The sequence below is a fragment of the Perca fluviatilis genome, chromosome 4 (genome assembly GCF_010015445.1).
Source record: "Perca fluviatilis chromosome 4, GENO_Pfluv_1.0, whole genome shotgun sequence".
Lineage (NCBI taxonomy): Eukaryota > Metazoa > Chordata > Actinopteri > Perciformes > Percidae > Perca > Perca fluviatilis.
Window position 1 is genome coordinate 16,389,810 of NC_053115.1, and position 228,195 is coordinate 16,618,004.

Consider the following 228,195-nt stretch of genomic DNA (forward strand, 5'->3'; position numbering starts at 1 on the left):
TAAATGCAATGATCATCTCCCATCTTCTATACTGCATTAAATCCTGGTCTCAGGCATGTAAAACAGTCATAAAACCCTTAGAATCTTTGTATAAAAACTGCCTCAAGATATACTTTCATACACTGTCATATACTTGCCAAATATGATCTACTTAGTTTTGATAATTTAATAATACACTCAAATGTGTCTTTACTACATAAAATCATATACAGTGCTACTGCTCCCCCTCTGAAAAAGTTTGTAACACTGCTCAGAAATAACAGCTCGAAGCGTTACAAGGGGGGAGTGTAGCATCCAAACGTAAAACCCAATTTGGGAGTTCCTCTTTCTCATGTGTGGCTATAAGGCAGTGAAATGCCCTTCCCATGGAATATATCTTTAAAGATTTTTTGGGGGGGCTTTTCCCTTTATTATGAAGTGACAGTGGACATATATGAAAGGGGGACAGAGAGATGGGGGATGACACGCAGCAAAGAACAGCAGGTCAGATTTGAACCTGCGCCGCTGCAGGACTCAGCCAACATGGGGCAAATGCTCTTACTGGGTGAGCTAGAGGCCACCCCACCACCACGGAATATATCTTATGTTGAAATTCCCACACTTTCTCATGCCTAACAAAGAGTTGGTTGTTGAGTAAGCAAGTTTGCACACATCTATAAGATACTGTATATATGTGTGTGTGTGTGTGTGTGTGTGTGTGTGTGTGTGTGTGTGTGTGTGTGTGTGTGTGTGTGTGTGTGTGTGTGTGTGTGTGTGTCTAGAATTGGATTGTACTCAAATGTGCCTAAACTGCTGCTTCTGTGTGCTAGTGAGGGGGGAGAGAGAAAGTGAGTGGGCTGTTGGCGCTCCTGTTTTTTTGCTAGACTGCTTGTTTTTCATTGCTATGGTCACCACGTCATCTATAGTCCTGTTAACTTTCTTTTTTAAATTGTTATTTTTATAATTGTCATACCTGCCCAGGAACTACAGGTGAAAATTAGCAATTGTTGCTATAACCTGGCCCATATTCAAGACATATTCACTTGTATTACAAGTTTAATGTTTATTTGTGCATTGTCCCTGTTTCAAATATATAAATTTCCATTTCCTTTCCATTCCATTCCAACAATGGTGTTTTCATTACTTAGAATTCCTCTTGGGGGCGACAGAAACTACACACTATAGCTTAAAATCAAAAAGAAAATGTTGACTGTAGATGTGATAAACAATACAGCAAAAGTAAAATTTCAGCAAATATTAAGTGAATGAACATGGTAGATTTGGGCTTACTTGAACCAAAATAGCATGTACTGAGTCAGAAACATCAAAGGAAATCAACGTTCATAGTCACAGGTGGGAAATGTTGAGGTTAAGCTTAAGGGGTGTGTGCAGTGAATGTATAATTCCTTCTTTGATTTTCAGACAGATGACTAAGAAAATCCTCACACTGTGTCCCAAACAAACATTTCGGGAGTTCCTGAGAAACCCATCTGTCTCATTTCAGTGTAACTGGGTTAGAGCCAATGGATAAACACAACAACTCTCTGAGATCCTCTAGTGTTTCAGGGTAGAAGTACAAATTATTTTACATCAGCAATTCCTGCAGAAACTGCCTGGAGTGTTGGTTAATATCAACTTACCTCTCCTGTGTCCACTTTTAAGAAAATTACTGTGTCTGATGTGTGGATTGCAATGGTTTGCCTTGCATGTGCATTTTAATTGTATATATTACTTATCTTTTTATCTTATTTGTATATATTACTCATCTTTTATATTATACTTGTTGTACGTGTCCTTATTGCACCATGGGTCGGAGAGAAACATATTTTCAATTGCTCTGTATGTCTGGCACACATTGCAGAATTGACAATAAAGTTGACTTGACTTGACTTGATGTACACAGATAATGATAAAAATAAATGAAGGGTACAATAGAAGGCAGAGCATGTAGTCATATGGTCATATTAGTGTATTTGTGTGTAAGTGTATGATGAGTTTGAGTATTAAGAGATCAGCACAGCCTATATGAAGGCAGGTTACACACCAATGTATAGCTGTACAACAGAAGGTAGGTAATACTGTTCTTAGTGCTTATTAGAGTGTATATGCATGGATATTGGTGTGAGTATCTTAAATTATCTGAAGGCCTCTTGTTTGATGATACAAAATGTCCATCTATAGACGACGCAACATACGGTAGCATCATAACAAGTTAATACAGACCATCCCGTTTTCAAAGTTGACCGTTACAGTGTTACAACAGAACATAAAAACGTTCATCTCCAGGACAAAAAAAACCTCTAAATCAGGGCTCTTCTACAGGGGGTCTGGGACCCCTAGGGGGTCCTCAGAGTTAAAACATGATTTATAAAAGCATGCCAACAATTATTAGGCTATATGAATAGCTTAGTATTCTATGCAAAAAAGGTATCTAAAAATGCTTTAGGTTGCCCTAAAAGTTATTGTAGGACCAGATGAATATGCAACTCAATTTTATACAATATATGTGGTAGGGGGTCCCCGATCCGTCTCTCTTTCAGTTAAGGGGTCCTTGGCTTAAAAAATGTTGAAGACCCCTGCTCTAAATAATGGTATAAACTTTAGAGCAATATAATTAAGACTATGTAATAAAAAGCTGACAGAAGCTGTTTACTATGAGGTCAGTGGTTTTAAAATGTTCTTATTGTAATGTCACATTTGTGACCCCATGTGTGTAGCCTGTTGAGAAATATACCGCACCACCAGTAGAGGGAACCCCAGGACAACAACAGTTTGTATCACTTCCAGTCATACAGTATAACCAAAAACAGTGCAGTTTAGGACAGTGAAGTATTTTTTTTGTTTTTATGATATGAATGTCATCACAACTGTGGAATGGAAATCCACTTTGGCTTTATCTAGACGATTGTCCTGTTTGTGTATACAGCCAATTACTGTGGCTGCAGACATAGACACAGAGGTTGTCTGTAGTGTTACTCTTTAATAAAACTGGCTAGAGGAATATTCTGAAGTCTTGATATCAAACTGAGAAGACTGAACTGAACATACCTGAAAGGCGGGCAATGTAGCATGCTCACTTTTAACAACATGTCATTAAACTTCATCATCCCCAGAGAGCAGCACAGGTTCCGCCAGACACTTTAGAAGTATTTGAGATCAACTCATAATTTTGTTCACAAAGCCTTGTGTTGATGAAATCTTTGTAGTTACTAATAAATAATATCCACATATCATATGACATGAGGAAAACAACAAGCTGAGTATCCAGATGAAAAGTCCCACTGTAAATGTCAAAGTTCAGTTTACTCAGAGGATTTAGATACTTAAAGCAGAATGACAAGCTTTTGTTGTACAACAAGGCAACAGCCAAGCCAAGTCTCCATGACCTTTTATTTAGAACCAACAGAAATAGTAATCTCTGGGACCAGCTGAGGATGATTGTGTTGTTGTCTCACCATTTGGCCAACAGCACATTTCATCACAGAATTTAAAGTGATTAAAATGAAGGGGTTATAATCATTTTGAATATACAATAAGCTGCCACATCATATGGGTGGCGTTGTCTACTGTTGAACCACACACTAATGGCTTTTAATGTCATTAGTTTTCCACCCTTGGCTTTCGCCTAGAGTTGCCGCCGTCATGTTCAGACCTGTCAGTTTGTGACACTGCAAAAAGTGGAGCAATAATGGGCAAGTCGTGGATTACAGAGTCCCTGTGCTTGCCCATCCTAATGTTTTTTTGTGAAATTCAGTCTAGGTTTTAAGGAGTTATTGATGCATCATTATGCTTTAGTTGTCAAACATACACAGCTGGTAACTAAGCCACAGCGGCACTTTCATACATTTTGTGAAAGCAGATGAATAGATATCCATTTTTCTTTCACGGATTAATAATACACACACCCATTAAGATTTTCTCCTTTCATTCCTCTAATAAATGAGATCTGCAGTAAATAGCACACAATGACGCATGTAGAAGAAAATAAAAGAAGGCTTTGGGGATTCCTTGTAATGAGAGTGAGAGGTCTTTTCTATCCTCAAGAGCCTTTTGAATAGACCCCAGCCTGGTCTTTTTATAACATAATCACATAGACTTCCCCCTACAATCCTTTCAGCCCTTTGGACACATGCACGCACGCACGCATGCACACACACACACACACACACACACACACACACACACACACACACACACACACACACAACACACACACACACACACAGTTAAATGATAGGGGACTTACAGCTGTGATGAGGTTTATGTCTTATGGCTTTGATACCTGATCAGGTTTATGATTTATGGATGTGTTGGGGAGTTCAGCTCTCACAGCATGAATGAAATACTCATTGTTAAAATGTTTATGTGTTTCAATATTTAGCTGACATCATTTTTGGCTCCTTGTTGCACCTTGCTTACTGTCAAATTTGCAAAGCTAAATTATAACTTTGCATTTTACTGATTGTCATTTTAGAAAATTATTTTCCAAACATTTTTGTCTAATGTACACCCTCTCTCACTATCAATATTCAGTTTACACACTACTACACGTGACACTTCAAAAAGTGGAGCAATAATGGGCAAGTTGTGGAAGACAGCATCGCTGTGCCTGCCCATCCTAATGTTTTTGTGAAATTCAGTCTGGGTTTTAAGGCATTATTTTACAGTATAGATGAAGCTTCCCTGTGTTTATTTCTGACTGCAGTTCACTGCCATGTGACGACAGAGGACTGGCAACCTCTTTCTGTCTTGAGGCCCAGTCTGGCTCACCTATCTGTTTGTGTCTGATAGACTTATAAAAACCCTGGCTCTTGGCTGACCACCACATACACCCATAAATTACTGTGTGTTCCTAATTGTGCATTTTAGCTTGTGCTTGTTGTGTCTGTATTCATATGTGTTTGTGTTAAGCTTTATGAATTTGTCCTGAGGCGTGAAGCAAAGCCAGTAATTACACTGTCACAACCATAAATATGTGACGGTCCCAGATGTGCATGCGCAGATCACCCTCACTTCCACATGCAGAGTGGAGAATTCCAGGAAGAGTCATTTAGTGCGTCACAGTTTCAGTGTGTGTGTCTGTGCTTGTCTGAGGTGAATTAACAGCTTCTGTCATGTTCACTATATCCCTACCTTCCACTTCCTCTCCCTCTCTCTGGTTTCTCTATCCTCTATTTTCCCTCTGCCTGTCTTCCCAAATGCTCAGGGTCTTTGTTTGTGTTGGTTGTGTGTTTTAGGCTACTCTTACTGGGCAAACATGCTCTGTTTTCGTGAGTGAGGTTTTGTCACTTTGTCAGAGCTCCTGGCTTGACCCTCACACACACTCTACCACATGTCCAAACACAAACCTCAAACAAGCTCAAACACACTGTTTGTCCAGACAAAAAAGAGGCTATAATCAATATTCTTATAACAACTCATGACTACTTGTATGTGAAGTTACTTGTAGTGATGAACCCATAGAGAATTATCACCTCTATTGAGCTGTTTTAGCATCTTTCGGCTCATTGCGTCGCTGTGCAGCACTTTTGTTTCAGTTCACTCTAACCGCTTTCATCACTGTTGTGTTAAGCCGCAGCAAGCAGCTGTTTTCAGTAAATTAGCTCTAAAAACCTCACTGTACACTTCTTGCTCAGCAACAAACAGCAAACAGACAAAGTCAGCAGCTAGCCTGTGAACATTCAACATCCATTGTTGTTCAAAAACTATTGAAGACATATCAGAGTCACACCACTGCAGTGGCGACGTGTTATCAGAATGAATGTGGGCACTGTAGTTGTTTTTGGAGCAATCCCATTTCACCATCCTGTTGCTGTAAATACTCACTAGTTGCACCAAATGTGTATTAATCTTCTTAAAACAAATGTACTGCTTCCTGTTTTTAAAGATTAATGTCTTCAGTAGAGTAAAATGGGCTGTCACAAACATAAAAGTATGAAAGTCTCAAGAGAAGGACTAACACAGGTTGGTTTTGGTCTTTTTATGGTATTTGTTGGCAGTAAGGAAAATATAGAATAAATAAAGAATAACGTCAGCCTTATCCTATAACTGTCATATTATAATTCCACAATTCCCAGTATTTATGTAAAGTAGCACACCTAGCTGTATTGAGCCCTCCAGGCAGAGGTCTGCCCATCAGCGATACAACAAAGTTTGACAAAGAGAGACAGAGAAAGCCTCTGATTTTGTAAACTTTAGGGCTCTGAGTCTGTATATGGAAGCCTGTGAAACTGTCCTGATGTGTGTACCGGCTGCCTGGCCTGTTACTGACATTGGTGGACTCTCGTGGTGTGTTGTCTTTGTGTCGGGGTCCTGGGCCTGGCACCCATCACACACAGGAAACAGGCCCTGGCCCTGAGCTCCACATTAAACACACAGGAAATACACACAGGAAACCGTGTCTCAACCTCTTGTGCACAGCTCGCACACTCCTCCGTTCCTGCACCCCTCTCCTCCAGATCCCAGAGGAGGGCTGGCCGCCAAAGCCCTGCTGCACACTCAGCTGACAACCTGTCTAATTTCTTTGCAGTGTGTACAGTCTCCTGTTCACCCTCCTACCCCCTCACCCCACATCCTCCACATCCCACACTCCAGACTCAGACTACTATGAGCCCTGAAGCAGTATCTGGCTTTTAGAAGGCAGGAGTCTGGGCAGAGTTCAACCCTTTCTCTGTAAAATGCATCAGGAATTCACTATCTTTGAATGAATATTGTTGCAATCTACATGTGAAACAAAGTGCCCTGTCTGATGCTTTCAAAATTCTGCAAATTCTTTCTCACAATGTGAGAAAGCTTATGCACTGAAATCTCGGTCTCTACAGCTTGAAATTACTTGAAATCTTCCCATTATATCTTTATTGAGCATCAATAATAATATAAAACATCCACAATGGGACCGCAGAATGACATGAAAACAGTGCTCAAAAATTCCAATGTTTTTCCTTAACCCCCCACCCTTCCCCCATTTCTGAGGGCCCATCCCGCAACCCCATCTGTCTCTGGGTAACATACATTACAATAAAAAATAAAATTAAATTAAAATAAAGGGGGGTAAGACAAGACAAACCATCATAATAAAAACATAATATAACTTACAATTACATTAGCATTAAAAAACAAAACAAAACTGGGGTGTTAAGTTATGACAATAAAAGTCAGAAAAAACTCAGATATCTGGCTCCTCATGAACGATGTCTAAAGACTCTATGATGGATAGAAAGGGGTTCCAGATTTGATCAAAGCTCTTTAGAGAGCCATTGAGGGAAAACCTCAGCCTTTTCAACTTTAGATATATACTTCCTTGATCCAACGATCATGGGATGGGGGCAAAGTTTGCTTCCAATTTAGAAGAATCAATTGCCTGACCAGTAGGGTGCAGAAGGCCATGGAATGTCGTGCCTTAGCTGATAGGGTATTGTTCAAATCATAGGCCCTTTGAAGAGTATCAAATATTTTATCCCAAAACTCTGTCAGTTTTGAGCACAACCAAAACATATGCATGAGGTCGGCAGGGGACTGGTGGCATCTGTTACAAGCGTCAACAGCACTGGGGTAAATTGACAATCTATGATTGGTGTAATAAATCCTGTGTATGAATTTACATTGAATCAGCCCATGTCAGGCACAAATGGAGGAGTTATGGACTAACTCAAGAATATTGCCCCACTGGACATCATCTATATTAAGCCCCAGATCCTGATCCCATGACCCCCTCGTCTGCTGGGGAAAGATTGAAATGATGCAGTCCATGGCACTGCTAATATGTGAAATATTCCCTTCCTGATTGTGGTTTATCATGAGAAGAGTGTCTGTGGGGGAAGATTAGGAAAATCAGGATACTGTTTCTGAACAAAATGTAAGAAAAACAAAAAGTGAGAGATGGTAGCTTAAATTTAGCAGACAGATCAGTGAAATACATGTAGGCCCCATTATCATAGAGATCCTTAATAGAAATTATGCCACTATCAGACCAAAGTTGAAAGGCAGAATCCATAGTAGATGGTTTGAAATTGTGATTGTGGAACACTGGAGCTAAGGTAGAGGAACCCTGTAGGCCAAAGTGCTTCCTGAATTGCAGCCAAATTTTAAGCAACTGAGTGACCACTAGGCTAGTGCTAACATTAGTAACAGACACAGGAAGCTGGGAACACAGCCATGACCGCAATGACATCTGAGTGGAAGAAAATTCCATTTGGACCCATGCAGGCTGCAAGATAGTAGGTTTGACGGTCCGGTATAAACATTTTTGAATGTTAGCAGCCCAATAGAAATGTAAAAAATTGGGGAGGGCAGTATCTTTTTCTGCATACGCACAGGTTTACCGGCCCATAGAAAGGTTGATATTGATTTGTCTAGTTTGGCAAAACACTTTTTTGAAATAAGTACAGGGATATGTTGGAAAAGGTAGCGAAACCTTGGCAGGACAGTCATTTTAATGAGGTTCACCCTGCTGGCCAAAGACAATGGTAAAGTAGACCATCTGCCAAAATCCTCCTCGACCTTCTTGAGCAAAGGAACACAATTGTTGTTAAAAGTGTCTCATAGGGACCTAGAAATGAAAATTCCCAAATATGGAAATCCCTCATCCACCCATTTGAAAGGGGCTATATTATCTGGCAATTGCCCCAGTAAATTGTTTATTGCAAATAATCCACTTACCGGATATTGTTTCAAAATGTTTAAGACTATCGGAAGAGACGTAGTTGGATTTGATACGTAAAGAAGTAAATCATCCGCATACAGTGACAGTTTGTGTATTGCTCCCTGGCGAGAAATGCCCTCAAATCTTTCCTCAGATCGTAACCAAATGGCCAGTGGTTCAATGGCCATGGCAAACAATAAAGGTTATAATGGACACCCTTGTCTTGTGCCACGGTGGAGTTGTAAAGGGGACAATATTGTTTGTTTGTACAGATGCTACTAGAGATGAGTATAGCAACTTGACCCATGAAATAAAACCTGGACCTAGGCCAAATCTTTCCATCACTTCAAAAAGGAAGTCCCACTCCACCCTGTCAAAAGCCTTTTCAGCATCGAGCGACACCACTACTTCAGGGGTGCTGGAGCCAGGCATATTAAGTAGATTTAAAAGTCTTCTGGTGTTGTGGAATGACTGCCTTCCCAACATGAAGCCTGTTTGGTCTGCCAAGTGATATGGGTCTAAAACTACTACAGGGTACAGGATCTTTATCTTTTTTTAGGAGAAGAGTGATTGTAGCACTAGTCAAAGTTGGTGGAAGTTGTCCAAGCGAGAAAGCTTCGTGGTACATGTTACTCAGAACTGTGAAAAGGAGAGGGGCAAAACCTTTATAAAATTCAACAGTGAATCCGTCTGGACCAGGTGATTTGCCACTCTGTAAGTTAGTAATTGCGTTCATTATTTCAGTTGCTGAGATTGGTTTGGCTAAATATTCCACCAGCTCCTGATCCATTCTGGGAAACTCAATGGCGTTTAATGGGTTCTCTGTACTGTTTTGATTACGATCAGATGCATATAGAGCAGAATAAAATTTGTTAAATGTTTCATTTAGGAGTTTGGGGTAAGTAAGGATGACTCCTGAAGGAGATTTAATACTCAGAATAAGCCTAGACGTAGCTGCAGCTCTGGCCTGTTGGGCCAGAAGCTTGCCAGCCTTGTCCCCTGCTTCAAAAAATCGTTGTCTAGATTTGAGTAGTTGTGATTCTGCTTCCTGTATAGTTAGAAGATTAAACTCTGAAGTTGTAGGCGTTTTTTATAGAGTAAGGGGTCTGGGCAGTTGGCATAGCTATCATCAACTTCCTGGAGCTTTTGTGACAGTTCTAATTGTCTGGACCTAGCCATTTTTATAAGGTGAGCTGCATAGGAAATTATATGGCCTTTTAGGTACGCCTTAAAGGTTTCCCATAAAGTTTGTCTTGACACCTCTGGTGAGTCATTTATTTCGAAAAATAGTTGAATATTTGATCTTAAGGAGTCAACAAAAGCGCCATTTGATAGTAACTGTGAATTAAAACTCCATTGTTTAAAAGTGCGGTTGAGATTGGGAAAAAATATATCTAATGACGTAGGAGCATGGTCTGAAATGACTATACTATGATAGTCACATAAGAGTACGTTAGAAAGCAGTCTATTATCTAAGAGAAAAAAAAAAATTTCTCTGAGTGGAAAAAGATTTTCTATCTGGGAATCTACACCTCCAAGGGTCAGTCAGGCCCAGCTCCCCCGCAATAGAAGCTAGTAGCTTAGCAGAGTTGGTGAGAGAATGTGGTCTAGCAGAGGATATGTCTAAATCAGCATGTTGCACAAAATTGAAATCCCCCCAAATTATGAGGTGATATGTTTCACCATTGGGAATAGAAGTAAAAAGCCTGGAGATAAATTGTTCGTCATCCCAGTTCAGTGCGTAGATGCTAGCCAAAACAACCTGAGTATTGCACAACCTCCCTGAAACAAAAACAAACCGACCACTTGAGTCAGCTATAATGTTTTCTGGCTCAAATGGAACATTATTACGGATCAAGATAGCAGCACCCCTGGCTATCGCGCTAAACTTTGAGTGATAAAACTGACTGAACCTGCCCCTTTTAATTTGCTGAATCTCACCACTACATGTTTACTACGTGTCTACTACTACTACTGGTACTACTACTCTACGTGTCTCCTCTACGTGTGAAGATGTGACATAATCTTACTTATTTTAGTATTCTGATTTCCCCCCCTGACATTCCAAGATATGAAGCGAATATTGCTCACTGACATGTTCTTATTTTCCATGCAAGTAATGAATCATCTCGTGATTGTAGAATACAATATCTGAGTATTGACCCCAAAGAAAGAAAGAAGCAAAGGAAAAAAAGAAAGAAAGAGAGACAACAAATATGGGATGATCAACCACCACCCAGCCACGCACGCTCACACACGCGCACACATGCGCCTGCCCCCCTAATTTACAAAAATTTACAAGCTACCCAACAATAATTAAAATGAGCCCTGCCTTCACCAAGTGGCATTATATTAATTATTGGATGCATTAATAAACATAAAAAAAAATTATAAAAAGAAATAAATTCGAAGCTTTTACCTTGGTACTTCGTACATTTCAATGTTAATACTTTTGCGCTTACACTGTAGTAGTGCTTCTTTTACTTAAGTAAAATATCTCAGTAGTTCTTCCACCACTGTTCTTAGCTGGTCGGAGGGGTTTCTTCAACTAATTGGTCAATTGATTTAATTAAAAACTGTCATAAGACAGGAATTGCAGAGGAATGTAGTGATGCCGAAGGGCCTCTTCATATCCAAAGACCAAAGCATTTGATCAATGTTACAGTAATGCCAGGGATATGACAATCATTCCCCAGCAATTACTGATGACAAAACATTAATTTCTCATTACAAACACTCAACAAATTACAATTTCACTAAAACAATCTATGTCGTCCAAGACCTTGCAACTGTTCATCAACTACTTCAATAAGAAGAAGTTCTCACTGTCATCCCATTCATCAGCAGTCCTGTTTCCGAGCCTGCCCACCATCTGGTCCGCATGTCTGAGTTTCTGAGATGGAGCCATCCATCAGTGAGATTGAGGTCTCCTGAAGTTTTGCTTTCTCACTTTCCTGTATTTCATGATCTCTGTTAGTGTCTCTGTCTTCAACTCTGTTTTTTTTTTTCTCACTGCTCTTTCTCTGTCTTCACACAGCAAACATATATAAATGAGAACATTTAATGTAGCACAGCCACTAAAGGGAATTTTCCTGGGGTTAACATAAGAGCAATAATTTAAACCAGAGTAACAATACATGCCTCACACACATCCCTGCATAACGTTCTTTCATTTATATTTTACTATGGATGGAAAGATGTGCTTAAGCTCAAATCTACAGGCTACAACCTGTATGTGGTCAGAGATGAGGAGAGACAAGGGTGTGATTAGGTGTGATAGATAGGGGAACGGGAGAGAGTCACGGTAATGTTTGATGAAGACATGAGCTATCTTTGATTCCTTTGAGCTTTTAATGGAAAGATGGATTAGGAGTTTCATCTTTTGGAGAGCCAGTGGGATGTTCATATATCCTTGTGACACTGAGCTGTGGCTTAATTGAAAACCGACTCCTGAAGTTTCAGCCCATGCTGCCCCCCATCAGCCCCCTGAGGTAGAGTGACCTCTCTCTCCAACCTCTGGTGACCTTATGTCGGGACCAGAGTGCCTGATGGATACTCACCTGGTTTTCATTACTTATCAATCAAAACACTTCTTACATCAGCAGCCATCCTTATATTGTATGCAAACGTTAGACTGAGAGGTCTAATGTTAGGTGGGTTTTATTCTTCTAATTTCAAACATAAATAGGAAATGTTAAGAAGCTCTACATGTAACTTAATACATGTGGCAGCCTGTTTATTACTCTTCAAGCACCATCAGGAAACCTGTGTGTGTATAACCCCACTGTTTCACTCCCTTGACCTGGTGTGGAGAATCAGATAAATGACAGGTTAGCTCTATGTAAAAGCTCATCATCTGTGCCTGTATTCTGTTACTCGGCCCTGACTTACCTGACATGTGTTCAGAGAGCAGGATCCAGATGGAGGCACGACACATATGAATAGGAATGGTCATGAGGATCTCTATTACATGTACATACAAGCAACCACACACACACACACACACACACACACACACACACACACACACACACACACACACACACACACACACACACACACACACACACACACATGCACATCCATGCATCTCAGCTGCATTGGAAAAAGCAGCTAGTGAAGAGGTCCCAGTGAAACTTATTTTTCCATTTAGGAAAGTGTTTCTGAAATGTGCAACATGTTTTAAGGGAATAAGGGGGCACACTCTCACCGGCTACTCTACGTAAAGTTATTCTGCACAGCATCTCAGCACAAAGTGATTGCTCCTTCTTTCGAGGTCTAACCTGGCTGATGTCCATGAGCTTAATGATCCAAAAAGTAAAGCAACAGCCCTCACTGGACCATTACACTCTAACAGCACTCTCAGTTTACACCAAGGCAATGTGACCTGTCATAAAATCACTCATCCCATGTAAATTCAACATAATCCTCATCCCCCTCATTTTTTTCTAAAGTCACCATCCTAATTAAATGTATCCTAACAGTACAGTGTAAACATCTCTGGAGCCAGCACAAGACTAAGGACAACAGAACAGAGAGAAATGATGGTGGTGGGGCGGTGGGGTTCAAGTCTCACTGCACGGCTGATGTCAAATATGTAAACGTTTATTATGGTTGCTGACACCACAGTGAAACAGAGGTGTGTGCTCCGTATGTGCATTCATCTGTAGACAGAGTCAAACCATTAAGAAAAACATGCCATGTGTTTGTGTTCACTGTCTGTATCTGATCCTGTGCCCAGACTCACTGGGTCACTTAGTGCTCACATAGTGTCAAAGAGAATTTGACAGCTTGTGTTCTCTCATTAGTAATGTGAAATGAGATAGCTGAGGTAGAATTATATATTGTTATCTATAAACCATAGACTAACTTAATTCTTGTCTTGGATGTCACTGTAAAGAATGATGCAGGGTTCGACACTAGAAGGTTGTTTTCACATTCTTGCTGCAGGGGAAAAGTTTCTCTGTGCTCACCTGAAATCTGTACATGTATGCACGAGCATGATTTTGTGACATTACAACTAGTCTGGAAGCCAATTATAATGTAATATGCACTTACATGTGTTCAACATGTGTGATGTAGAAACTACAAGCCTCAAGTGCACATACACTGAGACATCTTCTGTCCAAGAGTATTTAATGAGGTACATGTTACCTAAAGCAAGCAAGCAAGCAAAGTTTATTTATATAGCACCTTTCACAGACACCAGTCACAAAGTGCTTCACAGTCAAAAAATACAATAGACAAAATAAAATCCAATATAGTCAAGCAACAAAGGTCAAGTTGGTCCTCGGGGGGCCTGACCTCAGGGGTTAACTACTCAGCAAAGTGCTGTAAGTCATAAAGCTAAACATGAGAGAAAAGGATCATTAATGATGAGCGCTCATTGTTAAGGCAGGACTGATCTCAGGCAAAGACCCACCTTCCCTGTTGCATTGTCTAATATCTGGAACAGGATGGGGCCTCAGTAGATCCAGCTGTTTACAGAAAAATATTCTGCTTTCTTTTTCCTTTGTGCCCTTTTTTTTTTTTTTTTTTTTTTTTTTGTTATTTTTTTTTTTTTTTTCTTTTTTTTTTTTTTTTTTTTTTTTTTTTTTTTTTTTTTTTTTTTTTGTTATCACTACAAATATCACAAAACTATTTATCAAATCATCTATTTGAATATTCTGAACAGCAGTCTTCATATTACTTGCAGTAGTTTATGAGATTTATTTATCTGTAAAAACAGGCAAGTCATCCGACCTTGACGTCTGAAGGCAAATAGCAAAGCAGGTTTGAGTGTCTGCACAAGTAAGTAAGTATTGGAGCGGCTGATGTAAATAGCAGGAAAACCCTCTTTGATTCCTGTCACATCCTCTGGGCTGAGCCAGGAGTCTTGAAGCCTGTTGTGGTATGTGGTAGGCGCGATGAAGGCATGTCCCCTGGGAAATATTATGTTACGCTGCTGTTTTTTAAATCAGAAATGGGATTCAGGATACTCTGATGCAAGGATCTTTTGGATCAGTGGTTAAGGCCGCAATTTTAAGAAGAGGATGTCACATTTGGATGATAATCCTTGTCATCATGCGCTGAAACAGGATAAAAATTTCCTTCCTTTAAGTGGGCCTGTGTTTGTAGTTAATATTTCCTTTATGTGATCAGTTTTTTTATTTTTGACATAACACATGATAGCACACAGTCAGACATTTGAATACATAAGCCATCTGGGCAGTTTAGAAAAGTAGAAGAAAAACAGCCAGTATATTTCCAATGGCATATAATACAAGTGTAGGGCCCAGAGAACTTAGAGAAGGAAAAATAAACATATGAAATAATGATCAACTTTAATTGGCCACCAGAGATTGTTGCTTTAGTAGCATTTTAGCTACAGAATGATATAATAACCTTAAACAGAAATTGGACAATGGACTTACCCTTTAAGTACTTTACAGATCTGAAAATTCTAAATGTGTCTGATTTATTTTAGCTTAAAGTGATACTTGAGAGGCTATCAAAGATTTGTAGGAAAGTTCCTTCATGCCCTTTTGCAATAGTGTCTGTATAGAGAGGAATGTTTTAATTTATGTTATTTAATTAATCTTGACATGTGATCAGAAATCCAAATATTAACATATTTCACTAAGACTCCACATTTTCCCGATGCAGGATTAAAAGCACAAGTTTCAATTACCCATCTATTTTCAAGTGATACTGCAGGCTCCAGCGCACAAAGGGAGAGAGAGGAGAGCAGTAGCTCCACAGTGACTCCTGACAGGCTTTGCTTTGTGTGGAGGGCCATTTCCTGCATTCACAGGAAACACTCATATTAGAAACAGATTTTCTCTGACAGCCAAAGCCCGGCTGAAACCACTCTCAACTGCTCCAGCCTGCACGCAGAAAAAGGAGGAAGGGGTATAGAGAGGGGTGCAGCTTTGAAACTCATCTCCCTCATCTTACAGTGTGTGGCGTACTTCCTTCATTATTTTTTCTGTTTTACGACCACACATTTCTCTCTCTCTCTCTCTCTCTCTCTCTCTCTCTCTCTCTCTCTTTCACTCTCCTCACCAAGCTGCTGCCTTTTCCTCCTCGTGCAGGGCTCATGTTTCACTGCTGAGTGCTGTTTGGTTTTTCAAATGTCAACACAGAGGAATCTGCCTGGGCGGAGGAGTTACCCCAGCCTCAGCGGCACAGTGAGGGTCCATGCAGAGCCCTGGTCAGATGGAACATCTCGGGCGCAAAAGTAAATACAGCATGCGACACACCATCACAGCACGCTTTTAAACCCTCAAACAGAGGAAGTTAACATCTGAGCGTCGCAGTGCAAGCAGCCTGTCATCTATTGGGTACATAAAACTGTCAGGAGAAACCAACTGACCCTGGACTCAACCCAAACAGTCTCTCTGCTGTAGCCTATGCTGCATATGTGGAGACACACATGTTGGGATTGTGCACATGCAGGAACACGGGTGCAATTTTAGATTACACTGACAGACCATTAAAGTAAATGTTTACATTGTGTTGTATGGATCTAAAAGAAATGAGAACATATTATTCTTAACCATTATTTTTTGTTCCTTGTATACATTCATTGTCTGGTTTTGATGTTAAGACGAGTAATGATGACCAACACCCTAATGTGAGAATGACAGATATGGTTATGTCTATATTGATGCAGCAAATGACTCCTCAGTGACCACCACACCAGAACAGCTGTTTAGGTCTGTCCAGGTATCACCCAGTAGCCATTCCTCATGGGTGCTGTAGCCGGGATTACCATGGGGATAACCCTGAGGTCAAGGGAAGTGTGCCAGAGGCGGGACCCCCCACGCTGCATGCAGGGACCCCAGGGAACACACTGTTACCTCTCAGGAGACTATTGTTTACCTCATGTCATTTTAAAGTGGTCAAATGGACCAAACAGAATACAAACTTAAACGAGAAATCTGCAATCATTTCTCCTGTCACAAGCTCGTTGGGGAGGAAGTTATTGGAAAACCTTTGTCCGGAGGATCATGCTTACAGTGCAGCTACTATTGGCTAAACACACTTTTCTACATCACACATGGAAAAATATTATCATATTGCCGTACTTCAGTGTTTAATGTTTCAATGTTTTCAATGTACAGTGTGGGAGGTTTTTAAAATATTTCCATTTATTGTGATTATGTTTTAATCTCTGTATACGATTTGTGTGATATTTTGGCCTTTGCATTTTCTTTTCTTAAAGATTATTTTTTTTAGCTTTTCCACCTTTAATGGACAGGACATGTTAGAAAGGGGAGAGAGAGGGAGAAGACATGCAGGAAATTGTCACAGGTCGGAGTCGAACCCTGGACCTCTGTGTCGAGGCATAAACCTATAAACATATGTGCGCCTGCTCTACCCACTGAGCTAGCCTAGCCACAGGTTTCTGCATTTTCAAACATTGGAATTCCACCAATATTTGTCTACATCTACAGGTAATTGCTATTATTGTAATGGACTATCTGCTTCTCCCTACCCCCCTCAGTTATTGTTGCTTGCTACACCTGCCAAGCTTTCCATTCTCTCTACAGTGGTGGACAAAAGACATCTTATTATCTCTGTCGCTGACAGATAAGCTAGCTTCATGGCTGAAAACGCTGTCTCTGGATGACTTTTAAATGTTTCCAGCCGACTTGTGTTAAAACAGAGAAGCCTGTAAAGAAATCTTAAATATGGCCTTGATGGCTACATGTTTGATAATCATGCTAAAAGACTGAGGCTAAAGCTAGCTGCCTTTCAGGCTAAAGGCCAGCATCCTCACCAGCTTATGATCCAATAAAGAATTGTTTTTTGTGGTAGTGCAGAGAGGGTTTAGTGAATGGTCAGTCGGGCTTTGTAATGTTGTTGCTGTGGTCTATACTTGAGGATTTCCCACATTTTTCCTCTTGGTGTTGTATTTCTCTATCACTAATCCTCATCTCAGTTAGGATCCTTCAGCCCTCATCTCTCCTGCTGTGTGCTGGTTTGGCCGACTTCATAGCTTTTGTTCTGCCGTGCTGGTGGGCCAGGCCTCATCTTACCTTCCAGGTGTTCTCAATGAGCCGTAAGTATCCTAGCAACTTGGCAGTGAGCTGCATCTTGGGGAGCCGAGGCAGATGTGGGTGCACAGTACACCCTCTATCACCAACGCTTAAATCATTCAAAACAACTTTCCTGTTGGATCCTGTGTTTTTTTCCACCATGCCATAACTGCATCCATGCTTTAATTATGGCACAATCCTGACAATCAACCCCATCACACACATGCACAATAACCAATTGGGGACAGGAATAAACCGCAGGGGAGAGGGTGCATCTGCTGTAGGCTATGGAAAGGAAAGGCTTCTCTAGCTCTCTTTGTGTCCGCAAAGCCCTAAACATGTAGTCAGGGAGCTCTAATCAGGGGTTAGAGGGAGAGAGGTTTACCTCCCATCATATTTTATTCACAGGAGTGCCACGCTGCCAAACAACATGTTGCTTTTTGGACGAGGCTTTAGGGTGTGTGCTGTAACCTTCTGCTGGGAAAGAATGTGCTCTCTGTGTCATTTTGTGCCGCTGCTCTTGTCTATATTTGAACATGAGAATCTCCACTGTGGTAAACCAGATGCTTTGCTCTGGGTTCAGGTTGGGAGGTTTTCCTTGGCGTGGCCTGGTGATTAAGTACTGGGAGAGAGGAGAGCAGCTGAGCAGATTGGATCTCTCACCACGAGCCAGTATCCCCAAACGGCACAAACTGCCTTGAGGTCACAGCGTAGATGAGAGCTATTGTCTTACAGACTGCTGTATGCAAAGTGTTTTTTGTTTCACATTTCATGCTGAATTTGTTTTGATGTGATTAAGAATAAAACAACAACTTTTCATTGTCCTTTATCTAGTACGATATGGCGAACACATATTTGTATAAGATAAGGGGGCCTCTGTAAATAACATACATCTGTTTAAAATAGCAATGCAAATGTAAGCAAAACATTTCAGTTCAGCAAAGTGATTTTAAGCAAAAGCAACTGAGCTACAGGAGCAGATCTCTCCCACTATGTTTATACTGCACTTCCTATTTTCATTCCACATATTTTCTATCCTGTATTCCTATCTTGCTATAACCCGTATCTTGTCGAGCCAGTCATCCCTGTGCGAACCTGAAAGTGCATGTGGTTGTGATTTTGTGGGCCTGGTTCCAGGGAGACTGGCACAGTCCTCCACTGCATTCAAAAGCTTTTCACACCTGGGTGTCAGGGGAGGGGCAACTGCTGCACAGGCCAGTGCAGCACTCCTATTAACAGCTATAATGAACTGTTCACCAGTTGGATTTAAACAAGCACTGGATCTGAAAGCATACAACATCTCTACTTATCTTATATCTTATCAGAAGCTAACATTTATTACTGAATTGTTAGACTTTTTTTGAAATATCTGCTTTATTGCCAAGAGTTGGATGAGAAAATCTATACCACTGTTATGTCTGTACACTAATGCTAAAGTCAGCAGCCGGTTAGCTTAGCTTAGCATAAAGACTGAAAGCAGGGGGAATCAGCTAGCCTGGATCTGACCAAAGGTAAAGAAAAGAAATAAAACACTTACCGACACATGGAAAGCTCACCAATGCACATGTCATATCTCAATCGCTTCATTTGCACAAAAATTGAAATGCAAAAATGACAATATGAGGTTTTTATAGGGAATAATATGCTGGAACTATTTCTTGGCACAACCACTCCCTCGTGCCGCAATAAGATTGAGGTTTTAATGGAGTGGTATCGATCTTGTCATCTAACGCTCAGTAAGAAGCAAATAAACATATTTCCAAAAATGATTAAAGGAAGTAGTTGCATTGGTTGTTTTCTTCCTTTGAGCCAATTTCTAAAGTGTTTGATATCAAAGGATGTGCACTGCATGTTGATGAACTGGGAATTTGGTGGAACACATGCACGTAGCAGCATGAGCTGATATTGGATGTTTAATGTTTTTGAGGTCACTTTTCAAGCCATATGTATATGCTGCTGACATTTAGAAATTGCCTTTATAAGCCTTGAAGCAAAACTAATATTGCGTCGGTAGCTTCATCAAGGTTTAAGGTCATTTCTTTGGCCATGTCCAACTTATAAAAGCTCACAGCAGATGTCTACCACACTCTGTAGAAACGAAGATTAACAGAGCTACAGAAACAACACAGTGATGTAGTTGTGAATAAATCTTCACGGGGGTAGCACAGTATTGATTTAATTGATGCCAGTACATTCTCTTTATCTGGATTATCCACTAATAAACACATATGAGAGCAAAGAAGCAAAGAACCAACCCTTGCTTTGTAGTCTGCGGTCTGGTGCCAATTATCCTGATTGGACAGGGCCTGCTGTGTGAAGGTGATTACATCCCAGCACCAAAGCCACACATTATCAGGTGTGGGACCACATGAAAAACCTGAAATAAGAGATGGATAGTGGGGGGGGGGGCATGGAGTTTGGCAATGGTGTAGTCCAGCTGTGATTCACTCAACAAAATTAGAGTTTAGTGTTCTTCACAGCTAGACTAATTGAAATCGGATCCCTTCACAAAATGCTGCACCATTTTCAAAAGTGGTAAAGCAGAATACTCTCATTTCTCTGATGCTTGCACCAAACTAGGTTTTACAAGGAGGGTTCACAGTAAAAACAAATGGGATGTGTTACTTCCTTGGAAGGGCAACTCATTCATCTCGAGGAATAGCATTGGACACGCAGAAGATTAAGTTGAGGCCAGATTTAATTTTGGGTCTGAACAAGCATACACGTGTTTCCAGAGGCAGCTAACCACGCAATACTATCTGGGAACAGGAAGTGTTTCCTCCTGCAGCCCAAGGCCAAATTTTTTAGTAAAGAGCTGATTCATTTAAAGCTGCTATACACAACAGTTTTAGAAAAGGTGCTCATTTTTATACTTTTCAAATTATATTGAAAGTGTTTGCTTTAAAACTCCCAATACGTGATTAGGGTGCTCAGGTACACTTCATCATAAACAGCATGATAAGCCACAGCTGCTGTCACTTTCATCCAAATATGGTATTGGATACATAAAGTGAAACCTTTCCCTCCATATCCGCCTCACTTGCTATTGTTTAGACAAGTTGCTGTAAACGTCTGGCCATAGGGAGGACTAGCAGAAGTTAACCAAAGCATTTAAACTCAGTAGCTTTTAGTGCTTCTTTAGTCCTCTCCTTATATAGACCTAGATCACCAGTTTATTTGGCTGCAGCATCACAATTCCTCTAGAGCAGCGGACAGCGAGCCCCTCTGTAAGGGCAGTTCTAAGGGTCTAGGAGGTCATTTGCTGCAGGCGCCTTTTAACTCTAGTGGACCCTTTTGTTTTTGTGAGAGTCCCTCTGTTCTTGTACTCTTAATATTGCCACACTTCCTTCTCATACTATTAGCAGCTAAAGTCCCAGTTGTCTGTAGAAGCCTGTGTTGTAAAATGCCTGGACACACTGAGGACCAGTCTGTCACCACTGACCCTATTGATCTTCTCCAACTACTGTGACATCTGCTCAGCACTAATTGAGAGAAGTTTCACGTGTACAACTGTCGGCCACTATAGTGCCAGACTGTTGTAAAACTAATTGTCTCAATGGCGTTAGCAAGCGTGTGTTGTTAGGCACCAGGCAGTAAAAAAGAAATCAAGATAAAAGTCCAAATAAGTGTTTGTATTATTCTTTTCCATATGAAAATTCAAAGATAGATATGGTGACTGGGCCATATCTTTTGTTATAGATGACTAAATTACCTGCTAAAATACATGTTTTGAAGAAGTTACATTTGAATAAATTCCTAAAGGAATATTTGGACATTTTGGAAAAGGCTCTTATTCGCTTTCTTGCCGGGAGTTAGATGAGACGATCTATACCAATCTCATATTTGTATGAAGCTAGAGCCAACAACCGTTTAGCCTAGCTTAGCATAAAGACTGGAGGAAACTGTTTGTTGTATATACTCAATCAAGAACCAACTAAGAATCCATATTCTAACTTTACACTAAAAATGTCCATTTGAATTAATTAGATCACTATGACATTGTTTTGACATGGTACAGTGCAGCCTGTCGTCTGCACTGTATAGCATTTAGGCCTCAGATATCCCAGGACAGAGAGCAGACTGAAGGGCACATATCACCTCAGGGTTCAGGGGTCAAGAGGAGCCACACTTCCTGTAGCCTGCACCGTCGAACCCCTGCTGACTGCTTTACTGGCTCATTGTTCAGATTTATCATCCCTGCCATTGATGTGGCCTCTCGCAGAGGCCATTAAAGACCAAAGAGCATCACCCTAAACCAGATGTTTCACCTGACAAAGTCCTCAGTGCAGTCTGTCACTGAAACATACAAAGTGTATGAAAGAATAATGGGCTTGTGGATAAGGTTTAGATGTCACCAGCCAACATAAAGCACTCAAATGAAAGGATCTGTCCAGGTATAATACATTCCTGTGATGGTTTTAATTTGAACAACCACATCCCCCATTAAAAGAATAATATATACAGTATGTTATAAACTGATAAATGAGGTGTTAAGACATCAATGCTTTGTGCAAGTGTTCATCATTCTTCAAAATGTATAAGTTACCTGAACTTTTTTTTTTCACATTGCCATTATTACTTCAATGAATAAAACCATACAATATTGCTATTATTGTCACACTGAAAAGTCTACAAAGTTACAGGGTTTAAATATTAGGAGGGCAGTAAGAAGGGTGTTAAAAATATGCTATTACAGAAAGATAATCATGTTGTCAAAATACTGTACAGGTAAATTAAAATTGAAGATAACTTGTGTTTTTTATCCCCTGTTGGATCTGAACATAAAAATACATAGAATAAGTCAACAAGTCACATTACATACTGACATGGCACACTTAGCAGTACTGAATGAACTGAACTAAGGTAAAGGAAAAAAAATAGTATCCAAGACCTTAACAGAGTCAAACGTCTGTCAACAAATATTGAACTGGATAATATTTTTAGGAGACCTAAAAAGATCATGAACTGGGAGGGTAATGTCCCCACTAATGTTCCCGCAACCGAACAGTCTATGGAAAAGTATAGCATACAACGTGCATTTCACCCATAATTTAGTTGTCAGAATCCAGTATGCACAGCTCATTTTGGAGTTATTTTGGTGGTTATGTGACGTTCCTTGGGGCAGCTCTATGTTTGTTGTGGGTAAGAGAGAGTCCCCCGAGGTCGGAGGAAAGAAACAGAGAAGGATAAAGATAGAGAGAGAGAGAGAGAGAGAGAGAGAGAGAGAGAGAGAGAGAGAGAGAGAGAGAGATTGTGAGAAAGCCAGTGTGTAGAGTCTGGTGTGTTCTGATGAAAGCTCTCTTCAGAGTCAGGGCTGTAGGATCGCCACCCCGCCGCTGCCTGCTGGGCTACAGAGGCTGCACAGTTGGGGGGCTAATGTGATGACATCAACCCTATTAAGAGGAGAAAAGCAGCTGTACACAAAGATACGCAGTGTTCACCTCTTTGGTCTGATAGAAGACTGTTCCAGATGCCAGTGTGATAATGGCATTAGCCTCTAATCAAAGGCAGCAGTTCAGACTGTAGATGATGTTCATTTATACTTGTGACGGTAGCATGGTTTCTCATTTGCCTGATGGAGGAAGTGGGGCAGAGCAGTAAACAAGCAGCATCACCTCTGACTCTTTGTCTCTTTGTTCATGGGATTTAGATTTTTTTTTTTAAAAAAGGATTTTGGACCTACTCTGGAAATGAAACCATCTTTGAGAGAAATGTGTAATGTTGCTGACGTAACGGGCGAGTCCACTATTTTTATAAGTATGTACGTATGTTTTAACGTCTAAATGCTGTTTTCCCAAGCCCTTCTAAAGACTTTTCCCCGTGTGACCTGACATAGGTTTCTGCATGCCTGTTAGCGTGTGTAGGGGTTGATGGACAGGAGAGCTTCGGTGTTTTAACATACTGTACATCACTGCTTTCTGGTAACGTCTGAGTGGGATTTTCCATTTTAAAAACCCCAAAAAAGAACACAGATGGACTCGACCTTTAATATTAACGACAATTCCCAAGTTGAAATCCTCATAATATCATCATTCTCAATCAACACCTTTGGGTTTCACAGCTGTGGTTGGAGGCAGAGTGTGACTGACTAAGCATATGCAATATGTGCTTGAGACAAAACATGACAGTGCCGTGACAGTTAACAAGTACAAAAGAAAACAACACATTGCATTGCACACTTTCACAACAGGCTCTGCAGGTTTGAGGTGAATTTATTTTTTCCATAGTCAGCTACCTTGCTCTTAAAGGAATAGTTTGATATTTTGGGAAATACTATTATTGTTCTCCAAATATGGAGCTACAGCCAGCAGCAGGTTAGCATAGCTTTGCATAAAGACTGGAAACAGGGAGACTAGAATCCAGCACCTTATTAACGTGTTATATCTTGTTTGTTAATCCGTACAAAAGTAAAAAAGAGTTGTGGTTCTATGGGGGGTTATGTGCCGATTGTTTTATTGCCCCCGTTTCCACTCTATGCTAAGCTAACCGGCTGCTACCTGTAGGTTCACATTCACTGTACAGACACAAGAGTGATATCAACCTTTTCATCTAACTCTCTGCAACAAAGTGATTTGCGTATTTCCCTAAATGTTGAACTATTCATTTTATTTTTATTTTTTTAAACACAGAGGTCAGTGCCAAATTGCAGGAGTAGCTATACCTTCCTTTCCATTCCTGGCCTAATTCAGCTGAACTTGCAGTAAAAACATCAAACACAGCATGGTAGCAGGTTTACCACTCAGTAGGAATGTGGATGTTAATTGCAGCTGAGCCCGTGGATTTGATCTAAATAAGTGACATGCATTACTCAGCCTTGCAAAACGACACATTGCTGAAATCCAGCCAAGAGCACGGCCTGACTTCACTGTGTAAACACAAGTTTTATCTGGGGTTTATTTGCTCTACTTAGGCTGATGTATGTATTTCTATTCAAATGCAGAAGGTGAAAAGGCAGCGCAGATAATAAAAATGGAACAGAAATCAACTCCTGATTAGATCACACAGTGTTTATGGTTTTAAGGGGGAAAAAAAAAAGATAAGGGGGGAAAAAAAAAGGGGGGGAAGGAAGGGGGGGGGGGGGGGGGGGCCCCAGTAGAGGATTAGATCATCATATATGTTGTGCCAGCCAAGGATCTTCTTATGTGTCTTAGAATATGAAAAGCAAAGGTGTTTTCCTGCACATTTTATCATTCCTCAGATCTAAGTCAGTTTTAGTTCTTATGTCAAGTCAAAGACTTTCCATTTTGCCAGACACTGTGTTTGGGGGAGGGTTTATGGCTGTGTGGTGGGTGGGTAGTAAGTCACAAGGGGACACAGAGGTGACAGAGCTCAGCTGGCGAGTAATTAGCAACACAGTGGTCAGTCTGTATTGTCAAATGTAAAAGCTGCTGTACTGTTTGGCCCTGCAGCTACACAGACGCCGTGGTGCCGTGGGGGTCACCACTGCCATGGTCCTGAATTGATCAACATCACAAGATTATTGCTCGTGTTGTGTCTGAACGTCATAGACCACATGCTCAAGTAAGTATTATGTCATTCAGATTTTGGCCAAATTATGTTTGTTCTGATGCATCTTGTTTCTTTCCCCAAGTATTTGCTATGTTTGATTTTTATTCTGTCAATTTTGAGCATATGTATGTATAGAGGCTAATACCTTATTGAGTAATCTGACAATTAATTTCTTGATAACTTGATTCATTGTTTTGTCATGAAATGTCATGAAAATAGTACACACAATTTCCCCAGACTCAAAAGTGACATAGGCCTACCGTATTACGTAAAATTGCAGTCCAAAACAGTCCAAAGATATTCAGCCCACTATCGTATAAGACAAAGAAATTTACAGTAAGAGGCTGGAACCAAAAACTGTTTAGTGTTTTTTTGCTCATCATAATAGTTGCTTAATTCTCTGACTTTTCATGACTTACATTTATATGATATAGTCAAATAATCCTCTAGCTCTACTAGCCAAAATAGCACGTAAACAACATTTTAGTGAGGTATTGATTAATTTAGTTGCTGTGATGTAAAAGTGTAAAGCACTTGATATGTACAAAAATATCATAATTATGTTGTGTAAATGTATCAAAAGAGGTATCTTAATAACAAAGTATGTGCTTTTGTTTATTCCATTTCATTGCAATATACTGCTATTAAAGATCAGCTTTTAAACAATTTTGTGTTTAAAATTCCATTGCAGCAAATCTATGTTTGAGACTGTAGGAAAATGTTACAGCTATCACTACATAAACGTTTAGAAACAACCTGCTGGTGCCCCCATAGCGGAAACATCAGGGATCAACAAAATCATGAGGATTCATCTTCTGGGAACTATGAATGTGTGTACCAAATGGCAATCCATCCAAAATGTGTTAAGACATTTCAGTCTGTACCAAAGTGGACTGACCAGCATTGCCATAGAGCATAACTGGAAAAATCTGTTCAACTGTCAACGGGCATGCATGAGTGACAGTGACACCAGTGGTATTTGTCCCACGTTGCATCCTGCTTGCCTTTTTTCTCTTGTGAGGGAGCTGGTTCAGCCGGTCTACAGTCTGATCGGAGTTCCCACATTGCTCTGCCTTGCGTGTAATAGTGATCCATCCCGTTTCCTGACTCATCATCCAAATCAAATCTTCTGTTTTCCTGCCATTCACATCCTCGTTAAGGGACAGAAGGCGTGGCAGCAGGTAGAGGAGGGACAGCAGGTTATTTTAAAACTGACTGATCTGCAGTGGCAATGTGGTTGAGAGAGGCCTTGAGGCCAACAAAGATCCAGAAAGATTTGACAGCCAACACCTGCAGGTTTTATTCCATCTAGTGAAAGGATGGTGACCAGATTACAACTAAACTGTCTACTGCTGAGCAAGAACTTCTCTAGTGGCACTAACTATTGGCAAATTTGTCTCCTGACATTTCCAGAAAAACTGTATTTCATCCTCTTGATGTTGGGATCGTGTTGTGCTGTGGGTCACTTCACTTCATTTCAGTACCCCGTCCTCTCCGTCCATCTCCATCTAATAAAATTATGTCTTCCCAAGCATTACCACAATTGTGTTGTGTGTGTGTGTGTGTGTGTGTGTGTGTGTGTGTGTGTGTGTGTGTGTGTGTGTGTGTGTGTCAACAAGTCTAGCCATGTGATAAGATGTGAGGGGACTTTAGTCTGCTGATCACTTCTTGTCAGATGAGACCAATCAGAGGGTCAGACAACAGTAGTTACACATGCTACTACTGTCCGTCTGCCCTCTTATACAAAATTGTGACTCTAATTAAAGTAACTGGTTTAAGGTAAGTGAGTAAGTGATCACTGGAAGAGTCCACATAGAAACCAAAACTACAATCGGTCATTTACAGTAACTGATCCAGCCCATAATGACTAATCGGCACAGTTCAAACATTGTTTTTGTGATGTCACCCAACCTGTCTCACTTTCTTGTGCACCGTTGACTCAGGGAACTGATCAAGACAAAAGTCAAAGGATACGTTAAGGCTTGAAATTCTGGTTTGAAACTGTAAAACTGGTTGACAATTGTTTAAGGTTTCACTCTGACTTATAATTATGCATATCATATTGAAAGTCAAGATTGTGTCCATTGTCCAATTATTAATTATCCAAACGGTTTTGCATGGGTTATTCAAAACTGTGTTAAAAGAATATTAGATGCAGAGCATATTAAAACAACAATTTAGATAATTAATGATTCTTTTAAAGCTGTGGTAGGCACTTTATTGTTGAATTCAACCTTCTTGGATTTTGGACTGTTGGTTGGACAAAGCAAGGAAACTGAAACTTGTGAAAAGTTGTGATGGGCATTTTTCAGAATTTTTGACATTTTGTGAATGAAACAACTAATCAATTATTGAAAAAAAACAATTGATAGATTAGTCGATGAATGAAAAATGACGATAATCATTATTTGCAGCCTTAAAATTCAAGCAGTGATTACCTCAGCAGTTCACTGCTATGATGTTTTTTTCTTGCTGGCAAACTTATCACAGATGTCAAAGTGCACTGTAAATACTTGAGCACCAGTAGCTTACAGTTATCTTCACAGTGATCAATTCAATCAATTTAGATGGACCAAAAACTATTGGAAACGGACAATGTGTGCCGTGTGTCAGCTGAGAGGGAGTGAGAGGTGAAAGGGGTTGAATTAAAAACTCTAAGTGTAATATTTGACTCCATCAGTCGTACTAAGGCGGTCACTCAGTCATGCAGTCTGCATTAAGGCTGACATCTTTGTTTAAAATCAACAGTAGTCCAGGTGCGACAGACGGACATCTGGTGCCTGCAGTAGCCCACCTCCCATCTCCCCTGGGCCGTGTGTTGACACAGGGGCCACGAGGAGGACGCGCCTCTCTGCCAGCCAGGAGCTCTTAAATAAAACCTGGGAGATTTGGTAGCCGATGTATGTACCTTACATTAGCTGAAAACATCTCTTTTGGCTGCAAATTAACTCTAGAATAGTTTATACCGAAGACAATGAAATGTAATTGTCACAGTGAAAGTTCCCTGATAACTCTGAGGAGAGCGGTTGAATGTATTTTTGTTTTGGGCCAAAATTATGTAAGAAGATTTTCATCAGTATGTAAGGAATTGCATCACATTGTTCATTTCCTTCATTGTCAACTGTTTACTACATCCAAATAATAATGTCAGTGAATTTGGCTGAGGATGGAGGCATTGGGCCTCTCACATGATCATATAATAACTTCACTCTCTGACCCTCTCCTTATCCACATGACGACATGCCCACGATGAACCCAGCTGATGGCACATGATTTGATCTTCGGTTACACAACACTGCTTTTTTTTTTATAGGGCATTTTAAACGTTTGCTTTGTGTTAGATGCCAGCTCCTCCACTTATTAAAGGTTTGCTATACAGGGGTGGAGCAGTTTCAAAGAAATGGATGAAGTTTAATCCCTGACAGCAGGCACATCAGTTTTTACTAGAGAATTCTACATTGAAACGATGTTGGTTAAACTGGTCCAAGATGACCAACAGTAGGGTTCATATTTGGAGACACACTGCAGTTTCTCTTTACTCAGTTTCTCTCACACATTAGAATTAAATCTCTGAAAACGTAAACAAAAAACCTGTGGGGTATCATTATGATTATAATTTGTGGGACTGCATGGCCTCCGTGGACATTTTCTCTCATTTTTCTCAACATTTCTATTTACACTCAGCCTGCTCTGGCATATATCAGGACAATAGGTCACTAAACAAGTTCAGCCGTCATAACAAATTATCCATAGCCAAACACAGTGTGAGAGCAAGTCGGCCATGACTAACTGTTTCGACAGCGCAGTAAAGCAAAGTTTGCACAAACAAATAGCGCATCTTTATTAACAAATACCTGCAGGGGTCTGCTCTGATGGGACAAAGTTAAGATGCAAACAGTTTATTGTTTTTCAGTGAACTGAAAGGACATCATACGATTGAGAAGATGAGATGGATGAGGATGTCAGGCAGGAAGTGAAAATGTTAGAGAGAAAAAGAGTTGGAGGAAGCGGGAGACTTTGAGACCACACAATGTCTGCTTTCTGTCTGTCCACTCAGTGCAGCCCATCTTAAATTGAAGAAGGACTCTATTGTGCAGACTTCTAGCCAAGGGTTTCTGTCTGGAACTGCGATGGGAGAGTTAGTGACACAAACATGCTGTGGAGCACCACAGGAAGACAACTTATCAAGGTCACTCTTCTGACCTCGGTTTCCTGCTCACCAGAATCACCAATTGTGCGACAGAGCAGCTCACAGGCTTGTCATTCTGATTACTGCTTTCCCACCCAGACTCTCCGCTTTCACTCACATCCTTAACTGTGCTTTTTTCAATCATCTCTTCTGGAATTTTATTCCTCGTCAAGCATTTGCTCCTTCCCTTCCCGCTCCTCCTCATAGTGCAGGATTTATGCCTCCTCTCTCTACCTTCTCTTATCTCTCCACACCTTGAGTTCATCCGACTATACGAGCCAGGCAAGCCCACTTTCTCCCACACTGCTGAAGTCTATGATGCTTCCTGTGTCTGCGATATTTGAGCAAGACAGAGGTTACATGACTTCCCCCTTGCTTTGAATGTCAGTCACATGACCTACTTTCAGCCAAGAATTATGGAAAAAAGATATTACAGCCATTAAATGCCCAAAGGCAGTTTTTAAGAAGATCACATGCTGGCTACTCTGGGTTAAAAAAGGCCCCATTATCCAAAGACATTGGGGGTATGTGTGTGTTCTTATGAGCATTTTGAAAAATCTTCACCTCCTGGTTTCTGGGTTCACGCAAGATTATGGTTTATTGACTGCAACCTTCTGTTTCTATTGTATCAAGGTAAACAATGTGGCAATGTTTGAAATTGTGAATATTTGTGTTTGGCAGTGAAAGTGTGTGTTTGACTTGGTCAGGCTGTTGGAGGCAATGCCTTGCCTGTGTGTCTATAAACACACATTGGGCCATGTGGTTGTGAATGGACTCTGAATGCCCAAATACACTTTCACAACAAGTCATGTAAAGAGTTTGTCACCATATGTGGCTTTGGCATCTTCCACAGGCTTTGTTTGGAAAGCATTCTGTGGTGTTTATTGTAGCCTGTATCAAACGTTTCCAGTTTTAGCTCTGCAAAGCGAAAGAGAGCTGCATGATGATGAAGTTTAATCTTCATATATGTGTATAAACAAAAAGTAACATGAGTCTCTGTGCTATTGTCACAAACAATTGCCTTTTCCTTGTGGCTTTATCTTTTTTTAGACAAAGAGGGGGGAAACTGCTGCTTTATGGGAGTGCTGAAACACAAGGCTTTGCAAGAAATAGAAAAACCATTAATTGTCTCCAGAGAAGCTAATGTTTTTTCCGTTCTCTTTACTGTGGTGTTTTTCCATGTTTTTCCAGGGCAGAGTGTGAAGACGTCACGTTGGCAGCAGGCTGCAGGCTCCGCTCTGTGAACATGATGGCTGCAGGCTCTGCAGAGGCCTCGCAGCCGTGGCACTGACTGAGCCAAATGTAAGAGAACTGGGATGTGACACGACACAGGCTCAAGCAGGTCCCGACTCACATGCAGATACAGTGAATTCACAGTAATAATAGATGGCAAAGAATAGAACTACATTCCAGAAGTGGTTGTTTATTCAAGCTTAACAAATCTGCAAGACAGCAGAGAATGACTCTTTGTAATATTACAGAAATTGAGAAGTAGCTTTAATGCAGAAAAAAGTGTACGGCAAACCTAATGAAATCATGCATATGGTGAATTAAATATATATGGATTGCAAACAGTGGATCTGCAGTGAAGAAATCAATGCAGAAACCATGCTGATTTTGCAGAAAGCCAATACGATGTGATTACTGAATCAGCAAAAGTTTAATGTCGATAAAACCTTTTGTTCTCATGTCAGAACATTTAAAAAATTTAGTGTATACTGATTCTGTTTTGTGCTTGTCATTAATTAAACAACCAATTAATGACATAAGCACACAACAGTCTGTTATTTTAGCCTCCAATAGGGCAGTTTTATTTATGCTATGGGATTGTGGGTTTGCTTGTAAAGCCGTGTGTTGTACTGAACAGAGGAAGTAGGGTCTGACCTAAGAGGCCATGTTTGGCCATGAGAACCAAAGCAAAGTCCTCTGGGATATTTCGCCCTGTGTCATCTCGTCTGTTATGATTCCCATGAACCTTGGAGTCTGGTTTGTAGTAAGCAGAAGAAGAAAGCAGCTGCGTGGTTTCTTAATAAAGCTTTTGGGATGATTGGCTGATTCCCCTTGTTCAAATCTTATCTGGTCACAACAAGGAGAATATTCCAGTGGCATACTGTATATATGTGTATATTATTTTAAACGTCATAATCCTTAAGAATAATGAAATAACTATTGACAATTTCAAACTCAAGTACTTTAATGCCGGGAATTCTACTACAGGGGTCAGTTGTTGGTACGCTGCATTTTATTAATATGTATAAAAGTCAGAATACAAACCGCAGTAAATGTATGACTCCGGAAATTGTATTTTAATTCTGGCCAGGTTATAGCGTGGGAGTTTAACCCAGCCATTTCATAGCCAAAAAAGAGAAGGAAAGAAAACAAAAAAGAACATTAATCACATTCATTCTTTGTCTGACTGCAGGCGAAACACCCCCCTCACTTCACTTCCTGTCCCACTCTCTGCTAGCTGATAGGTTAATAGGAGTAGTCTTCGTGTGTATGTCTCAGCAGTCGTTAGAGGAGTCCCTCTTCAGTAATATGAGGTGATACGTTGATTCTTCTCTCTCTCTCTCTCTCTCTCTCTCTCTCTCTCTCTGTGAGGAAGCATTTTTCCATCCTCGCAGCAGACCAGCTTTTGATCGTCGTCTGGTTGTGTGACAGATATGGAAGCCAAACACTGCTGGGCATTTGTCCAACACAAGTATTTTAAACTCTGCACGGACATTTTGTTTTATAAAGCGTCTCCTTAACATCATTACACAATTGAACCCTCCTATTCCCTAAAGGACACAACTGAATATCATATTTTGCTTTCACTGTAACTGAGTTACGCAAGGAACTTGGCATATTAGTCTACTGGAATGATAAAAAAAAGTAAATCATATGTCTTCATTTTTTGTTATCGCTCAGCCGATATCTCAGTCTAAGCAATTTTTCACCCATGGTTTTCCTCACCCACTCCTGCAGTTTCTTTTCTCTCGAATGGAATCCTGCTTTCTCTGAATGCATCACATCCTGCTAAGTTGCTTTCAGCTAAATGTGCACATTATGTTATTTACCACTAATTTGCCAATTTCGAAATGTGCAGGCAGTCGCAGATCTACGTGATTAGAGTCAGCAGCCCCCTGATGTAAAAGCCAAAGAAACAAAAAACAGTGGCTCCCTTCTTAACAAAATAAAAATAAAATCACAAGGTACAACTGTACTCAGCAGTACAATCATCTGCTTCCACTATCTTGCTGTGTGAGTTCAGGAAAGCATATTCAAAACCTCTTAGATGATGTCTGTAACTGTCAAGTGAGATAAATTGTCCAATAATCCGAATATGCCTTTATATGACAGTTACAGCTCTAATGAGAGATTGTTTCTATCAACACACACGAATCACAGACATGAGGATTTTGCCAAACTTAAAAACTTGGCCCATCTTCTCATTCTGTTTACTCAAGGGATAATTACAGCATGGGTGATGGGAGTGAAGGATTAATGAGGATGGGTTCAGGCTTAGTGGTACCCAGGACTATCAGAGGACCAGGTAAAAGCAAATCTGCTGCTTACAGTAATTAACAGGAGATTTGTTGTGTGTCCGCTACATTCGACTGGGCCACCCTGTAAGTGTGTGGTGCCTCATCAAATCTGCTTTAGATCATCTTGTGTGTATGGCAACTGGTACTAATATCTGCCAGAGAGTCTCACTTGCTATAATCAAACTGTGGGTGGCAACCATTGTTCACCCTTTATAGTTTGAAAGGTACATTATTTTCTTCATCTGTGCTGGTGGCAGTGTTGTAGTCGAGTCACCAACTGTGGAGTCCCATTCAAGTCTCGAGTCCCCAGTGTTTGAGCCCAAGTCTGAGTCGAGTCCGAGTCGAGTCACCATTACCTAAGTTTGAGTCTAGTCTAGTCTTGAGTCCCCAGTGTTCGAGTCTGAGTCACTAAAGAATCGAGTCCTACAGTCCGACAGTCCTACAGTTGCTTAATAAAAGTGGGCTTTCCACACAAACAAACTTACATGTGTCATTAGTATGAGAAAACAACTTGATTTTAACTGTGTCGGGCTCGGGTTGGGCTCAGACATAAATATCTTAATGCCTGTCGGGCTTGGGTCTGGTTCGGTTACCGCTCTGTTGGACGCGGGCCGGGCTCGGACAGAAAAATGCGGCCCGATCCGCACTCTACTTGAGTACTCCATCAATGGGTGACACACTGTTAAGTAATCTTCCTGGAGCTCCCTTACCTATGTGCTACTTAAAAGTATCCCTCTTACGGTTGTTTACATAAGATCTACTAAATAAATGGTGGCAGGCTGACAGGATAAGGCTGCATTCACACCAAATCAGGCATTACAGTGAAAACTCTAGTCCTCCCATTCATTTGAATGTGGCTAGTGTTTTCAGCTGCAGCGGTGGGGAATGCAGGGGATGCTGTAAACAAAACGCAGCGGCCCTGCGTTGAATAGCTGAAACTAAATCAACTTTTAGAGAAATTCAAACCCGATGTCACGCTGCGTGGCCAATCATATAACTTACCTGCGATCAGACAAAACACAATGGAGTGTAACGTTGTGTTTAATGTGTAGTTTCAATTTGGCCTTGTTTTTAACCCACCGTAATGACAGGCCTCACATCCTGGTTACTTATTAAGTAAATGTGTTTCTTTTATCTGTCGATGCGGACTTACTCACTCGTAGGACCTAGGTATACTAGCAGCTTGGCAAAATGCTAGCACCATGGGGAACACAAAGGAGGCACCAATGGGCCATTTACAGTAAGCAACAATCCCACAATTGCAATGTGAATGCAAACTCATGCAGTCGTAAATGCTGACTGATTCCCATTATTGACACAGTAATAGCTAGGTTTTTAACAGGTGAATTTGCATTTTAAATATTAAGCATTTAGGTGGACCACAGCTATGCCATCACACACAGCACCTGTCCACATATCTGATAAATGAGGACTGATGTTTAAAATGGTGGTCAGAGAAATAAGGACAAGTAGCAATGGTCAGCACTGAGGCAGGCATCAGGCCATAAGAAAAGTGAGATTATAGGCCAAAATCCAACTGCAATTGATCTGTCATTAGCATGATAGCTTGAACACACCCTTCCCCAATGCTTAGTGCAGGCTCTGTTTTGTATCTGCATATTTTCCACAGCTTTTATCATTGATTGGGGAATCATTTTCCTACCATTAACGATGCTTTACATCTACTACTCTCCGTACATGACAGGCGCTCCTGCTCACAGACCACGATCTGGAGACTATGTGCAGTAGAGATGAGTAATGGCTTTGATCCATTGCTTCCTCTCTCTTCTCCTCTCATCCCCTTTCCCTGAATGATTCTCAGTCAGCTGGGGAAGGTGATGTATTGATGCACTTAAACAGCTGCAGACCACTTGGAAACAGCGTGTGATAAAAAAGGAGAAATCAGCAGTAGAGCCAGAAAAATCTCTGAAGAAGTGAACACCGATTATTTATTCCAAGTTCTCGTAGCACGATTTTCCATTTTTTCATCATGGGTTGTCACACACTTTTACAAAGTTCCACTGCAGTGTGAATGTTATTAGCTGTGTCCTGATAAGAGTTCACTATATCCCCAGCTGAGCGCTCAACAGTGTGACGCAGTGGCATACCACCAGGAGACCTAGATAAACAGGCTAAGACGAACGGCACCCACTAAGAACCATCTCTCTTCTGTAACCTCCCATGCCCTCGATATCAGACATGATTGGTGAGGCTGGCTGAAGCAGGGAGCATGGGAAAATTCTTTATCTTTATAATGTCTGGTGCTATTTCTCATCTGAATTGATGCACAAAGTGAATATGTAAAGGCAAAGGTGAAGTGATCTTTAGCTTATCTTATATCTAATATGTCACTCTTTGCATTAGTGGGTTTTTTTGTTACTCTCCTCAGTGGGCCCAGAACTAATAGCACCATTAACCAATGTGTGTGGATGAGTTGGTACCACCTGTGAGGCTTGACCAGAATAAGAGCAGAGACCAAGTTAAATGAAGCAGGAGGCTGTTAGTGAGACGTTATGCTTCATAAAGCAAAGGGGAGAGTAAACTTCTGCTCCAGCTGCTTCGCCTTTTCTTTACCTCTTTCTGCGTGGACACATGGGGAATTACCTCATCAGGCACACAGCGCTCTGTGTTGATACAGCCTCTGTTTCTGGCCTGTAAATAGCTACGTTGCCCCTGTTTAAAGCCTCTCCAAAAGACTCAACTTTTTGTTGTGTAAGAACAGAACTTTTTTTGAGAACATTGAGTCCCTTGGTATCTAACAAGCATGCTTCAAAATGTCTTCAAAAATTTACTTTACAAACTCAAATGCCCTTATTAGGCTTGGAATGACCTGTCTACACATTTCAGATATCATCATGTTTTCATCTTTTTTATTATACACCAATGACCCTGAACCGAGCATCTACAAACTCCATCATGCCTACCCAGAGTATTATATTACTAATGAAAACAAATGAACCCACATTTATTTGCTTTAGACAGTAAAAACCTCCTTTAATTCACTAGCGAGAGGTCAGGGTCTGTAATGAGGTGTAATGAAATTCAGATGACTATGGTGGATGTCTTCTGGGAATTCAAAATTATATCAACAAACCACATATTCTGTGTCACATGCAATGAAATGAAAAATGAAAAATGAAAAAAAATATAAAAAAAGAGTATGTAGAGTTTAAATTATGAGAACATCTTTATTTCTATTAGCTTATTCACAGCATATAAGAGGTGAAAACACAGTCATATCAAAATAAATTGACAGAGGATTGTCCGGTCTGTACGTGGCTTTACATGAATGTCAAACGTATCCAATGATATCTTTGCAGATTATGGGCTGTCGGCTGCGTGATTTCAGGAGGGCTGCAAAGTGGTAGAAATCTGTCTGCGTCTCATTAATGCCTGAGTGAGACTGGTGGAAAAAGGGGACTTTGGGCTGCGATGCCACGACTGGACAAGACAGACGTTTTGGAGCGTTTGCAGTTCTGTTAACATGAGCAGAGTCTGTCGATCTCATCCTTACTCTGTCCTCTACACTCTTAGAAAACCCGACCAGTTTGCTCCTCATGTTGACAAAGAAACCTCTTCCTAATTTCATTCCTGAATTTGGCTTCAGCTGAGTGGGCTCAGGACAATCTGGCAAGTCCATCCAGTTCTGTATGAGGTCTGCAAAGCTGTTGTCGCCCAGAACCAGAGGCTGGCGGTTGCGTCCTCTGGTCAATAAAGAGTTTGTCCAGTCCTCTGGGTCGCTGACCTCAAACGATGTCCACCTCTCCAGACAGGCGTCAGATGTGGATTTGGGCCGAATGCGTCCACTCGGTGCTCTGTTTGTGCGGAGACAGGCTGAAGATGACACCCTCACATTCCTGGTCCTCCTGAGGACCACCCCTTCGTCCTGCCAGGATGCCTCAGAGTAGCCTGAATCAAACTCCAGACTTTTATGACTGCTGGGAGAGCCCAGGCCCAGCCGGCTGCTCGAGTCGTCCTCGTCTTCCTCCAGAGGACTAGACAAGCAGCAGGCGGAGTCGTACGTACTGGCCGTGCTGGCATCAGACATCCGCAGGCGGGTGCGCTGCTCTCGCTGCAATGCTCGCTGCTGACAGGCACGTGCCACTGCAGAGTGGCGCACTAAAGCTGGGAGTTGGGTGCTGAGGGGGCGTCTGGCTGCAGGGCAGGTTTTCTGTAGTTGTTTCAGGTCTTGCAGTGACCTCATCATGTACTGCATCTGCTCCCGTAAGCAGTCGCCGGACTCACGCAGGCAGAGCTGAGGAGACAAAAGAGAGAGGGTCAGACAAATGTTGTCAATAAATCACACACAATGGCATATCAGTACATAGAGCCAGCAGATAGGAAACTGAACATTTCTTGGTCTTTCTGATGAACTACTGCAGAATGGCTCTAACAATGAGAGTTATGTCACTGCATAAGAGTTCGTGGGCATGCTCAGGCTTGCTTGCAGGAAGTTTCTACCTATGAAAGAACACCTTTTCTCTTATTTTAATCTTGACGGCCAGCCGACCTGCTGTTCAAAGAACACAACTCTTCAATAGACAGATTTCAACACAAAGCAAATTCATCTGTCCGTTAATTTGCTCGACCACACCAACAACATAAGTGAACGCCCTATTTTCATTGACTCACGCCGTGATTCAACTGAAAACCCAGACAGATGTTATTACATGGAGAGCTGTACCAATGTCTAACCTCAACTATTTCTCTACACACTGAGACAACTCCAGGAGCAAAGTAAAAACATCTGCAGTACATCAAGGAGTAACTGGCGTCTTGTGGATATCTAGATTAAGCTACAGGGGTCCTGCCCCTTTAAGGGTGCAGCGTGCCCGCCTATGAAATTCACCAGTGACACTCAGAGGAATATAATACTCCTGTTTCCTCTCTGACTCACTGTGCTGATTGGTCAGAATCAGCCAGTGAGCAGCAGCCGCTCACTCTCAAACTCAAACAGGGCATAAGATCATGATGTGATCATGTGACAGTGTGTGTGTGTGTGTGTGTGTGTGTGTGTGTGTGTTCATATATGTGTATAGGTACTGCTTTCACATATGAGTTTGTTTGCTTCAATTAAATCAGATTCGACAACAGTGCTGCAACTTTTGTGTGGCGCTGCTGTAAAAAAATAAGAGACTGAGCTGACAGAGAGGTGAGATATGTACGCTCAAACATTCAGAGGAGAACCACAAGATACAGGTTCATATGTGGCCATGGAGGTCACATCCAAGCCAAGCCAACATAACTAAATGTCATATCACCTCCGTTTAAGTATGTGACCCTGCTGCAAGACCTTCTGCACCCATCATAACTCTGTGAGATGTTGCAAGAACTTGAGAAAGTACCTCAAGCTTATAGTCATGGAACAAACAACACAGGGCATGCAATACATATAGGATATGAAAATAAACTAGGCCTACTCATTAAACGCAGTGAATGTCCGTCAAAAATGTCCATATGCTGCAGAATCAATGGTTTACTCCAACAACGCTGTTTTTGTGTACAAACTCATGACTTCCCACTATAGAGGCATCAGAGCATCACTGACCGTTCAGCCGTCAGCTGCACTGACAGATTCTCCATATGCTGGAAGACTACCGGACTGATCTTCTATACTCAAATATAGTTCAGTTGCAATGTCGCTCGAGATGAGCAAATAACTGCAACCGCAGAAATAAAATAAGAAAAAGAAATAAAAGTGCCTCGGTTTTAGATTATATAATAGATTATAAAGAGAAAAGGAACTCACCATCTCTTCTCCTCTCATCTGTAAAAACTCAGATCCTGCAAGGGGAATTATGAACCAGTTTAAAAACAGGACCGCACAGTAATGATCTTTCTTTAAGAAATCACAACAGCGTATAAAAAGTAGGCAACACAAACACACACTCACTTCTAATGTAGCAGCCTCCGTCCAGAGGAAATCCTATCTACCGTTAAAAGAAGAAAACGTCCCGGTTCGTCCAGAAGGTGCTGCGGGCTACAGCGTCACCAGAGGGGATCCGGTCCTGACTCCTCGAACAGAGGCAGATGTGCTCAGTGAAATATGTTCAACCCTGCTCGCCTCCTTTTTTACAGCCTCGCGCGCTGCAGCCAGTTACAGCGACTTGTGTCTGAATGAGCCAATCAGAGCGCAGGAAGCTCACACAACTCACTTACAAACCCACCTCTGGCTGCAGCTAAACACAACTGCATGCATGCGAGAGATGCAAAGAAATAACCCTAATAAATGATATCTTAGACCTCCAGAGGATAAAAAAAACATATACTGTTTTCCCTTTTTACTCTTATCACTTGAGTGTATCAAGTTTAGAACTAAACTAAACTTGATACACTCAAGTGATACTGGAGATTAGCTCAGTAGCCTATAAATGAAGGAGACCATCAGAAATCTTTGACTTCAAAATCATTTCACTTCATGTTTTTGTTGAATTGGGTGAAATAACCCGGTTAAAAATCATGGAGTTACTTTCTGTGGTCCCTTTGTGTGAGTTTGTTTGTGTCTTAAAGCTTAACACTTAACACAACTTAATTTAGTGCATTATGATCTATCTTGTTAATGTACCAAATACTTCCTCGATCAAGCATTTCTACAAAATGACAGGTAATCTTGTAGACAATTTGCAGTACAATTTTCCAACCGTCACAATATATTCTGTTTACTATCATAGAATACTTAGAACCCCATCACATATTCACATTTGGGAAGCTGTAATTTTGGATTTCTGGCATTTGTTATTCAGCAATTCAATATTTTTTTTATATTATTAATTGACATTAATTAATTAATTGTTTTAGCTCATTGATGAATCATTTGCGTGTGTGTAATTAAACTTTGTGAAAATGCAGGCGAGATATGTTTTGAATTCCTTATCAATTATTTTTCTTTTGTATGATTGTTTTAAGATCACATTGAAACAAAAAAAAATCTAAAACCATTGCACTCCTTTTTTGGCTCCTTGTAATTTTAGTAGATTAACAGAAGCTTGTCCTACTCGTGGTTCATTGTGAATCACTGATTCAGACCATAAACAAAATACCTCCAATGTAAATGTGATCATCTGCACCCTAATTGGGCACTGAGCCTGTAACCCTGACAGTCGTTTGGCGCTCGACCTTCTATTCACACTATTCAGTCAATGGATGTTTATGCAAATCTGAGAGGAATGCATCTGGTCATTACTGTTGGGGGTAGATCCAGATCTGATGGCCTGCTGTTCAAGTGCAGATTTGTCTCCACAGCCAAGTCCAACATTAGCATACAGGTACTTGCGGCATGTCCAAACCTGCTTAACCAACTTGACCCTAACACATACGTATCACACTCTGTTCTCATTTTACTCTTTCAGGGAGATTTTAAGCTCTTTAACACAGAAAAAACGGTTTAGTTTTTCCCTATGGAATTCTCTGTCTAATCCTTCCACATATTTCACTTACAACTTCAATATACAGTACTAGCTAACATTACAGTTTGGCAATAGTCAATTGACAAACTGCAAGTTCCTAAAAACTCCAGGCTTTTACTTATACCAACATTAAGTTTCTAAAAAAAAAAAAATTCTACATAAAGGATGGTGCCTCCGCCTCCACTCTAAAAGCCCATTCACTCTACATTGCGCATTAAGTAATTACATAGGGCTGCTAATGGAGTTGTGATTATTTCAATTTTCTACACAGGTCCCCCTCTATTCTGAGCATCCCTGCTTTCAGGAATGCCTAATGGATATAATTATTATATGAGTTGGTACTTGAACACAATCCATGCCCATTAAGGTCACTGATGAATAGTTTACTCTTCTTTTTCATAATACTTCATTTTATAATCATCCTGATGTTATGTCATAAGGTTTCTCTTGACATTAGATTCATAAAAATTGCAGTGGTGATGGTCATTGAGGCTGAGCCCTCAGATAATGAGTATTTGGTTCTGTAGTGTTCAGCCATAAGGCCAATTTATGCTTCTGCATTTAATCGACGCCATGGGTACGTAGGCTACGTATGGGTACGTGGAGATATGCCGAACCCTACGCTGTAGCCTTACAGCTCCAGCTACAACACCATCAGGATGTTTTAAAGCATCAGATTTTTATGTTTGTGGGTCACTGTCGTTCACTGAGTCTTTCATTTCTGGCTTTGGGTTAGAATCATTAACAGATAATATTGACTAATTCATTTAAGGGGAAAAGTTCATCCCAAAATCTAAAAAATCATATTTTTCTTCATACCTGTAGTGTTATTTATTAGATTGTTTTGGTGTGAGTTGCCCAGTGTTGGAAATATCGGCATTAAAGATGTGTGCCTTCTCTCGAAAATAATGGATCTAGATAGGACTCGGCTTGTGCTGCTCAAAGCGCCAAAAAACAACAACAACAACAAAAACCTCAACAGCAATGGCTGTTTCCAAAAATTATGACCCAGTTACTAAACATAATCCACACACCTGATTGTATGCAGTTTATTAACTAAAGCCACCAACCGTGTCAGAAGAGAGTGTACTCGTGAAATGAGAGGCTCGTGCTAGCTTGTGGAGAGTATTTTATAGCTAACCAATACTGCTAGCTAACATTACAGCTCAGCCGAGGAGGACACCATTAATGTTTACACCTCACAAGCACGAGCACCGCAAGCCGAGTGCCATTTAGTTCCATTATGTTCGATAGAAGGCAGACATCTCTACGGATGATATCTCAAACACTGGGCAACTCACAGCAAAACAATCTAGATTGATTAAAGCACTACAGGTAGGAGGAAAACTATGTTTTGGGGTGAACTGTCTCTTTAAGGCAACATTTCAACATGAGAAATGGCTTGTAAACAAATAAATGTACCTTTACTTTGACATGTTTTTATCAAATTGAACTCAACAGAACCTTTTAATTTACTGTGTGCAACAATTGAAATGCTATACTGATTTTGAACCAGGTGTTTTGCGTTCCTGAGAGGCTGAATGACTGGGACCGGTTGAGTCTTTCAGATGTAGAACCGCAGCGCCCTCTACAGAAAGCACTGCTGAAGGTTTAAGAAAACTGGATTCAATTAAATCAAGTGCAGTTTTCCCGCACTTTTTTTTCTGTACAGGATGGTGGTAGTGTTTCTATTTCTGGCTTGATCTGCTGCTGTTTTTCATGGGTTCTTTTTAAAATATACTGTACTTATCATATTGCCTTCATATCCTTGACTATTGATTGTTGCTGTTCATTTTCATAAGTGTATTCCTGCGACCTGTGTGTTAAGGCCTGCCTGCAAGCCAAGTTGAAGAAAAAATGTGTTCTGGTAACATTGGGCGTATCAGTAACACTGTTCAGTGACTCACAGACTGACTCACTGGGAGACAGATGCCAGTTGAAGTGGACCAGCGGCGAGTTAGATTGAATTGGCTGAAAAAGCACTGGTGGTAAAACCTTCCGAAAAATGTGCAGAGTTTCTGAGCAACCTTACCTAAACCTCATCTATACGCATGCAGTAGTGTTCAGCAAGAACTCCAATATTATGCGCCTACACTCATCAGTCCCCTCCCTACTTTATTCAGAGGTCTCAAAATGAGTATTACTCTTCTGGACAAGATTGACAGGATGAGTCTAAGGCTCAGTGCACTGGGAGCCAGTCATTAAGCTTTTTTATTTGTCAAATGAGGCTTTATAAATACTTATTAAATGGACAGACAATAAATATTGATCGGTCCTCGTCATTTCTTCTCTTCAGATGGTCTTTTTCTGTCTTTATATCATAGCCCCGTATATAGCCAGTGTAAAAAAAAACTATCCTTTTTACAAAAGTAAAAGAAAACCATCTTTTCATACATCACCGTCTTTTATACTCATTGAAAGCAAAAATCTTTTATTCAACAAACTCCAGTTCAGAAAATTTAGTTGGCGACTAGATCTCTAACAGTGTAGTGTTATGTCCTGATCATGTTGTTTTACGTTAATTACCAATTAGGTAGGCATACTTAATAGGCACTACTTTGTTAGAAAAAAAAAAAAAAGCATACCTGAAGACAAAACTGAGCTGAATGAGACTGACCAAGTAAGTCTGGACACGATGGCTGCACTTTAACAGTCCACTAGATGGTGCCATCAGCCAGTTTAAGACATGTCTTCAGTAGGAAGTTGTAGTTTGGTTGACCTGAATGTGTCTGCATAAAACGGAATCATTATACCAAATATGTGTGTAAACATTTTTAGAAAATGCCAAGGATATTAAAAACGGTGGCCTATCCACGGTGGCCAATATTAGCTTACTTTAGATATAAATTGCTTTTCAACTAACATTATTGGGTTATTGACTTTCTGACCGTTCCATAATGGTGCTACTACTCCACTACATTTTAGTATTTACCACTATCCCTTATTTGTCACTTGTGGCCACAATGGATACTGTTCAGCAAAAGATTGCTTTTGTGGAAAATGATAATTTAAAACCCCCAAGTATGTCCATTCATGCTTGAAATCTAATCCTCCCGTGTAACAGTACAAATGTGTGTGAAGTCCACCAAATCTTTTTTGATAACAATGTTGTAATAAAACATAAAAGTAACAAAACAGAGAGGAAGAACTACATGCAAGAGTCAACTGATCTCTACTTTTATTTAAATTAAATCATATAGGACTTTTAAAGCATTTTAATATTTACCAAAACACATTAACTGTTTTCTGAATTAGATTTTCGTCTCTCATTAATTATCACTATATATTCATAGGTGCTAGGCAGAAAATGCAAGAAAAATATAGGCGCACAGTAGGTCAAACAGTACTGAAAGCATATCTAGGAATTGGTTGTAAACAGAAGTCAAGGCACAAACATACTGAAACAGACATGGAAATGATACTATAAAAGTGATAGAATGTTAGGTACACATACATACTTTAAATATCAGTTACATTTTTTTTCTCCATAATTCCCCCCTGCATGTGAAGCTCTTTTTTGTTTTATTTTTTTCAACATTTTAACATTTTTTATTATAATTTGTTAGATACTGTGCAGATTACAGAGCTAATATTTGCCATGTCGAGGCATGCAGAACAATATACGGTTTGGCTATGAATGATGAACATATGTAAACATAAAAAAAAAGCACTTTCCTTTATCAATCATATTTATGTCCATGCCTGTGCTTCATCTCTTAAAAAATAAGCTTCATGTGATTAAAGGTTTAATAATTTGCACATCAGAATTTCTAAAAGTAAAATGAATGCATTTATATAAAAAAAGTTTTCCTTTGCCTCCTCTAGTAATTGAAAATGAAGAAGAAAACAAGAACAACAATACAATAATAAATGTTGATTTTTGTGGTCATAGCCCAAACAGTTAACGATACGAGAGACTGGATCAGCATTCGTTGAAATTCTGCGAGGCTCGTCGGGTTTTCAGTCTCTTAGGTGTCTTTATAAAAAGCAGATCAAAGCAGGAATTGTGGTTGGCCAGTGCAGTCATTCATGATGTGTGTATATTCCCCCTATCTTTATGGTCATCAGAACTCTTCAAGTAATCTAATAGAGCACAAAAACACACACAAAAACACACACAAATCTGTCATTTCAAATAGGCTTCATTTGTGACTTGGTAGAGAGCTGAATCACTTCCTGAGGCATTTCTTTGAACTCACCTTGACTCTTTCTCTGACATGTTTTTAGAAGAGGCCACAGTCCTTCAGGTTGTTCTTGATGATGACGTCAGTGACCGCGTCGAACACAAACTGCACGTTCTTGGTGTCGGTGGCGCAGGTAAAGTGGGTGTAGATTTCCTTGGTGTCCTTCTTCTTGTTCAGGTCCTCGAATTTGGTCTGGATGTAAGCCTGAGCCTCCTCGTACTTGTTAGGGCCTGAGGGACACAGAGTGTTAGGAGAGCTTGAGTCTGCTCAGGGGATCAGACAGTTCCAGCAGTTCCTTGAAGTGCCATTTTCTTCACAATGTTGAATTCATAATGCCTGATTTTGCCCAGCCTCTTAGGTTGTGCCTCTCTTGTATTACTAAGACATTTGAGTCACACAGATAATGGATTTGTTTCTCTGAATAACAACTACCCAGCAATGTTTGAAAATCTGGAAGGTTGTTTAACAACTGCTCTTCTGGAGATATTTCTAGAATCCTCAAAGACCCTTCTAACCAACAGGATGTAACCTTTCTCAGAGAAAAAGACGCTCATCTTTGTGATTTGAATGTGATGGGAATACATAAGATGCACAAACTGGGGCTAGATTTATTTTTTAGATTTATTGACAGAATATTTTACTGGGTTTAAAAAAAACTGAAAATGTTTTGTCAATCAGTTGGCCGTGTCCTGTGGTCGTATTGAGATGTTAAGACTGTACCGGTGTACTCGGGGAAGCAGATGGTCAGTGGGCTTTGGGCGATCTTCTCCTCGAACAGGTCCTTCTTGTTGAGGAACAGAATGATGGACGTCTCTGTGAACCACTTGTTGTTGCAGATAGAGTCAAACAGCTTCATGCTTTCATGCATCCGGTTCTGGGTGGGACGGGCACAAATGTGGAGATAAAGAGATTATTAGAGAGCACAACTAGGGCACATAAAGGAAATGAGTTCACTGAAAACCCAACCTCTCCTCCCAATTTCTATTTTCCTGGGAATGGGCTCTCCTCTACGCTCTTTTTCATTTATATTTTCATTTTTATAAATTGAAGGAGTCTAAGCTTAGCTCACCATCTCCTCGTCCTCAGCCAGGACCAGGTCATAGGCGCTCATGGCAACACAGAAGATGATAGCTGTGACTCCCTCAAAGCAGTGGATCCACTTCTTCCTTTCTGACCGCTGGCCTCCAACATCAAACATCCTGTGCACAGTATAAACATGCCGTTTGTATGGGAGAGCGGATGGGACTGAGCACAGGAGAAATCAGACTTTTTTTTCCATACAGACAGACCGCAGCGCCAAGGTCTCCCTCTGGAAACGCGGGTGCTCTCTCCCATTTACAGTCAATTCTTTTTCTGCCTCCTCCTCTCTTCAGGGCCGGGTGTTTCACTGCACAGGCCGTGGCATTTTTCGTGGCATTTTGGTTCAGTGCAGTTGCTGTGGTAACAAGCGGCCTTAAGGGAGGTTGAAACATGTCAGCCATAGACTGTTAATATTAATGGACAACGCATACGGTTCGGCGAAGTGCTGCAAATGCGGAAGTGCCTTAAAGCTGCGTTCTATCTGAATTCCAGCAGGGGGGCAACGCGCGGCTGCAAAAGGAGGTCGGTCTATGAGAAAGTGACCCACTTCTCACGTGATTTATTACCTCAGTACAACATTTTCATAATGCGTTTATGGTCTCAATCGCTAGTTTTAAGTCTTCTGCAACACAGAACGATGTTCGTTTGTTGAAATATGGTCTCCTTGATTTTAAAATCGGCGATAAAGCAGGGGGTGTTTTATGTTTTATGATGCGATTGCCAGCAAAAGTGTGTAATAACGTAGAGTGTAAGCAGCTCCTCCCTCACTCCTCCCTCTCGTCTAAAATCATCACATCCGCAACCAGGATGGCTGCGCCCGTAATGGCAAACTCGACGACTCATAGTAGATCTCCACAAACCAATGGGTGACGTCACACGTGCTCTGTCCACTAATTTACAGTCTATGGTGGCAGCGGCAGGTTTTTCCACTGAGATCCTATGTGACTTATTCATGAAGATGGAGGATACCTAGATGGATGAGGGAGGATGCTCATCTGGAAGGTGCCACACTGGTGATTTTCTCCATCTAACATTGAGAGGAAGCTTTTCATCTGGCAGCTAAAGGTAGAGCGTAACCATTTGCCAGCTTTACAGTATGCCAAGTAAGCAGAGCTCATTATAACAGTGACACACTTTAGACTGTTTACCTCAACAGTGTGTTTATCTCCAGCACTGCATACGCAGGCTAAATATATCACAGCAGTGCAGCACTGAAGAGGTGCTGGAGGTAAACATAGGCTAGTTGGATTTGATTTATGTCTTCCAAAGAGAAATAAAATAAATCAAGACATATGAGACTTAAGTATTACACACAGCGGGCACAGAAGCGCACACAGTGTGTCATTTCCACGGCCTTGTTAAAGCAGATAATATTAGATATAGAATTTCCTCTGTTGTTTTTAAAGCAACTAATGTTTCCCATCAGATATAAAGTACAACGCTTCAGATTTCTTTATCTCAATCGGGAATATATGTCGACAGAACACAAACACAATGACAAAACATTTACATTGTAAAAACGAGACAACTCCTGAGAAGCATGGCTGAAAACCGGCTTTCAAAATAAACTAAAGGGGTAACAATGAGTTTGTATTCTAGAACACATTTTCTCATTATTTATTTGTGTAATCCTGCTGTGATAACAACTCACTTACAAAACAGGGATAACACAAAAAGAAACCAGTTCATGTGTTTTCACTAATCTGTTTGTACTTCACTGAAGGTTTGAAAAGTATTGAGTGGGACGAGCCGTTTGGGTGAAAGACATCTTGAGCTTAGCTGCTGAAATGAGATCGCAACGTCACAAATCGGAAAACAAATGTTAAAGGTGCCCTGCCACACGTATTTCATTACTTTGTGATGATGTCTGAAGTTCTACCATGGACTAAAATTTTTTGTGGAAAAAATGCCTTGGTTACCATATTTCAAGCCATTCTAGTTTGGTATAGAAAGCCTGCAGGAAGACTCAGCTCGATTTGTGCCAATTCTCATTAATATTCAACAAGCTAAGCTGTTTGAATCTGATTGGCTTACAGCTAGCCAATGAGAGCCTGGCTGTCAGCATACTTTACCCAGCGCAACTGGGCGAGCTAATGAATAGTAATGGGCTCAGGCAACATGATGTCAGACTGACCAGCTTTTGTAATTGGCCGGATTTCTCTGCTTATTTCTTTTCAGTGGCTAGAGCTGACAGAGGAGGTAGCAGTTCATTTTCACATTCACAAAATAACACAAACACATATGGACCTAACATATTTCAAAGAATACAAGGAAAAACGGTTTTGTGTGGCAGGGCACCTTTAACCTTTTCTGCAAACTTTACTGACTTTCCAAAAAAGGGGAAGAGCTTTTCTTCCAAATATGGTATGGTCATGAATATTTAGATGAGCTGCGCGCTGCTTGGTTGAGCCTTAGCCCCGTACACACACGTAGAGACGCGCGCTGATTGGTTGAGCGAATTGCCATACACACGCATTAGAGGTCGCGTGCTGATTGGTTGAGCGAATCCCCAATACACACACATTAGCGACAGAATCTCAAATTCCAGACACTGCAATGTTTCCTTACCAAATTCACTTCTGAGACTTTTTTATGCGAGAAATCAACTATATAAAGCTCAAATATGGGCCGTTTTACGAAAATGGATGGCTAATTGCAAATTTGGTAAAACTGTGTGTCGGAGTTCAGCTGCTTGTGTTGCTGCCTCGCCGCACGGCCTGCCTTCCTCCACAGACCCCGGCCTGTTGTGAGCTCGATTGAGCTCCGGCACGGCTGCTGCAGCCCACAGCACCTCATACCCGCGCAAAGTCACCGTTTGGGCTGGTGGACTAGCTACCAAACGCCGCTGCTCTGACAGAGCTCCAGGGCCTGCATCTCCTCTCTTCCTGATAGCTAAATGGCCCGTTGTGTGAGAGTGAGAGCGCGGTCAGCGAGCTTGTTACACCAGCAATCTCTTACCACATGTTACACACATGTCACGCCACTTATACAACATCTAACTAAATGTTTTATTAGGTTAACAACGGTGTCCAATTTCAAGTTAATTGACTATTTGTGAGCTGTAAGGGTTTCATTCGCTGCGACTGTCCCTTCAATCCTATGTGTACATATTGCGGCTAGTTAGCTTCATTTTTGGTCATAATTCGAGTATATTTACAGTTTGAATTTCGTCACGCCACTTACACAACATCTAACTAAATGTTTTATTAAGCTAACAACGGTGTCCGATTTCAAGTTAATGAATTTTTGTGAATTCCAGAGGAATTCTAAGAGGAGGCTAGCTAGCTCTCACTGATAGAGCTACATCCAGCAGCAGGCTCTATCAATGAGACTCACAGACAAGCGGCGTTTATTTCCCCAATCGTTTGTTTAAATAACTCAACACATTATAATTACACACATTAAAAGAGTAACTGGAACCTGTGGTAAGAGAATGATGGCGTAACAAGCTCGCTGACCGCGCATTCACTCACATACACCGGGCATTTAGCTAGCAGGAAGAGGGGAGTTGCAGGCCCTGGAGCTCTGTCAGAGCAGCAGCGTTTCGTAGTTCATTAGCCCAAAACGGTGACTTTGCGCGGGTATGAAGTGCTGTGGGCTGCCAGCCGTAACGGAGCTCAATCGAGCTCACAGCAGGCCGGGGTCTGTGAAGGGAGGCAGCAACACAGGCAGCACCGGCCTCTGAAGTCCGACACACAGTCGGACAAAATTTGCAATTAGACATACATTTTCGTAAAACGGCCCATATTTGACCTCTACATAGTTGATTTCTCGCATAAAAAAGTCTCAGAAGTGAATTTAATGGTAAAATAGCAGATGAACTATGTATACAATTTCTGAGATCTGCACGACCTAGATTCAGAAGACTAACTGACCTCAGGTCAGTTGTGTAGCCTATGCAAATGTTGGGGCGTGACAAACAGACTAGAGCCAAATGAGGACGAGCCGCAATAGTTGACGTCAACTATGGGGCTTGTTGAGATTCGCCCGTTTTCAGAGGCAGTTTCAAATAGTGAGATTTGCAGAGAAAAGAGGTGTCAATGGGATTTAGAGGTTCTATGTATGTCCTAGTTACCCACTAAACTGTCATTATTCAACTATGACAAGGTAAAATCAGTTTTGCATTCTATCACCCCTTTAAAGTCTGTTATTATTATCTTTGAATAACAGTGATACATTGAGAACGTCTTGGAGATTAAAATGGGGTTCACTGCAATGATGGTGGATAGATAATGGTGAGCATGAGCTTAATCCAATAACTGCTGTCACCTGCTGAGCCCTGAAGGCATCTCGCCCTCTCTGATCAGTTTAGTTACTAGATGATGATCCAAAAAAAAAAAAAATAGCCATTACATATGTATCTCTTTTCTGTGTGAAATAGCACATCTGCTTTTTATTTAATGGAAGTATTTTAGCTCAGGTAGTTGTTTAGTTAATTACTGGTGTATGGCCTTTTGCAGGTGAAATTAAATGTTGAGCTGTACAATATAAGCAGTGTTTTGTGCAACAGTGTTGCACAAAATAAGCAGTTGAAGAAAACCGTAAACGGGGACCTTACTTGAAGTGCAGGTCCTTGAAGGTGAAATGTGTTTCCACAATGCCTGTGGTCTTCACTCTGGTCCGCAGCACATCTTGCTGTGTGGGGATGTAATCTTGCTTGCCTATCCTCTCCAGGTCATTTAGATAGCTGATGGGAACACATAAGGAATACATTTTCTGAAACTTTATATCTGCTGACATTCTGAATGTCTTAAGAGATATGCAACAGCTCTACTCACAATCCATTCATAGCATATTGTCCGTAAGAACAAACAATGCTACTGAATACAAACATTGTAAAGATGTAAATCACACACTGCACTATCCCAGCCATGGGAAAGCATCAACTGCGAAGGTCAGAAATATAGGTAAAGCATGGTAAGGAATAGCTAGGACATGCTCAGCTTTTCATATTCTTGCACAAAAGACAGTGACTTTTGTTCAAACCCTCTGATATAGTACGACAGCCAGGGCATGACATCCAATTCAGTGTTAGAATATTACTATCAAACATTCATTTTCTCTTAGCTGAAAGGAAGGTATCAGCCTTCAATGTAGTGTTGACATTGTGCTTTGTTTGACAATATTGTCTCCATATTTTGTATTGTTTTTAATCTATTTAGAAGGTAGGTGTGTGTTTGTGTTTGTGTGTCTGTGTGTGTGTGTGTATGGGTGTGTGTGTGTGTGTGTGTGTGTGTGTGTGTGTGTGTGTGTGTGTCTCAACAAGTCTAGCCATGTGATAAGATGTGAAAGGGACTTTAGTCTGCTAATCAGTTCTTTTTATCATCATTTTATGGCTCACGCACCTCGCAGCGGGAACACCATGGCGGCCATATAGCTTTAATGTGACACTCTCACCGTGGGACCTCGCTCTGGTGTCCCATCAGATGCCCCTTTCACACAGCCTGTTCACGGTGTGTGTGTGTGTGTGTGTGTGTGTGTGTGTGTGTGTGTGTGTGTGTGTGTGTGTGTGTGTGTGTGTGTGTGTGTGTGTGTGTGTGTGTGTGTGTGTGTGTGTGACAATGGCCAAATAAAGCAATCTGAAGTCTAATAAAAGCACTTAATTCAAGACCACAATCAACTTTTACACATCTAGTTACCATGGGAGATGCACAAAAAGCCATATTGTATTGTCAATAGTCAACCACATAAAAAAAAAAAGACTATGTTGTATAACAAAAGTGTTGGTGCTGGATGTAATCCCATACCAGCCGCAGCCTGGGTGTAGATATTAGAGCCTCCGCACCACTACTTCATGCCACGTGTTGACAGTTTAATCTTAATCCTGCTCCCCACAGAGAGAGGTTTAGGCGGCTTTTGTAGTCCACACATCAGATACTGTAACACTGTTTGATTTGGCCATTGGGTTTATAAGACTTGAAGATTAATTGAATTTGGTCGGCTTACACTCTACAATGAAAAAAGGTACTCAACCGTAGTGTGACAGAGAATCGTCACTGGCAAAATAATGGTCGTTTCATAAGGCTTTACAAGAGATTTCAAAACTACTACAGTTGACTTCACACTCCCCTGACAGTTTACAGCACATTCTGGAGCAGTCATAGTATTATGAAAGGCTGTGTGTATTAAACAGAAATCAGTGCAGTTAATTCCTGCTGCAGCTTGCAGGCAGCTGGTGGTGAACGAGGCTTATCAGGCTCTCTTGTTTTCACTGGATTTCCATTTCAGAGCAGCAGTGCATCCCAGAGGGTCAGAGTGATAACCACCTCTCACCAGAAGCCTCTCACAATTACCTCGCACTCTCCCTGTTCATTATACTGGTACATTACGGCAGCGGGGCCAAAAACTGCTCAGAAATTAGGAGTCATTAAGGTAATTAAGAGCTGCGGAGAGAGGCTGAGGTTGTGGTGTTGTTGTAGATCAGCGACGCAACTTGTCTTAAGAGTGAAAGCCACTGGTTAAACAAAACCGTAATGCCTTCACTATTAATAACTGTAGCTGGTCTCTATGGGGGCCTTTTGACACAGCCAGTGCTGTCACTGAGAGAAATGTAGTATGGCATTTTAACAATAAGAAATTATCAAACGAAATCCAGCACAGAAAAGTACTAAAGCAGAACCGAGCATGGCGTTACTGTAACAGATAAAAAGAAAAGGGGGATGAAAAGTAACAGTGACAAACCATAATATTTGGCCTGCACGGCCAACTTCCGAGGAAGTTGCAGGTATGTTAAAGATCATCGCTTATTTCTGATGTGCGATTATCAGCGAAAGTCTGTTCAAAGTCTGGTCACCAAGGTTTTCTGTGCATAATACGGTAATGCACATTTTATTTTGAAACACAATGATCCATATAATAGCCTTGATGTTATTGTATGTTATTAAGGCACTCACTAGGCTGCGGAGTCATTGAGCTGGTACTCTCGGGCCCGTGTGAAGCAGCCCTGGACGCCGCCGTCAGCCCACAGTCGTTGGATGACGTTGGACAGTTCTTCTGGCAGGATGCCCTGCTCCTCTGCTGCTGCTGACAGGGCAAACAGTTGGCGGGCATCGTCCTGACAAGTAAAGACACATAACATTAGATAAAGTAGATCTCTGAAAAAGACATCAAGTGTATTAACCCTCATTATTTTTCTTTACTGGACAAAGCTGATTAGCTCTGCAGAGCTTTATTCAGGACTTTCTTTTCACATGGCTAGTATCGCTAGAATCTCCTGCAAAGCACACTAATGGTGGGCCTCATTGCATTTTATTACTCAGAATTGCGGTGAAAGCAGTGTTTACAGTATACCATCTTTAGTGCTGTTCTTATCATTGGCTAACTGTGACAAAAGTGATTTGGAATGTAATTAGCAGTAACAAGGAAAACAAAACAAAAACAGAGCAGAGATTCTCCGGGCTGCTCATTTTCTGCATTAACTTGCCTGGCCAACATAAATCAGATATGGTGACTGGTTGTCAGCATACAAACTGTAGCTTGCTGTTGTTGTTGCATCCAGTATGTGCTTGTGGTAATTGGTGCTTTTAAAAAAAAACAGCCATGCTGCCTGCTTTATTTAGAAAATGCAGATAGGAGCTGGGACCACTGGAAAACGTTCCATAATGGAAACAACAGCATTTTTCTTTCCATGTTATGTATATAGAAGTTCCTGCAGCCCTATGCACTCCATATAAGTCAGATTTTACATGTCTTTTGAATAACTAAGCTTCAATCAGATTGCGCAAGAGGGAAGTGAAGAAACTGAACAAAGTCAAAAGAGTGAGCAATAGTATGACCAGAAATGATGTATCCATCATTTGCCTAATTGGCCCTGGGCCATCAACCAGTCATCTGCCATCCAACTTTGCACTGTAATGAATCCATCTATTAAAGTGCAGTGACCTGGAAAAACAGATGCATGAAATGATAGACATTCATATTTACATGAATAATTAATTAAATGCAATAGTACTTGTGAGCAGGGAGGCATTCTGCAACTGAACTTAGCTTATAATCACTAGGAGCACAAGAAGGGCCCTTTGTGTTTTACACTGGACAAGGGCTTTTATAAACTTTTGATGTTAGCTATTGAGAGCAGACTTTCATGTATTAGTGAACCATTGTCTGACCCTCCACTCTAGCTGAGTTAAGTAAAGCTAAGTTAGCAGCCCTTTACTGTGTACCACGTGGAAGTAATCAAGTTTTAAATGGAGAACAAAATGCAGAATACCATGGCTTTCTGATACCTATGCTGTCCTTCACCAACACAAATAACAGGCCTTCAGTTAACCTGAAGTAATCTTATAATACAGTCATTAACATGTTTGCAACTTCTGATGTGAAATCATTTGACAGCGAGTCATGGAAGAAATGATACACATTTGCTAAAAATCCAACATCACATATCTAGACAAGTGCATTGAGTTTGCACTATACCAACTGCTATTTGGTTACTAACAGTTTGCAGCAATTGTCATGTTTGGCAAACAATGAAAGCAGCTTTTTCTTTGTAAAAAATAAAGAGATCAGACAAACCAGTTCAGTCACACGCTGATTTCAGAATATTGATGGATGCTGACTGCGTTCCCTCTGGCTGTGAGACAAACATTGTCTTTTCAATTGAAATCTGTGAAATGTTCCAGGATAATGAAAGCTCTATGTAGGCCATTGCAGTGGGTGAAGGTGTAACTCAAATAAACTAATTCACTCTGTCCAGTAGAACTTGTCATGCAGAGCTAGCTACATTGGCAGAGCCAGTCCTGACATATACCGGGTAGTCAAAAAGCTCTTTCTCTAAAAATGCAACATCTTTTTTATTTGGAGACAACAAAAGTATCAAAGATGTAAAAAAAAAAAACTGCAAAATAAGGATTATTAGGGTTTACAGAAAAAATCTGCCTGGATTGCCTGCATTGCAGAATGCATGTTTTAGTAAAATGATACCAAGCATAGTAAGTGTATCCACTACACATGACACACTGCTGCTTTATTACTTATTCCAATTTAGCAAAGTAGCTAAAAGCAGCTTTTTGTTTACATTCAACAAGCCGGCCAATGAAGCACACCAACCCGTTGATGCCGCTGTCACTGCTACGTCACCCGGATCGTTGGTCTGATTGGTTGAAGGACTATCCAATTGCGTACAGAGTCATTTGAACTATGCCCGTTGATCACGCCTCTTGTGCAGAGAAAATACAGAGCAGACTCCCCACACTAATGTTCAATCTTAAAAGATTGAACTTGGTCTGGTGATAGCCAGACTAAGTCTGAGGAACAGGTAGGTCAGATTTTCCTATGAAGCATTTCCATATCCTTAGAAACAAAGCTCTAAGTTAATAGCAACAAAAACATACAATAGGAGTTGAAATATGTGCCATTTAGTTGAATTGTTGGACTGTGTAAAATAAATGGTTGTTTGCTTTTTCTCTGCATTGTATCAATTCAAACAAACAGTCTTTTGAAGTTCACTGTGAGGCAGGAGTTGACAGATTACTGTATCCTCCAACTAAAAATACTTTAATTAGAAATTATCTGTAAATGATCTGTGAGAATAGAATATATGAATATGTGATTCGTATGAGATGATGGGTCCGTGGAAAAATGTTCTCCTCTCATGAGTAATGCCTGATTTTTGTTATTTTATCTCCCTGGGTGGAGAGGATTTACGGTTTTCTTTAACCACACTCTCTCACACTCACACTCACACACACACACACACACACACACACACACACACACACACACACACACACACACACGGCATTGCAGAAGTCCATCTTAAAGCATCTGCTACCCAGAGTTGATTTCCAAGTAGAGCTTGTCACACTGCACCCAAGAGAAATTCTTGAGCTGCATAATTACTGCTGCCTGAAATCCTCAAGGCTAGATATGGGTGGTTAAGATGGAGAAGGAGTGGAGGCTTTGGCGGTGATTAGTGGAGATGATATCACTGAACTGAGTGCAGCCATATTACACTATAATTTAACAGGTTCCCAGAAGGTTTTGTTACTACCTTGAGAACAATATGGCACTTGAAGCTATGTCTGTTTTTAAATGTATCCGTGAATATTTGTTTATTAGGTTATAATACTTTTAATGAATCAAAAAAGAGGCTCATTGCTTGAAGATGCTCTCTGGCTGACATGTCTTTTAAGTTTTGCAATGGCTTATGCTAGCAGCCGCACAATCTTCTTTTCTACAACAACGCTACCATCTTTGCTGTATTTCAAACATCATTTCACTTCCGTCTTGCTGCTGCGGTGACGACATGTAAAAAAGTTACAAATTTCAGTGTCAGATACCTACCGCTCTAGTAGGTTCCTCATAGTCAACCTTAAGGTTGGCCATGGCTTTAATGATGGCCATTATGGACTGGATTGTGTTGCTGTAGACAACAGCTCGGTACTGCTTACACTCATCTTCTGAGTATCCATCCTCATGGATAATCCTGAAAACAGAGACCAGAGGGAGAGAGGAGATGTGCAAGAGGAAAAAAGATTAGTATGTCATTATTATCTGATTTAGAGCTGGGCATAATATATATATATATATATATATATATATATATATATATATATATATATATATTATTACTGCTATCGATATTGTGATATGAGACTAGATATTGTCTTAGATTTTGAATATCGTAATATGGCATAAGTTGTCTTTCCTGGTTTTAAAGGCTGCATTACAGTAAAGTGATGTCATTTTCTGAACTTACCAGACTGTTGTAACTGTTCTATTATTTGCCTTTACCCACTTAGTCATTATATCCACATTACTGATGATTATTAATAAAAAATCTCATTTTGTGAAAGCACCAATAGTCAAAACTACAATATCGTTGCGGTATCGATAGAGGTATTTGGTCAAAAATATCGTAATATTTGATTTTCTCCATATCACCCAGCCCTACTATGATTACACGTTACATACAATGGTGTAAAATATTTGCAGTTTTTTTTTGCCCTGGCATTTGCCCCAGATCTGGCTGAATATTTTATCTAATTGTGAAAATGTTGTCCATTATTGAATAAAACTTATTTAAGATTATATATTTAATTGATATTTCATTAGATCCATCAAAGAGGATCTAGTACTGTATGGATGGCTGAGATTACAAATCACAATACTGCCGAGATGCGGCACTGGGAAAAATCCAGCCTTTTTTGTATCTCTCATCTTAAGGACACCAGAACAAATATTTACTTGCTTTTGGAGCTGTGGAAAAGAAAGGAAGAAGCATGTGGTTGAAAAAGCATGGGGCTGAGACAGAAGCTGCTGGGCTGAAAACCAAAGAAAACCATCTCCAGTGGCCTGGCTGTCATGGCCCAGAGAGTCGCACAGCCAGGATGCTCATTGGTTGTTTGTTGAACTGAATGGGTCCTCATTAAAATGCAAGTGAGCCCACTGTGAAACACTGTGAGGCACAACTAAGAGGACTGAAAGCCCACAGTGTTCTCGCCTCCTCCACACAATATTTATAATTTCAATTTTTGATTTACTTGACTGTGAAGCACTTTGCAAACTCGGTTTTAGAAAGCACCATTCAAATAGGTATTTTATTGTAATCTGACATTAAACAGATGTGGACAAGGTATAGCTGGACACAAAGTGTGATATGGTGCTTTCTACACCTGAACTCCTCGTTTAAATGCAGATTTAAAGGTTTAATAAAAATAACTTGTCATATTTGCTGAAACTGTCACTTTATCCTGACAGTAGCACATCAGACAGATATTCTGTGAAAATAATTTTGCCTCTACACCTAGTTCATAAATTATACAAAAAAAAAGAAGAAAAAAAAAAAAGCTAAGAGCTTTTTAATTGACCAGATCAAGGCACTATCCACACCTGAAACAAACAACTTTCCATCAGGTTTAACTGAAATCTGTTGAGTACTTTTAAGATATCCTTCAGAATGAATCAGACAAACTGAAATAAAACTTGGCCATTGTAATCATATTGTATGGACTGTGAGCTGCTTCTTTCTCATTTAAATATTTAATTACTGCGGTGTTAAAAATAACTTGCAAGTTTTTTCAGTAGAATACAATGAAATAGATTAAATTAAATTCCCATCATGAATGCTGTCATATCCTGTGGCGGTCACATTTTTGTAAGCACAATTATTATTATTTTGTCACAACATGTAGGTCTAGTGTCAACAGGAAGTCATTTTTCTGAATTCTCCTTAAAAACTAGATTAAAAGAGACCCCATCATTAGTACTGCAGTTTCCTTTGACTCTCACAGAAGCATAATGTATCCTTTTTGTCAGAATTATGAATAGGAAGATCCCACACATAGTATCTCTGAAATCCATTATTTGTCCATCTTACTAAAAAAAGACAATCAGAGAAAAATGTTTCTCATAGAAGTCTGAGTCTAGTGTAGGACTGAGATGTTACATTTGAGTAAGTTATGTTTATTCTCTATTTTTAGGTAGCCGAAAGAATTCACTCCTACTCCTCTGTGAGCGCAGAGGAGACAGCGGTGTTGTGCTCTTTTCACTCGATAGAACTTTTCAGAATCATCAATAATGTTATTAAAGTGCCCATATTATGAAAAAATCACTTTTTCTGGGATATGGGGTGTTCTTTTGTGTCTCTGGTGCTTCCACACACATACAAACTTTGAAAAAAATCCATCCATGCTGTTTTGAGTGAGATACAGTTTCTGAATGTGTCCTGCTTTCAGTCTCCTAGTGAGCTGTTCAAAATCGGCTCGGACTGTGACGTCACAGTCCGAAATGAGCTGGCTAACCACAACCGTTAGCTCGTTAGCATGCTAACGCTAATGCTAACGCTAGCATGCTACGTCGTTCTCAATAGCAAAGCACTGCTACAACACACACAAGTTCACCACAATCTACAAAAGAACTACTTACATGTGCGCCCTCATTTAGAAGTCTCCCAGCTAATCCTGCCTTGTAACTGACCAAAGTTGGAGAAACAGGCTCTCTTTTACTGTCTCTAGAGTTAGCTAGCTGACATGATCTACATCTGAACTACTGAGCATGTGCGAGTGCAATCAAAGATAGTACAGATGAAGAAGATGAAAAGAGGTCTCACTCTGTAGCTAAAACAGAAACCAGGTGAAAAAGAGGATCTGCAGCAGTGAGAGAGAGCTGTGCAGTACAACAAAAATATGGTGTTTTTTGAAAATTAAACCATGTAAACCTATTCTGGTACAACCTTAAAATACAGTTATGAACCTGAAAATGAGCATAATATGGGCGCTTTAATGAACTTGTGCCATGGTGGGTAATATAAGTCAAAATGTTAAGTCAATATAAGTGGGTTTAAGTGACCTCAGTGAGCGGATTAAAAGCATGTTAAAAATCCAAAAATGTATACAGAGAAATAATTTGGCCATTTGGAGACGCTTGTTTTTGTGTGTTTTGTATGCAATAATAGCCACTAGATGGCAGAAGGGTACTTTGAGTTTCTAATACCCCTTTCACACCAATGGCTCAATCAGGGTTATACCCAGGTTGACGTTTGTGTGTTTGAATGGGGTAACCCTCTTCAAGCTACACGGCTTCGCGACCCACGTCACCAGGTGGGTTGGATCAGGGTTGGACAAGGATCGATTTTAATGTGAATTGCGCACGTCGGTCACTACCAGCCGGGTAGGGACAAATTACGTGATTGGTTGTAAATGAGAGTGGGGCAGTCGTCACAGGTCGCTGTACACAAAAACAACAACATAAAATTGGTCTCACTGTGATTTACGCCGGGTTTTCACTATAGATTTTCACAGGCCGCTTCAACAACAGCAGAGCGGAGCGGTTCAATTCATTTCTCGCCCTACTGTACAATTACAAATTCAAGTAGCTACAAAACAACATATTAGTTCTTGTGGTAGGCTATACAGCTGGCCTGGAGTATGTGATGTTAGCTGTTCACTGAATATGATGTGTATAGCCCTTCCCATTTCTAGAACTTAAGGTAATTGTTATGCATTGCTCCCAGGTTGTTACCCAGGTGATTTCTGAATTGCCGTGGCCAGGGGATGTACCCATGTTGTCTGGCTTGGTTTGAATTTCCAAAAGAAGGGTTGAACCCTGATCAGACAACACTGGCCCAACTCTGATCAGTGGTGTGAAAGATGTATGAGAGTTTACAAGGTGCAATTGAATGCACCATACGTTTAATGAGGTGCACATAAATGCACCATGGCGTCCCTTCTGAGCCCACATGCTTTATCTTCGTTGTTTGTTTACATAACTCACTCACCGGGAAAGCAAAATGTTGCCACACCGGTAACTTCAGGGAAGCAGGAGGATTTTCCATTTCTATTGTTTCTCCGTCATCTCCGACTCAAGCAGTTGCCATGGTGTCTGGAAAAGTCAAGCTGCAGGCTACCAGTAGGCTAATGTTACCCTGTGTCTTTAGCTGCATGCTACCAGCTGGTAAGCTATGCTGTGTCTGTTGTTGTTTTTTTTTCCTTCTGATGTGTGCAAGTAGGCGGGAGGAAGAGAGGAAAAAATACTGGGGGAATCCTGCTTCTGATATGGATAGTTGAAATCGAAAGCTCATTTGATAAATTAAAATCGAAATTGTGACACCCCTAGTATGTATGTGGGGGAGTGGATGTGTGCTTTCGTTAATGATGTATCAAAAGCCAAAGTATCAAGCATGTACGTAGGTGTTCACTAATGTGCACATGTGAGAGGATTTTAGAGACCAGTGTATCTGAGAGATTTGTCAAATTGCCTCAGTCAGTGCAGCAATACTAAACAGGAACACTGACTTTCATTTATCAGCTCATCTAGCACCAACTTCTCAACCCTTGTTTCAAGTCTGGTAGGTGCGAGACTGACAAGAGAGAACTTTCAAAGACAGGAAAAGAGCCGTTCCATTTATGCTTCACTACACATCATTACAGCCTAAACTATACAGTACAAAAGACAACAAAAGTTTTTAGAGTTTGTACCCCTCCTTGCTCACATCTTTTCTCAAATTTTTTTAGACTGAAATTGTTACCTGGTCATGTCAGCTTGTACATACTAAGCCTTTTCCTCGATTGACAAACTGGAAACTTTTAGAATCATTGATTTTATAACATCGTCCCACAGTAAATTTTAAGGGGCTCACTTTATCTTCATTTTGCGAGGCTATTACAATTTTCCTTACAGGATTTTTGTTTTGAAAAAATCCTTTGAGGATCAGTTAAACCCTACAGATGGAAGCAGGAACAATTAGCAAACCAAGAGACGCTGGTTAATAGTGACATGACTCAATGCCACTTGAAACTCTTAAATGCCGTGCAACTATTTCTGCTCAGCATTGTAAATGTCAAATAACATGAGCCATAATTCAGCAAATGCACGTTCAATGTCTTGCATTACATTACAGAATCCAAACTTGTAGTATGAAATTCCATCATGTTTTTAATCTTGAGCAAAAACCAGTGACAGTCAAACGAGGGGTGGATTAGTCCAATTAGGGGAAGGAAAAGTTCATGCTGATGTTTCAGTGTAAGAGCACTGTCAATCATCTTTTGTACAAATGGACTAAAAAGATGTCTTTTCTTTCTTAGCTAATGCTTACCGACGCCTTGTCTGATTACGATATTAGATGGACCCTGGTACCTGCTGTCGTCCATGTGTAGCACCAGATAGTGCAGCACACATGTCAAAAGATATCTCTATTCTACGGAGTGACTGGACTCCCCAATTGATTTGATCAATCACTTAACAAATGTTTCTCTTCTCCTTAAGGCTGGTGATAAATGTTCATGGTGCAATCCTCTTTCAAGCCTGTTGGCTCTGAGCCAAGGAGTGCCAAGCTGACTGGGACAATTTCATTACTCACCATATCGACTAGCTAGAAGATAGCATTTATCAGATGGGGGGACATCCCTGTATACAATATCCGATGCAGTGCATATTCCAAATACATGTGCTTGTGCTGTTAAACCCTACATTAATTTGTCAGAGATGATGGAAGGAAAAGTAAAACAATGTGGAGTCACTCACTTCATCTGCTTCACAATGGTGCTCTTCCCCGACTCTCCAGCACCTGCAGAGAGAACAAAAACAGGCAGAGGTTAAAAATACACTCCGGTTAGCTGAGAAATGTAAACAGGCAGCCAGTGAGGTCGTCTCACATCTGGACCCTTGTCTTGCTCCCCTCCCTTTACCTCCCAGTCTAGCCTTCAGCACTGCAATATATCTCAGTTCTCATTTTCATCCTGGACCAGGCTCCTGTTCCTTCTAACTGTATACCTACAGGGTTGCTGCCCCTTTAGTTATAACTTAGTCAGTTCTATCTGTAGTCTGAATTCCAATAGTAATACAAAGGTGTCCTAATTTCACAGTGGAAACATCCCTACCTCTCTCAACCTCTAAAGGAACTAAAACCACCTGCCATCATATGCCCCTCTTTTTATTTCAAGACACTTTATCATGGTCAACGTTTTAATGGAAATGTCTCACACTGACAGGATATGGGCTTTTCTTATCCTCTGCTATGTTTATTCTATTAGCCTGAGGCGACCAGAGAAAGAACTCATCTGCCACAAGGAATCTAACACTCATGCACACACCCAGGAGTGCCTGTTAGTGCACTCTCCATTCGTACTCGCCTGGGGTGACGTCTTTCTGGGATGACCCTCAAAATACACTACTACACAGCATGCAGCACGCACATGCACAGTGAACCCTCTGGGTAGGAATGGGCTAAGATAGTTGCCACGAACAGCTGCCCGCTTCAACTCATCTGTGGTATATGAGCTCAGACTGGCTAATAGAGCAGAACGTGCCGTTTGCCTTGAAATAAAAAAACGTTTTTAACAAATACCCAACAGATTTTGATAAGTCTTGGTTTGTACTAAGGCTGACCAAAAATGACCAAAAAATGTAACAAACCAAATGGATGGGAGCGTCCGAGGTCTGGGCTAAAGTGATTTTCTGTTGAAACCTACAAACACATTGTGACATTCTCCATTTTACATCCACCTTATGGTTCTGAAGTCCCCACATGTTCTACCAAGAAATTTGCAAATCACATTGTGATGAAGCGCTCATCTATCTATATGCTGTGCAGTCTGTGGGCCATATTAAGCAGAAGGAAAAGCAAAAAAAGAAATGCTCTCTGCATGTATACCTTGAATTGAAAACTCCCTGCTGATGAAAATGAGAAATAACTAAGATGCTGACTGATTCAATGGAAATGGAGTGTGCATTCCATATAAATCCAGTGTTTTATGTCAGAATGTAGATGGAATACTTGATTTAAGCTGGTTAAAACCACAATATTTGTTTAAAGCCAAAAGGCTTCAAAATATTCTTCTCTTAAACCTCCACACACTAACTCTGCATAACTCTATATATTAACAACCTCTTAGGTTTAATCACAAATAAAAAGGAAACTAATACTTTATAATGTTGTGAGACAGACATGACAGAGTTTGTCCCTAGAGCCTCTCAGCTGCAGATATGCGAGTCTGGAGCCAAACTGCCAGAACATACTTTCTAGACCTATGAGTTCATGAATCTGACTGACCAGGGTGGAAAACACACACACACACACACACCACACCCACACCTACACACACACACAAAAGTAGTAAACATGCTCTTTGGAGTTTGTCCAGTGAACCTGACTCTGCTAACAGTTAGAAATGAGCAGTGAAGTTTGGCACGTACTTTAGTGCTTTAGTGCCGCCGCTGCTTTGGTTAACAAATAGGTAGCAGCTCTCATCACTGTATAATACAAATACACTTAATGTCTTGGCAGACAGGAGAGTCTGTGCATGTGGAATCTGTCCAAAGTTCAAATGAATTGACAGCTAAATATAGGCTGTTCCTCATTACACATAACAGTAACTTCAATGCCAGAGGGCAACACTAAAATAATTTAACAGAACGGATTGGCGTACAAAATGGGGTTTTATACATCCCAAAATAGATGAACAATGCACTGCAGCTGTAGTAAATCCTTATGAGTACTTCAACGACCAATGCATATATGCAGAGGCAAGTGTATTAAATGTAAGTGTATTTAATATTGCATACTTGGCTAAATGAAACGTACATTGAACAGCTGGGACTGCTGAGGGCTCATAGAGGATGCGGTCATTGATGTGAGTGGGAATCACTCTTAAGATTGGAGCAATAAGCGTATGTTGCTGGTGGTTCTGTGGGAAAGAAAAACTCAGGGCCTGATGACAGTCGAACTGATACCACTGATCCTGTCGCTATTACACAACACTCTTTGCCCGAACTGTGGCTAATTCTGAATTATCACCATAGCTCCCTTCGGACCATGGAGGCTCAGAACTGCAGCTGCAACACACACACACACACACACACACACACACACACAGACCATTTTCACATGCCCTATTAATACTACTGCTTTCAAAAGATTGTTTGGAAAAAAAATATGACTCAGTACTAAACAAGCAGAGCTTTTCTCTACAGCAAGCTATATCTGGTGGCTTGTCAATTTGACCAAGACACAGAAGAATCAGACTGCTTGTATAATGCAGGGGATGAAGAAAAGTTGGGTTTGCAGGATAATAAATACTGTCCACTGCCTAGCAACTGGGCAACATGTACAACAGTTGTGGTTGTCTTTGACTAATGGTAGAAAAAAAGGCAGAGAGGGAAAAAAAATAAATAAATAAAGAGGACTGCCAGTTGAGTCTCCAATTTCATTTGAATGATATTAGTTAGCTTCTGTATGTCGGTCACAATTCATTCACTCTCACTAATAACATACAAAAGATGTCGAAAATGGATATAAAGAAGAAAAGTGTTTGTGTGTGTGTGTGTGTGTGTGTGTGTGTGTGTGTGTGTGTGTTTTTGTGTGTGTGTGTGTGTGTGTGTGTGTGTGTGTGTGTGTGTGTGTGTGTGTGTGTGTGTGTGTGTGTGTGTGTGTGTGTGCATGCTTACTTGTCCGTCTAGCATGACAATATGTAGTACCAGGAGATTTAAGCAGGGGTTTTGTAAGTCTACCAGCAGGACTCAGGAAATTGCCTGATTACAGATGGGTTACAATGTGACTGGCAGACGGGCAGAACCAACAAGGAGATTGGTGCCAGGGGAACCTGTGCCAGGGAGCCCACAGGATTACCGGGAGTCCAGCTGCCGCGAGACAGAGCCTGGGCCTGACCCATGATGGATGGACTGTATTCATGTGGGGGTTTCATTAACAGAAACCAACAGGTCAGAGGAGTCATGGTAAGTGAATATGGTCCTTTCTGGATGCATTCCCCACGCACATTAAGTCGGCAAACACTTAAGAAACAAGTCCCAGGTGGCCACAGACGAAAGTTAACCTCCGCTAGTTGCAAAGAAGGAAAGAATACATCCAACCCTTTGGATCAGGTAAGTTATCCAAAACAAGGTGTGTTGTTGCTCTAAGGTACCTGTTGGTTTTATTCATTTAGAGAGCCGATAAAGGAAATTACTCCTGTTTGTATTTATAGACACAGGGGACCCACTGATTTGGTGCTTGGCACTTCATTAAGACTCATATGAGTACACCTGTAATTGGGTCTCTATCTACCTTTGTGTGGCCCTGGCCAGCTACCTGCTCAGGGCCACCTGGGAATGAAATACAATCATTATTATACCAGGGGAAATATACCTGTATCACTGTGTAAACAGGTGGCTTTGGGGCTTAGCTATAATTATCCAGCATAGATGAAGGTGAGGAGCTAAAAGTTGAGAAATCTAAGCAGTCCAGCAGTAGACCAGATGTATGTGTGAACATTATATAATATAGAAAAGTAACGCACACCAAAGGCTGTTGTGAGGCGCTGATCACTGGAAGTAGACTTGAAAGTAAGAAAAAGGTGTCGCACACTTTGGCTTCATATGCCTTTCTCTATTTATTCTGATGATGTTTCGGCCCTCAGGCCTTCTTCACATCAACAATTTGTGTGAACATTATAGCCATGGACAGCGGTGGTCTTTCAATGTCCAACTACTTGCTGAACTTCACCTCACTAAACACAGACAAATGACTTGCTTGAGTCATATTCACTGTATCTGCAGCCTTTGAGCTAATTAAAGCCACATTTGTCTTGGTAGGGGAACAGGTTAATTAAAAAAATGGCACACAGCACTAAGTAGGGCTGGGCAATATATAGATATTCCATCGACATCAATATATGAGACTAGATATTGTTTTAGATTTTGGATATCGTAATATGACACAAGTGTTGTCTTTTCATGGTTTTACAGGCTGCATTACAGTAAAATTATGTAATTTTCTGAAACCAGACTGTTCTAGTTGTTCTGTTATTTGCCTTTACCCACTTAGTCATTATATCCACATTATTATTTATCTAAAATCTCATTGTGTCATTTTTTTTGTAAAAGCACCAAAAGTCAACTCTACAATATCGCAGCAATATCGACCATCAACCTATTTGGTACCTGTGCTTTGTCAGGTATAGAAAAGCTTGGCGTCTGACTGGGCAGTAGCCATCAGCACTAAGGAGCTTTCTTGGCTATCTGGAGGTCGCAACTGTGAAGCAAAAAACACCTGAACATCTTTTTCTGTGAAACCTACGATCTGATAAGGAATTTCAGTTTTATTTTGCAGAATTAGGATCTGAGAGAAGAACTGACAAAGCCTTTATCGACTTCCACATTTGACCAGTGATCAAACCCGACGAGAGGAAGAAGACCAGCTCTTTTGTGAGAAATCCTGGCATGCTCGCACCGTCTCTAGAGTTTCGTTATTCAGTGAAGCATGATGAAACTGACAAGTCTGGACATAAAAGGAGGAAAGACGAAGGGTACTTCCCCACTGTTCTGTGTCAAGACTGAGGATCACCAGCTTAAAATAATAACTTAATTCTTTATCTCCTTGCAGTGCCTATGCATTGCATCAGCATCCTGCAGCCACAGCATCGTCAATTTTAAATGATATCTGTTTTAAGGCTTTTACTCTGTGTGTGAATAAATGTGCATGTGTTTAGAGAAAGTGTGTCCCATCCTGGTGGGACTGGGAGCAGGACACAAAGGCAGCAGTGTGAACCCCTGCTAGCTGAGAACACAGGCTCGCTGTTGATGTTTAAGCCTGGACCATTCCAATCAGCACTATAGCTCACACAAGTCGCTCACACAGCTCCGCCTCCTTTCAGTCAGCATGACAACTGCCCTGCCAGCCACAGCGAATCGTTTTATGACTGTGACTGAAGAAGTTAAATCTCTAATATCTCACATAAACAATTTTTGGGCAGCATCGTTTACTGCACCTTTAATGTTACATGTAAATACAATTCATCGGAGGATGTAGATACAATAAGAACATACAAAGATGCATTTTTCATTTCCTAGATTTCTAGATTGCTGATATTTGAAGTCAACTGCCAAACAAATACTACTACTCCTTCAGAATCTCTGCCCCCCAGATTCATGGACGCAAATTGTCATAGCGACCACTTCTGCTAGTGTCTCTGCTGACTAATTGAAATATGGCAGAATCGATTTTAACTCACTTTAGGTTGTGGATTAGCATACTGCTGTAAAGCCAACCACTTGGGAGCTATCACAAACAATAGAAAACGGACAAGGTTAAACTGACCTTTTCCTCTCTCCCTAGCGGATACTAAGTGCTCAGGAGTTACAATGGCCTCAAGTAGTGGGCACAATGAACCAGTACACCAGTTCAATATAATATACACTCACCTAAAGGATTATTAGTAACACCTGTAAGATTTCTCGTTAATGCAATTATCTAATCAACCAATTACATGGCAGCTGCTTCAATGCATTTAGGTGTGTGGTCCAGGTCTAGACAATCTCCTGAACTCCAAACTGAATGTCAGAATGGGAAAGAAAGGTGATCTAAGCAACTTTGAGCGTGGCATGGTTGTTGGTGCCAGACGGGCTGGTCTGAGTATTTCACAATCTGCTCAGTTACTGCGATTTTCACACACACAACCATTTCTAGGGATTACAAAGAATGGTCTGAAAAAGTAAAAACATCCACTATGCTGCAGTCCTGGGGGGAGAAAATGCTTTGTTGATGCTAGAGGTCAGAGTAAAATGGGCTGACTGAGTCCAGCTGATAGAAGATCAACTTTGACTCAAATAACCACTTGTTACAACCGAGGTATGCAGCAAAGCATTTGTGAAGCCACAACACGAACAACCTTGAGGCAGATGGGCTACACCAGCAGAAGACCCCACCGGGTACCACTCATCTCCACTAAAAATAGGAACATGAGGCTACAGTTTGCACGAGCTCACCAAAATTGGACAGTTGAAGACTGTAAAAATGTTGCCTGGTCTGATGTGTCTCGATTTCTGTTGAGACATTCAGATGGTAGAGTCAGAATTTGGCGTAAACAGAATGAGAACATGGATCTGTCATGCTTTGTTACCACTGGGCAGGCTGGTGCTGGTGGTTTAATGGTGTGGGGGATGTTTCTTGGTACCAATTGGGCATCATTTAAATGCCACATCCTACCTGAGCATTGTTTCTGACCATGTCCATCCCTTTATGACCACCATGTACCCATCCTCTGATGGCTACTTCCAGCAGGATAATGCACCATGTCACAAAGCTTTCAAATTGGTTTCTTGAACATGACAATGAGTTCAATGTACTAAAATGGCCCCCACAGTCACCAGATCTCAACCCAATAGAACATCTTTGGGATGTGGTGGAACAGGAGCTTCGTGCCCTGGATGTGCATCCCACAAATCTCCATCAACTGCAAGATGCTATCTTCTCAATATGGGCCATCATTTCTAAAGAATGCTTCCAGCATCTTGTTGAACCAATGCCACGAAGAATTAAGGCAGTTCTGAAGGCGAAAGGGGGTCAAACACGGTATTAGTACGGTGTTCCTAATAATCCTTTAGGTGAGTGTAATCCATATAGGCTAATATAAACACAGTTGTGTACTGTAAGTGTTCATGGTATTGTGTAGGCATTCTGCAGTAGTGCGTTGGTTAATACTACTCCCCCACAGTATGTTCATATAGTCTTTGTGCAATTACCTCAGCCATTTGTATTGAACTTTCAGGCATGCAGACAATTTACTGAAAAATAAAAGAGTATCACTTCTGGTGTGTGAAATATAATAACACATGCTTTAATGAGATAATTATTTGACTGATTCTTATGCGGACTGTGTGACTGTAGAGAATGTTAAGTAACAAACAACGGGAAAATTGGATAAAACATTGGAAAATGACAAGAATATTTTCTTTGAAGTCAGGCTAGTACGTCCACTAAATCTGTAACGGGATGGCCCTCTGGTCCTTCCTGTCCCCACTTCAGAGCAAATCTGTTAAATAAATCAATACCTGACCCCTTGGTGACAGGCTGGCACATGAATACCAAATATGAACTGGCTTTAAAGCACAACTCTGAAGACATTAGAGGCAAACATTGGATGTCATGAGACTTCAAATCTAAATCCACTTAGAGAAACTGAGACTGAATAATAATAATAATAATAATAATAATAATAATAATAATAATAATAATAATAATGTATACTTCATTAATCTTGCAAGGGAAATTACAATGTTTTCACTCCGTTGTTTTTATACCACATTACACACAGGCCTGAATTACACACACATGCTCAGTACCTATACATGCACTAATGGAGAGATGTCAGAGTGAGGGAGCTGCCCATGGGAAGGCGCCCCGAGCAGTTGGGGGTTCGGTGCCTTGCTCAAGAGCACCTTGGCAGTGCCCAGGAGGTGAACATGCACCTCTCCAGCTACCAGTCCACCACCATACTTTGGTCCGTATGGGGACATGAACCAGCGACCCTCCAGATCCCAACCCAACTCCCTACAGACTGAGCGACTGCCACCCCAGTACGCTGTTTAGCTCACGTTAATGTGATTTTATCAATAAATTCGATTTATCGCTCCTCACTGACTTGAGACTTCTCACTCTGAGCACCCTGAGACACTTTGAGACTCAAACAAATAACACTATGAGATGCTTGAATTCCCACAATATCCCCATTAATATACAATTTTTCTTTCAACAGGGAAGCAATGCCACAATAAGATTAGATGCAATTGAATGCACCATTAGTTAATCGAGAGGCACCTGAAGGCACCATGGAGTCCCATAGGAGCCCACATGCTTTACCTGTGTTGTTTGTTTACATAACTTACTCACTGGGAAAGCAAAATGTTGCCACGCCGGTGACTTCAGGGAAGCAGGAGGATTTTCCAGTTCTGTTGTTTCTCCGTCATCTCTGACAGTGGCCATGGTGTCTGGAAAAGTGCAGCTGCAGGCTACCGGTAAGCTAACGGTACCCTGTGTCTTTAACTGCTACCAGCCGGTAAGCTACACTGGGTCGGTTGTTTTTTTTCTTTGTAAGTGCGCAAGTAGGCGGGGGTGGAGAGAGACAAAAATACTCGGGGAATCGCTGATGCTGCTTTTGATTTCGATCAAAATCAAAAGCTCATTTCAATTAATTTTCGATTAAACTAAGCATATAGGGGAAAGATGATGAGGCAGCTGGTGATAAAGCCAAGATGCGTAACTAAAGTGATAAAGGAAGCAATGGGAATTTAAGGAAACCGAGGTAGAAAAGAAGGGGACAGGTTAAAGAGGAATACAAAAAATAAATAAAAAAAACAGCGCAGAGTTGGCAACTCGAGCCGGTTGCAGGATCCAGTGAGTCTTACTACGCAACAAAATAGCCTGTATCACTTCTCCATCTCCCCCACAGTCCCACTCTCTTTATTCTATAATCTAATTTATTTTAATTTTTGTCATTTCTCAAACTCTTCCTCCCACTGTCCTCAGCCTCCTACCTACCAGCCGTGAGGCGGCCTGTCCTTCTCAGCTACGTGTTGAGAAATGTGCCAATCTATAATCGAGACCGGAGGCCCTCTGAGAGACACATGTGCCACTTCCTTTTCTCAGATCCAATCAAGACGGAAATGCAAGCAGCTTGCATAAACACGTGTACACTCAAGAACACAAAAGGCATGCGCTCTCACACACAGACTGGCATATCTGTCTGTTTAAAAGACAGGGATGGAGAGATTCGGTCTCCTCCAACAGATGGCTACCATGCCTCGGGCAAAGAGCGAGCATGGACAGCACACTGACAACTGCTGCCAAAGCAGAGAGGGATGAGAGGCAAGAAATCCAAATCTACTACCTTTTATACGGTGTGTGTGTGTGTGTGTGTGTGTGTGTGTGTGTGTGTGTGTGTGTGTGTGTGTGTGTGTGTGTGTGTGTGTATGTATATATATATATATATATATATATATATATATATATATATATATATATATATATATATATATATATATATATATATATATATATATATATATATATATATATATATATATATATATAAATAATGTGAGGAAAGACAATGTGAGGAAAGACTAAAGAAGCTGGAAGAACACGCATTTGATGACAATTCTGAGGATGCAAATGACCTCAAGAAATCGGCAGCCACAGAAATCAATAACCAATTATCATTAAAAGCTTCTAAAACACAAAATGCATGATTTTCCTCAATGGAAAAGCAGCCATGATTAAGTGGGTCGATGAAGAGCTGCAAAGACCAGTTTGGGGGAACTAAGACATTCACAACATGTAAAGTTGCAACATTTATTACTGTGTATGGAAAACCCCTCTTTCCCTGCCATCAGCAAGGCTCTGATCATGGTTATAATCGATTCATCATTAACATCATCAATTCGGGGCATGAAAAAGAAAGGAGAACTCATGTTCAATGAATGTGATTGTGGGACCATAAACATGCAGAAATGTAATCAATGGAGCATGAAGCACAATGTGGTAGTTCTCCAGCAGAGGTTATTAGTCACAAGAGGACAACATGGACAACACACTTCCTGAGCAATTAGATAGTGTAAAGAATAACGAATGCAGCCCAGAAAATTAAGAGTGGAGAGGAGGGAGAAAGAAAGGAGACAGCAGCTTTTATATTAGTCAGAGATGGAGCTACACTGATTTAAGAAAAAGGAAAACCGATCTGAACTCAATTTGGTGAGAAATGTGCCAAAAAGTAACACAAATTTCAAATAGGTAGTCTCTGTGTGAATGTTGTCGGATCGCAGACCATAGACGTACTGAATAGTCATAGAGGTTGGATACAAACGCCTACCAGCACTGTGTCTTCCTTGAAGGCAAGGATGCTGCACAGACATCCTCCTTCCGTCAATAGAAAACTGAAGTGCTGTTCACTGTGGCGCTGTCTCGCGCAGACCCCTCTCTTTCTCTATTAAAATGAGTCGGGAAGCGGACAGCAAAACCTAGCTTTACTTTTAATGATATTAAACAAAGAGAAATGTTCTCCCTTCGTCCTATAAAAAGGGTCATAAATCGATACTAGAGTGACCTACTTCCTTGTTTACTGCAGCAATTAATAAAATGCAGAGGAGGAGAAAATAGCATCGGTCCTCACAAGAATCATCGGTTGAGTGTTTGATGGTAATGTATTAGTGCTTTAGAACGTAATCAATGTGAAACAATATTAAAATAAGCTTTATTTCTCTCCGTCTACTGTACAATGACAAATCCAAGTACAAAACATTTGGTCTCAACTACTGCCAGAAAACGCTTAGTTACTTTGTAATCTTGGTTCTCTGAGTGAAGAGACTCTCTCTCCACCATACATATAAATATGGAATAAGTAACAGTGTAACTGTTAGTTATACAGGAGAGAAGCCAGTCATTTGAGTTTATGGCAAAACCTTTCAGTGCTCAGTTTTCATTTTGTGACTTTCAGTTGAATAAAAAGGACTATATTTCTTCATTGAAGTTTTCTGTAAACTAGTGTTAAAATCTCGTCTCGATCTCGTGAACCCAATCTTGTGTCTCGTCAGCTGGGTTTCTTGTCACACCTCTAGTAATTACACAAGTATTGTGTTGAAATGTGTCTGAGAAAAGTTCAGCTGATAATAGAACTCACAGGAACTCAGGATTCTGTCACCCTTGAAATATACATTATTTGTATTGTATTATATTGAAATTAATATTTACACAGCATAAACTATCCAAGAATAGTTTTTACCCTCTCGTACCAGGCTGTGTGAAAAGGGCATCTGATGGGACACCAGAGGGAGGTCCCACGGTGAGAGTGTCACATTAAAGCTAGGTTTTTGGTCGCCGTGGTGTTCCCGCCACAAGGTGTGTTAGCCATAAAATGTTGACACCACGTCTGTTTCCAGCGTAAAGGCTCCGCAAGTTGTCGCGCCGCATGGTCGTGCACCTCTGAATTTTTGAAAGTCGGCGCGCGCTGCCCGTTTCAACATGGTCAGCTGGGAAGAAGACTGGCCGAGCAGGCTCGCCTGTACAAACATCTGTATGATTCTTCATGTACAGACTACAGGGAGACACATGTCCTTAAATATGTGTAAGAGAGAGACGCCACACTGGGAAAACAAGGAGTAGACGAGTGCATCATGCAGAAAAACTACATAACACGGAAGCTTCAATCAATTAGAAACCAATCTGAGTCTGCCAATATTTATTTCACAGGATTCAATCATGCTCTTTAAATTTGCTGATGAGGAAAAATAAGTAAGGTCTCTCCCACTCTCATTTCTTTCTTGGCTTTTGCCCAAGTGTCTCTCCTGCCTCATTTCCTCAGCTCTGAATGGTAGCAGTGAAAACATTTGACAGAGCTGCAAGCAGGAGCGGCTATCAGGCCCGCTACAGCACCAAAAGCAGTAATCACACCCCACCAGATGGAATGAATTCATAATTGATGCCGATTTTTGAAATGTGTGCAAGGACGAAGCAGAGAGGCACTGCAGTCTAGTGAGCTTTTTGCAATGTGCCGTAACATCTGGGCCAGGCCTCCTCGGCCTTGGCCCATAGCGCTACTACAAAGCAAAACAAGCCCATTTTCCAGTAAAAGATGACTTAAGTGACATTGATGTACGATGATTAACATACGGTAGAAGTGATTTTACAAAGTCCCAAAATGACTGTTACTTCTTAACCAATGAAATTAGCCAGCTGTACTACAAGATAATCTCAGCTGCTCATTTGATCAAAAATGTTTATTTGGCCTTGTGGCTGTGATTGGCCCTTGAATCTCGTGGTCGAGTCTGATTGGTTTAACTGACACGTCACTTCTTGAACAGCTGATTTGATTTAAGAATGGAGTAGTGATTGGGGTAATGACGTCTTCCTGAAAGAATTTGCGCTGAGCTTCATTGGGCCCTATCTTGTACCCGGGGCAGCGCAGTGCAAATCCCAACGCAAGTGTCTTTGCTAGTTTGTCAATTTCCCGTCTAGCGCCTACGTCGATTAAATTGCAAATGCGCCCATCTGTGTACCCATGGGCGTGCTGGTCTTACGGGAAGGTGTATTCAGGTGCATTCTTGGTGTATCGCCATTTTGAGGCAGCAGAATGTGATTGCACCATTGACCAACAAAAACCTGGTCTAAAGTCAATAATGCAGCAGGTCATTGTTATTTTAACAGCGCATTAGTAAAATGCGCATGTACGCTATGCTTGTCACACACACACACACACACACACACACACACACACACAACACACACACACACACACACACACACACACACACACACACACACACACACACACACACACACACACACACACACACACACACACAACACACACACACACACACACACCAGAATAAAAATACTAATATTACAATGTGAAATAGTATTATTGTATAAATCTATATATTTTATATTACATGTTATTATGGTTACTGGCGCTTTCACTTAATGCACGCGCAGATCATCAAATCTCTCTTTCCAGCTTAGCATATCCGCCATCATAATAGCAATGCCCCAAGGTACAAACACGCCTGGCTTTTAAAAAGGGAATGGGAGATGACACCCTGATTGGTTTATTGCATGTTACTAGTACAACCCTTTTGAACCATGCGCCAGGCGCACCCTTTTTTCCACCTAGCAAAAGTGGATTCGTACACGTCCTAAACGCACCTGCGCCAGGCGCTTCACGCCATGCACTTAGATTGTTGAAATAGGGCCCTTTGTGTTCGTATGTGGAAGTACAATCTGGAGTTCGAGCAACAGGCCTGTTTTTCTGCTGGCCTGCAAGTAGGGAGTTCTGGGCACTGGTAAGTTGGAGGGAAGTTTTCCATCATTTATTTACACATACTACCAACATTATTATGATACAAAGTTGGTTGAATATTGGCAAAGTATCCATTTAATCGCTCAGCTGTGTATCTGTATTATTGTATGTAGAGAGAGAATTGTGATGACCCCTCCCACTCTGCGGGTGGCTCTATGCTATTGTTCCCTGGTAGCTGTTGAGGAGGCAGTCTGGGTGGCAGAGGTGTGGCAGGAGAATGAGAACACACCTGAATCCACTCCTCCCGATTGCCCACCTGCTTTCTATCTGAGGTTTGAGATGCAGTTTCCTCTCTCTCGGTCCACACAGCCAGCAGGGTTTGTTTTTGGTTTGGGTTGTCGTTTTTGGTTCCATTTTGCTTTCCACACACTCACCTACACCCATGCACTCACTACACTACTGCTACTACTGAAAAATGTCTTACCCTAAGTATAATTCAATATGGGTTAAATACATTTGGTTTTAATTGAATCCTTAACTGTGTGTGGTCTCCCTTATTTTGTCAGAACCAGGAGCTGATTCATGGCAATATAAGGGAGACCACACATAGTTAAGAATTTATTAAAACCAAATGTATTAACAAAAATGATTTAAAAAAAAGGCTCCTCTGGGAGAACTTACATCAGTGTAAAAAATGTACAACTGTTTTGTCACTGTGCAAGGACAACATTTGCCTACCGTTTGTATTGGGCATAAACAACAGAGACATATCACAGTAGAGACGGACGATATAAAGAAAATCAAATATTACGATATTTTTGACCAAACACATCGATGTCGATATTGCTGCGATATTGAAGGGTTGACTGTTGGTGCTTTCACAAAAAATATACACCATGAGATTTTAGATAAATAAATCACTAATTTAGCCCCTCCCCCCCAGTCTTTGATGCACTAAAACAGAAAACTAGGGGACATATTACGGCAGATCGCTGGACCAGTGATGGGTCTTGCCTCATACTGTACTGTTTTGTGTCACCAAAAAAAGCCACTCCACACTCACAGGAGGAGCCACTCTACACAATCATTATTTGATCTTCAGTGTCCCTTCAAGCAGCGAAACAAAGCCTAGAGCTTAGCGTCTTTCTCTGGCATTAGCACTCCACAGTCAAAACAGCTGGAGCCTCGCAACGATCAGGCTGAACCATGGGAAGGATTGCGAGTATACGGTAGGGTTGATGAAAACACGTCATGGAATGGATTTGCTCTACTGATCCTGCACATTTCAGAAGAAAGACCTTTTTTTATTGACCATCAACTGGCAAAGATGAAGGAAAACAGGGACAAAGACTGTGGTGGTCCCGAGTTGGGAGGCATCTGCTGCGTCATGGGCTATGGGCGACTGGAATATGGCCTACTGCAGATGCATAATACATGCATCCATTAGAAGCCCTCCTCCTGCACTAACCTTTGTACTCCGACACACGCACACATGTACAGGTACACAGACAGAAGAATAGAGGAAAAAGGGGTCACTAAATTATGGATTGGTGCAGCAAAACATTGGCAAAAAGATGTGGAATAGGTATAACATGGTATAAAGATATGGACGATATGGAAGATATGGAAAAACATGCTCAGTAAACCAGACAGTGAGGCGTCATTTCCTTTCTAATTTGGCCATCCAATCATGTTGTCCATAGCTTTTCGAACTTCTCAAAAACTCTCTATTATTTAAGAGTGGCAATTTTGTGCTTTACTGTGGATGGTGATGTTTCGAAAAAGAATGATATATGCCTCCTTACAGAGTCTAAACAGAGCTTAAATGCTAACATAGTTGACCACACAACACTGAACTATAATTATGTTAACAATATCCTGTCAGATAATTTCATAACCATAATAGACCGATGTATTCAACGTTCTTCGTACTACAGATTTGTTTGTTCTTTTATGTGTTTGTTTGTTTGTTTAGATTCCCATTAGTTGCTGTAACAACGACAGTAGCCATTCTTGCTGGGGTCCACATAATGCATCTATAATGCTTATAATAAAAATACTTGTTCAAGATTCTGACAACAGAAACATGCATCAATTAAAAGGTTCAGCTATATTGAAACACAAATAAATGATCATAGAAAGTAGGAGGTGAAAAAACAACAACTTAAACCTGCGGAGACCTTACCAGATGACACTGCAATAAACTATTTTGAAAAAGGCCTTTATTTGCCATTTCAGTAAGGGCAGAAAACCTTTTGAAAGAATCTGAAAACCTCTGCTGTGGATGCAAGTCATTTACACATATAACCAGAATTATTAGGTTTATGCACCTGTTTGAGGACATGGCAGTCCACAAAGTCACCAGCCTCCCAGTCTGGTCGGGGATAATTACTCTGGACTGAAAGGCCATCGATCAAAGAGCAGACGCATACAGGCGAGCAAGGCTGCCTGAGATGACTGGCCTTCTCACAGCTCTAAAAATCAGAAGCTACCAGGCCTTGAAGCCTGCAGACATGAAAGGCCTGACCAGACCAATGGACCTGACCTAGCCAGAGCAAACAAACATCGCCGCTCAGCATTTCAACTTAAGTTTAAATGAGACACTCTGAATCCAATTTTAAAAACTTTCAGATAAAAGCTGTTCTCTTTCAATATTAACTTTAAAGCTGAATATAAAGTTAAGCAAATATAAAAATATATATATATTTTATATTTATATATTTTATATATCATGACACTAAATTGTGTGTACTTTGCAGCACTCAACTCAGTAAAAATAATGAATTATCTAATCTTTCAAATGCTTGAACAAATGTATTTTTCCCAAATTAATCTAATGTTTAAAACTGGACTGACATTGGCATTAGGATTAAAGAAGAAGAACCTAATTAAGTAAGTTCCTTCCTTTTAGGGAGGGAAATGAAGGTTTTTAGGATTTAACTTATGAATAACTGCATGAAGTTAATAGCTAAATGATTCCAGTTCAGTTATAAAAGCACTCGCTCAACGTGTTTCTGCCCTGCTTTTGTTCAAGTCTTGAAAGGTTAATTTGTCAAACTGGAGACGCCTTACCAAACACTTGACAGATCCACATTTCAAACAAGGATCTGAAAATGTGTTCATCAAGCGAACTGATAATGTACTGTGTAAGTTACAATTGGCTACATGAAATGATGAATGGTATGAAATCAACCAGTCTAAAGTGTGCCAGAGATTGAAGAGGAAGGGAATAAAATGTGTCAAAAGAGCCTGTGATAAACCACAGTAAACAGACAGGAAGTTTATTCCATCTCTGTGTCGCTATAGCAACATAAAAAATTTTTTTTTTAAAAAGCACAGGAAATGAAAAGAGGAGGGGTGAAATGGGAGGATTCTCAACGATTCACACATTTTCCTCAGAGCATACAAGCTGAAACTTGCTTTGCTGACACCTTTCACTGAATGAAATCATTTGAGTTGACTTGTCACTTCATGAAGATGTTAAGGAAGTTAAGAGCCTCAACATTCACACAGATCTGATTCTGAATTTGCTGGACGAAAAGAAAAGTTAGGAGTTGCTGGTGAAAAGAACACTCTTTATTCTGGTTCTTATACGGTCATTTAAAATGCTAATAAAAGCTCTGTTGTAGATTGGTGATGATGGTTTAGGTGAGTGAAACCGAAGCAGAGGGACCGACACAGAGCTGTAGCGGAGCCAAAGTAGCGCACTTTTTAAATCATCAACTTTATTGGTTATCAGGCAAATAAAACAGATAATCTGCAAACTGCAAAAAAAACAAAGTTTGTCTGGTGTGGGTGCCATGGATATGGAAATGCTGTGTGATCGCAGAGAGGAGGCAAGCTTGAGAAACTGAAAATCCCTTGTTGGTAAACAGCCCTGAGCAGACCAATGAGCCTCTGCCTCTTGTGAAGGAAATGTCTGCAAGCACCTTGAGATATTGTATCACAACATCGCAGAAGCTTATCAAGATTTCTGAATCAAAGCTATAATAATGAAAGAAGTATGGGTGTTAACAGAGATCATATCCAGATATCCCTGTACCAGTTTCAGCTAAAAATGAGACTTGTGCAGGCACCAGTGAGAAACCTTGACATGGTCCTGTGTCCTCATTTCCAGATACTGTAGGCCTATTTAGTCAACAACATTTGTCAATCAGACATTAAAAATGAGTCTCCTTACTTCACTAGCAGACTTATGATTAAAGAAATGGGTTCTTTGCCATGTGCACTGGAACCAAACATGCATGCAAGGACATAACATCAATGACATGACGTTAGTTTCAAAGAAATGTCCTGCTCACCACCCATGGAGAATGTCCTACCTGCAGCAAATGACAATTTATAACCAGAAGAACAACCTTGAGTTGTCCTCACAAGTCAGCAGGCCATTACCGGTCAGCTGTCCACTATCAAGACATTGCATGACACCTTAACCAAAACAGCAGGGAGGATGGCTGGTGACACGGTCTACACGGGCAGTTTCTCTCCTTTGCAGATTCATTAAAGATGCTTTTCGCTTTCAATCATTCAAACCTAGAAGCTGGTGGACAGTCGCACTTTTCTTATACAACGTGTACAAAAAAAGTGCCGTTAAACTTTTAAATTAAAGCTTTTTATTTATTTATTTTTTAAAAGGTTTCAGCTAGGTTTCTAATCACAGAATATCCTCGACAATAAAGTGTTGAATTTGCATTAACACAGAGCTAACCTTGTACATGGTTTATCCAACTTGTTTTTCAGCTGCTCTTTTTTGGCAGGTTTTTTTTTCCAAAGAAACTCTAGGGGCGTTACCCTGTGCTTTAACCCCCCGTAGATTTTATTGACATTTTTAAGACTGACCCACAATAACCTGTGCGCTCTTCTCAACGCTCATTGTGCTATGACTATTAACCATTGCATATCCTCTGCATATACTTTTTCTGATCATGCCATTCATTACTATACATGTGCTACAGATACTGCTTTACAATGCTTTACAACCTCCTGTACACTTTGCCACTTTACAGCCTCATGAATTCTCTCCGTTCTATGACTGCCGTAACCTTTTCAGGCCGTTACTGCCACTCTGCTATCTCATGGTTCACTAGTCATACATTACTGTGCCATAATAAAGGAACAGACTACATATGATATATGCATGTATATTCTACATAAAGTGGTGGGCATAACCTACACACTGACCTTTTGCAGCATGTATTTTACAGCATTGTCTAAAACATCAAGTTTACTTTTCATGCGTTTAGAAAAATATGTGCTTTTGATTGGCGTTTGTACTACACAGGTTAGTAAGAAACCTTTCTCTGTCAGTGCTTTCTCTCCAAATCTGTTTTCAATCCATGCAGATATTTCTAGAATCCCATATCTTGCATGAGACACCAATACGTGACTGCAGTTTTGCAATAAACACAATAGATCAGCAGAGAAAAAGCTATGCATTCACTGAACACTGCTGGTACCGATCACTTTTCTACCATTATACCATAGAGCACTGTACACACAAGAAGAGAAATGCAGGAGATGGACTGAGAAAGATAAAAAAAAAAAGTAAGCAGTCGTTTACCTCTCCGATGCAGCACAAAGTGGCCCAAGTTTTAGAAAGTATCTACGTGTGGCATGCCATCTATCCAGCACAAATAACTTGGGTAAGTCTCAACATTACAGACTCCTGGAGCTCAGCACACAGTCCCCAGGAAGACTAGCTGTGTTTAAGGGCACAGCTAATGGGGATCCTATAATAAACTAAATTAAACAAAAGTGTCACTTAAGTTGCCTCTGAGATTCAGGACAAATCATCTGTGTTAACAACGGTGCAAGTACTGACAGAAGCTGCCGATCAGCATCAGATTAGAGACCTAAATTACCTGAAAAAGGACACAGTCACAGTCAGGCCGTTTAGAGGTTTCATTTTAATACCACTTAAATTAATTTCACAAGGGCTGAAAGACGGTACCGACATGATGGCAAATTAGCCTCCAATATTGACTTCCTAGGTGTCCATTTTGGCTCGAGATTTCTTTGAATATTTTTTACATTCAAACAATAGTTATGTAAACGTTGACCCAGGGAGAGTGAGCAACTATCTAAAGAAATGTCAAGCGTGACAAAAAATAAAAATACATTCATTATGAGTAGTTTCCATAAGAAACATGACTACCACTGGAAACCTAAATGTAGTAATTTTATTTTCAAATCAAAGTCATCAAATAAGTGTGGACTACACTATTCCAGCTAAAGTTGAGGGATGACTCCATTGAAAAACATATTCCTGCACTACAGTATTGAAAATGTAGGCATAAATCAACTCGGTGTACCATTGCTGCGTGTGGGATTGTAATGCGTGTGACTGTGTGAGTACTTCACAGGAATACAGAGCACCACCACTCTCACAGAGACCTCTTGTGTGTGCGCATTGCCCCTGAACCGGCATGTCTACCAAAGCCTCGTTGCGGCTTTGTTTGGCTTGCTTTCCTTTTGTTTATTCCACTTCCTTTCAGGTTCCTCTCGCTGCAGCTGACCAGAGAGATGGCCCCAGACTCCGAAGGAGGGAGTGTAAAATACTCAAAAAAGTGGGAGAGAAACAAACACCAGACAAACAAGCGCTCTGTAAAGTAAATCCGGTTTAGAATGGGACAGGTGTAATTGATAAATACCAGATGACATGGCAGAGAAACAAAAGCTCTCCGAACAAGTGCTTTATGTTTGACAGTTTGTTAAGCGCAAACAACCGACGCGGCCCTTTCTCACTGACAAATAAACTGTAACTGGGATTGAAATCTACACAAGTTTTTGATCACACCTGATAAAATATGTACAAGAAAGTTCATGTTTTTCTCATTATAGGAATGAAAATGCCAGTAAATCCTTAATCTGTTGTGATCATTTGAATAGCATCTAAGTAACCCAGCTGTAACATAAATGTCCATTTGTGCTTCTACTCCACAAATGGAAAGGTCGGTCTTCAAGGAATCCAGTTAAAGTGTGTGAAAAAACAGAAGTACTGGGTGAACAGAATAGCATAGTAAGCAATAGCTAGCAGTAATATGAATAACACAACAAATCGAAATGATACCAACCTACACTGTACAAATATAGCACCAAAACGATGATTGTAAAGTTGTAATACACCAGAAGTTATGAACACTGTCGTGTAGAAAAAAACAAAACAAAAAATAACACAACAACCCCAAACAATTTAAATATACACATATTATAAATAGTTAACTAATTAAATATCTATATTTATCCAATTTAACAATATTTGGTAAATTACACATACTTAAAGTGTCATTAATATTTGAAGTGTGCAAAGTATGTGAAACTAGTAAGAAAACTAAAAGTCATCATAAATGAAAACACCATAACTTATACCACATCCCTACATTATCATAACCGATAGGAATGATGGCCCAAACTACGAAAATAGGACCCAAGTCAGAATAACACACACACACACACACACCAACACACACACACACACACACACACACACACACACACACACACACACACACAAACCCACACCCACACCCACACACCACACCACACACCTCCATTGCTGTAAGTGACATCCTCCCAGCTGGTTATAGTGCCAAAACAGACCTGTTTGCTTTCAAAACACACTCTGCTCCAGTGATAATCTCCATAGTAACCAGAGAGCTGGAACCCTAAGCTATCTGGAAATTTCCACATGTTAACAAGTACAGTTCACTGAAGCCAACATGCACGAGACATCGGAGATTGGGTGATGACAAGATAGTGCAGATTCATGTATTAAGATTATTTCATTGTTTTAACACTGTTACACTAAGAGCAAAGCCTTAGAAGAGTTGACTCTGAACGACGAAAACATTTCCTTGACAACGCAGCCTGGCGACAGGGCCTGCTGGCTTCATCCAGGAGATGGCCTAAAGAAAAGGTGGAGATAAGGTCTCTTTGCTGAGTGCATGTAACTGTTTTTTTACCTGTATTTATCCAGGGGTAGAGTCACTGAGCATGAACGCTCTTTTAAAAAGGTACTTTATTGTCACATACACATACATGTAGCAAAATTCATTCTCTGCATTTAACCCATCCCTCAAGGGAGCAGTGGGCAGCCATTTATAGCACCCGGGGACCAACTCCAGATCTGAGCCAGTGACTGGGGAACCTAGTACATGTTTTTTGACGGTGAGGGGAAACCGCAACACCCGGAGGAAACCCACGCAAACATGGGGAGAACATACAAACTCTACACAGAAAGGGCCGGAACGACCTGGATTTGAACCCAGAACCTTCTTGCTGTGAGGCCACAGTGCCACCATGCTGCTTTTGCAGAAACGTCCTGCTCCACATTCACACTGGAAGCTGCCCAGTACAACCGCGGTCTGATGTAAAGGCCACTGGGCAGCACCAGTGGAGAAGTCAGGGGGGTTAAGGGTCTTGTTCAAAGCCAAGAAGTTAAATGCAAGTGCTGCTCTTTCACTTCCCTGCCTAGATCTATTACAACTTTTCAATCACAAGCTCAATGTAGGCCAGCGCTGTTTTCCAAAGACTGCCGCTGATGCTTTATCTGTAAATTAATATTTGTACTGCAGAAAGTACTTTTATGTAATTTATATTTACAAGTTCAATGTCTTTACCCTTCAGGCGGACAACAATGCTGGTGGCTCACTGCTTAAAAGGGGAAGTTGGCCTCAAGGGAAAAAACAAGAAATAGAAAAAGACATATTTGCAATGACCCAAAATGCTAAACTCCCTCCTCTTTCCAATTGTCTACAGGAAGTCGGAGCAAACTGCACAAGTTGCCCTCGAGGTCAAGCGGAGGCACAAAAACACAGTGCTTCAGGGATTTAAGTGGTCATATTCCAGTAAAGGTTTTATCATGCACAAAAATCATATCATCCAAAATATGGATATATCCAAACTGAGGATTTGGGGAAATAAGTGACAGCCTGGGTGTCCCCCTACAGCTCCACTGTTGATAAATCAGTGTTGTTCCTTTTTAAGCATTCCTTTTACCCCCATGTTCACAAATTTACAAGTCCGTCACAGGCCTTATATGGATCTTCTTTTCATCCTGACAATGAAGCAGAAAGATAAAATGGGCCAGCAAAAAAAAACAAAGTTTTTGCTGACTTCCAAATAGTAGGAGTAGGAGAAGCGCTTTAAGGTAGAAACTGGGGCAGAGTGCGTTTCATGTCCTGCTATAACAATTGAGTTGCCAAATAACGAGTTTCTGCTGATTCTAGAGTAGAGATAAGACTTCTTTTTTTTCAGAGGGTATATCTTTTTTGTTGTTCTAACTCTGAGTAGCATTTTCAGTATTGAGAAGTGAGACTATATGCATGCACTGCACGGTTGCAAATAGGGCTGGAAAATATATATAGATATTACATTCATATCGTGATATGAGACTAGATATCCTTTACCCACTTAGTCATTATGTCCACATTACTGAGGATTGTTTATATAAAATATAAGTGTGAAGATATTTTCTTAAAGCACCAATTGTCAGCCCTAGAATATCGCCGCAATCGAGGTATTTGGTCAAGAATAGTGTGATATCTGATTTTCTCCATATCGCCCAGCCCTAGTTGCAAATAAACAATTTGTTTCTTTCTCTCTGCTGTACTAACCGATGGCGTTACAGAAGAGGAAAGTGATATTTCCTCCTCTTTATCCCAAACAAGTCCATACAGAAGCCCCAGTAAACTAAGGGGCTATTCGTCTGAATAGTCAATATTTGTAGAATTTATGACCCCGCAAGAGCATTGTACTGTAAGGGACTCATCACTCAGGCTATAGCTTCTATACAGCACAGTAATCACAAAACCACAGAGAATGATTTAGAATGAGCAGAATAAAGCTGCACTGTGAGAGCACCTCTGACATGAGGACAGATTTGCTTTACAGTGTTAATAAAACCAACGTTGCTGTAAAAAGGTTTGTGTAGTGGTCCAGAAGGTCAGTCATTTATAACCAGTGAAAGTACCAAAGGTTGTACACATCAGTTTGACAACGATATATTTCCAGCGAAGATAATTTAAAAGACTGCCGTCTTGCTAAAAATCATGATTACATTTTCTGCTAAAGAAATAATACCTCATGGATCCCAAGGTCACAGTTGAGGTGCCACATGTTTAGTGTAAGTCTTCCCTTTGTGAGAAAACTGTTGTCATGTGCTTTCCGCGATTTCGACAGAAAACTAGAAGATAATAAGCAACAAACAAATATATATATTTATTTTATTTAGTTATTTATTTGGTTACCAGTGCATTTTAAAAAAAGGGAAAAGAGTTTAAGCTTAGTATGAAAGAACGTCACGCAAGTCTGTAACAATATTGGATGTCTCCGGGTAGGTTTATAAATGGTGAGTGGTGTCTTGACTTGTGTATAGCATTACAGTCATTAACATAGCTGATGCCGTGCTGGTGTTCATTCAGGCAGGTATCTTAGCAAATGTCTGATGTGAGAAGTAAAAAACTGTCGCATGAAGTTTGTTCGTCCAGTACACTCCCATCTGCACTAGTGTGTGTGTGTGTGTGTGTGTGTGTGTGTGTGTGTGTGTGTGTGTGTGTGTGTGTGTGTGTGTGTGTGTGTGTGTGTGTGTTAAAAGGAGCAGCAAAGCACAGATTAAATCCAGTATTAATGTCACCATAAACAGACTAGACCCAAGCAGCTGAGTCATCCATCTCTCTGCTCCTTTTATTCTTCTCACTTTTCATGTAAAAGGTCATGGTTTGATCCTCAGACGAATGTTGAGTTCCTATCCTACCTCATACTCTTTTCTATCGCACATAGGGCTGTAGCGATACACTAATCTCACGATACACGATATTCAGCTCACGATACGATATACAGTACAGGCCAAAAGTTTGGACACACCTTCTCATTCAATGCGTTTCCTTTTTATTTTCATGACTATTTACATTGTAGATTCTCACTGAAGGCATCAAAACTATGAATGAACACATATGGAATTATGTACTTAACAAAAAAGTGTGAAATAACTTAAAACATGTCTTATATTTTAGATTCTTCAAAGTAGCCACCCTTCGCTTTTTTATTAATAAGGGAAAAAATTCCACTAATTAACCCTGACAAAGCACACCTGTGAAGTGAAAACCATTTCAGGTGACTACCTCATGAAGCTCATTGAGAGAACACCAAGGGTTTGCAGCGTTATCAAAAAAAGCAAAGGGTGGCTACTTTGAAGAATCAGTTTCAGTTATTTCACACTTTTTTGTGTTTTTTGTGTTTGTGTTTATGTGTTCATTCATAGTTTTGATGCCTTCAGTGAGAATCTACAATGTAAATAGTCATGAAAATAAAGAAACACATTAAATGAGAAGGTGTGTCCACACTTTTGGCCTGTACTGTATATCACGATATTCAGCCAACGATACGATTCGATATAATTCGATACACTTACATCATTTTCTGAAAGATTTAAAGGGGACAGAGTGATTTTGGTGACATCTTGTAAGTGTTCCATTTACTTGGATTTAATTATTTGAACTGAAAACATCAATTACACAATATATGTCTCTGACTGGACAGAGTGTCTACAGCAGATCATCAACTACATTTTTTTCAGAATTTTTCTAAGCACTCTGGCGCCGGACTTTCAAATAAATAAAATAAAATGAATTTATACCTAAAACGCCTATTCTTGTTCGAAATTTTCACTTTCTTACTGAATTAATGCTATATATATATATATATTTTTTTTTTTTTACATGTATTCGTGTGAGCAAACTCCTAAAAAACATGGAAACTCCATAATGATAACTGGCTCTTTAACTAGAAAAAGATCTCAGACTAGGAGGCAGTTCACTGAGGAGTGATGGTTAAAGTCTGTGATTATGGAAAAATTATTGTAGTATGCAGCATCCTGATTGGTGGAGAAAGAAAGGCTGTTGTCAGGTAAACATGTCACTGTCAAAGTGGCTGAAGCAAAAAGTTGACGTTGAAAAGCCCAGCTTTAATGATGAATGGACTGATAAGCAGGCTATGCACTCGTCATGTATGCCTCATTTGCAATAAAACGATGTTGTTGCAAAATAATACAACCAGCATCATTATCATCACTCGAACATAACGATCGCGTCATTCACGTGCATAGCGGAGAGTTTGGTTTGTTCAGCCAACAGTGAGGTTAACAAGAATTTGTCAAAATTTCCAGATTCCCGGCAACCTAAGATAAACAGTTAGACTACAAACCAACAGCTTTTGTTTTAGCTCGTTTGTAAAAATTCGCTATTTGCAGAGTAGAGCTACGTTTGCGTAAAACAGCGCGGTGGACTGAGCAGATTGAAATATCGCTTTCTACATGTTTATGCTGGTCTACACAGGTGAGTGCATTGATAAGTATTGACTTTCTACTCACGAAGGTTTAATTGTAGCCTATTTACAGAAAAGAGACCAGCGTGAGTTCATCTGCCCCAGCGGCCATATCGTTCCCAGTCAGGTGCTGGGACCTTTACGCACACACATCTCAGCTCAGATGTGTGTGTGTTTTAACGCACACACATCTCAGCTCAGCTGTGTGTGTGGAGCTCGGGCATCACTGTATAGAATCCCGGCATGATGTAAATACAGGGGGCTGAGTTTTTGGTCTAAATGCTTGAAATGATTAATAACAGAACACATTTTTTCCTCTTTACATTTTGTGAATTCATGATTATTCTGCGGGCCAGACTAAAAGCTTTGGCGGCGGGCCAGTTGACGTTGGCTGCTCTACAGCGACACTAGCGGCTGGCTGACCAAATCGCTCTTCCTGCAACGCCAACGGGGGTAAACACGGGGGATTTGAATGGGACTTATGTATCGATACTCGCGGCTTAAAAATCGATACTTTCTTGGGGAAAAAAATATCGATTTATATCGCAGAATCGATAAAATTGCTCAGCCTTAATCGCACAGTAACCTTCAGGAGTCCTCTGTGAGAAACATGTCTGAGGAGGAAAAAAAAGACACTTTAGTGTCTGTCATTAGTGACAGTTAGAGAATGACAAAACTGAAAATGAGTCAAATCAGAATAAAGTACAAAATCAGAAGGAAGAGTAAGGCATCAATGGATTGTTTATTTTGGCAGCAGCAGCTCAGAGCAATAACTCATAGTGCTTCTGTGGTCTGACCCTGCTCACTTCCTGCCTTAAAGGAAACACGCTGCACAGCCCCAGCCCTGCCCTTCCTGTTCCCTCTGCTGCACACACACACACACACACACACACACACACACACACACACACACACACACACACACACACACACACACACACACACACACACACACACACACACACACACACACACACACACACACACACACACACACACACACACACACACACACACACACACACACACACACACACACACACACACACACACACACACACACACACACACACACAGTGGATGTCTGTTTCTTCCTCTCTTTAAGGTGGCACAATCAACTCAACAAGGTAACTGTCATGTAAACTTCATGCTACACCGAATCGTTTTATCCTGCAGAGTATATATTATCTGCAAAAAGAACTTTAAAACTCTAAACTTAAAAAGAAAACTTGATAGAACTGGAGACTGGACAGCTCAAAACGAGCACTGGTCTGCCTTGCGCTTTCCAGACTGCCAACCCAAACTACCTTGTCTTTGCTCCTGATACATGATACTAAGCCAATTAAAAAGCTGAGACGCCGAGCTTGGAAAACATCAGGATTACACAAGTGCCAGGGCTGAGCTGGGCTGTAATTGAGAAGTGACAGTGTTAACAAAACTGTCCTCCTGTAAAAACAAAAAAAGCTGTATTTAGGGTCCCCTAGAGAAAGCAGGGAGGCCCTCCCCCATGCTGCTGAAGCCAATAATCCTCTATTGTCTCAATGCCTCATTTCCCCAGTCTTTAATCAAATTTGAGTGGAAAGAGCAGGCCATTTTACCTTAGCCTACCATAAACTGAGCCAAAAGGAACCAAATCTTTATCTTTTGAATCTGATCTGATATTTCTTTGCATGTGGATGCACAGAGAGTTGCAGGCCTAAATGTGTGTTCAAAGACGCAAACACACAAAAAAAAGGAGCAAAACAGGAAATCAAGCTGCAGCAACTGGCAGCTTCTGTGGGCATGTTTAAGTCAATGCACGGCCTTCTGCCTTTGTTTCAGCTTGCTTTTAAGGGCAGACCAAGTGAAGACTGATCGATAAGCAGATACAAAGAAAGCCTCTGAGTCACTGTCTATACACCGGTTGTTAGACTTAAAGTGATGGTTCGGAGTAATTTACCCTAGGGTCCTTTGCACCACGACCTCGAGCCAAACACCCCCCCCAGAAGCTTTTTTCACCTGGGTCTAACATTGGGCGAGTTAGCGTAGAGTAGCGTTAGCCGCTGAATAGCTTAGCGCGGGGCTAATGGACCCACGTTTGTATCTCTTAAATGACTAATAATGCCCGAAATGATACCAAAGGTCTACACTAGTACATATAGGTTATGTACTCATAAAACAATGGATTGGAAAGTTTGTAAGTACACCAGAAGTTTATGTAAATAACACTTGCCTGCTGGCTTCTGCTCTCTGCTGCTGCTGTTGTTGCTGCTGTGAGTCTAACTGCAGGTAGCAGCAGCAGCAGAGAGCAGAAGAGAGCAGGCAAGTGTTCATAAACTTCTGGTGTACTTAAAAACTTTCCAATCCATCGTTTTATGAGTGCATAACCTATTTGTACTAGTGTAGACCTTTGGTATCATTTCGGGCATTATTAGTGGGGTCATTTAAGAGATACAAACATGGGTCCATTAGCCCCGCGCTAAGCTATTCAGCGGCTAAAGCTACTCTACGCTAACTCGCCCAATGTTAGACCCAGGTGAAAAAAGCTTCTGGGGGGGTGTTTGGCTCGAGGTCATGGTGCAAAGGACCCTAGGGTAAATTACTCTGAACCATCACTTTAAAATGTTAAAATTATGAACAGTACTTAAAAATGTAAACTATTTACTGTTGCTGGAAGCTGTAAAATTCAGCAACCAGCCTTCAACCAAACTCCGATCAATATAAAACAAATCACAACAAACACTATAGGCAATTTCAGATATGCAGCCTATAGTATTAACGGTTTGGCTCTGCAGGCATTACAATTAAAGTGGCTGATCTCTTCAATTTAACTGGCACAGCTCAGCCACCGACTGACGGCAAAACATGCAGCGCAGCAATTTAACACTCCAACACTTTATTTAAACTATTCTCTCCTCAAGCTCCTTCCTTCACAGTACTGTCCATCATTCCATTCATTTATCTTCCTGTTCAGTTGGAAGACACCTATATTTGTGAATTCCCTTCGCTTTTCATCTTTATTAGTTTGTTCCACACACTGCAGCCCATTTGTCCTTTCCTTCACATTTATATTAGAATTCTCAGGACTGAGGAAAGCTGAGCCATTCCAGAGCAAGCCACCATCTCTCATACACAACAACTGGCTGACAGGCAGCTCGTCAAACTCTAGCAGCTTGCTGAAATCTCACAATAAAAAAACAACACATCAGTAAAGATATATGCATTAAGTTCTTCCCACCATAATTTACAGTGACTTGTGTTTGTATATCACACACACACACACACACACACACACACACACCCAAAAAGTCTTTAGCCTTGATTTAAAAAAAAAAAAAAACAGAGTTGCAGCGGACCTGTAGTTTTCTGGAAGTTTGTTTCGGATATGTGGTAGGCCCAAATAAAAACTCAACGCCGAAACTCCGTAGGGATACAAGATATGAGGAAAATATCTAATTGTGATTATTTTGACTGATATTGCGATATGATTCACACTATTGGAGGGAATGATAATTGTTGTATCATTCTAATTTAATTGAAAAAAATGTAATTGACTATAGTGCGATTTGAATTTTTACTGTAAATGCATATCTGTTCCAAATATCGGTTATCGGTTTTATTAACTAGTAATAATCAGTATCGGACTTGAAAAACCAGTATCGGCCGACCCCTACACTACAATACTCATAGTCAAGGCCACACCTCCACCTTGCCCCCCTCTCTCCTCCTCAATAGTATTTAAAGCTACAGACACAGAAATGGCACATCCTAAGGAAAGCTCATTGTGGGACTGGCTCTAGTGGCTGTAATTCTGCACCAAGGCTGAATTTCTGGAAAAGAGACTTCAGATACAGTATTAGGGACCACTAAGGCCTATATAAAAGCATCCAAAAAGCAGCATGTCATAGGACCTTTAATAACATAGCCAACAATGTCACCATCGTCATTTAACACACCTGTTCCCTTTCACATCAGCCGTGGTTTTCAATTTAAGGCATACTTGAACATCGTTTGTATTCAAAGTGTACTGTGGCACATTTTTTTATTGCTTCTTTTTTGGCGAAATGTACAGTTGTCCAGTTCAAACATCTTACTAACCACACACATATCAAAACCAGAAAGGAAATAGCGAAAAAAAAAAAATAATAATAATAAAAAACATGAAAAGTTGTCCCTTTTTTCTGTCTGCATTTAAATAAAAACCTGACCGTTTCTAAGTCACAGCATTTACATGGCTTCACTCCACCGGAGCTCCAGCCATGTCTGCTCATTCTTGGTTTAAACAGAAATAGTTAACAGCGACCCCGGCCCCACCCTCTCTCTGTCCTCCTACTCAGTATTCCCTGGCTAAAAAGAGCCTCAGTGTGGGAGCGCACCAAACTGAGGCCCCACAGAAAACCACATAATTACAAATCACAATAAAGCCCTCAGTGATGTGTCCCTGCCAGAGGCTCAGCTGCACCCTGCTCTGCTCCAACTCAAGGCTTTTGCTTACAGCTACACAGCCCCCCTTCCTCAAATACTTTCTTTCAGTGTGCTAACCCATGCCCTCCTTCCCTACCTCACCCCTCTCTGTGTCTCTTGTACCGCTGTAAATCACACCCCCCCCTCCAATAAATCCTCTAAAAAATACTCAGGACAGCAGTGCATGTCAGCATTAAATACCATTTGTAGAAAAATGCATTGTTGGGCACTTTAATTATGTATACATTGGAATTGTGCTCTTAGCTCTGCAAAAATCAGTTAAATAAGCTATGGTATCGATGTACAGCACCAGCAACACTAAAAGGGGATAGGTTTACTTTCTGAGCGAGCGCTAAACAGAAATGTGTGTTTATAGTCAAAGATTTGTGCCAGAACACTAAAAACCTAATAGCTCCAGCTCTGAGCAAACAAACCTAAGCCAATCATTAAGCCATATTCAAGCGTAAGGGGCAAATCTCTCTAGTGAGTTAAAAGGTCATTATGGCACAATTATTCATACACGGCATCAGTGGTGGTCGGACATTACAGTAGGGTCACCTTTAAAGAGAGTCACTTGCTTAAAACTGCCATGCTTGTTAATGTGAGAAGGCAAGGGGCAAGATTAACCATTGCTCCGAATGATAGTGTAACCGAGTTCAACTTGTAGACACACAGAAACACCAATAAGGGAAGCTGCAGGGACACAGACAGGGAAACTACCAAACTAAATATAATTCGGACTGTAACAACATAGTGTTAAATTTGTTTCTGGAATGTGGGGAGGGGTGGATGGGTTGTGCAATAGACTACAGACTCTGTACTACATTTAACAATTTATTTACTAAACACTAAATTTAAATAATATATAATTAATAAATTATATCTATGTGGCTATCTGCCACATGGCGAGTAAATGTTTTTACCAAAATAGTTCTGTTTTTCAGTCTTCATTTTGGCAAAGGTGCAGCTACTTTCTTCTGTTGCTCTGCTGTCTACATGTCGGAGCACTGGTGCACACACCAGACACCAGCCACCACTTCACTTCTGTTTACTCATAGCTATCGATTACCTCGGGCAATTTTTGGCAGCCAGCCTTCCAAAAGATAGAACAATGAAATGAAATGTTAACCGATCATTAACCATTGCCCGACAAGTAGGAAACGGAGTCTCTGTTCATCTGTCCGGGAGGCTCCGACACATTTTCCGCACTCTGTGTCCGCGGACAGCTGTAGGCTTGTACCGGTTAATTTTCTGTGCATTGTCCGACACATGCAGCCACTTTCCTGAAACCGCTTGCGAGACTGACAAGTCCACAGCAGCCCGTGGCGTTTATGTCCGAGCCCGTCTCCACCTGCAGGTTGTCAACTGTGTGGTTTGGAATGAAAGGGAGAAAACAGCACAGAGTAACAGGGCGGATATCGCTCATATAAAATTTTTTTTGACGACGTAGTTAAGGCGGCAGTCGTGTGTTGCTTAGGCGGCCGCCTTAGCTGCAAAGTGCTGCGGGAAACCCTGCACATAAGCAGTATTTTAAGGTTGTAGGTTATAACAGCCAAGTCATACCATTGGGTAGTTTTAACTCTTATTGATTAAGCCTTACTGAATGCACAGTATAATCTTAATCTACAAAGTAGCTACAGTTACCAGATAAATGTAGCAAAGTAAAAAGTATAACTGTTCCATTAGAAGTAAAGGCAAAGTAAAAGTACCCCAAAATTGTTTTAATACAATACTTATATGAACCGACTAAGCCAATTTCCACCTGGCAGGGAGAGAGCTACAGTACAGCCAAGGATCCAGACACTAAAGTGAAGAAAACACACAAACCTTCACAATGAACTCACAGTGGTGGACAAAGTGAGTTTCTTTGACTATCACCTCTACTTCAATGAAATCTTTCTACTTTCTCCTGTCACTGTCCCATATTATAATGCAGCCATTCTGTAACTACTGTAGCTCCAGGGCTCGTCCCAAAGGTTCAAAGGTCAAAAATGGAAATATAGAGTCATAAAAAGGAATCGGGTTGTGTGCTATTGTGATTTTTTATAAACATGTGCTGTAGGCCATACCTAGCTTCAGAGTTATCTGAAATATTCCTGATTAGTCAGCCATTGTGATTGTTTTTGTTTGCAGTCGGGAGAAGTGTGGCTCCATCAAACACACTTATTGTGCTCTCCGTTGCTCCTGTCTCTGCAACATCGGGCACTCACCAGATATCTCCTTGGCTGTTGTAATTCACCCTTTGTCAGAGTTTAATTACCAAGATTACACCGACACAAGCACCATTTGAACCAAAATGAACTCCCCCTGTGTATGGGAAGGAATTCTTAATAATGTGGATGAGACCATCATATGCTCTAGTTATTAGTTTTCCTAACCTCCGGCTCTCTAACATTCGACAACTGCGCAAGTAGGAATGGAAGGCACACAGCTCCTAGAGCCGTTGGCACAGTTGTTGCAATTTAGTTATTTAAGTGGAAAGCGCTAAACTAGTGTAATACCCAGAGTCAACATCACAATATAGCTTAGAAGGAATGATGTAAAAGTGAGGATTAAGGAACAGTTTGTCATTTTTAAAAAGGGATTTATAGCCCAAAGCATATTATCAAATTTTTATATTAAGCTTAAGCTCCTATAAAAATGAGTCCAAGTGACTTGCTGCATGCTGGTATACTAGAAGGGAGGTGAATCTGGTTTCAATTGGCATGTTAACTCGTGTTAACATGCCAATTGAAACCAGATTTAGTTTGCAGCTAAACACTGAACAGAAAAAAAAGGGGAGCCAGAATGGTACTAAGCCTTATGGCGCATTCACACTGGTTGTGTTTTCAGCGGTGTGGATCCATACAATGTCAATGCGAATGCGAATAGACACAAATTCGCGGCACGAATGGTGTGATGTCAGTGAGGCGACATCTGTGGCATTCGTATATTTTGCGTGAGTTGAAATATTTCAACTTGAGTGAAGAATTCACGCTAGCTGTGTCACGAAAGCCTATCAATGTTAAGATTCTCCTGATTTGTGACGTTGTTGAATCAGAAATGGAGAAACACACCCAGAGCTCTACAGTACATCATTATTTATAGAGACCTGGTAAGCTCTGAAATGATTGAATGAGGATGTCCTGACCGATCCAAACTTCATTCAGAAAACAAGCATTTTAAAAGTTGCTTGCTTGTCGTCTTGCGGACAGACCTTTCAAAGTATGGATTCAGACTTTTTACAAATCAGCATCATGATGTTACATCGGCATACTATTTATCCGTTTATTGCAATTAAAAAACAGCAAAATCTGTACCTCAAGTAGAGTTCCAGACGTAACGTTTACTTCCTGGAGAAGGCAGTGAAATTCACAGTGCTTGTTTTCCTCCGGATGATGTTATTAATCCAGAAACAACACCATTTAATTTTCCAACGTATCTGGAATTTTCACAACCGGTACAAAGCAGCATGACTGGTTATTTCAGCCAAAATGACGACGGAAAGAAACATTGTTGTTGGTGCCTACAGCTCTACACTGGCGAGTAAACACAAATTATTCCAATATGATCCTACGATCAAACTGAATCGAATAAAGCGACTTGAATATTCCCTCCGCCTTGGCCTGAATGCACCATTAGGGTGATGTTTTTTATTTTATTTTCACACGCACGCACACACGCAGTTCACAGACCATTTTATCAATATGCAATTGGGTTGACATTCGTTTTCACTTATTTGATACGCTGTATGTAATTTGTTATGTTATTATAGTACGGCACAACACATCAGAATGTCAACGCTTATTTTACTTTGGGTTTATTAATGAATTGTTATAAACAACCATTTAGACCACCTGCTTTAAATACATGATACACCAACAACTATTCTATTTGTATATTGTCTCCACATGCAGAGTCTCTGTGGGGAGTGGACACAGCAGCATGCTTTGACATGCAAAACTAATAAAACCTTTTCATCACAGAGGCACTAAAAGTGTCACGGCTACAGACAGCATAATCTATGAGGCTATGCTATTAAGTAGTAAATTGCTCTATTGTTGTTGCTTTTACTGTGTATTTTAATGTGCTTTTATTTTAAACTCTCCGCCTACTAATCATATTTCCCTCATGGGAACGTTTTTTAAAAAACTGATTTAAAGTTGAATACTAGTTTGTGCATTGTATCCGAGGGAATGTCAGGCTGCCTTGCACATGCCAAATTATACACCACACGAAAGCCCTTTATAACACACACATGCACATAGAAAAAATTCAACTGGCACTACCCAGCCTGCGTTGCCAAGGAATTTTTTGAAGTTAGAGAGCTTGGTATTGGGTCTCACACACATTTCTCCATTGTGCCCTGCTGATTTAAGAGGTTTTTTTGTTTGTTTTTTAATAGGGTGGAAAACAAAACACACCAAAACATATTTTATGGCTCTACTACATTCTTCCGAAAATATTTCTTAGCTTGAAGGGTGTATTTAGACAAATAACCATGGTGACTGAGTATTAGGTCTAAAACATGACAGTCCCAAAGTATCACGGCTAACACTTTTTTTAAACTCCACTCATTGTGAGCAGACACACCATGCTATTGGCCAATTTAGGAGTGTGTAGAGCATTCATGTTAACGATTTTATCCTTACTGTGATTTCTGCAACTTGGATTGTGCAATTCACACTTTTTTTTTACAAAAAAAACAAAAAAAGGTTTAAAAAGCTTTGAATCAGACTGGTTTAAGGGCGTCATTGTTGTATGTTAGAGTCTGTGACACACGGTGGTGCCTACAGTCTGAGGATCAGAACCAGACAACTGACACAGGATGGGTGTGCTGGTTTCCTCAACCAGCCAAACAAAAGACTCACATCTACTTCTTTTTTGCATGCAGCCAGCTGAAAGAGGAAGTGACAGGCTGAAACAGGAAATGACATCAATACCATCTGCAACACAGTTAACAACCATGATCCAAAATGGTAAAAGAGAGAGGAGAGACAGAGAGAACTAAACATGAAAAAAGCTGTTTTGAGTGATGTCCCAAGCCTAATGATGTGAGACATAACTGCTTATTTTAGTGTGTGTAAAGTACAACAAACATTATTAACCTACTACTACTACTACTACTACTACTACTCCTCTTCAGGAGTATGAGGAAATCCAATGATGAAAATGAGCTAAAAGAGATGGTTATGGTCTCAATTTTTTCTCCACATGTGTCGTTCTTATTTGATAACTGTGAAATTGCTTGTACCCTTGGAGGATCATAATTGTACAACAGAAGGAGGCTCTGATTGGTTTTGGAAGGTGAACACAGTGTTTTTTTTGGATTTACCAAGTCATTTGTCACAAAGAAATACATTTCTAATAAAAACCCAAGTCAACGTTTTTGGCATGAATCAATTTCACTGCACCGAATTGAGTCTTTTGGTGCCATTTATATTGCTGAGGTCATTCAGCTGTGAGTGGAGAAATAAGAAAAATACATTCAGAGGCTCCACAGTGCAAACAACTGCCCGTTCAGGTGGTCTGAAAAGGGCATGAATGTGATGCAAGTTACAACTGGTTGTAGGGGTATAAGTAATGCACTGCTTCTGATCAATACATTCATGAAAAAGCCTATAATGTGACCAATACTGCATAGCTGAAACAGTGTTAGAATAAAATGCTTGCGCCTCTTCACAAACCCTAACCACATGCATGGCAACAGTATGGTACCATCTCAGTGACCTAATAAATGTAGACCTACTGTTAACCTCATGTAGGGTTAGGCATCTAACCTATTCCCACCACCTATCCCCTTCACATGGGCCCCTGCCCTGCTGCTCAAGTTAGGTTAGGCGCCTCACTTGATGCACTTTCTCCACTCAGATTAACACCAACAGAAGCCAGAAGCAGCTGAAAGCCAGCAGAGTGTGACAGATCAAGTGAGGTCCAGGGTGAAACTAAATCTGACACTGCAAAACTTTACAGAAGTGAAGAAGGGTACGCTGAGGGAAGGGAGTACAAGCAGGTCCACTTCCTTCCTGTACCTCTGGGAGAGTGACACCTGCCCTTTCCCTGCTTCCTGACAGCTTCACTACATCACCATTTCACAGATAAAATCTCAGATGTAACTCACTCTCATCAGCTAGAAACTGCCTTGGTTTCTCTTTCTGCACTCTTTTTGCTCATCCTTCCAAGTTTTCTCTACCACTTAGAACACATTTGAACAGCTATACTACAGGAGAGATGAAGACACTGAGAGGATCAAACCCTGGCTGCACTGTGAACAAGTGCAGCACTGATATTTGTAGTTAAGTGAAGCCTCCCTGCTGATCATACTGACATGCTCAATCTTCCACTTTACGAACTGTGGCCCACCCTCTGCTTCCATCCATTATATCATGAGCTTTTCTACTAGGATTTGTTGCCAATTAAAATGATCCTCTCTTTCTTCTCTTTTCCTCCCCTCCTCACCCCCCACCCAAGTGCTGCCCACTTTTCCTCCAAGACTGTTGGGGTAAAATGTACCAAATAGTCAGTTAACATTGAAAACTAGAGTGATTTTCTTGCTGTGGGTTAACATTTTGACATTTGGCTGTTTAAGTGTACTTTAGCTGATTTCAATATATAAAAAAGGCACAAAGCTGAGAGTGCAGGCTGGCCCCCGGGGGAGCCCAGGATCACCAGATCTTCCAGTGTAGAAAAATGACAGGATAACCCGATGCGAATGGAGGGGAAGTGAAGTGAGCTCATTTCCTATAATGGCAAGAAGGGAAATGGGATTGATTGTGTGTGTGTGTGTGTGTGTGTGTGTGTGTGTGTGTGTGTGTGTGTGTGTGTGTGTGTGTGTGTGTGTGTGTGTGTGTGTGAGGTGAGTGAGTGTGTGGGGGGGATGGTTAGTTGCTATTTGTGTTTAATGACATGATCAGACAAAGCAAAGCCCCCACCCCTTAGTCCCCACTCCCCAAGGGCACATGGACATGTAAGCAAAATAAAGAGAGGAACTTTGACATTTCTGGTGATGCTATGGGAGTGGGGGTCATGAATTTGTGGAGTGAACTGTGTTTTTTCAGGGCCCCAGCACAATAAACAGCACTACATGGAGCCCTGTATGGAATTTACACAATAATGTCAATCAGGCATGGGTTGAAACTGGAAAATAAATGTTTTTTCTGGCCCTCGGGCAAAATATGGAAGAAAGCCATAATACTTACTGATGTGCAGGAGCAGGTCAGTTAATCCAAACATTTAATATTTAAACATTTTATCCCTTACCTCTAGCGGTATCTAGTCATACAGATAAATTCAGATTTTTTTTCATCCAGGTTTTGAGATCTCCACTAAGGACAGTTCTGCAACCTCCCTAATACAATGCAGGTGAATACAGCTTTGTTTGTGGTGTTCACATTGTTGCAAGATAACATGTCAAAAAGCTCATTAGCAGCATGTCTAACAACAAACAATGTCCCAGTTACTCGGGGTAATCTACAGATCTCACCTCCTCACCACCCTTCTCAACAGTCTATAGTATTCAGGCTACTTTTTGTTTTTTAAATCTTTGATAGGAAATAGCTTCTATTAAAAAGTGAGGTGTGCCATTTGTCCAAAATAACCAAAATTACATAAATGATATTCTGGCAAAACAAACTGACAAATATTTTAGAACTTTGGCTAAAGGTTGGCTCTAGAAGTCTCAGTGGAGGAGATCTGAAAAACTCAGCAGCTTAAGTCAACTTATATTATATCATTACGTACATCCGCATGGCTGGATACCCTATGATTAACTGGGAACTTCTTTTGTAATTTGGGTGAACTGACCCTAATTTGTACATTCTGTTTTTAAGCCTGTAACCTTCGGTCTCTCACTAAGCGAGCTTTGCATTTTGCAACAGTTCCTGTGTCTGTGCAGGGCTGTCCTACATGCTGCAGTATATGTACTTCCTCCTACACACATTATCAGAGGCAAAGGGCATGCACAGACAATTAGGCTTATTATCTGTTCCTGTGTCAAGCATCTTCACACCCTGCGGTGACCAGAACCAAGGTGAATCCGGAGGGTTGCACTCAAAACAGTTAGGCTACTGTACTACCCACACACACCTTGGGAAACACACAAAACAAAAAAGGCATCACACAGTCTTTCCTCACTAAAATATTCAAACAGCAGGAATAATGTAGGTATAATGCAAATATATGACCTGGGCGTAGAGGTAAAATTTGAGGCAGCGGTGGAGGATTTTCTAAGCTATCACATTTTCAAAGCAGAGAGGACAGTGCAGCCGTGTCCCTGGGGACTCACACTGAGACACACAGTCTGCAGGAGCAGGGTTTATCTTAGGAGCTCTCCATGTAATTGCAGGATATTCTGCCATTTCACATACACACACAGATCTGCCAACCAGTGCGTCATACAGCTAATTAGGCAGCACTGTGGTGCAGACTGGTGAGTAAACATGGTCAAGTCACCCAAAAGAAATAGGGCAGTGGCTCATTTGATAAATCTCACAGAATTGGCACATATTTGCCAAAAGTGCTCATTGTAAATATCAGTAACAATGTAGAGTCTAAGTAGCTGATGTTCAGATGAGATTTCTTGGGAAAGTATGCTCTGCTGCCAGAGCAGGCACTCAAACTGTTAAACCTGAGGTACAGGTCAGTCTGACTTGGTCCAGAGAAATCCAAGTCTCTATAATCAGCCAACTGTAATTACACCTGACACCCACTAAAACTCAGACACTGACTTTAATAAGAGGGAGGAACTCCGTGTCTATGCAGCACTGACCACATGGGCTGACCAGCAGCAGAACATGTCACCTTGTGTTGTCATCAAACATGACTATATACAGTAAATAGGTGACTGTGCTGGAGACTTACCTTTGGGCTACAATGTGCTGCTAGATGTTATTGGACAAACACTGCAACCTCATTTAAAAGGTTTAACTCCTGTTATGTTTCACTTCTTCAGTGTTTTTGATCACACCTTTTTTAACCTGGAGAGGTATGAGAGTAAATAAAAAAAGGAATTGGGCCTTACAGGAGCAGCTTTCCAGAGGTTTGCAGACCAGTCAAACACCTCTAATCACCAACTGGCAAAAAGATAATAACAGGATCAGAGAGAGGCCTGAGCTCTCTGCTTCTCTAACCGTACTACCACAGTAGCTTATAGCTCAGGTTTCCCAGTTTACCTCTGCTTAGATTGATGGCTTACACAAATGGTAGCAGTGCCTCGGCTAGTCGATAGAGGCCCTCTCTCTCTCTCTCTGATCAATACGGTGTCTGCAGCGCTAATATTTGAGAAAGTTACCTAATCAAAGCATTTAAGAGAAACTGTTTGTTCTCCCCGAACCCACAGGAGGAAACTGCCAATGAAGATGTGCGACAGTAGTTACAACCTAAACAAAATTAGGTGAGCTAAAATGTCACCCTGGAGTGTTTGGCTGTGGCCTTTCATTGCAACAAGTAAAATAAAATATTGCATATAAATACATACATAAAAAAAAAAAAAAAATTCTCAAAAGGGAAAATGTGTACAATTAACAGTATATCAAAAAGATGCCCTGCCACACAAAACCATTTTTACATGCATTTTTTGAAATATGTTAGGTCCATATGTGTTGGCGTTAGGTCGTGAATGTGAAAATGAACTGCTACCTCCTCTGTCAGCTCTAGCCACTGAAACGAAATAAGTGGAGAAATCAGGCCAATTACAAAAGCTGGTCAGTCTGACATCATGTTGCCGGCTGAGTTCATTACTATTTACGAGCTCGCCCAGTTGCGCAGGGTAAAGGATGCTGATAGCCAGGCTCTCATTGGATAGCTGTTAGCCAACCAGAGTCAAGCAGCTTAGCTTGTTGAATATTAATGAGAACTGGCACAAATCGAGCTGCAGGCTTTCTATACCACACTAGAATGGCTTGAAACAAGGTAACCAAGGCATTTTTTCCACAATAAATGTTACAGAGTCCATGGTAGAATTTCAGACATTACCACAAAGTAATGAAATACGTGTGGCAGGGCACTTTTAAATAGATTTCCATCTTCTTTAATGTACCGCTGTCAAAAGGAGGTGTTATGATTTTCATTACTTGTCCGAGATTTTAAAAAACCATTACTGAAAGCATAACTTACAATTATTTTCATACCAGAAGTTTATCTGCCCAGGTGATGTGACCCTAACTGCAAGATGAGAAAAGCTTCCAGGAAAATCCATTTGTAACAGGAATGGGCAGACTCTAATTTCAAAACATTGTTATGGCTGGGATAAAACATTATTAACATGACTATGTTAAAAAAAATGGTTGCAACTCTTAATATTACAGATCGTAAAACCGGAGATACGCTTGCTTTTAACCAGGCTTACACAAACACATGACAGCTGCCTCGCGTATCCTGCGTCCGTTTAGTCCGTTGGTTGTGCACGTCCTCAGAAATGAACGCTATGCAGTTGTCTATGCAAACGTGTGGTTATAGAACATAACGTAGGATCGTCCACAACTTTTACTTTGACACAATGTAAACAACACTTAAGTTGTATTTAGGGCTATGAATTTGGTGATGTTGACACTGCTGATATTTCCTGCTAAAATGTGACTAGAATAGGCATGGGCCGGTATGAGATTCTTACAGGATGGTAACCTTCAGCAAAAATATCGTGGTTTCCAGGTATTGCAATTACAGCTTTACAATGTATTATTTTTGAAATGTCTGGGTAAAAAAAAAAAAGAAAAAAAACTTTTTTCCATTGAACACAATGTATTTTATTTTAAAAACACACTGCACACTGACAGGGAGAGGGATTCCTAAAGTGCACTTTCTATTCAGCGCATACCTTAGGAACGGAATGACAAAAATGTTTTAAAACCCTGACTTTTTAAAACCCTGACTTTTTAAAACCGCGGTATACCTTGAAACCAGTAACCGGCCCATGCCTAGACTACAAATATGTGCATTATTTTGCTAAGCTCATGCAACATATTAATAGGTGAGAGTAGTGTGTATAGATTAAACAATGCAGTAAGAGATAAAAAAGCAGGACGCAGGCTAGACCGTTTTTACTATTACAGACACCTCATGCTGCTGTTAGGAACAGCATGACATAATTTCTCAGACCAGATACCATCAGCAGGTCTTTAAGACTTAAAGTTAGCCACAATTACAGTGGCAAACTCCTTTTTGGGATCTGTATGGCACTTACTTCATGACTTCATGATTTTCACAGCAGGTATTAAATAGTTTTCAGTGTTTTCCAGCCAAGAAAACATTGAATATCATAATATCCATTATCTAAGTGTATCTACCCGGATTTTTCATTGGAGCCACCATCATCAAATAACTGCTTCACTGTTCACTGGGAGTCCATTTCCCTACTTCCCGACCAAAGCTTTAGCAAAGTATGCAGATTAATGAGCGTGCAAGCTCCCCACGCACGCTGCAGAGACCAGATTTAAAAGAGGAAGCGAGAAACGACTGGTTTCATATCATGTGTTTTTTCTTTTGTCTGTTGTTTAAAAAAAAAGAAAAAAAAAGAATGTTGGTTCATAATAATGACTAGTGTCTGTATGTTAAAACAGTCAAGGTGACCGTGTTAGTCAGTTAGTTACACAAGCCTCTCTTTACATCCTCTCTCTACAATATATTCATAGCCTGAAAACATTAACAGCACATTTCCCATCCCATGGCATGAGCAATGTAATGTGGCTGCCGCCTTCATTTTAGGTTAACCATTGGGTGCTTTGATCACGAATAAAACCAGCTGCCGGCTGAACAGAATGCCAGCCTTACATTCTTACTGTACATGTGGCAGACTAACTGCAGTGACCTCGAGGGGCTATTCAACGGAATCCAAGCCAATTCAACACTAGCTGTGTTTCCATTCAAATGTCAAGTTCATTTTTTTTTTTTTTCCACTTTTGAAATGTCGCAAAAAAAAAGAAAGAAATGCGAATTTTCCATCAACTGGTTTGGAGCGAAAAAACTAGGCTACAGCATAGTTTCGCAAGAAGTTGGTGCCATCTAACCGCATCTAATTCATCTACAAAATGAAGAAAGGAGAGGTCTTCAGGAATTTGGTGAATTTGGAGCGAGTTTTAAATGTTCCTTCATGTCAGTTAGTATTGGCAACATTTCATGCTGTCCAGAGATGAAGAGACGTTATGGGAATATCTGGAAAACGCAGATAGCGGAAACCACTCATGTGAGTTAAATGTTCACTATGTCACAACTTATTCGGTAAGGCATTTCCAAATCCCATTTAGCACATCAACTCTTTTTCAACAAAGGCCACACAAAAAAACTCAATCAAGCGTAAAACCTTTTTTGTGCACTTGAGGAAGTTTCATTGAAAACACGACTGCTGAAGCAAGGACCAAGTCAGAAACTGAGTCTGTAATGTGTACTGCAGTGCATGTGTTGTATGTGGGGGTGGGGGGGGGGGGTGGGGGAGGGAGTATTCCACTACACACGTGCTACACGCTTCTTCAATGTAATGTGCACACAAATCAAAGACATTTTTAGTTCAATAGACATAGCCTAATCATGTTAGAGGTAAATGTGGCTTTCATGCATGCAACATGTATTTAGATAACAGCATTGTCTATCAAGCCTCGGAGCCAATGTGTTTACAATTAGAAGAGAAGTTTGTGTCTGTGTGTGTGTGTGTGTGTGTGTGTGTGTGTGTGTGTGTGTGTGTGTGTGTGTGTGTGTGTGTGTGTGTGTGTGTGTGTGTGTGTGTGTGTGTGTGTGTGTGTGTGTGTGTGTGTGTGCTGAATCACGCAGAGATATTTCCTACTACTAGGCTGCTGTTCTCACAGTTTAAGCTGCCAAAACAAACTCTTCCATTTGTGCTGAGCTTAAGAAAAAAAAAAAAAGGTTAGTAAGCCAAAGAATAGAGAAAATCAACTGAAGTGAGCAGAGAGACATTTATGTTGTTGAGGGGAGGAGATTAAATGTCAATCAAAGACCAGAATCAGCAGAGAAGCCTGTGAATGAGTGCTTCCTGTTAATGAAAGCTTAAGCCTCAACAGTATGAAGTCCTCTCCGCTACATTAACTAATGGCTTTCTCTGGGGACAACTAACAAGCCTAAACAATCCAACACAGCCTTCTTTGTGGTATGGCATTAGAAATGACATTTGTTTTATTTACACCAGGTAAAATATAAAGTGTGAACATTTTGATTAAGATTTTTGTGGTTAGACTTTCTCTGCTTGTTGAAGGAAGGCAGTGATGCAGAGTTGAATCAAAAAGAGATCGTTGCTGAATCGGTCTTGAATCTGAATTTCAGATCGACAAAGATTTTCGTCAGATTTTGAGAGACTCTAGTCACGCTCATTCCGCTCCCCGTTTCCGGGTGGCCAACGGCCCCTCGGACGGACGACGGCACGGAACACACCGAACAGACTCGAGTCACTGACCTCGCCAGACTGTCCAACGGCCGATTATCGGCTTGGTGTGTCTCGGACTTAAGAAGCAGGGAGACTATTCTCAGCTGTTCCATCAGATACCATGGCAGCAGAAGGGAGTGCTGAAAAGCATACCTGGAGGTGTGATGTTGCACCTCTGAAAGGATGTCACACATACAGCCACTCAACAGATGATTTCAGCAACAACTAGAAAACTGCAACAAAGCAAGCATCCAATGGGTTACATCTTCCAAGAAAGAATATTGCCATTAAACTGAAACACTAGCTTAAGTCTACTAGCAGGATTGTACGAAAAGAAAAACATGGAGGCTAGACACCGCAACGGAGCACGAAATCAACTGTCCGAATGAATTCAATTCAATCTTGAAGGTATTATTAATGTATTTACCATTCAGAGAACTGGAATTTCACTTTTAGAGACCAGAAACCCTACACAAGAAATTGCAGGTTTATATCCGGATGCAGCCTTTGCATACGGTTTTCTTTTCTTTTTTTTTTCTTTTTTTTAAGTGCACAATTGAAGAGAAAAGTCTCACTTGCATGACGTGAGTCTTTTCCTGTCATCTCACACTCACACTCACACACACACACACACACAATATGAAACCTGGGGCAGAGGCAACAACAACCAGGGGCACAACTTCCAACCAGCAGTCTCTTCAAAGACACAGGAGAGAAAAACACAGCGTGTTCCCGATCAATTTCATTTTCCGTTTTTCCATCAGGAAAGAGGAAGCCAAATCAAGTTTAGGATTATGTGATCACCAACCGGTTACAAAATGCATGGGTTAACTAAATAACCAAACTCCTTCAGATGTATACAAGCTAAAGAAAAGGAGATAGAGAGTATGTTTAAGAATGGTGCAGAATAAAAATAATAATATTTCTAGTATAATTTAAGTTGCCTCAGTTTTCTCAGGATCAATATCAGTTTAAACCTGAGCATGTGTTCGGCGAGGTGTTTTCAATAAAATCACGGTCTATTTTAAGAAAATAAGTCACTCAAAAATGCATCAATTCCCTTGAGGCAGTTACTGGAGTAACTTGTGGAGTATGAATCAATGGCCATGGCATGAAACGCACCATTGATGCAGGAATTTACTGACTTTAACTTAATTATTGAATAAAAAAAAAATGGATAAGCATGTGGGAAATAAAACAAAAAGGATGTCAGTATGGCTTCAATATTAAAAAAGGACTTTGTAGACAATAGCAATGTGCCCAGGTGCTGTTTGTAGCAGTTGCAAAGCAGAAAAGTCAAAAGGAACCAGGGAGACATTTAAAAGCCTGCGGAAGTGACATACTCTCTTTGCTACCAAGGAGTACTTTCCATCAGTTGTTTTATATTGTATGTGTGAGCTCTAGCCAATGCTGGCAACAGTCAGGGCTGTTCACCCTCTGTCCAAACAGCAGCCCGGTCATTATCAACCAGACCCCGCAACGTCTGAGCCCTGAGTTCAGTCCTGGTGGGAGGAAAACCACTGCCAATATAAGACTGCCTATTTTGACTGCCCTGTCAAACGAAATCAGACCCTCTGGCCTGACCTCTCACTCGACATCCAGGGTTTAGCATTTAAAAAAAACATTCTTTGCTGGACTTGGACATGTGCGCCAGACTGCTGTTTCAACTCAAAACCCTCCAAACATTCTCAACATAACGCACGTTTTTACGTCAAAGCAGAGCCTATAGAATAAAGACAAAGTGCCCAACAGGACATGTTACTTTTTTTAAACATCTGAACTTGGGCAGTGGCAGGTCAAGTTCACAGGACTACACTCACACAAACTGCATTCATGGTGGCATTAACGGTACTGCTGCCTCGTTTGTCTCTTCAGCTCTTTAGCTAACTTACACTTCGATAGCGTGAAGGATAAGAATGGAGGCCACATTTTTTTAAAAGGGATAAAATGTGTTAATAGCATTAGCTAAAATCATACTTACTATATCAGCCTACTTTGTCTGATGCTGTGTCATATTTCTAAAAATGGTCAAGTGTAGCTATCATGCTGTCGCATACATTGTCTGTAATAAAAAACTGTTAATGTGGCACTTTTGCAAGCCAGTCTCAGTGTTGTGACAGGCTACTCACCCAGCAGCAGCAGTTTCACTTCTCTCGCAGCCTTCTCTCCATCTTCTCTCAGGTTTTTATCAATCATTTTAGACCTCTCGGCCGCGGCTTTATCTTCCTGACTAACTGTACACCCCATGGTTCCTAGTGCACGCTTCAGGGCTGCTGCTTGGTGGGGAAAATATCACCAGGAGAAAAAATTATATAGATAATTAACGGCTGAGTCCGAAAACCCTTATTTAAAAACAAGGGTTGAAGTTGAGTAAGGCGACTTCCCTTTTTGATGGGTGGCGACAAACGTGACGGAGTCCGTTCATCCGCGAGAGGGAACGAAAATCATAGATTTCCTCCTGCGATGTCAACTTGGATTTCTAACGTGTTAAATTCCCAAACACTCGTTGGTTGTTCAGTCAGTTGGCCAGCATTGATGCTTTCTTGTTAAGAGTGGAGAAGTTGGCCGGCGGCCGAAAACAAAGCCTGAGGAACTTTTTGTGTTGACTTTTAGCGAAATCTGTAGTTCCTACAACAGACCATCAGAGCAGGTTAAAACACACGAAAACGGGCCACGAAGTTCAGCAAAAAAAAAAAAAAAAGTATTCCAGCTGTTGAAAACCGAGCACACGGATTCCTGCTGCCAGTGAGGCTACCGGACACACGCTTACCCCTTTTCAGAGGATATTTATCTTTGCTGCTTTATACGTTTTTCGTCTGTTTTAATCCCTATTGCCGTTAAGCATTCTTTCCCCGCGTTGAGATTTATCACGTTTGAAGCCACACCCGTAGCCGCCGTGAAGTTCACCTCCGCCTGACAAACAGCGAGACAGACAGCGCCGCCGTCACCCCAACTCAGCAGCAGCAGGGCCAGCCTTCTTCAGAAAATAAAAACGCCCACTCCTAGTGCTTCATGGGAAATGTAGTCGAAGAGGGTTTACTTCAAGCGCTGTTTTAGCCTTGGAGTTTATATGCTATGCTGCAAGCATAGACATAAAAAAACAACACAATGAGCAAACAGGGGCTTATGTGATTCCCAATGACTGTATATATGAAAATAATTAAAATTAATGAATCAATTAATGTTATAGTATGGTGATTCCCCAGTTGACGAGAAGAGATATTCATGTTTTTGTTGTTGTTTTTTGATCTTTTAAATAGCCTACATTGTTTGGCAAATAGCTTTCACCATTGACCAGTAGGCAGATACCTTATATGGATTTCACCCTTTTCACATCCTACTGTTAATTTTATTACGACAAAATACAACAGTGATACAGACAAGTAAAAGTGGAAATATCACTGTGTAAAAATACTCCATTCCAAGTAACAGTAAAGTTTTGCATTGAAAATTGTATTAAACTAAAAAGTATTATCTGCTAATCTGCTAAAGTAGGCCATCCGAGTACTCGCCAGAATGGTCCCTCTCAAAATGTTATACTAGCCTAATATAGATATTTAATTGGATTTTTATTATTGATGCAATGCAAACACTATTTCAATGTTGTTGCAGGGTGAGATATGGAGACATTTAGCTCAAGATAATCTAGATAATTAACACTTTGATTGATTAATCTAACATTGTTACATTGCATGATGGTCATAATGCGACAGCCAATGTCGACCACAGCTCTATAGCGTCACCTTGTGGACTGGCTCCTGACCCTCAATGACAAATCAACAACTTCCTTTTTTACACTCTTGTAGGCTACTACAAGTCTTATTCATATATAAATGATATGCAATTTTTGCCAAAGAGAGACAATGCTGGTTATTTGATTAGGGTGAAAGAGAATTATATGCATCTGTGAAATATTATATGATTAAAATATATACAAAAATAAAACTACATATAATTTTTATCGCTGAAAAAAAATAAAAATATATTATTCACTCACATAATCTAAGCAATATATCACGGCAGACTGAAGGATGCATTATAGATTCAAGGCCACAGAATTTTAGCATTTTAATGAAATGCTAATCTTTTCAAGTGTTTTACTTAGGAATGATAATGTTGGCAATAGACTGAACTTTGGAATTGTCGATTTGTATAAAACACAGAGTCTTAAAAGTCGGTCCACATTCTCTCTCCTGTTTCCTTACAGCATATCTGACAGATAAAGAGAGATCCAAGTTTTGTTACCTCATTATCTTTATTGCAACATTGTTTACAGTACAATAACTGCCAGCGACATATTAAAATATATAGATACATGAAAATCAACATGAATTGAAGGACAAAAAGGTTTAAAAGCACTTTGAAAATGATAACATTTATATTTTTAATTAGACTAAAACTTTAATTGCTATTTACAATAGTACAAACTAGATATGCATAAAGAATATAAAGGGTATACATTTATATACATTATTTATAAATGCTGGCCAATGTCAATATTCAATAGGTTACTATTCAATCATACACATTTCAATAAATCACTAAGAGGGAGACTAACATCACTGAGATCTAAATATAGGTCCTCAGAGATCATCTTGTATCAGCCCCGTGTAGATTTCTATCTTTTGCGTGTTGTGAAGTGTTTTGTGTGGGTGCACCATTGAAAACTGTTTATGAAACTCATTTGATTCACCAAATGGCTTCATTATACATACAGCCAAAATAAGGTCAAACTACTAACAGGAAGTTGGGGATAAATATAACTCTTGCATTGGTCAAACACTACGTTATGCCCCAGTGGCTGATTCACACGATTCCCTCTGCATACAGATACATACAGACAACCAAACATCTAGATACAATGAAAAAAAAGGAATTAAAAGAGGTTTGTTGTGTAACAGATTGACTGGACAATACTGACTTACCCACACAGCACTCACTATAGTCTGGTGTAACAGAGTTTATCATTAAAAGTGTATTAAAATGTTGGCCACCAGCTCACTAACAACTCCAAGTTAGTAGGTTACTGTCCCAATGACCCAAACTATACCACTGATGATATACCACTGACTATAGAAGACAAATACAAGAAGAAAAAAACAATCAATCATTAACAGGTTTTGCATTTCATCACTGAATCAGATTCAATGGAATAAACATTAAACATGAAGTTTAAAACAACAGTTCATCGATCAATGGCAGGAGTCAAACACTTGAATTATACTTCTGATCAGAGTTAGGTCCAGGTTTAACGACACTAATGTATACAGTAGGTACTATAGTTCAAATTAGGGATCGACCGATACCAGTTTTCAAGGCCGATACCGATTATTAGTAGTTAGTGAAACCGATAACCGATACCTGGAACCGATATGCATTTACAGTGAAAATGAAAATCTTTAAGATTTTGGAATGTGAGGAAATCCAACACAAAACTTTTTGCAATTATTTAATAGATTAGAAACTTTCAACATAATACACAGTGAAAGATCGTCAGATAGAGTGAAACCGAAGAGGAGGGACAGACACAGAGCTGTAGCGGAGCCAAAGTAGCGCACTTTTTATGTAACTTTATCGGTTATCAGGCAAATAAAACGCAGATACAGATAATCTGCAAACTGCTAAAAAACGGCCCGATAATCGACCAGGGCCGATAATCGGTCTATCCCTAGTTCAAATACAATGGAGCCATGTTTTCTTTTTTAAACAACACGGACACTTTAAAACCTCCAACAGTACATCCAACTAATAGTTGTTTTATCTACAGAACAGACCAGAGGAGGACAGGAATGATCACAGGGGCTCACGGGAAAGCTAACCATACATTTTTTTTCAAGTAATGTTTGAGAAGACATCCATATTATACCATTGATACATTTGCCCGTATTCTACATTAGATTGATTACTTCACTAAAGATTTAGTTATACAAAGGGATATGCCCTTTTATCACATCTATCCAATATGTGGATTTTCTTTCAACTTATGAATGGATACAATAAGTTGTGCTTATCAACGGAAAGTGCTATTGCTAACCCACCAACTTTTCAATATTGTTAAAGAGGCAGTAATCCCATGCCTGCTATTTCTGTAAGGGATCAAGCTTGTGCTGGACAAATATTTACAGACACTAACCACTTCATGAAGTGACCCTGTAGTTGTTTTTTTTGGTTATCTCTGATTACTTCCAGTAAATGTTCAGAAACAACACATCATCCAGGTAAAAATCATCCCTGCTCAATCATTAAGAACACTGAGCGCTAACTTCTTTTCATTTCATTTATCACTTTCGATCTGTACAATCCAACTGATGAGGTCTTCAGTATCATTTATCACTTTAATTTACACAGCAATACACAGAGAAGTTCTGCGCACTAGGCATTGTTTAATGTAGTGATATGACAAGCCAAGGACCATTTAAAAACATTCCTACCCTAAAACCCTCCTCTCTGATATTGATCGCCTTGCTGAGGATCATGTCATCGGTCCATACTGCTTCTTCTGAGGTTTTCATCAAGTAGTGATTAATAATATAAAATACACATCTAGATCATATTGTGTAGGAATGTTAAGATAATTGTGCTCACAACACTATACCACATACTGTGGTTTTGCACCCTGCTCTGTCAGAGGTGAGAATGTTAACACCTCCAAACCTTAAAATAACCGGCAGCAGAACAAGTTTGTGGAGGAGGAGCTAAAGGCTGCACGTAATACAGAAACAGTTCTACATTTTTCAACCTTTATGCTAAGCTAAGCTAACCAGCTGCAGGTTCAAATTCACTGTACAAGCATGAGAGTGGTATCAATCTCCTCTGCAAGAAAGTCAGTAAGTGTGTTTTCTGTAAAATGTTGAACTATTCCTTTAATTTATCTTTCTTTCAGTGCAATAGCTTTTACTATCACTTTCCTCTGCATTTGCAAATATGTAGTTATTCAAATAACTTATAATAATAATAATAATAATAATAATAATAATAATAATAATAATAGACATAAAAATCATAAAAGAATGGTCTATCATTAAATACATTTTGTCAATAGTTCAAAGGGACATGCCTCAGATTGTTTTTTGAGCAGTTTTCAGATCATAGATCATATGATTATATGATTAGGGACAAGACAACAATGACAAGGGTTGGCAGATGCTTACGCCCAACACAAGGACAGGTGTATAAAGACAGCAGCTTTCTATATTGTTACTTATCTTTTTTCTTTTTCTTTTTTTACATCCATCTCACAAGGCACAGCCTCCAAATGTCAACATTAATCTTTATGCACCTGGCCTATTCTGTAAATTCAACTATCAACTTTCTAGGAAAGTCCATGCCTGGATCTGCAGTCACTGTTTGGCCGGATGTTCAGTACAGTGTAATGTCATTAGAGAGAGCTTTTTTGCGGAGAAACTGAGAGCCATTCTGAACCCTAGACTCCTTCTCTGTTGCCAATATTCTCTAATGGAAAAGATAGGACACCTTCAACATCAAACATCATTCAAAGTCAAAACTGTAACATTACAACACAGATCTAAATCAACAATATAAAATGTGAAAAAAATGGAATGTGGCGCCTAGTGACCACTGCTGGCTTTGCTGTTGCCCGATGTCCAATCAATGATGATAAAGCTAAGGCTCATTATCATAAACAGGAAGCCTATCCCAGCAAAACAGGCGGCCTAGAAGAGAGGAGAAGTGAGTGAGTTAAAGACAGTGACAAGAGAACAAGGGATAGAACAGGGCAGGAACACTAACTGGATGCATCCTTTTATGATATTTACAGTAACTTCCATAGTAAAGCATTGATATTAGCTATCCCTTAGAAAGTAACTTAACCATACAATTTAGTCATTCTCAATCCACAGAACATCTTACACATTTAGCTTTATATAACCTCACCTAATCTAAAATAAATGAAACTAAACTGAACTTAATTTTCTGTTATTTTCATGACATGCTCACCAGGATTTTGGGGAACGAGCGCATTGGCTCCTCTTCTTTGGGTACAATACGAATGTAGAAAACAGCAGGGAATATGAAGATGAGACAAGGGGCAGATGTGGCACCTGGAAATCAGACAAAAAAACAAACTAATTATTCATCCTGAATTCTCACTCCCTTCAGTTCTCATTAAGTGCTGCTGCAAGTCTGACAGCACTGTAGTGATTATTTGAAAATTTGTAGAAAAGGTGGTGAAATACATTAGTTTCCATGTGACCAACTTTGAAGTACTCTGCACTTTGAGATGGACTGAGTCTGGAACATCTAGAAAGAGGTTCACTATAAGAACTGTTGTTTTGATTATGTAACAATATATAAGAGTATGTAGGTATGAACTATACACACAATATACATGTGTATATGAATATAAATATACATACATAATAATCCACTAATAAAGAGATCATGGAAGCTACACAGGATTTGTCAGGATGCTACTAGTAGTAACTGAGTCTGTGTTATGGTTGGTGCTTTTATGCCTTAAAACCACCCTTGTTCCATGGTTAGTCTAACCTACCAATGATCCCAAAGATGCCCAGGATGTTGGGGGCAAAGATGACCAGCAGGTTGATAAAAGTGAGCAGAACGGCAGCGATGGCGATATGACGGGGCCAGTTGAAAGTCTTGTTGGGAAACATCATCTGCTGGATTGCTCTCCGTACCTGATTATAACACAAAATACGCAATTTTCAATTGTCACTGCTTGAAGAAAATAACTGGTTTATGATTTGCCCGAAGTAAGCCAATGTGTAAACTTAAAGTGCTAAAAGTGTACTTACAGGAAAGAGCACAATGGGTACAGTGAGTGTGACAGCAGTGAGCACAGCCACACGCACGCACAAAATCAAAGTGTCATACGGATCAATGCGGCTGTAGGTGTGAAGCAGCTCTGCTTCCACTTCCCCTGAAAGAGATCAAAAAAAAAATAAAAAATAGAGTAGGTCCAAGAATGATGAAGGAAGAACACTCCTTCCCAAACCAGTTGGCAAAACATAATTTGTACTAATAATATTGATTTAAAAAAGGTAACATTTTAATATTAACTGGTATATATTATAGCAAATAATGCAGACATCATGCTTTATTAACATCCTAAATATAAGTAAAAATGACTAATAAATAACTAATAAAACCTTCATAAATCATGATGCCTTTTAAGAGCAGAAGATTACGTTAGCCGTATAAATGGTTATAATAAGATCTACAATCTGACCACTAGAGGGGGCAGATGCCTCATGATGCTTTTCAGCCTACATGATTACTGTTCTGCTATGACATAGTGATCCAGACTTAATAATGCGCTGATAAACTAAACCTTAATGAAAACAAATAACATGAATAAATAAAGAAAATTAAGAAGCAAAATGAGGCGGGATAGATAGACAGATAGATAGATAGATAGATAGATAGATAGATAGATAGATAGATAGATAGATAGATAGATAGATAGATAGATAGATATTCTGCAATGGGAGAGGGACCAGGCCTCACCATAGAAAGTTAGGTATCCAAAAAGGGCAGCCAGGAAGTACATGCCGTACATGACTGCAATAGAGATGTTGGCCACATGCTGCATCTTTTTCTTGTTGGGACTGAAATCAGAAGATATTGCCATGTGATGTCACACACACAGAGAAACACACACACACACACACACACACACACACACATATAATATCAGGGCATCCACTGTCACATTATATGCCCATATAGAAAGCTTTGTAGCCCAGTTACTATAAAATACCATCTTCAGCTGCAGGGCTACTTTAGTTGCAGGAAAATGCCTCAAAGATTCAATAACACATCCCAAAATCATCTTAGGAAAACAAGCAACAGTGGTTCAAAGCAGGATGATCTAAACTAACAACATGCTACATCGTACAAGCAGTGCCAACGCATTTCAAAATAAAGTGAAAGCAGTGCACGTGATAAGGTTATGATCAGCCAAGCACAAATCACACATAGCGGCTTTCCTCTCTTTATGCAACTGATTTCTTGTCCAAAAGTTAGCAGGAGTTTTCCATCATTAGAACATACTTGCGCAGCTCTGTGTAGATGGGCAGGACCTCGGGGTGGCACACAAAGGCGAACGCCAGGATGGGGATGGTGTAGGCCGTCTGAAAATGAACCCCAACAGGTCACCATAGATACAGCAGTGCCATCCCAGACGTCTTACCACCAACCTCGCACTATACAGCCCATTACTCCCTCAGACACATCACAGAGAGCTAATTGTTTTCCTTTGATTAACTTGGGCCTGGCTGCAGACCAGCTTTATCCTATTTAAGAATGCCTTACTTGTAAGCTGCTAAGCAGCACAGATTGGTCTTACTAGCCCGGGTTAGCAAAGTCTCATACGTATTTAAGGGATGCTACTTAGGAACAACAAGTATTTGCTAATGCACTGGGAAGTAAAAAGGTTCAAATAAAATAAAGTAATGTTATTGCAATCAAACAAATGTAAGCATCTAGCTGGTATCCGGAGTCCTCTCCTGTTGTGAAGGTATATACTGTGTGTAAAATAAATAGGGCACTTAGAGAAATGTCAGCTCTTTCCCATTTCATTCATTACCCATCAACTTGATGATCTCACTGTAAGCAACAGAATGCCAAAGAAATTGTATTCTTCTGCTGACAGTAGCAGACAGCTCAGGGGTCACTGTCCATCTTTGCCTTAAATTAATCGCAGTCTATTATTAACAGCTTGATTAAAAAAAAAAAAAAAACTGATCTCCTCTTGAATGCAACGGAGTGCTTCAAACCAAGTGTGATTTCCATGCTTGGGTTGTGAACTGTCACTGGGAACATGCTGAAGATGACTATGACATAAGTGGGTGGCTGCCATGGCAGTGGAGGCGCATTTGCAGTTTCAGACTGAGTGACATGCATAAAACCTACTTGTGAGTTGAGGTTGGCCATTTTTGGAATACAGGCAGGATCAGGCTCCCCACCAGGATCCATGGCACTGAAATTCAGCCCACTGGTAGTGCTATTGAATGCAAAGTCAGTAAATGGACATGGCGTATTGAACTTCTTGTAGATGACCTGTGGAGTGCAGAGGAGAGTTGTTAAGCAGAAACAAAGGCTGTGGGACACAGTTAGCATACAGACAGGCAGAAAATATGGCAGAGAGAGAGCCAGAAAGAGAGAGAGAGAGAGAGAGAGAGAGAGAGAGAGAGAGAGAGAGCGCGCGATGCATGGATTACAGCTCGCACAGCTAAAACTAGGTCAGAGAAAGACAGAGAAACAACACAGCCTGGAACCACAGCGTGCAAACATTAGACAATGGCAATGAGTAGAGAGAGTATGGAATACTAAAAAGATGGTGGGAAGGTGAAAGAAATGGTGTTACAGACTGATCCCAGTGCATCTGAATATGCTGCATTGATGTTTCTGCCAACAGACAAGAAACAAGAAGCAAGACATGATGTCTAGTTTACATGTAGATATAGCAAGAGTCAGAGGACGTACCGAAATCAGGAAGAAAACCATGCAGCTCAGGGAGAAACCACTGGTGTATCCCAGGTAACCTAAAACATAAACGCTTCATTAGCATGTCTCTTATCCTGGAATACATGGTCATGCTCAATCTGAAATACATTACACTAATGAACTGTATATCTTCTGCTGTATGTTCTTCAAGCCTTGTGGTGAACTAGACTGATTTAATGTGCTGGGAGTCGGAGCTCATTACTGGACAGACTGGCTCCGTTGACCTCAATGTCTCAGCAGGAGACAGACTTTCTACAAGAGGCCAGACAATACGCCCCCTTTTTCTTACTTCCAAACGGTCTCTCCCTGCTTTTTCTTCTCCTTTGCATCTGTTTTGTTTCATGTACTTGCTCATCTGAAGCGCTGCGATTCAGACAGACTGCATGACACTCAACCAACCCTTTCGGAAACACATTGGACTTGTGTGTCACAAGGGCAACAAAGGTTATTATTTTAAAGTGAGTGAACCCATGGCAGTCTAGCAGTGTGTTGGCAATTATCAGGCATGGCTACACACAATGCATTCAGGTGTGACTTAAAGAAGCAGGGGCATCAGCCATGTACCAAGGGACATCTCAGGAGGACAACAGTGGAAATGGTCACTAAAGCAAGAAAAAGAGGAGGGAAGAGAAAGACTCTCTCTGCCAGAAAACAATCTGAATAAAACAAAGGCAGAGTCCAGCTCTAACATGGAAATCAACAAGCCCTTAAATAAAAAAAACTAAACATCCATGTGTGGGTCTCAAACGTTTGCAATACTGCCCTAAATATATATAACTACAGGGCATGGCATCAGTTTAAATTAAGAAGGTGACTAGGAGGCAATTAGCACAAGACCAAGGTTCAAGCCTTGATGGTGACAAACATCCCCTTAGATGAAGTGTCCTTGAGCAAGTCATTGCATACAACCCTATATGAGCTCCTTTTCTGCTTCTAGCCCTGCAGGATGTTGGGAAAAGGTATGTTGGCAATTCCTATATTTTCACACCTGAGGATGTTGCATAATTCTTTAAGTATTTTCAATTTGATTTAATAATAATATCGTTTTGTTAACCATACAAAACTTTTCTGTTAAAGTGAGCCTACCGGTATGTAACTTTTGAGAGAAGAAATAACACATTCTTTGTCTTAACAATGAAAAGTTGGATTCATCCAGGGGTTTTGCTGCTACAGCCTTACCTGTTTTGGTACGAACAGCAGCTTTTGGTTGCTAATGTTAGCAAATTTAAAGAAGCAGTGTGTAGGATTTAGTGCCATCTAGCGGTGATGTTGCAGATTGCAACCAACTGAATACCCTTCCCCTCAACTCTCCCTTTGCAAGCATATAGTAGAACCTACAGTGGCCTTCAGGTAAAAAACAACAACACGAAAGACCCTTTTTAGAGCCAGTGCTTGGTTTGTCAGTTCAAGCTACTGTAGAAACACGGCGGTGCAACCGCTCCGTGGAAGAGGACCCGCTCCCTATGTAGATATGAAAGGCTCATTCTAAGCTAACGAAAACACAACTATTGTTAATTTCAGGTGAATATACACTGATGAAAACATAATTTTGAATAGTATATTGCATTTCTGCCAAAAGATGCCTGTAAATCCTACACACTGCTCCTTTGAGGTAAATATTGCTGTGTAACAGAAACATTACCGAGTCAGTTGGCAGACTCAGTAATGTCACTTGTTGTGCTGTTACAATAGCTTAGCATTTTAGCTAAATGCCAAACAGTAGTCTAGCATTTAACATTATTCCATAACTATAATTTTATAAAGTTACTTTTTAAAGTTACATAGTCTCGCTTTAACCAAATCTTCATGCAAAACATAACTCAACACAGAATTTAAAAGGAAGCCCAGATTGAAACACAAATGAGATGGGCATCCCACTGCAAGCAGGACATGATGTTACATACTCACCTAGCTGTTTCATGAGAGCAAGTGGTAATATTACTGAAATTGATACAATGATCACAAGGTAGTTCCCGTTCAGGTACCATTCCCTGCAGAGAGGCAGAAAGACACAAAGAATTAAACGTATTGATTTGGAATTACTCCTCTCCATCCCAATCCTGTTAAGCATTTGCACTGTGTCAGATATTGATTGAGAAGACACAGGGGAAAAGTGGGTGAACAGCTAGAAAATGAGGTGCACACAAATAAGGCTTACGTGATGGAAAAAGCAGAGTTACTGATTAAGGATTTCTTTTATATATATACACACACACACACACACACACACACACACACACACACACACACACACACACACACACACACACACACACACACACACACACACACACACACACACACACACACACACACACACACACACACATATCTCCACCACTAAGCAAAGTAGTTATATACACAAATGAACAGAAGTGAACACAAATTAAACTGGTTGCCATGAAATACAATTTCTAGAGTGGAAAAAATAAGCTTCTTTTCTCCCTGTACCACTGGACACTAAGAACTGTGGCTGTAGCTAGGACACAGAGGTCATGTCCTCTGTGTTGTTTATGGGAATGGTTTTAGGAGAGGTTAATATTACACACAAATTACACAGATAGTTTTCAGGCAAAATCTTGTATTTTTTTAAACTTTTTGACAGAATAAATATAAAGAGTTTTAGCATTTGTCCACCAGAATTATAATAATGTGTGGCTTTGAAACAGCATTTAGACAATCCTATTTAAGATCAAATTTAGAGAAAATAAAACCAAATGGTTCAAATAACAACAACAAAAATTAATAATCAAAGTCATCCCAAAAAGGTGGGGCTGTGATTGGCTAGGACTATGACTATGACTATCTCTGCCAGCCGAATGGTACTATTGGAGCATACTTTTATAATTAATTGCAGTCAGTTTTAATTTCATTTATTGTTTACTCCTAGTACTTAGCATGTATTATAGTGACATGATATCTACTGACTGAACTAACATTCAAAGTATAACGACTAAACATCGTGCAAAGATGTATGTAGTCACACTCAACTGCCAAACCAAAAAAACACCATCATGACTGCGTGGACGACATGAATATGAGACGTTTGGCAAAATGTCTGACAAACAGACTCCACTGACACAACCTACCACGCTACTGTCTCATGCACAGCCATGTCTAGGAAACAAACCTCTGTGAGCTATTTTTAGATTGACATAGGGTGATTAATTCCGTGACTTCTATCAGGTGGGAGGCTCTGCACACACACACACACGCACACACGCACACACACACACACACACACACACACACACACACACACACACACACACACACACACACACACACACACACACACACACACACACACACACACACACACACACACACACCTCAAAACAAGAAGAGGCTGATCTATCCTGTTGTCATCCTGCCCTCCGTCCATCTGGACCAGGGTCACAATATCTCACCAACACTGATACACACATACACACAAACATACAGTATTTCACAAATGCACAATAACTAAGAATGTACAGTGACAGAGCTTACTGTAATAAGCAAATACATGTAGCACTCTCCACACTGAAATACCAGTGGCTCTCTGAAAAGTTGACTGGTTGAACAAACATGTTCACAAACACACATGGCGAGATTGTTTTGCCTAACGCAAAAGTAGTCCCCTGAAAAAAATCTTGCAGTGACCCTTCTGGAGCTCCGTACATTGATGTGCATGTGACATAGACACACAAACACACACACACACACACACACACATGCATGTACAGTAGGGTGGACAAAACAGAAACCCATGCAATACAATGCAATAAAACAGCCATGCAACAACAACAATTATCTTTGTGGAGGTAATAATGTTCACTGACACTGTGCCAGTAAAAAAACACCAGAAACTACCGTCAACTACAAATATTAACTAAAACCTATGACACTGTTAATTTAGTTGAGGATCTTCTTTCAGTTTTTACTAATTTTCACATAAAAAAATTTGGATGGATTGAATTTTCAAACAAATGTTTTGTCCCTATGAATGCAAACATCCTTGTGTTTCCTGCTGTGAGAAGACTGTACATCATTTACTTTCTAGAAACAGAAAGTAAAGGAAAACATGGTGGAAAAAAATGCAAATCAGCTTCTGGTTATGCCCCACCAGAAAATTTATAAAACAGTGTGTTTTTCATTTGGATTTTTTTAGTATTGATTCTTTTTCATCTGATTTTGGACTGTTTTAATAAACACTGGGTAACTTCCTGGAGATTAATGTATTTTTGATAAATGATTAATAATAATAATAATAATAATAATAATAATGAAATCCAAAATAATGATCCATACATGCAGTCAACAAAAACTGAACACTGTAAGCTGTAATTCACTGTAACATACAATTATTAGCTTAAGCATTACAGTATAATTATTCTACTACAAAGTAGTATTTGTTGCATAGCTATTTTATGCTCTTGCATCGGATTGTATGTCCCTGTTATTTTGTCCACCCCTTGTACAGTTTAGCAATATAAACACACACCCACTGATGGGATGAAATGTCACTGGGATAATCTAGTCTGTCATTTCAAATAAACAGTGATTGTTGACCATGGCCCACAGTACTGTGCTACACAGAGAAAGGCAAGCCTACACCATAAAACAATGTGGACATGTTGTCACAGTATATCGCTTCTATAGTGACTATATGTAGTGGGACACATCATTTCCAACATTCATGAGCAAACGTGGTAGCAGAGGTACTCTCCATTCTCCTCCAAATAGGTTGACACCAGCGCAGTTCATGCACTTCTATAATATACTCCCATTTCTCCCCCCTTCTTCTCAAATACTTCTCTCAAACCCCGAAAAGTAGGTGAGGAAAGGCTCTAACTGGGGTAAGGTTTAAGGTGTGTTGGGGAACATCACACTCGAAATCCCATCCGAGGAAGTGAATGTTGTTTGTCCCTGAGGCCACCTGCACTAGCCAGTAATATCCCATGATTTACGTTTTCAGCCGTGGAGTCTAGCTGTGTTTTGATGTGTGCGTTTCTCAGTGACCATGCTGCTCTCCTCCTCCCGGGTCACTATCACAGCTGTTCTCACGCCAGCTGCTCAGTACATCCAGAGCAGCACTAGGCCCGCCAACTGACACAGCCTGACACAGCTCCTCTGTGGAGGCTGAAATCTTTGTACATGCAGGACAGCTGCATGAGGGCCCATAGAGAAGTGGCGAGATATCACCCATTTTTGAACTTTAGGAGGCATGGCAGTGTCTAAAAATGACACTGAACCAGTTGTATGTCAAGCATTATTTCAAGTGTGTGGAATGACTTTTATTTCAATTAAGGTTGCTTATGGCATGATGGAAACTGACTTCTTTATTAAAACAACATACGTTTCTTTGGCTGCTTGGTAAACAGAAACATCAGTTGCTCTTATGTTGTATTTCTGACAAAGTAACTGCTTAAGGAGTGCTTGCTGTAGTGTAGTGTACTAGCAGTTACCACCAGTGACCATAGGTGTCGCTAATGAACTAAGACTGAAATCTTAAGGATTACAACTTTAAACATGTTCTTTTGAGTAAAGTTATGTGAAAAAAATTAAGTATTTGCTTTTTAATTTTAGTAATTTTCTGACAAGGCAAGAATATATGGATTTTAGCATCTACATTTAGCTACAAATCAGACATGTACTCCTTCCTAAATGCCTAATCAGTATGTATCTGAAATCCCTTCAATTACTGCATAGTACGAATGAAAACTTCTAAATCTCATGCATTGACCACTCACCCTGCAGGTTTATCCACCCTCAGAAAGGCCTGGATGACCAAAGGAAACTCATACTTGACTATGTACAGGTAACTGGACATGGCTGTGGAAAGGAGATACAAACATAATAATGAGTTAGAGTCGTATACAGTATTAATCCCAAACCTCTAATCACAGGTTAGAGGTTAGAGTATTAGAGTATTATGCCAGAAACGTCAGCAGAAAGTTAAAAAATGTGTCTAAGTGTGAGGACAGATGGCAGTGTGACCTTACCTCCAATGTTCTGCAGCGTGATAGCAATACCTGCCGCCATCTTCCCCGGGGTCCCAAAGGCCCTGTAGCCGAGCTGCTCATACGCACGAATACCTGAGCCACAAACACCGGATAAAAAAGCATTTTATCAATGTGTTAAATCCATACTACCAAGGTCTAGGACTTTAAAGAGACTGTAAATCTAATTTAGCATGACAACTTTTGTAGCAGTTCTGGGGTTCATTGTGATTGTATCATATCTGATATTAGAAGGTAGTTTATCAGAATAAATGATGACAATGAAGAGTCCTACAGGAGAGAGGTGAGAGAACTTTCTCTGTGGTGCACTGAGATCAACCTTTCTGTCACTGTGTGCATTGCGCAAAACCAAAAGTGACCATTGATTCTAAGAGGAGTATGACCACCTACACTGATGGTGTTTCTGTCGAGGCCGAGGATGGTTTTTAATTACTCTGCAACACTTGGTCTGAGGACACCGACTGCATTCAAAAAAAGGCACAGGCACAAGAAAATGCTATGTTTTCTTAGATGCAATAAGAAATGTTGTATGTCTACAAAACTTGTCAATTTCTATCAGTGCACTATTGAAAGTGTTTTTACTGGAGGTTTAATAGTGAATCTAATATTTGTCCTGAAGCGATTCAGCAGGCATCCATAATAATAGGAAGCAATTACCATACCAATACCTAAAGCCATACCTGGATGAGATGTATGATGTGCATGAGGTGCAGGAAAAAGAGCGCAAGCAATTATCAGAGACAAGGCTCATACAGACAATCACTTGTTTTCACTGCTACCATCGGGTAAGCGATATCGTGGTACACACCGCTTATTTTAAAGAGAGCTTTTATCCTCAGGCTATAAGATTGTTCTACAGACCATAGGAGAAGGTAGCTGTTAACCCATTTTGTTTTCTGTTCTATCTATTCAAGTTTACTTATGTATGTTTAACGTACTTGTTAATTAGGGTTGGGTATCGTTTGGGTTTTTTCCAATACCGGTGCTAAAACGATACTTTTAAAACGGTGCTGGTGCCTAAACGGTGCCTGAACCGATACTTAAAAAAATAGGGTAATAGGGAATAGGGTATTTTACAATAACTTCGAATGCACCACAAGGCTTACTAGTTTCAAGTGAACGCACCACGTCTGTGTTGATTTTCCGACAACGACACTGCTTAACATCCCGCTGTTAGAGTCCTCTACACTGAAATACAGACACCCTTTACACTGTTTAGCTGTCAGCATTTTAACCGTGTTTAATCCAGCTGCTAGCTAACGGTAGGCTAACATTACCTGCTGTCAAGTGAAGTGTTAACTTGTGTCAGGTGCAGCGATGTTCCTGTTGCCTCTAACATATGTTTCAGAGCATCAGAGAGCAGCGCAGTAGGCATTTAAGTGGCACCAAAATGAGGCACCGAAATCCATGTTGCAATTTGGTCCGGTAGATACCAGTCGTTTAGGCACCGGTGCCATATTAGCACCGGGTTTCGGTACCCAACCCTATTGTTAATACTGTAACACTGTGTCTGTAACTGTATAATGTGTATATATTGAACATGGAACGTTTTCATTGTGTGGAAATGCACTGGTGGCATTTTAAGGCATATGATGAGAAATTCCTTGAATCAGAAGATGCATGTTGTCAGGTTACATACATACCTACAATACCAGAAGACTTTAGCAGTAAATGGATGGAATATGACGAGAGGACTGCCACCACTGTTAGAAGTACCCTGAAACAGACACGCAACAACAGACATGAACAATATTACTGCCACATCTTTGACCAGAAAACACAATTCGTATCACCATTATACCAAGTGTTCTCATTTTTCAAACAACTTTTTATGTTACAGTTTTACACTACACATTACCCTGTATGCTATTTACACAGCTGCAGCATAGGCATACATGTTTCCGGATGCCGGTACATAGATTGTGTTGGAAGAACAGAGTCCATGTGGCTTTGCTTTACCCTGGATTGTTACTCAATGCTGAGCCAGGGAAGCTGCCCTGTCAGCCCCTCTGCCCTCTGACACAGTAAGTAAGCAAACGCACAACAAATGGACAGTTTCAAAAGAAATGTTTCCAACACAATGCTGAGTATGACAGAGTGAGGAGAATCCTTTGTAAACATTAATGTTCTCCTATTTGTTCGTCAGTGGTGAAATAACCATAGACATTGAAATAAATGGACACAGCGATGCCGTAGACTTCGAAGGAGACCAGTGAAGTCAATTAGAAGTACTTTTCCGGTGATGGCTGAGCGTACTGCGCAGCCTCAAACTGAGCTTGATGACGTAGATGTAACGTGAGCAACCTGTCTGAAAGTTGTAAGTCTTCGGGTAGCTGTGCCAAGAGAACTCTCATTCATTCCAAATTTTACAAACGTTGCTGAAATATTTGTTCCGATGCTTTCATGGACTCTCTATGGGCTTCTCCCTTGACTGTATGCCTCCATGTCCATCCATGCCCCCCCCCCCCAGCTAATGGACCCTTTTAGACATTGTCGTGTTTCTTTTGAAATAAACAATGGACAAATAGAGTCTTTAAACGCTTCAGATGTAAAGTTATTCCCTGTCAAAGTGATGCCAAAATGAATGGGAGTCAATGGAATGCTAGCAGAAGGTGATGGCTTGTTAGCCTCAGAATTTCCCCATAGGAGGTACGCTTTCCGGATGCTCGCTTACCCCCTTGGAAATAACCCACTTCAGTCACAACAACAGTCATTCCTTCCACTTTCAATAATAGAGTTGTCTCCTAAAGGACTGGACTGGACTCTCCGCTGACTCATATTCACCTTTTTTTTTTACGTTATTCCTCTTCGTGTATTCCGCTGCAGTGATTAACATCTATCTTTTCTTTTTGACCATTGGATATTTGATTGGTTCCTGGGATAATCAGAATCCACTCCAACATCATATTCTACTGTTGTTATCATTTAAAAAAAAAATCATACCAGATGAGAATATGAGCAAGGTGTAATTTTTCAAAAACATTCTGAAAATACACTCAGAGAGCTCATAACTTGGCCTAAAATCTTCTTTATTCTTTCATGTGCACATGAAACACCAAACATAAATCACAAAAATGCGATGTGTTATTTACTGATACTGTCAAAAATATATGGCTGCTTGTGATAAGACTATGTTTAACATGTTTGAACTTTGAAATTTAATTGAAAGAAAAAAGTTTTGCACTACAAAGTTTGAGGTATCAAAAATGTATTGTTTTGGTATTTAAAGGATCATAGTGGCACTTGTATCAGCTCGCAAGGTCCACAAGTTACATCTTTAACTAGGATTTAATATCTAGAGGCCTCCGATACTGCCTAAAATGCTGGTACCGATCCAATTCCACGTAATTTAGTCCCGGATAAAAACTTTAGAGTAGTTTATTCATGTTCTTTTATCTGGCATTTATTCTCTGTATGTATATGTTCATGTTTAAAAAAAAAGGTTTAACCTGAGCCAGACCATACAACAATGACAGCAATCATACCACATCCATACAGGCTCAGTAGCAGAGCCGTTTCTTCCTATAGGCGGGCTATGCGGGTGCGGTTTTTACGAACATAGCCTGTTTTCCTCCTCAAGTGTAACAGATTGATGCATCAGATCATCTTAAAGGTTTGAATCCCCCCCCATCGTAGTTTGACAAAATAGGGGTCCCCAAACAGCATCTTGCATAGGGCCCGCCAAAAGCTAGAAACGGCCCTGGTTGGTAGTATACAGCTATTAAAAAAATATACATATATATATATATATATATATATATGTGTGTGTGTTTTTACGCACTGGTAACAGATTGGTACTTGGGATACGCAAGTTTGAGAAAAAATGGTATTGGCATCTTTATTAAGATTTTAAACGGAGATGTTCAAGATCACACCTCTAAGACTTGTTTAAATCCACAGCATGAGGAAGTTTTGTCAATGGGTCCCTGATCCACTGACTTTCCCTGACCCAGTCCACCTCATTCCAACTATTTCCCATTTTCTTCCTCTTTTATTGTTACTGCTGGCGACATTAACTTTCTCTCTCTCCATTCCTCTCTCCTTTACGAAAAGCCAGGCAGCACGTCTTTCAACTCGACCTCAACTCTTGGCCGGTTAACAAAGAATGCTGGGCTGACTTGCGGTGGGGGATTTATTCAGTCAAGTGGCAGTGGGTGGACAGATCTGCTGACAGTCAGACAGACTGACACACTTGGGTCACTGTAGCTTAGCTCACAGCTTTCCACCCTGCTGCATTCCTACCCGGGCCGGGGCTTCTGACCCGCTGAAGCCTCTGTGTGACATCTGTGTGATATGAAACATCGAGCCAAAAGAGACAAAAAAACAAAGGACATTCCAAAACAAGTATTACATATAAATGATCTAGTTTTAAAGCATGAGTCAAACTGTGGCTCTCGCTGTAGTCCCAAAACTGTCCTGACTTCACACGTGTCCTCACTACAGTCTGAACACTGAGTATTGCAACTTCAAATAGGTTGTGTAGGTTACAAAGGACATCCACGATTATGCGTGAATGTTAACATTTGTGGAGTGAGCTGATGCATCTTGCCTCACATTAGTGTGCAGGTTGAAGTGAATGAATAAAAGACTTCATAATCCCTCAAGGTTGAATGTACAGAAGATGTCTGCAGCAGGTGACCCAGTCAGTGGAGATAAATAAGAAAGAACTTATATAACAAAAATACTCAGCAACAGGCCTATTTTTGTTGCTGTTGGCATTTATTTTGCATTTGTTTACCTCCCTGTGTTCGAGAAAACATGTTTGCCTCATTTTTAGGTCTTCTGTTCCCTTTAGGGGCAGAACCCCTAGGATCAGAATGACACTGCTAGGAAAAGAATTTTTTTTTTGAGGCGATCCCCAGCCTGGAGACCAATGTGAAAAAAAACAGAAAAATTGCCAGTATTCCTAAGCCAAATATGTCACTGACTCTGCTTGTTTTTCTCAGTAGCTACTCCATTGTTTGATACAAGATTGCGCAGATATGCACACAAAGACACAGCCTTTCATCTCTAACAGGATACACGCTAACTGTTGCATTCAGTCACGTTCTATAAATTCGCACGCAAGTACACGTATCCACCAGAGTTAAATGTAGATTCATCGGCTCAAGTTCATGTCAACTCCTGTCTAGCAAAGTGTCATGGACGTTGGGGTTCGGTGACACAGGGTTCAGCCAGTCCAGGCAGCAGGCAGCTTGAAAAACCACAGTCACACGGCTCAGCTCAAAATAAGAAGCTTTCTTTAACACGAGGGGAAAATCCTCCAGACACAACAGCCTTTGAAAAGAGCTCAAATAAGGTCCTTCAATAATATTTAGGGTGGTGGTAGTCGTTAAACATCAAACCTACCTTCACATTTCTCCCAGAACCATTTGAATCTTGAATGCTAACGTGAATATTTGTATAACTTTTCTGTAGTAGAGTTTGTTGTGAAATTTACAAACTGCCTCTGGCCTTGTTAGGATATTAGTCGGAGTACTTCAGGAAGTGGGCATGGTCAGACTCACGTGACATGAGGGGGGAGTGGTTGTGTTCTGATATAACCTCTAGTCGCAGGTGTGTGCCATGAATTGCGGTTTTGGAGAAGGTTGCTTCTAGCTGGAGGTGAGTCGAAAAGACCGGGCCTCAAGTGAACGGCTGTAGAACAGATGTCGCTAAACGAAGAACACTACGGAAAACAAAGGACCGAAAGACTTTCTTGTTTCCCCTACTACAAACTTTTGTATATACACCTTTTTTTTGGTTTTTATCTGAACTGCAACAACAAAGGAGGAGCGGGGATGGCCCGGGGGAGGATGCAGACAGAACGGAGCCAATTAAAGCACCGGAGTGGTCCCCGAGGCAGTCATCGTCTTCAGAACGCTAACTATCACAGTCTGAGGTCAGTCCGTGACACCACGCAAACCCCTCCAGAAGTAAGAAAAGCATTGCACTCACCCTGGCTGGTTAGTCCCACACTCACATTGAACGCAACACATAGGGAAAAGGAGACAGAGGAGGAGGGGGGTGTTACCGGCTAGGCTAACCTTTAGTAGCGGTGGTTTTTAACGAGCCCGGTTAGTTTAGCGTTCGTTCGTAACAAGCCTACAAAGGGGAGAGAGAGCATCTAGTCTTTCACCATGGCTACGAATCCATTTCAAACAAGCCAAGAGTTATACAAACATCCAAAACATTGCTTCATCTCTCACTGGGGCTCTGCATTGTAATTTTGATTCAGGCCATGGATGCTTAGTTAAATAAAGAGCAGTGCCTGAGTTTTTTCTAAGAAATATAATACTGTGGGGCTTACAGCAGTGCCATTTAATCTTTCACAGATATTAATACTCAGCCAGTTTCAGCACCATACAATGTAGCGCCATCAGGAAGAGGTGTCAAAACAGCACGAGGAAGACAAGGAGGGGAAAGTGTTGGTGTTGTCAGTGCTATCTGGTGAGATTACCCTCTGGAAACACCAGTCTGATTACTTTTGAGAAACATGCAACAAAACGGATCAACCTTACAGCTGGAAACTTCCTGAAAACAGGACATTCCCGGACATTTTAAATGCAGTAACACACGAAAGATCTAAATGAGTGTGTAAAGCTTTGACAGCCCATCAGTCAAATATTGTACCACCACCAAGTTTTAAATATATTCCACCCTAGAGCTTCATGTTTGCATGCTTATGCAGAATTCAGCCACCATAAATCCAAACAATGCCCGCGAGCTGAAATTATGGGGGGGGATACTTGGGTAATATCAAGCAGAATACATCTGTTCTCCCCAGTGGCAGGATATTCAGGCAAGATAAATCTGACTGGATGCTCAACAAAACTGACGGAAACGACACTACTACCACTACACGACACGCAGGCAATGAAATGGTGATGCTGGCGAAATTTCCTAAAAAGCAAGCTACTAGCCAGTCTACAAGCTTTACGGGCTGGAGATATTCTGTGTTTTTCTTATTAAATAAATAAAAAGACCAAAACAAGAGAGAGCATTCACTGCAGTGCAAACGTCAGAAGACTTCCAGCTAATTTAAATAAGGTAGAAAAGGCATCTGCATGAAAATTTAAAATGATCAACCTGAAAGCTCCAGTCGCCTGTGACGTCATTATCCTGACAGACAATTCTGCTGCAGAGGCTTTTATATGTAAAGCCCCTCGTATATACAGTACATACACCCACTGATTCAAGGCAGAGAATCAACCACACAGAAACCATGTGGTTATTTTCTGCATCCATGATTGCAATTGCGCGAGTAAAGTGATTGCGAGTTCGCTATTAATCTCAGTCTATATTTATCAAACAAATCTGCGTCATCGGCGTCTGTGTCATAAGCGGGAACTGCTGCATGGTTAATACAGGACAATTACAATACAATTAGGTGCTATTTATGTGTGACGCAGGCCTCCGCTGGAAAGCGGGAAGAAAATGAGTCAGACAACATCTGTGAGCCGTAAGTCATTCTTCCAATCTGTAATCATGGAGTTAAATATTTAGTGTATCAAATGCATTTTAATATCTTACAAAAACAGGACGACCCCTGTGTTGGCCATGGCGTATGCCAGTCCTAGTATTCCACTTCCCATGATCGCATTGCCCAAGTTGAAGACCGACATCCCAAACGAGGTTTTCCCCTCAAACTATGACAGAAGCAGGACAGAAGAGAGGAATAAACATGTTAGATAATCTGATAATACATGCAGGTACTGCCTATATGAACTGTATATATGACACCACTGAGAAAGGTCGATTGGCTGTGTTTTACATCTGTAAAGTGAGTGGTCTTCTTTTCCTCCATGCCTGATAAGAACTCCTGGCTCTCTGGGAGGTTGGCCTCTGCATTCTCAGTTCTGTGGGGACTAATGGAAAGAAATACGGTCAAAGAACTTGAAGTAACACCACAATAAACAAAAACACTCAAGATTCATCACAAACTATGTCATTTCTTTTATATAGAACAACTTCTGGTTTAGTTGCTAATTTCTACAGAGGACAAATTCTGACAGATAGCACACCAAATTTGAAACACATACTCTATTCATTGTCATAACATACATACCTCTCATTCTGGGCACTATTGGGTACAGTTTCCCTACAAGCAGTGAAGGGAGAGGCCATCCATCACCCAACGAGAGCACAAAGTGGGAAAACAACACCCTCAGTAATAATATAATCAGAAAATAATGCAGTGAAAGGACCATCTATAAATTACCATCTGTATCTCAGAGAGAGGCCTTTTAATTAAACCATCAATTACATAGGAAAAAGAAGAAAAATAAGTCTGGGACAGTGCCAGACCAGGGTGGTGAGTGTGTGACAATTACAGGGGTTTCACACTTCTCAGCCTCCCCGGTAAAGTCTACACCAAGGTGCTGGAAAAGAGGGTTCGGCCGATAGTCGGAACTAGGGTTGGGTATCGTTTGGCTTTTTTCCGATACCGGTGCTAAAACAATACTTTTAAAATGGTGCCAGTGCCTAAACGGTGCCTGAACCGATACTTAAAAAAAAATAAGGTAATAGAGAATTGGGTATTTTACAATAACTTTGAATGCACCACAAAGCTTACTAGTTTCAAGTGAACGCACCACGTCTGTGTTGATTTTCCGACAACGGCAGCTGCACACTGCTTAACATCCCGCTGTTAGAGTCCTCTACACTGAAATACAGACACCCTTTACACCGTTTAGCTGTCAGCATTTTAACCGTGTTTAATCTACCTGCTAGCTAACGGTAGGCTAACGTTACCTGCTGTCAAGTGAATTGTTAACGTTAGCGTCACACGCAGCGATGTTCCTGTTGCCTCTAACGTCTGTTTCAGAGCATCAGAGAGCAGCGCAGAAGGCATTTAAGTGGCACCGAAATGAGGCACCGAAATCCGTGTTATAATTCGGTCCGGTAGATACCGGTCGTTTAGGCACCGGTGCCATATTAGCACCAGGTTTCGGTACCCAACCCTAGTCGGAACTTAGATTGAAGAGGAGTCGCAGTTAAACGCTGCCTGTTAAAACCCAGCATAAGTTAGGGCCAGGACCTTCTCGTGCTGAAGGAGTGAACTTAATTACAAACAGGCACAGGGGAGCTACTCATACCACCTATTTCACTTGATGTTCTGTTAACACCCAGTGAATCAAATCACCTTGCTTAAATAGTTGCTACAGCCCTTAAATAGAGAATGACATTTATTACCTGTACGAACAAACAAAGATCTGTGAGCGGTAATAAATTAAAAAGGTATATTCCAAATAGATCAACATAGACTGTGTTTAGTAGGATTTTACTCACTTTTCACCAGCCTCTGCAGGTGGTGTTATGGCCAATGCTGTGATCTCCTCCCCGGGCTCATGGCCTTTCCCATTCGGGATAGCGTTCCCTTCAGCAGTTTCCACAGTATCGGCTGGTTTATCCTCACTCATATCTGCTCTGGTGCCTCGGTGTGTATGTAATGAGTCTGTTGAAATGTGTAAATATTCAAGGCTGTGGTTCTAGTCGAGGTTGTATTTTCTTCCTGTGATCTGTGGGGGGGAGATATGGGCAATTAGTTTAAAATCCTGAAAATTACAAATTATAATAAGAGATTTGGGGTTTTCTTGGACAGTACAGTAATGATCTACACTAAAAATATCACTTTTAGGGCACCATTGAGAGCATCCTGTCCAGCTGCATCACTGTGTGGTACGGGAGCGGCACTGCCTCCAACCGTAAGACCCTGCAGCGCATAGTGCAAGGCTGCTGGGCGGCTCATTGGTGTCCCACTCCCCTAACTCCTGGACATTTACCAATCCCGCCTCACCCGCAAAGCAACCAGCATTGTGGGTGACCTCAGCCTCCCCTCACACAGCCTCTTGCCATCTGGGAGACAGTACAGGAGCATCCAAGTCTGCTCCACCTGACTGGCAAACAGCTTCATTCCCCAGGCAGTCAGGAAGCTCAACACCGTTCCCGCTCTCCCTCCCCCTCTGCCCCCAAGAACTCTGGACTCTGAACCCCCCGCCCCCCCCCTCCCCCCCTGCACTGGCCACTTTTAAAGAAGACACTCAGGAACTCTGTCTTTATATTGCACATTTCAAATATCTTCATCTTTAGTTTTCTGTACTGTTTGATTTTGGCTTAGATTTGCACTATTTAGAATTTATTACTGTATTGTATATATTACTTATCTTTCTTTATCTTATTTGTACATATTACTTATCTTTTTTATCTTTATTTGTAGTATTATTTTTTTGATTATACTTATATTATTATACTTATTGCACCGTGGGTTGGAGATAAACGTATTTTCAATTGCCCTGTATGTCTACAACATATTGCAGAATTGATAATAAAGTTGACTTGACTTGACTTGACTTAAATAAACATATTTTAAACAGACCTTAGCAGAGGTCTAGTCAACCAGAACAGCAGGGCCTATAATTTCTTTATTCGCTGTATTACACCTGTGTGGATCCTAAAAAGATGAGCTTATTCTTTAAAGTCATCTAAAGAGGATCTGAATCAAAAATACATATCATTTCTGTCTAATGGAAACCCTGTATCTACAGGTGATTTTACTTTTTTTTTAAATAAACAGAAGGACTAAATAGATCTATTAGGGGTTGAGAAATGCATCCCGCTTGTTTAGTTGAGTAAACCATTCAAAACCCTTCGAATTATCTGACAAATGCATTGTCACAAAGCTAAAAACAGGACTGTTTTGACATTTTGGAGATACCTGTACATGGTTTTCGGTATGTAACTGTTGCTTGGGACTGGAGATAACATTTGCTTTTCTTGAATTATAATAGGAAGAACAACACATTCAGAAATTGATATTGAGTGCATTGGCACTAGGAATGCTTTCATTCCTAGTTTCCAACAATAAGAGACACATGGGAAGATAAAGATGGCCACCCTGAGGGCATTCAAGTGTATGTATCTTCCTTAAGATCCAACAGGGACGCGACTGAATTCCAAATCACTCTACGAATGCTGACGGAGAGGATGACAGAAGACATGTCAAGATGGAGCAACACCAAATTCCTTGCAGACCTATATACTGACTATATTGTAGTTCTGTCAGACAACTCACATTTGAAATGTTTATTATAACAGCAGAACATTGTGTTTGGCGGCCAGACTCTGACCTCATTACTCCCCGCAGATTGGGTTTACATGAGATATTGGGGAGTGATGATGAAGTAGCTTCCTCCCTGTCTGGAGCCTGCAGGTAAATGCTGGGGTGGAGCTGAAAGAGCAGGCAGCAATACAGGTGCAGGGCGGCAGCAGCATTTACAAGGCAGAGATGGGGAAATGTTGCAGCTTAAATAGGCCGCCAAATTGAGAGGGCGTGTTTGGTAAATTATATGGAGAGTGAAGCATGTCACGTGTGTAAACAGCAGTGCAGCTCGAGTTCACTGCCTGAACTAGCTCGCAGGCGTTGAACCATTTGTGGCTTAATGGGACTGTTGACAAATGAAGATTCTGACCAAATTGTCCGAAATTGAAAAAATGCCCCAAAACTTTAGATTTAGGGGATTTAGATTAGTGTCATTCTTTAGTGAAACCACGACACTGTAAATTTGAATGGATAAAAATAACAAGCTCAGATTGAAAGTAAGGCTAACAAACATTTTCACTTGTAAACTAAAGCAAAAACAGAAAGTCCTACTATGTTAGTCAGATATGTTGGTCAAAATGTAGAGTTGACAATAAATGGATGTTTTGGCAAATCCCATGAATAATTGACACATCAACTGACAGGTCTACACTCAGAGGAAACAGAGCTTTCAGTTAACTGTGACACACTGGGCTTTGCGTCAGGCCTCTATTTCCTGGGTATCCTGTTGTGGTGTCTTAGCTGACCAGCCGGCTTGTGGGGCCCAGAGAGGCCCACATGACGCGTATCTCCTGGATGCAGTTGACCAAAGCCCCCTATCTGGCTGGCCTTGAATGAGCTCCTTTGCTCTGCTGCATAAACAGCAGTGGAGGCTATAATGGAGAGCTCGTTGGGAGCCATAGAGGAGGAACACACACAAATGTTTAAACCCCCAGCATTGAGATACAAAAAAGAGAAGAACCAGCTAGGACCAGCTACCAACCAGTTCTAGCAGTCTTTGTGGGTCCATTTTTCTGCTTGTCACTTTTCTCTTGGTTTCCTTTTTTATTGAAGCGGGTTCAACTTAACAACAATGCTCAGGGTTTTCTGTACTACCATTCCTGGCGACCACTCAGCTGTCCTTTTTCCCCTTCAGGCTTCTTCCGCTTCACAGCCTGGCCTTTTAAATGTTGCTTTTTGTAATAATATTTTAACACATCAAACACAGTGTGAGTTGAATAAACCTTGGTCGTCGTGTAGCAGTCCTCTGAACCTGTCTTACCAACCGCGTTGCTGTGAGCCCCACAGCACAGCCAGGCCTCTCGGTGTCTCTGGCTAAAGCCGGGCAACGTGGTTGGGCAGCAAAGCACAGTGCACAATGGCACATGTTGTGCGGTTTCCTGGGAACGGCTTGGAGAACAGTGGTACTATTGTGCCAGGCATCATTATACTGCTGGGGCCCCCTTTGGCTGTAGTTCGCCACACCACTCGAGAGGCTGAAAAGGTATTTCACTGGGCTCTAGTTTAAAAAAGACGCCACCTTGGATTTAGCAAATGCCAGTATCCTGTATTCATGCACAGTTGTAGCAGAGTTGCAGACGGTAGCAATGGCAGAGGCAGGGCCCCTTTCATGGGACAAATCACTGCACAGAACCACACTGCCACTCAAATAGTCTACAAATCACGAAGAGGTTGGGGGGAGCCATTCAAGGACAATACACGATGGGCTGTACGGCTACAAGGGTGCCTTTTCAATGGCTTCAAGCAGTGGAGCTTGAAACAGCAGACCTGATTGGACAGAGTTGTGGCTCCTCCAATCAATATATTCAATAACAAAGGCAATACATGACATCCTTGGAAGAAGTTGAGGGGAAACACACTATTTAATTAGACCCTCTTATTTTTAGAAAGCTTGTTCTCCAGTCCTCCAAGTTTGAAGCAAATGAAGGTGAAAAGGAAGTAGCTGAAACACTGTGGGGAAAATGCTCCTTTAAAAGTAGGACAAGGTTTTGGCAGCAGAAATACAAATTGTAATAAAATGTATTATTTGCTAAATAAAGATATTTGTGCCGAAATAAGGATTCAGTTGAAGATGTGGATAAGGTATATATCTTTATAATAAATTACTATAAAATAAATAATATTTAAATTCTTACTACCGCTATCTGGTGTTATAGGATAAAAAAATGTAAGTGATACGCCACCACCAATTATTATTATTTAGAAAATGAGAACGAGCACAAAGACAATTGAGTTCAATCCCACAGGCTTGAACACCAGTTACCGTAGCACCATTGTGGTGTGAAACAGAGGGAGAGTTTTGCGTCTATAAGGAAATGCTCAGTAAAAGTGAAATGCTCTGTAGTCTGTAGATTCTATGTCATCCAAAAACACATGCACTACTGTCTGTATGAGCAGTTACAGTTTACCATGATTTCAAAACATCTCAAATCCATAAGAAAAACATTGTTAGGAGCAGAACTGTCAAAAGTGTCAATGTAACTGAAGCACAAGACATTTTCAAGACCTCCACAAACTAAATGTGGGTTTATTTTGTGTGTTCATTCTCCTAATAGCACCCTGCAACATTACAGAACATAGAGAGGCAGACAGGGTGATAATCACTCTTCCTTATCCTCTTCCTCTATCAGTCCGATTGTCTCAGTGGTGCCCAAAATATTTCCACCACATTTCTCAAGAGCAGAAGCACCGTTTTACAAAGCTTTGTAACTGATAATAAAACAGCTGCATTGGAGAAAAGAAAATAAGAATAAACAACAGAAGGACCAGATAGAAAAAAAGATTATCATAAGAAATGCAATGTTTCCCCATTAATATCCAAACTTCCGAATCCTATTCAAGAGTTAATGCCACATTGTGATGCTCTTGGTGGGAGTAAATGAGTCTTTTCACAGCAACAGCAGAAGCTATGTTTATTCAAGCCCTCATCCAAAACATCACCTCAGTTTGCCAACACACAGCGAGTGCATGCGCCTTCAGTACGCAGGCTCTGACGTAAGCAAACTCTGCTGAGAAACGTCATCCCACAAGGAGGCAAACTGAGCCAGGCAGTTCCACTGATTGTTATTCCTTAACTGATACCTGAACTAAATAACGCAGTCCATGCTGATTCATCCTCGCTTATTGCTATGCATGTGTGCATTTCTGTTTGTAGTTTATTCAGTGAATAATTAAATGTGTGGCTTTGCGCGTGTGTGCAGTTTATGCAATGAGTAATCTCAAAGTGTAATACTGCCTCTTCTGTCACTACTTGATGACATTCTCGTAGCCCTCTGGTCGTATAAGCTTTCTTAATTGAGTCTCCACTGCAATTTTCAGAGACTTTTAATCTGTTAAAGTACATGTGGACAATCAACACTGTTTTTCTTTTCTTTTTTTCACACCCAGGTCTTTTGATGCAGTAAAGGCAGAGCTAAAATGTTTCAAATGCCATAAAAAATAACATTTTGAAACAATTCAAAACAATTTGAAAGACAGAAAACCTATCTCACCACAGCAATTCGGAAAATGGATATGAAAATGAAAACTAACTTACGAAAGGATTTGTTTATGGCATCTCAAACAAATTCCCCATCCTCCCTTTCTGTCCATGAACAGAAAGATATTTCCTGCAGATTAAGAGATTACACATGCCCACAATTTCGATTTCCGATGAGCAGCTAATAGTTCTATCAGAGAACATTTTTAGTAAAACAGTGAGTTGAGACTTTGGACTTGTGACAATCAGGATGATAGAGGAGATCAGATTACGGTCTATCTTGCTCAAGCAGGAAATCAGGATCAAACCGCGCAGGTCATTCCATACACTCTTGCTCACGTATAAAAATAGCTGCAGAGGAGTGAATAGCCTCAGTGTAACCCCCACGTCATGTCACCATTCAAGCTGTGTTTAAGTACTGCTGCATGTGTCACTGAGCACCACAGCTGCCTGAAATAAGCAGTAACCACTCAGCAAACACAACCAACAACCATCTGCCTCTATTCTGGTTCTTCACACAAGGGTGAACATGCAAATAAATACACATAATGACAAAGACACACACAGACACAGAGACATATGCAGTGTAATTATGGGAAAACGTCATGCCGTTGTTGACCGTGAAGAACACAAGCTGTGAGTGTATTGAGAGGGGACCCATGTAAATTAACTGCATGCATACCCTTCTTACTACGGTTATAACTTTTAACAAAACAATAAATAAGGGTCTACAGGAGAGCCGCCTCCATTCTCAAGGACCCCAACCATCCCCAGCACGGACTGTTCACACTTCTACCCTCAGGCCGGAGTTACAGAAGTGTTAAATGCAGGACCACCAGACTCAAGAACTCTTTCTTTCCTACTGCCATCAGACTCCTAAACAGCGTATAGGACTCACTCATAACATACATAACTGTATTTGACTGTTTACATTTTTTCCAGTTTGCACATGCATAACTTGCACTGTTTACATTTGCTGTTTATTGTTTATTGTTAGTATTGCTTTATTTTTCACATGTTGCCTTTTAAAATTGTTTTATTTCATTTTTGTACATTTTTTTTATTTGGTATATTTGTGGTATATATTGTAGATTTTACATTGTTTGGCATTCTGTCGACAGCAAAGGAAGAATTTCATTGTACATTACTGTGCATACAGTATGACAATAAAACTTTTTAAATTGATAACCCACAACTGACTCTCTTTAACAGGGTAGAACACCATGGCACACAACAATTTGTGACACATAAACAATATATAACACTTATAATTGTACAATCACAAAATTACACCGCATGGTGAGGGCCAGCGTTATGGATGGCATGCTCTGTCGCTCTGTCATTGAGTGATTAAGTTCCACCATTGGCCGGCGTGAGTGTGATCAGTTCCCCCATTGGCAGTTGCTGATTAACTTCTTCATTACACGATGGAGGCATATTTGATCAGTTATCAGAATCACATAATTTATACCATGTATAATATGTCTTCTATGTTGGTTATAATAGATCATCTGTGGGTTTTCCTGCAAGATTCACTCGCTTGCGTAAAATAAAAAATAGACCAGACAATTGCTCCAGACCGTGAGCCATTCACCGAGCTCCGTGGCGCAGTGAGTGCTGTGTGAACTAGGGAGGCACCGAATCCAGATTTTTGGGGTTCGGCCGAATACCGAATCCACTGGTTAAGATTCTGCCGAATCCGAAACCAAATACTGAATCCTACTCTCATCCTAAGTCCATTAAGACAGTTAACACTAGGGTTGTTGGAACAAATACCGAAATTTGAATATAATTCGAATAGTAAAAAAAATCAATACTATTTGAATGCTGAAATTACTATTCAAATGTGACTTTTTTTTATAAATATGTTGGCAAACGTTAGCTAATCTCACTCTTCTGGCCTTGGCCTATCCGCATGTGTCACTCATGTCACGTCTTATGAACTATAATTTTGCAGGAGTGAGAAACACAAGGCATTGTGAGGTCTAAGCTAAAGAGCTAAAGAGACTTCAGATACAGTATTAGGGAACCACTAAGGTCTATATAAAAGCATCCAAAGAGCACCATGTCATGGGAACTTTAAAATCGACATCCACCGAGCCAAAGTGCTTATGTGAACATTAGTTAGCTCGTTCTTGTTTTCTAACTGCGTCGCAAGATATAGTAACGTTAGCGTAGCTGGGAGGTTCATGGAGACAGCTAAAGGTAATGTTAGCTGACCTCTGTCAGAGTTAGCTTCGACTTCATATATTACCTTCTAATAGCTGTAATCTCAGTAACGTGACACTCTGCAAGAAACAGGTTGCTTATAAATCACTAAAATAGTAGTGACAGCACAGTTTGGCTTGGTTATTAATGCAGTTAGCATCGTTTGTTACTTACCTAGTTTATGACAAATCGTTTCGGCTGTACTTTCTAACATGATGTCATTGTGCTAACCGAGCACCGTTAGCCTTTACAACAATGCCGCTTCACTACACTTGTTATATAATGTTTCATTACAGAGTTCTCTGTTGATTTGTGTTTGTCGCTGTGTGATTGTTGTGGAAAATGAATGTAGGCTAAACAAAGTTGCGTGCAGGTTCCCTCAAGGCCAGGCTGATGTTAGAAGACCCTCTAGTGGACAGATTGTGTAACAACAACCACATGCTTATAGTATATAGTGGCATTGACAATAAATAAGCCAGATTAGTGTAGTACATATTATTTAACAGGCTGCAATTGACAATTAAATATTCAAATATTATTCGAGTATTAAAAAAATGGTATTATAGAGGAAGATTGACAGCTCTAGTTAACACATTAATGAAGCAAACAACATCCACAGCCACTAAAATAGTTAAATGTAACAATGTTGAATTCACACGCTCTTTTCACATCGTAGGAAAGCACATCGCTACCGCCAGATGAGTGACAATTTTGTTTGGCAAATTTTCGCTTACCAGTGTATGATGAAGGCATGTTGGGTGAGTGAAATTAGCAAGCTAACGAGCAGCAGGTGGCCTTTCAGTCACTCCGCTCCCACTGTAGGGAAATTAATTTGCCGAGAGAACAGCTGACAGCCCGGGAGAGGCACTGTCTGGTTAACACAAGTTTTTAGCTGTGACTGTCCTTCCTTTGCAGTACCTGAAGTTTCTGCATTTTGGCTGCTGTCTGTAGATTCCTTCATGCACAACTCGTATTCTTTCGGGTGTTTCACACGCAAATGTTTTAATAGCGGCAATGTTGTGTATTGTTTAGGGTCCTTGCCACCACGAGACAAATCGGTACTGCGACAGCAGGTACTGCCAAACAACACTTTTTCTGCTCACAAGTTCCATTTTCACTTTCTCAAAGCCTACTGCATTGAACGGTCCACCTACGTAAACACCTTCCCGTAATCAATGTGGGTGTCATTAGCCTACGTCGACCAGCGTAGCGCGCGTAGTGCAAGCGTAGGGTTCGGCAGGAAGCAAACCCAGTCAAAAAGCCCAATATTCGGCCGAATCCGAACCCGAATCCTGGATTCAGTGCATCCATAGTATGAACAGCACATTTGCTTAACATGGATGCCGATGGGCGCCCTGGTAGCTAACCTGGTTGAGCGTGCGCCCCGTGTACTAAGGCTGGTCCTTACCAAAGTGACCCGGGTTCAATTCCGACCCGTGGCCCTTTGCTGCATGTCATCCCATTATATATCTCTCTCTCTCTCCCACATTCCTGTTTAAGCTGTCCTATCCAATAAAGGCAAAAAAGACCATACAAATATCTTAAAAACTAAAATAATAATCCATGTACTAAGGCTGGTCCTTACCGCAGCGACCCAGGTTCAATTCCGACCCATGACCCTTTACTGCATGTCACCCCCCCCTCTCTCTCTCTCTCTCTCTCTCTCTATCTCACATTCCTGTCTTAAGCTGTCCTATCCAATAAAGGCAAAAAAGCCCATAAAAATAATCTTAAAAATAATAACATGGGTGCCGAAAGGAAGTGGGCGAGGCTTCAGCAGCCTGTGTAAACCTGGTGAAAGATAAACTGCTCAAATAACAAAAAGTAGTAGGCCTACACATTATATAGAAGGGAGAAAACATCTTTAAAACAGAACCATCTGAAAGAAGCGCAAGGAAAGGATGCCAGTGGTTTCAGTTTTAGTTTTTCGGGCAGAGATATTAACATCGGTGCACCGAAGAGAGCAGAGAAGTAAACAGTGAGGTGGTAGTAAATGTACAGAGTAGGTTTCAGTTTAGCCATAAATAAATGCTGCAGATCCTCAACACCAACATTTGAGGTTTTGTTTTCATAATTGTCATGAGGTGCAACCTAGGTCTGGTCTGTTTAACAAAGTAACATTAATTACTAGGGCTGTCAAACGATTCATTTTTTTAAATCGCAATAAATCGCTGAATTTCTATAGTTAATCACATGTTTTATCACATGATTAAAATTCTATTATTTTGCATTTCAACTGTTTTTAAGTACATATTAACAATGGAAAGCAATTCTTACCAGTGTATCTTGATTGGGAATCAAATGAATGCAAAGAAAGTCACTTTATGAACTTGATTTTAAGATTTGTATTTGTTTATTATTTATTTATTTATTTACTGTAAACAAAAGAAAAATGTGTGAATCTAGTCACACATTTGAATCTAGAGTCAATATAGTGTGCAGTAACTCCTAAATAATTTTGATTACTCACTGACGTCCAGTGATCAACTTCCATCACTTTGCAGCAGTTCCAGTTTGGCTTCTCCATGTCGTACAGGCTGTGTATCCGTGCGTGAAACTATTGTCCCCCTCGACGGCAATGTATAAGACGGGTCAGAACATGCCAACCGTGGTCTTTAAGACCTGAGTCTTCTAGGATGCTGACAGGTCTGCAGTTAGTTGCCACCCATTTTGCAAGAGCGGTAGTAATTTTTTTAGATTTGGTTTCATCCGCAGGTCGGCAAGTAGCAATCTCCAAAATAGTGCTTTGCCTGAGCCTGCTAGCATCAACCTGAGTCACGTTAACTGTACTACTATGCTTAGCTCGTAGGTGGTAGCTCAAGCTTGACAGGTACTGTCAAGCATTGCGATTAACGCGTTAATGCTGACAGCCCTATTAATTACACAATTACACTTTAGATGAATAATCCAGAACAGTAACTTGTTGAAAATAGCATGATTACATTAAAAAGCAGTCCTTAATTATTTGTCTTAAATGTGTCTTTACCATGTCATGTTATATGCTACTTCAGTAAACAACAAACAAATATTACTGGGACCACTACAGATGAACATTTAATATCTATATTCACATTATAGACACCAATGCTGACTATCCCTGTAACAATTTGGCCGTAATTAAGCACTTTGACTATACACAGTCCAGCCATATATTATATTTGGACCAAGTCTTGTTATATCCTATGCACTCCTGAATAAGCCACTATAAATCTACAATAAGGCCCAGTCATGCAAAAACTAAACTAAATACTGTGATATAACGTCAAACTGCCAGAATCGTTAAATAAAATACCGTGATTTTGGTCTTTGTTGCATGTCGTTCCCATTATTTCCTGACATCCTTCTACTGTTGACATTCTAAAAGGCATAAAAATGCCCTATAAATGGTGCTTTGAAGTCTAAATAGTCTAATGTTTCTATTGACTTGCTTTGAGAGTTTGTATGAACTGTGTGTTCAAGTCTGTCATTAGACACTACTTGCCTTATGGGCCTCTGTATCCTCTGTCTATCCTTCTTTACAGTATTGTCCTGACATCTCTCTCTCTCTCTCTCTCTCTCTCTCTCTCTCTCTCTCTGCTACAAGCCCTGAGTACCACTGTGATTAGCCAGCAGAGAGATTATCTTCTGACTAAGAGATTTCTATGTCAGTTTCTTAGATGCTCCTCATCTCCAGGGTTCCTATAAGCTGCTGTGAGATACACACGTCAGAGACTATGAAATGATGCAGGACGTGGCAGTGCATTTAAATATTCACTGTCATGTGAAAGGTATTATATCACAGCAACCCAAATTTTTCAGACAGAGTCTCTAATCAGGATTATTCTTTATGTTCAAAGCAGTAAAAAAAAAAAAAAAAAAAGGTATAATTTGCCCTTAAATCTCCTTTGATGGTTCGGTAACCAACATTTCCTTATAAAAGGAATGCATGCTGATGTGTGTAAGTACTGTATGGAATGGTGAACTGCATGGCACACTGTCAATGAAGCAGTTATCTGGCTTCATGCACATCACCAGACATAATCATTTATCTTATGCATGCATAACTGATATAAAACTAACAACATTTATGCAAAATCATGGACAAGATCTCTGATGCACAGGTTGGATTATTTACTTTACACAAGAATGGGACGGACAGACAGACGGATGAAAAACCCACACACATAATGCATCCAGCCATAACAAGTTGGTAACCAGAGAATATAAGGAGCTTCATGCTTCAATGGCTATTTAATGACAATATAAATATATCTATAGTGCATTTTGAGTCACTTGTTTGGTCACTCAATTTGTGTATTTTTTCTTTGTGAGACTCGAAGAGGCCAATGTTTTGTCTCCTGCCCTGACTGGCGTGCTGTAGCTCAAGGAAGTCTGCACTACAACGTGAGGCAGCATCCAGTAAAGAGTGAGGCATCAGCCAGTGTGGATTGTGTTTAGTGTCTCATGACACGCCTACGTGAGAGCCCCAGCCTGGTGACTCGTTGAAAATGTAATTTATTTATAGGTTCACACAACTCTTTCTGTCACTCTGGCTCAACTCTGACACTAGACACCCCACAGACATGAAGGGACAATAGAGCAATGTATAACCACACATGGTAGTTCAGAGACTTCTTTAAAACAGTGCAAGAAGGACAAGTGAAAGGTACAAACAGCTATTGGGATGGGCTTGAGGATATAAGTAAAGTCCTATGAGATAAAACAAAAGGGGAGTGGTAAGATGCAGGACTAAAGTAATCAATACAATGTGAAGGGTCAGATTTATGTACATTAAGTGCAGGGAGATGAGCCTTGCTTAAAGGTGCAGTAGGTAAGACTTATAAAACTAACTTTCTGTCATATCTGCTGAAAATGACCCTATGTTCGAGTAGAACTACATGAAGCAGGTAATGTAAAAAAAAAAAATCTGGCTCCTCTGGCACCACCTAGAGCCTGTAGTGCAATTTGCAAAAATCCACCGCTCCCTGTTCAGAGGCACCAATCATGGCCAGAGGGGGTGTCTAACTGTGTGTTAATCACTGCTCATACACACGCATTAATTCTCCCTTGTGGGGGGAGGGGCTTAGGAGATCGTTTTGGGCTTTAGCGGAAAGGGGGGAGGGACTGAGAAATTGTCGATGTTCAAAGTCCTGGATCTGAGCAATCCTAACTACAGCACCTTTAAATTTGCGCTAGTAGCATCTGATTCGCTCAATGAGAGACAAACTGCACACACTGCAATGTCTTCTCAAAAGAATTAGATTGCTATAGAGCATTAGCTAAATTCAAATCCCACAAAACCAGAACTTTCCATCCTCTATTTGTTTGGTGCTGTAAAATAGTAAAATTTGGTCTTTGTTTATTATTACTGCACTTTTTCTTTCTATTTATGCATGCACGTATTCATTAATTTGTTAATGCAGTTCCCAGTAAAATATTTCGGAGATATTTCCATTCAAAACTGGTTCTTGGCAAATTGTGCGAATGTTATCAAATCCAGCGGAATCTATAGTCAAGCAGATTTTCTCCTGTTATTTTGCGCAATCCTTCATTAAGCGCATTGGCCTTAGATGACAGTCAAATTGTAGCTCCAGGGTGCAGTTTATGTTTAACACATAGTAGAACACACACACACACACAGTGTGCACACACTCCAGGTGCAGAATGGACCTAAAGCGTAGTAAATTTAAGTAATTGCGAGAAAGTGTGCCCAAACAGCAACAGAAATCAAAATTGAGAAATGCAAAAAAAGGGGAATTCATTTAAGGTATCAACAGTGTGGATACAAATACTGTTCACAGTGAGGATGCTGAATGCCATGTTGCTCTTGAGGTGATGAACTTCTTTAAAATATTTGACAGGTTGTTAAGATGCTGTACAGTCCCACGTCTGCTTCAATAACATACTTTATATAGAGAGCAAATTATTCACTTGATTTGAATGTGACCTCAGCCTTCATCCCCTCTGTGCAGAACACAGTAACACTGTGCTATGCTGCTGCTTAATAAGCAAAACTGCAAATTAACTGTTAACAAGCACCTTTTATAACATATTTTACATACACTACACTGACTATGTGTACACCTAAGTGTTTTCTTACAAGATGGCACATTGTGTGTTCTAAAAAATGTGTTATACACATTGCAACAAGAAAAATATATAGCCCAGACATGGGCCGGTATGAGATTCTGACGGTATGATAACCTTCAGCAAAAATATCACGGTTTCACGGTATTGCAGTACTGCAATTACAGCTTTAAAATGTATTATTTTCAAATGTCTGCGTAAAAAAAATACACTGCACTGTCCTTGAAGACTAAAATAAAATAATAAATAAAAAACAGTGCATACCACAGGAATGGTATATCAGAAAGTTTTAGTGCTTTTGAAACCGTGACTTTTTCAAGCTACAGTATACCTTGAAACCGATAACCGACCCATGTCTAGTCTTTTGCAGAAGGGAATCATAGGGGCAGAGTGAAAAGTCATAGCCAGGAAGGTGTATACCTGAAGTTAAATTTTCACACATTAGAAAAACAGGATGAATTTATGGAAAAGTGATTAGATGGCGATAAATTGCATGATCAGATTAAGGCTTCTTGCCAAAGCAGTAAATTACTGGGACAGATGTAATTGTGTTTTTTGTTTTCTTAGAACTTAAAAAAAAAAAAAAAAGGAAATGTATTTGCCCTTGCATATTATCTGAATGAATAAAGTAAGGGTGATGAGAACTGGACAGTCTGTCTGTCTGGACAGTAATACAATGTTGGCATGATAATGCCAAATCAAATTTAGCCTGTTCACAGACTACTGTCAAATACAGCACTGGAAGCAAATGCCAGTATACTCACTGACTGATGAGGAAGCTTACAAGTCATGGTGAAAGCAAACACGATTTGCACACTGTTCAAAACCAGATGTTTTTTAACCATCAACACCTCAATGGTCAATTTAGAATTTGCTACATCTGTCTCACAGTTAATCAATATACCATCCTCAAAAAAACTACTATCCAAAATCTACAGAATAGTGATGCAGACAGACACCACTATAAGTCTACCAGGTAGACTCTACCTTCTGCTAAATGGGAATCGGATCTATCTATTTCCACCGATGCCAATTTCTGGACCCAAGTCTGCAAAAATACCTTTCTCATGACCAAAAACACTAACTCGCAGCTAATACAATACAAGACTATCCACAGGACGGAAATTATTTCACATGGGTTTCAATTCAGACATCTGTACACACTGCACACAGAACTGCCCGGACACATATATTCATGCACTCTGGCACTGTACTCCTATTAAACAATTCTGGGAAAGAATTACAGGGCTCCTTTCCACCTTCCTTGGCTACCGCATCCCAACTTCCCCATCTCTCTGTCTGCTTGGAGATACCTCCACAATCAACCTGAACCATCTTAGCAATAAAACTTTGCTTGTTGCGCTAGCTGTTGCCAAGAAAACCATCCTCATGAACTGGAAAACAAAGAACAAAATTCATATCTCTATCTGGAAAAACCTATTATTGAATCACATCTCACTAGAACTATCAAAGAGCCCATCTCATAACTCAAAAGACTCTCCAAATTCTTAAAGTCATAGCTTGTATGGCCTGCTCTGCCTGAGACCCAGTTTTCGTGAAATCACCTACCATTAACCTTATCAAACATGCCCCATACACCATCACCGCTCATGCCACATCAATACATAATAAAGCATTCTAAACAAATTAGTAGGATTGGGATCTTTTTTTTTTCTCTCTTTCTCCCCCAGCCCCACTACCTACCACAAATTGCTTCTCTATGTTTCCTCCCCTCAATAGTTTAACATCAATCTGCGGTTTCCCTCTGTGCTGCTCTGGCCCCCGGGGGCCCGGGACTGGCTGCCTTCTGGGGCAGTTGGGTGGATGAGTTGGAGGGGGGTGCCTACCCTGAGGGGGGGATGTATGCCCGGAATGGCCTCCCTGCCGCCGCACCTCCGCAACCCTCTTCCTCCCCTGTGACTGCCCGGGCCGGCTCCACTCTGCACACCTCACTTTTTAATGCTCCTCACACTACATGTCTATCATTCACACTCCCATTCAAGAAAACAACAACCAAATCAACTAGGAATAGGGCTCGGTGGGGGGCCTGAAGAGACCCTGCGCAGTCGCGCCCCACCTCTTTTAATGCATCACATATTAGAAGAGGCACATAATCAGTCCATAGGAAATGCTTGAGGAGAGACCGTCAGTTGGATAACAACTGTTGTCTGGGATGGGGAGGGCGGGGGTGCGGTGGTTCTGGCATCATTTGCCCTTGGACGCCCCACTCCTCTCCCCTCGGAAGCCCTGTGCCAAATAGTGGTTGTATACTGTATGTTACATGTGTCTTGGGTTATGTAGGTTTTGTGGGTATTTGTAATTATTTGTATAACACCTATGGCAAAACTTAATAGAAAAAAACAACAACATGTTTTTAGTATAGCTATATAAATATGAAAAGTTTCTGACAAGCAACTTATCACACAACCCCGCTGACACACTGCAGGTTAGCTTCATTTGGGAGTTCCCTTAAACTAGCTTTTTTTAACAATTAAAAATACAACAGAAAAATAAATTAAAAATACATGTGTCACTACTCTGGTGGACAAACAATAAAAATGGGGACTGTTTCAAAACATATTTTTGGCATTTCTGTACTTCAATGTCTTGTCATTTATCAAATTAAATATCCGCTGACACCAATATGTCTTCAATGAATTAAGATCAGCCAATATATATCAGCCTTGCCGATTCATCAATTAAGTTCGGATGGAAAGTTCTTAGACCACTCCTGCAGAATTATTCACTTCTACGCCACTGATCTGTATGTTCAGTATATTTCATACAATCGTCGCATCATAAGTACATCACTAAATATAGGACTTTTGGAGTGTATTTGGCTTTGTTGGGGGGTAAACTATGAGTGGTTGGAACATACTGAACACACAAATCAAAGTATTCCTTTTAACGTTGTTTAAAAGAGAAACCTGGTTTTCACTTAGTTTGGGCATACGATGAAGCAAAAGCCCTCCGCCCATGTTTCATCTCAATGTCAGGCTGTCTAATAATAATAATAAAAGTTATACTGTCAGTATAAAATACCTCACAATACCAATGACTCTGGACTTTGGACCAATGTGTAAGATCTAGCTTTAAGAAGTCCGTGTTTATAGTGCTGCAACTAGCCATTATTTTTATCATCAATTCATCAGTATCATCATTCATTCATTTATTTGTATTTCTGTGTCATGCCATAACATTTGGCCCACATGGGATTACAATTCAATTCATTTTCTTAATGATTTGTCTACAAAACATCAGAAAACAGTGGAAAATCACATTATCCTAGGGCACGAGGTGACATCATCAAATGTCTTGTTTTGTCCAACTAACTTATCAGTTGAGAACCTTAAATCATTAAATGTTTGGCATTTGTGCTTAAAGAATCACTTAAATGATTAATCGTTTATTAAAATAGTTGCAGTTTAATTTTCTTTTTGATCGATTAATCGTCTAATTGTTGCAGATCTATTTGTTTACCTAACAGGTCTTACTTGATAAAAAAGCATATAAATTCTGTCTCCTTCTTAGGATAGTAAGTGCCTCCATAAGCGAATTGTCTAAGGCCTGAACAAAAAAAGACAGCGATGACACAACCTCAACACAGAAACAGTTCTATTAGTTAAAACAATAGGACAGGATGCAATCAGCCAACCAGCCTTCCATTCAGACAGTCCTCCCTCAACATCACACTGTTCAATGCCAGCTCTGTCTTCTCTCAATAATGCGCCCTGAAACAAAGTACCATCTTTCCTGTTTCCTCCTCATCACATGGGTGGAGACCAAAAGAAAAAGAGTGCATCGTGTGGGCGAATGCATTCATTCAGCTGGAAATACAACACACACAGTGTTTGACCACCAGGGTGGATGTTGCACTGCTGACTCTGTCACATGCTGCAGCAGCACTATGGACGTCCAAATCCCAATCAGAGAACTCCTGAGCACAGCAGGCTGTAAGCAGATCAATGTAAGGCTTAAGTATCAAATCTCTATAGAACTAAGAATTGTGCTAAGTACAACAAGCCAACGATGAATAATGAGCAAAAATTCCGCTCTAGCTGAGATTCAGAAGATTGTATAAAGACTTTGGACTTTGTATGGTGGCCCAATAGTGAGACTTTCCTCTATCTGTCCTTCTGAAGTGTCTTTGGCAATTTAATCAAGCCATACAAAAACCAAGAAAGACTCACACCAACCGACCGCTTTACTCCGGCTTCCTCCTGAGGAGGACACATGAAAGAAATGCACTAGGGCAGTGGTTCCCAACCTGGGTGTCTGGAATAAAATGTTTTGGTAAACTTTGCTTTTCTTGACTGTATAGTGTTATCTATTCGGGCCTAATCAATCAATCATGAAAAACAATTACTCTTCAATTGAACTGCACACAGCTCATGAAAACGGACCCTTTGAGGAACCACTGCAATATTAGGATGGATATGGTATAATGCATGCAGTCCCACTTTGATAAAACAGTGCATGTGCATTTTTCAGCCAATGTGAAGTTTCAATTACATAAGTCAGCTGCTCCCATTGGACATGGATGTGAGACTCTGCTCAATCTACTGCTGATAACTGGACAGCAAAGTGTTGAGTGTATAATAATTTCTCCTACTTAGGATAAATGCCAGCCTATTGGCTAGATGAGCTCTGAGTGGTATAGCCTTATGCAAGCTGCAATTTTGTATCAGTGATATCCGTCAGTCCACACAACTCTTTCAAAAAAACAATTGACGCATAGAATATGTACAAATACTGGGATAATGACTAGGGACAATAAAATAAGCCTGCTTGCCCTCAAAGGCATAGATATAACTTTGGGCCTAGACTTTGTTATCCTATCATTTTCAGTCTTTCAAAACCACAAATCAGATCACCTATCTACTGACAAAATATTACTTTGACTGTGGAAATACAACATATTGTATATATATTTGATTGATTGATGATTTTGTAACCAGTGAAAGGGTTGAGTTAAAGGAACACGCCGACTTATTGGGAATTTAACTTATTCACCGTAACCCCCAGAGTAAGACAAGTCGATACATACCCTTCTCATCTCCGTGCGTGCTGTAAGGCTGTCTGACGGCTCCAGTATTAGCTTAGCCCAGCACAGATCCTGCAGGTAACTGGTTCCAACTAGCCTACTGCTCCGAATTGTGACAAAAGTGACAAAAAAACGCCAACATGTTCCTATTTACATGTTGTGATTTGTAGAGTCACAGCGTGTACAAAAAAAACAACGTAACATGAGACACAGCCGTCTTCTATCCCTAAACAAACCGGGAACTATATTCTCAGACAGGCTTGCTGTGAGCATATCACTCCGCCCAAGTACTATATTCTTCCGCCTGAGAATATAGTTCCCAGTTTGTTTACGGTTAGAACGAAGATGGCTGTGTCTCATGTTACGTTGTTTACTGCCCGCTAAATAATTATGTAAAAAATAAGGACATGTTGGCGTTATTTGTCACTTATTCGAGCAGTAGGATTGCTGGACCATTCACCTGCCTGTTCTGTTATGGGCTGATGCCGCTGGAGCCGTCAGACAGCTTTACAGCACGCAAGGAGATGAGAAGGGTATGTATCGACTTGTCTAACTCTGGGGGTTACGGTGAATAAGCTAAATTCCCAATAAGTTGGCGTGTTCCTTTAAGGTAATGCTTCTGTTTGCCTTGTTAAAATCCCTGTTAAACCTCAAGTCCAGACAAAAGCTTGTGTCCTTTCATAGTTTAATACCGTCCACAAAGTCACAGCAGGGTGTTCATTTCTTCTGACAGTGAACTAAATTGCATTCTAACTGACTGAACTGAACAATCCCTTCATGTTTTCTTTTTACTCCTGCAGAGGTAAACCAATACTGCTGCAGGATAAGAATATTTCACATGGACCCAGAGCTTTGATCAAATCAAACAGGAACTAAGTGGATATCTGTGTCTATGTATCATCCAATAGTGAAGAAAAGAAGAGGTAGGACAAGGAGCCATGAACTTTTCTCATCCACTCACCCGAGACTGAAAGCGAAGAACAAATACTAAGAAGACTATTGATATCTTATTTACTGCAGGCCATGATTTGAATGTGATCTACTACAGTAGTTGTGAATGAGTCTGTGCCCTTTGTTGCATAGCGCTCGCTACTTTCTCTTTGAACTCTACCCTCTTTCCTTGTCAATCGATACATTTCGTAATCAACCACCAGGGTGTTGACATTTGTTACTCTCTCTTTGAACTCTACCCTCTTTCCTTGTCAATCGATACATTTTGCAATCAACCGCCAGGGCATTGACATTTGTTTCACAATATCTTTTCAAGCTCTATTCCAATATTCAGCGGTGTACACACATGCATATGCATAACCACACGTCACCTGACCAAGGTTACTATAGTTTTGCATTTTTCATTAGTTTTATTTCGGTTTGACTTTTTGTTTTCAAATTCAGTTTAGTTTTAATTAGTTTTTAAAGCGGGTTTGCTAGTTTAGTTTAGTTTTTATTTTTTGAAAATGCTTAGTTTTAGTTTAGTTTTTATTAGTTTTAGTCTTTTTTTGTAATATAGTGTTATTTTTTCTGTTGGATTTGCTTTGCATTCTCGTTTACCTTGTTAAGGTAAGCTAGGTTAGCCTCCTTGTGTGAGCTTCTCAAATGTACTTTTAAATTCGTGGGGGTTTTCCTTTTAATAAATTGTCCACATATTTTACCACCTTCCACTGCAAGGCACTTGCTATTATCTGACACAGTCGTAATCAAATAGGACTCTGCCGCTTTCTTCAGACTTTCAGTACCGCCATGATGCCAGGCGAGGGGCACGGACATGTTGTGTTCAATTTAACGTGGAATGTCGGAATTTCTGGGTTTCCAGTCGTAAACTATGTCTACGGGAAATGTCATGGTCGGAAAGATATAACGTTATTTGCTCTATGAAAGACATTGACAAAGACGAAAACTAAGGACATTTACTTGATTATTTTATTTTATTTTAGTTAGTTTTGCAAACAGACATTACAGTTTTAGTTTAGTTATTGTTTCTTTGTAATGCCTCGTTTTTATTTTTATTTCAGTTAACGACAATGTTTTTTCCCTCCTAGTTTTCGTTGTGTTTGCACCTGACACATGCTTTCATTCTCATACATGTAAAAAGATACAGTCTGAATCACACAGATGCAGGTGTTAATCACACACCAGATCAAAAGCTCAGCACGCCCCAATGCTGGCTGAGGCTGGATCAGTCTGGTCAGTGTTCACACTGTGATTTCATTCTGGAATGGGGTTTGGACAGAGGCAGCACATGGCCCCACGACGAGCCAGAGAGAGGAATCAGTCAACTATAATGGCAGAGGGCAAGCGGGCCAGACATGAGCTCTCGCAAGCTCCGGACTGTAAAGTCTAGTAGTCACAGTCTCACCTGCTGCCCACAAGCCCTTGAGGTGACTCATCGTGGAGTAGTAAATGACTGGGGACTTTGCCTGCTGCAGGTGACTCCAGAAGCCATGCTGCTGTGGAGAGTTTTATCATGTGAACGGATGTTTTGCACCTAGCCTAGCTGGAAAATAAATATATTTGCTCAATGTAATTGTATGCATATATACTGCCTTTACAAGAAATCTGGTTTACTATGTGTATGTTTGACACTTCAGTTATTACATGTATTGCCTTAAATCAGACCAATCAAACTAAGCAGCATTTTCCTCTGCCAATAACATCAGATATAGATATATATATATATCTGTATATTATTTAAGGGATGTTGGTCTCTTCCTAGTCAGACTTGGCATCCCACCAAAAGCATGGGTGTCAGTCAGACTAGGCAAGATCACCAAGCATGAAGACCAGATGGCACCTGTAGCCGAGCTGTGACATGGTGTGAGACAGCTGTGGATGCTTCACTTAAGACTTAAAAATAGAACAGGCAATCGAAAAATGATGCTTTAAAATGTCCAATGCACTTGCAGAAGAATGGCTCTGTAGCAACTCAGCCACTGAATGCCTCAAACGTGCATTCTCAACAATGTCATTTCCAGTCCTCAGTGCCATACATCCAGTGGCCTAAGTGTTCAGTTTGGAGAGCAGGTCATTTGAAAATACTAAGAAGAAAGGTCATGGAGGAGCTTCCAGTATGTCCCTTCAATGCCCAAGTTTAATCTTACTAAGCTACTCTACTTGATCACGGTGAGAGGTTATCACTGGAATGACTGATTTAATCTGAGGTTTCGCTCTAAACAGAGGAAACATTTATCCAGTGGTGTAAAAGATTTATACAGATGCTAAGATAAGCCCCAAGGAAGAAAGCATTTATATAAAAAAGGGGTCTGTGTAGTCCAAATGGGAGCACTATTACCCATGAAGATCAAGTGCACGGTTGGTAATGTCTCCTCTCTACGGCTGGTTATCTTGCGACCGAGGACCTTTCATTTCGCTTGAATAAAACAACCTTAACAACGTTATCTTGACTTTTACTTCCATTAATTACTCCCATTAGGTAAATGTCACACGCGGATTTAGCATGCGGGGTTATGTTGCACATACACGCTCAATGAGCGTCGTTTCTTCTTTGTATTCTAATATTTAAGTCCCCATATTTGTGGGAAAAAAATCTTCGTTGGTAAGTTGAAATGCGTCGTGAGGGCTAGACATCAACGTTAAAACTTACAATCGGCTTTTAATTGCCTTACCAGAGAAGTACCCGTGTCCTCATCCAACTCCAAATATCACCACACAGATCTTGCCTCCGCTTGCAGTGTCTTCCAGCCTCTGTCCCGCTACGTCCGTCCGCCTTCCCTCCAAACTGCGTTCATGTCATGTGTTTTTTTCCACTAAATTGTAATCGTAATCTTCTCAAAAGTGGGATGTGAAGAGAGCCCGGGTTCCGCCTACCGCACGCACAGCGACCCCAATCAAATTATTGTTGTGTGTATGTTGCGAAGCCAGCGCGCGCAGGGGACACGAGAGCCCCCTATTTGGCACGCGCCTTTTTAATCGTCTGGAAATGATGACCCGCGCTATATTGATATCGTCGGTCGGTTAAAGGGTCATCCCCGCTGCTTTTAACTTGTTGGAAATGTAACTGTCATTACACACGACGATGGTGGCGGGGTAAATTCCATGTTCATGGATTTATCGTCGGGCTTGAGCGCGCATTATGAGACAATGAGATAGCGAGTGGTCGCGAGGAGACCGCACGCATCATGCATTTATTTAATCTACTCGATAGTTTCCCCTTTTTAATTCGGGCCAAACATATAACTCGCGCGGGCCTTTAAGGAAAATCGAACCAATTGCAATGCTATTTTTTTTGACACGCAATCAACAACGTAAACAGCTGCCTGCATGAGCCATGTGCCACAAAAGCTCACTGTTGCTTACGCACATATATACGCACGCTCCTTTTCTAGGTCATCGTTGGTAGCGCGTTTTGATGTCACATCGCTCCGGGGATCGTCTCTTTTCTCTCTGCTCTTGCTCTATCCAAGCGAGGAAGACACACACACCTGCAGTCAAATTAGATCAGGTTCCCTCATCCTGTGAACCTTCATCTGTATTCATGTAGGGCGGGCACATTTTCTATACAAAATAAGGCATTAAAATACCCAACCTGCATACAAACACGCACATATACACAGCCTACCTGTATTTGCAAACATGCATTATCTTTTTCCCAATGCATTTATCAATCATGAGACATTTTACACTTTCTCTCACAAATGCCATTCTGTCATTTCACCCCAGAATGAACCAGAAAGCACAGTTTCCTTTGAAGCTGTGGCAGTAAACCTGACCTTGTGGAAAACGGAGGACATTTAACCTCTGGGACATATAAGCTCAGCATCAGCTCTGAGGTTGACACAGTGGGGAATGGCTACACATAGAGGAAAGGGCCAGAGATGCTGAGAAAGTGGCTGATGCATCCCAGGGGTCAGCAGAGGAGCTCAACAGATGTATGCTAGTAGTTCAAAGACAGACTCTCAAGTGCATGTGCTTTAATCTATGGTTTCATTTTGAGAGCACTGTCCTCTGGTTGTTCCTATTCCTGTTCACAAATAACACATTGGTATGCTAAGTTAAGCGCTGTCAACTAATGAGGAGGAGAGGGTAAACGCAAAGGCCATCTGGCAACTGGTTCTGGAGGCAAAGCGTTTTCATTCAGCTGTATGAACTCCCCCTGTTCTTTCTTCTTTTAATGGTGTGTACCAGTCTCACCTTGCCTCACCTATCTGTCAGCTTAAAAAGTGATGCATGCATAGTGCTCCAGAGGACTTTCTGACTGCCAAGAGCACTGCACAGCAAGGTGTAACCATAGAAACAGGGTGTAGAAAAGGTCTGCAACAGCCCAAGTTAGATGACCACTTAGCAGGGCTGCTAATGAAGTATGGCAGCAATTAATGTATTTTAGCTCACAAATGACATTTATATGTCAGGGTCCTCTGAGCCTATTACTGGTAATTTAAGTAGCTTACTACACTGAACACATTGCACAAAATACTTATTCCAGATAGTAATACATGGTTGTTCTAATGTTATCCACACACAAAAACATATAACAAAACAAAAAGAAATAGAAAAGTCTACAGCCATGCTATTGGTTTTTGTCAGGCTGCAGCCTAATTTGGCACAGAGCTTTGAGCTAAATGATAGAGTCACCTTGCTAACATGCTCCCAATTACAATGTTAGCATGTTGATGTCCAGCAGGTATAATGTTGACCATGTTAACCATCTTGGTTGCATGCTAACATTTGCTACACAGCTCTAAACACAGAGGCTGCTGAGGCTGATGGGAAATGCATTAGTCAAAAACCAAAGTATTGGACAAACTGATTTTGTTTTCTGTTTTAGTTTTGGAGTTATTTTAATCTGGACCAAAATGGTGGATTGACCAACCAACCAACCAACTGACAAACATTGCCATGAAAGGCACACAAAAGGTACATTAAAATAACTTGCAGTTAGTTGGCAGGTGATTGTTAATGTGCATAATGATCAGACAGATTCTTCTTTTACCCTATGAAACTAACAAACTATAATTTATACAGAAGAATACAGATTACGTAAAACATTAACATTTAATGAGGGCCTTGCTCGATATATGATAATTTCAATGGCACTTTCACTATTTTGAACATCATTTTATTACTGCTATTTTTGACAACAGAGTCTTTTAGTCAAAACAACTCATTATGATTTGTTGATCAAAAGCAGTTTCATTCTTGCTCTCACGAAAAGACGTATTCGTAAAGAAAGGGTTAAGTCATCTTTGTACAAACTACAATACACACACTATTGTACCCGGTGCATTACACCAAGAAAGCAGTACAGCCTTCGCAACAGCTTTGAATGGATTTCTGAAAACAATGGTGTCTGTGACTTCTAGGAGGTCAGGAAAACCTGCATAACAATGTAAGACCTTATAACTTTGGTGACTGTAAATAAATGGATGTAGACTTTTCAAAGGCACGTCTAGAAAAATTGAACAAAATCAAATGTGCCAACTATTTTTAAACAGTTTAAAATTAACCTGCACCCTAACATAAATTGTGTCTATAATCTTCACTTGATAACTTTCAATGAGATCTTTTTTTTTTTTTTTTTGAATGAGGGTCTTTTCCAAGGAGCTCCCTCACAAGTTTGGACTTTTTTTTTTGATTTGTGGCCTCCTGTCCATCCTCCACAGCCCCACAGCCCACACAATCTAGATCATTAGGAGAAACAGGGAGAAAAGATGTCATCATAGACCACTAAACCCATTCAGTTTATTTTGCTGAGCCCTGCTGGAAGATGCTGCAATCAAACTCAATTAAGGTCAATCTTGTAGTGCTTTCATCATTCATGGAAGAGATGCCAGTCACCATGTGATTACCCATGGCCCACTCATGGATGAGCAAGAAATAGCCATGCTGTGGAAATGATGTGGTTATGCAATTACCTGAGAGCTGGGGTTTCAGTGAGAATGTGCTTTATGTAGGACCATAGTCAGTTTGGTGAAGGTTTATGAATGCCTTGTGAACTGAGTGTGATGGTGACTCACAGTCATGCTGTGTGAACATCAGCTTACACTGACAAAACTTGACACCGTGCCTTGGGAGGTACAGGCATGAGTCAGTTTGTAGGTGTTAAAGAAAATGTTATGCCTGCTCAGTTGATCAGGTTTGTTTACATGAATACAATTAGTAAATAAGAAAGAGGAGAGGAATATGATCCATATTAAATATGTACAACAGTCGTTTCATTTTTAGTCTACGTCATCAGCATTGGTTTCCCTTTATGTGGGTTTGGTTATTTGGATGTAGAATGTTTTATAACCTTATAGTGTATACCTTTTTTAACATTTGTGATTTAAAAAAAAAAAATAATATTCTGTTGCAAACAAACCCAGCTAGCCACTAGCTTATTCCGGAGTTATGATTTCACTTGTCTGTGTGTCCTTTAAGTTAAGCATGCCAGTTCTTTCTTAACCTTGGGAAATTGTAGTTTTACAATCCCAATTTAAGGTTTACTTACTAGATTATTTTATGGAGCTTTCAACCATATAACACTGCTTTCATCAGCAGATATAAATATTTAAACTGCCATGGAAATGGAAGAAAAATCTTCTAATTTCATTTTTACAGAAGACGATTTCGTTTGAACTTCAACACCAACCAATGGCATTGTTATTATTGTTACATAATGATGCAGTAAACTAGAGTAATCAGGGAGTTTCTGAAGCATGTATCAAGAGGAGACATCTGTCATACTAGGGGGATGTTTGTTATTATCGCCAGACTTCAATCATCTGAGAAAGTTTTTACAGAAGAAGTTCACAAAGTGTCCCCTCTCCTACACACATAAACACATACTTGGGCGGCCACCTGCCCATCCTCCTCTTTTGCCATCAAAGAGCCTGCACTCTAGCGCACATGTGTGTGAGTGAACGTGCATCACTCACTCTCACACACACATACACACACACACACACACACACACACACACACACACACACACACACACACACACACAAACACACAAGAAATCCTGAGCATTATTCCTCTCTGCGGGAGGAATTCCCTGAAGGATCATGACTAGCCCTTTCAGGAGGGAGCAGAAACATCGAGGCCCAAAGAGGGAAGATGGTCAGGGTGAAACAGAGTATAAAGATGAAGAAAAAGACATTCTAGAATAAATGTTTGGTTTAGCTTTCAATGTAAATAATTTCTCCCTTACACATGGACTAAAACTTTTACATTGTTGACATTTCTTCTGGTGTTGATACAATATTCTGCTGTTGTTTCGTGGTTACCATGAAGTTCATTAACAAAGAAATACATTTGGAAATTTTAATTTAATGTGGACCTTGTCCCAATCAATGGTAAATTCAAATTATCATCGATTTGAGCAAGTTTTTGTTACAGTATCACTATCACAACAAATGTCATTTTGAGGTGTGAATCCACCACTTGGTCCAGGCTGAAATATCTCAACAACTTTTGGATGGATTGGCATTCGATTTGGTACAGACATTCATAGTCCACAGAGGATAAATCTTATTCATCCATGCAATTAAAGTTTGATCATCAAAACAACACTTATATCAAGAGAATGCATCATTAGTTTGACTATCAATGTAAAAACAACAACATATCTTTAGATATACCCTGTTGGTTAATAACATTCAGGCTTAAACTTGTCTAGATGGTATCACAATGTTGTCTTAAGGGCCGCGTGGGAGAAATATTCCAAACATTTGTGGAATAAAAGGTAAACAATAAAGGAGAAATACCTCATTTTATGAATGTTAAGATTTTATAAGACATCTAAACTATTTCTAAATTAATGTGTGGCTCATAAGTTCCTCAGTTATTGAATTCTCCTGTTTGGACAGCTGGCCAGAGTTTTCAGGGACTTGCCTGCATGAGACACGTGCATTACCAGTGTGGGTTCTTCTGTTTGTCATTTGTTTTCCGAGTATAGTACTTAGATGTATTTCCTTTTAGATCCCTGAGGAAAGGAACACAAACATTTCAGATGTAGACAAACACAACGCTGTACAGCATGTCCTTTGGATCAGTGTGGCTTCTCCATGAAAAGCTTCCCTGTTTACATAGACAACATTGACTTAATTCACAGCAACTGTTTGTCATAAGGACTTTATCAGATGGTGTAAAATTATTATACTATCAGATAATGGACGGAGGTTCCTCAGGTTCATGCCCAAATGTCAAATTTTTTTGTCATAACCTTCTCCTTGTCATACTTGTATTAGTCTGGATCAGCAACAGTTCATTTCCAGGATAATTGCAAAACTCTGTTCGTGGTGGGAAACAACAACAAACTTGGAGCTAGCAAGCTACACGCTGAAAATGGCAAGTTTTGAAGAAAACTTGGGATTGTGTAACAAGGCAGGCTTGCTTTGTTCTTTTTTGGAATAATTGTAAAGATTTACAAAGAATATGTTTAACATTACAGAATTTACTATCCAACTGGGACATTTTGGGACTGACTGTGGCAGGAATGCTGTGGACAAAGTTACACATGGCGATACACTGATAAGAGCAAATTACGTTTAACCATGTATCCAGCTAATAGCTCATATTGTGTGAACAGTTAACTTCATTTTGTTTCGTATGTGGCGTTTTATTTTATCAGGGTCCAAATGTTCCACCAAAACAAGTTCCTTCCAGAGACCATTTTGCAGAGCGAGCGCCGCCCAAGACAATTGTGACTGGTTTAAAGAAAAGCAAACAACCCAGAGCATTTTTTTCTCCTATCCTGCAATGTATCTGTGATGTAGCCAGACCTTAATCCACAGCGCTGTGGAGATAGGTCTGGCAATGCGAGATTATACTTGTATCGTCACATGTGACAATTTCCTTCCAGTTTTCTGCAGCTTGCCTTATGATGCACTTCTTGTTTTTTTTGTCACTGCTTGTCATGTTTTAACCAAATGTATCATCCTATTTATTTCCACATAACATTTCTTCCACTACATCAGGGACATTACAAAACTTTGTGTGTATCTTCAGCCGTTTCAGATCTTTCTGCGTGTTTTCTATGTCAATGTAGACAGCAAGATTGAGTTAGAGAGTCTGTTATGGGGTGAAATGTAAAAGGCAAAACATAATGCTAACTGGGTGCGGCAAAATCCCATTATTTAAGTGATCTAACCAACTCAAGTGTGGAACAGTAATGCATGACAAAAGCAGGGATATAATGCCTGTTCGATAAGATTGAACTTAAAGTTCTCTGACTAAAAGTGCATTTGCTGAAATCCTATTTCTATAACATTCTCTATACGATACAACTTTATTGTCAGCCAGGGCTGAAATTCTTTTTGCATACATTTGGGACATGGTGTACATGCCAACCTCATCCTTTCAAAATTGAATTCAGTGTGGCCACTGACTGTGTTATGTAAAATGGCTTAGTCAACTGACACAGATTCTGGAGCTGAGCCACTGCCACTGCCATAGTGAAAACTAAGTATGCATTATAAAGTGTCCCTGTGAGACAGTGAGCAGTTAATTTTGTGCCGAGTTATTAATCAAAGCGTTCAATGTGCTACTACAAGGTTAGTTACGCTGCACTGTTTGGCTGTCACTCAAGAGGAGACCTAGGTGAGCTCTGGCATCCTGCCTTTCCATGCCACCTGTCCTGGTATGATGCACAAGATCCTGATTGAATCGAAAAAGGAGGATTTCTTCAGGAAAAACAAATGGAGAGGTTTTAAATTATCCTGGAGCTGTACCATTGTAACTGTTGTATTATGACCCAACACCAGTGATGTTAATCTCCCGCTACCCTGTGCCCAACAGCAGTGATGACGTCATCATTTCACTGTGAGACAGGCAGTGTGAGGGAGGCTGCTGCGCGGATATAAAACTACAATCAAAGCAAGATGGATAAAAGATTTGATAGGACAAGCATTTATACATAAAAGGTGCTCAAATTATCAGCATAAATCATCAAAAAATGAGTTTTGGAAGCAAATATTTTCTAGATAAAAGTTTATAACCAGAAGGAACATTTTTATGGATTCTTTGTAAGGTTTCAGCCTTTTTTTAAATCTTTAATAGTGAAAGGTCGAAGAAATTTCTTCCCTTAGCTACGGGGATGAGAGTGAATTTATGCATTTATAACACCAGGAAATGCAACAGGGACAACGCAAATCATTATTATATAATTAGCTCTATAATAACATCAAGTCAAAACCCCACTTTGGACATAGTCATTAGAGTTAAAGAATTAGGAACACACAGCTATTAAGGTGGCAGGAGCTACTGTGCTGTACTCTCTTAGTGGCTTCACATACTGGTCTATCCTCAAGCTGGTTCGGAGTTATTCCAGGAAATAGCAGAGAGATGGAATGAACACGAACCTAGAAAAGATTTTGTGGGGCATCTTCAAAAATCACTGGCATTCCACATAAAGTGAGAGCTAATGAAACATGTCAGCCATTAAGCCTCAGGAAAGAGGATATGAAGGCAGCCAATAGAGGGTCTGGCAGAAATAATGGACACCATATCCAGTGGTGGCTGAGAGATGGAGATTCAGCATGACCAGAGAATTATCAGTCCAGTATCGTTCCAGCTTTTGTATGATGAACCTGTACTACATTCATACCAAATTGAATACGCATTTCAAACTAGCCTGTGTAGTAGTTAGACTCAATTATGGATGTATTGGATCTCTCAAGAGCACAGAGAACAAGAGGTTCCAGGCTGGAGGACCATGTCATTAGGTTTACATTTTATATAATTTGACAGCTGGGTACAGTTACAGATACAGTGAACTATTTTCTTAAAGCACAACTATACATGGATTTAGGGACCATACTGTACAACAAAACCATAGCTGCGGCTGAAGCTGTAAGGGATGTCTAAGGGATACCGTCTCCAGTCCTGAGCCTACATATCCAAGTCATTAAAGAAACTGTGGATTCGAGCCATGAAATCAACACGCAACTCAGTGGCCTCACTGAGCTGCATGTTGATTAAAAATGGTGTGGTCCATTTTCTATTACATTATTCTTTTTATAACAAGACTTTTCCGGTAAAGGGAAAAAAAACATTTTGCAGATAAGTAATGTTAAGTACAATGGTCTGGTTTAATTGTCACATTGATTATTTAGATTTTCACAGAAACAAAACCTCAGCAGGTCCACGTCATTTTATGTATAAATACTATACAATTTACATGTTCACTCAAATGAAAACATATTTTGGATGACAAAATATCTAGCTATATAAAACAAAGCTACACTTTATATACATAGAGAAGATAGAAATTACAGTTTGAGTGAAGGGGGGTGGTGCGGCAGGGAAATTGACTTTTTACAGTAGGATCACTTTCACTTGGCCACAAAATTTATATTTCCTGGTTCAGTAGGATTACTTTTCTCTCTCCAGTTCACTCTATCTCACTGAAGCGTGCAAACATGGCCTTACGAACCGCATCCTTGTAGGTGTCAGATGCTGAGAGTTCATATGAGCTTCCTTTAATACCCAAGCCCGTGCCCTTGGTCCTTAATGAAGCCTATGGGGGAAAAGACGGTTATTAGATGAGACAGATTGGACGCAGGTAGTCCTCAGGTAACAGTGCTAATTGCTTTGGGAGTGAAAAAGAACATATTATCATGCATACTCCATCTGTTAGGAGCTGGCAGGGAGATGAGTGTTATTTTGAAGTAAAATGGAAAAAAGATGTCCTCCTCACCGAGATGGGAGCGGTGATGCCCTGTTGGTGTCGCCCCAGACCTTTGCCTTCCTGCCAGCCCATCGCTTGCAACATTTTGTTCCCGATGTTATCACTTGTAAGGCCATCTTTGGTGGGCTGTTCGTAGTTTCTGTTAGAGGTGAATGACAGGGGATGTTAAAAAGGAAAATTCAGAAATTTCACAAATGTTTGCAGTGAGATTTAAGTCTTCTACTTACACTGTTGGGGCTGGCGGTTGATAGAATTTCTTTCTAGGTGCAGGAGGTTCAGGAACGCCATACTTCTCCCTTCGTTCTGCAGCTCTGTCTCTGTATTTCAGCTTTTAAAATGACCATGAAACTTTATTCAAGGTGTCCTCATTGCAACAACAAAACAATCACTGACATGGATGTAAATTCTTGAGCCAAATACCTCCGTTTCTTTTCTCTCCAGCTCCTCCAGCTCAGCTTCTGTGAGTTTTGATCTTCTTTGAATTTCCAGGTTTTGCTTAAACAATTGAAAGCAACTTGAATTGCTCACATATACTGTACATTATATTCAAGACAGTATAAGATCAATAATTGTCCTTTCCATTTTGTATTGAAGCTTTATAGGCTGAACAGATGGCAGCGCCCAGAATATTCAAAGCTACTTGCAGATTAAACGCCCGCTGTTTTACCATCCTCACCTTGTGAAGGTCTGAGAGCTGCTGGTGACGCAGCAGAGCATCCTTGGTGGGGAACTGCCGTCGACACAGCAGACAAACCCTCCTATTCCAGTCGGTTATTTTTCCCTCCTCATCCGCTGCTCTATCTGAGCCACCCTCCTCTGGGTCACTGTCTCCATTGTAAGCAGCAACCAGACCACTCTGCAATATGAAAATGCATAAAGGGCCAAGGGTTATAGGATTTATTTCTCATTCATATTGTAGAGTGGGGAAATAAGGCAAAGGCACAAACAAACCTTAGCTGAAGTCTCCTGCTCTGTGATCTTGAATTGTTCAGTCATTAAAGATGGCATCTCAAAACCTCCCATTTGCTAAAAAGGAAGCAACAAAATCTCATCAACAAATAACACATGTAAGCTAAATTATTACATGATTGTCCACAACACAAAGGACGGTCTCTTACTCTATGTTCGTTATTAATAAAAAGCTACTGGTTTGAAGCCATTCTTGTTCACACACACACTTAATGAAAATTATGACTTCCCAGTTAGCCCTCTCTCTATATTAGTACTGTTTCAAGTATGCTATGACACTAATCCAATGCAAAACATACTTAGGCCTAGTAGTGACCGCTAAATACCTTTTTCTCAAAGAGGAAGAAACCTGCGTCGGCAGCTGCAGACTCTCTCCTCTCTTCCTCCTTGGATGGTCCAAGGAAACTGCTCTTAAAACTTTCTTTTTGCTTATTTAAGGATTTCGCCCAACGCTCCATGTCCTTTGCGATCTGCAATTGTATTAACAGCCAGTGTAGATATTTAAATGACAAGATATGAGCCACACAGAAAATAAACGTATTTAAAAGTAGCATTTACCTGCTGTGCAGACTTGCTTTTGGGCTTTTCTTTTTTCTCTTTGGGCTCCTCACTGTTTGGGGCTGAGGAGCTGTTCGCTGACACCTGTTCTGTGCTCGTGTCTGATTTAGCTGGTGCAGGGATGTACGTCTCCTTCTCACTGTCCCAGAAGAGGTACTGCTGAGTCTCCGAGTTATAGTAGTACTATTCGTAATAAGCGCAAGAAAAAAAAAATAATTTATAAACTGTTTTGGATAAAATAAATGACATACAAATACATAATGTCTGGCAGTATATTGTGCACATATAGTAAGACCAGAGGGAACATACTTGGCTGCTGGGATCATAGTACAGGCCAGTCTGTGGATCGTAATAGTAACCTGAAGACTCATCATACTGGTACGTGGAGGTGTGAGGGGCAGCTTCAGATACAAAAAAAAGAGGCACATATGAAACAAAAACATGCTTTACAAATCACATAAAATGAATCTAAGGTTGATCTGTTAATTCACGTGCAGAGGAGTCATTGTGTAGCTAACTGATCTCACCTGTTGTGTTAACAGTTGGGAAAGCACAGACAAAAGGTGCAACAGTGGCAGCCGCTGGTGTTAGCAGTGGTGCAGTGCAAACACTAGCAGTCTGTTGAGCTGCATCAACAGCCATCACTAACTGATGTGACTGACAGTGAGGGGAAAAAAAATAAATCATGAATTCCCTTTTACAGCCACCAAACAACACCAGAGTTATAAATTAGTAGTTGTGTTTGCAATCCATAAAGGCCATAGTAATACACGGTCTACCTGTATGGCAGGCTGGCTGATAATAACAGGTTGGTAAACCTGAGCCGTCGGGGATATGACCACACCTGCGGCTGCAGGGATCAACGTCTTTATTCCTGGAGGAGCTAAAAACAGTTGGTAATGATGGATTAGCGACCCCAGCCTTAGTATAAATATCATTCAAAATATCTCTGAATGAATGACACCTCCTATTACCTCCAAGTAATCCATCTCCAACAGCAGGAGCCAATGCTTCAGGCTGCTGCTGCCACACTTGATAACTTTGTCCCTACATCACAGGGGAAAAAAAAAAAAAAAAAAAATGGTATGTCAATCATCGGGCTTTCTCGTTGTAGTCACTGTCCTAATAAGGTAGACTGTGAACTGACCTGTGTTTGCTGTGCATAGCCCTCTGGAAGAGCAATGTAGCCAGAGGTGGTACCTGAACCTTGCTGTAACTACAGCAATGTACAGAGATGAGAGCAAAGTCAGTAACAACACACAAGAACCCTAATTAAAACATGCCATGTTGCATTCGCAACTGAGCAAATATCTTGCAAATAAAATGTGTAAAACCAGTTAACCTTTAAACACGTAATATTAAAAATGTGCAGGATTCCTTGTCATGTCAATTTTTTTAACACTGATGACCCGTCTGAGAACTAACACCCCACTTTGCAGCTTTTTTGTAGCTTCCTGGTCGTTTCATCTCATTACTTTGATTCACTAGTCCAAAGGTTTAGGTCCCTCTGACCCCCCTATATAAAACTGAGGACAGCAGAGAAAACAACCTTCCACAAGCTAAATTTCCAATTGTACGCTGTTTTTTTTTTTTCCTCGATCAACATAACAGCAAACATTTTACATTACAGGGAGTAATTTGATGTAGCTTAAGTCTCCTTCTTACTTTTAAAGATGGCATCCCTGCAAGGATGTATGAAATAATACACACAACCATCTTCGGTCTTGATAAATCACAATAAAAACACAAATATATCTGCATACTTGTGCCAAAACACTACAGTCCTTGGGAAAAAAATAAATAAATCACTAAAATGCTTTCACCCCCCAGTGGTTCACACATTTGTTTGTACTCATACCACCTTTTAGCAGGTCAGAACACAAGTTTTCTTTGCCTTACTTTAATGTCACACCACTTAGTTCAGGGAATTTTAAGTGCAACAAATTCAAATTACTTAGAAATACGGAACAGCACGAGTAAAACCCCGATACCTGGCTGGATGACCACTGAGCGGCAGCAATGGCTGTGCTGGCAACAGAAAGAGCGCTTGCTCTGATCCCATCAGGCTGCGCTGAGTCTCTGGAAAGGACACATTTTGCAGCTCAAGTAGGATGAAAATGAGCCCTTAATTTGCTTTAACTATTCTTGCATTTGAATACGGAACCTGCCTGCAGGATTAAATAGGCACCTTTCAGCAAAATGTGATTACAAAATGTAAATTTTATAGTAAGTGAACACATTTTGATTTAATTTTTAGTGCAAAACAAATAAATAAAAAATACTACACTACGTGAGGATAAAACTGGTGCAGTTCACACAGTGGGGATCCAAAAGAGCTTATATTCTATTAATAGTAAGGTGAATTAAACTGCATGTGTGTGTATGCTGACTCACTTCCTAGCACTCTTGGCATAATCCACACCAATTGTTTTTCCATCCAGTTTTAGAGGTGGCTGAAGGCTCTGGAGAATGGTGAGCAGCTGAGAAGCCTCCTATACAGCAAGTGAAGATGCAAGATTGTGGCACGTGTGTTCACCCCCAGAACAAACATACTGACTTATATTATGACTACATATTGGCTACAGAAATAACATACCAAGGGAGATGAGAGCTGAACAAAGGCAAAGCCTCTATTCTGTCCCGTTTGCTTGTCTTTGATGAGGCGGATGTTGCCCGCTGACAGGTTGGCATAGGGGGCCAATATGTTCAAAATCCCATCAACAGTTGAAAGAGGGGCAATGTTTCTCAAAATTATTGCTGTAAACAAACAAAAAAAGCATTCACAAATAAAATGTAGAAAATGTTTACTGGACGAACATACTATTTGAATATGTGGTGAAAAGACACTCACTGTCTCCGTTGTAATCTCCTGGCTGTTGAGACTCAGCATTTAAACCACTCAGTCCTGGTGACTCCCCATCTGTACTCAGCAATAACAAAGTAGAGTGACACATAGGTTAGAATTACTCAGTGCAAGCCACTAAAATACAACAGGACACAGTGGAAGGTACACACTTACCGAGAACAACACAAATTATACTTTTGGTTTGTTGGAAGTAACAACTCACCAACTTTGGCTGCTCCACACCTGAAACACTTCAGCCTCTTCCGGAAATTGTACAGACCACACTGTGATAAGACAATGACAATGTTACAGACTTTTTTACACACACATGCACTTTATACCGACTTATTTACATATTAGTACGTAAACTTGTCGCATGACCGTTACAGCCTATGTTCAGTCCTTGTGCAACAGACCTCTAGGTGAAACCTATAAAAGCTAGTACATGTGCTGTATATATTAAGGTTCTTTCTTTTCTTCTTTTGACTGAGAAAACTGTGCAAGAATTCCAATATGCTTGTACTTTGTACTGGTGCAAAAGGCATAGTTACTTGAACTATAGTAGTTATAAATTACACTCAACTGCATTGCAAAGCCAGTTTTCAAACTTCTGTCTCCTGTTGCTGTAGTGCACCGCAATGCTTTTCCCCTGGATCACCAACTTATTCTGCAAAGTCAAAAGCAACCAGTTATTTCAAATTCTAAAGAGAAGAGTGAGAGCAGCTGGAACGGGAAGAGTGGCTACACTCTTAGCTGCTTAGGTAGAGTGTCTCAGGTAGTGCAAGGGAACAGAGGTAGAAAGTGAAGTTCAGAGAGAAAGCTGCAGTTCTGTGTACGAGGGAATGAGTTCTCAGAAAGAAAAAAAATAGTTGCGGTGGTTTGGGATCGGAGTGCTGCCAGCTCGTCCTTGTCTCACTCCAGTCTTCGGATTTTAAATGGAGAGGAGAAACTATCCAAGTGACTGAGCTGGAGCAGAATGTGATATGGAACCAATGTATAGTCAGGACTGATCAAGACTACTCGGATTCTGGAAACAGGAAGTATACTTTCATAAGGAGAGGCAAAAGGCTTATTTAGCTTAAAGGGATTACTTTGCTGATTTTAAACCAGCTCTGTGTCATCTTTGTGTGGGCAGCATGTTTAGATGAACACTTTTTGGCTTCCCTCCGTGGCACCACTGCACGCAGCAGCAAAGCAATGAAGGTCTGCCAATCCGTTGGATCTCTGCAGAGCTCAACTGCTCTGCGCCACGGAGGGAAGCCAAACACCGTTCATCTAAAACACATCGCCCACATTGCCATGACACAGAGCTGGATTTAAATCAGCAAAATATCTCCTTAAGGTCCTAAAAAATGTTCTGCCTAGCATCTTGGTTAATATTTGAAACAGAACAGACAAAAGATTTCATGTCAATTTTCATTTCAAATCATTTATACTGTTATTCAACACTGAACTCACAACACACAGTAAACTAAGCAGTTGAGAGGCTATTTTGTCTGAAAAAGCGTGTGATAGTGTGTGATATCAAAAGAAATTACCAGATATCACAGTTTTGTGTGACCAAGGTTATTATACAGTCCTGCAACTAAATACCAACAGTTTTTAGCTCTGTATATGGAATATAAATGCACAACTTTCAATGATCATGGTCATGTATCGGTTAATTGGGGCTCTAATCTCCAAGAATAACTCTAAACTTGGTGATTGTTGAGGCAACCTGATTGGTCTCCATCCATCGGGTAGAATCTTGCAAGTGATAAAACTCCACGAAGGCGAAACCTCGGCTTATACCTAGAGACAGCATTCAAATATAGACGGGATGCGTGTTAGTTAGAATGCTTTGGTGCAACATTCAAACTCACAATGGGCTTGTACAGTCCAATTCAAATCAAAACGGAGGTGGGGAGGGTGCTTACAAGGTCATGGGGATGGTGGTAGAGTTGGTTTACCATAACATGTAATGTCTGCACAAAAATGGTAGAGGAATAGTAGATACAGTTACCTCCTTACCTGGTGATATTATCAAAACCGATCTATGTGACACAAAGCATCCTCTGACAGTTGTAATGAGGCTTTTTTCAGGGATGGCAATAAAACAGGTAAAGTGGGTTGTAAGACAGAGCTTGGAAGTGAATGTGAGACACTCAACACTCACCTGTCCTTTTCTTCATCAAGCGAATGTCCACAGGCTGGGGGCCCTGCAGCTGCTCGAGCGCTGAGCGGATCTGGAGAATTGAGGAAGAGGTCAGATTCATCGGAATACAACTCCTGGTTTTTTTCCACTGTTCTGCCTAGCACAACATTTCACAATCAAGTTTTAATAACATACGGCCAACATTTTTTTCAGAATGTATACCATTGCTCAATTTTTAGAAATGGTCAGCTGCCTCTTTCTTCCTAATGTAGTGAGGTCACAAAAAAGCAGCTGACATTGTTTGCACGCCCGTAACAAATTCAACTTCCTCAACTATACAAACTGCCTCAACAAACCCTCAGAACAACAACTAGCTGTTTTGATGGAAGATCAATTGTCATGCCAGCCCAAGTGTTTTTATTAATAATAATTTAAAGAAAATAGGTCAACAAATGAGACAGATCAGTGCAGAAGCTGCCTCAGATTTTTACAATGTACACTTATTTACATCACAAAAGAATCTCAGGGGTGACTGATTTCTGCACCCTAACTTTACACCCATTCCAGGTCAGTTTACAGATTTGAACTTTGCTCTAAGAGCTGACAGCCTGCCTCTCTCTGCCTCTACAGTATACCATCACACTCTTCACAAGGGATTCGCTGTTCTGTTTAACCAGAAGGTAGCAGCTCTGCCCATCTCGCTACACTCAATGTGGCTTTATCCTTAAAAAGCATCAGTGAGACTCAGTAAGACTTGTGAGCTTACATCATCCTCTGTGACATGAAGAGAGAGACCCCTCAGCATGATAGTCTTGCTTTCCTCCTCCTGCTCCATTTTGAAGTCCTGGTCTGGATAATCCCCATCGTATTCATCATCGGATCGGTCACTATTGCGTCGTTTTCTGCCCCTGTGCTGCAAAATAATGCTGTTATTAAATTTAGAACTAAGATGTTTTGTATTTTTCTGTTACAGGTGTGAAAGTACCATTAGCTAACAAAGGTATTCCTTAATATTCACCTCTGGACTGTCTCGGTCTCTACGCTCCTCAAAGCGCTCTCTGTGTCTATCATCACCCCGTAGTCGATCATAATCCTTCTCAACATCTCTACTCCGTCTTTCATGCCATTCTGGGTCATCTCTCCTCCCGTCCGAACCATATCTTCCACTACGCTCACCCCGACTAAGCCTGAAAAAAGAAAATAAGTGTCAGTGCGAATAGAATGAATAGGTGTCCCTACCATATTGGATTATGTTCCTCTTACCTTTTATCTACTCCCATGGTTTAATGTAGAGGAGACACGTTTGAACGAGGAACTCTGTAGAAAAATCAAAAGATTTTAATTAGCCATTAAATCACTATCAAAAATAGCTGTCAGCAGGTGTTTAACGTCACCCAGGGGAAACCTCACAGAGATATTGAATTTGATTTGGACGATGCAATTTAACATAGTTCCAATACAGAGAATGAAACTGTGGTGCTGCACGGAGAGTTCATAGCTATTGCTAATTTTCAACTCTTGTACGTAGTTGGGCTTTTACAAACAGTGTAATTAAAATATTCAGCTTTTAAATATCTTACAACCACAATACCCTACCTTATGATTGGAATTTATTTGATTTGTTTTAACTGTTGGTTAAGAACCAAATTTGAAATGAATACTTTGTAATATTAATTTACTTACAGAAATAAAAAATAAAAATAGGTGCTTAGACATACCAAAGGCCTGATTTGAAACGACTGACCGAAACATGCCACACTGTTTCAGAGGTGAACTGTAACTGGTCTACGGATCGTTTAAGGCTCAGCTCGGACTGCAAACTGCTTTCCAGCGATAACCCTGCTGAAACCATAGGGCTGAAACAAACGGGCCTTTGCTAACACTAACACTGTAGCAAGCAGACCAGTTTAGCTAAGCGCGATTGACGTTAGCTTTAACCATGAGCTTTAACTAGCTTAGCGTTGAATAACTTATTTTACGTTAGCCGAAACAACAAATATAAAATTCGTATTCTTTCGTCTTACGTACCGTTTTAATAACACAAACTGCTGCATCTGATAGTCAGTGATAATAGAATGTTTCTGGGTTTTCTTGAAGTGTTTTTTCTGTTCTTCCGGTCAGTAGAAAAGTCTTCTTCTTCCCTGTTTTAGGATGGATAGCAAACAGAGTCATTGCGCATTACCGCCACCGATTGATCGGGAGGACACAGTGAACAAATAGGCTAATAATAAAGCTCTGTATCCCTGTGAAATGACCATAGGTGCCGTGTCATTTACACTGGGGATGCTTAACACATGTCCCCACCACTTATTAAAATGGTCGCTTTTGTCCCTATCACTTTTAAAATTGCAAATTTGTTGAAAATGTTCGGAAAACTAGAACACAGAATACGATATGTGGAATAGACCTTTTTCATAGTAGGAAAAGCACAGGTGTATTCAAAACCATATTAATGATGGCTGCATTCCACTTAAGAGAGGCCCTGGTATTGTGCATGCTGACTCACTGAGATATCTTAGCCTACTGGGACACTTGATGGAATTGAGCCATCCTTAAGGTTATCAATTTCAGCTGTGCTTTCATATGATAAGTCAAAATGTCTGCTGTGAAAAAGGTCCATATAGGCCTATGTTTTCAATGTGCAGAAAGTTTTCAACCTGAGCAGAAATCTTGCTGAAACACATCTGAGCTATTAAAGTCCAACAGTTTATAAAATAATTACTGCATTAACGTTATCATGCATAAATGTATCATTGATGTGAACAGACGCATTTAAACAAAAGACACAAAATAGGAGGGAGTCTTATTACGCATTCTATTTTTATATTTTGGATTATCATCTAGGGCTTGAATTTTGTGTTTTTCTATATATAGACTAAATAAAGACATTTCCACTGTACATTTTAGCATACAAATTCCCAGAAGGAAAGCAGGAAAGACCTTTTCACAGATGTAAACATAAACATTCTATGACCCCAACTTGATTTCCTGTTGCAGTGTAAACAGAATTCCTTTGAAAAGGACAGTTCATCCCCCTACACAATTTACAATGGTGTTGACCTCAAATTAAATTGTTGAGCAAATAAAGAAACTGATTGAAAATACTATTCCTTACCGTCTTTGGTTGCCTAGTGTAGCCTAACCTACAACATGTCACCTAATATTCACTGTGTGCTGTTCAGTGCTGGAAAGTAACTTTAATTCAACTACTTTAATTAGGCTACTATTTTGAGGTAGGCTACTTGTACTTTAGGCTACTTAATATTTCATTTTCTACTACTTCTACTCAATTCAGAGGGAAATATTGCATTTTTTACTCCATTACATTAATTGAATACCTTTAATATAGTTATTACTTTGCAGGTTAAAAATTAATACAAAATATACTCAACAAATAAATTATTCTGATTATTATAACTTAAGAAAATACTTTATTGATCCTTGGGGGAAATTAACAAGTTACCCATCAGTAAATTAGTCACCTTTACAGGAGGCAACATTAAAGTGATGTACAAAATACATCAATAATTATAATCCAACAATATAATAATATGTATGGTTATGATTCTGAAATGTCACCAGGGGGGCTTACTACCAATTAATGAGTAGCCTAGCTACTTTTACTTATAGCCTACTTAATGTATATTTTTTTATGCCAAATATTTTTGTAGTTTTTGTTTTGAATGCAATAGGCGTTCTTTTACTTGTAGCAAAGTATTTCTGTACTCTGATATTGCAATTTTTTTTAATTTCACTGCCATGGACCCATAGGACTTCAGGCGGACATCACTGTGCGACTTCACAGCACTGAGGAGGTAGCTAGGTCTGGCCATAGACAGTATATAAGGGTCTGGCCCATAGACTAATAATATCGGGCCATGGGTCAGAGGGACACTTCCCCCCCATCGGCGCGGGGTGGCGCTGCAGTCCCAGTGAGATGCGGATGAGCTGCAGAAGGAGAAATCTGCTCTCATCCTCCCTGGAGTCATCACTACAGCGCGATGACCGCGACAGTGGATGCAAACTGTTAAATGTTGTTTGATTTAATAAACTACCTCACATAGCGTATGATTTGGGTCTATCGTAGTTGGAAAAAAACACTGCAAGTGGTTGCCACTGCGCTAAGACGACTCGCCAGCTTCAGCCAACTGTGACGGGCATCAGGGAAGAAGGTAACGTTAGCCTGGCTAACGTTAACATTAGCGAACCACTAGCGTCAGCCGTTCATCGTTAGTGGTTTCATTCATTATTGCTGCTGCTGCTGTTTGTTAAAGAACAGGTCGTCTCTACTCTGCGAAGTCGGGCTTAGGTTGTTAAGCGTTAGCTAGCTCATTAGCTTAATACCTATTATTACGTTATCTTAATGACGCTGGCTAGCTAGCTAGCTAAATGACTGACAGCTCTTCAATCTGTGGTTTCAAAGCACGGTCGTAGCTTGTCACATTTTTTGTAATTTAGCAAACTGTTACAGTAAAAAGGCATCACATTAGTTAGAATGCCACCTCAATATTTGAGACGAACAAAAGCTGTGTTAAACGTTCCTGCTTTATCTCACGCTCGCCTTGCTGTGTCTTTGATTGTTCAGTTAAGCTAACGTTACCAGGCTGTATGGCTGAGCCGGAGCTTCTGCTGGACTCCAATATTCGACTTTGGGTGGTGTTACCCATTGTCTTCATCACCTTTCTTGTCGGGGTGATTCGGCATTATGTATCCATTCTTCTTCAAAGTGACAAGAAGTTGACGTTAGAACAGGTTTCTGACAGGTAACGTTACGTAATCTTCAATTGTGGGGGATTATATATCCATTCAACATTGAAACTCCAAAATTCATGTGAATTAATATGTTGTTCCATATCCAAATCCAGCCAGGTTCTTATTCGGAGCAGAATCCTCAGAGAAAATGGAAAATACATTCCCAAACAGGTAGGGAATTTCATCTTCCATCTTCAACACTTGTACAAGTTATTGTATATGAAATACACACACAACACAAAACCACTGGTCTTTGCATTTATTTGTCCCACAGCTACAGTGTTTACTGGAAGTCTCTCTTTGTTTCAGTCTTTTTTGATGAGGAAGTTCTACTTCAATAATCAAGAAGATGGATTTTTCAAGAAGACCAAAAGAAAGGTCGTTCCACCCTCTCCAATGACAGGTAATCCTTTATTTACCAATATACAGGTGGTGTTGATGATGATGATGATGATGATGATGCATTGGTCAGTGTGATAATTCACAGTGGCCCTTCATAAAGAAGCCCATTTAAAATTAAAATAAATTGTCATTAACACAGTTCTCTGGTGTTTTGTGCTTTATGTCTGTATTTATCAAAGAATACTGTTAAAGTGACACATTTGCTTTTTTATAGAGAAGCAAAGTCAGTGCACAGTTATCAATGATATAAAAAAAGGCAGTCCTTTGCAAGACTTTCATTGAGTGCATTTTGTTGCATACTGTATCTTTTCACAGATCCCAGCATGCTGACAGACATGATGAAAGGAAATGTCACCAATGTGCTTCCCATGATCCTCATTGGAGGCTGGATCAACTGGACCTTTTCAGGATTTGTAACAAGTAATGATCTAGCTCTCTCACAGATCTTGCAGCTTTTGGCGCGGAATGTGTCATGAACAAAACATAATTTTAATTTGTCGTGCTACCAGATAAGATATTGTTTCTATGGAAATCATATATTGAGTTCTTTCTGTACTCTATTTCACACAGCTAAGGTTCCCTTCCCTCTTACTCTGCGCTTCAAGCCCATGCTTCAGCAAGGAATAGAGCTGCTCTCACTGGATGCCTCCTGGTAAACTCGATCACAAAATCTAGAGATGGACTGCATAGTTGTTACCGTATTAAACTGAAAATGCTTAAGATAGTGTATGACCTTGTCATTTTGTGTGTGTGTGTGTGTGTGTGTGTGTGTGTGTGTGTGTGTGTGTGTGTGTGTGTGTGTGTGTGTGTGTGTGTGTGTGTGTTTTTATCATCTAGGGTGAGTTCGGCGTCATGGTATTTCCTGAATGTGTTTGGACTACGAAGCATGTACTCATTAATTCTAGGCCAAGATAATGGTAATTTTTGCTCATTTTAAGATAATTTTGAGTGTTTTGTTATGTCAGATGCTTGATTGAAAATGTGTATTCTACTTACGCTGATTCTCAGAAGGTTTAACAGTAATAGCAACCCCTGACATACTACAAGTAGTTATTTGATTCACAGGAATATGAACATAAAAACAATATTTAATTTCAATACACACAATCTGAGAGTTGTTTCATTTTAAGTTTTAGCTACAGATTCATCTTGGCTATTGATATTTACAAATCAATTGTATGAGTAAAGCCTGTGACTTTGGTGAATTCTGTAATGCCTTATCTATGCTGAAAGAGCTTTGCATTCAGATTATTATTTTTCATTCCCAGATGATGATTGTTTTGGCTATGTGATGCAATCCCCACAGGTGCTGATCAGTCAAGGATCATGCAGGAGCAGATGAGTGGTGCTGCCATGGCCATGCCTGCAGATACAAATAAAGCTTTCAAGGTATATTCTGTAGTTTCAGCATAATATATGAATGGGGTTAGGCTTTACTTGGTTGTTCATGTGATGAGTGTCCTTGATTTCAGGCTGAGTGGGAGGCACTGGAACTGACAGACCATCAGTGGGCGCTGGAGAGCGTAGAGGAGGATCTGATGAGCAGAGAGCTGGACCTCGATGGCATGTTTAGCAAGGAGCTGCCAAGTGGTATCTTCTGATGGCCTGGTCACTTCTACTTGGAACCTTCAATTAGAATTTTGATCATTGCAGGGATTTGTTTTTGGTTGAAGCAACAGAGATTGGACAAATTTCTTCATGTTATGCAAAGTTTACATTCACTTATTTGTCGTCCTTGTCTTTTTACAGTGAATGTTACATTTCCTTTCCTGCCCATAAAATATCTGAAATTACTTAAATTACACTGGTTCTGCTGCTGTCTCATGCATATTAGAAATCATTACTTTATTTCACCTTTTGAGACAAGGAGATGTTTGGGAGAAATTGAGTGGCTTTTAGCTTATTGGAATGCATTAGCTTGTAACCGTATGCCATTAGTTAAAAGAATGTGAACTTCTAGTGCTAGTGCTTCTTTTTTCTTATGTCATACACAGCTAGATTAGCTGTCTCAATTTTATGTATCCTCATGTTTAAACAATAGGACACTATCATTTTACAAGTCTGAATTATGTTTAATTATACTTTAACACTCTTTAATGACTCTTTTGTTAGATCAAATATAGATCAGCTGTCCTGTCTCAGCTGCCTAAAGTTGATCGATTAGCTGTTGGCAGGAATGTTTGTGTGATTGAGATATTGTGTTTTTGAAGTATGTAGACGGTTCATTTTGTAATGTAATTCTTCTGTGTTTTGTACAGCATAAATCCTGTTTTGACAATACCCGGTTTTCTTTGTTGCAATGCACCCAACAACACATTTAAAATACCATAGGCATGCAAACGAGTAATTTGACGAATATGTCAGTCATCCTTCAGGCTGTGAATTTTCAAAAAGTAAAGTCAGTGCTGAAGTTCGTTGATGCCCCAGAAGATGCTCATAACAATACACGGATGTTTTGTAAAGTAGCCCTTTTGGTACACTGCTGGCCTATCCTGTGACCGACTGGTGTGGCGATGGTGACGACAGTAGCACTAGAGTGCTACAGTGCGACCGCTCTCCTCGATTGTGTATTGACCGTAGAGGAAGAACGTTTCCCATGAGCAGGCTCAGAAGCTCGCCCAAGTGCGCGGCCTCATCCATTCGCGCGTTCACGATACCGGCAGACTCTCTGCATGATGGCCGAGGGAGGCGGACCCGAGCCGGGTGGCGCGGCAGACTCCGACTCTGAGCCGGTAGCCGCAGAAATGCCAACCCCTTCAACCGAAAATCAAAAACAGACTATTGGGTCACTATTGAAAACAACTCTAAGGAAGGGCGACGAATGGTAAGAATCGGCAACGGCAAACGTTACCTAGGTGTTTCAGCTAAGCTAACGTTAGCTAGTGAGAAACAGGAAATGCTAATATGCTAAAGCTAGCAAGCTAACGGCACCTATGGTTGCAAGTCTGAAATCGAAAGCTGCTGTGCTACCGACATTTTGGCCAGCTAATGTTGAACAAGTTAGCACCCCAGTTGCTAGCCAGCCTGACTTTACAATGTATCTGTTAAGAGTGGTGCCTGTACTAACAGCTTTAACGGTGGTCGTAAACAACCAAATTAACACGGCTAACTGCGTGGCTCATTTGTAGAGTTCTTAAACGTTGTCCCTGCCCGTTTGTGACAAGTTCAGTGACGTTGGCTGATGTGGTGGCTAGTCGGCTGAAAGAATAGGCCCTGAATTCAGATGGTGTGTTCTCCTGCCAGTTAGACCGGCTCGTAGCTTTATAAGTAGTGATCAGGAAATGGGCCCTTAACAGGAATATTTTTGCAATGACGTTACATACTTGTAATGGCATGTCAGTTGAAGTTGTCTTGACAGATTTGTTTACTGGCTTGCTTCCTATGTTAGCTAATATTGTTTAATATCTTAAAGACCATCCAGGCCCTGGGCATAATGCAGCTAGGTGTATTAAAGAGGCTTCACCACAGTACTTACATTTTACAACGTACAATCATTTCAATTGCCTTGTTGATAGAAATGGGCACTAAGGGAAAAACATGGCATGTCTGTCAGCTACTAGCTACTCAGCTAACATGTCATATCATATAGCTAGTTGTCTGTTAGTCAGCTGTAGATAAGTATTTCATGATACTGTAGTTAAAGATGAACTTCTATCCCATGGTATTCGAGCTGGAATCTATTATTTCCCCCAAGCACGTTAACACTTGAATAGTTTCGGGAAATTAACCTCAGGTTAAAGGGCAAATATCATACACCGTACTTTGACTGAGACACGTCCTATTTGAGGCTTTTGCATTGATTCTGACAGTGGTCGAACAAAATAGAGTTCCATGACCCTAATGTCTTGCCACGTAAATGCTTGCTAACAAGCCTATTAACTAAAGGAGATTCTCGCTTGGTAGGAGATTAAGTCAAACTAGCTTGCTGTGAACTAGTGATGCATGAGACTAAGTGCAGTGCCTGTCCGAAATGCATGCATAGTATCCTCTCTTAACCCTTGATAATAAAAAATGCTTCATGAAGTATGAGTCTTAAAGTGTCAAAATAAATGATCAAGTGTCTCTCAAAGTGTGATATGTTTATCATTAACTGTTACAAACTTATTTGTTTTAGGTATCTAATAGACAGCCGGTGGTTCAAACAATGGAAGAAGTATGTTGGATTTGACAGCTGGGACATGTACAATGTTGGAGAACGTAGCCTCTATCCAGGACCAATTGATAACTCTGGGCTGTTCTCAGGTAAAACTTTCATCTTCAAACAAGCATCTATTGGGCGTTGAGAACAGCACAAATCCCACAGAGCTTAAAAGAGTTGTTTTTCCAGCCTGTAGTCATCATTTTGTTTTTGTTTCTTTAAAGACCAGGAGACTCAAGCCCTGAAAGAGCACCTTATAGATGAGCTGGACTATGTCCTTGTACCCACTGAGGCATGGAATAAACTTGTGAGCTGGTACGGCTGCCTTGAGGGCCAGAGATCCATTGTCAGGAAGGTAATGCTGTTAAAGATATTATTTGTTTTACTTTGACTATTCACTTATCAATTGGGCTCCTAAATGTCTTTTGTTCTTCTCCAGGTTGTTGAGCATGGCATGTTTGTCAAGCACTGTAAGGTGGAGGTCTATTTGCTGGAGCTGAACTTGTGTGAGAACGACAACATGGACAATGTTGTCACGCGTCATTTCAGTAAAGCTGATACTATAGGTGAGGGTCTACATGAGCGTTCAATGGACTTCAACTTTTCATTGAAAATAACGAGATAGATGGCTGAAGGAAATATCATACATTGTCGGTCATTGAATGTGTTTTGTGTTTAAAAAAAATGTAGCAGAAAGATAATGAGCAAGCCTTGCAAATCCCTTCTTTCTAGATACTATAGAGAAGGAGATGAGGACGCTGTTCAATATCCCATCAGAGAAGGAGACACGGCTCTGGAACAAATACATGAGCAACACCTACGAACAGCTGAACAAGCCAGACAGCACCGTACAGGATGCTGGTCTCTTCCAGGGGCAGGTAGCGTACAGCTGTGTTATTCATATAACCTCCAGATCATTGATGGGACTCTGTTCCTCATTTCTTTTGAAGAACACCACAGCCCAGTAACACATTGGTGCTCACTGTGCATACATAATTCATATACAGGCATTGTACAGAATAACAGGAACTCTGAGAGTCGATTGCAATACAATACAGTCCTGCAATAAGTGTGTGTGTGTGTGTGTGTGTGTGTATATATATATATATATATATATATATATATATATATATATATATATATATAGTTAAGGTTTTAATGTTGGCATTAGAGCTGTTATGGTTCAGCTTTATGGTAATTTTTGGTATGGTAAGTTTGTGATGGTGTTGTGTTACAAGGGTAATGTAAGGTATTAGTTATATTTTGTGTCCCTTTACATAAATGGGGGTTGGACTGGGTGTTGAAAAGAGAATGATATTTTACCACATAACACAATCCAATTCGTCAACACAAACTATGGCCTCAAATGTTATTGTAGAGTAGAGCTAATACCTCTGTGACCCTTTCATCAAAAAACAAAACAAAAAGATCTTTCAAAGTTTTTTACTATTCAGTACCGTTTTATTGAATTTGATTAAACTGTACAGGTGTTTTCATGCTATTGCGCCCACACTCGTGTACTTTATAGTCACGAGTTGCAATGTGAAAGGCATGAGACAAATTACGCACGTCAAAGCTAGTGCAGTTGATCTACCTCCAGCTGCTAAAGCTTGGCAGCACTCGGCACACGTTTAACTCTTAGTATTAAATTCAAGCTTGAGACATGATAGCTCTGACATGAAGGTCAGTTGTGCCAGCTTGGCTCTCATTTGGCTTGTTTTCCCACAGGTGCTTGTTATTGAACGGAAGAATGAGGATGGCACGTGGCCCAGACAAGCTTCCCATCCCAAGTAAGCATATCTTGTTGTTGTTGTTTTGTCATTCAGTGTGAGAATGAGATAAATCATATCCTATATAGAGTTTTAGAGCATTTAATATATATATATACAGCAAATAATATATCCAAGTTTGCACAACATTGAAAACATATTTTTTTAATTTATTAATTTTTTTAACAAATGTGTTTCTCTAAAACATGATTTTTCTCTTGCTTACCAGATCCAGTACAACCCCATCCAGGAATTTCACTACCTCCCCAAAACTCTCCTCCAACTCAACAGCCAGTATCTCTTCAACAGTAACTAACGGAGACAGCAGCTGTAGCCCTGGCTACACACTTAACAACAGCACCTCCTCTGGCAACAGGCAAGAGTTCATTTCTGATTGAGAAGCTTGTCGCACAATACTCTTGCATTTAAGACCTCTATTGAATCAGTAGATCAGTCTAACAGATCACTCCTTACAGACCTTCATCAGAGCATGCGGTCTTTGTTGATAGAACAGATAAATTCATTTTCTGCTACACACTGCAGAATTAAAAGTATGTGCTTTTCCTCTGCCCGTCATATCATTAGTTCTTATTTTGTAGTACTTCTGCTTTTCATTGTTTTAATGTTTGTCAGTTTTTCCATTTGTTTTGCAACACTGTGTCTCCCAGAAAAGCAGTGTATGTAAACGCCCATTTGAAAGTTGGCTTGTATCAAATGCGTACATACACTACAGTGCTGTATCAGGATAGTTTTAATCATGTTAAATAACTAAGTAATTTAACTAGTTAAATGAACTGCCCTGGGCTCTTGTTCTTATGAGTTTATGGGCATGTATTTGTTCAGGATTTGCATGACTAGGTGTGCCAGTATTCTAAATGAGGACAGGAGTGTGGTGGTGATAACCTCTGCAATATTACTTGTTGACAATTCCTCGAGGTACGCGTGATAAGTGGTCAACATATTCTCTTGAAGTGGTATTTTGTCGAGCTGATATTTGATCCAGGAGCCATATTTGAATGTCACGTTTAAACATTTGGCTTCATCACAGCACCATGTCTTTTAGATACCCACGGTAACACATCTGCTCTTCCAACAGATTGGGGGGCTACAATTCATACAGCTCCTCCTACAACTACAGAGAGTCGCAGTCACAGCCTGGCCTGTGTGGTCTCAGTAATTTGGGCAACACATGCTTCATGAACTCTGCCCTCCAGGTAAAAAAACAACAACCCTGAATGCTACAGTTACAACTTCCATTCAGAGAGAGTCAGTTGCTATGTTTTGGGGTTTTATCTTCACATAATCCACTTTAAATTCCTCTTCTTTCAGTGCCTGAGCAATGCATCTCCACTCACAGAGTACTTCCTCAATGACCAGTATGAGGCAGAGATTAACCGAGAGAATCCCCTGGGAATGAGGGGCGAGATTGCAGAGGCCTATGCAGATCTAGTAAAGCAGATGTGGCTGAGCCGCAGCAGCTATGTGGCCCCACGTACTTTCAAGGTGAGTTGCGTCAAACAACCTCATGATCTATCCATAATCTGACAGCTACACACAACGTTGATAAAATGTCCCTTTTTGTTTCAAGACCCAGGTTGGACGTTTTGCCCCCCAGTTTTCAGGCTACCAGCAGCAGGACTCGCAGGAGCTGTTGGCCTTCCTGCTCGACGGGCTCCATGAAGATCTGAACCGCGTCAAAAAGAAGCCTTATCTGGCCCTGAGGGATGCTGAGGGCCGTCCAGACGAGGTACAGTGCATACCTACCGTATAAATGACATACTGGTTTTGAAACTGGACATTTTGTGGCATAGTTTTTCAGGAGCATTTTTTTTCTTCTCAAAAAGGAAACGTAAAAAACGGCATTCCACGGCTCGGTCTGATGCCGCAATATGATACTGCTTAAATATTTATGTTCGCAGCACTTTATGAAATTCAAATAGGCTTTAAATTTCAAAGAGATTGACTGACTGAGCTGCAAGACATAGCATAGGTTTTTGTTTTGAAGCTGCACATTGTGTGCTTTGTTCTACACTGTTCTATAACAACACTTTCGAGTTATACTTTTCGGAGGTTTTTGAAGTGGCATCTAATAAAAGTATTTCTCTATGGTTGTGGAATTGCAGATTGTTGCAAAGGAAGCTTGGACGAACCACCGCTTGCGCAATGACTCGATTATCGTTGATATTTTCCACGGCCTCTTCAAATCCACTTTGGTGTGCCCAGAGTGCTCCAAGGTGTCTGTAACCTTTGACCCATTCTGCTACCTCACACTGCCTCTGCCCATGAAGAAGGACCGTACTATGGAGGTTTTCCTGGTGCGATCAGACCCTGAGTCGAGACCCACACAGGTGAGGTGGAATTAAGCTCTAGAGTTATTGCTCCATACTTCAACGACTGCAGTTAAACTAATGCAAATTAATACCGACTAACTAATACCAGAACAACAAACAGAACAGAGTTGGCTTTGTACTTGCTGTTGATGTTTCTGAAAGCTCAAGCATTTAAATAATCTGTTCACTGACTTAGATCACAATATCTTCTTTTTGCCTTTGTCTGACAGTATCGAGTCGTGGTCCCAAAACTGGGTACGGTGACAGACCTGTGCAGCGCCTTGTCCAAACTCTGTGGATTCCCTCCAGAAAATGTTAGAATCTTTTTTCTTTTTATACCTCCAGCTTTACATTTTCTTTGTCTTGGGTTTAAGTAGCATGTGCTAACTTTGCAATTTACGTTTCTGTCTAGATGGTGGTGGCTGACGTTTACAATCATAGGTTCCATAAAATCTACAGACGGGATGATGGCCTCAACCAAATAATGGAAAAAGATGACATCTTTGTGTAAGTCTTGTTGTTGAGATGTCTTAAGTGAGTCACTGTGGTTGCGGTTTAATACTAGGTGTGTGTAATGTGTGCGTGTTTTTTGTTGTTGCTCTTTGCAGATATGAGGTACAGGAGGAGGACAGTGAGCGGATGAACCTGCCTGTGTATTTCAGGGAGCGCCACTCCAAGCATGTCGGAAGTTCCACGAGCACCATGCTGTTTGGCCAGCCTTTACTCCTCAGCGTGCCCAGACACAACCTCGTAGCAGACATCCTTTACGACAAGATCCTAGAGAAAATTGGGTAAGGACCTACTGTGTGGATAGCAGGGAAGGAAACCACATGACGTGACTGCTAATAAAAAGTGAGTTCTGAGTGTATTTGCTGGTTAACTAATCTCCTTTGTCCCCTGTTGCAGGCGCTATGTAAAACAATCCCAGGGCCCTCATAATGAAAGCAGAGCCTCAGCCTCAGCCTCAGCCTCAGCCTCAGCCTCATCCTCATCCTCATCCTCATCCTCTGCCTCAGCCTCAGCGACCGTCGCCAGCTGCAGCCAAGCTCCTGAATGTTCCACAGCATCTAGTCTCAGTGCCAGCCTGGGTGGCTGTGGCAGCCCCCTGTCAGACGGGGCCTCGTGCAGTGCCAGCTTCAGTAACGGCAGCAACCACTCAGGGACATGCAACAAAACTAATGGGCTATATGATGGTAAGCAGCTAACATGATCTGTCACCATATCTAAAGTCTGGGTAAAGCCAAATCTCTGATTTCTTTCTAAACATGTTATTCTTGTTGAAAACATAAACGTAAAACGACTGTAAACTGTCTAGTACAGAATTATGGAGTTAAACTGTCTCTCACAATTTCTGTGTGTGTTTCTCCCCCCCCCCCCGCCCCCCCACTACTTTTTTTAGTATATGTGCTAGCGAACTAACACAGTGCCTTCAGCGGACATGCCCCCAGCGTCTCAGAGCAGAGAATCCTGTGTTTTTTTCAAAAACAAAATATTTTATGATTTTTGAAACCTAATTTTATATACAGTACTTGGCGGTTTTATTCCTTTAGATTTGGGTGGATGGTTAATAACACATTTTCCTGTGGTGTGGCAGACTCGGAACACATTTATTTTTGCTTTATCAGGACTTTAAATGAATGTAAAGTAAACATTGATCAGCCATGCAAAAAAAAAAAAAGATGAAATTTCATTGCTCAGGTGAGGAGGAAGCCATGGACCACCAGGGGAGTCCAGAGCCAGAGAATGGCCAGTCTGAAGAGGAGGAAGAGGAGACCTCTGACTTGGAAAATGGGTCTAAGGGAGCCATGCCCAAGCAGTCTTCGCCAGCCAAACTCTTCACTTTCAGCATAGTCAACTCTTACGGAACAGCTAACATCAGCCCGCTGCCCTGTGATGGAAATGTCCTCAAACTTAATCGTCAGTACTAATCTTTTAAACTCACAATTGCATTGCTAGTTTTATTTTCCAAAGCCACTTTGTGTTGACACATTCTCTCCCATGTCTCTCTCTCTGAAGCGCATTCAACGGTGGCGATTGACTGGGACACAGAGTCAAAGAAACTGTGTTATGATGAACAGGAAGCAGAGGTCAGTAGGTTAATATTCATCAGAAAAATCCAGTGACAAGATATGCAAACAGTCTATTTATATACGTGTGAATATTGTGTGCAGGCCTATGAGAAGCATGAGAGCATGCTCCAGCCCCAAAAGAAGAAAGCCACTGTGGCTCTGAGGGAATGCATTGAGCTCTTTACCACCATGGAGACACTTGGAGAACACGATCCATGGTAAGGATTCACAACTACAGCCTAGTTCCGTGTCAAACCACCACTATTGTGTCTATCTTTGTCATATAAATACAATCTTTTTTTTTATTTGTATTTTTTTAATGCAGGTATTGTCCAACATGTAAGAAACACCAACAGGCCACAAAAAAGTTTGACTTGTGGTCGCTGCCTCGAGTTCTGGTAGTTCATCTAAAGCGATTTTCCTACAACCGGTGTTGGAGGGACAAGCTGGACACGGTGGTGGACTTTCCCATCAGGTATGCAGACAGTATTGCTCATTGACATTATAGTAAAAAAAAAAGTTTAAGCACAATGCTTTGGTCTGATGATAAGAAAAGGCACTGTTGTGTTTTTTTAGTAGTTACAGGTGTCCTGAGAAGAGGTCTGACTAGGGATGTAACGATGCATCGTGAATCGCTTAAGAATCGATATAAATGTATAAAGATTACAACCGCTTGAGATAAAAAATGAATCGCCATGCAATTTTTAAACAGCCCAGGGCATGACGCTGGTTAACATACAGCAGGTAACGTAAGCCTACCGTTAGCGTACCGCTAGTAACATTAGCTGGCTTAAACGTGGTTAAAATGCTGACCGCTAAACGGTAGAGGTGTGAATCTTCACTGATCTTTGCGATTCAATTACGATTATCATGTCCGCGAATCAGTTCGATTCGATATCTCGATGCATCACGATGCGTCAAATAAATGTTTCTATTAAAGCCATGTAGGATATTTAATTCATACCTTTTCAAGCTTCAAAAACAAAACATACTGCAGTGCTCTAATACTAAATAAATTGGATACATCAAACTACAGCACTGAGCACATGGCACTTCCTGAATGTGCAAAACATAACAGAATATGTAAACAGAAATGTTGTTAGGCCTACGTTAAATTGTGAACAGAAATAATCGATTATGGCCAGGCCGATTATCGATGCAGCATCGTCCATGTCCACGATTCGATGCATTGATTATTTGATTAATTTCAACACCTCTACTAAACGGTGTAAAAGTGTGACTGTATTCCACTGGAAAGGGTTCCAACACCAGGAAGTACAACAGTCTGCAGCTGAAGACACAGAGGAGCTTCACTTTGAGAAAGCCTCGACACTGTAAACAACAGACAGGGGACTTAGTGTTGCATTTGGGCCCGGCTCCATAAGCTTTTGTTGCATTCATTGTTGTTGTAAAATACCTTTCTGCCATCTAGTGTTTAACTACTGGTGAAAAAAGTTATAAGTTATTGTTATTGCATTTTAAATAAATCCTTTAAATGTAACCATATGGCCTTAGCAATTAACTAGCCTTCATTTAATCTTTAATTTTTTTGTTTTTAAGATAAAATACTATTTCAGTTGCACTTTTAATAGGACACATCTGCTGTTTTGCACAGTTAATGTAAATAAAGTAATATTTTTCTTTCATTTTTTTCTGTTAAAGAAAATCGTGAGAAAACTTAAAATCGTGAATGGTATCGGACCGCGAGTTGAGCGTATCGTTGCATCCCTAGGTCTGACCATTCAAAATAATATACGACACCTGTGAAGGTGGACAGTTGACGTGAAGGACCTTTTCAAATTTCTGAATTTTGCAGTTCTTTAGAAAAGCAGTGTTACTCAATGCAAAATTGTAATAATTTTAATATTTGGGAAATCAATTAGAAATACAGATCAGGTTGTGCTGTGTGGATGCACAGTATTTCATTAAATGTTATGAATAATGTTTGTCATTTGAAGATTGTGCCAAAGGAACTCAGAGTGCTGTATCAGCGGCACTTTTACACTAGGAGGAGCTGTAGTCTAAAACTCTCAGAACTGCCCTCATACTCCAAAGAATAATTACACCTGTGTCCTTGCTGTCCTCTTATGTTTGAGTTGTGTAACTAATATAGCTTTCAAAAGTGGCCTTTCAGCTCTGCATGAGTCATTAACCGGTTTTCAGTTGGCACGGGACATGTTTTCCTGGACATTTTTAAAATGGAGAAGTTGTGGCTGCCTGTCTGACTCTTGGCATTGTGCGTGCAGCGCATATCGACCTCTGTTGAGAAACTCGATCCACTAGAAACCAGGCCACAGAGAAAACGTTACTGAAATCCTTCTTTATAAAAAAGGCTGACTCATGCTTACTAAGGTTGGCTTAAACATCCCGTAGGCCCCTATTCTGTGTTTTACGTCAAAATGTGACGTTAAGAAAATCTAGCTTTTATTTTCTTTGCTGTTGTAATTTTAATATTGCTGTTTCAGTGTGGTGGCAATGCCCTATTTCCCTAAGACTGTTGATATTTTCTTTGTCAGGGATCTGAACATGTCCGAGTTTGTGTGTGACCCGAAGGCCGGCCCCTACATATACGACCTTGTTGCCGTGTCAAACCACTACGGAGGAATGGGAGGGGGTCACTGTAAGTCACCGTTCATTCTTTCTCTGTCATTTTAAGCTCTTGAATAAGTGTAGCCTGAAATCCCAGGCCAATGTCACTCCACATCAACCTAGCACAAAGAGCTGTTAATAGCTCGTTTTAACATTAAACTGTTTTATTTTCAGATTTCTAGTTCTTGTGCCAACACAGTTTGTTTGTTAGTTTTTAAAGATGCGCACAGTGTGTGTCATTACCATCTGTTGACCGATGACCACCGTGTCTCCATGGACACTATCACTTACATTTTAATATGGCAAAGTGCCTCACGCATGCTTTGTCGTTTCATAGTGGACTGGTGTGAAATTTCGTATCTCTTTCTGGGTTAACAAATAGAATACTGAATAGCTTGTTTGTTCAACACTTCTTTCACTCCAACAGACACCGGTTATGGCAAGAATAAAGTGGACGGAAAGTGGTATTACTTTGATGACAGCAGTGTCTCCTCTGCCTCAGAGGACCAGATTGTGGTGAGTTTTGAACCTTTAATGTTCATAAATCTTGGTATCCTGTACTTGAATGCCCCCAGAGATGTGCTTTTTTTTTTTATCATTGACTGATGTTGATGAAGAGAAGCCCTGAGCCCTCTTGGCTTTCTGCCCTTGGTGTCGAGTGTCCTTCTTTCTGTAGTGTAATCCTATCCTTGTCGCCCGTTGCAGACTAAAGCAGCCTATGTGCTGTTCTATCAGCGCAGAGACGAGGAAGCCCCCTCCAAACCTCAGCCTTCGGCCTCGCTGGGAGGAGCCCCAGAAGCAGTCGATGACCACATGGACACAAACTGAGGAGCCCTGACGCGAAGGGAAACGCACTGAAACACATACAGCAAATAGAGACACTCGGACGCACACACAAAGCTCCTTTAGTGACAGAGGACTCCACAGACTTAACATTATTAACCCTACCTTCCCCGTATTTTATTTGGTTTCTGTCTCGTATGTTGTCAACTAGAGCCAACAGCCTTGTCAGAAGAGTGACCTGAGAGACTTCCTCCCTGCAGCGGGTGGCCTACTGATTTCTGATCCTAATTTACTAGTCTGGAACTAAAGAGGAGTCTAAATGGATATAGATCCTCTCACTGGATGAACAGAATGTTAGAAGTGCCCTCAAATGCGTAGATAAACAAATGTTTCAGAAATATATTAAAAAAAAAAAAAAAAAAGAAAGAAGCCAAATGCACATGTTGTTTCAACCAAAGCGTTCCAATGTTTTTATGATGAAATGTTCCAACTGTTAAGACATTAGCAGGATACTGGCATTGTGCCTAGATTTATCTCTGATAATCTTGCTGTGCTTAGGTAAACGCTAACTTTAACAGTGTGATATGCACACAGAACAATAACATGCCATGCTTGTTGAAAGAATCCTGTGACCTTATTCCACCTGTGTAGAGTGGCTCACTGAGGGAGAGCTTGCTGCTGCAGAGTAACTGTGGCAGTTAGAGGCCTGCGTTTCAATCTAAACCACAGAGGGGGATGTCTTGCTTCAAGGGTTTAAGATCTGCGTCTTGACATGGGCTGTGGCAGAAGCAGTTTTTTTTTTTCGGCCTTGCTCTTGTTCAGCCATCTTTTTTTTCTTTTTGTTCTTTGACGAATAACGGGCTGTGCTGTCTCTCGGACTCTAAACTTCTCTTTTTTTTTTTTTTTGTAATCACGATGCAAAAGCGGCCTTTTGATTCCTGCAACCTGACTGAAAACGGGGCACTTTGAATTCTCCATGAGTACGTTATCTACCTGCTTCTGGTGTATCTATAGACATAACAGAATTGTATGATTTGGGCCTTAGCGTTAAGGGTTATGGTCTGTCATACACTTCCAGATCCTTTTAATGTGTCTTATAAGCAAATTTTGATTGCTGCCTGACCCGACCCAGCTCACCTGCAATGGCTTGTCATTTAGTCTTGTTCATTAATGCAGCGCTGTATTGAAATTGCTATGTTATTTGATATCTTCAAAGCACATTTTGAGTGAAAGCAAAAAAAAAAAAAAAGGGGGTTTTAAAAAAACAAGAGGGGGGAAGAAAAAAAGAAAACTTAAGAGCAATCCCTACTGGGTGCAGGCATGTGGAGCCACTTGTTTTACCTTCAGTGATCATAGTACACCACTCGGCTGTTAAAGTAAAATAAGGCAACGTTGTCTAAATTGGTAGCATAAGAGAATAATCCTTTTGTTTTATCTTAATGCAGTCTTTACAGACACACAATTATCCCAAGAAGCAGTTTTTACAGGTGACTTGTGTGAGTGTGACGGAGCATAAAACACATTTACTTAGTCGGTCTCGAGGGTCTTCTAGTGAAACCAGATGGCGGTTAGTACTTAATGGATCTATTTCCGTAAGTCTTGTTCTGTGGCATAAAGTATGCACTTACAGCATGTTAACATGAAGGGCCTCCAAGTGCCCTTTTTTTTTTTTTGCTAGTTGGGCCAGCCAATCATGTTGTTCAGCGATGACTACCTAAATATAATCATTTAAACCTAATGCCTAGAAAAGCTTTACATCATACCTGTAATCCTAGATACTTGGTTGAAAACAAAATCCAGCTGCCGAACGCAGCGAATCTTAAAATCACAACAGCAATCCAAACTTGAAAAATAACAAAGAGATGTAAATAATCACACTATTGAAAATAGGTGTACAAATCCTTGTCCTCATATTTATCTTATTCCCGATATCTACAGTATTTGTTTTTAACTGAGAAATATTTGAATTCAAAGTACAATAAAGACTGGAAGCCTCAACAAGGTGGTTTGTTTGGACTAATTACACACAAAAAATATATACTCTAATGAGCCCACACCAAAGCTGTGACTCTTAACAAAGCTGGCTTAATGTCAGTGGTGCTAACGGTATTGCAACATGATCTTTATTTGCAGGTGATGCAACCCCGACTACATGCCATTCATGCTGGCTGATTGCAAAGTGAACTATGACCTGTACTCTGCTGTAGGCACTGTTCCTGCCAACCCAGCATTTGCCACGCAAGTGCTTGATGGATATTTTATTACCCACTATGACTTTTTTCATTTGAAGGTTACATGTAAGAAAACATTTTTTTTTTTTTAATATGGGACCTTCATACAAGGTCAGGTTTTTAAAAATGCAGTTTAGTTTTGGACTTTACTATGTAGTTTGAATTAAAAATGTGTTGAACTATCGTAGCTGCGTTGGCTCAGTGGGTAGAGCAGGCGCACATATAGTTAGAGGTTTATGGATCGACACAGAGGTCCAGGGTTCAAATCCGCTCTGTGACAGTTTCCTGCATTGTCTTCCCCCTCTCTTCCTCTCCCCCCCCTTCTCATCTAGCTGTCTGGTCAAATAAAGGTGGAAAAGCCCCAAAAAAAAAAAAAAATATATATATATATATATAAAAAAGTATATTAAAAAATATATATAAAAAGTGTATATATATATATATATATAAAAGTATATTAAAAAATATATATATATATATATATATATAAAAAAATTTACATACATATATATATATACATTTATATACATATATATATACACATATATAATAAATATATATATATACACAATATATATATATATATACACAATATATATATATATATACACATATATATATATACACATATATAACAATATATATACAATATATACAATATATATATACACATATATATAACATATATATATACACAATATATATACACAAATATACACACAATATATACACACACACAAACAAATATATATATATACATATATATACACATATATATATACACATATATACACATATATACACAATAATATAATATACACAATATAATATATATATATATAAATATAAAAATAATATAAAAAGAAGAAGAGAAGACAATAAATAAAGAAAGAGACAAGGTTTACACACAGAAATATAAAATAATCAATACATCAAAGAGTGAGATACCTTAAGGAAAGCAATGAACAGACACACAGCTGCAAGGAAAACTGGAATTGGCACATGGTGGGGGAAATACAGAAATTGGCAGCTGTAGGATGGGTGAACAACGTTTAGGAGGACGGCTTCATTAGTTGGCCTGGCTGAGGAGCTTCTTGATGTCTCCGTCGATGTCGCTGGTGAGGAACCTCCTGCTGTAGCGCTTGAAAGGCTCTCCATCTGGCCCGATGAGGAACTTCTCGAAGTTCCACGCCACGTCGTTCCTGCAGACCGGGCTCCAAATGATTAACTTGGGGTCATTCATCAGGGCGGTTGGTTCGTCGCTGGGGAACGGGAGCTTCTCCCTCAGGAACACAAACAGGGGATGGGCATCTTTCCCGTTCACATCCACTTTCTCCAGGAGCTGAAACTTTGGCTCAAAGCCATTTCCAGGACGGATGTACTTCAGAGACACGAGGATTTCTTCATTCTTGCAGTTCTCCTGCATGGGTTAATCAGAAGGTTGTATGTGATTATGTGACATTTTAGGAAGCAGACAGGTGCAGGTCACTATAAGAAGTTAAAGTGATAAAGTCTAACATGGCATTAAGTCTTTAGAGACATGTCAAAGAGAACTATGATGTTTTGTGAGGAGAGTGATCAGCAGATACTGTCATGGAACAATAAAGGTTTGAAGTTGTCATTTTGTTACTTTTATTGTAAACCAGTATTGTTACTATTGTTTTTTTTTCTACTAACAGATGGCTCAAGTTTGTGGGTGGGTTGTTGGGAGGTGGGCAAGAAGCCTATATTTTTGATGTATTTGAATACATATGTTGAAAGACTGTTGGTTGTTTAAAATCAATAAAAAAAATAAGGATAAAAAAAAAAAAGGTTTGAAGTTTTAAAAAAGTGGGATTTTTTGTCTTTCAGCAGTCCAACATTACAATTTTAATACCACTTTGAATTAACCCATACTTACTTAAGGTGTAATAATTTGATGCTGACCAGTAAACATCACAAAACTAACTCTTGGTTTGCCTGGAGCCCACAGAGGATCACATAGATTGTATGAATGCTCTCTCAACGTTTGCTTTATCTTTTTATCTGGGTTTTTCATAAACAGAAGGAACCTCTCCCCATAGACCGTTAGACTGAACTTCCTGCTGATAATTTCAACCATCACTTCTGTAACCGTAAGATATTAACAGGCTATTGTTGCCATTTACACTCCGTTAATAAATGACATATTGCTTATTGTGTTCCTTATAATGGCGAAGCAGAATACATTGCATGCATTACGTTACGAGGAAACACTTACAACTTGTTAGGTGTTTGGCAACCGACACTACCACAATTTCCTCATTCCAAAATATCCAACATTGCGGAAACTGCTCACAGTAATTTATCACCAGGAAATAAAAAATAAAAAATAAAAATCTATGCTTGAATATTTTTTTACTTTTCGAATTTTTAACCATTGGTTTAATGTAACGTTAGGCTAATAATGTACTTGGATTACGGTCAGTACAGTTATAAATTGGTATCTAGATCTAAAACAAGCCAGTAAACGTGTACAGGCTAAAGCAAGTCTAAAACAGGAAACTTCTTGAATTTGATTCAAGCACAAATTGATTCTAATAATAGTTTTATAATATCCTTTCTTTTTTTAGGGGCATTTTTAGGCCTTTATTTTCACAGGACAGAAGAAGACATGAAAGAGGAGAGAGGGGGAAATACATACAGTAAAGGGCCGCAGCTCGTAGTCGAACCCGCGGCCACTGCGTCGAGGAGTAAACAGCTATATACTCTGCTCTACCAACTGAGCTAACTGTAACATCCTTTCTAAATTCTAAAAGCACGTGGGCTATTTTCGAGGTAATAATAAAAAATAAAAAATATTAACCACAGTGTGCCTAAAAGTCAAGAGCAGAATGTTCTCACCTGATGGCCGAACTGGTTGCAGGGTACTCCCAGGATAACGAGCCCCTTGCTGCTGTACTGCTCATGAAGCGCGTTCATCTGGGTGTAATCCCTGGTGGTCGTACCTCAGAGAGACGCGACATTCTCAATGAGGACAACTTTGCCCTGCAGGGAGGAGAAATTAAACGTTTCTCCTGATAATAGTTTGGCCGTGAGGTCGTAAAATTTAGCCATTCTTGCCCTTCTTGATACCTCGTCCCTTTGATAACAGTGACAACGTTCCCTTTACTTCCGATAGCTAAGCCACTCAACTGCATCTTGAGCCAGCCTTATATGACCTAATATGGTCAAAGATCTTGTATTTAGCTGCCAAGACAGTTCAAACCCTGCAGCCTGCGGGACGGCCGATTTGAACGTACCATCATTCCACGTAATATGAAAAGCCAGGACTGATAAAATATATATTTACTCATAGTAAGTAAAAACTATTAAAAAGTAAATAAATAAATAAGATTTATTAAGTCAAAGTAAAAAAAAATGTGTTTGGTGCATACGTTAAACGGGAGGAAATAAAAATAAAAGCAAAGTACTGCAACAATCAAGAACATAAATACAGAATAGAAATGACAATAAAATAGAAAATAAAAATTACAATAAAACAAAAAATATGTTACCAAAACAAATGCTATAACAAATGTGTAAATGACTAAATACATTTATATTATTTATTATTATTATAAATACATTTGTACGGTTTTGTATCTCTTTCATTTTTCTGTTGACTTATGTATTAATATTTTTATTTTGTAATTTTCTTTTTCTTTTTTCCTGGCGAAACTTGGTCTCCACGCATGCAATGAAACATGCCGAAATGATTATTTGAAAAATAAACAAACAAACAAACAAACTAAAAAAGTCAACTAATGCACCAGGGGTTAATATTTAATTACTGAGCAAAATATTGAAGCCGTGAAAATATTTAAGGGGATTGGTCTCTGTGAGTTAGCCAGTTGATTGCTGTATTAAACTGTTGGGTTCAGTTACTCAAAGTACTGCTAGTTTAATGACAGGTGCAGTTTATTCACTCAGCTGCAAGATAGCTGCATCGGTACTTTACTTTAAAAAGAGCATCCTCCTCACTTTTGGTAACAAAACGGCTCATTAAGTTCGTAAATCAAGATGTTACACCTTTGATGCTACTGGACTGTTCTATGCGAGGCGAAGGAGGACGCAGGTAGCAGTGAAACCGCTGGATCAACTGTACACTCTTCGATGTAGTTGCGCACATAGATTATGTCTATGGTTGCGCAGGTACCATAGACAGTATGGCAGGTACAGCCAGAGACACAACGCTTTGGGGTTTATTCCCCTACACGGCGTATCCCGGAAAAAAGTCTCCAAGGATAAATCATTGACATGTATAGGGAGTTCTAACCCCGCCTAACAACGGACAATTTGTTTGTATAAATTGCGGCACAATGCTAGAAAAGTAGAGAGAACGTGTACTTTTTGCATGTGAGAAATATAATGATAGTAGAAATGGAAGGAGAGAACTCAATACATGATATACTTGAAGAAAAGGGTATGACTGCATTCATTTTTCTTAATAATACTGGTATAATGAAAAAAATATAAGTGTTTTTTTTTTTTTTATTAATACAAGCCTAGACTCAATACACTCCTGTACAGTTGGTGGCGGTATACTACAAAAATAGGAAGAAGAAGAAGAAGAGAATTAGAGACCGTCAAAAAACAAGTTGTCATCTTGGTAGTGTTGAACGACGAAACCAATTTTAATAGCAGAACAGAGACTTTAGTCAACAGACTAACTTCTAAAGGAGCTATATATCAAATGTATAATTGACGTATTGGTCATTTAATTCTAGCTGTTACCGCATGTTACCTAAACTCCAAGAAGATGACCACTGACACAGATCCCTAACTGTGGTTGATGACGGCGCGCACAGCACATTGGCGCGGGAGTTTGTTTTGTAACTTCTGTGTCTGTCTGTCGGTTCTGGGTTAGTAGTATCGTCGTCTGTGGGTTCGTCTGCCAATAAACGTATGTCTCAATTTTATCATTCTGAATGATTCTGGCGGCCGAGAACCTAACCTCGATATAACGGACCAGCATGTTTGTGTTATAATAATTTAATTACTGGACTAGCTAATACCTAGCCACTGTATTTTTCCTGTAACGTTATAGGTCCAGTAAAGCTAACTTATACCAATATTAGCTTGTTTGCTACTGTGGATGCTAGCCTGGTCTAGCTATTAAAAACCTGTCCTTTTCATCAGATGATGCGTAAAAAGCGACGCCCCTGTCTGGATAAAGGGGAGGAAGCTGCTACGACTACTAGTAAGTTTAATGTAACGTTGACATTAACATCACATCAATTCATAACCATGTGTCAGTAAAGTTAAAGCGTTTCCCAGCTTGCCAACCTAACGCTAGGTATCCAAATTCCCAGATCCCTATCACACTGTAACGTTAACTATATTCTTTACATTAAGATCACAACAGTATGACATAGTCTGACAGGACCACTGCATGTTTGACAACTGACATCACACTGACATGATTGCACCAACATACAAGGCAAACTTGCACAATATCCCGTTCCCCTCATAACCTGATATCACCTTGTCTAAAACATTGTCTATATGTGGGAGCCCAGTTTTCTCTTCTGGATGTTGTTTTATTAAAGTTTTATTCTCTTCTCCTATATAGAGGCAAAGAGGAGTCGCAGCAATGGTCGCCAAACAAAGGAACCTGCCCCAGAAGAGACGAATGAAAGTGTATTTAGCGTCTTTCTTCGTGAGGCAGGTGTCACCTTGAAACCAGGTGGCACATCCAATGAGATTGGTACACGGCACACACTCAATCCAAGTTTCAAAACACACCAGGCCAATAAATGAAATCTGTTTTTTCACTTCTGTTTTTTTTCTGGATCTTTATCTTTTCCCTTCTAGCTGTGGACCAAGTCGTTTTCCAAAAAAGGATACAGAAACAACTACAGAAGAGTCCCAGGTACCCTGGGGTAAGCATATGTGCCCTCCCTATAAAAAAAATCAAGGTTTTTAGCATGAGACAGTTGTACTCACTAATATTTCTTTGGTCAGATTGTACAGGAATTCACCACTGGCTTGGAGTCTCATATTGAGGACCCTGAGCTGTTTAGGAACTGCCTTCTTCCATGTGTCCCACGATTGTCTGATGGAGACTCCAGGTAACTTATAAAAACACTGAAGGCTAATAGAGGCTACTTTAGGCAGAATTGTAATTTATAAAAGGGGTAAGCTACAACCAAGGCCAAGCTTATGTCAGGGGTCTGTATGCCGTGACATGTTATTTTATCTTATCTTTTGTGTTGCAGTTGTGGCAGCTCATTCCAGGAAAGTCTGCTACGCATGCTGTTGGGGATTGAGATGCTGCAGGTCAGATTTTGTGCATAGAGTCTGCCAAAGACAACTACGTCACCCTTCCCTCACAAAGGATGACGCACAAAAAAACAAATCCAAAATGTATTATATAGAGTACATGTACAGTGCATCTTCCACAAATCCTCAATCTACTTTTCTTTTTCCTGCAGACCTTTATTATTAACACCTTGCTCGAGAAACTCCCTGAATTTATGTTTGATGGGTCAGTATTTAATATTGTTCACTTTACAGCATTTGTACCATTTTACACACTTTCTGCCATAGTCTTATTTTTCTAAATGTCATCTTGTTCTGTCCTTCACAGTACTGGAGATGGAGGGCTCAGTATTCCTCACACAATTATTAACCAGCTTAAATGGCTAGACAGAGTCGTGGACAGCAAGGTAGTAATTTCTGTGATGACAGGTTGCATGTACAGTAGTCAAAGCCATTATTAAACATGTTGTTTTTTTTTTTTGCCTTGTAATCATGTATTTCTCCTTCATAATGGTCATCACTAATTTTTAGATGGTGATGTGTTCATTTCTGCCCTCTTTGCGGCCTGTTGTTTGCAGGAGTTGGCAGTGAAGCTCATGGAGCTGGTGTCCGTAGCAGCAGTGGAGGTTCAGCGTGACATCATCACCAGTCTGCCAGAGATACTGGAAGACTCCCAGCACAATGACATAGCCAGAGAGCTCAAGTATGTAGAACAGTAAATCTGTACCACTAGTCGGTGGTTCTTGTTTTGTATGAATTGTGTCAGAGTTTCTGATGATGCTTATGCTTGTATTTTCATCCCTGTTCTCTGTAGCTCTTTACTCCAGGAGAACACTCAGTTAACTGTCCCCATCCTGGATGCCCTCTCTAGTCTGAACCTCAGTTACTCACTACTTACTGAGGTGGAACACACACACACACACACACACACACACACACACACACCCACCCACAAATTATTATTATTACAGGCCAAGTGAATGTCACCATGTTGTTAACTGTTACTCTCTGCTCGCTCAGGTCCGTGGAGCCGTTATGACCACTTTGGCTGCTGTGCGACTTGAGGACCTACCTGTGGTGGTCAAGTTCATCCTGCACTCTGTCTCAGCCTCTGATGCATATGAGGTCAGAGCTCAGGGCCATGTCCCAATTTTTCATTTAAAAAACACGACATAGTATTTGTGTTCTCTGGTTGTTATAAGTACATACAATTTGAAATAAAAAATGTGGCATGTGTTTTTGCCGTGCGTAGGTGGTGTGTAATCTTCGTAAAAAGCTGGAGTTGGAGCAGTGTGTTCTCCCTCCTGTGCTGCAGGCCTCCCAGAGCCACATGAAGAGCAGAGGATCAGCAGCGTAAGGCAACACTGTTTCCTTTTTACTCACAACTAATACATCAGTATGTTTTTATCAGGAACCTATTTTAAAGTAGGCCAGTAGGTTCTTGATGTTGTATTCCTGGAGATATAATCTAATAAATCTGGTTTTGGAACAGGTCCGCTTCAACACCAGCCGCTAGCAGCAGCCAGGACAGCGTTGCATTGATGTTGGACGGCATCAAGTCAGCAGTCCGATTCCAGAAAATGATATCTGAGGCTTGGCTCAAGGTGGGAAATGAATCAGTATTCAAGCCCCCTTGTTTTAATTGATTATTTATATTGATTAATAAATAATAAGCTTTTTAATAACCGTCTTCTCAATTTCAGTGTTGCTTTCTAAACTTTTACTTTGTTGTTTTTTTATTAGGCAATAGAGTCTGTGGACGAAGAGGAGGACCATAAGGTGAGTGTCCTCTCCTTAGTTCAGGGTATCCCCATAGTAAATTGGTTTGTGTAAAAGGAACACTCAGATCCCATTCTGTAAGTCTAGAACATTAAGAAAAAAAGGAATTTCTTAATTTTGGCAAAAGTTTTAGTCTGGAGACGATAATGATAGAAAAATGACTTATTACATTATATTACATTACATGTCATTTAGCTGATACTTTTATCCAAAGCGACATACAATTGCTATATATGTCAGAGGTCGTACGCCTCTGGAGCAACTAGGGTTTAAGTGTCTTGCTCAGGGACACATTGGCTGATGTATCACAGTGGGAATTGAACCCAGCTCTCCCACACCACAGGCATGTGTCATATCCACTGCCCCACCCCCATGTTATTATTATACAGTATATTAGCATATATCATACTGTACAATAACAATCATCTTTAAAATCAGTCATCGAACCCTTATTTGTATTGTTCACATTAAAGGAACACGCAGACTTATTGGGACTTTAGCTTATTCACCGCATCCCCCAGAGTTAGATTTGTCCATACCTACCCTACTCATCTCCGTGCGTGTCGTAACTCTGTCTGATGCACCCACCGCTAGCCTAGCTTAGCACAGATCCTGGAGGTAACTGGCTCCAACTAGCCTACTGCTCCCAATAAGTGTCAAAATAATGCCAACATGTTCCTATTTACATGTTGTGATTTGTATAATCACAGCGGGTACAAGTAACAAGGTCACATGAGACACAGCCGTCTTCTAACAGTATAAAAACTGGGAACTATATTCTCAGAAGGCGAAGCACTGCTACTTGGGCGGAGTGATTAGCGCAACACCTGAAAAGCACTGTTGTTACTCTCTGCTCCTCACCACGGGGCTTCTCGTGTGCTGCGAGCAAATCACTCCGCCCAAGTAGCAGGGTATGTATGGACTTATCTAACTCTGGGGGGTACGGAGAATAAGCTAAAGTCCCAATAAGTCGCGTGTTCCTTTAATGTGTGTCTGTGGGGAATCTATGTGCTCTGCCATGTCAGGTAATAGATCTGCTGGTGCTGTTCATCCTCCATTCCACCAATGCCAACCAGAGCCGGCGGGGAGCGGAGAGGGTGCTGAAGGTGAAAGTGAGGGCTGGACTGATCCAGGACGCTCTGCTCCAGAGGACCTTCAGGGACTATGCTCAGGTGGGTCAGTCTGCAGACGTACAAGCTGAAATATAACTACTGTAGCACGGTGCACTTTCTTTGTTTAGACTGTTGTAGACATTATTATACGGATAATATGTTGTGTTAATTAATGATGACACTCTAGGTCATGCGAGGGTATTTCCCCTCCATCCTGGCTCTGGCTCAGAGTTTGTTGCGCTCCCCTGACCCCTGCGTGGTGCCTTTTGGTGGACACATGTACCGACACTCATTCGTTGCTTTTGACTCTTACTGCCAACAGGTGGGTTTGCGATTATTATTATTTTATTTTTTTTAAGTTCGTAAGAGGGTTTTATCTGTTATTTTAATTCAGTCGTTTTAATTCTGTTCTGTATTATGTTTTTTAGGAGGTGGTGGGCTCTTTAGTGACCCATGTGTGCAGTGGAGTGGGGGGGGAGGTGGACATGGCTCTGGAGCTGCTCTGCGGCCTCGTTACAGAGAAGCCCTCAGAAATGGCCCTGTATGCTGTTTTTGTCAAGGTAAGGAGGTGATCCATACATCAGCTATTGTAGCTGCTAACCAAACCGCACTTAAAAAACGTATGAATGATGAATAAAAATGTAAGCACAATCGATGTACCAACAGCTCGTAGCTAGCAAGGGTCCCTGATGGTTTTCTTACAGAGGTTTAGTATTTTCCCACTGTGTTTGGTTTAGTTTTGAACTGAGCACAATGTTTGACACAGGGAATCTTGGACTACATGGACAACCTCACACCCCAACAGATCCGCAGACTCTTCCACCTTCTTAGCAGACTGGCCTTTGGGCAACAGCAGCAGGGATCTCACATCCAGGTGCCTGTATACAAGAGAATTCTGCTTTTTCCCCTGCCTTTTCTTGTCATCCTCTCAACGGCTGACCTAGCTTTCTCTTTCTGTTTGTCCCCTCAGGATGACATGCACATAGTGATCCGCAAACAGCTCTCCAGCACTGTGCCCAAGTACAAGCGTATTGGCATCATTGGTGCTGTCATGATTGTAGGCAGCATGGGGGCCTTCAGGTAAGGGGGGGGGCCGTGACTCACAGGCATAACAGGCAATATTTTCCTTATTCATTCTGTCACTTTATCTTTCTATATGTCTTGATCACACTTTCTGCTGCCCCTCAGGCCTAAAGTGAAGGAGTCACAGAATGGGTCGTTACCCAAGGAGACGTTCAGACAGGTACATATGTTAGGCATTTACACAGTCAGAATGAACAATGTGTATTTTTTGCGGTTTGGGATTTTTCATTAGTTTGCTTTTTATTTTATTTATTTTCATTTCAATTTCACTTTATTTGTGGCTCTCAGTTAGGGTTTAATAGTGAGTTATACCTGCAATCCAAATCTTCTCTCCTATTTGTTTGTGTATTTGTTCCTATTTATTATTTTCTGTCTTTTTGTTCTGTGTATCTTATTGTTTCTATTAATTGATCTTGATTATCTTGAGGGGCGAGGAAGTATCTCATAAATGTAGATCTTATTAAACAATAACATTTGATTTGAAATATTTTTTTGAAAACATCCAAAAGCCTGTGACTAAAATTCTTATTTTGCATTTAATTTGGTTTTATAAGTTGCTAAGATGGCTTTGTGTAATTTTGCCATCTTGTTCACTTTTTCTTTTGGTAAGTGGCCGTGTTTTATCAAGTGATAGTGTGTGTGTGTGTGTGTGTGTATATATGTGTATATATATGTGTGTGTGTGTATATATGTGTATATATATGTATGTGTATGTATATATATATATATATATATATATATATATATATATATATATATATAATCCAGAAATGCGTAACAAAACATAAACAGATTTCCCTGACATTAGTTATTTGTAGTTATTTATGAGTCCTCACTAAAATAATATAATAATCCAGTTTAAAAATAAATTTGTTTGTTTTATTGTCTCAACAAAACAGAGGAACATCAAAATATATTAAAGTTCTGATAAATGTATAAAAATACAAACTTAAGATATGAAACTTAAAGTCCTTTGAACAAAGACACAATAACAAAAAAATCTAATCGTGTTGTCATCAGGTATGTCGTAGAGTGCCCTCTGGTGGACAAACTATGCAACGCAACACTCATAATGTGGTTGAAGGGTGTTTCGTCCATTTTTATTTTGTTTTTTAAATATTCATTTATCAGCCATTATAAATGCCGATACCGATAGTTTGGAAAATGCCTAATATCTGCCGATAATATCGGCCCACCGATATATCGGTCGGGCTCTAAAGGCCGGGACACATCAGGCCGATTATCGGCCGTGGGACAGTCTGGCGAGGTCAGTGACTCAAATCTGTTCGGTGTGTCCCGTGCCGTCGTCTGTCTGGGGGGCTGTCGGCGTTCATTTTGGCCGACCTGACATGTTCAGTCGGCGGCAGGGAAATCTGAACTCACCCGGAAATGACGAGCGGAATGAGGTGACTAGAGTCTCTCAAAATCTGACGAATCTTTTAAACTGACCTTTGTTGAGCTGAAATGAAGACAGATTCAGACACTGCATGGCCTATTTCTCACTTAAAATGTTTTCAGAAATATGTTTCAGTGAACTATTTTAGTACAATATGAGATCGTATTCTGAACGGCCGCCATGACAGTCTGGCCCTGAATTTCCGGAGAAAACAAACCCATGTGACGCGTTCGTCCAATCAGCTGCCGGTTTTCATTTCTTTTCATTACAGATTAGCGCCGCCTGCTGTTATAGAGATGTATTACGTCTCGTCTCCTCTCGTCTTTTTGGTGTGTTCTGTGGCAGTTTTTTGGACCTCGGGGACGCGACTGATCATATCGACGGGGTTTTCCGTCAACGGTCGCCCGTCGGCTATATGTGTCTACACCATAACTGATCCTTGTTTATAACTTAGATTCTTTTTTTTTTTTTTCCACTGTCCCGTTTTACGAATAAAGAAAGAAGAAAAAAACAAAAACATCATGTGCCTTACATTACAATACATTATTCTACCAGTCAAATGCTATATTGGATTGGATCAGAACCGGTGCCTTATATTCAGACAGACAACCCCTCTATTGCCATCAGGAAGGAGCCCCAGACTTGATTAAAGATATCCTCTCTCCCCATTACTCTGTAAGTGACTGGCTCATATGTAGCCATTCTTGTCATTTGTTCAGTCCATTCCCTAAAACAGCACAGAGTAGATGACTTCCAGTGTCGCAGAATTATTCTACATCCTGTTGTAGTAGCCAGACGTATCCATAGTCTTTGTCTACTGGTCAGAGTGTTATTGTCTGGCAGCAGACCAAGAATACACAGAGCTCGGGTCTTGGTGAGTTGTAATCCGAATAGATCTATAACTTTGATTCTAACCTTTATATAATTTACATTTGCTTCCAATAGGGGTTTGGGTGGGGTCAGCAGCACTACCTTAGGGCTGTATATAGAGTAAATAAATAACCCTTCATTTGGCGGTTGCATTCAAGCCTCTGACTCAAGCACAGACTCAGTTGATTTACACACTGCGCACCAGCTACAGCTTTTCTCTTTGCTAACTAAACCTGTGCTGTGAACTCCCTGCGGAAGAGGTCAAGCAAAAACATTAGAATTGTAATATTTTCTCCTGCCACAAACTATAAAAAGGCACATTATTATATGTTGAGGAGTATTCTCTCACTTCTTGTTAAACCTCCCAACATGGTTGGGTGATCTGATGTGCTCTGGTCTGTAGATATCTTTATGTATAGGTGTATTGGTGGTTCAGCCCGAAATTGTTTCCTTCTACTGCTGCTCCATAGAGAGTATACTGTCTGCGTTACTGCATCTGTGTGTGGTTTGCCAGCTGCACAGCAGCAGAGAGGAAGGCGCTCCAGAGGGTAGTCGCCACCGCCCAGAAAATCACTGAGTGCCCTCTCCCCTCCTTGGATGATCTTTATAGCTCTCGCTGCCTTAAAAAAGCCAAGAGCATACTCAAAGATCCATCTCACCCCGGACACTCTCACACGTTTGAACTGCTGCCCTCGGGCAGACGTTTTAGGACATTTAAAACAGTAACAAACTGATTACTGAAAACAAAAACTGTTTTTATCCAAGAGCCATCATTAAACTTAATGCCATTTGAGTTTAAGGATGAATCATGCAGTGAATGTTTTTGTTTGTGTGGTATGCCTGTGTTTTTAACTTTCCTTTTTAAACTATTCTTTTTATAGTGACTTCTAGAGACTTTTTATGCATATACATATTTATTTTCCTTCTTTGCACTTTTTACAGATTTTTTGCACTGAGAGGACTGCATTCAATTTTGTTGTACATGTACAATGACAATAAAGACTATTCTATTCTTTTCTCTCTTCTTTTTCTATTGCTTGTTGCAGGTGACGGCCCTGTTGGAGCTGGTGAAGTCTAGCAGTGAAAGCTCTCCTGAGGCTGCTGCTCTGTACTACGATGAACTGGCCAACCTGATCCTGAGCTCTGCCTTGCACACACAGGTGCAGGTGTGTCTCAAACAAACATTGACCATATTTCTTATTTCTGACACGCAACTAAGGCATGATTAAACATACTGGTCCTGTTGTTTTCCTCCTACCAACAGGAAATGATCGGAAATAGTGTCCTAAATGACTTCCAGGAGGACTTTGTGGTGGATCTAGGGCCAGAAATATCGGGGTTAGTGATGGAATGCTGGCAGCACAAAAAAATGATTTGCTTAAAAAAAATAAAACCTTAAACTTAAAAACATTTATTCCTATAACTACTGTCATTAATCCCTGTGTATCTCAGTCCCTTTCACTTTACGCCGCGCGTGATGTACAACCTGGAAGAAGGGGAGACTCCGGGAATTGCCATCAACCTGCTGCCTCTACTGGCCAAAGACATGCAGAACAAAGGAGAGCACAGTCAAACCAAGAAGGCGAACAAGTCAGTCACCCTACTCTCACCACCTCTAACCAGTAATAATGAGCGACAACAAAATATTTACTTAACAGTGTATTTCACTTGTAGTACAGCCAGATTTACAATTTCAGTTTATTTTCGCAAAACATGAATGTAATTTAAAAGCGATTTTAAATGTGTTCCTTTCTGTATTTTGTTGGGGCAGGCGAGTGTCTCTTCTCTGTCTGTCTCCGTTTTTTCGCCTCCTGAGACTCTGTGAGGAGAAACAGAACCAGGGAGACCTGGATGAGATTGACGGCCTGCTGGGTGAGGAAGTGGAAGTTACGCATTTTCAACCGGAAAGCAGTTTGTTTTCATTTCTATGGCTGTAAAATAATGTGTGTCTGTGTGTGTTTACATTTGCTGGAGGACAGGCTGCCCTCTGATCCTAACAGACATGGATGTATTGGAGAAAACGGAGAGCCTGTCAAAAACTGAGAGGGAGTTCCTCTGTACTTTGCTGTTTCACACCATCAACTGGCTCAGAGAGGTAACTGCATGTGACTGATTTGTACATCACACGTTTTTCTTAAAAGTAGAAGATATGTAACTAAAGCAGTGTCTTGCCCCTGTTTTGTGATAGGTCATAAATGCATTCTGTAGACAAAAAGAAACCGAGATGAAGATGAAAGTGATGACCCGTCTGCAGAACATCACCTACCTTCAGACACTGTTGGAGAGGGTGTTAGCAGGTGAGGTTTTAATCCATCAATACTGGGCATCTCAAAAATCTACCCAGAGTGCCATGTGATGTCAGTTCTAAAAAGTAATTTTCTTTTTCTTTAATGTGTGTTTCAGGAACACCTGGCTATGTTCCACCTGTTGCCAACTTTGATGGAGAATGCACAGATGGGGTTCTACTTAGTTCTGCTGCTCCTGTAAGTAAGGCAAAGAAAGGTAAGAAAGATTTTTCTCCACGTTAATGAAACCAAATACTCTGAATAAGGGAATAAAAACGTACTTAATTATCCAACTCACATATGTTATTTAGATGGCACAGGAAAGAAGAGGAAGGCCCCTGGCAAGAATTCCTCAGAGAGCAGCTCTCAGCTTGAGGAACCAAATGAAGCAGAAAAAACTCAGCAGGTAAACCTTGACCTCTCGTGTTAATCTCTTTTTTTTTTTGGTATGTAACCAAGCTAAAAAGGGGATTCTGCTTGTGCTAAAGGAGCAACCAGAAAAGGAGAAAGAAAAGGAGATCCGTCAAGGTGTCAGTCTGGTGTCCTACAGACCGTTTTTCAGGGAGCTGGACATGGAAGTGCTCGGTGTGCTGCGGTGTGGCTTGCTGTCCCGCTCACTGCTGGACTCAGAACTCCACACCAAGGTAAGGAAAAAATAATAAGTTTTAGGCCTTTTATATGTTTCTTTACTTCTTCACTACATACATACCTGGGAACATTACTACCCAACCATACTCTGACACTGAGACCAATGATTGGAAACCTGGGGATTTATTTGGATTGTAGTGAAATCAGTATCTATGCAGTTTTACAATGTATACGCCACATACATCAATACACAGGTTTTTCATCTCCTCTTATATTCCTACATGATTGAGGTGCAAGAAGAGGTTCTGCTGGGTCCCGCTGAGCTGGTGTTCCTGTTGGAGGATATGCTTCGCAAACTGGAGTTCAGTCTTACAGCTGCCCCTGCCAAGAGACTCCCTTTCTTTAAGGTACAGGAAAAAAAAGCATACAGTAATAAACGCAGATCGGAGAAGTTGGGCTGCGTTCAGCTAACATCTGGCAGCTCCGGCGATTCGCCGCAGGGTTGTGCCGTAGTGTGGGAGTGTCACCTATATGGCCCATTTATGTGTGACGTCCTGTTGGGTTCTTTAACCCCCCCAATGTAGCACAAGTAGACTTTACATTTTACAATTATTATTTTCCGTCAGATCGTTTTTATAATCTTGACATTTCCAGCCGCACTTAAAGGCAGCTTCATAGTATGGAGAAAGTAGTCCATCCGCCGGATGCTTATATTTTCGCTGATTTCCGTGTTCTTTGTGTTGGAATTTTAAACTCCGCTGGATTTCTGAGGACAGTGGTTGACTGCTCTTCAGATCTCTGCATGGTAAATTGAGACAGCTAGCTAGGCTATCAGTCCAATCGTAGTTTTCTCTCGCACGACTATTTTGCAGTGGCTCTGTGCGGAGTTTAGCGCCGCCCATGACGATTGTGATTGGTTTAAAGAAATGCCATTAAACCAGAGCCCGTTTTTCTGCCATCCCGGAATGCTGTGTGGACTAGCCAGACCCTCCTCCGCTCCGTGGCGTGTGGATGGTCTGGCAAAGCGAGATTATGGAGAAAGAGACAATAGAGATGGAGGGCCGGTGCGTTGTGCTGGAAGTTGTTGCAGGAAACAATCAGATGTTACACAAACTCCTGAGCAATTAAGTGCTTGTGTTTTGCTTTTTATCCTCATAGTTTTTTAAAACTGTTTTGTTGCAGCGATAGAGACAGTGGTGTTTACTGTGCAGGACTCCCACACCGCCTCAAAATGGACTGATCGCTCTGATCGCCTGTTACATGGTTGGCCGCCGCAGGGTGACATCAGCTTGCGTTTCTCCAAAAGTTGAATCTGTCTCAACTTTTCGCTGCAGGCCAGGGTCCAAAATGAACTTTTTTGTCCACCAGACAAATGGCTAGTGAATGTTCCTATTTTACCAGCCACTCGATACATTACCAATGTTTTTTGGCTGGTGAGTGAAGCAAATCTACCAGCCACTTGCATATTTTACCAGCATTTGGCTAGTAGATGGTGCTAATTTTGGACCCTGCCGCAGGCCGCTGCAGGTTCTTCAGCGCTCCCCTACCATCTGAACGCGGCCTTATGAAAGCTCTCGAAATGTGAGAATGTTCAGGTCTTTGAAATGTTTGACAATGTCTGGGGGAGAACAGTTTGCAATATACAGTACATTATTGTTTTCTTAGATTTTCCTTTGATGCAGGCAATATACAGTGGCCTGAAGAAAGTACATTTTCTGAGTCTGTCATTAGTCAAGAAGCTTTGAGTGTCAATGATATTTAGTTACAACTGTACAAAGATGTAATTTCTAGGCTTATATGAGAAGAAACTTAATGACAAATATTTTCTTGTGCAGGGAAGGGCAGATAAGAGCGTGGGTTTCTCCCATCTACAACAGAAGAGCTCCAAGGATATTGCTTCCTACTGCGTCCAGCTGCTGCCCACCCTCTGCTCACACCTGGAAAACTGCCACAACCATTTTCAGGTACAAACACAAACGATCTGTAGATATGAGTGAAGACTTTGTCTCTTTCTTCCAGTTGTTTCTAAAAAAAAATTGCTTTGTGTTTGTTTCCATTTGTGCATTTTTTCCCCCAGACACTGCTGTCTGAGAACAACGGCGTTGTGGACGGACCTGCCACAGATGTTCAGGAGCACCAACTGATGTCATCAGGCTACCAGCTGCTCCTGCAGGTCCTGAACTCCACCTTCAGCTGGTGAGGACCAGCACCACTGACTTTCATGTCAGACATTAAATCATTTAACTCTATGAAATGTCAGAGCTGTATGCTATTTGGAAGAGTCAGTCTGGCTTCTTTTGAGTTTTGTCTCTGAAATGTGTCTGTATCTATGTATGTGGGTATTTGTCAGGTCTGGATTCAGCCAACCGGGGCAGCGGAGCTTACTGAAGAAGGCTCTTGGAGTTTTAGCTGAACGACTAAAAGGGGGAGGTAGTGAGTTGACCCTGGAGCAGCTTGTAAAGTAAGTGATAAAGTTTAAGAGCAACAGAGTAACTACTATATATAATGTATGCTTTTTTATTCAGATATTGATCTATTTGTTTATCACATTAAAGCTTTAGTGCGTAACTTTTCTATATTAAAGAACGTCCGTTACATTCAGGCCGTTGCCAAATGAGTTTTTACAACTCTGTATTTCTCAGTATGACTGTTTATAAAACGGTGTCATCCTGCGCAGAAACTTGACTGAAGATATTTGACCTTTTCTGAAGAGTCCATGTTTTTTTAATCCTCCATGTCCTCCTTGGTTACAAGCAACTGCGTGGAGGGGTGGGGGTGGTGCGCGATTATGGAAGGCTTGTGTCATGTGGATGCATCAACCGTGGTGTTGTCATTACTTAGAATTCCTCATGGGGGAGACAGAAACTATGCACTATAGCTTTAAATAGGCCTTGGTGGCCTCTCACTGCTAAAAAAAAAAATTAAATACAGAGCCATTTTTGCTCAGAAAACATATATAAACATAAAATTTACAAAAAACGGCACAATTCTCCAAATAACTGAATAAAGAGCAACTCTTTACAACACAATAGCAATAAATGTATTACTGGTATATAATATCCATGGGCTCAGCAAAGAACAAGGGACATTTCCAAAATGTTCTGCAAGGCAACTCTTAAAGGGGAACTACGCCCCTTTTCAAAATTCATACATGTCATTCCTATTGTCTAAGACAGTGTTTCTCTCTAGGGGTACTTTGGAGGACTGCAGGGGGTACGGGAGATATTTAACAAAATCTTTAATAGTTACAAGGTTGTTGTCCAGAACATTGTTCCTCTTTATGTAAAAATTTTTTTTTCCTACCAAAAATGTGACATTTGTGTCGCCTTCTTTGGACCTAATCTTGCCTTCCTTCCTATACTGTCCTTCTACTTTTTACAAGTTTCTCTCTTTTTTCTTCTTATGTCACTGTTTTTGAAGTTTTTGATACTATTTTGACCTTACTTCTCCTTCTTTCTTCCATCTTTTTCCAAGTTGTTGTCTTTTTATTTTTTTTTTACAGTTTTTGTCTCTTTTTCTCATTAGCATTTACATGTTTTTTTTCAGTTACAAGGTTGTTGTTTAATAAATCTATCGCTGACAGCGCTGTACTGTTCCTGTTTATATACACTTTTTTTTTTTCTACCAAAAATGATTAGGGCTGGTCAGGGGATACTTGACTTAAAGAAACAATTCAAAAGGGGTACATTATTGAAAAAAGTTTGAGAACCACTGGTCTAAGAGACAGTCCAAACATTTTAGTAAACATCAACAACTCTCCCAAATCCCCAAACTGGAGTGACCAAACACTGAAACTCAAATGTGTGATGTCATCAAGTATAAAGTCCCACCAACTGGAGAGTGTTGGGTTGTAAGACTCAGTGAAGGTTGGTTACCACCTGATGACATCTGCTCCTGCTACAGTTACCTCAAAAGGTAACTGAAGAAAGCCCGGTGTGTATGTCACAAGCGAGACTTCTTTGGTTTCTGGCTTTGAAAGAGAGTAGCATGTTTACAAAAATGTATTGGAACTTTCATAGGCCATGGAATTAACATGTTGGAATTTGTAATTTAGGTGGTGTTCTCCTTTTTAATACCAAAAGTGTCTAATAGTGTCAATTACAATGCTTGTAGTTGTGTTTTTGACAGAATAAAATGTACTGTATCTTTTCCCCCTTTTTGCTCTGTTTAGACACAGCTTTGAGTATCTGGTGAACTTCGGCAGCACAATGCCAAGTCTCAGCACAGCCCTGTGTCTCTCCCAGCTTCTGTCCACTGTGTCTGAGAAAGGAGGGAACCCTGCTATCTACAGAGAGCAGACCGGTCAGTCTGATGTGTTTGCCTCACTTAAATCAACTTATCTGCTATCCAATGGACTGTGATGATTAATGCCTAATTGTTCTTCCTAGCTTCCCTCGCAAAACGTTTCCTGAGCCAAGACTGGGTGACAGCCAGCGGAGAGAAGGAGCGAGGGAACAAATTCAATGAAGCGCTTCACACTCTCCTAAGGTGCGTCTGCATGTCAGAAAGGTTTGATGGAATTGATGGAAAGCAACCAATATGCTTGTATTAGTCTCTGGACTGATTAGTGGCAATGGATTTTAGTTAATCACACATATATCGGTATTGGTATATATGATATAAACTGCTTAGGAAATTACCTGTGGCTCTTTAATAAATATTTATACTCCAACAACACATGATGTTAAAGCACCTAGAAGTGTTAGCATGTTTATAAAGCACACAGTTTCTAGCTAACACATTATATATGGTACTGTGTGCATCTAAATGTTTTAATTATGATGTCTTTGTCTTTTCCTCTCTCTGCAGAATTTACCTGGGGCATGTCGATGATGTTCTGAAGGCAGTGGAGGAAATAGCAGGAGAAGGAATCACTGAGCTCCTCAATGCATCAAAAGATGAGAGATCTGCATCCTGGCCCACGCTCAACAGGTAGACCCTCATCCCCATCAGTTCATTGTGCTTAGTTGTCTCAGAGAAAAATGGAAGTTGGCCTGTGAGTTAGTGATTATACAAAAGTAGCCCAGGTTAGAGCTGGGCAATATATCGATATTATATATTATCGATATCATGATATCAGACTAGATATCGTCTTAGATTTGGGATATTGTAATATTGTCATATGGCATAAGTGTCTTTTCCTGGTTTTAAAGGCTGCATTACAGTAAAGTGATGTCATTTTCTGAACTTAACAGACTGTTGTAACTGTTCTATTATTTGCCTTTACCCACTTAGTCATTATATCCACATTACTGGTGATTATTTATCAAAAATCTCATTGTGTAAATATTTTGTGAAAGCACCAGTAGTCAACACTACAATATCGAGGTATTTGGTCAAAAATATTGTGATATTTGATTTTCTCCATATCGCCCAGCCTTAGCACAGATCCATGTGCGCCTGCCTCAGCACGGCCTCATGGCTTACTATGATAACAATAACTTCACAACAATCACATGAACGAGTATGTTTATCCACGCAGTTATTATTCTGTTGTTCATTCATCCAGTATTTTCTTCTGCTTCCTCAGGCAGACATTCCTGGTGTTCTACAAAGTCTTGATGTCAGAGTTGGAAAAGGCCATCAGAAAGATTCCTGCTGGCAAAGTCAGTGACAACCCTGAGGTCAGCCACTAGGTGTCACACTGCACACTGTAGTACTGTACACCTTAATGTACATCAGAGCCACAAAACGTGTGCATGCGTGATTTCTCTAATAAAACATGTAACCCATGTCCTCCTTCAAGGCTCAGCGTGAGAAGCTGCTGACATGGAACCTTGCTGTCAGAGATTTTCATATCCTGGTCAACCTAGTTAAGGTCTGTTTGCATCATCTAATGGCTGTGAATGTCTTTTTGTACAGATTTTAACATTTGACCTCATCTCAGCATTCAGCCTCACTGGGTCATATCTTCCATGTTATGGTATTTCATTAGTTTTGGGTAACTCATACTGTGGATTTAATTAGACGTGCCATTTTATAATCTTTATCATTTAATTTCATCACTTTTATCCCATCTTATCTTTTGTAGACTAGTTAGTCTTTAACAAATCTATGTGTTTCAGTCAGGCTCATCTGCTCATATATTTATTCTCTAATGTCTTCCCACAGGTTTTTGATTCTAGGCCGGTGCTCATTGCGTGCCTAAAGGTGAGTCAGCTACCGTGCGCCTTGAAAAAGATTTCACATTCAGGTGAAACTGCTATTACTTTGTATTAACTGATTGTAATGTTGTCATTGGTAGTATGGCCGCCTTTTCCTGGAGTCTTTCCTAAAGTTGGGGATGCCACTACTGGACAACAGTTTCAAAAGGCACATGGTATGCATGGAATCTTGTCACCTAGTACAGCTAATTAATGCCACATTAAGCTGAACATTAACATTTTCAACAAGTATGGTCTTTGAAAACTGAATACTCTTAAATAGCTGACCTTGATGTTATTATTTCTGCTAACAACTATAGTACACTTTACTCAAGGGAATTTTCCTGGTTTCTGATTTAATATAATCAAAATATTTTGAAATACTCCCACCCAGACCTTCAGAAAATAATGTATTTAAACACATTGTACTAAAGCACAAACAAATTCACAGATTTCATAGTATTCACATAAGATTTTCTAGTTTATTCCTAAACAAGTTGATTCACTTTTATATACAAGTGCATGTTTTCTGCTTCTGTTTCCCTATATCATGGGTTGGCACTAGAGCATGGCTAAGCACAGAAAAACATTTGGTTTGTGTAGAAATGTGCAAAATGAAATGCTGACAGTGCATTGTCTTTTTAAGGAGGATGTCCAGAGCCTGCTAAAAACCTTCCAGCTCAGCACACGGCAGCTCCATCACATGTGTGGACATTCTAAGGTAGCTACAGATCACACAGTTTCTAGCACATTCATATGTGACATCTCCCTGCGTGTACTCGTGCCAAATCTACCAATCCGGGAGTACAAAATATTCCTGTTAAATTAGAGAAAAGACAGCCAGAGTCTGGACAATGCACATGTTAATCCGTGGGTACTCTATAACTAAGTAACCTTGTTATCATGTGTTGGTGCTCAGATTCACCAGGATACAAGCCTGACCAACCACGTACCAGCTTTAAAGAAGTGCCTCGAGCAGTTTGTTTACAGAGTGAAGGCCATGCTGACACTCAACAACTGTCAGGAGGCGTTTTGGATTGGCAACCTGAAGAATCGCAACCTGAAGGTATAACATTACGGAATTTTTATTATGTGTCTGTTCATATTTTGAGTTAATCAGTTAAAGGAATGATATATGCTGCAGGGTGAAGAGATTCTTTCTCAGCGGTCACAAGGAAGTGATGAGGATGATGACGATGGTGAGGAGGAGGAGCAATGTTCACCGCTGCCTCAGGACCAGTCAGAGGATGAGGTACCTGCCATTTCCAGGCATTATGTCAATATCTGATACAGGAGTAGGATTGGCTCCCAGCTGATTTGTTTCAATTTAGACATTTTATTGTTTTATCAGGTATAAGTAAAGATTATGGTTTTTGTATAGAGTATATTTTGACATAAAATAAAACTTTTTGATTCTGTAACATTTTGAGATAATTAGGGATGCACCGATCCGATTTTTTCAGTCCCGATACCAATGCCTGGGTTTTGTGTATCTGTCGATACCAGATACCGATCCGATAACGTTGTTGAATTAATAATAAACTGTATACCTTCCACCTTATACCTTCCTTTAGTCTCTTCCATGTAGAAGAGACTAAAGGCACCAGACTTTCCTAACTAAACATTACTTTGCTAACTAAGACAAAAAAACATAAATGTAATCAGTGTTGGTCATCTTACTTTAAAAAAGTAATTAGTTACAGTTACAAATTACTTCTCCCAAAAAGTAATTGAGTTAGTAACTCAGTTACCACATTGTAAAAGTAATTAGTTACTCAGCAAAGTAACTGACGTTATTTTTTATGTTCTATAACGCTATTACGTTCTATAACATCTTTAACGTCTACAAAAAAACACTATATACAGTAGGCTATTTTAGAACATTTGGTATTTATTTGAACTCAATCGATTGCAGCCTGCAATATGATATGCATAGAAATAAAAACATATAAAAAATAAATATTGAAAATAAAATTCGAGTTCAAAATTAAGCAGCAATAAGTGTCATGTTAGCATGTGTTGATGTGAGGTGCTTCATAAGATTCGAGTTGCTTGAGGCAGACGTGGATAAATTCTTTTTTTCCTGGGCATAGCGTGCATGTTACATAAATATTCTTGCCTTTTAATTTCAATGGGCGAGAGGTAGTGCCGGTACTTCCAGTTCGAGAACACTACCTTTGAAATTCCCTGGCTCGTCGCCATTGTCGCTCTCTTGTGTTTAGTGGTAGTCAGAGTGTGCAGTGAGACAGCGTGAGCAGGGCATCCGCCCACCCAGCCAATCATCATCGCATTTGCAACGGTGTCATCATCCCGACCCCTGCTCTCTCCAGGCAGCTGGTGTGTAGCCAAAGCCTGACACCTCGCGCTTCACTCAACCAAATTGTAACGCGCCACTTTACATTCTCAGTAACGATAACGGCGTTGCAACGATGGGAAAAGTAATTAATTAGATTATTCCGTTACTGAAAAAATAACGCCGTTAGTAACGCCGTTATACTTAAACGCCGTTACTCCCAACACCGGATGTAATGTATTGAATTCTTATTTATTTGTACACTCAACTCTTCCAGCGTGCGACAGAGGGAAAAAAACTAACAAAACTTGATCGGCCCGTGGATCTGTTAGTTTTTCCGATCCCCGATCCAGCTATTTTGTCAATATCGGGAACGATATCCGATCTTAATATGGGATCGGTGCACCCCTAGAGATAATATGACCTAGAGTTTACTACAATCAGCAGTGACTTGACCAAGAATTAGTTGACAAAACGTACTAAAATTGTGTCAAAACTACAGAGACCAACAAGTACTGGGTAAATGTTTTGACAATGTGTGCACATTAATTATACTGTACTATATGAACTGTGGTGCGTTTCAAAACATCAGCCTGGGAGGAATTTTGGAGACTCAGCGGAATACAACAAATTCAGGGAGTGTACCTTGTAAACAAAAGAGAAAAAAAATACTGAATAAAAGCCTTTTCATAAAACTGAACAATGGATAAAGAATGGTAAATAAACTAGTAGAGTAATATGTAAGTAAGTGTAAAGTGGCTGAAAAGATTGGCAGGATTAGAACCACAACGCAGGTTTTATTTGGAAGGATAAGCAGCACACCGTAATAATAGTCATTTATATTGGCCAGCCAAACAATGTGCTTCCACTGCTGCTGAGTTGGCCATTACTCTGTGAAATTTTAAAGCAATACAAGTCAGTCAACAGGCAGTTGAAACTGTAGAGGGAAGTGGGCTGATAAGATAAACGTTGGAGCACTCCAGCAAGCTAATGATTAGTGGCTGACACAGTTAACAGGGAAAACATTATGCAGTTTCTTCCTAATGCTGCTTTATGCAGCTTCACAGCTTTAATTTAGCATGTTTGCCAAATGTTTTTAATGTGCTTTCCATCAGGCCCAGGAGACTGACTCAACAAAGGTCAACAGAGAGGACGATGTGGATCAAGATGATATTACAGATGACTCTGACTGAAAGAACCATAAACTGTTGGTTTTCATTTTAGACTTTTGCATTTGGGTCAAACCCCCATTTGTGGATCACATTTTGACGTTTGAAATGCCAGTTGTAGTGTCTTTACGTTAACACTTTCTAAATGTATTGAATACTGCTACTCAATGGGCAGTGTTCAGGTATAGGATCAATAACACCAGTATATAATCGCAATAACACTGCAAGCACATTTAAAAAAGTTCATGAGATGCTTTTATGTACTTCTACAGGTTGTTTTTTTTCTGTTGAAGATAAAACATGCCTAATAATTAGGTGTTTTACATTAGGTAGGGTTGTGAAAAAAAGTGCTATATGCTTTATTGTATTTGTTTGCCGACAAAATAAAATATAGATTGTTAAAGAATTACAACCCAGAGCATTTTTTTTACTCTTATCCTAGAATGCATCTGTGGTGCAGCCAGACACTCCACATAGCACTGTGGAGATGGGTCTGGGATTGCGAGACTATACAAAAACTGGCCGCACACAGCTTTGAACATACTGCAGCGAGTCAGGAAAACTGTACTTTTTGCTTTGAAACATTATCACACAACTGATTTGTCCTAACTTGTTTACAGAGCGTGTTCTGAGTTTATAAATCTGTCCCCACACACCAACTCCTCTGGATTCTGATCAAATTAGTTTTCCGTTTCGCTTCATATTTTGTCCTTAATGAATTTCCATAGTTTGGTGAATTTGACGTCAGCAGGACTTTTCAATGCTGTTTGAACAAAACCTTTAATGTTTGTGGCTGCAGTCCTTTAAAGCAGCACTGACAACTGTCTGATAGCACCGACATCCTTAACATAAGTTCCTCGAATCATTTATAGAGCAGGGGAATCAGTAAAAGAACTAAATATTAAAAGGAAAACAGAAAATCACCGCTTCTTGTTACAGCGCTCTATCTTTCTGTACAGCTCTTGGGTTGAACCACGTAAATGCAAAGGGGGTATTTTGCCATAAAAGCGAATGCTATCGTCACTAACTAAGGTTGACATTGATTAAGATGAGTCACATGTATTGATTGTTTGTACATATTATGTTGATTCGATATTTTGTGATTAATCTATAGAAAGCAGTCGTTTAAAAAAATACAGTGACGCCACCCCCCTCTGCGGACAAGAATGGACCATCCAGGAAGCATGTTCAGTGTTTGGGGAAATACCATAAACAAAACTGTCTTTCCCGTTCACTTGAACGACAGCTTTCGCCTTCGTTTCAGGTTATTGCGACTGTGAAAACCAAATTAATACGGTCTGTTGTATAGCCACGTTTTGTTGCGTTGTCGTGTGAAGCAGCTGGACCACACTCTCGGTGTGTGTAACCCGGAGGAGGACGTATTTTTTTTTAGGCTAGACAGATATTTTTGCTGATTGCATTGACTATAGCTGTACGAGAAGAAATCATGTCTGATTTAATTCTGGTGCTCTTGTTAGTCGTGCTCCTGGTGTGTTTGATTGTGACAGTTGGTGGCTTCCTGCTATACTCGGGACTACTGTGTGATGTGATTATAAAGACTGGGCCACCTCCTGTCAAAAGTGTTACCATTGCTTATAAGTTCAGAGAGGGATCATACAAGGACTGCGGTGCAGCCTACACAGAGAGCTGCAGCATTGGGCCACAGCTGAGCACCGTCGGTGTCTTCTACGATGACCCCAAGCAGGTGAGACCCGAGGACTCAGCCCCTGTTAGTCTAAATACACAGCACTGATTACACTTGACCTCATGACATGACCACAAAACCTAATGTACCTTGTTTCCTGATAAGATGTTACAGTTGGTGAGATATGCTTTGTTTGACCTGGCCAGAGTTTTAAAGGTCACATAAGAGTTTGATATTATGTATTTATAACTTAGATTTGCACCATTTCAGAGTATCTAATGAGTTGTGATTGTTTATGGAGGGTACTAAGCAGAGGTTTTGTCTTAAGGTCTTAAAGATATGAAAGTGTAATGTAAATAGAGCTATAAAATGTTTAAAAAAAAAATAAAGAAGAAAAAAGTCCCAGAGGCTTGATGTCAGCTTCTTTTGTCCAGCCAATAGTCCAAAACCAAAAATATATTTCACATACTGTCATATCACAAAGAAAAGCAGTAAATTGTCATGTTTTTTTCCTTAAAATGGACTAAAACGAATAAACTGATGCTCTTTAATTTTCTGTCCATTAAGTAATCCATTAATCAACTGATCGTTTAGCTCTAAAAAAAAGTTGTATAGTTTTTACAATCTACTGAGAAATGGTCCTATCTGAAGGTCTTTGGAGATGTGACATGGAAGTGTAATGTGTTGTATAACTAGATGTTATTTAGGTTTATTTATTCAGCATGTTTGGCTCAAGCGGTTAAATATACAAGCTGCCGTTTGAAGGAACTGAGCCTGGATGATGAAACCAGTCAGCTGTTCAATGCCACGTTGCACTGTTGATACTTTCCTCCCTCTCATCTGTGGCTCCAGGGTGCTTCAGTCTGCTTCTGACTCAAAAATGGTAACCAGACGCCAAACTAGAAGGACAAAAACTGCCTCTTCACATGTGTCCGAAGAGACGTGATGCATGTCTGTGTACACTTTTAAGTCTAGGCTAAATGATTATGAAGTTACAGTCACAATCCAGATGCTAGAAACAATGCATCTCCTTATGTCATTCTGATCCTAATCCGAAACCAAATTTTGTATAAATGGGTCATTCCTCAGCTGAGATCTGCCGTTCATCACAAGTTGTGTTTTTACTTAACCAAAAATGTTTGCACAACAGCTGCTTGTTAGATGGGACTGATTATTGAGTTCCCAGCTGATGCGGGAAGAGTACACACACACATGGTAAAATTTCACAAAGGCAGAATATTGCCTATTTATATCTTAATCTGTGACTTAACAACAAAATTAAGTTTTTTCTTTTTTCTTTAAATAGATCTTATCTTATATTGTGTCCGTTCTGCTGACATTTGAGTGCTTAGTTTGTTATGGCCGATTTAGTTAAGTCATTTGACAAACAGTATGGCAAAACAGAAGATTTTGGCACATTAGCCATATTTACACAGTAACTCTGAGTAGTTGATAATGTGCATAGACTATGGAGTTGATTGCCTTGTTTGTATTATTAAGCCAATTGTGTTTTATGGTTACTGGTTCCTACTTATCCTTTGTGGAAAAAAGAATGTGGCACACTGGCGACACTTTGTGTTTGTCTTTCTGCTTACCCCTGCCATTTTCTCTGTAGCGCGCTGTCCTTTTTTAAGTAAAGGCTTTAAGTGGAAACCCTGACTGTGAGTCATGCCAGTGGAAAGTTGTGGCAGGAGGCTCATTGAGGAGCTTTTCTGCTGGTGTGTGGAGAGTCTGGATCATAAGGGGCCATTATAGAATGTTCAGAAGTCTCTGCAGGGCAGAGAGATTTCAATAAGGATCTGATGACTCTGTTCTGGGGTCTGTGTCTGTTTTGACTTAATCTGAGGATGTTAGACCTCTGACTTCTTTGTAGATATAGATTAGACATCACATTATGTCATTAAAGGTCCCATGACATGACAATTTCACTTTATGAAGTTTTTTAACATTAATATGCATTCCCCCAGCCTGCCTATGGTCCCCCAGTGGCTAGAAATGGTGATAGGTGTAAACCGAGCTCTGGGTATCCTGCTCTGCATTTGAGAAAGTGAAAGCTGAGATGGGCCGATCTGGAATCTTGCTCCTTTTGAGGTCATAAGGAGCAAGATTACCTCCCATTTCTCTGCTTTTCCCGCCCAGAGAATTTGGCCCACCCATGAGAGAGAGACATCATGGCTTTCAAATGAGCAAAGTGGCAGTTGGTCAAGGCCCCCCCTCCACCTTCCTCTCCTCCTCAATAGCTTCAGAGACAGAAATGGCACATCCTAAGGAAAGCTCATTGTGGGACTGGCTCTAGTGGCTGTAATTCTGCACCAAGGCTGAATTTCGGGAAAGAGACTTCAGATATAGTATTAGGGGACCACTAAGGTCTATATAAAAGCATCCAAAGAGCACCATGTCATGGGACCTTTAATTAAACTTACTCGAAGTTTAGGAGCCCACAGTAACTAACTCTCTCACTGTGCTACTGTGCCCTAAAGTCTTCAAATATGTTTAGTATTGTGTGTAATAATGGTACAAATCAGTAAAATCACCAGCTCAGAATAGGGAAAAATTCCTAATTGTTCTTGTCAGGATTTCTTTAAGGAAAAATTAACACAGTTGTTCTAACAGAGCTGACTGTTAATGCAAACAATTGTGTTATTAATGGCATCTCGTATACATGGTGGTGACCACAGGCTGGTTTAAATTTTGTATGTAGGAATGGAACACGTCTTTGTATTGTCTGGAGCCCAGCAGGTCTCAGAGATGTAGGCCTAGTCATGTCCAGAATCACCTTCTTCTAAGTGGTTACCATGCAGATCACTGTTTATTAAATTTAGAAGGTACAGGGAAGTTTTCACAAACTACTGAAACTGTCTCTTTTATTTCTCCATTAAGTCAATGAACAGAGTTTCTGAGCTGCATCTTGTTTTTGAGTATTTACTAAGAAAATATTGTTAATTAGTGAGTATACTCCGTACTTCAGCCTTCCCCTGTACTGGACATTATAAGCCTGTTTGCTTACTGCACACTACAGCCACTAGATGACAGTGTTGGCATTGGAATTGAGTTGTGTGGGAGGGAGGCCCAGCCTCAAAACCATATTGATTGTTATACTTCATTTATTACCATGGCATAGGCTAAGTAGTGAGACTTAGCCCCCTTATAATTCAGTCAAAAAATGTGTTTCATCATAGAATAGAGTATGATTTCAAACCTATACAGGTGGCTGTGTATTAATTGGTCACTGTGACACTATTATAGTGGTTTAGTATTGCTGGTTTTCAATAAATTGCAGTCATTTGCATTCACCTTGCATTCAAATTGTAATATAATCCCACAGCAGGACTCTGTGTCCTGAGGACCAGCATTCAAAACTAATTAACACAATGGATGAAATGAATCACTGAATATGAAAATAGCAGGCTTTTGTTATAGTGGCTGAATCTAGTTTGCAAGTCAGACAGCTCTCTGGACAGCTGTTTGATATCACTGGTCTGCACTGGTAAAGGGGAGTGGTTGACATCCATCCTCTCCTCACACAGTTGAGGTATTGGGAAACTGAAAAAAAGGCAAAAGTTCAAGACTGTGTAGATAACGATCGTAGTTCAGTGGTAGCAGTAACTCACTAGCCGTTTGCGGGTGCAGTAATAATTTCTAAGATAACAGTGAGCTCCACCAATCGGAGATGCTGCTGTTACACTTTAGGATTGTGGGTAGTGTAGTGTAGTACTTCTAAATGTTGAATGAATAAAACAGTTTTTTATTAAAGATATAATGTGTAATATTTCTGCATTAAAATGTCTTAAAACGACTAAACCTATGTTTTTTATTTTATATATATATATATAGATATATATATATATCCCAACAATGTTTAAACCTAGAGAAATCTGTTATTTTAACACGGAGCGTGCCATTTTGTCACCTGTCAATGGTGTCATATAACCTATAACCCCTCTAGTTGCTCTAACTTCTGGCAAAACATGGGAAACGCCCAGAACAGCATGATAAATTAGAGACTAACTGTAATGTCAAAGAATTATACTCAATAACAGTAATGCATAATTTTTTTTCTGCCACACAGCATAATTTAGTCATTAATTAGGCCTACATGCCACTTTGCAACACAGTCATACAATAGAGAGACCTGATCTAATTCAGTGTCGTTCTTTGCTCTTCTTTCAATGAAGACATTCTCTACAGTTCTGATATAACTGATGCTATTGCAGCATCTTCTACACTAACATCTTGAGGAGCCACTATTGTTGTTTTGAACCGACAGCCGCCTCTCCGTGTCGTCACATACACCTTAACCACGCCCATAGCTGCCCGTAGCTGCTCACAGGGCGTTATTATTGTCATTATTGAAGCCTGCCAAGATGGATTTTCGTGTGATCTTGTGATATCGCGAGAATCAAGCTAGTTAATAGTCAATCACACAGGGACCCACAACACTGGGAGTTACACTTTAAACACCCCTTACTATACCATTTAAGGCAAAGTTGCCTCAGGCTCTAAGTGTGTACTTCTAAAAGTATTGGAACAAATCCCAGTCTTGTAAAGGACGGACTAAATCATTGAAATCCTGGGTTGTAGCCTGTTACGTTGTAGAATGGCTAGGAGTAAAAAATCTACAGGCAGGCTGCCTGTCTTCAAGGAAACCCCCTGAGCAAAATTCATTAATAAAGTGGACAGTAGTGAATGCTCAGAGGCCAGCGTGTGTATAATGAACAATAAACTACCATAGAGTAAGGAACTCAAAGATACATGCATTTTCATTGTCTAGATATAATTAGTAGGTTGTAGAAATATATGGATAGGCCATTTATTTAACCATTATGCTGTCTGTAGTGGATATGATCAACATCTGTCCATACTTGATAAAATCACCCCCAAATGCAGCTGCCTCTGACACTGACGCTGTGTTTGTATTGAGGCTAAACTAGAGCAGCTGTTTGGTTCATCCTCTGATCTACTGAATTCCCACTTTGTCTTAGCTTCTGAAGCAAACCCACTCGTGGCTCCCCATGACAAGCAGGAGAAAATGAAATGTCATGTGTAGATGTATATGGGAGTGGCAGTGAGAGATGAGGCGAGGTGTGGAACTGCCTTGGAAGAGGGGTATAAATTGGTAGGACTCTGACTCACCTTGAGAGGCTCGCAGTGCTTCAATTCATCAATCGGAATTTCAGATCAGAGCGCCGAGCACCGCTGCACTCCTAGTCAAATTTATTAGCATTTTACTGCCGCTTGTCTGTCTGTCGACAGCAACAACATGAAAGCAGGGCTTCTGGCAAAGGAGTTATAAAGGTGGATATAAAATGAGAAATAAATACGCTGATACTCTGAGTCTGGTCCCATAGGTCTTCAAGTCAATATTATGCAAGATTGTGGACATGCCGGCTCTCCCTATAGTAAAGCACCCCGTTAATGTTTATGGACATCTCTACAATGAGTGTGATACTGCAAAATGAGAAGACAGACTGAATCTATTACATGGGGAGCTTTTTTTTTTAAATCCTGGAACAGAACTGTTCAGTGTATTTTTAGGATGCCATTTTGGTCCGTTTTCACAAACCGTAGAAAGGAAGACATTATCTACAAGCTGACATGTTACGATTAGTCAGTGAAACATGATGGTGAAGAGTGCCTTAAAATCCTCTTTGCCATCAATCCTGTGACATGTATTGGCTTTTTGCCGCGTGCTATGATGCGCAAGATATTGGGTTATACAGGCGAATATTTATCAGAGCTGCTTACAGAGAGCAAGGATGTGGAGAAGAGAGTTGGACATTTGTATAGAAGGAAGTAAGTCTATGCAGGAGGGAGGAATTCATTCATATCTCCTATTAGAAAAGATTAGCTCCCTGCTCTGTGACATCTGGCTGGAGGAGTGCCACAATATGTCCAGCTGGCCAAGGAGTGGTGAACCAACTCAACGACTGTGGCGAAAGAAAACGGAGTCCTGCCTCTAGCAGGCTGCTTATGCATGCCAGTAATTATACATGCCAGAACTCCCAGGATGCCATGTGTAATTACCAGCTAAGTCTGAGCACAGCCTAAAGACACAGAGCTGCACTTGGTGAAAGAGAGGGACTGAAAAAAAGATTTCCACTGGCTCCTGACTCGGGGCCATTGGGGCCCACGCCTCATCACTGCAGAAGATATATTCTGAATTGGGTGCTTAAGGGCCCCCCCTTCCATAGTAGGACATATTGATGTTTTGAATAAGTTTCACAATCATAACAAGCGCTGACATATTCAAATGGCTTAATCTGATATCAGTCAGTGTGATGGTTGGCTTTTCTGTGTCCCCAAATTGTAAAATGAGCCTTACTAGCCGTGTTTCCATTCACATATTTTTATGCACATAACTTTATAGCATGCCACAATTAAAACTTGCCCAATTGAATCAATTTCCTGATGACTTCTCCTTTATCTTTTTTTCTCTTCTAGATGGGTTAGATGTGGTTATATGGCCAAGGTGACTTATTTTGTTTTTGGTTAGCAACCTCTACTTCTACTCGGTTTACTGGCGGTGTAGAAATATTTACCTTATAAGTTCAGGAAAGTGGCCAAGTTTTCCTTGGCGCCCTACTCATGTCGAAGAAAAGCTGAGGCCCCCCCCCCGAAACCGAAGTTGAGGTAACTCTCGAGATAGAGCCTTACTTTCTTTTTTGATACAGAGCAGTTATCAGCACTGTTACGTTTCTCCGCCATGTTTCATTCATAAAATAGTGATGCCGTGGCGGCAGGAAAAACGAGGATACAACAAAATATATAGTTTTCATACAGACTTTTGTATACATTATATATTCTAGTGTATTATCATAATTTGTTTAACATGTGCAAATATTTTTTTTTTACCTCAACCTCAATCCAGATAAAGACTTGCTCCCCCCCCTGTGATCTTTGCCGCCCCCCCTGGGGGTGCCCGGACCTCAGGTTGGGAACCACTGTTATAAGGAATGGTTAGATCACTGGCCAGACTGTTAGTAAAACAGAACTGTGTGAGGATAAGAGATAAGGATTTGGGCTAGACGGTGTTCATAACTTGTGTTGACAGAGACTTTGAAACTTACTGTCATTTCATGAATCCACATGTGTGTTGTGATTTAAATGCTGTACTCAGTAAATTTGCTTAACTGAACTCTTCGTCTCAGATTGATCCTTGTGTTCTGGTAAACTTAAGTCCGATGAAAGAAGAATTAATAAATTTGAGTCAGATTTGACAGGCCTTAGGCCCTTAGACATAATTCCCTACAGCGGGTAACAAACATGCACAGCCTATAGTGCCAACTTCTGATGAAACGACGCTGTAGCCTACAGTAGTTTAAACCAGTTGATGGGAACGTGCCTAATACGCATTTTCTTTTTTTTGCAACATTTCTTTAGTTAGCTTAAAATTAGCAAATTGCTAAATCAGTTCGCTTTAACTACATTTGTTTGGGTAAGCATACTTGCTTTACTGTAATTACTACTCCCGTTAATTCAGCTGCAAACAGTCAATCTCAGCATACATGCGGTCCTGGTGCTGTGCAACCCTATTAGTTTCAATTTCCCTCCTGCTGACTTAGTCTCTTCTGCGTCGTCTGCCTGTGGGGGGGCGAACGGCTTCCAATCGGCTAAGACAGGTTAACGCTCTGACACACTGAGGCGAAAGACAGATCTTGTTGAGAGATTGCTTATCCTGTAGTCTTCTGTTGTTCTTGCTCCACACGCGTAGGGTTATTTGCTTGTTCATGGAAGTGCCCTTAACACCATCTGTCTCGGTCCTCCAGATGTAGAAAAAAAAGTTATACTGTCAACTGCTGAACAGATAAAGCGAGAGCTCTCCTGCAAGCAAAGGCATTGATGTGTATTGTTTGTGTGAAGCATTTATTGGATGCATTGGATTTGGATTGGACTGTGGGGGAAATGTTTTGGGTCATTATGCGCTCTTCAAAAACTTGATGTGTTCTTTATGAATGCTACATTTGCTGCTTGTCATGCTTCACGTCAGACCTTGATGTGAAGACAGAGTAGAAGCCCAGAGAGGCTCCTAATTTGCTGATTTATTGACTGCAGTGCAGTGAAGGATCCACAGCCTCTTTTCATTTCCATTCTGGCATAATGGTGAACCCAGTTTGCCAACAAGAGCATGAAGGGCAAATGTGATGTTTTGCTCACCTTTTTTATTTCAATGACCCTTTTAAGTTGTTGAATTGCATACTACATGGCAGCCTTTAAAACCTAATAAATGAAATGAGAAATGTATTTATTCATTTTAAGTTATTGTGTCCTGCTTCACAGCACCGCTGCTGTGTTGCCTTCACATAGTTTATGTGGTTTGTTTAAAGAGGGAGCTGATGTAACAATGCTAATCACTCCCATTCACATTATGATCCTGTCTTCAAGGTACAGTAAGTGCAGAGTGTTGGCTGCTTGCCTTGTTTGTCCCTGTCCTCCCCAACCATTTGTGAACAGGGCCAGCACTTAAACAATGCATCCCATGTGGTGATAGCCAGAAGGGAAGACATACAGGGCTAAGAGGAGGAAAAAAATGAACTAAACTTTGGGGCACTGCTGAGGTGCCCTTCAGCAAAGCTCCGAACCCCCAACTGCTCGGGGCGCCTGTCATGGGCAGCCCCATCACTCTGACATCTCTCCATTAATGCATGTATGGGTCCTGTTTGTGCATGTGTGTATATTTCGGGCCTGTGTAATGTGTAATATCAACAGAGTGTAAAAATGGAATTTCCCCCCTGGGGGATCAAAAAAAGTCTTCTTCTTTAGCGCCCCAAGACGATTGTGATTGGTTTAAAGAAATGCTCATTTAGCTTCGCATTTTGTTGTCAGTTTGAACATTTGTGAACAGGTCCAGCACTCAAACCAATGCATCCCATTTTTTTTTAATTATTGGAGTGCCCTCATCCATCAAAAAAGGTTGTAGCCTAATGCAAGGAATTGCTTTTGAAATGACTTTATTTCCCAACAGGTCCTTGGAGACCTGGCTTAGGGGAATCTGGTAGTTATGCAAATGGCACAATTTGTGAGGGGAAGCCAACTTAAGTCCCTTGGGCCATTAGCTCTGCAAAAGTTGGCTGTATAGGTCTTTTTAGGATTTAACGAGCTCGCTTAGCATAGGGAAATATAGGAAATGAATATGTGCCATACATTAAATCAGCAGAGACATATTTAGGATGAAATTAAACATTTGTGTAAATCTTGCAGATAGCTTCATTGTACATTTAGTGGAGTTTACAAGTCAATGTTAACTGCATTGGTTTTCTACAGCTTGGTACAGAAACATGTCAGTGTTCACTTAGAAAGGTAGAAACCTCCACAGTATTCCTATTTTCACCCAGGTCAATCAAAAGCCACGGTCGGCTTTCCTCAGCTACCTGCAAGAAATGGAATCACACACTGTCTCCCAAAATCACAGCTTTGGCAGCAGCTGACTTAGAGTGCTGCAGAATTTCTACCTTTTTAGTGGTGTTAGAATTTCAGACACAAACAAAACAACTTTGGTGGGGAAGGCAAGTCAAAAACATGGAGTGGTGTTCCTCTCTTTCCTAATTGCCTGTAGTCTCTTGGGTGTGTTATCTGGAGGGAAGCAGAGATGAGATGCAGTCAAGGCTGCTGTTTGTTCTTGCCACTGTGTGGGATGTGAATGATAGCTAGAGCCCTGAATGATATCATTAGTGAACTACTGGTTTGGCTAACACACTCTCTATCAGTGCGGCGAGCATGAGAGATGGCGAGATGGTAAGATACTGTAGCAAGACCGGGGGAGGACAGTTGTTATCCCCTCTGTGTTTGAATGGTTATTGTTGCATCTTATCATAGACCACCAGTATTGACAAGGAGTAGCTCTGTACCGGAGGCTGGTTGACAGCCCATACAGTTAAAGCCTTCATCTAGGAAAGAGGGAGATGCAGACCTACCCTTTCAGATAAATCCACTTAGATGAGAAGATTGAAAAATCCCAAAAAAGGCTAAGAAACAAAGGTCTTAGGCAATTACATTAATATGGCATAGGGCTGGGTTATTATTCAGTATTATACCATGGTCTGGGTGAATACTAATTCTGATTGGCTGAAGGGTGTCCATTAAAAAGTGATATAGGACACCTACTAACGAGTTCTAAAACTGACCGTTTACCGTTCTAAATTAATTATCTACATTAAATGGAAAAAAAATCAGAATATTTTATTTCCAACACCAAGTGTAGTCCTTCAGTGCCTCGTCCTCTGAACACCACAGGATGGCGCTAACACACAAGCTGCAAGAAATAAGTTACACTGCCCTTCTGAACTTACTTTTCACAGCGATCATCTCACGTCAAATTCGCTTCAGGCTGCAGCTCACGGTACACATTGCGTATCATTTGTTCATGAAAGTCTTGACAATTAATTTGGGGAAAATGGCATGGCTGATAGCTAGCTTGTCTTATTGTTAAACATACTGTCAAATTATATTTACTGATTGTGAACTGTACACAATGTTATTGACTTTGAGTCTTGCTAGCATAACTCGTAGCTGTCAGAGCCAAAGGGTTCTATGAGCTAAGCGGACTATAAAAATCTCCCGTTGCCAAGCGTAACTAAGGTCTGTTCTATTTACTGGAGCGGTGAACGTTTGCATTGCATAAAAATCCTTATGGGATGGGAATGATTGTTCCAGTTATTAGTCAAACCCTCAGGTGTTACCAGGGAAACAGAGTTACTATTTGAAAAAAAGATTTAGATTATAAAATGCAAAAAATATAAATGAATGGTTATAAAAATTGTTATTTGGCAAGTGACCATGGAATAAGCGGGTTAATGCCCTTCAAGGTGTCCCTTATCAGATAATTAATGGACTTCGGCGCGGCAACCTGGCCTCCCCCTTCGTCCATTTAGTCCCGATAATGGACACCTGGTCGGGCAATAACCCTTATTTCGTCTGGATCAATGGAAGTACATTTCCAGGATAAAGCCTGACATCTCACAAGTTTCTTCCCTAGACTATTTTTGTTGAGGTACTGTCGCTGTATCCCAAACTTTGGGGCACTGCTGAGGTGTCCTTGAGCAAGGCACCGAACCCCCAACTGCTTTGGGCGCTTTTCATGGGCAGCCACATCACTCTGACATCTCTCCATTAATGCATGTATGGGTCCTGTTTGTGCCTGTATGTGTATTTCTGGCCTGTGCAATGTGTAATATCAACAGTGTGTAAAAATGGAATTTCCCCCCTGGGGATCAATAAAAGTATGTCTTCTTCTTTAGCGCCCCAAGACGATTTGTGATTGGTTTAAAGAAATGCAAACAGCCAGACCATTTTTCTTCCTATTCTAGAATGTCGCTGTGGTGTAGCCAGACCTTACTCCACAGCGCTGTGGAGATAGGCC

At 40.4% G+C, this 228,195-nt stretch overlaps 9 protein-coding genes across 16 annotated transcripts in view; 4 read left to right on the forward strand and 5 right to left on the reverse strand.

The window, feature by feature from the left end:
* Window positions 1–35,721: 35,721 nt before the first annotated feature.
* On the reverse strand, window positions 35,722–38,948 carry LOC120557959 (PAK4-inhibitor inka2-like). Of its 3 annotated transcripts, XM_039798708.1 has the most exons (3): window positions 38,762–38,948; window positions 38,618–38,652; window positions 35,722–37,123 (listed from the first exon to the last, which is right to left on the reverse strand). In XM_039798708.1, the coding sequence occupies exons 2-3, from the start codon at window positions 38,633–38,635 to the stop codon at window positions 36,161–36,163; spliced, it is 981 nt and encodes a 326-aa protein (XP_039654642.1). In that variant the 5' UTR covers window positions 38,636–38,652; window positions 38,762–38,948; the 3' UTR covers window positions 35,722–36,160. The 3 variants fall into 3 exon arrangements, with proteins under 3 accessions (XP_039654642.1, XP_039654640.1, XP_039654641.1); XM_039798706.1 differs by lacking the exons at window positions 38,618–38,652; window positions 38,762–38,948 and adding an exon at window positions 37,501–38,544; XM_039798707.1 differs by lacking the exons at window positions 38,618–38,652; window positions 38,762–38,948 and adding an exon at window positions 37,564–38,542.
* Window positions 38,949–43,435: 4,487 nt separating this feature from the next.
* On the reverse strand, window positions 43,436–107,606 carry LOC120557960 (guanine nucleotide-binding protein G(i) subunit alpha-2-like). Its single transcript, XM_039798709.1, has 9 exons — window positions 106,783–107,606; window positions 61,502–61,544; window positions 55,823–55,964; window positions 52,432–52,592; window positions 50,097–50,225; window positions 45,528–45,657; window positions 45,179–45,332; window positions 44,474–44,688; window positions 43,436–44,357 (listed from the first exon to the last, which is right to left on the reverse strand). Exons 1-8 carry the CDS (start codon window positions 106,898–106,900, stop codon window positions 44,498–44,500), a joined length of 1,068 nt encoding a protein of 355 aa, XP_039654643.1. The 5' UTR covers window positions 106,901–107,606; the 3' UTR covers window positions 43,436–44,357; window positions 44,474–44,497.
* A 2,483-nt stretch (window positions 107,607–110,089) lies between these two features.
* Window positions 110,090–154,297, reverse strand: LOC120557962 (sodium-coupled neutral amino acid transporter 3-like). Of its 2 annotated transcripts, XM_039798710.1 has the most exons (17): window positions 153,645–154,297; window positions 131,416–131,645; window positions 130,193–130,225; window positions 129,899–129,992; window positions 129,658–129,773; window positions 123,789–123,862; window positions 122,128–122,220; window positions 121,876–121,957; window positions 118,049–118,131; window positions 116,120–116,178; window positions 115,547–115,693; window positions 114,686–114,765; window positions 114,140–114,240; window positions 113,428–113,552; window positions 113,166–113,310; window positions 112,610–112,713; window positions 110,090–112,326 (listed from the first exon to the last, which is right to left on the reverse strand). In XM_039798710.1, exons 2-17 carry the CDS (start codon window positions 131,544–131,546, stop codon window positions 112,222–112,224), a joined length of 1,572 nt encoding a protein of 523 aa, XP_039654644.1. In that variant the 5' UTR covers window positions 131,547–131,645; window positions 153,645–154,297; the 3' UTR covers window positions 110,090–112,221. The 2 variants fall into 2 exon arrangements, with proteins under 2 accessions (XP_039654644.1, XP_039654645.1); XM_039798711.1 differs by lacking the exon at window positions 130,193–130,225 and having other exon boundaries at window positions 153,645–154,296.
* Window positions 154,298–162,023: 7,726 nt separating this feature from the next.
* Window positions 162,024–171,304, reverse strand: LOC120557903 (RNA-binding protein 5-B-like). Of its 3 annotated transcripts, none has more exons than XM_039798597.1 (25): window positions 171,181–171,304; window positions 170,416–170,469; window positions 170,171–170,339; window positions 169,919–170,065; window positions 169,174–169,243; window positions 168,736–168,809; window positions 167,602–167,685; window positions 167,242–167,302; window positions 167,025–167,093; window positions 166,770–166,930; window positions 166,568–166,665; window positions 166,165–166,252; window positions 165,321–165,389; window positions 165,148–165,220; window positions 164,953–165,056; window positions 164,701–164,830; window positions 164,483–164,574; window positions 164,174–164,356; window positions 163,942–164,085; window positions 163,598–163,672; window positions 163,323–163,502; window positions 163,067–163,141; window positions 162,874–162,974; window positions 162,656–162,785; window positions 162,024–162,475 (listed from the first exon to the last, which is right to left on the reverse strand). In XM_039798597.1, exons 2-25 carry the CDS (start codon window positions 170,430–170,432, stop codon window positions 162,350–162,352), a joined length of 2,520 nt encoding a protein of 839 aa, XP_039654531.1. In that variant the 5' UTR covers window positions 170,433–170,469; window positions 171,181–171,304; the 3' UTR covers window positions 162,024–162,349. The 3 variants fall into 3 exon arrangements, with proteins under 3 accessions (XP_039654531.1, XP_039654532.1, XP_039654530.1); XM_039798598.1 differs by having other exon boundaries at window positions 162,340–162,475; window positions 169,919–170,060; window positions 171,181–171,296; XM_039798596.1 differs by lacking the exon at window positions 171,181–171,304 and adding an exon at window positions 170,871–171,102 and having other exon boundaries at window positions 162,340–162,475.
* Window positions 171,305–173,055: 1,751 nt separating this feature from the next.
* Window positions 173,056–176,586, forward strand: emc3 (ER membrane protein complex subunit 3). The gene is made up of 9 exons (XM_039796553.1): window positions 173,056–173,324; window positions 173,738–173,915; window positions 174,018–174,075; window positions 174,214–174,307; window positions 174,622–174,726; window positions 174,877–174,958; window positions 175,144–175,223; window positions 175,613–175,695; window positions 175,779–176,586. Exons 2-9 carry the CDS (start codon window positions 173,761–173,763, stop codon window positions 175,905–175,907), a joined length of 786 nt encoding a protein of 261 aa, XP_039652487.1. The 5' UTR covers window positions 173,056–173,324; window positions 173,738–173,760; the 3' UTR covers window positions 175,908–176,586.
* A 305-nt stretch (window positions 176,587–176,891) lies between these two features.
* On the forward strand, window positions 176,892–188,406 carry usp4 (ubiquitin specific peptidase 4 (proto-oncogene)). Its single transcript, XM_039796552.1, has 22 exons — window positions 176,892–177,130; window positions 178,421–178,548; window positions 178,669–178,799; window positions 178,884–179,010; window positions 179,177–179,322; window positions 180,173–180,234; window positions 180,443–180,589; window positions 181,310–181,427; window positions 181,543–181,716; window positions 181,802–181,960; window positions 182,337–182,561; window positions 182,774–182,857; window positions 182,956–183,050; window positions 183,152–183,334; window positions 183,450–183,736; window positions 184,242–184,460; window positions 184,560–184,630; window positions 184,715–184,830; window positions 184,938–185,087; window positions 187,129–187,232; window positions 187,629–187,717; window positions 187,907–188,406. Exons 1-22 carry the CDS (start codon window positions 176,979–176,981, stop codon window positions 188,027–188,029), a joined length of 3,090 nt encoding a protein of 1,029 aa, XP_039652486.1. The 5' UTR covers window positions 176,892–176,978; the 3' UTR covers window positions 188,030–188,406.
* Window positions 188,407–191,239: 2,833 nt separating this feature from the next.
* gpx1b (glutathione peroxidase 1b) lies at window positions 191,240–193,372 on the reverse strand. Its single transcript, XM_039796554.1, has 2 exons — window positions 193,078–193,372; window positions 191,240–191,635 (listed from the first exon to the last, which is right to left on the reverse strand). The coding sequence occupies exons 1-2, from the start codon at window positions 193,288–193,290 to the stop codon at window positions 191,285–191,287; spliced, it is 564 nt and encodes a 187-aa protein (XP_039652488.1). The 5' UTR covers window positions 193,291–193,372; the 3' UTR covers window positions 191,240–191,284.
* A 1,230-nt stretch (window positions 193,373–194,602) lies between these two features.
* fancd2 (FA complementation group D2) lies at window positions 194,603–215,606 on the forward strand. 3 transcript variants are annotated; one of them, XM_039796555.1, is made up of 44 exons: window positions 194,603–194,638; window positions 195,355–195,415; window positions 195,788–195,922; window positions 196,030–196,097; window positions 196,180–196,286; window positions 196,434–196,494; window positions 196,650–196,702; window positions 196,805–196,883; window positions 197,055–197,179; window positions 197,291–197,378; window positions 197,497–197,601; window positions 197,729–197,829; window positions 197,969–198,080; window positions 198,220–198,255; window positions 199,281–199,427; window positions 199,555–199,689; window positions 199,796–199,927; window positions 200,134–200,241; window positions 200,338–200,447; window positions 200,556–200,610; window positions 203,763–203,882; window positions 203,981–204,054; window positions 204,169–204,306; window positions 204,488–204,588; window positions 204,696–204,811; window positions 204,905–205,013; window positions 205,120–205,218; window positions 205,313–205,407; window positions 205,490–205,645; window positions 205,880–205,996; window positions 207,425–207,553; window positions 207,667–207,785; window positions 207,940–208,050; window positions 209,761–209,891; window positions 209,978–210,077; window positions 210,399–210,521; window positions 211,120–211,213; window positions 211,336–211,407; window positions 211,701–211,739; window positions 211,834–211,908; window positions 212,379–212,453; window positions 212,652–212,798; window positions 212,877–212,984; window positions 215,141–215,606. In XM_039796555.1, the coding sequence occupies exons 1-44, from the start codon at window positions 194,618–194,620 to the stop codon at window positions 215,216–215,218; spliced, it is 4,365 nt and encodes a 1,454-aa protein (XP_039652489.1). In that variant the 5' UTR covers window positions 194,603–194,617; the 3' UTR covers window positions 215,219–215,606. The 3 variants fall into 3 exon arrangements, with proteins under 3 accessions (XP_039652489.1, XP_039652490.1, XP_039652492.1); XM_039796556.1 differs by lacking the exon at window positions 194,603–194,638 and adding an exon at window positions 194,793–195,118; XM_039796558.1 differs by lacking the exon at window positions 194,603–194,638 and adding an exon at window positions 194,793–195,077.
* A 1,035-nt stretch (window positions 215,607–216,641) lies between these two features.
* The window catches only part of tex264a (testis expressed 264, ER-phagy receptor a), a 75,066-nt gene continuing 63,512 nt past the window's right edge, over window positions 216,642–228,195 (forward strand). The window contains exon 1 of the mRNA XM_039796559.1: window positions 216,642–216,899. Within this exon, the coding sequence (XP_039652493.1) occupies window positions 216,642–216,899 (258 nt within the window). The remainder of the gene's footprint in view (window positions 216,900–228,195) is intronic.

What these genes read in the sequence shown, in the direction of transcription:
- LOC120557962 (XM_039798710.1), bottom strand. Translation starts at nt 131,546, where the DNA reads ATGAGTGAGGATAAACCAGCCGATACTGTGGAAACTGCTGAAGGGAAC. An exon ending in GGGCATCTTTGGGATCATTG is followed by an intron (nt 112,714 to 113,165) that starts GTAGGTTAGACT and finishes TCTGATTTCCAG; the next exon opens with GTGCCACATCTGCCCCTTGT. An exon ending in GCTCGTTCCCCAAAATCCTG is followed by an intron (nt 112,327 to 112,609) that starts GTGAGCATGTCA and finishes CCTCTCTTCTAG; the next exon opens with GCCGCCTGTTTTGCTGGGAT.
- usp4 (XM_039796552.1), top strand. Translation starts at nt 176,979, where the DNA reads ATGATGGCCGAGGGAGGCGGACCCGAGCCGGGTGGCGCGGCAGACTCC. An exon ending in AAATGTCCTCAAACTTAATC is followed by an intron (nt 184,461 to 184,559) that starts GTCAGTACTAAT and finishes CTCTCTCTGAAG; the next exon opens with CGCATTCAACGGTGGCGATT. An exon ending in AGGAATGGGAGGGGGTCACT is followed by an intron (nt 187,233 to 187,628) that starts GTAAGTCACCGT and finishes TCACTCCAACAG; the next exon opens with ACACCGGTTATGGCAAGAAT.
- emc3 (XM_039796553.1), top strand. Translation starts at nt 173,761, where the DNA reads ATGGCTGAGCCGGAGCTTCTGCTGGACTCCAATATTCGACTTTGGGTG. An exon ending in TCCACCCTCTCCAATGACAG is followed by an intron (nt 174,308 to 174,621) that starts GTAATCCTTTAT and finishes ATCTTTTCACAG; the next exon opens with ATCCCAGCATGCTGACAGAC. An exon ending in ATACAAATAAAGCTTTCAAG is followed by an intron (nt 175,696 to 175,778) that starts GTATATTCTGTA and finishes CCTTGATTTCAG; the next exon opens with GCTGAGTGGGAGGCACTGGA.
- fancd2 (XM_039796555.1), top strand. Translation starts at nt 194,618, where the DNA reads ATGATATACTTGAAGAAAAGG. An exon ending in AGCAGGGATCTCACATCCAG is followed by an intron (nt 200,242 to 200,337) that starts GTGCCTGTATAC and finishes TTGTCCCCTCAG; the next exon opens with GATGACATGCACATAGTGAT. An exon ending in TGAGATTGACGGCCTGCTGG is followed by an intron (nt 204,589 to 204,695) that starts GTGAGGAAGTGG and finishes GCTGGAGGACAG; the next exon opens with GCTGCCCTCTGATCCTAACA.
- LOC120557960 (XM_039798709.1), bottom strand. Translation starts at nt 106,900, where the DNA reads ATGGGGTGTACAGTTAGTCAGGAAGATAAAGCCGCGGCCGAGAGGTCT. An exon ending in ACCATTGTGAAGCAGATGAA is followed by an intron (nt 55,965 to 61,501) that starts GTGAGTGACTCC and finishes CTCTGTTTTCAG; the next exon opens with GATTATCCATGAGGATGGAT. An exon ending in ATGAGGAACCTACTAGAGCG is followed by an intron (nt 52,593 to 55,822) that starts GTAGGTATCTGA and finishes TTTACTTGTCAG; the next exon opens with GACGATGCCCGCCAACTGTT.
- LOC120557903 (XM_039798597.1), bottom strand. An exon ending in TGGAGAGAAAAGAAACGGAG is followed by an intron (nt 162,975 to 163,066) that starts GTATTTGGCTCA and finishes TCATTTTAAAAG; the next exon opens with CTGAAATACAGAGACAGAGC. An exon ending in GCATCACCGCTCCCATCTCG is followed by an intron (nt 162,476 to 162,655) that starts GTGAGGAGGACA and finishes TTTCCCCCATAG; the next exon opens with GCTTCATTAAGGACCAAGGG.
- LOC120557959 (XM_039798706.1), bottom strand. Translation starts at nt 37,626, where the DNA reads ATGTACTGCAGATGTTTTTACTTTGCTCCTGGAGTTGTCTCAGTGTGT. An exon ending in GTTTTCAGTTGAATCACGGC is followed by an intron (nt 37,124 to 37,500) that starts GTGAGTCAATGA and finishes TTGTCTCCTCAG; the next exon opens with CTCTGCCTGCGTGAGTCCGG.